At 36.0% G+C, this 213,922-nt stretch overlaps 10 protein-coding genes and 2 non-coding genes across 31 annotated transcripts; 3 read left to right on the top strand and 9 right to left on the bottom strand.

The window, feature by feature from the left end:
- The first annotated feature begins 7,067 nt into the window (after nt 1-7,067).
- On the top strand, nt 7,068-32,430 carry ab (BTB/POZ-zinc finger protein abrupt). Of its 6 annotated transcripts, XM_088035515.1 has the most exons (9): nt 10,691-11,145; nt 15,954-16,450; nt 16,970-17,120; nt 21,358-21,567; nt 21,674-21,890; nt 22,980-23,036; nt 27,701-27,977; nt 28,354-28,539; nt 28,609-32,430. In XM_088035515.1, the coding sequence occupies exons 2-9, from the start codon at nt 16,182-16,184 to the stop codon at nt 29,084-29,086; spliced, it is 1,845 nt and encodes a 614-aa protein (XP_087891641.1). In that variant the 5' UTR covers nt 10,691-11,145; nt 15,954-16,181; the 3' UTR covers nt 29,087-32,430. The 6 variants fall into 6 exon arrangements, with proteins under 6 accessions (XP_087891636.1, XP_087891635.1, XP_087891640.1 ...); XM_088035510.1 differs by lacking the exon at nt 10,691-11,145 and adding an exon at nt 7,068-7,249 and having other exon boundaries at nt 28,354-32,430; XM_088035509.1 differs by having other exon boundaries at nt 10,690-11,145; nt 28,354-32,430.
- Nucleotides 32,431-43,969: 11,539 nt separating this feature from the next.
- LOC148175055 (endocuticle structural glycoprotein SgAbd-4-like) lies at nt 43,970-44,631 on the bottom strand. Its single transcript, XM_088037722.1, has 2 exons — nt 44,537-44,631; nt 43,970-44,490 (listed from the first exon to the last, which is right to left on the bottom strand). The coding sequence occupies exons 1-2, from the start codon at nt 44,546-44,548 to the stop codon at nt 44,101-44,103; spliced, it is 402 nt and encodes a 133-aa protein (XP_087893848.1). The 5' UTR covers nt 44,549-44,631; the 3' UTR covers nt 43,970-44,100.
- A 16,106-nt stretch (nt 44,632-60,737) lies between these two features.
- Nucleotides 60,738-149,429, top strand: by (focal adhesion protein tensin). 11 transcript variants are annotated; one of them, XM_088037710.1, is made up of 20 exons: nt 60,738-61,080; nt 103,479-103,596; nt 105,484-105,521; nt 117,198-117,416; nt 130,749-130,793; nt 132,753-132,965; nt 133,323-133,495; nt 134,639-134,788; nt 134,841-135,004; nt 136,755-136,970; nt 137,033-137,212; nt 142,617-142,748; nt 142,852-143,647; nt 145,719-146,094; nt 146,166-146,483; nt 146,615-146,814; nt 147,093-147,152; nt 147,460-147,767; nt 147,815-148,451; nt 148,499-149,429. In XM_088037710.1, exons 1-20 carry the CDS (start codon nt 60,997-60,999, stop codon nt 148,656-148,658), a joined length of 4,587 nt encoding a protein of 1,528 aa, XP_087893836.1. In that variant the 5' UTR covers nt 60,738-60,996; the 3' UTR covers nt 148,659-149,429. The 11 variants fall into 11 exon arrangements, with proteins under 11 accessions (XP_087893836.1, XP_087893837.1, XP_087893838.1 ...); XM_088037711.1 differs by having other exon boundaries at nt 146,166-146,327; XM_088037712.1 differs by having other exon boundaries at nt 146,166-146,327; nt 148,502-149,429.
- Nucleotides 149,430-149,775: 346 nt separating this feature from the next.
- Dsk (Drosulfakinin) lies at nt 149,776-150,452 on the bottom strand. The gene is made up of 3 exons (XM_088036640.1): nt 150,360-150,452; nt 150,048-150,259; nt 149,776-150,002 (listed from the first exon to the last, which is right to left on the bottom strand). Exons 2-3 carry the CDS (start codon nt 150,256-150,258, stop codon nt 149,866-149,868), a joined length of 348 nt encoding a protein of 115 aa, XP_087892766.1. The 5' UTR covers nt 150,259; nt 150,360-150,452; the 3' UTR covers nt 149,776-149,865.
- A 682-nt stretch (nt 150,453-151,134) lies between these two features.
- Nucleotides 151,135-152,338, top strand: LOC148175058 (uncharacterized). The gene is made up of 5 exons (XM_088036739.1): nt 151,135-151,287; nt 151,332-151,538; nt 151,585-151,757; nt 151,804-151,967; nt 152,010-152,338. The coding sequence occupies exons 1-5, from the start codon at nt 151,171-151,173 to the stop codon at nt 152,294-152,296; spliced, it is 948 nt and encodes a 315-aa protein (XP_087892865.1). The 5' UTR covers nt 151,135-151,170; the 3' UTR covers nt 152,297-152,338.
- On the bottom strand, nt 152,289-156,863 carry LOC148175059 (uncharacterized). Its single transcript, XM_088036740.1, has 15 exons — nt 156,105-156,863; nt 155,804-156,056; nt 155,586-155,757; nt 155,113-155,435; nt 155,020-155,062; nt 154,798-154,974; nt 154,616-154,751; nt 154,486-154,567; nt 153,851-154,435; nt 153,698-153,806; nt 153,493-153,652; nt 153,172-153,366; nt 152,913-153,127; nt 152,636-152,869; nt 152,289-152,591 (listed from the first exon to the last, which is right to left on the bottom strand). Exons 1-15 carry the CDS (start codon nt 156,484-156,486, stop codon nt 152,370-152,372), a joined length of 3,288 nt encoding a protein of 1,095 aa, XP_087892866.1. The 5' UTR covers nt 156,487-156,863; the 3' UTR covers nt 152,289-152,369.
- Nucleotides 156,864-156,913: 50 nt separating this feature from the next.
- On the bottom strand, nt 156,914-157,687 carry NC2beta (negative cofactor 2beta). Its single transcript, XM_088036620.1, has 2 exons — nt 157,344-157,687; nt 156,914-157,297 (listed from the first exon to the last, which is right to left on the bottom strand). Exons 1-2 carry the CDS (start codon nt 157,582-157,584, stop codon nt 157,026-157,028), a joined length of 513 nt encoding a protein of 170 aa, XP_087892746.1. The 5' UTR covers nt 157,585-157,687; the 3' UTR covers nt 156,914-157,025.
- Nucleotides 157,688-157,814: 127 nt separating this feature from the next.
- On the bottom strand, nt 157,815-181,377 carry rau (RA domain-containing protein rau). Its single transcript, XM_088036101.1, has 5 exons — nt 181,286-181,377; nt 168,836-168,991; nt 158,903-159,159; nt 158,535-158,853; nt 157,815-158,483 (listed from the first exon to the last, which is right to left on the bottom strand). The coding sequence occupies exons 2-5, from the start codon at nt 168,989-168,991 to the stop codon at nt 158,217-158,219; spliced, it is 999 nt and encodes a 332-aa protein (XP_087892227.1). The 5' UTR covers nt 181,286-181,377; the 3' UTR covers nt 157,815-158,216.
- Nucleotides 159,209-159,280, bottom strand: TRNAE-CUC (transfer RNA glutamic acid (anticodon CUC)). Its single transcript has one exon. It is a non-coding gene; the product is annotated as a tRNA-Glu (tRNA).
- Nucleotides 159,744-159,815, bottom strand: TRNAE-UUC (transfer RNA glutamic acid (anticodon UUC)). Its single transcript has one exon. It is a non-coding gene; the product is annotated as a tRNA-Glu (tRNA).
- Nucleotides 181,378-186,551: 5,174 nt separating the features above from the next.
- On the bottom strand, nt 186,552-187,586 carry LOC148175064 (uncharacterized). The gene is made up of 4 exons (XM_088036738.1): nt 187,329-187,586; nt 187,019-187,257; nt 186,821-186,973; nt 186,552-186,708 (listed from the first exon to the last, which is right to left on the bottom strand). The coding sequence occupies exons 1-4, from the start codon at nt 187,416-187,418 to the stop codon at nt 186,573-186,575; spliced, it is 618 nt and encodes a 205-aa protein (XP_087892864.1). The 5' UTR covers nt 187,419-187,586; the 3' UTR covers nt 186,552-186,572.
- Nucleotides 187,587-188,458: 872 nt separating this feature from the next.
- Axud1 (AXIN1 up-regulated 1) lies at nt 188,459-202,831 on the bottom strand. Of its 5 annotated transcripts, none has more exons than XM_088035952.1 (3): nt 202,741-202,831; nt 194,033-194,094; nt 188,460-190,885 (listed from the first exon to the last, which is right to left on the bottom strand). In XM_088035952.1, the coding sequence occupies exons 2-3, from the start codon at nt 194,042-194,044 to the stop codon at nt 188,582-188,584; spliced, it is 2,316 nt and encodes a 771-aa protein (XP_087892078.1). In that variant the 5' UTR covers nt 194,045-194,094; nt 202,741-202,831; the 3' UTR covers nt 188,460-188,581. The 5 variants fall into 5 exon arrangements, with proteins under 5 accessions (XP_087892082.1, XP_087892078.1, XP_087892081.1 ...); XM_088035955.1 differs by lacking the exon at nt 202,741-202,831 and adding an exon at nt 200,703-200,721; XM_088035954.1 differs by lacking the exon at nt 202,741-202,831 and adding an exon at nt 196,149-196,273.
- Nucleotides 202,832-213,922: the final 11,091 nt, after the last annotated feature.

Genomic DNA, 213,922 nt, shown 5'->3' on the forward strand with positions numbered 1-213,922 from the left:
TATCACAATCTGTCTTATGTATTATTAATTTAAGCCAGCGAGTTTTCGAAGTTAACCAAAGTTGACATATCATGCAACTGAAAAATAGCACTCGAATTCTAATCCAGATCAAAATAGAATTTTGGAAAGTTGGCAAGCCCATTATGCATGCTTTAAAGGGTTGAATGCTGCTTTTATGATAATAGAGATGTCGGGCTAAGCACAGTAACGCCGAAGCAGTAAACAAAACGTGCCAAATTCGTAACAGTTTATCGCTCTCAAGTTCCCGGCACTAAACAGATATTTGCGATAGCAATTTGTAAATTTATCGTCCAAATTATTGTGTTTTCCATGTTTATCCAGTTTTCATGTGTGACGATAAATCTTTCGGGGTAAAAAAAGCGAGGCGATACAAAGCTGGAAAACTCCCCAGAACAGTCACACTTAATCCATTTCATTTAAGGAAACAACTCTGGATTTTTACGTTTCCATCTTCATTTAAATTAAATTTAAAATCAGGTTTAATGGGGAGAAATTTTGTTTATAAAATATGCAATGTTATTTTAAGCGTGGAATAATGTGGCACGCAGGCAATTTTACAGGACCGGATTTTCAGCCAAGTGGGAGCCCGGGGGTGGTTTATGTAAAGGATTTTTTATGGTTGCTGTTTATGCGGAAACACGATAACAACAAAATATTCTTTGTAAAGAAGTAGGGACTTTCCTCTTTATACAGTCCAGATGCGCAGAATTTGTTGTTATCATTTGGTACAAAAAAGACATGTCCACTTCTGTTCCGGTTTTCCCATCCTCCCCTAAGCCGCAAGTTTATAAAAACAAGAAATTTTTTACCTTCCTCAAGGCTATTCCTCCGGTGTTTCATAACATTTTGGTCATTATAGCTATAAAAGTATGTGCATATTAAAAATAGCCAATGTAATTTGTAATTTGAAGCGCTCGGAGGCACAATAAAGAATTATCAGTTTTTAGCATAAGTTTAATGTTTCCTACCAGCTACGTTACTAAAAATGGATTTATTCGTAAGATATGCATAATAATTGGCATTAAATTGCAAAATGATTATAGGTAGAAGTGTTATTTACACCCAGGGAAACGTCAACAGTTATCGCCATTTGAAACCAGTTCTTGTTTATTTAACAGATTTTCTAACTATGATCAGACAAGATTCATGCCTCGGAAGGAACATCAGGCGGTTAATATATCAGGGAGTTCTTTTTCCCAGCGAATTCTTTATAAATCTTCGGAGCCAGATTTTTATGTTCTATTATAATGAAGGTCATTTCTCTGTTGTCAGAGCTTTTGTCTCTCAGTGATAACGTTTAACCCCTTGGAACGGTCCTGTATTATAAGTTATAACAAATATCAACAATGCGGGTATTTACATTGCACTGGTTCATAAATACATTATGTAACATAAACAGAATCCAGAGAAGGGCAACTTACGGGGCATAAATATTGAGGAGTTTCTTTGAAAATGTAAACAATTCATTGAAAGATCGCAACGCTGGAAGCTTTCACGCATACGGTGGATGTATATTTAGGTGAGAGTAATATCGTAACCGTTGAACAAAACACCCACCTTAGCTTTTGTAGGTTTTCGGAGCTGCAAGGATAAGCGAGGAGAATTTATTTGGTCTTTGCCCTGTAATAATCGGATAAGGGATTTCATTTATTAAGCAATCGATTACCTATAATCCATACAGACTTATTGGGGCGTTAATTATTGACATTTGACCGTTCCACCGAGCTTAACCACCGACTTACTTTAGGTAAATATTTGATGTATTATCGAAAAGAAGCAACCCAGGCGCTTTTAAAGAGAAATGCGAAACGCTAGATTAAACTGAATCATTCTATATCCCGCACTCTGTAAGCCTATTATGGTTCAGGCTGCAACCTCCAATTATCTGAAAAACTCAAGAATGGATTAAGCCAATGCTGAAAACCCACGGAATATAGAAGGGGAAATGTCAGAAAGGATAATTGACATTGTCTGCATTCGGAATCCTGATTTTACACGTTCGGCCAAGATTTCGTGTCTAAAATTAATTTGTCTGAATTAAAAAGTGCCGAGATAAGATTACTAGCTGAATTTGGATACAAACTCGCGTCGGTGGTCGTTTAGATCAGATCTAAATAGAGAAAATTTGAGATTGTGTTTAATGTATTGTTCGGTATTTTAATTTTTTGTCAGTTTTACAAAATTCTGACGGTGCAAATTGAGCTGTTAGAATTTGCTGTTGTCTGAATTTCTATTTTTTTTTTATTTGCAAAAATCTTGCAATTTTTTTTGTATTGCCTTGGACTGTTTAATTATATTTTGTTTTTTCAATTTTTTTAATTCGTTGAAAATTTGATGATTTTCGCCAGTTTCATTTTAGCTCCTTCAAATCATTTCTAAAAGCGGTTTGACACGATAACATTTTTTCTCAAATTTTTACGAATACTGAAAAATATTGAACGTCAATTTGACAGAAAAATCTCATTTTTATTCGTAAAAATTTGAGAAAAAATGTGTTCATGTCAAACAGCCTTTAGATAGACGAGATTTTTTTGATCGTTTTAAGTTCATAAAATGTAGTATTATTATTTTTTTCAAAGTTTTGAATTTTTTAAGTTAACATTTTCTCAAATTACGTAATGTTCAATTTTTGAGTCTTAATATTTTTTTAACTTTTTTATCTTTAATATTTTGTATTAAAAAATTTTATGATTTGATCGTTAAAATTTACTTAAAATTTGAAATACAAAATTTTTGTCAGGTTTGCCAAAATGAAAAAAAAATACAAAGCCTACTCTAATAACTGTCTTTCAATCATTATTTGAAGTTTTTTTCAACAATTTGTTAGTTAACCATGAATATTGAAATATAGTAATAATGATGAAATATAATAATTAGTTTAATTAACAGGAAGTTATTGCTCTTTAGTCACGCTTCCTGTGAAACGTCACCTTTAATATACAGGGTGCATTTGCCAAAACACAAATTTGATCATACGATTTACTTTTCGTTTACAAATTATGTAAAAAAACGAAAGAAAATGATGCAAATGTACAGCATAAAAAACTTGAACGTATGTCCTGTACATATCCTTCACAAACAGGTAATCGCAACATTGTAACAACACTGTAATTATTTTTAAAATGAATTATTGTTGTTATTGAAATGCATAGGAACAAATTGCAACTATGTTAATATGAACATATGTCAACTTCATGCACTTCCAGTTCAGTTTCTTTCTAATTAGCACGTGTCAATTTATTTTATGTCACAGTAAACACTACTTGTTAATATGATAATTGATAAAAGTGAACTTTTTCTGCCTGCATTATCAAACGTCCTTCATTACTTCTACGTCTCTGTTTTGCTAGTTATAAAAATTAAGTTAAAATCATCCGACTTACGGTTAGTATTGAAGAGGGAAAGTTTATAAGTACTGCAATAAAGGGGTAAATTTCATGTTTTAAGCAGCTCGTAATCCGAAATGTATATTTTTCAGAAGTTGGAGTCACTGGGCAAGATTCAAGTGTCAAAATAAAATTAGGTAGAGATAAAAGACAGTTAGGTATCGATAAAGCACTCCAATAAATTTCTTGGGTTCCCCCGATTATTTTTTGCTTCATATAATATCAGCATAAATCAAAGTAAATTTTGTTTTTCCAATTTTATTACCAATTCAAATCAAGTAACTAGATCATAATTCATGTAGTTTGCTTGGAATTCAAAGGGGCTTTCGGAGTGAGGCTCCATATCGATTATTTGGAGGAATTTTAAAGCAGTTTGCGGTTTTAGCGCGACTCCAGGGCACTTCCTAATTTATTTATAATCTATTTCGGATTCATCAATTGAAACATAAATGCTAACGTGATTAAGACAACCTACGTAATGATAACAATAAGATGAAGTCGGATTTAATTCCGACTCTGTGAACCTAACCAAATCTATAAAACTGGTACGAAGCTCGAACTAATTAATTCAAAACATGGTTTCATATGCAGATATCTGCCATTCTGATTTCTGCCTCTTGTTACGATCGTTAAATTAATTTCCCCGTTATTCCCGAAACTATACAATTGGTTCAGTATCGGAGATATTGAAATGACACTTCGCATGGGCGATTCTAATTTCTAATTCCACTTGGGAACATTATCAGATCCTTTCTAAGTCAAACATGATTCCCTTCCCCAATATTTAACTTCATTCAACTTACCTTATTTTCAAGTTTACTCAACACACTAATTATTAATAATTATATCATCTCGAGATGGATTTTCGCTTTACATATTATTATATTTCATAACGCAAACAAAACGGAATTTATCCGCCAGCGTGGGTGGATGAAGGTGAGTTTATTCTGAACAAGGAACTCTTCTAGCTGTAAAAAACTGCAAACACCAAGTTGACATCTCATTATAACGCAAACAAATCTTTGTCCCGGCGCTGATAAACAAGCTCGATTTATCGTCAATCAATTTTAATTAACAATGAAGGGGTCACTTTAATAAAATAATATGATGGAAAACAGAATCTGCAGACAAGTCCAAATCAAATTAGCCCTTTAATGGAACGAGTTGTCAAAAGTGGACTGGCAACTCCTTGTTTAATTATAGCTCCTCATGAGCGCTGCCAATTAGAATGATATTTGGAAGCACAAATTGTCACTTGCACTAGTTGCTTTTCTTACTGCGTACATTTTGCGGTGGCGCTCACTCCCATTTATTGTCGCATATCTGCACCCAATTGCATGTTAAGTGAAGTGTGTGAAAGATAGGGTGAGGTTCTGGGACGACCTCCAGTTAACTTGCACCCTCCAGGAAACGCAAAATGTTCGTGGAGTCAATTTTGAAACCATAAATGAAATTAAGGCGGCGATAAATACGGGGTGGGAGACTTTGAAGTCGCTGGAAGAGTGACCGACGGTGTATTATGAAGAAGAGGAGGAAGCAGAGAAGCGGATGTGGGTTGTACACGATACAAAATATAATGTTGACTTACAGTGACAATCTTTTGCAAGATTTATTAGAGTTTTACGCTGATTTGTAAGCCGATGCATCCTCAAAGTTATAACATCTTCAGCAGTTCCTTCGTTGTTAAGACAATGAAAGTGATCTCTCCGGGTTCAGCGGTTTTGAATAGGCGTAGAAGGTTAGCAGAGCTCGACCTTTCGGATCTCGATCTTCGAACTTTTATTTCATGTTTAAATCTTCCAGATTTTTAGACTTTCTAGAGCTCATAGTTTGTAAAAAAAAATACTACTAAGCTTTTGTATTTTTTTATTATTTTTTGTTTTATTTTATCTTATACTTTTCTCCAATTTTTTTGAATATCTTTACATATTTCCTATATCTTCTACACAACCTAATATTTATCTACTTTGAATTCTTCTTTATGTTCTCTGGTTTCGCTAATAAAATTATTTTTTTTATTTTGTTTCGAATTGTTGTGTTTTTCTACTGTCTTTCCTCCTTATTATTCCTTTTCTTCACAACATTTTGATCTGCTAGATCTTGCTAAACTTTACAAAACTGGAGGCAGAGTATAGATTTTTGAGACAATAAAGAAATAATTTACTTCCCATCACGAGTTATTAATGGCGGAATAAAGGAACAGAAAAATAAAACGAAACAAGAAATAAAGAAATCTGAATGTTGAAGCAAGGAGAATCCAAATGACCACACTAAAAAAACCTTTAGCGCGAATGAAAGAAACTCTAAAATGGTGAAGGTGCCAACAAAAATATCATGAAACGAGTCAAAAAAGTAGGAAAATAATAAGAATGCAGACTTGCCATTGTTGGTAATATAAATCAAAAAGAAATAGGATTTTCTGAAAACTGGAGAAAAATTGTTTGAAAGCTTCTAAAGCGCTTGACGATTTCTTCAGGTTCTTTAATTATTGCGTCTTTACACTGCTTTGTATTTTGAAAAGAAAAATTTTAATATGTAGTTGAAAAGAAGAAAAAATAAGCAATGAATGAAACTGAATGAAGAAGAAATAAAACACGACATTGAAGCAAAGAAAATCGAATATCAAAATTTAAGGAAGCAAAAAAATTACAAATCTATTCAATGCCATTGTTTAAAAATAAAAAAAACTGTACAAGTAAAAAGAGAAGAGATTTTATGTAAATAGAAAAAGAAAAATGACCTACTTATTGTCTTTCAAGCTAAGCTCGGAGAATGAAAATGTGAGATGAAGAAAACGAAGGCAAAAAAGAAAACGATGACAACACACTCTGATTGCTGCATCGAATGGAGAAAGGAGAAGATGTAAATGACAGGAAGTCAAATTTCAAAATCTGTTACACAAAGATTTTGTTTTCCTCTTGCTTTTAAGTGTCTTAGAAAAATAGTATTTGATGGGGAAGAGGTTTTTAGAAGGCATTGTTTTGTAAAATAGTTGCGTTGTTATTGCAGCGTCAGGTGCAGAAAGGCGAGAGAAAGTGCAAAAGTAAACATCCGATATTTTGTGTCATAGGGGTATATGCGCATTTTATTGGTTATAAAAATTGTTTTCGTGCACCTGGTAAGACCATTTTCGACACACGGCGAATTCGCTATTATAAAAAATAAAAGAGGGATTATTTACGTAAGCAGCCGTTCAAGCAAAAGAACCCTTAAACCCCACTACAATAAAGGTAAAGCCTGCGCCGTAACGTAAGCCCTAATACACTTTTAACTCAACATTACAATAAAAAGTACCCGCGTATTGATTGCACCTAGATGAGATTTTTATACTTTATGGCGCCATAAAAAGTCATTTCAAAATGGCGTCCATCTTATTTTTATGAGTCGCCAGTTTCCCTTTTCCTTCACCTTGAAGGCTGCTAGCAATATGTAAGGGACATACATCAGCAATTTCATTTGGGCGCTACGTCGCAACTTTGTTTACTCGGCTCGAATCGGGGTGCACCGAGGACGTAGGTCGGGGATGGAATCAGAAGGACGTATATACCCTAGCAACTACTGCAAGTATATATTAGGTACGCTCTCCCAAAATCGATATGGTTTGTTTTGGGGGAGGGGGGAGCAAGTAAGGGCGGAAGAGAAATACGCGCAAAGAAGGGGCGAGGGGCGAATGCGTATGGTACGCCATGTTACGAATTGAACGCCACAAAAAACATTTCACTACACATGAACATTGCAGTGTTTAGTCAATACAGCAATGAGCATGGCCACTCGCGCCCTGCAACCCCCCAAATAACGAAATGTGTTTTGTATACGAAGACGTGCCACCGACCACTTTACAAGTGAGTAATCAGACACAAATAATTACCCCCATTTTGCCCCCCGCGCATGCACCCCACGACCTCCCTAAAAAAACATACACAAAACTAAAATCCCACCGCGAATGTTCGCTAATTACGAAATTTCGAGCACACACTTGGCAAATTCTCGCCAGGATTTGCTTGCCTCTGAGTTGTGACAAATGGGAGGGATATGGGATGTCGTGGGGGAAGAGGAAGGAGATGCACACGGAAATATGCGAACTACCATTCGCACATTTACACGCACCGGAAATAAATTTTTCAATTTGAATAAAGGTAGAGTCCGCATACGTTAAGGACGATTTTTGAATTTAGATATAACACACGCATGCATAAGGCAAGAAAACACACATCGCAAATATCGGAGAAACGCGGACGGAAACTGAAACTGAAACCAACGCGTCTGAAATGTTCATAATTACAAAAAATCGGATTCCCGGAAATTTTTCAGCGGCTTGTTTTTACACGAGGGAAAAAAGATTCTTCGGTGCCGGGCGAGAAGGAAAGCGTGAATGATGGAGCGACTTCAAGCCGCTTCGCTTCTATTGAATGTCGGCGGTTGCAACAAATTGAAACGTTGCAATTTTTCATTAATAAACTAAACTGTGGCGCACAACAAGGATCCAATCTAGGCCCGCTACTTTTCGTTGTAATAATATCATTCTATGAATATTTTACGGCCGTTAAAAGGTTAACTTCTCTTGATTAAAAAATCCTCATCATCACACTCATCGCGTTAGAATGATCTCCGCTATTATTCCTAAAATATGTATGTAGGTATTTTCACATCAAATCTTCGCACACATTTCATCCTTCTTAACGACTACGATTTTAATAAAGAAATAAAATAATTTGCTAAAATGACAACTTTCGGAATATTATGATTTAGTTATTTTTCCATTATTTTTTTATAGTTGCGGAGGCATGATTATGATAATCACGGAATTTGTTTGAGTTTTATTACTTTTTTTAATTTATTCTACAAAGTCGAAATTTTCATACATTAAAATGTGGATAATAATTTGTTTACACGAATCATTACTATTATTTCGTATGACGTTGATTGCGCAATTCGAATATTTCTAATTCGGTGAAACAAGGTAATAAAGTTGATATTTTATTCAAGGTGTTTTTATTAGAATATCTTTTAGGGAGGAACGTACGAAAGATAAAGACGTTGGCCTTTGGTTATAAAGAGAAATGTTAACTAAATAATTATAAACTATTTTAAAGGAGAAACAACTAAAATGTGGCAAAAAATTGTTATTTATTAAACCCAACATTTTTATTGCTTTTTCTACATGAACATTTTGAGACTTTGCGGTTGTTTTAAAAATAACTTCTTTTGGGACGCAAGTGTCCACAAAACGACAGAAAAGAAAACGTCCATTTCAGGTTTAAATACCTGTGAGGTTGTTTGTGAAAGCGCGCTATTCATAAATCACTAGTTACGATGCGTATTACCACTATCTCTATTCACTGGTACAGAGTACTTAAAGTTTTTCAGGTAGAATTTATCAAAGCAAAAAGACAACTGATTTGGCTAAACTTGAGCTGAAACTTGCTGAAGTGGTGCATCAGAAGCACTTGCAGCTCGATAAGAAAAACCAATTGCAGCGATTCTTTGAAATTAAATCACGACCGTAATGCTAACAAAACAAATTTAAAACATCAATAAGCATTAATGCTCTTTGTTCTTGAATTTATGACATAAACACTTCGCCTCCAAGGAACAAAAGTAAAATCTCTCTGGAATGCGGGTTACTACATGAGGGAATAAAGAACAATTTCAATAGTTATTGCATTATCACGTCCACTTACGTACTTCCGATAAAATGGGAACGGCTATTAAAATACGTTATTACTTGTTTGTTTTCTATTCCTAATGGAGTAAGCATTTCGTTATCATAATTACTTCCAAGCAGTACGACAAAAAAATAAACGCGACTTTCGTCAAAAAGCTTCTTGTAATGGAATATGAGAGAAATTTTCGGAATCAGCAACAAAAGGGTGTCGGAACTGCGATGAGGAGAGTTTGTCGGCTTTTGGTCCACACAAGTGTGCTTCCAGGAATGTTTGTTTATAAATATCTTTTCTCCGATTGTAATTGCGCAACTGATAAATTTATGAGTGTAAAAAGAGGCCCACAATTCGCGTTGAAGATATCACTGGTATTTAATTTTTTCTTCTTTCATTGACAAAAAAAATTTCAGTAGAGACTCAAAAATTATTATTGTTAAGGACGCAGCCTGATTTATGAATATTTCTGCGTATTTTTAATAGCGAAGCCCGTTTGTCTTTTAATTTCTTTTTTTTGGTTCATTTCATCATTTTTCTTGATCTAAAATTTTTGAGCAAAAACTACATTTTGTCATGCGCAATTAACTCAAAAACCCAAGGATCCAAAAAACGAAGTTTTTTTAAAATTTTTTTGCTCAATGTTAAATGGCAAAATACATTTACTAGGCTAGTCCTTAATTAATATAATTATCTTCTTTAATATTTTGTGCTTTTAAATATTTTATATTACAATCTTTGAATTTGCAATTGTCCATAATCTATTTTTGTCTTACTTTCCGTTTCTTTGTTTTGTATAGTTTTAGAATTTTTTAAAAATTGTATTCTTTCTGTTTTCTTGGCTATATTTGCTATGGAATGGTTCGCGTTCTTTGTCATATTTATAAAAAAAAAAATCGGTGATATTTTACATGGATTTATTGACTTTTAGGTATTGCATTAGATTCTTCGTCATTTTTTTGCGTTTTCAGATTTGTAAAAATATTGTTCAAATGTTTTTAAAATTATTTCTGGAATTTTTCATTTTACAATATACTTACGTAATTATTTTGTAAATTCTAGCAATTCTTAGATTTTACAATTGCCGTAAAGGGGAAAAAAACTTTAAAATTGATGAAGGCAGCAAAGTAAACTAATAAAATGGTTCTGCTGTATTTTCTTATGAATAGACAAAATTTAAATGTTAAATAAAATAAAAACTCTAGTTTGACAAAATAAACTATAAGTTCATATCATTTATTCCTTTATGTGATTTTTTTTTTCGCTCCTTGTCATTTTAATTGCGATTTAAACTTTGCAGATGTTCCACTGCCACAGAAAAGTTGAATTTAAAAATATACCGACGTGAATCCATACTGGAAAAGATCTGTTTGTCTTCTTAATATTTATTTTCCGCATAATTAGTTGTCAGCGAGCGAAAAAATTCAAGTTTAAATCACTCTAAGCCCCCCTTGATTCGCGAAGCTCGCGAGTTCATTTCCGAAATTCAACTGTCAATTTCCCTGTCGACAGTTGAATCTCGCGATTCCAGACAGTATCAATCTAGAGCGCCGTGGTCCAATTAACGCCGGTTAAACCACAAAAATCGCACCGAAAACGGAGCGTGAGCGGGAGGGCGGACTAGGTGCGAATGCGAATAGAAGAGAAGAATGCAATGTTGCAGTGTAAGTCGGGCGGACGTACGGACATGGCCGGTTTTTCTGATCTGAGTGTAGCAGCCATGATGGCAGGCTAAGTGCCACCGAGAGCAAGTACTGCTCAAATCGTGGTAGGCGGTAAACGCGGCAGGTCGACGCGCAAGTGTTCTGCACGCACTAAGTAAGCAGGCGGCTGTGGACCGATTCGCGATTGTTTCAACAATTGCAACCGCTGGCTAGATTGCACTCCATTGTTGGCTGTTGTTGTGCATTGTTGTTGCAATAGGATTTTTTTGCAGTGAAGTGATTTTTCTTTCCGGATGTTTGATTTATTCGATTGCATTCTTATTTACGGAAATGTGAAAAGGATCAGTGCAGTGGTTGATTTGCGACAGTTTGGGCTATTGGAGATCGCCGCTTAAATTTAAAACACCACACTAAACCGTGAGTTTTTAAACCAATCAATTTGAATTTGCGAACCGCGCCAATTTCATTCAAAATTCGCGACACGAGATTTTACATTTTCGTGACAACCCTAAACAACCCCGCGTTTACCGACACGTTTTTTTCTTTTTATTTCTTATTATCGATACGGACGTGTGGACGACTCCCGACTTATATAAAAATAACTATTTTCGTGCCGACTCTATAAATAATAGATAGGAATTTTTAATTGCGTTCTTTGTATGTTGGGGGTAAATTAGTGAGGGTGCCGGCGAAAAAAACGTAAGTAGATGCATGTAGATTGACAGGCAGAGGTGGGGTGGGGGTGGCAGCCCCCGTATCGTGGACGCTTTTAGAATTCCGTTTCGCTCCAGGAGTAATTCGTCAATGTTTGATCAATTAAATTGCATTAAACTGCGTATTGATTTTGCAATTATTGGGAACCAATCAGAAATGGACTTTTTTCTTGTACTTCTGTGTTGCGCACGAACGTAGTTTTTAACTCGCCGGTTTTTCTATTTTTGCGCATATCCCGAATTTTTTGCCATTGCGCCATTGTCCACTTACTAATTTTTAGTGCTGTATTGATTTTATTTATTTTAACGCTTCCGCTATAAGCGCTCGAGCTTTCGCGCTTTTGCCACTTCTCCACCTTTCTAAAAACACACACACGCTTTTCTAATTCTAATTAACACTAATTAACAATTTTTCTGTAATTAGACCAACCTTGGCCGTTGCGTTAAGCCAATCTTTTGGAAACTTACTATTATTAAATATTCATTTCTACAATAACGCAATGTTTCATTACGTGGTTTCCAAAATAACTTGTTTTTATCGAAAACAATTAACATCTAACGACACCGTGTATAGGTACGTCTTCTTAAGTGGGCGGTAAGGTAATTGTTGTTAATGTGAACCTGAGATGAACACTTTCTATTTTTAAATGTTAGTTCATTATAATTTATTGTAATTTCCAATCCGTGGTATTTACCTCATCCAACACGTGCGGATTACTACTTACCCCAAACTAATTAAAAATTAAGATTCATTAGCTGGCTAATTTCGTGGCGCCATCTACATAACAAGTCCAAGACTTTGCACAGAACCACCGCAGCTTTCTTCGGCCCTAAAAATAGGCAGTTAAGCGCCCAAGTGTCCAAACGACCTTGCAACAATTGTGTATATTATCAATTAAGCGCACAAAAAGCGCCCAGCAAAAAGCAGCTGCTCTAAACTCAGTGGTTAGAATTTAAATTTGCTCGAATAGCACCTGGTCATCTAATAACCAATAATACCGAATAATAACACGTTCGTTTTGCTGAAAAACTCGTGTTGTGCGCCAGTGTAAAAATATCTCGTTGTTTTTCAGTAATACACGATTCAGTACCATTAACTATGTGAAATATTTTTAAATATCTTGGCATGAGTGCGGGAAAAAAGTCCATTATTATTAATACACATGTAAGTAATGGAAAGCTGAGATCTTACATAAAGACATCGCTTATTTCTTAATTTAGTCCGACATCTTTATAACTTTTTGGTGATAAAGAATGCTAATTTTGTGTTATGAGAGCAGTGTCTAGAATTTTCAGGTCCTCAATAAATAACAGAAAACTGCGACTTTTATTAATGCTGCAAATCAAGTTTTTACAACGAGATAACTATGCTGATTTCGTACCAAATTCTGTCTTACATGTGTAAACAGCGAAATTTTTAGTGGAATTTGATTTCGGAAATTATCGCCAACAGGTGCACGTCACAGTTCGTTTTTTTCACTTTTTTTATTACAAGGATCATGATCAGAAACTGTTGAATCAGCGCCCTCCTAAAAGGGCTTACAAGAGACTCTGAGTAAATTGACATGTCCCTTAAGAATCCTTAATGCGCATTTCGGTATCTGCACCATTTTCACCAAGAATTTTAATTTGCCTGTTTTTATAGCGTTCGTCTCGTGTTGTTTTATCGGGTTTTTATATTTTGGTGTGGACAAATTGACAAAGGATGGGAGTGATAACTTTTAATTGCTGTTTGTTGTCTCACAATCTTTTAGATTTAATGGACAATATTAGAGTGATGCCATTTTATGCGAGGTAAAAACTGGTACTGGTAGGTGTGGGCAATGCGCGGCTTACCAAAAATCGGTTCTTTGTGTTAAAGAAGTCGCTAAAAGTGTGTGAATTTGGGTGAGCAGTTTCTAGCTTTATTTTAGAGACCAGAAGTCAAAAAGTTGGAATTTTATATTTTTGTTTTTTATAACCTCCTACGTTGCTGCACCCACCAGATCTGTCGTGAGTGAAAATTGATCAGTAAAGTGGCAGAAGCAATGCAGAAATGCAAATCAAAAGAAAGTTTTGTACTTTTTCTGAAACTAATGTCAACGATTTTAAATTGTTTTATTAACACATTTATCGTTGATAAGAAGATGAGAGTTGGAAAAAATTGGTTTTCTCGTTGTTTTATTGGTTTTTGACTTTTACTTTATTTTTTTGTTGGTCAAATTTTCCGTTGTCAAAAATCCTAAATTTGATTCTGTTACTGATTGTGACAGCTAATTCTGCTAGTTTTAACGCTACCGTAAGGAAATTCGGGAAAGTCCCTATTTTGAACTTGTATTCTGTAAATCCTAGAACAGAAGAGATCAATACTCGACATATTTTTGTAGCGATATTTGGTATTCGATTAGAATTCCGGGAGTTTCGTGAAATTGAACTTTTATTACTTTGCGAGTAAAAACTGCCCGCTTCCTTTTATTCAGACTTTGCTTTCTCGAAACTTTTTCATTATTTTTGACTGTTTTAATTCCACGAAAACATGTTAAGGTTTCTGCATTTCACCGCCGATTTGTTTATGCGACATTCAAAACCGATTTTATTCTATTTTTTCAAAAACCGCCGACGTTCTAATAAATCCAGTGAGATTTCGAAAATCCGTGCCATTTATCATGTGCACTTCTCTAAATCTGTTGTCTATGATCTCATTATAACTCATCCATCAGCTGTGAAATATGGCTCTGATCAGTGTTGACTTTCATCGGAATAATAATTTCGCATTTGTCTCGCGGGTGTAATAAATTTTCGCGTTTTAATTAAAAATGACTATATTTTGGGAGACGGAATCTTCAGGAAATTTATCGGAACCAGGAAATGGTGGTTTCCCAAAAAAAGTGTGCAACCACGGCGGAAATACGCTTAAAATTGTAATGGAAGCAGAATCCAATGAAATTTTACCCTGGATCCTTATTAATGAGTTAGTTTTAGAAGATTTTAATTGGAGTTTGTGGGTATTAAACTACGCGCATATTCCAGAAGTGTATTGTTAGTTTTTACGAGTTATTATCCAGCAATTAAGTGCCTAAACTGTAATGAACACAATGGTAATTAAAATATTTGTTTTGTGGTGCGTAAACGTAAATTAAAATAAAATTTCAGTAATATTTCCACACGATAAATTCATAATTATATTCTATGTAATTGTTTAAAATAATAAGGCCGAAATTGTGAAATGTAAAAACGCTTAATGCCATCTCTAATAGTCCGACTTTACGGTAATTAAGAGTAATTAGCGTAATAATCAAAATTTATTACGTGCCATTGCAAACCTTTGAAATGTGAGTGGGCTGAGTCAGGTCATTGTGATTGGTAAAAAAACCAGACGTCATTTTTTTGGCAATTTGTGATAGGTGTGGCGTAAACTAAATGCTTCATAATTAAATGTCAATGTCAAGAACATGCAGCAGACCAGAACATCGACTCAAAAGTCGTGTTGTTCTTTAAACTCACACGTATCAATATTTGGGTGAAATGAGGAGACTTCCTGTAATTAGATTAATTAATTAATTCACGTTGGCGCAACCTCAAATTTTTTTCTTCGTGAAACCAATTGGAAAGGCTATCGTCATACCAATTAAACTGCAATAAAACCGTTTTGTCAATTACACCACTTTCCGTTCTATTTAATTATTCTTCATTGATTTATGTATGACTCTCGTGGTTATTATTGGCTGTCACGTTTGAAGTAATCTAATCGGGATTTGATCCTGGTACTTTGGAGGACATTTCTTCAGGCATTTGTCCGTTTTCAGTTCAAACATTTACTTTGCGCAGAAAACATAAACAAATCCGAACTAAATTGAATTTGGAGTATTTACATGGAGATATTTACTATTACATCACTGCAAAGTCTTGTAATTAATCGCACTCGAAATTTTCCTCCTCCGACCGAATTAAAATTCTTTATTTGTGGCTAATTAAATAAGAATTTATTTAAATGTTTCGATTTAATGGCAAATTGTTATGTAAATAGGTGTGTCTTTTACGTAGTTGCTTGAAATTATCGGCAATTCCTCTTATGTTAATGGCACCAGTGGCGGCCCTACGGCGATCCTTCCGCTCGGAGTGGAAGAATAAATTTGACAATGGTTCCAATTTCGCTGAAATTTCATTAAATAACAATACGAGTCGGAATATGTTCAGAGGAAAAATTCGACGCAGCTATGGTTCTTGGAAAAAATAGCACTAAAAATGATGTTATGATGGTCTCCGTTTTAAAGCTTTAGTTTCGATTCTAATGGCTCATATTTCTTTGTTTGGTGGAAGCCGACTTTTATTACGGTCACTGCAAGATCGAAATTATTTTACTTTCTTCAACTGATTATGCAAAGTTATTAATTAGAGCGACGATCGGAAGTGTCAGTCCACAGCGAAGTGTTAATTCGGTCCATAAAAATTCCGCCCGATTTATTAGCGTTATAATTTTTTGCTTCCTCTTTACCAAGCACCTGGTTTCTTACCAAACTTTTTTCTTTCTAGTACATAGAAGTAAGAAGCCCAAATCATGAAAACCCGCTAATCCGCAAAAAGCGCCGTAGATCTCAGTACATTTAAGACTTAAGCAACGCCAAGCAATCTCCAAGCTCAGTCAATGTTCCTGAAGAGATAGCAAGAAAGCACGAGACCGTCGATCAGCGCGGTGACATCCAGTGGCGTAGTTAAAACGGCTTAATCATTGGCGTAGAGATTGCACCTTCCCTTTGCCCGATGGGGGGCGATACCTCCCCCGAGCAGCAATACTCGCTGCGTTGGAATGACTTCCATTCGTCGATTCTGTCGTCGTTTCGACATTTGCGAGATGAAGAAGACTTCGTCGATGTCACGTTGGCCTGTGATGGATGTTCGTTTACGGCACACAAAGTTGTGCTGTCGGCGTGTAGTCCCTACTTTAGGAGGTTGCTCAAAGCGAATCCCTGCCAGCATCCCATAGTTATCCTCAGGGATGTACAGCAAAAAGACATGGAAAGTCTGTTAAGGTAAGGATGGGTTGCTTCCAGGTTGGGGAATATTTTTGTAACTATTGCCGGTTTATTAGTGTGAGAAATACGGAAAATACGATATTATTGCCGGCTCTTCTTCACGATGTTGTTTAACACTGAAACATTAAGTTGATTAATTTGTTTATTGTTCATATTCTAAGATTAGCATCTTAGAAATTTAAATACTGAATATTTATAACTACAAACACATTTAATACTATGTTTGTAGTTTGGTCATTCTCTTTCTAGATTTCTAGACTTTTAACTTAACCATCGCTTTTTATCAAAATTCATATAAAAACCGCATCTAATCGCCCTAAACTGTATCACCTATCAGCTCCCCGTTTTCCATCTCGAGAAGCCGCCTAAACAGATTCCAATCTTCCCATTGCAGGTGTCATCCAAGTGTACATATTTCCACTATATCGTGACAGCTTTCAAATCTCGTGATAACTTGTTTAGTGTTCAAAAATCCGAAGACAAATTCTGTAACTAAACTCTTGTTTTTCCTTCCAGGTTTATGTACAATGGAGAAGTACATATAGGACAAGAACAACTGACGGATTTTTTAAAGACTGCACAAATGTTACAAGTTAGGGGGTTAGCTGACGTACCCGCCGGTACTGCAGGACAAAGACTGACTGCTACAGAGCAAAAGATCTCACCTGTAAGTTTTAAAAAAATTGTATTAGAATAGATTTAACGTCGGTGTTCTCAATGTCTTGCATATTATTTGCTGAAACTTGATCATACAACCTTGGATTTATATTACTTTATATGTTAATACGTCTAAATTGTTATTTGGTAAGTTGTAATAAATTTTGGCACCAATTAAATCGACTCAATTATAGTTTACGTGTGACCTTGCGTTTTATTTTGTAATTACGAAATTAAACACAATTTTCTCAAAAGTACGAAAAATCTCGCCTGAATTCGAGCATCTAAAGTTTTAATCACCTACTAACTAATGTATGTACCCTAATAACAACGTTAGGGCGTCTTATCCCTCACGTAATTTAATTAAATTCGGTTAATACGTAAGTAAGTTGGCTAATTTGTCACGTGTGGCCGAGGGAACATCCTCAGTTTTAATACACAGTTATGAAAAATGAGCCTAATTATATCAGCATGATTAAGTAATTTAATTAGAGAGAACGTAACTCTCCAGCTTTGTATTTTCTGATCACAAGAAGTTCATAACCATTTGCATGATGTAGCCTCTCATGATTTGGGACGGAAGTGTTCGTTTACGTCGTGAAATATTGGAAACAGCTGCCAATACGTCCCTTAAAATGGAAACTACACGACTTCTCTTTTCTCTAAACTCGTTTTTATTTCTCATATTTTTGAGACCAATTAAGATTCCGGAGAAGTTTCACCAAGTTTTGTTCAAGAACAATCTCTCCATAGTTGATGAATCGGTGCGTTGGGACCCATGATCCATTTCAGCGTGAGATCGTTTGATAAAATCGTCGGTTCCAGTTTTTAATTCCGACTTGTTAATGGTTATCAATCGAATTTGCAAGCGTTGAAACTCGTTTTGGTAACATGAAAAAAATTACATAAATTTGAAAAACATTCAATATGTATTAAGCTAATAACAACCAACGACTATAATAGTTCGTTGGTAATTAAGAGTCGTTTCATAATAAGGTCTTGCACAACTTCAAGGATTATTAAAAAAAGTCATGTTTGCTATTAAGCTTATGATCTGGATTACGCCGATGAACATCTGCATTAAACTTATTAGATTAATTAATATATCAGCGTAGACCTAAAAAATTTATAGACGTAATTTGAATTTTATAATTGGAACATACGCTGACTTGAGATTATTACTCACGTTTTAACGAATCACATAATTATAACATTTCAAAATTAGTAAATTATGGTGATAAAACACCTGAATTACGGTTTTATCCTTGTGGTGTTTGATACTGAATAATTTGTAGTTGTAAAATAACACCAAAAGGTTAAACGTGTGATTGGACTATTGTGCCACGCGCATAATACAGGTGTTCCAAAATTGTGGTCAAACCGAAACTTTCAATCAATGCAAAAATTGTGCTAATTGGATATCAAATTAAACTAAATTTGTTTGGACTTGATCAGATTAAATTAGGAATTTTAATTGCAACTAATTAATTTTATTTCCTAATAAAAATTTTCCAACATTTTCCAACCATACCTGAAATTCTGCTAGTTTTAACCTTACGACAATAATACTTTGCTAAGCTACTATTTTTGACTTGTTTGCTAACTGTGTCAAATTTCGAAATTGTAGCGCAGAAGCGATGTATTTTATAAAATTTAATTTTAGAGCTACATATTAAAAAATTTGCAACATTTTCTTGTAATTGTCTAGATTTTAACGTAACGGTAATGAAATTGGGACGGTCGCTATTTTTGACTTGCTTATTATCTGTTTTAAATTATGAAATTTTAGACCTGAAGCGACAATTTTCGTCCGCGGGCGTAATCTATATCTCTCGGCCCTCTATACGAAAATAACTATTTACATGTTTTGCTAATTCTACTCCCGTTTTAGTCTACTGCAGCTGAGAACTAGTCACATTTCTTATAACATAAACATGAGAATGATAATTACCGGTATTAATTATGTAGTCTGCAAATTAGTTATTATTCAGAATGGTACTAAATTAATTTGTACTTTCAAACCAGGCTTCATTTTACAAAGCAATGAACTTTGCACCGCACTCCAAGAATAATTTAAACTAAAATAAATTACTACATGGTTTAATTGGAAAAAACCGCTCGTAGAAATAAACAAATAACAATAAATTAAATGAACCTGAAATCTCTGATTAACATATTTGATTAGATCGCTTACATTTCTCTCCGCTTTTTGGTGAAAAAGTACATATTTATATCGTGAAATCATTCGTTATTTTTGTAATCTAATTGCGTCTTGTTTGCGAAAGCAGCGCTAATTTGGTATTCTGCAAAATATAAATTTCGGATAATTATTCCTAATTATTGTTGTTAAACGTGAGATCTCGTAAATATACTCGCACATTATTTGGCATTGATGCAATCTTGAAATTAAATTTTCGTCGTATTCATCATCAATAATTGATTGAAGCACGAAAATTACAAGCAAAAATAATGAGAGTCTAGTTTTTTTTGTCTTAGAAATGATTGATTAGTTCAGTGCAAATGCAGTGGGTTGTAAAAGTTCGTTTAACCTCTCTGATTAGCGAGCCAGTTTCTAAATTAATAATTATAACGAATTTGTACACATGCTAATTACCACTTATTTCCTACAGATAAACAACTTCCGTAAGTGAGCTGATTAAATTTCTAATGCTCGGTAATAATTAAAGAGTTGTTTAGACATGAATCCCCGATTTATAAACAATCAACAATTCAATGACAACCAGTAATAATAACAATAACTCAAGACATGTCATAATGGCAGTGGAAAGGTCAAATTGAAATAATGAAGAAATGGAGAATTACCACGGAATTTATGAGAGGACGATTTTCGTATAAATAATTTTGATTGAATAATGTAGCATAGCTGGCAGCGAAATAAAAATACAGGATCGTTTACTTTGAGGCAAAGCAGGTGGATTACGGTTATACAGTGCCACCTGCATAATGAGGCAGAAATAAAAGACTTGATGGGGTTTTTGGCTAATGTAGTTTGGCAAACTCGTTCGATTTGAAAGAGGAATGCAATTAGGTCTACTGAATCCAGTGAGGTAAATTAATGCAAGTTGTCTTGGGACGATTTTTTAATCTTGTCCTCAAACTCACCCAGACGTAAAGTTTATTGACTATCTGTTTACTCGGCCCATTGCATGAAATATTTATTTGTTTACTAAGAAAATGAGAGAAGACGTCTTGTGCCGAATTGCACCCATTATTTATGGTAAAATACCATACACGCAAGTCCCCATTTTACTCGTTACGTTACGTACGTTTATTATTCAAATTTCATTCATGAAAACAGTAGTTATCTGCTCGGCAACCCTCCACGTTTCATTTAAACGGAGGTGCACAGTTTAGAGATCAATAATACGTGCACTTATCAGGAATTTTTCTCGCTGGATTTTGATTATACAACAGTAGCCGGCGAGTAGTAGTTCAGTGGCCTTTTTCTTCATTAGGCCAGTTTTGAGGAATTCAGTTGATATGACGTAGAAAAAGCAGTAGTCGGTTTAGAAACAGATAAAACAGCTTTTTACGTTTGGCGTTTATGCTAATTAGAGGTGAAATAAAAATCAATAATATATCCACCATAAATCACTCCAACGATAAATAAAATCTTTCTGAAACCTGTAATTATTTTATCCAGAAGGAATTACGGTTCAACATTGAGTTTATTTCCTATATTTCAAGATCACGGAGATGAGTTTGATTTTTATGAATCTCGAACAAAAGATTTATGGCTAAAATGATATTTTGGTCGGTTTAACGCGTTAATGTATGCATATTTAGTTTTCGCGAAAATTGTTCTCTAACGGTAGATAATGTGCAACAACTTTTAAATGACTTTCAAATGATCGCCTGTTGAGAATATCTACAGCCTAAAGACATCTAACATTGATTTATCGCAGTATATGCCCATTATCACCATGCTGAGCTCTTCAACGCCCCCGGTAACCCGAAAATCGACTAGCATCGAAATTAAATAACAAATTTGCCCACTTTCCACCTCGGGCTACCACGCATGATTTCCATTTCCCATTACTATGAACACGCAGAAATAGAAACCATATTTCGTGCTTGCAAAAATTTGACCGGAATTAATTTCACATTTCATAAAGCGTCCCGTATTCCGTCATACTGTTTATGAAGACCATATAAAATTACGAGCGAAAGAAGTGTATCATTCGTTCGAAGCGTCATGAGCTCATAAAATATTTTGTCGATTTTAGAATTCTTCATCTTTACCGTGGGCGACGGACCGATCAGATGCTCTCCGCGAGGGTGCTTTATCGCCGCCCCCGGCCAAAAGGGCCAGGAGTACGGAACGAGGGACATTTACGCCTGACAGGGGAAGAAGTCCCTCCAGGGGGAACGGCGATATGCAGGAGTCTCTTCTTGGCCAAGCCTTGGAGGGCGGACCCACGATACTTACTAAAGAGGTGAGTGTTTGTTAATGAGCGTTGGGGGTAAAAACCCAGAACGGATTAATATGAATGACGAGTTAAAGGTTAATTCAAAAAATTGAAATTTTGGTGCTTCTTGCAGAAGGGCAATTCGGATTCGTCGCTGCAAGCGCAATCGACAGGCGAAGACAGCAACAGCAGTGACACGGCGATGAGCGACCACGGAGACCCTGTAACCCCAAAGACTGAACCTTCCGATTACCCCATGTTAGACGATCATCATCCTTTTAATACCAATGGCGGTCTAATTGATCAGACGCGGACTCCGACATTTCCAGGCGCGTTGTTGGGTCTACAAGGTAAGATTACAACCCCTCTAAGTATAATTTATTTTATAATTGCCTGTGTGGATTCGGAGGATTAGACGCAGACTAAATATAATTAGAAGTAAATATTTGAGCCCCGGGCTAATTACCGCGTTAAAGTTTCGACAATATTCCGAACACAGGCAATTATGTCGATTATGACCGATCATAACGACAACCGAAAAATGATTCGTAATGCTCCATAGCCTTGGGCGCGTCAATCAACCATTGATAATCTCAAGTGTTCCACACACTCCCCACGACTGTTATTATTGACTGGTAATTCAAAAAATTAAAACGCCTTATCTTGCTGTTTATTGCCGAATCTTGCGGAGATCGTGTCTGGTACAACAAGATAAGATTGTTTAATGCTCACTCGTTTAAATTGTTAATTCTTTGGTTGTTTTGACCCCGGATGACCCATCAAATCTCAACAAGTCGAATACTTGTAATAAATTTATCAAATTCCAACTGTTCATTACAAATGGTTTAAGCCCCGTAATTTATGTAAATGGGTAAATGATGGTATTAATGTCAGAGTTTTTCATTCAAAATCTTCCCGTGATTGATGTATCTGAACGGATTCAAAGGTATGAAACAAAGAAAACTTGACTCTTTAACATCTCTGTTGGATTTCGTAGGTGTAGGAGGCATACACATGCCGCTCAGACATTCCGTATTCTCTGTTATTAAAGAAAAGAAGCTTGGTGACCTCAGCCAAGAGACTTTAGCTTTCAAATCAATTAGACTGATCTAACAGAAATTCTGGGCATAAATCATTTTTGTAAGCGGCAGATCGATCGCGAGAGAAATTTCCATTAAACGGAAGAGATTGCATTATCAAAGGATATGCTACAATAGTTATTAGCCCGATAACGCTAATTACAGTAGTTGGGAAATCACATTTGTTCTACTTAGAATTAATTTTCACAAAAGGGATCCTTTCTAATTTCGGTTTTGGTGATGATTTTCGTGTGGAGACCCAGTTTAGAGTTTTCCCCGCAGTCGTACGATTTTTCCAAGACACGTGAAACCGCAATCTTTTAAAGCCCGTTTTGATATTAATGCTTTTTTATTCTCTAGGATTAGGAGGACTCATGCCAGGTCCTTCGGGGATCCACAACAGTACGGATAATTTCGGTAAGCAGATTTCTTTCTCTAACTTGATTTAACAATCGATTAAAAGTCAAACATATTAAATGGTCGAGTCGGACTGTAGCTTTGTCTCCGGAGGGAAATGTAGTTAATATTTAAGTTGGTAAGAGATGGGGGAAATCTAAAAGTGACATCCACAAAGTTTTTTATATTAAATATTTTATTCTTGTCTCTGCCTTCAGTGCAGTTTGGACGCGAGTCGTGCAATATGTCAGATGACCTGACAGTGACCAAAGTAATGAAAAATGAAAGTGACTGGTGGATTGTGACGTTGCAAGAAAAAGCGGAGGCTTTAGTCGATTAGTTGACCCGAGCGGTGGAGAGGAAAAACGGAATTTTCAAGGGGTAATTCGGTCAAGATTTTTAAACAAATTTAGGTTGTTCTTCGGGGAAGTGTATTAGAGGCGACCCTTTTTAATTAGGTAAATTTACACTCAAAAAGACTCTTCCGATAAAATGGTTTAAGGATTAAAAGAAAATACGCTTCGATAAGCAGCTTAACGCACGGTCTCGCCGTTATCCATTTTCCGAGGACACACCGCGAAACCTCTCCTTCTACTTTAAAAGAGTTTCCTCGTATTGTTTGCCTGTACCCAGCCATCGATTTCTTGCGCTAACCCCAAGTCCACATAATGGGAAATGAAGCTAGTGAACTCCTCATAAACATTCGACCAAATAGACAATTTTGACAGAGGGGCCCTCCAGTTGCTAGGGTTACTCATAAAATTACGCACGCCCATTCCGGAAACTACCTATTATAATTGAATTTCTTGTAGCTTCCAACACTGTATTAAAATTGTTTCCTCCAACCCCAGTCTTTAATTGCGTTTCACTGTAAAAAACTTCAGCGACACCCGAAAGCACTCCAATTAAATTTGTATGAGTGCCTAAGTGAAGGGACTTTCTGTAGGTGTCGCTGGGCCACCTTCTAGGGTCCAGCCTGGACAAAAGAGGAGAGACATACGAACGGACCGTATAAATCAATAGACCAATGCCGGGAACGGGGGAGTACATCCACAGCAATCTCGATGTTTGACTGTGTGCTTGCTATCTGCCTCCCCTCGACCTTCTGCCCCTCAAGAGCAGTTCGATCAATTGCAGAAGCGGCTCGTTAAGATTGTTTACGCGCTACAGACATCGACGAAAATGAAATTACTTGCATCGACGTACACTCGGAACATCACCAACAACTCAAGACAAAGAAATTCCAAACAATTCTAAATACGGACATTTTTTTTCTTCACAAAACATGTACACATTTTATGTTTTTCAAACAAATAAGTTGTTTTCTGTTCGGGTTTTACCGATACTTATTAAATACGAAGGAAAAGCTCGTTTTTTCAGAAAAACGCTCCGACTTCTCCGAGGAGCAATAGCCATTGGTCCCCTTCCATTAATTTACAAATATTCCATCCGCATCCTCCACATTCGTCTCCTTTGCCGATGTTTTTCCGTGGATCGATACCCCTTTTCCGAAGTCCCTTATTTTTCACAAACATCAACATCTCGCTTAACTTATGGCTGCCATTTAAACATCTGCCATTCTGTTAATCCGATTCCCATTCCGGGCAAACTCAGTCGTAAAGAAATCGAAACGTTGACGTGATTCCACTTCCTCTGTTCCATCTTCTTCAGCAGAGTCAAGTAGTCCAACTGGAGTCCTCATTTATTAATAATTTTCGTGGAAAGCTGAGGACGAGAGCTTGGAGCTTTTTTCAGATGTGCAGGTGATAAGAAGGGAAAGTTTTAAGTACCAACTCTAAGCTGCTGATTCCTATCTGCTCCTTTTTTGTTCTTGTTCTTATAAAAGAAGATTCGAGATTCGATATGACAAAAACCGGTTAAATTAGTGTTATGAACTTCGGGTAACTCGAGTTGGGCATTGAATTGGAATATTAAAAATTGGCGATAAACAAGAAAATATGGCAATTTGGGAGCCGGTTATTATAATGATGTTGTTCACTTGGAGTTTACGGCCGATTGAGGTGATTACCATGGGTTTTTATCTAGTTAACCGTATTTTTGATCGGGCCAAACTGGTCGATATAAAGAGGTTTTGGCGGCGTCGTTGGAGAACTCAATAGAAAATGTGGACCTTATTTTTATGTGGAACTAGGATTGAGATGCATTGGTGAATAACACATTTATGAAAACATTTCGATTTCTGGAATATAAAAGGAAATGAACACATTTCAGCGGATATTTCTGTAGGTGTGAGAAAATCCCGAGAAAGCTCAGAAATACAGAAAAGCTGTTTATCACCAAGTGTACTCGGGGAAAAGAAGGGAAAATGGGCGACTGAGTCGGAAAAAGGGAAAAGGAAAACCCAGCGACGTAGAAAAAAGAAGTGTGCTTCGGGTATGTCAGTGTTTCGCCTTACATTACCGGACTGTATCAGTCGGCAATACAGCCCTCGTTATCGACTGTTCGTGCCTGGACGCTATAACGCACATTTATTACTTTATGTTCGATAAAGTCCCCATTGCTTTGGTATATTTTAAGAAATTACTCGTTGCCTACTCGTATTTTACGTTTACGTCGACAGATTACGTCTTTCTTGGGCATTAATTTTATTACGCTCGGGAAAAGGACCCAGTCATGGCCTTTTTTATTTCACAGAGTAATGCTCGCTATTGCATGTCAGGAAGGGGATAATGTAGTATAATGAAATGATATTAACAACCAAGCCCGAATTTCGACGTTTTCGTTGATGCCGTTTATAGGTCACTTATATTTTTAGTTACATTAACCTAACGATTTATCGCACCGTACCACCTAAACTAAGCGCTAAATTATAAATTTTAATACCGAACCCGCACCGACAAATCACTTCTTCATCACGAAGCCTCCGCATTACTTTTTTTAATCAAAATTCGAACAAAAATAGGATGACACGCTCGCAAAAAATTGCAATAAATAAACAAGACATGCCTTATCGATATTCCGGAAATTGACACCAACATCGCAAAGCTTTTAGCAGTGATTAAAACGGTTTGAATGAACTTTTGAGAATAATTTGGGTTCGTGGAGCGTTAAAAGGCCCAATTTTTTCTTCACACGCTGCTAAGTGGTGGCCGAGATGTTGATCTAACTTTCAGTTTTAAATTGTGCGATTTAAAGAGTAATTACTTTAATGATTTCAATTCGAACCAATTATGACCTCCATTATTTTAATAACTTTAAATTAAAGGATGTACTTAGCATTGCCCGAGCGAAGGCTTTGGAGCATCTGAAATTTATTACACGTCTCCAGTTTTATGCCGAGGAACAAATCAAAATAAGTTGCATCAGAGTAATTGTGGTAATGCCCAAGATGGAGCAAGTAGGAAATAAAAACGGTCGTTAAACAGCTCGCAGCTCATACTTTACATTTGCGCGGATGCCCATAAAAAATACGAGGAAGCAGATAACCAGTTATTAAAAAGGATTTATGGCTAATAAACGGAAGAATAGGAAAAAAAGGAAACGGACTTGTGCAAGGATAATGGCCAATTTGGTAATTGGAAGTGCAATATAGAATCGGGAAACACGAAATGTTCCGTTGTTTTTCCTGACATTATTTACTAATGCCGCCTCTGTTGTTACAGGGGCGGCACAGCAGAATGCGTCTAATTGCTCGTGGCAAGAGAAGCCCAAATGTCAATACTGTGGTAGACTTTACTCTAACCTGAGTAACCTAAGACAGCACATCATAAATGTGCACGTGGAAACGTCACAAGAGAATTGGAGAGTGTGCAGTTATTGTGGGAAGAAATGCAAGACGCAGCATTACCTTATCAACCATCAACTTCAAGCGCATGGAATCAGGCAAAGACAAGGCCCCACATAAAAGAGCGGTTTTAAAACTATCCACCACACTTGCAAAAGACACTTACTATTGTTGATACGCAATGTAGAATAGTATTGTCGCGAACTTTTTGGGGTAGATTAGTTAGTTCGTTTTTGTTTATTGTATTTGGTATTTGTATAAAAACCAGATAAATGCAACTAAAAGTGCAGCGAGATTTGGCATTCCAGATGCCAGCACCAGTGGGTTGGGAAGATATTCAGCAGCCGAAGAACCAGCTGGAGTATCCGTGAAGTACGAGTGCCCTCTATGCGATATGATTCTGCCTTCGATCAACATGGCCAGATCACATATCGATGAACACTATCCTAGAGACAGTCCTTTGTGTCCTGTTGCAGAGTGCGGAAGACGATTTACTCATCCTAATTCTGTACGAAATCATATGAGAAGCAAGCACTCCAAACAGTGGGACATTATGAAACAAATTAAATGGAGCTTGTAGACTTCCAAACTGTGCGAAGCGCGATAATTGCGAGTGTAAAACGGGAACTAAAGAACTCGAAACGTTGACAAAGTGAAATTTACATTACAAAGAAAGATTTAACATGTTTGACTTTGTAGATACTAAATCTTACAGAACATTGTATATTAGTTACCAGCTGCTAGTTGTAGTGATATTTTGATTGCTAGTAAATTTTCCAAAAAACAACTTCTTTTCCTTTTGTCTAAATTAGACGAACTCTCCTATCCTTTTATTACACCATTACACTTTTTAAGACATTGGCAACTAAGCCGCCGTAAGTGTAATTGCAGCCTAAACCCTACAACGCGAGCCCTGTAATTAAACTTGTTTTGTTTCTAGTTTCGAGACGTTCTCTGGACATGATGAGAGTCAGAGCGACAGACCCTAGACCCTGTCCGAAATGCGGTAAAATCTACCGGTCAGCTCACACGTTACGAACTCATTTAGAAGATAAACATACGATATGCCCTGGTTATAGATGTGTCTTGTGTGGAACAGTAGCAAAATCCCGAAATTCCCTTCACTCTCACATGTCGCGACAACATAGAGGAATTAGTACAAAAGACCTCCCGGTTCTGCCCATGCCCGCTCCATTCGATCCGGATCTAGCCAGCAGGTAAGCTCGAAACAAAGGAAACAACCAGTCTTGCATTCATAGTTACGCTTTTGTACGAACGACTAAAGTCAAATATAAAAAGAAACGTAAATGGAGCTTCCAAGGGACGGTACTTGTTTGCATTACTCGGAACAATAGGAGAAATGAAAGTCACCACACACAATGGGACACTCATTACATGTGGTTGGTTATTTTTGTTCGGCACGCAGAGATTTTATCTTTGCGGAAAATTGCCGCTTCCAATTCTCGACGCTACATAGCCACCGGTGCAATATGGTTCCAAATTGATTGAAATACTTTTTTTCTAAAAGCTCAATTTAAAGTTAGTAAAAATGTACAAAATGACTGTTTTTTAAAAAAATATTTTTGTTTTTAGATTGCTGGCGAAGGCAGGTGTGAAAATAAGTCCCGCCGAGCTGCGAGCTCGCGCCTCTCCGACAGGCCCCCGTCGCTCCGACGTGAAGTTGGACGCGAAAAGCGCTTATTCAGGGGCGGCGTCGGAGGCCGGCAGCTCAATATGCGGCGATAACGACCCTGAAGATTTGACAATCTCACACCAAAGGTATGGAGGGTTAGATTTAGCGCTATCTCCCCCTCTGCACCACCAGAATTCTAACTTTAAACTGAACAGGTTTAATTCGACGGGACAGGCGGTGGCCGCCAAAAGCGTAGACTCTCTAGCTCACAATCTGTCGAAAGAGCCGTATCCGGCGCCGCTGCCCCCGCCAGTTTCGGGAGCGAATTCGACGGGGTCGGCAATATTGGACACATACCTGCAGTTTATCACAGAGAATAGTCTGGGGATGGGGATGATGTCGTCTGAACAAGCGGCGGCGGCAGTACATGCCGCCAAATTGGCTCAGTTGAACGCAATGGGGTTAGATAAAGCGTCGCAACAGCACTTCTTGGAGAAGATGCAGCAACAGATGCAAAACGCTAACGAGATGATGATGAAGAGAAGCGATGAAATTAGGCGAGGAGATGGGGAAATGGTGAACCATGAAAGGGAAAGAGAAAAGGAAAATGACGAAGCAGAGTCTTCGGGTGGTGAAGAGGAGGATTATAGTGAAGACGAAGCGGAACCTGAAGCTGTCAAAGCGGGGGAATAGTTGTACATAGGATGGAAGAATGAAAGTTGCTAGTTATAAGTTTAAGGAAATCAGTCGCCGCCACTCTTGCCAAGATCATCCAACTTAATACTCATTTATTCCATCCAACTACCTCAGTTTTTATCTCATAGAATATTTATTAATTACTTACATTTCCTTTTATAGTGAGAGGTTGGTTGTAGCCGCTTCCACTATAATAATACTAAAAATTCCATCCGTCTACCTCAAAGATAGTATAGGATACGAGTGCAAGATAATAAGGGTTTTCAAGTGTATACGGTAATTTAGAAAATAGTATAAAGTTTATATTGGACTACGTTGCAGTTATAAGATAACATAAAATCGATGTTTCAGTAGGCTGTTGTGTAGGTTCGTACTGCATTAGAACTATCTTGCCGGGTTGTTATACTGCGATTTAGACCTGAATTATTTTCGCAACGGGTCCGTACATTTCAGTTTCAATACGGCACGCAAGCCCAGATTTAACAAAATGTTTTAATCCAATTACCTCCAACTCAGGTCGGATCAATATCACTACCTATAGAATTTTACGTGTTCCTATCTAACTTAGTTACTATACAAGCCATACTTCCATAAAGAAAATTTTGTCAAGTCTGTACTGCCGTGCTCCCAACCATGGTCCACGTATAAACATATTTAATAGTAGTATCCTGAATATTTTCAAAGATTGCGTACGTGAATTATTAAATATGTTTATCGCAACATGTATACATTCAATTCAGGTGAAAATGGTACAAAGCGTTTTTGCCTTTACATCAATATTTTTGTACGTAACTTTAAAGAAGAAATACTGAAATGTTACAACTTTTTGAGATTTACTTTATTTTATAATAGAATGCTTCCACATATGTTCGTATGCTTCCCGTTATAAGCAATTCGTAGCTATATTACAATCAAATTGTACTACTTAGAAGACATGTGTAGATAATTACATATGTTGTCTCATATTCATCACTCAGGACGCTCCGATATCATTCTTACCGAAGTACAAATTTCCGTATCACTTTTGTGCCGTTTTGTTTGAACAAAGAATCTCACACGTCAGGGATTTTCTCAGATTCTTGCCAACAAATATCAGTATCAAATTATTTTTTACATTCTTGATTAGTCATGATCAGTGATAACTCGTCAGGTAAATAGCAAATAATCAGGTATCATCAAGTCATTTACTAGAAATATTCATAGCTTCATTGTATCATCAGTCACTAGGTTAAGTGGAAATAATAGTGCTTCTTTATTAGAATAGACTTCCAATTCAACTTCCCCAGAACTCGTTGTCCACACGTACTTAAGCTTGCAAACAGGCAACGCGGTTTCTTTACTTACTGAGTAGTTCTTCCATTTATTTATACTGTTGCAATAGTTGTATACTCGTATTATTTATAAGTATTTTTTAATTTTTTTTTATTTCGTGACGACTCAGAAAGTACTTATTTTTATACCTCGCATATTCATGCTTGTCGCTATAAACCAAGTTCAATTGGTAGTTCGTTGTTTCCCGGTGGTAATCATTGTTAAATGTTCATAGAAGGTATTTGCTTACGTTCAAAGACAAAGCATAGTAATAGACTAAAAACTAGAATAGCGATAGCACTCGAATAGAGGTCATTGTTAATTATTGAATAAGATTAACTAGCATAGAGGATATTGTTAAATGCAAATACTTTGATGTATACCAATAGGAGGAAGCACCTTCAAGTTTTGTTCTTAAATCGTTTGCATATTCTGAACCAGTGAAAAGAAACTGCTTTAAAGCTTCTCGCGAATATGCCGTACTACACTCATGATGGCAGCGATTTAAGGACAAAACGGTTAAGCAAATATGAGCTTGAATACTGTTCCTTCCATGATTAGATATTAAAGGAGGAACATAATATTTTTATGGTGCTTTTTGTTTCGAGATAACAATATTGATTTGAGGTATGTTATTGTAAATAGTCTCATATTTCTTGTTAACACGTTATAATTATGTGACGTTTCAATTTTAAACTAGCATTACTGTACATATTTTTATTTTCATTTACTACCGATAAAATGCAAATAATTATTATTAAGGTCTATGCGATAAGGAAGCCACCGAAATTCTGCAGTTTTGTTTGTTCAGTTGGAATCTCAAAAGGCTGCAGGATGAGGGGTGTGGAAGATGTCTCATTATGTTAATGCCGTTGTGATGTAGTATTATTTTGATATTGTTGTTTTTTCACGTTACCTACCTCATTTTACGATAGTGAGACTTACCTCACGTATTTAAAACTCAGAAATGACATTGCAGATCTCTCTCCAATAATACTGGTATTTTTTGTACTTAAAGAAACAAAATATCAAAAAATATTTTTAATTTTAAGCTTAGACATGTACATACAGTTGTTTTATAGAATTTGCAAGAAATGATGTTAAGTATTTGTGAGAAATCCTTACGGGACTTATGGCGAGCTTATATAAGTGTGCAGTGCCATATATTAGGAAAAAGAACTTTTTGCAATTTCTTGCTTGCAGCAAATTGCAAAAAGCTTGTGTTTTATATATAGGACTCTACAGCAGTCGTTAAGAAATGCAAATAAACCGGAGTAATGGTTCCTAATTTAGTACGGTTCCTCAACAATATTTTTTTACGAACAATAGCAAAAAGCCTTCAGATAGTCCCGTATCTCCTACTCACAATTTTTATGTTTCGTTGAGCTATGTAGGGTCTGGATATTGTGCAAACTGTGTTTATTGTTGAGGGACTGGGTGCCTTCAGAAAATAATTTAACAGCTAATCGTTAGAAGCTTCTAACGATGTGAAGCTGAACAGAGTTCCTAACATAACTCCCTTTACGAGAGGTGAAAATACATTTAAAAACAAATAACTTGTAACTTTTATATAGCGTAGTGAACCGTTGACACCGAAATATAGTTTTGCTAAACGGCAGAATCGTATATACACTATATTATTATATGAAATAGGTGTATGTGTAAGAGTATATAAACTGATAGGTATACCTAAAATACCCCTGTGTCCTTTCATTATTTGCATTTCTTTTTTTACAATCTTATTTATGTTGTACTTAAAACGGATAATGTGAAGAATATTTTATTTTTGAGATTTTTATCGTTAAATGTGTAACGTTCTCTTTGTTTGTAATTAAAATGTTCCTAATATTTAAGTTAGGGTATGTTAAGTTTTTATTGTCCTTGTTTAATTAGAGGTAGGTGCAATAAGATCAACACGATTAGTGACGTTATAAATAAATACCTATTTGCCATATTATTATTATTCTATTATTAATACGTTGTGTATTGCTTGGGTATCATTTATACATAATAAATTAATATTAAAATTACTATCTTTCATTCAATCACGTCATAATTAACTAATTTATTACAACTAAAATAAGATTTTCAAACAAGGAACTGACGGGATCGATATAGCTGGGGTGTGTTCATAAACTGAGACGTCTGTTGGAGCGTGTGACGTCAGAGTGATGTGATTAACACTCTGAGATTCGCCAGAGTGTTGTTGCGTTTTATGAACGGTTTCCGTGGTTATTAAATGTTCGACAAGTAGGTACATCACCTACATACAAAACGCAATTTTCGCGAAAATTCATGACAAAAACTATCTTAACCAAACTTCTGATATCATCTCGCTTATTTTTTAGAGTAAACTTAAGTTATTATACATCAGTGTACGCAGAATTTTCCGCAGATTCCAAATCTGGAATTTAAATTCAGATCCAACAACAAATAACTGAGGTATGACCGATCAAAGTTTCGGAAAGTTGATTTTCATTTTTTCTAATTTTTAAAGTGTTAAATATCTCGGAAACTATTTGAGATATTAAAATGCGGTTTGCGCCATTCCTTTTCTCGGCTTATTTTACATTAGAAAATGTTCTCAAAAGCCCAAAATTCGAGAGTCGATTTTTCGCGAAAAAAAAATCCGACTCAAACGATGAAAAATTTTCATTTTTTTTATTTTTGGCCATGGCTTGTAAAATATTTGTTCGATCGATCTTAAATTTAGCCAGTAGATAGATTTCGAGCTCCTCTTTCGACTGATTTATAATTCAATGCTATTAAACGTCATTTTCATTTTGAAAACATTGATTGAAAATCACCCTAAAATGATGTTTTCTAAACAGTTTTTGGCCAATACCTCGTTTATTTATTAAACAAACTCAACAAATTTGGTCTCATTTTACGCAGAATTTCACGCTGAATCCAAAAATATGATAATTTTTTAAAATTTGTCAATAAATAACCGAGTTATGGCCGTTTGAAATTTTGGGTTGTCGCCAGATGGCCAAATTTTTGAAGGTTCCAAACAATTCATGCTCGATATCTCGAAAACTATTTGAGATATTGGAATGCGGTTTGCGGCATCGTTTTTCTCGCGATTTTTTACATAAGAAATAGTCTTTAGATTTTCCAATAGTCGAAAGTTGCAAATTTTTGCAAAAATTCATGACTAAAACTATGGCCAAACTTCTCATACCGATATCTCGCTTATTTTTTAGAGTAAACTTGAGTTATTATACACCAGTTTACGCAGAATTTTACGCAGATTTCAAATCTGGGATTTAAATTCAGATACGACTGCAAATAACCGAGTTATGGTCGATCAAAGTTTCGGATAGTTGATTTTCATTTTTTCTCATTTTCCCCAATTTTCAAAGTTAAATATCTCGGAAACTATTAGAGATATTGAGATGCGGTTTGCGCCATCGTTTTTCTCGGCTCATTTTACGTTAGAAAAAGTGCTTAAAAGCCCAAAATTCGATAGTCGATTTTTCGCGAAAAAAAATTGCGACTCAAACGATGAAAATTTTTCATTTTTTTAAATTTTTGGCCATAACTCGCAAACTATTTGTTCTATAGATCTCAAATTTGGCCAGTAGATAGATTTCGAGCTCCTCTTTCGACTGATTTATAATTCAATGCTATTAAACGTCATTTTCATTTTGAAAACATTGATTGAAAATCACCCTAAAATGATGTTTTCTAAACAGTTTTTGGCCAATACCTCGTTTATTTATTAAACAAACTCAACAAATTTGGTCTTATTTTACGCAGAATTTCACGCTGAATCCAAAAATATGATAATTTTTTAAAATTTGTCAATAAATAACCGAGTTATGGCCGTTTGAAATTTTGGGTTGTCGCCAGATGGCCAAATTTTTGAAGGTTCCAAACAATTCATGCTCGATATCTCGAAAACTATTTGAGATATTGGAATGCGGTTTACGGCATCGTTTTTCTCGCGATTTTTTACATAAGAAATAGTCTTTAGATTTTCCAATAGTCGAAAGTTGCAAATTTTCGCAAAAATTCATGACTAAAACTATGGCCAAACTTCTCATACCGATATCTCGCTTATTTTTTTGAGTAAACTTGAGTTATTATACACCAGTGTACGCAGAATTTTACGCAGATTTCAAATCTGGGATTTAAATTCAGATACGACTGCAAATAACCGAGTTATGGTCGATCAAAGTTTCGGATAGTTGATTTTCATTTTTTCTCATTTTTCCCAATTTTCAAAGTTAAATATCTCGGAAACTATTAGAGATATTGAGATGCGGTTTGCGCCATCGTTTTTCTCGGCTCATTTTACGTTAGAAAAAGTGCTTAAAAGCCCAAAATTCGATAGTCGAATTTTCGTGAAAAAAAATTGCGACTCAAACGATGAAAATTTTTCATTTTTTTAAATTTTTGGCCATAACTCGCAAACTATTTGTTCTATAGATCTCAAATTTGGCCAGTAGATAGATTTCGAGCTCCTCTTTCGACTGATTTATAATTCAATGCTATTAAACGTCATTTTCATTTTGAAAACATTGATTGAAAATCACCCTAAAATGATGTTTTCTAAACAGTTTTTGGCCAATACCTCGTTTATTTATTAAACAAACTCAACAAATTTGGTCTCATTTTACGCAGAATTTCACGCTGAATCCAAAAATATGATAATTTTTTAAAATTTGTCAATAAATAACCGAGTTATAACCGTTTGAAATTTTGGGTTGTCGCCAGATGGCCAAATTTTTGAAGGTTCCAAACAATTCATGCTCGATATCTCGAAAACTATTTGAGATATTGGAATGCGGTTTGCGGCATCGTTTTTCTCGCGATTTTTTACATAAGAAATAGTCTTTAGATTTTCCAATAGTCGAAAGTTGCAAATTTTTGCAAAAATTCATGACTAAAACTATGGCCAAACTTCTCATACCGATATCTCGCTTATTTTTTAGAGTAAACTTGAGTTATTATACACCAGTGTACGCAGAATTTTACGCGGATTTCAAATCTGGGATTTAAATTCAGATACGACTGCAAATAACCGAGTTATGGCCGATCAAAGTTTCGGATAGTTGATTTTCATTTTTTCTCATTTTTCCCAATTTTCAAAGTTAAATATCTCGGAAACTATTGGAGATATTGCGATGCGGTTTGCGCCATCGTTTTTCTCGGCGCATTTTACGTTAGAAAAAGTGCTTAAAAGCCCAAAATTCGATAGTCGATTTTTCGCGAAAAAAAATTGCGACTCAAACGATGAAAATTTTTCATTTTTTTAAATTTTTGGCCATAACTCGCAAACTATTTGTTCTATAGATCTCAAATTTGGCCAGTAGATAGATTTCGAGCTCCTCTTTCGACTGATTTATAATTCAATGCTATTAAACGTCATTTTCATTTTGAAAACATTGATTGAAAATCACCCTAAAATGATGTTTTCTAAACAGTTTTTGGCCAATACCTCGTTTATTTATTAAACAAACTCAACAAATTTGGTCTTATTTTACGCAGAATTTCACGCTGAATCCAAAAATATGATAATTTTTTAAAATTTGTCAATAAATAACCGAGTTATGGCCGTTTGAAATTTTGGGTTGTCGCCAGATGGCCAAATTTTTGAAGGTTCCAAACAATTCATGCTCGATATCTCGAAAACTATTTGAGATATTGGAATGCGGTTTACGGCATCGTTTTTCTCGCGATTTTTTACATAAGAAATAGTCTTTAGATTTTCCAATAGTCGAAAGTTGCAAATTTTCGCAAAAATTCATGACTAAAACTATGGCCAAACTTCTCATACCGATATCTCGCTTATTTTTTTGAGTAAACTTGAGTTATTATACACCAGTGTACGCAGAATTTTACGCAGATTTCAAATCTGGGATTTAAATTCAGATACGACTGCAAATAACCGAGTTATGGTCGATCAAAGTTTCGGATAGTTGATTTTCATTTTTTCTCATTTTTCCCAATTTTCAAAGTTAAATATCTCGGAAACTATTAGAGATATTGAGATGCGGTTTGCGCCATCGTTTTTCTCGGCTCATTTTACGTTAGAAAAAGTGCTTAAAAGCCCAAAATTCGATAGTCGAATTTTCGTGAAAAAAAATTGCGACTCAAACGATGAAAATTTTTCATTTTTTTAAATTTTTGGCCATAACTCGCAAACTATTTGTTCTATAGATCTCAAATTTGGCCAGTAGATAGATTTCGAGCTCCTCTTTCGACTGATTTATAATTCAATGCTATTAAACGTCATTTTCATTTTGAAAACATTGATTGAAAATCACCCTAAAATGATGTTTTCTAAACAGTTTTTGGCCAATACCTCGTTTATTTATTAAACAAACTCAACAAATTTGGTCTCATTTTACGCAGAATTTCACGCTGAATCCAAAAATATGATAATTTTTTAAAATTTGTCAATAAATAACCGAGTTATAACCGTTTGAAATTTTGGGTTGTCGCCAGATGGCCAAATTTTTGAAGGTTCCAAACAATTCATGCTCGATATCTCGAAAACTATTTGAGATATTGGAATGCGGTTTGCGGCATCGTTTTTCTCGCGATTTTTTACATAAGAAATAGTCTTTAGATTTTCCAATAGTCGAAAGTTGCAAATTTTTGCAAAAATTCATGACTAAAACTATGGCCAAACTTCTCATACCGATATCTCGCTTATTTTTTAGAGTAAACTTGAGTTATTATACACCAGTTTACGCAGAATTTTACGCAGATTTCAAATCTGGGATTTAAATTCAGATACGACTGCAAATAACCGAGTTATGGTCGATCAAAGTTTCGGATAGTTGATTTTCATTTTTTCTCATTTTTCCCAATTTTCAAAGTTAAATATCTCGGAAACTATTAGAGATATTGAGATGCGGTTTGCGCCATCGTTTTTCTCGGCGCATTTTACGTTAGAAAAAGTGCTTAAAAGCCCAAAATTCGATAGTCGATTTTTCGCGAAAAAAAATTGCGACTCAAACGATGAAAATTTTTCATTTTTTTAAATTTTTGGCCATAACTCGCAAACTATTTGTTCTATAGATCTCAAATTTGGCCAGTAGATAGATTTCGAGCTCCTCTTTCGACTGATTTATAATTCAATGCTATTAAACGTCATTTTCATTTTGAAAACATTGATTTAAAATCACCCTAAAATGATGTTTTCTAAACAGTTTTTGGCCAATACCTCGTTTATTTATTAAACAAACTCAACAAATTTGGTCTCATTTTACGCAGAATTTCACGCTGAATCCAAAAATATGATAATTTTTTAAAATTTGTCAATAAATAACCGAGTTATGGCCGTTTGAAATTTTGGGTTGTCGCCAGATGGCCAAATTTTTGAAGGTTCCAAACAATTCATGCTCGATATCTCGAAAACTATTTGAGATATTGGAATGCGGTTTGCGGCATCGTTTTTCTCGCGATTTTTTACATAAGAAATAGTCTTTAGATTTTCCAATAGTCGAAAGTTGCAAATTTTCGCAAAAATTCATGACTAAAACTATGGCCAAACTTCTCATACCGATATCTCGCTTATTTTTTTGAGTAAACTTGAGTTATTATACACCAGTGTACGCAGAATTTTACGCAGATTTCAAATCTGGGATTTAAATTCAGATACGACTGCAAATAACCGAGTTATGGTCGATCAAAGTTTCGGATAGTTGATTTTCATTTTTTCTCATTTTCCCCAATTTTCAAAGTTAAATATCTCGGAAACTATTAGAGATATTGAGATGCGGTTTGCGCCATCGTTTTTCTCTTCTCATTTTACGTTAGAAAAAGTGCTTAAAAGCCCAAAATTCGATAGTCGATTTTTCGCGAAAAAAAATTGCGACTCAAACGATGAAAATTTTTCATTTTTTTAAATTTTTGGCCATAACTCGCAAACTATTTGTTCTATAGATCTCAAATTTGGCCAGTAGATAGATTTCGAGCTCCTCTTTCGACTGATTTATAATTCAATGCCATTAAACGTCATTTTCATTTTGAAAACATTGATTGAAAATCACCCTAAAATGATGTTTTCTAAACAGTTTTTGGCCAATACCTCGTTTATTTATTAAACAAACTCAACAAATTTGGTCTCATTTTACGCAGAATTTCACGCTGAATCCAAAAATATGATAATTTTTTAAAATTTGTCAATAAATAACCGAGTTATGGCCGTTTGAAATTTTGGGTTGTCGCCAGATGGCCAAATTTTTGAAGGTTCCAAACAATTCATGCTCGATATCTCGAAAACTATTTGAGATATTGGAATGCGGTTTGCGGCATCGCTTTTCTCGCGATTTTTTACATAAGAAATAGTCTTTAGATTTTCCAATAGTCGAAAGTTGCAAATTTTCGCAAAAATTCATGACTAAAACTATGGCCAAACTTCTCATACCGATATCTCGCTTACTTTTTAGAGTAAACTTGAGTTATTATACACCAGTGTACGCAGAATTTTACGCAGATTTCAAATCTGGGATTTAAATTCAGATACGACTGCAAATAACCGAGTTATGGTCGATCAAAATTTCGGATAGTTGATTTTCATTTTTTCTCATTTTCCCCAATTTTCAAAGTTAAATATCTCGGAAACTATTATAGATATTGAGATGCGGTTTGCGCCATCGTTTTTCTCGGCTCATTTTACGTTAGAAAAAGTGCTTAAAAGCCCAAAATTCGATAGTCGATTTTTCGCGAAAAAAAATTGCGACTCAAACGATGAAAATTTTTCATTTTTTTAAATTTTTGGCCATAACTCGCAAACTATTTGTTCTATAGATCTCAAATTTGGCCAGTAGATAGATTTCGAGCTCCTCTTTCGACTGATTTATAATTCAATGCTATTAAACGTCATTTTCATTTTGAAAACATTGATTTAAAATCACCCTAAAATGATGTTTTCTAAACAGTTTTTGGCCAATACCTCGTTTATTTATTAAACAAACTCAACAAATTTGGTCTCATTTTACGCAGAATTTCACGCTGAATCCAAAAATATGATAATTTTTTAAAATTTGTCAATAAATAACCGAGTTATGGCCGTTTGAAATTTTGGGTTGTCGCCAGATGGCCAAATTTTTGAAGGTTCCAAACAATTCATGCTCGATATCTCGAAAACTATTTGAGATATTGGAATGCGGTTTGCGGCATCGCTTTTCTCGCGATTTTTTACATAAGAAATAGTCTTTAGATTTTCCAATAGTCGAAAGTTGCAAATTTTCGCAAAAATTCATGACTAAAACTATGGCCAAACTTCTCATACCGATATCTCGCTTACTTTTTAGAGTAAACTTGAGTTATTATACACCAGTGTACGCAGAATTTTACGCAGATTTCAAATCTGGGATTTAAATTCAGATACGACTGCAAATAACCGAGTTATGGTCGATCAAAGTTTCGGATAGTTGATTTTCATTTTTTCTCATTTTCCCCAATTTTCAAAGTTAAATATCTCGGAAACTATTATAGATATTGAGATGCGGTTTGCGCCATCGTTTTTCTCGGCTCATTTTACGTTAGAAAAAGTGCTTAAAAGCCCAAAATTCGATAGTCGATTTTTCGCGAAAAAAAATTGCGACTCAAACGATGAAAATTTTTCATTTTTTTAAATTTTTGGCCATAACTCGCAAACTATTTGTTCTATAGATCTCAAATTTGGCCAGTAGATAGATTTCGAGCTCCTCTTTCGACTGATTTATAATTCAATGCTATTAAACGTCATTTTCATTTTGAAAACATTGATTTAAAATCACCCTAAAATGATGTTTTCTAAACAGTTTTTGGCCAATACCTCGTTTATTTATTAAACAAACTCAACAAATTTGGTCTCATTTTACGCAGAATTTCACGCTGAATCCAAAAATATGATAATTTTTTAAAATTTGTCAATAAATAACCGAGTTATGGCCGTTTGAAATTTTGGGTTGTCGCCAGATGGCCAAATTTTTGAAGGTTCCAAACAATTCATGCTCGATATCTCGAAAACTATTTGAGATATTGGAATGCGGTTTGCGGCATCGTTTTTCTCGCGATTTTTTACATAAGAAATAGTCTTTAGATTTTCCAATAGTCGAAAGTTGCAAATTTTCGCAAAAATTCATGACTAAAACTATGGCCAAACTTCTCATACCGATATCTCGCTTACTTTTTAGAGTAAACTTGAGTTATTATACACCAGTGTACGCAGAATTTTACGCGGATTTCAAATCTGGGATTTAAATTCAGATACGACTGCAAATAACCGAGTTATGGCCGATCAAAGTTTCGGATAGTTGATTTTCATTTTTTCTCATTTTTCCCAATTTTCAAAGTTAAATATCTCGGAAACTATTAGAGATATTGCGATGCGGTTTGCGCCATCGTTTTTCTCGGCGCATTTTACGTTAGAAAAAGTGCTTAAAAGCCCAAAATTCGATAGTCGATTTTTCGCGAAAAAAAATTGCGACTCAAACGATGAAAATTTTTCATTTTTTTAAATTTTTGGCCATAACTCGCAAACTATTTGTTCTATAGATCTCAAATTTGGCCAGTAGATAGATTTCGAGCTCCTCTTTCGACTGATTTATAATTCAATGCTATTAAACGTCATTTTCATTTTGAAAACATTGATTTAAAATCACCCTAAAATGATGTTTTCTAAACAGTTTTTGGCCAATACCTCGTTTATTTATTAAACAAACTCAACAAATTTGGTCTCATTTTACGCAGAATTTCACGCTGAATCCAAAAATATGATAATTTTTTAAAATTTGTCAATAAATAACCGAGTTATGGCCGTTTGAAATTTTGGGTTGTCGCCAGATGGCCAAATTTTTGAAGGTTCCAAACAATTCATGCTCGATATCTCGAAAACTATTTGAGATATTGGAATGCGGTTTGCGGCATCGTTTTTCTCGCGATTTTTTACATAAGAAATAGTCTTTAGATTTTCCAATAGTCGAAAGTTGCAAATTTTCGCAAAAATTCATGACTAAAACTATGGCCAAACTTCTCATACCGATATCTCGCTTATTTTTTAGAGTAAACTTGAGTTATTATACACCAGTGTACGCAGAATTTTACGCAGATTTCAAATCTGGGATTTAAATTCAGATGCGACTGCAAATAACCGAGTTATGGTCGATCAAAGTTTCGGATAGTTGATTTTCATTTTTTCTCATTTTTCCCAATTTTCAAAGTTAAATATCTCGGAAACTATTGGAGATATTGAGATGCGGTTTGCGCCATCGTTTTTCTCGGCTCATTTTACGTTAGAAAAAGTGCTTAAAAGCCCAAAATTCGATAATCGATTTTTCGCGAAAAAAAATTGCGACTCAAACGATGAAAATTTTTCATTTTTTTTAATTTTTGGCCATAACTCGCAAACTATTTGTCCTATAGATCTCAAATTTGGCCAGTAGATAGATTTTAAGCTCCTCTTTCGACTGATATATAATTCAATGCTATTAAACGTCATTTTCATTTTGAAAACATTGATTGAAAATCACCCTAAAATGATGTTTTCAAAACAGTTTTTGGCCAATACCTCGTTTATTTATTAAGTAAACTTAACAAATTTGGTCTCATTTTACGCAGAATTTTACGCTGAATCCAAAAACATGAGAATTTTCAATTTTCGTCAACAAATAACTGAGTTATGATCGTTTGAATTTTTGGGTTGATGCGAGAGGGTCAAGTCAAAAGTTCAAAAAGAAGGTTCGAAACAATTCGTGCTTGATAGATATCTCGGAAACTATTTCAGATATTGAGATGCGGTTTGCGCCATCGTTTTTCTCGCTTTTTTTTACATAAGAAAAAGTTCTTTGATTTTTCAACAGTCGAAATTTGCAAATTTACATTTTACACAAACTTTACACAGAGTGATTTTTATGAACGCAGCCCTGTTGGTGGGGCTAATGGTTTATGAACTAGGAAGGCATTCATCGTATTTTGGGTTGCCTACATCACAAGTACACCTTGTCATTTCCTCTTGTTTTAAATTAGCTTGAACCATTGAAAGTGAGATATGTTAATAAATATGGGATAAGAAATACACTGCGTTTCTACTTTCATTCTTAAAATCATTTAGTGTATATGCACCGCAAAGAAAATGAGCTTCTGTAATTAGTCTTAATAAAGAATATCGAAAAACCGGCTAAAAAATAGGGCTAATTATTAATATGTAGGGGAGAGGGGGGCATAGTGGGGTACCGGGGCATAGCGGGGTAACACTCCTGCTGCTCAAATTAAACGCCGTGAAAAAAGTCGAATAGCGTGTTTTGATTGGTTGTTAGTTGACAGTTAACCACGTGTGTTTTATAAAACAAAATGTGAAAACCTATATGTTTTATAAAACAAAATGTGAAATTCAGTGTTTTCGTTAAAAAATTCGCGAAATTAGGGAGCAAGTTTTTTTCAAATTTAGTCATACAAATGTTGTGGCTAATTATGATGAACCTGCTCATTTATGTGCAATTGGCATTGATGCCTAAGTAATTTTAAAATGTTACTTTTTCTAAGTAGGTACACAGTAATTCAAAAATTTGATTTCCCCATAGGGTACCCCACTTTACCCCTATGTGCGGGGCAAAGCGGGGCAAATCCCATTTTTTAAAATAATGCTCACAAGTCGTAAGTTTTTTATGGTAATCAAAAAAAGTTCAACAAAAATCATCCGCAATACATTAGTCTATGATATTTAGTAAAAAAAAATTGTTAATTTTTATTATTTTAACATGCGTGGCTAATTGAATGTTAAGTACCCCACTATGCCCCCCTCTCCCCTACTTACCTTTCACTTTAATTCCAACTTTAGCATCCCTCAGCTAGTGTTTGCACAAAATTCAATTTAGACGCAACGCACTACTTCTTCACTGAACTCACAATAAATTACTGTTTTCATGTAAGTAAGTTGGCATCATGTGATTTTATCAATTTTATTTCTTACAATAGCCGAAAAAAAAAATCATAACAAAAAATCTACAATTACAATTGCGGTACCTTGACAAATTGTGAGCTAATAAAAAAGTGGTATTTTTTTTTTTATAAAATACATTTTAAAGTTAGCAAAACAATCTTATTTATAAATTTGAGCACTGGGGGTTGAAGTAAAACTTTTTTGCATTTATTGACCATTCAATGTTTAAAAAAATGTGGTAGAGTAGTCACAACTACAAAATTTCTGGCCTAAAACTCGTTGGATTGTAGTGAATTCATGAATTTATCTATTTATTGCAATCTTATCATTTTGCATTCTTTTCTCAATGTTTTTGGGATAAAAAATGCCTCTAAAGTTGGGCCCATACCTGAATTCATTTGTCTCTTACAAAATCCTATTTGAAGTTCTTCAGGCAAAATTGTATAAGGTGCGTAAATCTGATAAAGTCACATGTGAAAATTATAGGTGTCTTTCATATGGTCAAAAACGTGTTTCAGCTTAACAGTTATGAATTGATTTTAAAAAATGTAATTTATAACAAAAATTAACTCAAAAAGTTTAATTTCAATTTTATGTTTGTGGTTTTACATGACTCCTAAATTAATTAGGGCTAGTGAAAATGAGTGACCTTTAAAAAACAATTTTTGTAAACATGAAAATAAACTGTGGAGGTCAAAACTATAAATTCATTTTTAACGTATAATTACAATCAGTTCAAATTGTGCTATCATTTTTATTTCTATTATTTTAAATATGTACATGAATACAAAAAGGCAGTCTCTTCCAAAATCATCTAGAATTTCCTACTTGGCTCCTCAGGCTCCGGATGAGCGGCGTTGTATTCCAAAGACCTAGCGATCGCTTCAGGAATTTCAGGAGCTACAGGAAGATGAGCCCCTTTAGGTTGGAACCCATTTTCATCAGCAATATATTCAACGGTGTACACGATACCATCATCACCAGTATAAGAGTAAGATCCTCTAATTTCAGCAATGCTCTCGTCGGGCGTGTTGCCCTTTTTCACAGATCCCTCTTCAGACGCAGAAATTCCATTTCCAGTTTCATACGAAGAGTGATAAGTTCCATCAAAATTCACTTCTTGTTCTTGTTTAACAATCGGAATTGGTTCCTGGGAAGAAACAGCGGCGGCGGTGGCGCACGCCAAGGCAGCACTGAAGAAAATCTGAAAACAAATCTCAACATTGAAAGATTAACTCGTTTATACTCACAGCAAATTTCATTTTGACTGTTATCACTGAGGTGAAGATTCGCTTTGATGTGGACACTCCTTCTTCGTGTTTATATAGTAATCACAGGCTCCTCAAACTGGTGTGTTGTAATAGAAGTTATATTGTGTTTACAAAATGTTACTCTCATCTTCTTGTCAAGGTTGCTTCTTCTCCAAATTTCAAGGCTAAAAAATTTAATTGAATGCAACGAAAAAAATTTAGATTCTTGCATCATCGATTTATGTGACAAACATTTCATTAGACGTGTGCCGCAAGTGTGCAGACAAATTTTAACATTCTTCGGGAGCTCAAGGATGGTTTACTAATTCGTGACATTTGAAGACGCTTCCTATGTCCGACAAGACAAAATTAGCTTCATTACAAAATTTTGAATTTTGTTTCCGTCGTGGGTTAAATCAGACAAATTAGAGGATTAGCATAATATGAGATTAAAACGATAAACACTATTAATAACAGCCGAAAGTAAAAGTGTAAATAATATTTGAAGGTAGTTAACTGGTATATCGAAAAAGTAACGCTTAATTATGCGTCATTCTTTTTATGCATTGACATTAAACAAATTGCTATTTTCTTTGACGGGTAATGAAAGGTGGCAAAGAATTTGGTAGTAAATGTCACGAGCAATTAATGGTGTAATGTTCAATGAAAAACATAAAGCAATTGTTCACTAGCTTTTCCCCCGATAAATCGTGTCTCCCATAAATCTTGGTAGTTAAGACGAATGCAGCTTTGTTGAGAAGATATTTTCATCAATAGATAATAATAATTTATGGGAGGCTTTACTAGTAAATAATTTATAAAAACGGGAAGTTCAAAGCGCACCGAAGCGCAGTAAATCTAAGCCCACAGTTGCAACTTTTAGATGATTCTCTTGTTGTATGTACCTTCAAATTAAAAAACATTGTAATGAAGTGGGTAGCAAAATGACTTTTCAATTGGTGAACATGTTTGTTTCGAAATGCGTTTGTGTAGTTTTTTAGAGGAAACGATTTTTTATGCAAGTTAGAAATCTTGTTGTTAATAAATCAAATGAGAAACCCTGACTCAATATTTAATTTTTTCAAAACTTTTATTTTATCTTATTCAAAATATTTAATTGTGACAAAATTTGAACAAGCTGAGACGTTCTGAAGAAGAAAAAAAAACACAAAATCAAATAAATAAATTAGCAAAGGATCTCATAGCATCTAATAAAATATAAAAAAAGAGAGTTTAAAGTTTATTTAAATAGAATAAATCAACGATATTGTGCATAAGCTTTCAAATAAATCATTAACTAATTAATAAATTAACATATCTGAGTTAATTCAATTTAGCCTCCAATTTATTCTGCAAGACCTTATTTGGGCTAAATGAGTGAGCTTATTCCTCTCATCTTCCATCCTGACAAAAACTTGATTCAATTACTTCATAAGAACCAGTTTTTACAAGCAATTAATTAAAATATTGGCAAAAAATAACAACTTTGGACATTACACCAAAAATTTTCGTTGATGATTAATAAAAGCCAAATTACGGAATTCTGAGGTAACGAAGGAAACACTTTGAACAATCACAATTTGCGTTTTCAGATGAACAAGTCTGTCCACAAAACGAATTTAATTGAGCATTTGTTCCTCATAAAACCTCATTTTAACAAGTTAAGGGCTTAACCCTTTCAATTTCAGACGGAATGGGGGTAATTTAGTTCATTATTACAGATCCGAATAGGTGTCACAATTCCCTTCAAATGATGACAGATTTATTCGTCGTCATTAATAATAACGAGATTTACCCAATTTTTGTACCGCTGAAAATATCATACTTAAATATCACTATGATTTACTACGAGTTTATAATTTAATTATTTTACTCTCTTAATTATCGAATTAAGGCCCAACCTATAAAAGCGAAAGACCTCAACCTTGAAATACATCTGTGATTGATGATGCTAGCGGTTGAACCAAACCGTTAAAACACAATAAATTTTCGTAACAGCACAATTGAAAAAATGTAAATGAGTCCACTAAACGTCCCTCTATGTCTGAAAGGCATTATAATTATCACTTTATATACCTTTACCACTGGGGGGTGCCGCATCGGGGGTCTGTCCTGAACATGGACGAAAATTGATACTTAAAATTTCACGAGATAAAACCCGAACCCCACTGATTTCCCACGATTTATGTTCATTTTATTTTAAGGGGGTTGTGTTTCTTTGGAATTACGTAACGACTTGTACGCTCGACACGTCTCGGTGTGATGCTGCGTGAAAGTTTTGTCGCTTGTGGGTTTATCATAAATGAAAATAACACCTCATAGCCGTTGAATTGCAGAAATTAACTCAAATTTAAAAGAAGACGAAAATTTGTGAGTTGGAAAACATGACCACACCTCCCATGAATTTGGCGATCCTCGGGAGAAATCTTCTTGTTTAATTTGTAGCATGTATATTTCAGAAGTCTCTTAGGTGTAATGTGGATGGACGGGAAAAGAAATGCTCGGAGCCGGAAAAACTGGAAAGAAAATCGAACACTGGCGGCGAAGGAATGAGTTTTATTTCATTGAAAGGCTTTGACTAATTAAGGAACGACACGAAACAGAACGAGTGAACAAGTCTCCAGAATGCACCTGCATGCATAATTTTCTAGTTAGAGTTTCTTATTCCGGGCGACTTTTGTGATTCCCCGAAGTAGTGTCAGCATCGATCCCATGCACTGTTTAATCGACTTTCATCATGACACAGATGCAGTATCAGACCACCTAGGGAATGATGAACGATATGCAAGTCAAAGTAAAGTAATAGCATCATGATAAAGCTAAAGTTTCTACAAAAAGGCAAAACAGACGTTTTCATATAGCTCGAGAAAATTACGAGAATTTTGAGCAGGACATGCAGGCGCTTACAGTTATTATTACCTGCAATTTTTCTCAGTAGAGCAGCTTATTTGTTTTTACGGTTAATGGGGCTTGAGATATGGGAAGCCTCAATTATTTTTATCTTGTCAGTTATCTTTAAACGCGTGTTTATCTTACACTTTTTGTAGAACGAGTTATTCAGTGATATTGCTTTGTCATTGTCACTGATTATGGTGGAGGTGCAAATTATAGCACGGATTTCCATTAGATCTAGATCTATATCTTTATAAATATTGAAAGCTGTAATACGTTCAAAGAAGACATCAACTTGTGTCAGAAACTGGGAATTAGCAAACTCTTCACGCTTTTTTCCGAATGAAAACTCTTCAGGAATGTTAATCGCCACTGGAGTTAGGATTCGATCAGGACAAATTGTCGTCTTTATTTGTCGTGTAAACTGGTCTCCCGTGATAATCAGAAGCTATTATCTGGTCTCACGTTACAAAGGCCCATTTGATTGACCGGAAAAGTGCTCACCCCTGCCGATCCAATAACTACATGATGACTAGGAACACCGACAATGGCAGTTTATACAGTTCAGACCACAATTTGATCTCATTTCATGTCAGTCGGACTATCACACTTTATATTCGCTTATAATCCTCAGGGTTGAATTCAGATTGACGTTGGATAATGCAACAAGCGTAAACGAGTCGGAAAGTACCTAATACAAGAATTCTGCTGCCTCGAATATTAACCAGAAATTCTTCGGAATTTGGTCGAGCGCCTGTGCTGTCATAAGTCAATATTTCAACAATACATGCAAAGTCATATTTACTATTTACATAATAGTGTCTGGTTTTTGTTTGCTTTGGTCTTTGAAAGTGTGGTGCTAGACGATGATGACTAAGAATTATTAATTGCAGGGGTCATGACTGTAGAAATTTCAAATTGGGGTCATCGAGAGAAATGTATCCATCATTGCTAAATAATTAATATGGTCAAAATTAATGACAGACAAAAAAAACTAAGGTTATATTAAATGGAGGATGATTCTCAAGATTTTAGCAGGTTTAGGTCGTCGTAAAGTTTAAATCTTACGCCAGTGGTAACCTGGAATACAGTTTTTCCAGATAGTTTGTTTATAGGTTCATTTTTAGACTCCACGGTTTATCCTATAATTTTATTTGTGTGTTAAAAGCTGTGCAGTCTGTTTACTTGAAATTTTAAAATCCATAATCGCCAAACAATGAAAAAAATTGTGAAATGCAGCCAGCCACAACCTAGTAAAATCTTTGTTGCTATGGCGGCTAAGCTAGAAATTTTATTGAAGTTGCGAAACTAAAAATTAAAACTTAGAAATTAATAAAAGTGTGATCTTAAAATTGATACAAATATGGAATCCTAAAAATTTTTCGAATTCAGAACTAAACCTCATTTTTCCTGCAGAGAATTTTTGTAGGCGCCAAATTTAAAATTTCCACAATACACATGTTTTAAAACTCCTGCAATTCCTGCGGGATGTCAAACAAGAACTGTCACATTTATAAAATTGTAGGAGCATCAGCAATACACTACCAATCGCAGAATCGCATTTTATATTTGGCGCCTAGAAAAAATCCTCTGCAGAAAAAATAAGTATAGGACTGTGAATATGAGAATCTTTTTTCTGCTTTAATCTGCCTAGAATATTTAAATTCGTGAATGGTAGAATTAAACTGAGAAGTCGAAACTCTGCAAATCTAATTTTATACCGAACTTTTTCATTTTGGGGTATACAGAGAAATTGACAATGAGAATCTGAAAATTGGCACCAATCTGCAATTCTTATTAGAGTTGAAATGTGGTGATAATGATAAACCATAAAACAACGGAATGCGAGAATACAAAATTTCGAGAAGTTTGTTGATTTGGGGAAATTTTGATTTCACTGCAATCGAACTGCATTTATAATTCTTTGATTAAAAAGTTGGTTTCACAGACGAAACCCTTCTATTTTCTTGTCTGATCATTTTATTGAGATCCCTTTCTCGGTGTCGTAAATTTAAAATTCAGTGGCTCCAATAAAAGCACTTTATCTTTCCTCGACCATCATGGATTTCTTTATCTCATTCTACAAAAATCTCCAACTATGAAAGAAACACTTCCCACTTTACAACCTTTTTAATAGAACTTTTTCCAGAACCTGAAATAACATTCAGTCATTTCTCACAGATTAAATTTGTATAATACATAAATTAAAAAAGATAGATTGCTCTACTTATTGCAAATAACACGACAAATGCAGAACGCATTTTTTGAAAAAAACTGGTTCACCTTTCCATAGGGAACATAAGTTACAGTATTATGTAGATGAGCCGTCAGATTAAATTAATATTATTTTAAGTAAAGTCTGAGTGAGGAAACACATCTGTGCTCCTTTTTCAAGACATGACGAAGAACTCAACTCAATTAATTTGTAAAAATATGAAGCGCTGGGAAATAAAATAAACACACTGTGGTTTATTTTAGTGTAGGCAACTAACCTTGCAGTTCTTGGTTCTTCGTTGTCAACATTCCCAGTTCTCTCATCCCATTATAGGAGACCGCGGCGCGGTTTCATTCCCTCATCAGCAGCAGCGCTCGGTCGAAGAAGATATGATCCTTCTGAAACCCGTAAAGTCTTCCAGAGCGTCAATAAAAATTTTACTGCTCGTCAACAGAGCGTAACGTCGCATTTGCGACAAGCTTATTTAGCTCCTCCTGAGTTTTGTGTCTAAAATAATGTTGCCTTTGTAGTGCACCGATAAATTTGATGGTTTTATGTTGTTTACGAGGTGAGGTCATAAGGCGTAAAATTTACAGTTAGTGCAGTCTGCAAATAAATAATTTACGCTTTCACTTCACGGTGATACAATTTATTAAGTTATTGTACGATGAGAGAACTACTAGTGGATTCTTAAAAGAGGCTTGGTCACTACACACCTAAATTCTTATTGGATGCACTTTTTCTGTCCCAGCTATTCTAGATCCGATTAGATAGAACTAAATCCGTTTCTTGGTATTCGCTTTCACTGAATAAAGGGGATGTGTTTTGATCCTGCAAATATGTGCTTTCTAAATATCATCTCTTCATTTCCTCGAATGAGAGTTTATGGTCATGAACAGTTAGATATCAAATAAGTCCGGATTCTTCTTATTAGCGCTAATGTGCAAAGTTGTACAATTAACAAACCCCAAGATCTAAAGGATCATTACAAAGTTAAATGACCCCGGTCAGACTGTTTCTCCAAGCCGTTTTAGCAAAGGTTACGATTTAATTTTAGCTATATTGGAATTATCGGCGTTAACTCTTCGAGACTTCAATAAAAGTGAACGAGAGCGCTTTAAGACTTAAGTGCAGCCAATAATAAATCTATCAAGTGGTAGGAATTAGCCGTCAGCAGGAGCACGCCAGGAGGAATGGATAGCACGAACACGGTGCTTATTAACTCTTCACGGAGGTCACTGGCATCGATTCCTCAAAGCTCTAACAGCTTTGCGAAATGTATTATGTGTTTCAAATAGCGACTTCCTGTTGGAGGAATAATCGTTACTTACAGAAAGAAACTGGTAAACATCAGAATCCGAGCTTTTAAACCATTATTCTTCTCTCCAAACACCATTGTGCGAGACATTTCAAACAAAATTAATCTCGGATTGTTGAACTGATATTCGTGCTTTGTTCCACATTTTCCTTTAATAATGTTTTTATTTTACGTTCCACTTGACTTTTTTTGGCTTTACGACTTGAGAGAAGTTCATAATTCATTTCCCAAGAGGACTCCACTTGGCTCAATCTGTCTTAATTATTGGGTCTTTGATACTGTGAGCTTTGAAGCATTCGTCATACGTTCGTTATTTACAGAGAAATTTCATTTCAAAATGCTTGACGGCGAACACATTTCTACACTTTGTCCAATTGCAATGAAAGTGCAGAAACGACCAGGATATTGCTTTGAAAAATCCAATAAGTCGAGACTTTGATTCATGTGCAGGCCGGAAATGAGACATCTAATAAGTTATAACGGCAAAAATAACCTACTTGTCAATTTCACTGTGACTATTTAAATAGTTCAAAGAAATATTACATTTTACTTCTAAGATGTTGCATTTTTGTTCATAAATTTTAATGGATATTTTCATATTTAATATCTTTCTTGACAAAAATTGAAAATTTATAATGTTGGGATGATGAGAAATTCTCTTTTTGCATGCAGGCATTTCGACTGACTTTTTTTTAGCTAAAGTTAAGGCGCTTTTTACTTTAATTTCAAAATTTGAACCTCTGGAATTTTGGTAGTTCAAACTAACGACAGACCGAAAGAAACGCACTGCATATTCGTTTTTCTCGCGCTTTAAAAAAAAACGATCCAAACCATGAAAATTATTGAATTTTCATTATTTTTTTTCTTGACCGTCCCTCGTACCGATATGAGATTTGGCCAAGTGATTATGTAAAGCTGCTCTTTCCATTGATATTAGTCTCGTTTTCGCCCGGAAAAAGTTACTTAAAAATGACACCAAAAACACCTTAAAATTTATTTTATTCGAAATCTAGCTTATTTGTGGAGCAAACTTGAGTTATTTGTACTCATTATACGCAGAATTTCAAGCAGAGTTCAAAACTGTTCTAATTTTTCCGATAAATCAATAATTAACTTAATTAGAAGCTTTTGAAAGGGTAATCGCCATCGTTTTTCTTGCATTTTTGTTCCTAACAATCTGGTCTTACTATACCAAAATTAAGAATTCAGTTTTTTTCAATTAACGATGTAAATCTGATTTTGGAAAATTTAACGTTTATATTAGAAATGGATTCTTTTTGGTTCAATTTTTTTCTTAACCAACCAAATGGTAAGACGTTACGACGTTCAGTTATAATTCCACATTAAAAAATCTCTGGGATCTTTATAAAACTGATCCTCTGGGCATTGGCTACGCCTAAGTAAACTTCTTCGAAAATCTCTCAATATTCACTGACCCTCGACAAAACCCTTTTGTGCTCTCTTTAACCACAGCTTTTCGAAGAAACCTTTCTCATAATACAGCTTATTTATGATGATGTCTTCATGATAAAGAAGTGCTTTACATATCGACTGCAAGTAAAAACAAGTCAGTTATCTTTAGATCGCCATCTAAATGAACAAACCGAGCCGCTGCATGACTTCAAAGAATATTCGAGCTCTTGGCAGATTCCAGCACGAGATGCCTTTTTTATTAGTTTTGTTAGAAACAAAATGTACTTATTATGTAAATGGACCATCTCCTTCGCCATTTTTTCCATACATGAGTTTTATTCATTTTGACGGGTTGTTGAACGTTGAGCACGACTTTGAAACTTATAAGCTACAACTTGACAGGCAATTGCACGAGCTTGTCCATTTTTTTTATGAAAAATCAGCGCTTTAGTTTGATGACAGGCTCATGTTAAATGTGTTCAAGATTTATATCGCGTTAATTAAGTTATAAAAGTCTTGACATTAACCATAAGCTCGGAGAGTTTAAATCCTTGGGATATTACACACATGCTTGGTAATAAACGCGCATTTTTTTAATTTGTATCTTCGCTTGATTACACCTCTGGGACACTATTACAGATGAGTCTGTTTAAAATATGATCCCATTGAGTCTGTAACCTTTTCAAGTTAATACGGAGGAAGTTACGAGGTTCGCAATTGCAACATATTATCACAACTATTGTCGTGATGTAAAATTTGATTTTACGGTGTAATAAAACATAACTGCTTATGCTCTGACCCGAAATTAAATGTGTTTCCCACCAGAGTGAAGAGGTTTCGATCCACTTAACTTGGCGGTTATCTTTATCAATTATGAGCTATAAACGTTTGCTGTTTTTTCTTTCAAGTTCGGTGCTGTTGACATCGTCCATTCTATTAATGTTTGTCTTAATTAATCACACTATTGTCGTTTTCTTACACCGACTACTCTTTCTCTACAAAGCATTGTAATAAGACCTTTACAAGAAGCATTCTTCATCATCAATCATCATCACGATTCGTCTCTATTCTTTCTTGTTACTCTGCGACACATTTTTCATTAATCATAGTCTTATCACTGTATCTCTACATCGACTAACCCCAATCTAATTCTAATTAACACAACTTAAAAAAAACTTCTTGCAACAATAAAAGTTAAATTGAAACACGTGTTTGTTGATTTGCTTGGCAGAGATCCCTAATTAGTCCAACAAGGTGGAGCTGGAAATATTTATAAGTTTATCAATTAAGTTATTTCACGCTTGGTTGACGGATTTGTGGCATTCCGACGTGTTCTGCATTCGGTTAATAAGAAGCATAATTAAATATAGCGACAAAAACTGACTGCATTTCCGTCAAATCATGACTTCAATGGGACGCAAAACAAACTGATGAATAATTGATCAAGAAACGAGTTTAAGATCCCTATCAAACCAATAACAAACAATTAAGCTCGCTAGCTTTCGCTGCAACTTTTTGTTCTTGTAAGTTGGTAGCAGCAGCTCTTTATTTTGTTGCGCATGAAATTGAAAGTTCGAACATGATTGAGTTGACGTGATTTGGTATCGCGTTGCCGGACTAAAATATTTGCTTTGAATTGCAAATTATAGAGAAACAAGCTTTTAATCATCACAAGTTGTAATTATTGAAATGAACGCTGTCAAATATATAATTTGGTCTTTTTATTTTAGAGTTATCGGCAATGACATGTATATGGACCTAAGTGACGCTAGCACGCATTAGAAAAACCGTTATGTGATTTGATGAGTGTTTAAATGGCACAGTGGCACGTGAACTTCATTAATACATTTCTAAAAATATTATTGAGCAATGTTTTTAATTTGTTTACGTATTTTTAACCCAGTTCACTTCGTTTACGTTTCGGTTAAAAATAATCACAATTTGATGCACGGCGTTACTGCCCACTGAACAATTAAATCGTCCCGATTCAGTGGATAAATATCCCGAACTAATTGAGTTCATTTCGATCATAAAAGAGTGTCATCACGATATCTCCGAGTCTAAAGCACGAATGGGAATTTTTATTAAATCTCTGGAAAGTTTAATATTACGAAAATGATTTTCAAAATTCCGCCAGACTTTTTGTGGTGCTCTATTGCAACTGTCGATTAATCGTGCACGTTCGCAACAAAATTCAACTACGTGTACCTCAACAAATTCAATTTTATTTTATTTTCAGTACGTTCAATAAAAAGAAACGTTGTTCAACTATCACGTTCGTTGTGTCTATAACGTGGATTTACGATGCCGTAAGCGTTGATTGTTCTGCAAACGTCTCTTTATTTTCTATAGGTTCAGAGTACCAAAATTGGAAAAATAAAATTGGAGACATGTTTAATTCAGCCAAGTTCGCATTAGAGTGATATGACTGGCGAAATTACCTCGTGAGAATTCTCAAACTTCCGTTGAGATACATTATTAGAGTTGCATTTCAGAGTTTATCTAGTTTAAAGCGAATATTAAAGTTGGACGTGACAGGGTGTAGATGCAATGAAATAAATTTAAAAGGTCGTAAATAAAACGGGATGAAAGAGAGGCAGCATTACAATGGGGAAGATTAGCTTTATAGAGAGGTGAACTATTCTTCACCACCCGCTTAAAGTCAGGTTTAAAAATAAGTTTGAATTTGGGTTCAAGGTTGGAATTTCTACGAGGAAATTAGTATCAATTAGTTTTTTTTCAGATTTTATTTCAGACTTTGTCTTCTCTGTTCATCCCTTCTTGACTGTTGTGGTCTTATTAGGTTTCAGGTGGTTAATCTTATCTAATTTACAAGAAAACTTGAAATATAAAAAAGTTAAAACCAGGTCCACATTCTGCAACTTTTTCATGATCTAGCAGCTTTTACATTTAAAAACGGTTTTCAGAAATTCAAGATTTTCGACTATTTTTTATAACATTTATAATCCTGAAGATTCGCAATGTATTCTTGAGAATTCTGTAGGAATTTTTTAGGATTCGTGTGCGTTACTGAAGATTCACTGAAAGTTCTTGAGGATTTTCAAAGATTCTCTAAAAATTTTGGATATGTGGTACTGACGATCTTTCAAAACTTCTTCAGGAATTAAAGATTTGTGTGGATTTGAAGACAACTAAAGATTGGTGGAAATAAATTTAAATATTTTGCACTAATAGAAATCTTAGTATTGTACGAGTATTGTATGGATAAATTGCAAAATGACAAAATTTCAAAATCAAAAAATCTAAGAAACTAAAAACTTAACAAACCAAATAAAAATTGGACAATGAAAATTTAAACATATTATTTTAGAACTTAACACACTTCCAGATCTAGTGAAACAAATGTACAAATTTTTGAACCTGAGTTTTCATAATATCCAAAATTTGAGAATCAGAAGAAATAGATAAAACATAGAGTCTAAAATTTTGTGGACCTAAAAACTTTAGAACTTGAATAGTTTAGTGTAAAATCAGGGTGAATTTATTGGTGGGACAATTTTTTTTATAATTATGTATCTCGATATCAAATGCTGGTTACTACTATTCTCAAAGAGAATACATAATTCGAAATCTTTTTTAAGGAAACTTAACATTCCTTTTACGAACAACAAACACTGTCGCAGAATTATTTTGCCCCACATCCTTCAAATTCCTCAGCTCTAAAATAACCATTATAAAAGCAATCTCGTAAAAACATTTTTCACTGCGGTTATGCAAACGCAAAAACCTTCCTTAAGAACTAACCTCATTTAATAGATCAATGAATTCGATTGAAAGCCGAAAAAAGATGAACAAGAAGTGTGCAAAATTCGTCTCAAGGATTCCTGAAATAGCATTTAATTTTAGCCTTCTTTTGGGGAATTTTCCCTAATTAAAATTGTGCAGCTTCCATGCTGCGCCGCAATGAATATGCAATTAACACAGTTCAGAAGATGAGCGCCAGAACGTGTATAACTGGTTGCGTTAATCTCGATTTTTTTTACATAAAACAGATTCAGTGTTACATAATTTGAAGTAATGGATAATGGAAGCCCGCTCCTTTATAAATACGTTCCACTTATCCCGGTACTTGTTTCTAAAACGGTTAACACGAAACAGCCGGAATAAATTGCGAGGGAATAACAAACAGAAATTGGAGAACGTTGTGAGGGAAAATAGAAGAAATCGCGCTTTGTAATTAGTGCGATAAAATCCGATGTAGTTCAATGGTTTGCGTTGATTGCTGCCTTTTGTATCGCGACATAGAAGCCAGAGCCAAGTGCTCAGTCGTACACCGGCAAACTTTTTATTTTCGAGGCGAAATATCCGTACTCCGTACCCTCTATATTCCTAGAACAGAGCCCGACCAAGTGCAAACCTTGGATGTAATTTAATTTAAACACAATATACCTAGCAAGAAGTGCCTCACTATACAATGAAAATTTCCACCGACTTAATCAGTTGCGAGGAAACTCTGAAATTAACTCGGAAATAGATATTATACGGTATGAAAACCGCTCAGGTGCATTATCGTTGGTTAATTATAAGCGACCTGATTAGAAATAGTACTTGCAGTCTAAATGTGGCCAAAGTTTTATTTGGAGAACGCCGAGCTGCCTGTTTCAATATTTGAACTGTCGAGGACAAAAGGGCTAGTTTACACTGCGCACAAACTCTAGAACTTTTAGGTAGGCATCAAAACCCATAAATTCAAAAGAAGGTAAGAAAACGGTCGGTATTGTCTGTTAGTAATGTCGCTTTTACCTTGTCCAGTTCGTTCTTTATTAAGGTGTCTTATTTTGTAGTGGAGGTATTTACAGACTGGGACATATTTTATAGCGCAATATCTTGTAGAAAACATGGAAACTCTAATATACTTATAATTGTGGCGGTTTCACTCCGAAATGGGCTGATGGTGGTCATCACGCCACATCCGGTCAGCAGAGACAGTAATTTCAAACAAAAGGTTACCAATTAAAAGGATGATCAAACATATCGACCAGATGGAAGTCGTTAATATTTTGCACCATGTGAGCAAATACTATTGTGAAAAAAACAGCAACTGCAGTTTACACATATTGCACCAAGGGAGTTGAACTCAAGTTTGTTTTAGTTGGAGCTTAATCTAATCTCCGGGGCTTAATTCACATAAACTGAAAGTGCATGATTTATCGAAATTGGGTTATATTTACACAAACAAGTGTCTTGTAAACTTATTGCATTATTTTAGATGGAAAGACTTTTAAGGCGTGTTGAAAAATGTAAGATCTAAGACCGCGTTGTGGCAGTGTTTCTAACGTTACTGTTAGTTAATTTGCATTATCGTATCTAGTTTCAAGCGATGTCTTTAAACTTTTAATAGAACTGTGGAGTTAACTTTGCCAACAATATTATCACACTGAACCGTTTTGTTCAACAAGACTCAAAACTCTCTATCTGAGTTAATTGTCGTCTCTGTTTAAATAACACAAATCTGATAAGAAGTTCTGAAATAAAAATGACTGTACGCATGTGTTTAATTATGTTTTAGTAGAACTGACGTGGATAACAACAATAGTGGTTTTCCCAAATGTGTTTTGCAGATTTCAAAATCTGTGCCGACAAAGTTATCGCTTGGTGGGATTCTATTCAAATTTCAATTACGCTTGAGTATTTCTTGACATTATCTGAAGTAATTACTGCATCAATGTTGAATTTGCAACTTGAAAAGCCATGTGGTGTGTTTTATGGGAGTAAGTGACCTGATTTGTTGCAATGGATGATCTTTGAAGTGGAATTTAAGCAAAAGATGCTAATAACTAATAAGACTTTAGTATTACCAACGCAAGTTTTATCTGTGAACCTAAAAAGTTTTGATGAACTTTGAAACTGTCGTAATTTGTAATTTATTTGTACTGTAAAAACTGGGAAAACACATTTTTATTTTATCACGTGGTTGAATTCAATAATTTATTGAATTCTCTAAGCAAAAGTTTAGACTTTTGTTTTTCGTAGATAAACTTTTTTGCTTGCCTAGGTACATTTCGTATTTTGTCTCAGATTGAATCATTTAAATTAAATAAAAACTCTGGATTTCGATTCTTTGATGCCTAAAATTTATTTACCTTATACCTGAATCCTTTCTTAGATTTTTGCACAGGTTCTCTCTTAATTTTTCTCTTGGCATTTTTTCTACATTGTTTCCACATTCTCTTTTAGATTTCTGATGTTTTATCTGTGTATTCTTTACATTCTCTGTTAGATTATCTTTTGACTATTTAATTTTTTTTCTAATTAGATTATTCTTACTCTCTCTACATTTATATCCATACAGGGTAAATTTGAATAAAGTGCAAAGACTTGGTCCCCAATATCAAACAACACAGTTTGACATAATGGCCAAATTTCGCGTTCTAAAACGTCACCGTTTCCGAGAAAAAATGATAAAAGTTTTTTGCAGAACTGCGAAAAGTTGGGAACAAAAACGCTAATGAACAAGTGGCAAAAACTGTTTTTATTGGAGTTCCCGTCAGTTTATCCAATGATCGTGGTAGAGAAATGTTGTTTAACAGTTTAACAGTGCCAACTTCTTCAAATTTTGAATATTTTGAGTTAGATTTTTTATCTTTTGTCAGTGGTTTGTAAGTTGTGATGAACTGATGAAGTGATAAAAAGTGTTTTTTTTACGGGTGAATCTGACTTTACGCGTGATGACATTGTGGAGTGTCCAATGGAGGGAATTTGGTTATTTTTCGTAATATTTTCAGGTTTTTCATTATTTCATTTCTAAATTAAATTTTAGTTTGGTACACAAAAAAAGTTGCTTTACGAACCAATCGAGATAAAGATTGCCCCTTTATTAAGGTCTCCATTTATTTCAAACAAATTATTTTTTCGCAATACTTAAATTTTGAAATGTGTCCTGTCTTTGAAATCAGTAATTAAGAAAAAATTAATCAATAATTAAGAAAAAATTAATCAAATTCGATAAGAGCGAGCGTAAACGTTTTTTGTTCGAACGGTTTTTGCAGTCTTTGGGAAACAGTGTTAAAGTTCAGTTCCAAAAGTGTATTAGGGGCGGGTTTTGCCCTATTTGAATTTCGATTTTTGTTGCAGAATTCTTATGTACAGCGGTGGTTAAAATCTTTGCACTTTATTCGGGTTCAGCCTGTATACAAATACATATGTATAGCTTATAGCTTCGCGTTCTAAATATTTCTAATTTGTTGCTATTAGTACTTAAATAAAAACTGAAAATGTGAATGTCTTCAAATTTCGTTGTTTGGCCTTAAAATTTGAACATGAAAATTTATTTATCGAATTCCTTATAACAATTTTTTTTCGATACTTTCCTAAAAAATTTTGAATTTTTTTATTATTACCTTTAAATAGTAATTTCCAAAATTGTTTTTTCTTGTTATAAAATTTTATAATTTATTGCAGAGGAGTGACAAAGAAAGTAAAAACTTAAATGTTAAGATTTAAACGCATACTGCCAGATCAGATCAGAACAAAATAAAACTTCTCTTTTTGGTTCTATAATTTTTTATTTGGCAAAGTTAATAAATTAAAATTGCTTCGACATTTTACTTCTGTAATAAATAAAACAATTTGCGTTACAGAATTTAATAGAAAATGTTGGAAATTTTTGGTTTGACTGAAAATGAAATTTTTAAAAAAGCTTTCTAATTTTTGAGCTTTGATTCTTACATTATCTAGTTCAAAAGATCGTTTTATTTAAATTTTCCAAAAGTTTCTTTTTGTTAAAAGCCTCTAAACGTCACAAAAGTGTTTACTAAAATAAAAAAACTTAGAAAATAAGAAAACTATCCTTAAACTTCCTAGCAAAATGCGACCGATTTTACTTTTTTAATTTTTCACATTACGTAACAACGATAATATTTATGATCCACGATATTGTTGTTCTGTCGCGACGCGTCACGGTTTTTTACAACCTTAAAAATTTCCGCATTTCCCACAATTATCATGGAAAAACGGTCTGCGTTTATTTACTACAACAACAAAAAAGCAGCAGATGTTTGACAATCCTCCAGAAATCATCAATGACCACGATCGATCGTAAATATCGGTCAACAGCATTTCCCAATAGGAAGCATTCGAACGCCAGAACCAGAAGTCCAATAATAACCATTTACTGTCACATCGTTTTCTATTCCGGTCATTGCTAACATTCTGCACACGTGACCGGTGCAAAATAGCGGATGGGCCTAGCCAGGTAAGCAATAATATCAACAAAGCACCGAATTGGGCAAGACTTAACAATAAAGTTCAACGAACAATAGAAGCACACTTCCTACCACTATCCCAACCTTCGGTAGTCGAACTGCAGGGTACAGAGGCTGTTTTCCGAGTTCCGGACGGAGCGCGCCGTCAGTTGCGTCCGGGAAACCGAGCGCTCAACATCGGAAGAAGTAGAAGAAGCCCAAATGCCGGGCTTTCGCGCTATTGCCTACTAACACGTGATGTTATGATGAATTTTAAATCAAACCGTAGTTGTAGTCCGCGTATTTAAAATTCATCGTGCTTATCTAACTTAAGTCGCTTATCTAGGTTAAGTCATAGTGTCAAGTAATTAGGCTCAAGTTAGGATAAGGTGCTAACGTAGTTTAATTTTTTTCAAAAATGCCGTGGATTAAGTCGTGTTTGTGTCACCACGAAAAGAAAAAAGCACCCACCATCAGTCCTCCCATCCATCTACTACTTAAGGTAAGGAAGGATATTTTACCATAAAAATAGAGTTGTCGATTTAGTATAGTAGTTCATGCACTAATGGATCTGGGGCGGAAAAAATGATGCTTAATGACAGACGTCCGGGTCAGTGGAAATTGTTAAAAGTTAGTTTTGACCATCATCTCCATGAATTTTTTATGTACCCACGGAATCAAAAAGTCCACATCAAACGCCAACACAACAAAATACCCGTTCGAAAACTCAATGAAAGGTACTACAATGCAATAAAAGGACTTTGTTCTACGCCCACATTTCAAATCGCCCATAGATGGTTACATAATTAACTTTTCATTTGAAATGAAAATCCGTTACTTCTTTCCTTCCTTTTGAATATAAATTATTGCAGGCGACTTTGGCATAGGTAATTGTGCATATGTCCATAATAAGTCAGAATGGGCTCAGCCAAATTTATTTATAGAATTAATTATACACAGAAATTACACAGGACATAGAGAAGGTTATTCTTACATAATTCCATGTTTTTAGTCTAAATATAGTATATAATGAATGATTCTGTGCTTGGTTGACACACTAAATTATGCGTACTTACTCACATGTTTGAGTAAATTAAACAGACGAAACGGTTTGTGAGAGATACAATTTTTTTAATTAATTAACTCGTTGTTTTATATAAAATTACGTTGCGTGACAACAAATAAATATTGCAACAACAATATTGATTTCACTTAAAAGCAAAAACCACCACGAATCAGATATAACTGGCATAATTTATCAATAATGAAAATTTATCACAGATTTCTATTATGCAGTTACGTGTAGTCAAAAATGCAACTCGCGTATGGCTTTGCCAACCAAAATATCAACAAAAAGTGCACTTAATCTTACACATGTTATACATAAACGATCAATAAAAATGCAACTCAAACAAACTAAAAGACTGAGTGCACGTCATGTCGAAATTGTGTTAATTTTAGCTGCTGATTGCGTATTTTATTTGGAAATAATCATTTTTAGCAGAGAATTGTATCTTTTCTCCCGTGATAAATTGTAACCTAATAAATTTTATTTCACTCGGAGGACTACGATTTCAATTATTACGAAAATTTTTCAATTTCCTGCCGTAAATTAGAGCGTGTTCGTGAAAATTAAGTCGAATATGTCGTTTTCGTTGGAAGCGGTATTTGGTAGTTATTTGTATTGCACAAATAAAAAGAATTAATTAAATGTGGCTCTGCCCGGGCGAATATGTAAAATAACCACTTTAAAATATTCGAATATAACTCGGAATATGAGTATATTTGAACACCAGAATGTACTCGTTTATTGGAATAAGTGCTTTTGTATCTTTTAGTAGCAGAGCCATCAAATTCGTTGCACATAAACGATTGTCATCAATTCGCAATCCACCATTCGATAATAATTTATAGTCCAATCTTCCGATAAATTGGCTAAATGACCTGCAACCGTACGACTTTCTATTAATAGACCAATTGTAGAACATAAGAAACATCGTAACCATAAAGGTGAGCATTTGACAGCAAACTGGGGAATTTACATTAAAATTTATGTCTGCAACGATAATTTCCATTTGAATATAATGCCACAGACGCGAACTTTTTATCGAAAGTCTCCAACTTAACTGTTGCTGTTTATCAATAAATTCCCATACGAAAAGTCGCTGGTGGAAGCCATAAAAGTGCGTAGCAACCCTTCCCGTATTATGTCACTGTCACTGACCTAGGCGCAGGAAATTTGTAGCTTTAACCTCTTGGGAAAGCACTTTAGCTCGATCTACTCCATCATGAATTTGATGGGTGTTCATTCATAAGGAGCGTTGCGTTTCGAGCAAATTTCTTTCGTTCTGCGAGGGGTGATAACACGGAAAAGCTGTCGATAGCCACTTTGCAGCGACGCAGTGTTGACTTTTTGATCGAAGGCTTGATAAAGAGTCGCAGGTGACACTCTTTTCCTCTGAGTTGGTAAAATAAGTTACCATCATGATGATCCTGCATAATTCTAATCTGTGCGAGCATCTAATGATGCTGGTAATTTACCACCAAAGAGAATCAATGTAATTTCCATTTGGGTGTGATGTGAAGCTGTTGCTTTCTTCGAATTGAACGTTTTGGTTTGATGATTCCGCTCACGTGACTCGGGAATATTTTATGAATTATGAAAATCATTCATAATAAATTATACGTGAAAACGTGTCTTCGGCCAGGCTTATGTAATAGTTTTTAAAGACTTCCAAGTAACTGAAATAAGCCGCATACAAATGTGTACTAAAAAAGAACTTTATTGTTGCATAATCCTCGAGCGAATTATGAAGCTATCACTCGCCGGCCCCCTGCTACTGACCTTTCCAGTTCCGCCTCTGTATAAAGCAAAAAGATTCGCTACTCGCTGCTTCATCAGGCGTAATAAGTGGTCTACTGTTGTGGGCTTCGAGTAAGATAAATTATCCGATGGTATCAATGAACATCACATAATAAAGTACACGGAGAACAATGAATCCGAAAAGGAAGTCGACTATTCATAGTTCATTATTTCTAAGCGCCAAATTTCAGGAAGCTAATCCGATACTTGTGCCACATTAGCCTTTGATGAATCGTTGGACCTCCATAGTGGTCGGCATGGTGTTACCATCTACATACGTTCCTGCCAAGAATGATGAATTGTTAAGGGCGTGGAACACGACCTTTAGCAGCGGTTGGAAATGTAGAAAACTCGAAAAATCTTTCAGCACATGTCGGTTTGATTTTCTTCCAGCTTTGACCTACCCTAATTCTATTTGTTTGGAAGCTCATGGAAAGAAGCGAGCTATTTTAATAATGCAGACGCTGGCGATTCTTTATGGCTCCATACATTCCACGCGGGCATTAATTTTGCAGAAAATCGCCACTCATGAATAATGAACGGACCATCTCGGAGAATTGATTGTAAAAGGGTTGCCCACTGGCGTTCATTTATAAAACTACGACGTTCTGCTTACCTACACTTTGTTATGTCATTCTTATGTCACTGGTTATTTATGGACGCGCTAACTGTCTCGAGGAAGGCCGAATAAAATTTTGGATTAATGCAGGAGTTGTTTGGCATTACGTCAACTGGGCTCGTAATAAAGATAAAATCCATAAAAAACGTTATTTTATTCTCTTATCTCGCCAAAATACGAAGCAATCTCCGTGGAAGCGCTACCAAAATTAAAAATTAAGTGAATTCACCGTTCTGAAAGCAACAATAAAATCCCTATCGCGCTGTGGCAACTACTTATCATATTTTGTTGCGAAGTCAGTGTCAAGGTAACGCCAATGTCGTTCTCATTACTTGCAAGGTTGGGAATTATCGTGAAAGTCGCTAAAACAATTAGAATTTTCCGAGCTCCGCGGATATCAATAACAACGATATTAAGCGACGCCAAAAATATTAAATCGCAAACATCGCCGCGAACAATGCCACAGGAAGCTCGGGTCACTCGAAACAATTCCAAATTTATACAACGAGGGCGTAATTTTGTCTTCTTTCATCCCACAACGTCAGCTATTGTTTCGTCTGAGTTAATTTGTTTCAAATAACTTGAGATAAACTATCTCCATTTAACAGAAGAGCATTGTGTCCACTACAATTTGCTTACCAACTGGTTTATTATCGCGCTGCAGAATAACAGTTGGAAATTCAACCCTTTATGCTAGATTAAATTCCGCTTTGTGGACCGTCCAAAAAATTTATTTTTGTACCACAAAATAGAGGCAGCAAGGCGGAAGCGGAGGTGAACGGAAATCGATGCTGATAAAATCCGTTTGCATATTTTGAGAATTTAGGGCCATAGCCAATGTCACAATGGGTGTTGACTGCCGTAACTCTGCAGTTTTCAACGGGATCGAGAGAATGCGATGGGAAATTTCCCGAATGCGGTATTCACGGAAAATAAATAAGTTTTTCTGGATTTTTCCGGCGGGATTTTGTAGGCCAAGTCAATATCAACATATCAAATTTGCGACGAAGTTACTTTATCGTAATAAAAGCATCACTTTAAAAATATCTACTTTACTGATTAAAATGTATTTTTGTACGTAATATAATTCCGCCACATGTCAGCAGCATTTAATTCTTGGAAAAAAATCGCCACCAAACACCTTCCATCTGGAAATCGCGCAAATGTCAGCACGCTTTCCGCACTATTTCCCGGACTTCCACACTTCTGATCAAACAAAACTATTTTGCTTTGTTTGTCCAGTGAAGGTTCTGCTTATCGAGGAATAGACAACTTGATGAAAACTCAGTCGGCAGGAAGTGTGCAAACATCACCAAGCTTGAAACTGAAAATTCTTTTATTTGTTCAATTCCCGCTCGAATAATACGACTGAAGCAAGTTTAATCTAATTTCGCAACTGATGGAGCAGTAATCTGTAATTAGCTACTTTCTTTATTATTGTAGCAAGTTTTTAATGAATAAAACTTCGCCCTGTTCTTTTAATTAAAGCTCAAATTCATCATCTTCGATCCCCCGGTTATAACTACGTAGTTTTCTAGACCGGGGCGTTCATTTCTTGCACGAGTGAATAATTCAAGAGTAATTTGTATTCAAAAACCGAAGTAAACGGTCATGGTAGATTCGTGTATTCAAATGAGCACGCCACGGAAGGGCCTAATTGTTATTTCAAACCGATCGGAGAGCTGAGCATTACACGGCTCACGAATTTCGATTGATGTTAACAGTAAAAAATAAGAAGCAACAATGACTCAATCTCAGACTGGGGCGGCTATCCACATTTCGAGCTTCGATGAATTAACAAATTTCAATTTGTCGAGTCGGAAGTTTAAATGGTCCACCCAAATGGCATTAATTAAAATTCTGTGTTTTCGGTTTTGGAACGTTGTGCTGGCGCGTTTGGAACGTTTCGTTTTTCGCGGTGGAGCGTTTAATACGTTAAAAACCAATTTGCTTTATCCACTTGGCAAATATCTTCACATCTGAAAACGGTCGCTGGAAATTGGGGCACGTTTATTAAATTATCTCCACGAGAGGATTTCTGATCAGAATTTACAAAAAGGGCCAAGAAACAAACGTACGCCGATTCTCTGATTAAAATTTGCGAGTTTCCGCGAAAGTGGTTTGAATGTGACAAACGCGCTGTTTCGCTCCTTCATTCGGCGTGATTCTGTAAATAGAGACCTCCTTTTCGTATCACTTTGGGAGTGTTTATTTACCTGCTCATCTCGGAATTCCACATAAAACAACTAGGGGAAAATTGAGTCGACACTCCAACGTTCACCTGTACACGTCTATAAATAGCACTGTCAAAAGTTTCAGAGATTTCTGTCCTGCTTTCACGTTACTTGATATGTTTGAAGCTGAAACAAGTGCGCGGTACATTTTCTTGGAGAATAATTTAGCTGAAACGATGAGAAAGCGATAATATTGACAGAGTAATATAAAACGTGGGAATCTCCAGGGCAAAACGGAAAACAAACAAAAAAATTATTTGGATTCCCCGATCCCTGAATATTTAATTCGGTGCCAAAGTTTACGGAATAAATTCAGCGTGGAGCAGTTAAGCCAGTTTATTGCCTATTATACAAAGGTATTGTTAGACTGTTGAGACTTACAAGTTTAATTAAAGTACCAGACGATAAACACATTGAAATTGTAGGCATTGAAGATCAGAAAATAGTCCGAAATTCACCTGCGTGTCGGACTTATCGTGTAATTAACTTGAAAACATGCTCCAAAATCGTAAAAAAAGAATCTCCCTCTTGGTGGTCCAAGATTACGGAGCTATTACAGCGAAGCCCCAAATTCTCGAAAATTTTGTTTGTCCGTTGATAATGCACCGATTATATACGTGTTTCGCAAGTTATTACGAATTAATTTAAATGGAAATTTAATAGCTTCATCATACGCCAGCATACTAATTATAACTCTTCACGAAAAACGCGCCAAGAGGAATCCCGTAAATTACACTTTTGCGGATTCAATCAAACTCGGTTAGGATAACTCGTATCAATCAGAACTTGCGGAAATAACAAGCACAACTTCCGCAATAATAACACGTGAGTTTGATATGACTCAATTTCAGGATTTTAACGCAGAAATTATCGTAATTTTTATGTCACGATCTCCGGTAATTAAAATTCAGAGATGCTACCGTGGAGGATGTTTTTTTGTAGAGCAGGTTCGCAGGCCCGATGTTGGATACTAAGCAGTAAACTTGAAGTCATCAAGCTCTCGTTGTTTATTATTCAATAGGGATGCAACGGAACTTGTTCATTTTTAACATGACGAAGAATTAGCGTTTCTACTTTCTTGTATTTAATCACGTAAATTCGGCTTCCATAGCTTTTCTAACAATTAAAACACATGCTAGCAGTGCGCTACTTTGCCATATTTGGGTTAATGTTATAACGCGTATTATGCAGCTTTGACGTAATTACAGCTGTGAGAATAAAGCAAACCAGTTTTTCAATAAAGCTGTGCCATTACCTGTATAAACGTCAATTACGTTTTTGCTCTATTAGGTGAATATTGGACTTGAGTCTTTTGGGTCAATTATAAATCCGGATTTAAAAAACGCAATTACTAGAAACCCATTACTGTCACAATTAAACCAATATTTACACAACAAGAGTTACAACACAGCCAAAGAGTTTGTAATTTCGCATTCCGTCTCTTTGAACTTCGTTATCATAAAACCTAAGGAAATAAGCAACGGTGAATCGGCCAGGGCCACGCATTACCAGGTGACATTCCCCTGTCCTGATCAATCAGTTCGTATTTATTTCAAGCCCACATATTTTTTCACTCTTTCAACCACTGACTTCCTTTGTGAAAGATAATATTCAGAAAATCGGATTAAGTCAACTGAATACGGAACGAGTAAAACCAGCAGAGTCGGAAATTTATTTCGTGTTGTAATATTTGCTCGGTACGCCGCTCAAAACTAACGAGCAAGTCCCTCTCTTTTAGATGTCATGAAAGCGCGATCATCCCTTAAATAACGCGGATTAGATGATCCTCTCTGTCATAAACGGGATACATTACTCACCCCCAGACTTAATCCCAAGCAGAATGAAGGAAGTCATTTATCTTGCCCCGTTGACCATCACCTTCTTGCGTCATTTAAGGTCGCATGATCGCTCATCCAACATTTTAATTATAACATTGTGACGGCTAAGGCCTCTGTAGGCGCTGCAACACGGCGATTTTGTCGCATTTGCATCAAGTTTTGGTGCGCGATGAATTCTTGGCGTAATTAAGTTTTTGGTGCAGTACCAGTTCGACGATTTCAATGCACTCATAGCTCATTTTATTGTATTAAACTCGTTCCGCTCCGTAAGCACGTGGCAGAGAAAATTATTTCCCGTCACTCTTTGAAAAATTGGAAGGTTGAAATGGTGACAGTGACAGAAGTTGGAACTGTGTAGATGATGTGCACTGGATCACGAACAATGGCGATGAAAGAAAAGATTAAGTTTCTCATATTTTATTTATAGAATGAGGAAGTGCTCTGTTTTGTAAACGGTCTCTCATTTTTGGCAGAATTGGATAAGAATGTGCTCTCGGGGGAGGCACGACTCTCCTCGAGAATTCAATTTTAATAATTGTTTTAAGAGGACGTTCTTCGGCGATATTTTACCTGTTCCACTAGGTAATAAGGTACTAACAGCTCACAACAATAAACCACTCCCTTCTATTTGCTTTACACTTTTTATCAAACGAAATCCAGTTTCCCCAGCCAAATTTTATAACTTGTTGTTTAATGAAAGCTTCACAGCGGCCAAACCGGAAGTGGCATAACCAGATGTATAAATTACCCTTCGAAATATTTTCAAACACGTGCTGCCACCCCAAAGGGTGGATCCCAAAGACAATATATAGCAATCCCACACGTGAAATATTACACCACACATTGAATAGGAGCAGAAATGGTACAATAGAACAAGTAAGTCACAAAATTGTACTTAAATGTCCACATTGAGAATTTATTGTCGTTGGCTTGTATCTAATTTCAAGCAAACAAAGTCACTTGGTTACTATGAATGGGTGTCTATCCATTTATGGTCAAAACACGGAAATCTAGAAAAGAATCAAAGCGACATTATCAATATTTATCTTTATGATATCTCCATTACTTGCGTAATAATTTGTCAGTTCCCACGTGCTATTAACAAATCCATCGATTACCTGTGACTTCGAGGGTGAAGACAACGGCAAACTTACCAGTTCTCCGCCAGCAAAAACCAGCTAACGACCTTTGAAAGAACGTTCTCTCGCTGCGGAATTCTTCCTTCCAGGAAGTCGACCCATTGAAACAGGAGGCTCGGCTTTCTGTTCTCTCGGTATTTCTCTGATAGCGCCATTATTGTTATTGTGGTGCTTTAGGTGTGGATGGTGCGACTTTTTCTTAACGGTATCCACGTGAAGACACCTACCTGCATTGGGTGGTATGGCGTGAGGGTAATTACCGTCATTATTTTTCACAGAGGGGCCGAAATGACGGACTATTTCGTGTATTTGAATAATACCCTCATAAATTTCGATTAAGAAATTTAGACGATGATGAAAAGTGTGGAAGAGAGTTAATTTACTCGTTGCGATCAATTTTTAATCTGGTAAAAGCGCCGAGCGGCCTTTTCGGTCCTTGAAAGAGCAGTAAAGCAATCTGGAGCGAGATTTTCAGGGCCAAGCGAACAATGTTTTGTGAATTTTTTATGCTAACGAACCAATTAAGAGGAAATGTGACGGGGCACAAAGAGATTGGAAGAAGAGGGTGGCCTCGAGCTCTGGGACGTTCGGGCGATATAAAGAAAAGTCGGAGAGAAGAGATTCATTTATAACAATAATTTTCCCGAATTTCAGACAGGCCAAAGGCCATTTTCACTATTTTCTGAAACCTCAAAATTTGGGCCATTGGAAAAATTAAAAAATTAGAGCAAGTTGGCAATTTAGAAAGGGGTAAGGCCACATTTTATTCATACTTACATCGATCCTCGTTTCTTGCATGCTTCCATTGTAAATACCCTTTCAGTCATCAGGATGATCAATGAACCAGCCACTCTCATGAGTGACAAGGGAAATGACCATAATATTGTTCGTTAACACCCGGATCAAAATGGTTGATAGTACTATTAAACGAAATGACAGCTCGACTCCGCGTTATGACGGTGTTGATTCAACAGAGAAAAACGAGAATGGAGTCCGCAATAATTGAAGGATTTTTTGTCGCATCGCCAGATGTGTGTCTAAAAATATCTCCACGCAGATTTCAGATGATCAATCTTAGACCATTGAAAATTCTGCTTGAGTTGTCAACCACATGTTTGGCAGAAGCGTCTCAACACAGCCGGGTTTCAGTCGTCTTCAAACTTTCATGTAGCACTGACCCGCGAAGAAGGTTTTATGAGCAATTATTAATGTTGAATGAGCTATTCGCTTGGTGAAATAAAAAGAAGACAATGCTGTAACTTTGTTGTCTCTTGAAGAATTTGCAAGATTCGATTTCTTAGAATGCCAAGGTCTACTGAACACGAGACAATGTATAGTAAAAATAAAACGGTGATTTTTACCGGGCCGATATTAAAAGGAAACCTGCGGCAAAAACTCATTATAAATTACTCGAAAAAGGGATTTAAAGTCGTGGCTACGAGGCTGTTACTAATAGAAATCTTGTAACTAATTAGACACTTCTTAAATGGGTTATAAATTACTTGGTGCCTTCGAACAGAACCCAATTATTGAATAGTTTAATGACAGGAGGTAATTTAAACTAAATTGATGAAATTTCTGTAATAACACATTCACGGGGTTGATGATTCATTTTTCTGGATTTAGCCCTGGCTTCATTTATCAAAGCAATTTTCCCAACTGAATCTATTAGTGTAATGGACAATTTATTGGATTAAAAAATAATATATCAATTTCACCAACGACAGTATTTTCTCGCGATGAGTAATCGTTGATTGACGATCCTGTTAAGCCGAGTTCACAATTGAATCTGATTTGCGATATATGGCTTATTATTTCCTTCCGAGTGGACGACCCACTGCTCCAAATTCGTGACTATAAATTGCTCGTTTGCCATCGACATCTACAATTGAATTATGACCGTGAACGTTTGCGAAAATGTCGGCGTTTTATTTAGCTTTGAGCCGGGGGGGTCGCAACAGTCTTCATTACCAGCCATCTTGCCGGATAATTGGGTCTAGATGCGAGTGATGAAACTCTTTTCATAATTTTCTTGAAGCCGGAGGAACTACATGGCTTTGGTCGAAAGAACTGCACTTTTAGTTCGTCTGGCTAATACACCCCATAAAATACTGATTGAAATCACTTAGCTTGTCGCATAAATATCACTTTTGACGCAAGTTGCTGCTGTAGCTGTGAGAAAGCTGCATTAAGCTCGGACATGATTTAATTAACTTAACATGGCGCTGGTAAGGTCATGTTTGATCATGCCGGGGAATATGCAAATTCGGTGTTATGCTTTTTGTTAATACAAAACGAAATGGGAGAAAACAGTTTTGGATTTTCAAAGAAAGTTTTTATCGTGATGGCACAAATACGTTGATAATTCTGTCCGAATGGTTCTATTTTGATGCTATTTGTTTATTTGTTGACTACCCACCACACTGTCAAACGCACCCACTAGTGAATTTGGTCAAATTTACTCATGTTAAGCAAATTTTGTCGTTTTATTTCCCCGTTCAATCACTTGTTTGCATTCTCACCCGAGCATGACAGGCAATTTTAATATTTAAATCGATAGCGACGCGAATTTATTGCCCACTTTTAATCATTTGATGTCACTAAGAAAGAGCCATCCGACATTGAAATTTAATATTATCGTAGGTCGCGAAGGCGCGGGTGTTGCAGATTTACTGTTATAATTTTAAGTACGGAAATGATTGCACTTTGGTCCTCCCACTTCGTTTTTGACAGCTCCCATTATTCGTACTTTTTACAGCTCAAATTAAAAGCTTCATGTGGGAGTCTTAAGATCTTCGCGGACTTCCTGGATCGGATAATAATTTGGAGAAGATCTCTCATTTTATGGCGAATTCTGCACATTCTTTCCCATGATGAGGCGCTTGTGTTTATCTTGGAAATTAGTGAGCAGTTATTATTCCATTTATTGCGTCAATTTTGTTTACAAGTGATTCTGAATGCGCCTTTAATGAGTTTAATAATACATTGTCTAGATAATCACGGGTCATTCAATTCGCTTTTTTTCGGGACGATTTTAACAAGGTTCTAAGTTCACTCGAAAACTGTCTGCTGGCGGAAATTGCGTTTATCTAGAAATTACAGTAAAACGGCGATTTACATGGAATGTTGATTCTTGCGAGATATACGTTTTTAAGTGAGTGTTAATTATGCTTTTAGTTGCAATCTGCGAGGCGAAAAAAGGATAACTTCGTCGGGCCGGAAATTGTAGAGGAAGTTTGGAAAAATACGGCTTGGACGCTATAAAATGTAGCACTTGACGGTCTAATTCTCCCGGCTTGATTAAAATTCGAAAATTATTGTTCGCAAGTAAGAACAAACTCACGGCATATTTATCAAAATTTTTCGTTGAATAAATAATCCACTCCAACTTTGATCAAACTCTGTGAATTATTCAGGGCTAAAGTAATCGCAGAGCCAAACGAAGACGCAGGATTTTTGCCGGAAATAAATGTTTATTATGATGAAAATGTGAGTCATGTATGAGGAGTAGCACCTAAATAAGCAAAATCTGTAGGAAAATGCGTGTACATTTCGGAACTTAAACAAAAACTCGTGGCAGATTTAGTAAAAATTTCCGCTAAATAAATAATCTCGCTCCAACTTTGATAAAACTGTTTTCGTGGTAAATAATTCGGAACGAAATTAAGCGCAGAGATTTTTCTCCGTAAAAAAATTAAAAGGGCCTGTCAGAGCCATGCAAACAAAAATGAAACATTTAGGCCTCTTCAGAATTTCTTTCCCGGAAACAAATGTTTATGATGTTTGAGAAAAATGCGGCAATCTTCCCTCGAACTTCCCTCATCTCTTTCCTGAGGCAGTGATTCTGTAGAAATTACAGGTAGCTGCTGGCGTGATCATTCTCATAAATAAAATTATGCTAATAAATTCTCTTGAATGGCTCACGATCTTGAGTGCCTCTGGTTCAAATAAATTTCGTCGAAGCTGTCAATCAGATCCCCATGTTTTGCTTTAATCAGCAAAAGTGTGCAATAAAGTTCGATCTGTATGCGAGGCACATCTGACATGGTTCTTGAAAAATCAACTTTCACGGAAAAATCGCGTATTGTGGATATTGCTCCGAATTCCTATTGTGCTTTCTACTTTGTGTGCTTCTGCATTTTGTGGTTCTATTGTGGCGTGGAGACAGCTGGTTCTTTGGGCTTTCGCGAAGCAATTACCGTTGCGCTTTATTGAATAAATAAATAGGACAATTGCGTACTTGTTTTTTGCGCACGCAGTTTTATGGTTAAGTGTGTGATTTATTACGGTAATTCATGGAGTGTCATTTAAAATTCAAATGGGCTTTGCACTCATTCTGCGGATTCAAGTCGGTATGTACATACAGGGTGTGTGCTTCTTCTGGCAGCTAATTAATTGTTGCAGAACACACCTACTCAGAGAAATCAAACTGAAACTCGCTCCGATTCTCACAATCATCTATCACTACTTTATATAAAAGTCTCGTAGGAAAGTCGAGCTTTATATGTACAAAAGAAGTACAATTAAACACGTCTGGGTACACCGAGTGAGCAAAACGTCTGCAATCTGGAGCACACGATTCTGTAAAATGTAATGAATGTGTAGGAATCCCTTTTAGGAAACTAGAATCCTTATGGAGTTGACACATGTCAAGATTGGTGCTTCACCAGACAAAAAGAGCATACATCAACCCCGTTACCGGGTCACGCCGGCGTGGGTTTACTGTAGACTTATCAAACGAGAACGATAATTGCAATGATTATCGTTCATCTAGTTCCTAATGATAATTACATACCAGAAACCGCTAATAGGTATCCGACGAGGTTCTAATTGCGTCGAGGTTTTAGGTAAAACTTGCTAATGTTTGTATTTGCGCAGATTTATAGGCAATAATTATGGCCTAGGACTGTTGTTATCAAAATGTCATAAAAGTAGCAACGCTAATTAATCTTGAAGGAAATTGCGATGTAATACAGATAATGTAAGCAGCACGAGGGAACTTGAATAGAAATATATTATGGTTCGTTTATTCAGCTCCTGCTGGTTCTACAGACATGAGGTGTTGTTAACACAATAAATCTATATGTCACACTTTTCCCATTCAATCTAAACTGTAACGTGGTTTTGTTGTGGCTCAGCTGCGCTTTACCTTCCACTCTTTCTTCAGCTGGAAATAACAAGAATCGTTGATTCATTACTTAATTAGTTTTAAATGGCGTCTTCACACATTAACTTGCCGAGTTTAAAGCTACATTTTCATATAACGGGTGTTAGTAAAAGCGTCTTTCCATGTTTCAGTACGACATCAAAAACAAACATAGAGGCTCGTTAACCAATTTTAATACCTATGTAATAATCTAGTCGTAAACTTTATGCTGTTTTCCAAGATTCTTGCTGGAATTGACCTTCAGTGCACAGTTTAAAGATCTCGTTTCTCTCTATTACATCTAAAAAGATCAAATTTAAATTATCTAGTGGAAATCTTGTGGAGAGAAATGTCGCTCATGAATTTTTATGGTTGAATTGTAGAGCAATAATAATGAAATGGATCAGATGTTTTCAATTTTCATTTGCTATAATGTAATTTCTCGCTCTGCCTGAGCTTTATTTGGCTATAAATATGAATAGAATTGCTGATTGAGCCCAAAATTAAAAAAAAATTGGAGGACTTTATGAATTTAAGTATCCATAACATGACAAGTCAACATCTAAAAACCGAGAATTTAAAAAAAATATGACGTTTTGGAGAAATCACTTCTGAACTAAAAAATGTAAAATTTTGGCTGGTCTCTCAAAAGAAAATTTCTGGCGTAGGTATATGATAGTAGTATAAGATATACAGGGTCCGGCAACACTTGTGTCCACCTCCAAAATCGTCTTTAATTTTAAAAACAAAATTTTGAAAATTTGCATACGCTCATAGGTGACAAAGCTCTAGAAGCCGACCCAAAAATTTATTTTTTATCACTTATAGTTTTGGCGTCGCGACGCCTTAAAATGTATTTTTTAGCTAATTGTAAAGGTTTGTGAAATCAACCCCTAATTTAATTTTTTTTTAATATAAGTGTGATAAAAATATCTCAGTTGATATTTTAGATTTAATGTGAATTGTATTCAAAATGTGAGGAAAAAATACTGTTTTATCAAGTTAGTTTCCAATTTCATTACGTCAAAATTGGGAATTACGTTTACACCGGTCTGTCAACATCTTGTGTCACAAATGACATCTATCCTTTGGTTCGTTTTAGATGGTAACAAAAGTTTTACTTAGTGAAACTGTCGCTTTGTCGATGTTAATTAACGATTTCTGGTGTCCATAAACTGCAACATGCCCGAGTTAATCAAAATTCACCTTCATATGAGTGAACGAAGTGACTTGTGAAATTTTGGTGTAAACGTAGTTTGTCACTGCACCGTCAAAATGTTAAAAACTAACTTGATAAAACAGCGTTTTTTTCGCAAATTTTAAACACCATTTGCAGTAGATTTAAAATAAAAACTCAAATATTTGTATTACAGTTATGTTGAAAAAAAATTGAATTCGCTAATATTACCGCAAAAACTCAAAAATCGCTAAAAATTATACTTTTTAGGCGTCGCGACGTCAAACAAACCGTGATATCAAAACAAATTTTTGTGTCAGCTTCTAGAGCTTTGTCAACTATAAGCGTATGCACATTTTCAAAATTTTATCTTTAAAATTAAAGACGATTTTAGGGGTGGACACAAGTGTTGCCGGACCCTGTATATAAGATATAGTAACCTTACCAAATTTTATTCCTGTGGTATCAGACATTCAAAATTATACCATTTATAAGAAGGTTTTGGCTAGCCGTTCCAAAAAAATCTAGCATTTGACGTATTTGTTCTACTTATAATTTTCCAATTTGGTACAGTTAACAAATGGAATCAAAATAGTAATTTCTTCTAATTTCATTGCTATAGCATTATACAGTTAGAAACAACAGCTTTTATGTTGTTTTTTTTGAAAAATATTGGCTAGTCGTTCAAAAAAGATGTTCTAAGATTTAACGTTTCTACATTTTATTCCTGTACCATCCCATCTTTCTAAAGCACATATAGCATTTATCAGAAAATTTTGGGCTTGTTCTTTAACACTTTTAACGAATCTCAAATATGTAATTTATATTAAAAAAATCCAATATTTAAGAGAATCTTGAAGGAGCCTTTAGAATTCTAGACAGATCTAGATATTTTTTTTAAATTCAGAGAGAATGTCTGAATGAAACATCAAATGCAAAATATAGAATCTGCCCCAACTTCGAGTTTTTTTACTTGTCAGATCTGTGAGAAACTAAAGAAAACTGGCTTTGTAGCTTCACGTTTCCTTCCACCGAACCTGCGAGCAATAAAAATTTAATACCCCGGATCCGCAAATGCTCTTTTCTTTCTTCTAAATATCCGCCTTCGACTTCACAACTCCAAAAAAATAAGTACGATTGCACAACTCTGTTTTGATAAATGGTTCGTCTGGGCCGAAACTTGGCTTTATTGAGGTTATCTTCTTTGATAACACTAACTTTCCGCCTTAAGTACGCCCAAGAACTTAAAAGCTGCATATTTAAATAATTAATCGACTCAAAGTGTTCGCCCGTTGAAATATGAATTGTTCCTAACAACTCTAATTATTGCTTCTATGTCATTAACATTCATTTCAATTAAGAAGGGGCCCCGTCGCGCTACCACAAAAGCTTTGTTTTTTTTAGAAATCTAAACGGATCGTTGTAATGTAGAGAGAGCTTTTCCATTTCTTACAATGGTGATGAAAGACTATAATAGAAATTAGATTATCTTTGTCGATCTTGATTGGAAGCGCAGCATCGGCTTTATGTTATACTTATCAGTGATTAAAGGAGATGCCTTCATCCGTTTGCATCGAATTAGTTAACATATTTCGGTTTAATACCACTGGAGGCTCTTTGAGTTTCAAGTTCTTTTCTTTGTCTATCGAAGGGAATGTTTCCGCCGTTATAAATCTCGGCAACTGTGCCGATAGTGTTGTAACCCGCCCACGTCGTTAGGTACATAATAACTAAAATTCTAGGGCTTCCAAGCTGAATATTGACATGTAAATTTCAGCAGTGGTCCGACAATGTCACCTCGAGTGTTAATCAAGCCCGTACAAAGATAAGCTGGTTTTTAACGAGATTATTAAAAGCTAATTATTGAACGCTACTCTTGGCGCCTGTGTGTAACAGCTAAAACAAGTCGTTACCGAGATTATGGTCCATTAGTCCAAGACGAAAAATTGGGTTTTATTATAGATCTTATCGAACAATCAACATTTGTTTACAGTCTCTGAGTCAAGCGTCGAAAATTAATTAAAAATGAGGTTTCGGGCCGAGGAAGGGGGTTGGAGCGTCTTCCAAGGATCCGAGGATCCGTGATTTAATTACTGTAATATCAGGGATTATCTGGTTACGACCGGCAATTTTGATGTAATTGACATTTACCTTGGCTAATACCGTTACAATGTAATGTGATATTTATACACTATCGCATCCAATTAAAATGATATTGCGATATAGATTTCTCGGGGGCTCTACATATGCAAACCACTGCAGGTAACTTCTTTCTCATTTTTTTGGTTTCCAAGGGTGTTGACAGAGAATTTCGTACATGCATCAATCTCGCCGACACATCTATCCATAATTCCCAATAAACATAACGGATATTCACAAAAGTCACCCCAGAGTCTTGACAAATGGCCCAGTCAGCAGGAGCTCGCAAGGAAATCCGTCATTACAGAAGTTCCTTTTGGTAACAAGAGAAACGTTGGGTGCCGTCATCCTTTATCGCGACTTATTCAGTTTGTAACTGGAGATGTCCCCCTAATGTGGTATTTATTATTTATCAGGATCAGATATTCTGTTACAAGCATTCTCACTGCAATAATTAAACCTGATTCGATCTACAACTCTACCTATTACAGCTGTACAACATATAATTAAATATGTGTTGGTTATAAAACGATATGAACTCCAACCAGGTATCGGTTTTAATGGGACCATAAAACAGGCGTTTCGTTACATGCAACACTAACGTTAAAGGGAATTACACGAACTTCTCTAAATCTTCGTCGACTCACTTTGACACTGGTAACCCCAAAAGACCGGAAACTCCGGGGACCCCCAACGCGTTTCCATTGAAAATTGAGATTTTATACTCTAAAACCATGTTTCAATTGCACGTCGAATCTTCAAGTCAATGAAATTTTGATGTATGTAATTCGTCGCCGCGAGGGATTAAACGTTCAAATCCATAATTAAACTGACAGCTTCGACCTTCTGTCTCGTGATTTTATCCAGTCGTGAGTTCAAACACGTGAAATTACAGGTTGCATGGTGTCACTAGTTCTTTTTCGGTGGGCAATGAAATTCTTAGATTTAATCATACTGGGGGAAGTAATTTTTTATTTAAATTAGTGAGACGATTAGACTTAAATTGAACCAATAGAAAAGTATGGAAATGATTGGGCAATTGTACCAGTCGGAATAATGCGAGTTGAATTAATTCAATTGAGACCGGTGCGTGATAAATTCATCGAAGGGAATTAAGTTGGGCCAACACAATCAATTTTCTTAATAATATATTTTCGAAATAATTCAACGAATACGAAGACCTGCAGAGATGTGTAGATAATTATACAGGTAAGAGATTTCATCTCGGGAAAATGCAAACAGGCTTTTATATGGACATGTTTACAACAACACATTCGAATTGTTTACTTTGAAGAATAAACATGCATATATTAGCACATTAATTGTGAAATATCTGAATTTAATTAAATGTTTGAGCAATGAGACGTCTAAATCTTATTCCGGATTTAAGGTTTTTCGGGTTCTCTTTCAAATTTAGAAACACATCAGGTCTCCTGTTTTCAGTTTATTGCCTGGAAAAGCAGTCTTAAATCTGACAGAGCCTGAAAGTTGATAATTGGAAGAATGGGATCTTGAAGAATCTGAAATCTGCGAACTTGAGCAATACAGTTTGAAAGTTTGAGAGAAACTTCCAGACGCAAAAACCTAGAAAATTTTAAACCAATTTAGGAGAGAATTGGGAGTATCAGAAACTTGAAAACCTGAGAAACATTTTTAATTTTATTTCATAGAAAACATCAAACTCAAGTCTTTAAATTGTTGAGAATCGCATTCGCACATTTCCAAGAAAACTCTCTCTAAATTTTTATCACTACAGCGCGTATGCTTTCACGACCGATAAATCAAAGTTCTGTTCAAAGCTTGAATTACAAAGGAACGCATAATATGTCACGGTTTTTAAATGTCTGCTTTTATCTGATGTGTAAGTTCTAAAATTACAAGACACTGTATTTCGTTCTTTTGTGTAAAGTGGGGCCTTGGTATTAATAGACTTTTGTTGCTCGACAAGGATTTAATCCGACGAAATTCCTGTGAGATCTGAAAAGTGTAACTGCTTTCAGTGCTTTCGGCGGCCATTTCCGCCATTTAATATTTCCATGTAATGAATTTCTCCAACATGTGTTTGTTTTTGTGGGTCTTTTCGTAGACTTCTCAAGGATAACGTTGTAGATCGATTTCCAATCTAGGACAAACCAGGACATGTCTATCCTCTCCGTTGGCTAATAAAAAAACCGAACGAGCATTGGTCACAACGTCATTTTCACAAGGTATAGACATGTGTTGGTTCCATCACGTCGCATCCATGATTCCTCACATCTGGAAGGATTTTGTTGGACTTAGGTGACTATAAAATGCGTAATAACTTCCCATGACTGGTGAAACTGTATATTTCGGGCACTTCCTGCTTGTTATTAAAACGTATTAATCAACATATAAAAGATAATTGCGCCATAAAAGTTCCGACATGAAGTGTGTTGTTGTTTATTTCTTTCGTTTACATTTCGTTTTTATCGAAAATGAACAAACTAACGCGTTTCAATTTGGTCTTTTGTGAAATTAATGTGGGTGCTAAGTGAGCCCAGCAGCATTGTGTTCCCTCCAAAAACATTGGCTTTGTTCCAGATAAGATTATCACGCAAGCAAACGTAAAATGCAACAATTCCATCCTCAAAAGACCCGAGATGATGTCGCCATTCTGTGTTGACGGAAGATAAATCGTTGACGAAAGACGCATGCATTATAAAGAGCAATTAACCCACTTCAAGTCGCACGCTTACAAAAACTGCTACATTGTGTTCATCGCTCGTTTTTTCCACCCCTGTTGGAATTAAGCGCAAAAAGCTTCTAATGGACTTTATAATCAGCAGCTATTCATCGAAGAAATATCAGATATCATGCCTTCCAACATCTGTCTCTTGGCTAGGTAACGACAATTAGCCACGGCGGTCGTAACAGCTGATTTTTACCATTTCGTGCTTTCCGAGGGGAAAGCTAAAAGCTTTGGGGGTTTATAGCCATTTTTATGGTGAAGTGTACCGGAAAATTGATTAAATGTAAAAGGCGTGAACAATAACGAATCTAACAAATGCCCAAATGATTCACTCGGCTTTTAGAGATGACAAAAAGGGAGCTGGATCATCCACGGTTTGTTAGGTGGCACTAAATTGGAAGCAAACGCACATATTTAAAACGTAATCAACACCACAAGTCCGGATCATAATCTCGTTTCCCCGACACTGATAAATTCGAATTAAACCTTTCAATGATCCTTCTTATATTCTTTTCTTCTCGGAAAGAAGCCGCAGATCTTAATCTTTTCACACGACATTCTTACACACATGCACGTGGTCCTTACAATGGTCTCCTTTTAAAGGTGTTTTCGTAACACCCAAAGCACAATTAGTTGAAACCATTGTCGGTTCTGTGGCTGCCTCTAAATTTACTACGTGGAAATCCGACCTCCCTTGAAAGGGAAATTAATGAGCATAATTAGAGCGAAGGGTTAATATTACTTTCATATCGAAAAGACCCCATCAAAAGTTTGCTTAATCTCATGGAAAGATTCCTTTTAATTAGGTAGTTAGAGTAATTAATGAGTATAAAATTGAATGGCGATAATGTCACCTTAACGACGGATTTTAATTAAAATATATCGCAGGGTGAGTACCTTACAAAGAAAACGTCGATAACACAGAGCGTGCTCGTGCTGGATGAGGGGAGATACGCCTCTGAAAACAACCAGGGCCGGGCTTACGATTTAGCAACCAAAATAAATAGACAAATTGCTGAAGGAAGGAATTTTGTAATTAGCAATGAATTATTTATTACTGTGACTGTAACGGTTCTTTCGGAATTCTCACGATTTTACACAGAAATTTTTGTCCTCCTGTTTTGGTCATACGTTAAATTAAATGACTTAACACGTGTTAGCACCTTCAGCGATTTAATAAGGCTTACGACATCGTGCAGATACAAATGGATATTGTTCCTCAGGCATTTTATTACAAAGTTAACGGCTATGTTCCGATTTTGATTTTTACAACCCTCTTGCCCCAACAAAATTGAATTACAGAATTTTAACCAAAGGACAGAAGTGAATACTGATTCATTTCCTTTCGAAATATGGTTTTAATTTATGCAGGTTTTATAAGTTGTTAAAAATTAATTTCCTCAGTGCGGCTGCCTATAAATATTTTCCGTCGCGTCGTCTAAATTAATTTGTAATAAACACTATTTTGAAGCCTCCATCAATAAATTAAAAATGCATTTCCAATACAGAATGGAACCAGGAAACGGATTTTTCATAACTCATGTCGCCCGGTTACAAGTATGAAATTTCCCGTTAAACATTTTTTATTTTTTTGTACTGGCGTTTATTGTTTTAATTTCGGAAAACAATTTTCACAGAGCTTTTCATTTGAAAGCATAATACCTTCCAGCAATCACAAGGCTGCCTCCAATTAGTCTTGCATTATATCATGTTTTCGTTATAAATCTAGCATTAAATAACAATTTAATAACAATCTATAATTAAATTGTTTGACGGCGCGGCACGTTGTGTAATTCGAGCAGCATTTAAATGTCATGTAAATATTGATAACATTATGAAATCATCTGCGATTGCGGTTTCCAGATTTGCAAAACTCGATTATAGATTTCCCCAAAACTAATTTCATAAATCGACGTCATATATCACGCGCGGGTATCGTACACAAACCCGAAAAAAAGTTTTGATTTATGTCAGCTCGAATTAAATTAAATTGAGATGAGTGAAGAATATCGCATCTTAATGAGTTTGTGTAAAATTACACGCCAGTGAATGACGCTTCATGTTTCGTTATTACATTAATTACGATTTTAATTGTTTTTTTTTCATTGGTTTCTGTTTTGTTTCAGGTACGTTGTTTACCAGCCGGTGAGTTAGAGAGCTTTCCATCTTCCATAATCAGAGTTATGGCTCCACATTAATCTGTCGGGATACATTTCATAGGGAATTTTAAAACGCTGTTTGTCTCGCCGCAACCTTGAAATTTTATAAGCTTCTCGTGATAAAGGATCATAGTGCTTTGTGTAATAAATTCCAGTTCTAAAAGCTCCGAAACAAAGGGGGTGAGGTATCAAAAACGGAGCCATTACCGGACAAACTTCCAGACGAATTAGTGGCGTCATCCTAGACAGGAAATTCGCAACTTTAACCGATGTAAATGTCAAGTCCCAGCTACTGAAATCTCTACCTGAAAACCCTCAAATCGGGCCCCAAATCCTCTAAAACAAAGCATTAAAATTCCGAGTTTGACAAGTCCAATTATTTTTTATTTCGGCGCAAGCAAACAGCAAGGACGTGACTTTGGTTTAGCAAATTTGGGCTTCGTGCCAATAAATCTTAGGCAGCAGTTCAATTTCCTTTGTGGCCAACGAAATCAGCAAAGCGTTCGCACTGCAATTTCAGACAAACTATAAAAGATAAAAAATCCGAGTTTGTGGAGATTTACTGCAAGTTCGTGAATTTGTCACGGTAATGAAGGGAAGTTTTGCTAAATCCAATAAATAAACATTATCAGGAAGTAGTCATTTGCTACAGTTCACCACCGATGACTAATAACGACAGGAAAAATTCCAGAACTGTGTTTGCGCGCTGCTTTTTTATTTTTGGTCCCGCTGTATAAACACAATAAATTCACCTGTCGTCTTTATATGAAACTTATGATAAATTGTTATTTTTGTCATGGTTGGGAGCCACTAACCATCAACGTTTATGCGGCGATGTAATTTTTGCTGCATCATTTTGCCGGAAAAAAATCCCCTTGTGCTTACCTTTCCACTTTATGTCAGGATATTAACGTAGGGACAAGTAAAAAACTCCGAGTTTAAAAAGTTTCCCTGCTTAGAATTTCAGGCTGAATTCCATTATGATATACTCCCTGAAATTCGAATCTAGAGGGAGTTTACATAGTGCAAATGTAATTTTACGTTCGTTTAGAGTCGTATCAAGGGAGGTTTTATCGGGGTATTAAAATTTATTTATGGGAGATTTATGGGACGGAGCGCACCGAAATTTCGGGTAAAACATACAACTAAATTGCAATTCTATTTTATTTATTCCGAAAGTTTTGTAGTTTCAGGATTCATTTAAATTCGGAATGAATTTATTTAGATTTAGCTAGTTTGATGAGACTTGGAGCAGCTTGGAAGTTTGTTGCAAAGTTCGCTTTGATAATTAATTATAAATTAACCGATTTGAAAACAAATTGTTTAGACATTTGAGAATAGTTTAGACACTATTTCGAATAGTTCACAATCTGTATTGCATAATTTGGAAGCAGCCCAAGTCTAAATACGTGGCTAATGGCATTGATTTATAGTTATTACAGAATTTTGATGAACTCGGACTGAAAATAGTTAATTATTTATCTGACTGCCAATCGGACACGAAATTTAATTAATTGAAGTTTGTTAGCCTTATTTTATTGGTTGTCAGAATTAGAAGAAGCCTGTTCTCTTATGTAGAATTTAGTTCTTTTTAAAGCCGAATTTAGTGGTTTTCAGCTTCCGACTATTCTACACTCTAACTTGGAAATAAATTGAATTTTCTTGTAGCAACTAAAAATAATTTATATGAAAATTACACGCAGTCATGCCAGAAATCTAAACTCATAATTGGCTCCAACCTTCTTCACGCTGTAATCGCGTAAAACATCCAATTCTAAGGCATTACCTAGATCCGATCAGATCTCCCAGGCTCATAAATAAAACCTAAATAGAGGTCCCAAAGGAAACTCGGCTCGCACACCATCTAATTAAGTTAGACGAAAACGATATTCCAACATATCTAACCAGATCATCTGCCAGATAACTGTGAGAAGAATCTATTGATTAGTATTATCGTTTGTAATCTCGACTTTTACAATTGTTTCAACGCTCATGTTTTGATTTAATCAAAAACTAGATTGAAATATCAAATTTCTGTTTGAAGAACGCTGCGGTTGTGAGCACTCGTCTACAAAGAACTTGTTATTTCAACGAGTTTCCTCCCATGTTCATAACTCCATATTAGTTAATTAAGATCGTCCATAGATCAAAATAGTTCCACACTGTTTTAATTGGTTAATCTTCGTGCAAGTGTCCAAGTGACCACACATGGATATAAAAATATACGACCGTCTCTCCTAATAATCTTGAGGACTTTTCATAATTTATTACCGAGGGAAAGAGCCCACACAAAAATGTAAATGAGACACTGATTCTCTGTCTTTACTTGAAAAGTACCAACTTTGAGATTCTATCTTCGATTAGACTCCTGTGCGGCTTTTCGCTCAAACTTAATTAATAACTGATTTCTACTATTAGACATGTTGTATGGCCCATTATCTTAGATTCTGGGGGCTAATTAAACCAGCACTGTCTTTAAAGCCTTTCCAAGCTCAATGTACCATTTGAGACGTAGGAGGAAGAGCATGTCACCTCCTACAATCCGGAATTGGGCTGGATTTTTTACCGGCTGTTGCATAAACTTTCTTTCATTCGAGTGACGGTTTCTGGTTTTAGTATCAATAAAAACCTGTTGGATTAGAAAATGGGGGTTTAACACGTCTGGATGACGAAGATTAATGAGATCGCATTATCAACTCATAAAAATTTTACGTTTGGGGATGCGATCAATGATTAATTACTATCAGACTTTTGATTCAGAGATGTTTTTGTTTGCAAAGTCGTCCATCGCTTCAACTTCAACTCGAGAAGAATAAATAAGTACATTTCAAAGTCAAATCGTCGCGACTGGGGAAACTTCGCAAATCGTCAAATGGCTCGTCATGTTTGCGTTGTGGAATCCCCCTAATGAATGCTCAGATTTGGGTTATTTATTTCTCTGTGACAACGCTAATCCGCAACCGTCCACAATACAACACTTGTTAATCCATCATAATTCCAAATCCTTCAGATCCAGAAGTGGCTTCGCCACTTAATCTATTCAATCTGCAATCGTGGCTCCATTCATTTTTTCTCCCAGTCAGAGTTCGATATCAAAGAAAAGCTATCAACAACCGCATTCCAACCGTGTGTGATCGAGATGTAACGAAGCATTCCTCTATTGTTTGTAGGCAAGAAGAAGCATCGTGCGGCTTTTGAAGCACTAAGCTTTGAATTATTCATAAAGCGCACTTTTGTGTATACTCGCTTTAAACAATACGTAATCTAAAACAGGTGTTCATCGTTTTTATTCAATTCCGAGTCATTCAGGTTTGATGCGGATTTTCAGATGCTGCATCGAAACCTGCTCTTGATTAAACCAACATCTGAACAGACGCGCTGTTTTATTAATTACTTTGATTAAAGACTCGCTTGTTATCGTAATTTTTATGTCAACTCTGACCCCGATTCGACGGATTCTCAGAAACTGAAAACACACACTGCTTGTTCGATGTGTTTCTTAATTAAAAACGGATCCCTATTTCGCGGACTGATAAAACGGTTATCAATATGGGTGGCCCAAATTTAAAAAATAAAGACACAGCTGTGGCTTATCCGACGAAAGTTAAAAATGAACAAGATTGTAACTTTTACGCGCTCCACTTTTTGTGCGAAATCGTCTTCACCCTGATCCACGTTTTATGTTTATTTATTTAGCACCCTTGAACCTTTCACCCTTTCGTTGGAGCTAGAAATCAATTGAGACCGTCTGGGCAATTATGTAGCAACTTGGAACAGGTGGCCGAAGGTCAGTTAAAAGTTTTATTAAAAAAGTGGGAAGTCGGATGAAGACGGCAAAACATAAGTGCCAAAATTTCGCGTTGAGGAAAGTGAAACGTGAAAAAAATGGAGTTATGCTCGGAAACTAAGTCCTGCATTTTGTTTGCCAGAATTCGATCTTACATTTTCAGGAATCTGAAAAAAAAACCTGTAAACTTAATTTTAAATAACAAAAAAGAAAAGTAGGAGATCAAAGAAATTGAAGAGAGATTTGAAATTTGTAGGCCTATTAATAACAGCGCCAAAGAATCTCATTCATTCCAAAGTTTCGCTTATCTAAACACGACTACAAATTAAACGCGCTAAATTACTCGTAGATAAATTCACCTGAAAACACATTTTACCTCAAACTACACCTATCTTTGCGCAACACGTCTAAAAGCCGTTCCACATTCCCAACATCGCTCAAGAATCCGTTTAATTCGGAAAAATTTAAATGTGGAGATAAATCTGAAGTGTTGGTCATATTAAAGTTACCATATGACAGAAAAGCATACTTCTCGTGGAAACCAGCATGACCAAATAAATCCGTGAGGCCTTTTGTTTGACATTAATGGTGCATAACGTCCCATACTGGAGATTTATAACTTCTTCCTTTTTGCTTTCTCATTTCCACTGTGTATAAATTATACGGTTGTTCAACAATTATCATCGAGACTGTCTGGATTTGTAGTGTGAATTTTTACTCCCAGAGCAACATTTTTCTTGCTTAGCGAAATTAAATTATAATCTTGCAATAAATTAACAGCTTATTTCAAACAAATTGCTATTAGCGAAGCTTGTAGCTTCTGAAATGGGGAATAATTGCGTGAAAAACAAGTTTAAGGTAAGAATTATAGCGGAACGTATAACGAATGAAACAGAATATGAAGTTTTTAATTAATTTTAAATTGTGAAAAAGGTAAATAAAGCTCTGGCTTATGCAACCAGCTATACGTTTTTTCCGTGTTTCTTTGCATTAGCGTCTTCATGTTTATGAGCTTTTGGAGGAAAACTTTTTAATTAACTCAGCAATCTTCAAGTGCTTGCATTTGCATCATTTCGGAAGGAAGCTCATAAATCACAGTTCCAACTGCAACAAAACGATAAGAGTAGATTCTACCATGACTTTAACAAAGCTGACGTCAAGTCCGAACACCGTAAACAGTCATTAAATAATTTATTAAAAGCTCCAATACCGCTTTCAAGTTGGCAAGATTGTAATCTATTAACACTTGCCGTTGCGGGCGTGGTAACCACAACAATAATCCAAGACACCGCGAATAATCAGGATCGGATCAGGCTCTAATCTATGGCCAAACATAAAAGGAATGTGTTTATTTAGGGTTTCGTGTTTGTTGCGCCAATCTGTAACGTCGGTATGCAAATTTGCGCCATGTTCAACGTTTGTTTCGCGCTCTGTGTCTATGAGATAAGAGCTTGGAATTTTTCGTGTCGACACGAAATTGGTGGCTTTTTCACCGAGATGCTGGAATTTATGACTTTCACAGAGAGAAATTAGAGATTTATTGTCTCAGTGGACTATTCGCTACTGGTAGGAAAATTCAGTACACTTGTTTTAGAGGTTTTATTGAACCTTTTATCATTTTTCCTTTCAGGCGTGCAAATTGAGGATTTTTTCCTGTGGTATTTACAGTTCCATTACACCTGCAGAAGCCGTAAACTCTTTGTCCTTTCCCTCGTTACATTTACTTCATTTCTTTCAATTGGCAACTCTTCGTGAAACGAACAGGATCAATTTAACAGTAGTGCTTTGTACCCAAGTGCTGTGCAAATACGCTTATTTGCCATCTGTTCTGGCGTATTTCTCACAGGATGGTTCCAATAACATTTTGTATGTAAGGAGAGTGGCTGTTATGCATATTCAACGCAACGCCGCACTGGATGGCTATCTGCATACATTCAGACACATTTTCGAATTTCAACTACTCCGTCGGGTTGTAAATTATGCGAAGAATTTCTTGGTTTATTGGCGAATGCGAAACGGACGCTCCGGCATTTTGATTTTTATGACTATTTTTAGGGATGCTTACGTGCGGAGCGTTATAACGATCGGAATCAACTTTTAAAGAGAAATAATAATAAGAGACATAATCGTATCGCAAGCGTATGCGTATGGAAAAGACGAGGCAGAATGACCAAAGTTGGATTAAATAATTTCCTATAGGTAATTCTAACGGAGCGTGAGCTGGTTTTGTATCAGGAAAGGGAGCGTATATTATAAATATGACAAAAACTTAAATAAACTCGGGGCGAAGCTGAACATGGCGAAATTAAATGTAGTCGGGGATTTTATTGGGGAAACGGTGGTGTATAGTTTGACACTGGAGAAAATAAAGGAAGAAAATCCGCAAACATCTAATTGACAAACATTTCGCGAAGGTGTTAGAATTAAATTAGTGGCGTAAAGTGAAAATTGTTTTGTTTGCTCATGTAAGGAAATTTCAATTGGGGTGTTATGAAATCAAATATTTGCAGCCTTCACTTCCATTTGCGAGGCTTTCGCTAAGTCTTTAGATTAAACGAACGAGCTTTTTTGATTGTCAGTGTTTGCATTTTCGTTGCAAGAAATATGTGGAGAAATAAGAATATCGAGAGACTGCGATGTCTTGTTGTGTTTAAATTTCGATTTTTTTCAAAAACATCTTTCAGTAGAAACTATAAATGTTTTAATTAGTAATTATTTATAGCGGTTTTTTTTTGGGATATGTTTGTTTTTGTTTCAACAGTGGGCGCTACACCCCTCGCTCAGCGAGGCGTGCCGAGCGTTTATCGCATTTTATTTTAGGGGAAAAATAACACACAAAGCATGTTCTAACATTAAAATTACAAGAGTTAGGAGATTTGATCCAAAACTACTGGCGCAAATTCTGAATTGAAAGAAAATAATTTCGAAAATTTGTTTCTTATCCTAAAATTTTGCATTTAGCTAAAATTAATGAGCATATAGAAAGTAGAAACCTATTCGAATTTCACTAGTTTAACATTCAAATTGGAAAATAGGAAATTTTGAAAATTTTTATTCATCATAGAATCAAAAATTTCTAAAATTCGTGTGTCTTGTTATAAAATTTTGCAATTTGTTAGAGTTAATAAGTATCATGATAACAGCAACCACTCTAAATTGTATTGTTCAGAGCTTAAAATTGAGTTACGAGATTGATTTGAAACTACTGGAATTTCTGGATTAGTCAAAAAATCAAAATTTTTTAAATCTTTGTTTTTTATCCTAAAATTTTGTATTTTGGTACCTACAATGAATGAGTGTATATAAAGTAGGAAGCCTTCCAAATTTCACGACTATAACATTCAAATTGCAAATGTTACGGAATTGAATAGAAATTTTTTATCTTAAAATCATAGATTTCTAAAATTTATGTTTTTTGTTCTAAAATTATGCAATTTTGTAGAGTTCATCGGTGTGAAGGTAGCAGTAACCACGCTAAATTTTATTATTCTAATATTAAAATTGCAGGAGTTACGAGATCTGCTCTGAAACTATTGAAAATTTTGTTTTCGTCAAAAAAATGAAAATTTGTAAAATTTGTGTTCCTTGATCTACAAATTAGTATTTTCGTGCAAAATTAATGTGCGTATAGAAACTAGAAAGCCGTGCAAATTTTACGACTATGTCTGGGTTAAAATTGCAAATATTACGGAATTAAATAGGAAATTTTGAAAATGTTTTAGAACTCCAAAAAATTACTTAATTTAGAACTACCACTGCCAATTTGTTAACTAAATAACGTTTTGTTCATGTAATCTAAGAAGTTAGGAAAATTAAAGAAAACTTGAGATAAAAAAAAATCGAAAAATTAGAGAAAAGCATCTAATGATTTGAATTTTTAAAAGATGTAAAACTTCTTTAATCCGAACCGCATATGAGCCCAGCTTTATGAGACCCACAGTTGAATAGGTTGATTGAATGCTGAATTTGTTTCATTGGAGCTGCCCACTTTGGTTCTGTTCTTCTTTTGATCCTAAAGTGTGCCCACATCCCCCCTTGAACCGACCGCATGCTGCATGTTTTCCTAATCGATCAGCTCTTGTACCTCTCGAATAAATAGCTGCATACCTCACATTGATTTGTTCAGCTGCACTTTTATAACACTAAGAGGAACAGAAACTATAAGAGATTACGATACAATACAATCGGCTCGTATTTTCTAATAAGTGCACTCAACTTATCCCTAATGGAGGAATAAAAAGAAAACGTCTCATTATAATAGAAATGACAAAACAATAGATAATGTATAAAGAGCACGACTAGGTAAAAGTCCCACATTTATCTAAACATCTCCCATAAGAAACCGTTTAAACGACAATCGTGTTGCAAGTTTAAGTGCTGGCAGGTCAATTGTCCAATTATCTAGGGATTAATTCGATAATCATCCCAACACTCGGCTGTTTCGCCATGTGAAAATAACATTCACAATGACGAGCGTTTCCTCCAAAGACAAATATCATTAATATCGTTTAGGCGCCTACGCTATCATTCAAATCATTAATTTCGCTGGATGTAGGACGCTGGAACATTGAATAATTGGGCTTCCAGAGTTTCCACATCGCCTAAATTAAATAGCAAAAAACCAGCAATTAGATGACAATCAATCAAGGAAGTCGTTGATAGCTCTTTTCCTCCATTTACATGGCTCTCCGGCTAATGAGTTACCAACTTGCTTACTCCAGAGGAGCAAATTTCATAATCATACATCAAGTCGAGAAAAGCAGCGCAATCGTGACTTTCAGTTAAAGAAAGCAACGAGACATGACAGATCGAGCCATCATCTTCTTCAACTGACACGCTATTGTTTTCGACGGATGAACGTCCATTACTTTCATTATGCTACAACACAAAATAAAAATTCTTTCTACGGAATGGTATATTTCAAGTCACACTTACACGGCAGACCACACAAGACTTTCGGATTAAATTAACAGCAACTAGAATCTAATCAATCATAATTCTGGTTATCAAACCTGTCAAACTCCAATCAATCTAATTAAAGAACATGTGACCCGCATTGTCACCACTTTTGACCTCTGCGTGGAAAACGAAATGGAAGAAGCATGTCGAAGGTGGAAAAACAATGACGTCAAAAGAATTTAATCAATCACGAGATGTTGAAAGACAAGAGCTCTTAAATGGGAAGGGGATCGTTCCATAATATTGGAAAAGTCAGGAAAATGCACTTTTGTCTTATTTGTACCGAAAGAGTTCGTTCTACAAACGTAATGAGTTATTGTTTGCTTTTCCTACGAGATTCGATGTAGAATGACGATAACTGAGACATTTAAACTTAGAATGTCCTTGTTTTGACAAATTGTACGGTATATGTGCATAATAAATTACGTTTATCTTGTTATATGACACTAACTTGAGCAAGCTTCTGGAATTTATGTTGGAAAACTGTACAAATATTCTCGTATTTATGTGGGATGAGTAAAACTGAAATCGGAGACGATGAGTATGTAAGTGAAAACTGCACGCCAATGAAATAATTTAGCCCCTCAAATAGAATTAAAAAGGCATTCCTCTACAAGCATTTAAATGTGAATCACGCGATAGAAAGCTCTGAATATAAAGCGATAGCTTCTCAGAGCTTTTCCAGATTCTTGATACGTATTTCATATATTTATGCGATGTTATGGAATTCCATTTCCACATTTCGAATTTAAAATCCACATAACGACATGTTTAGACTACATTGAAAAGAAATTCAATGATTCGGAATGAGTGGGTTTTCCAGCCAAAACGATTCAAACTTTATATCACGTTAATTGCGGACTCTAAAACAGACGTTGCACATTTCTATTATTGGGGCCAAAATGATTGCTTTAAGCGGATTATGAGATTACCGAGGTTTGGATTAGTGACGACTGGTGATGTTTAATCATCGTATTTTACGCTATTTTGAGTTGGAGTTTGCGTTTTTTGTATTCTCGATGACTTAATTCGGACAGCTCCGTTTAAATCGTTTTCGTAATTTACTGGCCTTCGCGGTTTTATGTGTAATTTGAGCAGTACACATAATTTAATTAAAGGATTATGTCAACATTCCAAGTGAATTTGCTGTTTACGTTGCTCCATAAACAAGACTTAATAGATGATGTTCACGGGGAGCGCAGATAAATTTCAGTTATACATTATTCATAGATGGGGAAGATTAGCTGGAAATTATTTGTTTACTAAAAATAGCAAATCCTGGGGATTCGTTTTTATTTGAATTATTGACCTACAACTTTTCACTGCTCTAATTAAATTGAAAACGGAATTAAAGTTCAGAGAAATTAGCACATCATTGAAAGGATCTCTGATCTGAGCAACTGATTCTGAAAGTAAAATTCTAAAGCTCATTTTTCCTGCAGAGTGAGCATGATTGTAAAATGATAACTGGAGAACTCGGAGAAATTACAATAGGAAACAACAAGGAGAAACTAAAGGACGAACAGGACCCAGAGGTTTCAAATGGACCAACAAAAAACTCGCCATATTTTCATAAATTTCTTGAATAAATCACGCTCGTTTAGCGGCGCCGACCAAGCCGCCTTCTGCTGATAACCGGCAATTTCACGACTTTGATAGAATTCTATTAAAAGCCGCAATCGAGGGCTGATTGGAGCCACGTGAGCTCTCTATTTTCGTCCTTAAAACTTAAAATAAGTTATGACTGGGGCCGTTGATAGTTTCCAATTTTCATAAAGCACCAAAAATAAAAACCACAGAAAATCCGGTCTTAATAGGTTGCCGACGAGAAATTTGTGGGGGTTCTAAATCCAGAAATTGATTCGTCGCCGAATAAAACGGGAAGAAAGAAGTTAGCGGTACACTAAGCGGCACGAGTGTAACTGTAAAATGCAAATGCAAATGAGCAAAGTATTGCTGATTTGAAATTATACTCCGCCCACGCAACTAATGGCAATTAATCCATGTTTTGTGGGGAATTAATCACAGTTAATTGACTCGCCTACGGATCTTCGGAGAATACAAGTTTTATTTTCAGTTTTTTCAGTGAAATAAGAAAAGTTTTAACGCGCCGAATGACGGAAAACGGCTCAAATCTCATAAAAGAAATGTTTCCAGAAATTGAAACATCACGGACTCTATCATTAAGTGTGGAATTTTCATGTGTGATTTAATTTTGAGGAAAAATTCAATCTCGTGGCGACACAGTTGAAATTGTTTCAAAGAAGCATTCCAACAATTCCCTCGACGATGCCGTCAGGAATTTCAAGTGTTCTTCTTATCCTCGCGTTCATTTACATACATAACCATAATCTGACCATTACGACTTACTTCTATAATTAAATTAATGTATGTTTACACCGCATGTTCGTTTAAGGGCTTTGCTTTGTCGACAGGCACATTTGCGGCTACGTTCCCTTTGAGATTTAAATTTTACGAGGGGACCAATTAAAACTTTCAAAGTTGTATTGGATTTCGCTTCAGACGCTTATCTTGCAGACTTCAGTGACAAAAAGGCACTCGTATTATTACCATGTTTAATAATTCCTAAGCGTCTTCACAGGGATATTAAATTTAGATGAAAGAACCTTTGAGAACATTCTATGGATTACCGGCAATTTACATCTCAAATTAATTTATACGACCGGTCATTTTTAATGAATTAATTTTTAATATGGACAAATTCCTATTGAAATAGCGCCGCGAATAACACTCTTGACACGTGATAAAAATAGAGTTACGAGGATAATAAGGTCGGGTTTCTTAACATAAATTTTCGAAAACTTATAATGGGTTACATTACCATAAATGTCATAACGCAGTGAACGAAACGATACCAAGAGTCATATTCTTATTTACAGCCAATAGAGAAAATTGCAAGTGTTATGAGTATGAGGCATAGACAAAGGAACGAGATTCATAGCTTGTTTTTCTTCTACCAGAAAAAAGCTCGTTAGTTGCCTTATACGCAAAGTATTAATTAATTATTAATTGCTAATTAATGGTAATGGCGGTTTGAGCATAAAAATTTATGTAAACATCTGGAAAAATTAAACGGAAAATTAATAACCTGAATTCCGGTGACACGATAAAAATATGAAGGATATAAATTGATACTTTATTAATTAATTATTCAGGATTTTAAGGGTTAATCCCTTAGGACTCGGTGGAATCGATCTTTGATGCTTTATTTTTAAGAATTTTCAGTTCCTCACTTGACACTCATTTTCAGGACATTTTTCGAGGAACCGCATGAATTCAACTTTGGTGGATGCGCTGGGACAGTTTTCAGCAACAATTTTAATTTTTAGTACATCACATATAAATAAACAGAAATGTTGTTTAAAATTTAAGAACTTGCAAACCTGAGCGTTTTGAGAAGATACAAAATAATTTCTTTTTAAAAAAGTAAAAAACTGAGAAAACCGGACTCATGTAGGCGTATTTCAAATCTAAAATTTTAACAAATTCATTAGAGAAGACATGAGTCTGAAAATCAGAGTCGGAGACATAAAAAACTGTGAAAATTTGGGGTCCTATATAATCTTAAGAATCTATAAGTCTAGTCTGAAAAGTTATAAATCTCAAGAAGAAATATAAAGAGACCCATCTTAAGCAAACCAGAGAAACTGATAGAGAATAGTTTTTGAAAATCACAACGAATTTTTAGATTTAAAAATTTCTAAGCTCCAAAGCCTAAAAAGTAGATCAGAATTCAGAAATTTGAAAATCAAAAATCTAGAAATGACCTAAAAGTTGAAAAAGCAAAATTTGTTCAAGAATTTGAATAAAAGAATTAGTTCAAAAAATTGCTGAACAATTCGAAAACTCGAAAGAATAAGTGAATATGAAAGTTAAAAGTGAAAAACTTGAATTGAAACAGCGAATTAATTTTTTTTCTCGGAACGGAATCGAGCAGTACCACGCGACAATTTTTTCCTTTTGCTCCTCCTTGGAAATGTGCTTTTAATTCCACTTTTACCTTGGGCAAAATGTTATCTCCCATTTGTTCCCGTTCCAACAACATGCAATTTGCATCGAAAGTAATGACCGTAATAAACTCATCTTCATCTGCAATTGCCCCATTGAAACTTTATTTTCTTTAGTTATTACAATGACCGTGAGTTAGATTTCAATTACTGCCGATTTTAAAGTCATAGTTGGCAACTTCCGGCACAAAATGGCTGTCGCGTGTAATTTATTGACTTTTAAACGACCATTGCGGATATTTTATCTCTTTTAGTGTCTCCGACATACAAAGTATGTGTACCGGCGGCAAAAGCGTTTTTAATGTGCAAAATATGCGTGGGAAAGACAATGGTCATTTTGAAAAGAGGTAATGCTGGATTGCACATTGTTTGCATCTCCTTGTGGCGTGTTTGACACAAAATTCAAATTGATCGTTAAAAGAGGAAAGTTCGGTTTTGATGAGTTATAACTGTTCCCAAAGGTTGGGCAGACGCGAGAAATTGACTGAGGTTAAAGGGTGCTCCGAGGAAATAATTTAATTTTGTCGTGTTCCTCCATAAACCGTTAGAATGTCTCTTTCCACAATTTATTTACATTATTATAGCCCCATCATAATTGTAAAACTCTCATAAAAATTTTATATCAAAGGAATGTTGAAAGAGTCTCAAATAATTTAAATTTACAATATGGGAAGCAATTATATTAATTTACCAAACAGAGCCGAGCTAGAACTGAACGTGACACAAATTTAAATGAATATTTAAACGAACTCGCCGCTCTAGAATTACGTTAAATAACACTACTTTGTAATTTGAAACGGAAATGCTCCGGGAAAAAAAATCAACAAATGGCGAAATTCAATTTTCCCCGAGCGATAATCCGAAATCGAATGAATTGTGAACATGTCAAGAGCTGGAACTTATGCAAGAAAAATATGTGGTATAATCGACTGATCCATCATTGCAGAACAAAGGCTAATTTAGAAGCAAATTGCAAGTTCTGTTTTTCTGCCGAACAAAAATACGCGAAATGTCTGATGATTATCGAACAATATATTGAGAAGTTAATTTATTGGCAATAACTCAGATAAGGTATTTGCTTATTAGCCGATTGGACTCTTAAATGTTTATTAGCGAAATCCTCTGTGGGAACTGATATTTTACGATCTCTTTCTTTAGGCTCAAAATTAATCACCTGCATTTGAAGCAGCTCATCAAACGCCTTCAAAAGGGTCTGATTATGACCAAAGCAACACTGTCCATCACTCGTAACTAATTGTTGTGAAAAAGTTTTGCTAATTTATCAAAATAAGTTGTACCATTTGCAGGACGGCTGCAAAACGGCGCCAATTTCCCGAGCCATTTGTTGTGATGAAAGTGAAAACATTAGGTCCTGTGTTTATGGATGGTGATGTCGTTTTTCAGGATAAATATTTTTGCATGCATAATGAAGCAAACGAACATTAAAATACTTTTGCGTTTCTCCGAGTGAATACCCTCTCGTATGGGCATTACACTTCTTGCTCAAATACAATAAATATTTGCAGGAGATTAGACGATGAATTTACGACTGTTTGATGAAGCCATAAATTTGCAGAAAGTTTTTGAATGATGTTTTTCAGAACTCTCGACGCGGAGCAAAAGAAGAATCATAAATCATAGTGTAATATTTAACCACTCGTTTCCATTTATTTATGCGTAATTTCGAGCATCGCAGCTGCTCTAATTAAATTTAGTTTGCTATAAAATTTTCATCAATGCTCTGTTAGTATTTCAGGTGAATTAAATTTATTATCGTCATTAAAATGTATGAGTTGACAACGCATGCTGGCCAGATTACCCCGATTTTACACGACACCTGAATTAATTAATAAATTAAACAATAAATCCCGAAACTTGTCCCGGGGCTGCACTAAAAACCATTTTCCATCGTTTTTACCTTTTGCCACGGCAGCTCATTACGATTCCAAAAAGCAAAGCAAATAAACGTGAATTTATTGTTCTTCGTGATGGCTCTGGCACGATGCACAACATCCTGTTGAAGTCGAATAGATTACACTAAATTCACGCCATGCTCTCTGAAAAAATTACTATTCAGCGTGTATTTCGGAATGATAAAAGCGCCGCTTCTTTACCTAACCGCCTTAATAAGCTTATTAAAAATGAAGGCACGAATACCTACACACTGAAGTTTTTAGCGGTTTGAGTGATAAACCTCGATGCAGCTGGGAACGAATGGTAAAACGAGCAAGAAGAAACGAGATTCTGTCAAAGTTTTATTTATTGAAGAATCTCATTAAAGTCGCGAAACGTCAATAACTGAATATTTATAAGACGTGTTCTTCGCCGCTATCGTGCTTTGCTTTGATCATAAGCGTTTAATGCAATGCAGAATTGCATTAGGAAGTATTTAGTGAGAGTTGGAGAAGTAAATTGGAAGGAATGCGAAGATGTGGGATGAAGGAGCTGCAGGGGAATCATAAGTTAATGGGCTACTTGTCGGGAGCGTTTACACGTTTTTGGGAAAAATTCAAAGTTTTAACGGACAAAAAGACAACAAAATATAAACTTTAAGATTGAGATCTGAATATTGCAACAAAGTTTAAATTTGTTGCCAGTTAGCTAATTACAAATCCAAATAGAAAGTTAAACTGATCATTATTATACAAGATACACAAAGTATGTATATAATTTTGTTAATTAATCCAATTAAATCTCTTATAACAATATAAATTTATATAAATACAGCTCCTACATGGCGCGTTCATTTTTAAGCATTAAAAGCTCGTTAATTTAATATGTGGGAAACAAATTTATAATGTCACGTTGGTTAGCAATTTTAGAAATAATCATTTTTAGCAAAACTCAGAAGACTGAAATTTGGAGGTTTTACTGTCTTCGATATCCTTATTAATTGTGTCGAATTACAAAATTTTAGGACAATCAGGAGCAATAATTTTGGAATCTTTCAATTTTAGGGAAAAATAAAAATTTTCATTTTGAAAGTAAACCTCTTTTTTAAACCTTACAACTGATTCAGTTCTAACGTTCGAAGAGTGAAATTTGGAACTTTTGTATCTTTGATCCTCTACTATAGGGCCACATCATGTAAAAATTTCGGACAAGGGGGAGAAATTTTTAAAATATTCCGAAAAATCTTTAATTTTTTAATAAATTATTTTATAACGCAATTTTAACGTCAGAAGAATAAAATTTTGGTGCTTTAGATGCCGATTAACTGTGTAAAATTATAATGCACCGGAACAGAAGAAAAGATTTTGGAACATTTTATAAATTGTAAAAAATCAAAAATTTCCAAAATTGTTATTAAACCCTATAATTCTTATTACTGTTCTAACATCAAAAGACTGAAATTCTGCTCTTTCAGATACACTTATGGCAAATCATACAAATTTTGGACAAGTAGGAAAATTTCAATTTAAAGGCAAACTAAAAATTTCCAAATTTTTCGTTTATTACAGCCTGATCGCTGAAGCTGAAATTTAGAAGTTATACGGTCCTAATACGCTTATAAAATGTGCCAAACTATGAAATTTTAGGACAAGAATCTTGTTAAGGAATTACGTTTCTTCAAAAATAAATTATAAGCCCACAAAAAAATTATGAAGAGCACGAATTTGACTTGGCTGATTCTTAAATATGATTTTGACGCAGAAGCTTCATACCATCTGTGTAAAAATTTAAGCTTTTTTCTGAGGAAGACGCCAAAAATATTCAAGCAGTTATAAACCCAAATATAGTTACTTTGGTCAAAAAACTTAAACTTGAAATAAAAATTGAGGCCAGAGCAGACGGCAATCTTTAGGTAGAGTTTAAAAGTAAAAAAAGCTCTAACATACTGTGCCTGCCCATGTTAATCGATTTTCTTTTTCTGCGGCGATTTCGCCAACTTTGAATAGTCCCAGTAACAATTTCACAAACTGAAATAAATAACTCCAGAAATTGTCCGAATCGAAAAACTTTGCCTTTATCCCAACTTCAACACTTCCAATACCTGAAATATATTTCCGAATTTACTCAAGCTTCCCATAAATAAACTCTTATCTCAATCAAACAGACTTCTAACCGAACTCGTTCATTTCTCGCGATGATTAATGACAGCCATCGCCACCAACCGAATTAAACTTTATTCATAATAATATAAATATTTATTTCAGGCCACCCCGAATCGATTACCACGTGAATAGAGCTATTATGCCTCAATACAAAGCAAGTTAATTCATCCCCTCGTGTAATTTAAAAATCACCTGTTTATTTTTTCGTCATTTTACAAACCAGCAGCCGATCGAATGGAGGACCAGCTGCGAAAGCTCAGGATCGCCATCTGCATAGCTTACAATGCCATACGTGTACCGAAAAAGCTGTCTAATGATAAACACGTGGCGTACAATACCTGATCGATATTGGTTCGGCACGGAGAGGCAATAAAAATAATTGCACGTAGTCAGTGCTCCATTTGTTTATTAGAAATTGCTCTATTTGTTTACCCACTCCTGCCGGGGTGGAAGGATAAATAAATGTCTCCCAAAGGGAAATGAATCGAGTTAATAAAACCCCAACGACAGTTAAGTAATCGAATTTGTTTTCATTTGGTCTAAACTGAGAATTATTGAGTAACGTTAAAATTTGGTTCGTTGAAAGACAGCCTGGCATATAAACATATTAACTAATTTCGGTGGCTCCAAATCAATATTTATTGAGTTAATTGATGACATTAGTTGGGATTACAGTAGTCGGATTGATCGAACGACCACTACAGGCTTAAATAAATAAACATTTCGCGTATTCATCTGTTAGTGTAATTAGCACGGCGACGTTTAAAATAAACATGAGATGCTTTTATTGGGGGTCGCTTGACCGCTTTATATCGTGAGATTTCTGATCTAAATTGCGTGCCGCGGAGTTTTTTATTAAAACTGGAATAATGTCCGGAGTTCCGACTTACTTTTCGACAAAGTTCAAAGGCTCATTGTATGGAAGCAAACACATTACAGACTCACAAGAAAGCCGCTTATATTCTGAATACTTTGCTTATGTTCTTTTTGTCAACTAAACCAAAGCTGGAGATGCTTCAAAGTTTCTACTCGAGTATTGTTGGCGATAAAGTTCTGTGTGCTATTTAAAGTCTCAACAACGTGGAAGTTGTAAATACGGAGAATTGGACGTTTAGAAAAAGATTATCCATAAATTTATCCACAAAAAACTGCTTCTATAATTGTAAGTGATTGAGGAAGAAGATTAAAATTCACGTTGTGCTCACTCACATAAATTCCGATGTGATAGAACTGGACACCGAGCAAGATAAATCTCTTGGTGGTCAACTTGTTACACTTAAACAGGAATACATAAATAATCGAGTCGTAAAAAAGGACAACAGTTCAGGCCACCTATCGTGGTCAAATTTTGACACTGAAACTATCCTAGAATATGCAACGCAATATACACGAGAGTTTGAAAGTTAGCAGACCAGAAATTAGACAAAAGACAGGGTCATGTCGACGACAATCCACGTTTCCAATTAATCGAATTGAATTATTCATGCAAGTTCATAAATTTGTAAGCACCCATGATCTATTAGCATCTCCTCTTCGTGCAAAGCTGCACTTTAATCAAAACAACTTGCTACAAACTGCACTGGAACTAAAACTGGATTAAGCGAATTCATCACAACTTGTAATTACGCGCTAAAGGGGCTATGGTTGTGTCGGACAACAAATTTTATTGAAGAAAAGAAAGTGATATAAACTGTTGTTTGTCATTTAGGTCAATTATGTATACAATAAGATTGATGACGTTTTTAGCTTGTTTTGGTGATTATGCAGTAATGTTCCATAATTTTTCACAGAAGTGATTGCGCGGCCTGGGACAATTGGTCATTAATCATGATTTTTAGGTAACGTATTTATGGCGTGGTTAATTGCTCTATTGTGTGTGGGTTTGAAATTGAGAATAAAAATCTGTCTTTCGTAATAATTTTGCAGTGTTTGGTTTCGATTTTGTCTTATTATATCTGTTTTTACCATAGTTCTAAAAAAATAGATCAAAAAGAGGGATTTTTGGTATACACAATTTTTTAAAATTTCCCTTGCTCTAAAATTTTGTAATTTTGTACAGTTGATGTAGTAACGTTGCCAAAAATTAACGTTAAAATTGCCAAAGTTATGGTAGGTAATAGAAAAAGGTGGTTTGTTCTAAAAATAAAAATGTGGAAAATGTGGGGCTGTTGTTCTTAAGTTTTGTAATTTAGCGTAGTTGGTAAAGCAGTTAAAAGTTGTGAAGTCTCCAAATTTTGAAGTTTTAGTATTAAAACAGTCAAAGCTACAAAAGTTAATAGAAAACGATGGAGATTGTTTGCTTGTTATAACAACAAAAAGTTACAAAAAAATCTGTTTTTTGCTCTAAAGTATTGTACTTTGGCCTAGTGGATAAACAAATAGAAAGTAGCAAAGCTTTCAAATTTTAACTTTTTTTGATCTAAATTGACAAAGTAACGATTTTTTAAACGGTGGAAATTTTTTGTTTGAACCAAAAAGGAACATTTCTAAAAATTCTTTTTGTTGCTCTGAAATTTTGTATTTTGACACAGTTGATTAGCAAGTAGAATGTAATAACGCCCCCAAATTATACTGTATTACGATCAAAGCTGACAAAATTGTGGAATTAAACAAAAATTGGTGAAAATTTTTTGTTCGTTCTGACAAAAATCTGTTTCTAACTCTACAGTTTTGAACTTTGGCATAGTGGAAGAGAAAGTCGAAAGTAACAACGCCTTCAAATGTTTTTCAATGAAAATTGACAAAGTTACGGAATTTTATTGAAATCGATAGAATTCTTTTAAGTTCTGACAACAAAATTTTCTAAAAAATCTGTTTCTTGCTTTAAAGTTTTGTACTTTGGCAAACTGGACAAGCAAGTCGAAAGTAGGAATCTCTTCAAATTTTAACGTTTTTTGATTAAAACTGCCAATGGTACAAAAATTATAGAAAACTGTACATTGTTTGTTTGATCAAACTCTTTCTTCTTGCTCTAAAATTTTGTATTTTGGCACAAAAAAATTGATCAACAAGTCTAATGTAATAACGTCTTTAAATTATGCTGGATTTTTTTTGGTCTAAAAAAAACTACGAAAGCAAAAATGCGTCCAAATTTTACTACTCTTACAAGATTTAAAGACCTACAAGATTTAAAACGAAAATTTTTTAGCGAATCAAAATACAGAGTACCAAAAAAATGTTAAAAAAAATTTCAGACTCTCTGTTTTCACAGGAAGACCAAAAGAAAATTAGGAAAATGGCAACATTGCTGAACTTTTCCTCCAATAGTTTAAATTTCTAGTATTTAAAGCCATAGTAACGTTGCTGTTGTATTGTTGGCGTTAGTCAGGTCGGCTCATGAACGACTAATGTAACTATGGTTTCAAGTGGACGATGCCACACTGATGGAGATTGTTGATTCAAAAACTTTGTTAACAGTTTTCAGGCATTTCTTGCAAGATTTTTCCGATTTTCTTTGCACCATGCCTTTGCGCAAAATGTCCTTTAAGTAACAAATTCATTTAAACGTAAAATTATTGCACAGAAATCGTTAATTTTCGCATCAAACTTTGCCTCTTCAATCCATCATACCTCGAAAAATTGAAGACATGGATTTTTTTTAACATTTTTCCGGTGATCTATGGCATTGTCCGATGATACAGTTTCACGGTGGTGTGCGACTTTCCGGACACCCTGTATGTAGAAAACCTTTTACGGTTGAAGGTAAATAACCTGAAAACGAATTTTAAAAAATGACGGAATTTTGGAACTAAAAGAGAAAACAGATGAACATGATTTTTTAATTGAAAAAATAGGAAATTTTGACTGGAATAATAAATTTAAAAACGTTGAAAAACGAAATAATTTTAAAGATATTAACGGAATTGCTTGCAAATTAACGAAATGATTTTAGGAGCCTTGGCAGACCTAATGAAATTAGGCTTTTATGCCGAATCCACCACAAAGCTCCTTCCAAATGCGCTCTTAATATTAATGCCAACCATTTACACTATACATTTCGTAACCATTTCACATTCTCCTAATGAAGTTGTCTCTTTTCCGTTTCAGCACGAAGATAGCGTAACCCAGGGACCAAGCCATGCATTTCGCTGTAAAACATTCAAGAAGCCACGACCCTGCCACCTTTGCCACCAACCAATTCTCAACGAAGGATCGTGTTGCAGAGGTATATTAAAAAAATTATTTCTATTTCATATCTGTGCTCTTTTTATTGGCCGCAATTTCGGCGACGCTACACGTTTTTATCTGTTTAATGAGACGATAACTTCACACACCTCGCGCGTATTTCAGGAGATAAGGTCGACAAATTAAATTAAAGCTCTGCAGAGAGTGTTTCTGTTTGTAAAGTGTCAGATCTGTTGCGTCGTTGTCTGTTAATTTCGTGATTCTGCTGACTGACGTGTTTTGTACGTAATTAAAGAGGAATCGCAGCGATTTGACCTGGATTAAGTGCGACTAGATTCTAACCTCCCGGAGTTGCAATAAAAATAGAAAACTTCACGTGAACTTAGCTAAAGCGAGGGCATCACGTGAGGAAACGGAACTGCGATTTTTGCCCTCTCCGCAACATGTACAAGTGACGTGGTGTTTTGTCCTGTCAGTTGGATATTTTAAAGAGTCATGTGCACGATTCACAGTGTGAGGAGGATCTTTCTCATGACTTTTCTGAATAATGATCATGCAACAAACAAGGACAAGAAAATGTATTTTTCGAGCGAATAAATCTGAGGTGCATAATAGAAAGCGGGCTCTTGAAAACGACTGTAAATATTGTCGTGTGGGTGTTTCCAATTACGGCCCAAAAATAAAAACATATTTTCAACTGAATCGAGATTGGTATTTATGATTAATGAATTCGTGTGAATTAATTCGCCGAGAAATTTATGGCTTTTGCTGGTTTGATAATTAAAAAGATATCAGGTGTGGAAGGTAAATGATAAATTTGCATATCTGCAGGTGTCGGAATGCTCATAAAGTAATCACGATTAATTGAATTTTAAATGACGGAATCATTAGGGTTTCTCGCAATGGAACCAAACGCTTCACCAGAATTATCATAGAACGGAGATGAAAGGAATGAAAACTCTCATTATCTATTGTAACACGAAGACAAGACAATTATGAAGGGTAGAGGAAGAAACAATAATCGCCTCTGATATTTGCTCTGGTCACGACATATTTCGAGCTTTCATAAAAAATTCCGTGCTCGATATTTTTAAAACGACATTATTCTAATTCAAAAAATTTTGAAAAAAAAAAAAAATAGATTGAATAAAACAATTATCACTCGAACACAATTACAATTTTGCATCGACCACTCGCGGCCCGTTAATTTCTTCACCAAGAACGACTCTATTGTTCCCAAACTTTCACTATCACTGACAAAAAGTGCAACCTCTGACCCTCCGAGATCTCAATAGCCGCTTACAAACATGATCGAGCATTCCAATTCATAGTTGAACTGACACCAATACTGGTTACAATGTTACAAAATTAATGATGTCCCTTACAAATACACGATTCAACCCTGATTCATAATTAATAGGATGCATACCGCATCTCCATCGAATTTGCAACAATGCAGTCCTCAGGTCGATCTGAAAATCTCATTCTCATTAGAGTCATAAAAATTCTTGCGACTGCGAACAAACAAAATTTACATAATTATGGAACATGCATAATGTAACGAGTCTGATTATCGAGAGGACAATTTGATCCATTGAGGTGTGCTCGACATTGGAATTAAGTATGTTAAGGTGCAACTGAGTGATACTAACCCATTTTTGTGGCGTCTTTTCTTTCCCCGTCAATGCGAGATTAAGTACGTGGTTACACCGCCACCAGCAGTGATCACATTGAAGCCACTGATGGTTTCGAGAGCGTGAGTTTACAATAGCGTAACTTTAGGTTAGAGGTCGTGGATTTATGGATTCTGACCATGAACGTCGTCTAACGTACATCGTATCTAAGTGATGCTAATCCAGTCATACATTTTCATGACCATAAAATTTGAACAACAGACAGTCATTTCTAAGAATATTTTTTGTTCCAGTGTGCAAATACGTCTGCCACAAAGTCTGTGAAAGCAAGGTAAGTGACTAATTTAAATGAAACCACTGTTCAGCTTCTGCATGTTCATGCATGAAGAATTAATAATTTATAACAGTAACGACTCATGACTATTCCGTCTGTCTTTAACACCTAAACGGATCTAAATAGTTATAGCTCGTGCTGTGTGTTCAATATTCATACATGCATAATGAAGGAAATCGCGGATTTCCCGCTAGAAATGAGTTTGTGATTTTTGGCGTTGCGCGCCTCTACCATCGCGCGCCTGTTAGCAGGCAACTTCTCGCACACTTGTGCATTCTTGACCCCGGAGCTGCAGGCGCTTAAAAAAGCTCCCGGAGAAAAACTCCCGATAACACTTTTATGCAAATCAAGGAAGTATGCAGAAACTATTACTTAAGTCATTAATTAACCGCAACACGATTACCGCAGTTTGCGGCAAACTGTATATTTGAAGAAAGTGCAAGATACAATAAGAGGATAAGACGAAGGTGGTAATTACGTGCAGAATGGCTTTGTTAGGTGAAGATGGTATGATATGAATTATATCGGTACCGACGAGTTTCCCGCTGCGACCTTCTCTTGAACGAGGCAGACAGCTTGGCATTGCTTTAGCGTGCAAAAACTGGAAGCCGAGTCGTGTTATTACCTAATAAGTGCTTTAGGTAAACTCAGGATATTGACTTTGTTGAAACGGCATTCGATAGGCTCGTTGGAATGATGTTCCAGCTGTTTCGAGAAAATCTCATGTGAAAAGTCGGTTGTTGCAAGGGCGGCAACGGTGTTTTATTAGAGTTCAACCACATTCATTGTTCTAAAAATATTTGCCTGGTAAATATTGGCATTATTTCTCACAAAGAGCACAAAGAATCATAAAATCTCACTATTTACCGCACGGCGCGACCAAAAAGGGAAAATCGGTCCAACTGTAAAGACGCGTTGACCGTTTTGAAAACTACGGTGCCGTTGGCTCGGAGAAAATAGGATGACTTTCAAATTTTCCATGATATATTCGTTCCGAGATTAGGATTATTACAGTTGTGACATTTGAATTATCCGAGACAAATCGGCGGTTTAAAGTCCCTAGATTCATGGTCGCATGTTCGGTTTGAACCTTTATAATTGACCAATGGCCAGGTTTTGTTCGAGTCCATCGATTTGCATTATCTATCATAATTCAACCTCTTCCTTTAATTTCCCACTCGCTCTAAATTTAAACGACCACTTCCTACTCCGGTAATTGCTGCAGGAAAAAAGTCCTTGATTAAAAGTATTTTCACAGTGCCAGCTCGCTGTCTTATTTACTTAATTAAGTTGCTATTAAATTAAAGCTTTTGACTTTGCTCTTCTTAATTTATTCCAATGATTAAAATTGTATGGAGTAGTTCCTTAGATCTGAGAACACTTGGAAACCATTTAAGATGAATTAGATTTGAGAAGCTTATTTATTAAATGTTTGATGCTTTGCTGGAAATTAATGTTTTTATTTATTCTTGAGTGCGGCGCCGCTTTAAGGGGCAATTTGTAGGAGGGAGTTTTTTTAGAGAATGCCTTGGTGTTTCTCGCCCTTCTACTAAGACTCCACCTTTTCTCAAAAGAAACATACAACTGAAACCAATGGTAAAAATCGAATTTTTGTTTTTTTTTTACCGCTCCTCGTTAAAAGATCTGTGATTTGGCTGGATAATTGACCTCTAGCTGTTCTTTTAATTGACATATAACAGGTATTTCATGGTATTACATGTCGTTTTCACCCCGAAAAAGCTTCTTGAAATTTGCCCTAAAAAAACTCTCTAAAGATTTATTTTGCTTGACATCTAGCTTATTTGAGGAGCGAACTTTCAGTTGTAGGTACTCATTTTACGCAGAATTTCATGTAGAATCCAAAACTCTGCTAATTTTTCCCGTGCGTCAACATATAACTGAATTAGAGGCGGTTGAAATTATGTGTTGTCTCTAAACGGCAAAAACTCCCGAAATGCCAATTTTTCAATTTACAATGTCGAAATTAACTAGACTTTTAGACGGAAATTCCATCCACTTCACTTTCGAACTTTTCTAATGACCTCCAAAATAAAAATCTGCTTCTGAACAATGAAACAAGATTAAGGTGTAATACATATTATGATTCATAAATTTTAAAAGAACGAAGTACAAACTGTATAAATTTTTTAATATTGAAGCCATAATTGTTGGTGTTTTTTCGAGCCTCCCTAAACATTTAAGAAGAAGAGAATCTTTGTGTCCCGTGGTGAAGTGTTCTGACATGCCTTAGTATTTACGTTGGTGTTTCGTCTACCTCATGGTCCCATAATTTCAAGCGGACAAAGCCGCTATACACATACTCGAATCATAATAAAGATGGAGATTAACGATAAGCAATATGGAACATGATAACAGCCTCTCCTCCGACCTGCGATATTGTACCACCCAGAGTTGGCACACAGCTTTCGTTGGTTTCACTAGTCGTATCGTGAACCTGTTAGTGGCTTTGTGGTTTATTGGTGGATGAAGAACTTGTGTTTGACGGCAACGCAATCCTGCTGCAAATTGAAACGTGACAAATCCATAGTAATAAAACGGAGAATGATAGTGCTTCGATGGTTGTGTTAGTTACCTTGTGCTGTGACAATGGATGAGAGTGCAAGCGTAAGATTTTTAATTTATTCAACTCGGAGACTAATTTAAGAGTGCGAAAGAGGCGTCACGTCTTTATTTAGACAAAACTGGTCTATGGAACGGGTTTCGGACAATTGAGTTCGTATTTTAATTGAGGATGTAATCAAAAGGACCCGGACCATGGGCCAAATTGTCTAATGATGCGATTCATTATTTCTTCAGCCACGACTATAAAACAAATCGTTGAGAAATGCCGGTCGAGAATTCCGCAAATCCTAGTGTTACAAAGAAAAGAGCAGAAATGCTCGGTGGTCACGCAGCACTCCCAAGGTTAACCTGGCTATTAATTTTGGTTAATCTGGAGATCGTCCAGTTGCGCCAAAGAATGTATTCCTCTTTGGTTCACGGTTATGATTGTGTGCACGATAATAGTCGTTAGAACTGACTCGCGAATTTACTTTCAGTCTTGTACATTACGTAACAGAGCGCTTGGTCGGTAGCACGACATCAGCAATGTCTGTCTAGCTTTCTTAGAAGTTTGCAGGAAGCGTGAAAGTGAAGCTTGGTTGTTCCTGAAATATGTGGGGTAAAGGTTAACAGTTGAGTTTGTTAACCTTGGGAGTAATTCGCGAAATCGCTCTTGTTGACTGTTATGACCAAGATTTTTCACTGCGGTTAGATCGCAACTGAGATAAACGAGATCATATCACGTTCGGGTTCGGGAGCTACGTGCTTTTCAAAAACCAATTAAAAATCCCAACCAACTGGCAAAAATTGAAACAGCTGTCAAAACAGCAACAGTTGAAGCATTGACACCAGACAGTGTTGACATTGAACTTTAAACGGAAAAGCGCACTATCTCCTCCTTGTACAAATAAGCGCGATTTTGCCCTTAGCGATAGGAACAGCTGCGGTAGTTTTTCGCAATCGCATTTTACATTATTTATTTCAATATTGACAAGCGAGTTTTCCTGTTTTTTTCTTTATAAGGCATTGAAATGTGACAGTTTATCGGATTCTTTTACACGCCATTCGTTAACACTCCAACGGCAGTGTCATCAATCATGTACCTACAATCAACTACAAGAGGGAAACTAGTATGATAAATCAAGCAATAAATTAAACTGATCGTAGATCGCATTGTGATAAAATGCGATATTGATCTACATTTTCGTTGACAGAGAGGTGGATTTACCATACCACGTGGAACTCAAGGTCTGCATAATTGCATAGGTGTGCAATATTGTCAACAAGCCTGCAATTTTCCACTTTTTCATGACAAAACGAAGGTAAAACTAAAAACCCACAGAGGTATTATCTTCGTTTGCGAAATTAAATTACCAAGAAACTGATAAAATTTTAATATTTTCCTTGTGTAATGGAATAAAAGACATCTGTTTGATAACTCCAGTAATATTCTTCAAGTTTACACGTTTTATTGTGGTCAATGATCAAAGTCATTACTCTTCAAGAAAATAAATCAACTTAAATAACACGAGTTACATCATGAAGTAATAGTTAATATTGGCAATTTATTATTGCCGCGTGTGTTTAAATACATTTTAGTGGTTATAAAGAATTGTTTTATTGCAGTTTTATCTGTAATAATGACGATTGAAATGTTTAAGGTTAATAAAAATGGGAGTCCCAAGTCTGTAATGTTATTACATTTAAATATGTAATACTTTTCTGTATTCTATTGCAATTTAGGGTTGAACAATAAAAAAAGTCTAATAAGGAGACAAATTAAAAGTGCAATAATAGAATAATTAAACCGATCTAAAAGATACAAAGAATCCAAAGCCTCTAAAACTCAAAAAAACTAATAAGAAAAATAAAAGCTAAGTGCAAATCCTGAGGAACTGGTAAATGTAATTATTTTTAGAATAATTTCCTAAAGCTCTAAAATCTGAGATAAACAGTTTAAAAATTTTGACGTACTCAGTTTTGAAAATTTTCAGTTTCATGGAGAATTTGAAGAATATAATAAAATAAAAAGGATCTTAAGAAGCTAAAGAATTTCGCATCTAAAGAAACAAAAAACAATGGACAGGAAATAAAGGAACCAACAAAACTAACAAATTATTTAACAAAAATGAGAGATTATCGAAAATTTGGAAAAATGAAAAAATACGAAATTACTTAGATAAAAGCTTAAAAATCTGAAGCTAACTAAAGCTACTGCTTGAACTTCCATACTTCACAAATGTCGAAACAAAATAGTTACACTAAATAAATGAGCTGGAAACCGTAGAAGCAAACAAATTAGAAAACGAGAAATCAAATTTGAACGCTTAACCGCCTTTACTAATCTGCTTATGCAACAAAACGATCTTTTAACTTATTCAAAGGCATTAAAATGCGTCATATCACTTGGATAACTATTATCACGGAAATTATTATTACGCATTGTTAGATAAGAAAACATAATAGATATCTCACAATAACAACAATTTTAAAATTATTTCGGATTTCATAGCTTCCACGCGATTTCTGCCTCAATTTCATGACATAGAAGCTGTCACTCATCTGTTTACCGCTTAATAAACCAAATATTTTCTCTAACCTAAAAGCAATCAAACTTATCAAAAAAAGATCAACTTCCCCCGTGATTAACTCATACAAAAGCAAAAGTTTGTTCAGTTTGTTTGAATTTTTTAGATCCTTCAATTTAGTGGAAGAGCTCCTCGCTTTCTGGAAAATTATGGGCGCAGACTTTCATCCCCCAGAGTACAGAAAAGACGGAAGTTTATACCACGGGGGCAACATCCGGTTATTCGTATAAACTCGCACCCCGTGCATTAAAAAATGGCGGTGCGTTCTCCGTTTTTCTTCGGTTGAGCAGGAACTACAAAGATTTCTTTTTTATGAGACGCGTAGGTGAACTCGGTATGAAATGCGGCTATAAACGCAAGAATTCGTTTGGTGGGCGACGTTCTGATATTTAAATGCGATTAACGGTCCGCTGATCTATGATTAGATATTAATTAAAATGGTCATCTCATGAAGCTATTTCCGAAGTGAACACAATAAAAGTTGAGCAATGCGTGTTGGATGCGGATGGAATTTGATCTAAAAAGAAGAAAGTGAGGAGTGTTTTATTGTGACAAGATATGTGACATTAATTCTTAGAATACAAACTGATAACTTTAAGTCCACGCAGGATAATCCAAATAGAGACGTTGATGGAGATAAAAAACTACTGCAGAAGAGTAAATACAGGATACATTACGAACATTGAGTTCCGCACGTGCTCGACATAACACCAACGAAAATAAACCCGTACTCATCTGGTAATTCTTCATTTTTACACAGACTTGTATTGTGGCTGCTTCTGGAAATGCAACTGTAATGCGAGCTTTACTGCTCTTGGTGTAAATCGGGAATTTACAACAATAAAACGGATTGGACATACATGTGTGTGCAGTATTGTTTGAAAGGTGCGCACAAATCCGAGCTATTTTTAAACGATTAGCTGCTTATAAACGGAAATTCATCGCCAATAAATGGTTTTGTAATTCAATTACAAGTGGTATTTTTAACTTTCAAAGGTGACAAAATACCGGTTTGTCACTGCTGAAGCAATACGAATTAACTCATTGGAGAGGTCTAGAAAAAATTGTGATTTATGACATTAACGTAATGTGTCTTATTACATAATTTGACAGGGTCAGTAGTTTTTGCTGGACTAACTATATTGGCAGACTGAAACTGAAATGAAGTGAGTCAGCGATAATAATTTTGGCATTACACTTTATGGAACAATAAAATCTTATTCTGAAACGCAAATAATGAGCTCTGAGTTGGTTTACAATGCCATGATAAGAGGAATGTGCTTGTAATATAATTTTTCAGATTTTACGGCCTGGGAACGAATCGTGAATAAATTATTTAGATAATATTCTGTTTTTTCCTTTTTCTCAATGTTGAGGTTCCTCCAGTCGTCGATCATTCTTTGTCAAATTTCTGTCAGTTTACTTTAATTTGTACACATTGTACACATCAAAATCTAAGAGCAATTTATTCTAAATTTTTTACTTTTAAGGATGCTCCTTCAAATTCTAGATTTCACGGTCCTCAGGAGGTTTTAGACGTTTTTAAAGATCCAAATTCTTAATTTCTGTGTTTAAAAGTTTGATATTCTAGATTCTCAGCTTACAATTTCATTCAAATTACGAGTATTTTCCGAAGACTTGGCTCATAAATTCTGAGGCATTTCGTCCGATCTAAGCACCTCGTTTTCTAACAATTCTCTTCTTCCGCTCCGCGATTTTTGTTGCGCGAATAATTGTGTACGCTCTAAAAACAGTATAGGCCAATGACCATCCTCCTATTTATTCGATCGTGCGTCTTGCAGTTCACCTGGAATGTATCAATAATTTGAAGAAAAACCAATTTAAAGCCACGATGTCATGAAATATTTCCCCGCCAGATGCACTAAAATTGAGGCGTGAAATTCTCCACATTCATAATCACGAACAATTTTTAATATTAATGCAACAGATGGTCCGAACTGCCAAGTTTAAAAATCGATGTAATCATTTCCATTTATTCATGATTCTTCGAAACCTGACTCGTTCTTCACGAAATGCACTCACATCCCAACATCCAAGCATAAAATTTTGATCCACTGGTTTATAAATCGATGGAAACCACATTTGAAATTAGATCTCGCAAATTGTGGTGTGCTAAACCGCATAAATATCCCATTTTATGCCGGATAACAAGCTTTGAAGTACGAAACTAGGAATTGCCAAAGTGATACTTGATACTTGTTTTCCGTGACGCCCAAACAATGGCCTTTGATAAATATTCCGCGCGTTTCTGGTAAAACATGTAAAAATCGTACTAAACCGCTTTGTTATCACTCCAAATAGCAAGTGGAGACTACATAATTATCGGTAGTCCCCATCGAAGAACCGTTCGGATTTCCGACTTTTACTCGCTGTACCAACATAAACATAAACACAGCTCGTGGCGTAGTGAAAAGTGTACTGTGATCCCATGCAAAACTGCAGGCTCAGTAGTTTGGTTAATATGAGGTCGCTTAGTAGTTCCAGTGTGCCTTAACCCAACGAACGTGCAATTGTAATAAATAAGCGATCGGATCAACCGCCTCCACCACGATTTGTACTGCTTATTTAGCAGGATTAAGTCAGTCGCCACAGCACGTCACGCCGGTGATCCTCGCAGGATCCAGTGCCGAAATTGCGCCATCCGACTTTCTTCAGCGGCCGCGAAAACTTACATCACAACACAAACATTCAATATTAAAAGTTCAAATAAATTCGTCGTGGCGGGAAAATTATCTGTGGGTGATAAAAACGGTAAAGGCAAATATTTGTTGGAAGGTTAGACATGTGAGTTTATTGTGCAAAATCGTGATGGTGATTCGAGTGAATTTACATGAGAGAGGTTAAGATGAAATAGGTGAAAAGATGCCGGGCGCTGAACGTGCGGATGTTGTCACGAAAGAGGAAAAAGCGAGGATCAAAAAGGTACAGTTTTGGGACTAAAACAGAGGTGACCTTAAGGTCAAGTCCATTACTAGCTTTAATGGCAATTTAGGCCGAATTAGGTCATCTGCAGTTGATGAATTAAGTGGCCAATGTCACACTTTTCGATTTTCTACGCACAATCATTCTTCGAAATCTTCCTCATCTTCCCGCTTCACTGTTCTTGACTTTTAATTATCAACTGTTGATATAAATTATAACATTTTCAAGGCCTCATCGCCGACTTCCACTGTAAATAAATTGTCATTCTTTAAAAATAATCATCCAGTAGCAGATGGTTCCTCCGTCCGAGTGCGTTTCTTCGTGTACATTTTATTAATAAAAACTCTTCGCACATGGCCGCTACAACATACACAGGTCTGTGTTCTTAAGTGAAAACTAATAACACAGGGTGTTATTTTAGTGGTCATAAAGTAGAAACACGACTTACACATTTACTATCCTTTTATGATTTATTCAATTTCAAAATGGAGGAAGTAGCATTGAACCCTTGCATTTGATGTTTCATTGTTGCTCCCGAAAATGCTTCCGGTCACTGATTGTGATTTAATCATTTTTAATGATCGTATTCTATGTAATTAGGCGATTATCATAAATCCTGCAACGTGTGGACTTCCTATTCATCATCTTGTTTTAATTATACTAATTGTTTCTTCTGGGATTAAGAGCTTAAGGCGCTGCATCACTCCCAATTTTGTAATCTTTATTAATTTTACATATTCATATGACTCATTTACATTTATAATCGGTTGTGAAATAGGATTTACCCAATTTTTTTGGCACTTTAATGAGATTAAAAGAAAAATAAATAAACCGATTTAACCAAATATGACGAGGAAAAGTGAAGATTATGATTATGATTATGACGTAGAAATGTTGACATAAATATTCATATAATAAATAAAAATAGAAAAAACCGTTGTCAGTAAAGGAAAGTTGGTCTCATTTTTCTATGTGCGTGACAACGGTTGAGATCTGCTACTCATTCTTTGAATAACTTGAACTTATCGTGTCATCGGTGGCGTGCGATTTTTCATTTTGGGCGAATAAGTTATAAAGTTTCTATTTTTAAGAATTTCAATTTCACGGCCAAATTTAGGTTTAAAATTTGATTTTCCTTATCAAGTTAAAGGATTTTCGGTTGAGCTTTTTTTATTAAATTGTTCTTCTATTTTTGTTGGATTATCAAAATTTCTAAAAGATTAGATGTAGTTTTCAGTGTTTCGGACTTTTTTGGGCACTCAAAATTCTTTTTAAATTTGTAACAATTATCTTAATTCCTTTGAATGCTTCAAGTAACTAGAATTATCATTTTCTTTGGATACTCTAAAAGACTTTGGAAATGTTTCAGATTTTACAGGTCAGCTTATTAAATCTTGAAGGCAAATGTTGCAAATTTTTATTTTTTTACATTTTTTTTATCTTATTGTATTCTTAAGCTTCATCGATTACAATCTTTACTAAAATTTTTTTGATTATTGACTTCTTTTTTTCTTTTTTCGAAAATTTTTGTACTTATCTGTGTTGGACTTTTTCAGGGATGACATTTTTTGCAACTATTTGTTTTATTCCTCGATGTTTTGGGCTTTTGATTTTATCATTTTTGAACGTAGACTTTTAAAATGAGCGAACTTTTTTTAGAGTTTTTAAAATTAATCTTTTCAGCTGCAGTTAAAATATTTCGTATTGTTTAGACCTTTTTGTACTTCCAGGCTTATATGAAACAATGTTTAATCTAACTTTGTATGTTTATTAGACATTAAATTCAGTTAATGTTTATTAGACATTAAATTCAGTAAATTATAGTTTTGGACTTGTTTAATTCTTTCAGTTTCTTTATCAGTTTTTTATTTCTTTAAAAGCGTCGTCAGTCATTTGCGATCTTTTTTAGGTTGTTTGAGATTTTCATTTTTTTTCTATAATTTACAAATTTTTTGAAAAATATTTTTTGGATTAATTGTTTTATTCAGAAATAATTTTTTGCACCCACTAAAGTCTCGTCAATATTTAAATTTTCCGATAATTTTTGCTATAAAATCTATCATTTTTAGACATTATAAATAGATCTGACATTGCAAAATTTAAGTACCCATTTTATTCGCAAATTTCCTCAATACACTATTTTATCTCTGCTGTGTATATTTATTTTCGTTCTAATCAAACCAATATATATCGATAAAACGGCCCTTTGACACTATCATCACTCTAAAACTACACATTCCGCACGCGCCAAAATTTAGGAGTGTTTTGTATAAACAGATCTTTGCAAGGTGTTCCCTAATCTAGTTCCGACATTGATTGATTATCTTTTCAACGGATTTTCAATTTTGCTCAAAACATTTGTACAGATTATTTTTATCGACTTTCCACACACGATAGTGTAACCCTCAATAAAATTATATGGTAGCAATAAAACGAAAAAATTACAACAACTCGTTGACGTTCATCAGTGGCGACAATTCGCTAAAATATTCATGGGACGAATAAACGCAATTACATAATTGACTCTTTAATTATTTATTAATATCATTAGAGGTTGCCTTGAGTGTAATTGCACCAATGTGACGTCAATGTTGGTGGATGAGATTTTTATGAAATATGAGGATTAGCTTTTGTGTGGGTATAGTAGGTCAAGCATCGTAAAAACAATCCGCTTTCATCAATATAATTCACACTTCGTTTCGTAGGTTGAAGTTGAAATGAGAGGATATTAGTTTGATGCAGCGATGGATATCAATCAGAAATTGATTTTGAAAAGAAAAATTGTTGACTCGCAACTTTTAGTGTGCAGACTTTGATGCAGAAATTCGCCTTGAAGCAAGTACATGACTAGTATACAGGTTTTAGTAAAATCGAGAAAAACAAATATCCTCTTTGTCGGTAGATTCATGTAGAACATGCGTCTCAAGAATTAAGCGTATATTCTCCGAAAACGTGATCCAACTGTTAAGACGCCACATGTTCATCTTGTTCACGTTTTATACGGAATAAATTTCAACAGTGATTGGACAATTTAAAACACATGTCGGAATTAGCACGAGCTTCACGTCGAGAAGTAGGAACAGAAGTGTTTATGACTTAATAAAATCAGTCGAGCTGAAATCTTTATAGACACGCCATCAGCGAAACCTTTTCAAGAAGTTGAAGATGCTCTGCGGCAATGTACTTAATGTAATTGACCGGAAACTGTTCCGAATTTGTGAAAGCTTTCTTTGTAAACTAAATGAATCGTTTGACGAGCAATTATGGGCGAAATTTGAAGTTTTCCGGCGAGGGCCACCTGCACGGATTTGTCAAAAGATTCTTATTTCCTTGGGCAGTCATGTTCTGTAGACAAAGGACGAGCGTTGCTCATGCGGTTTTCATCCTTCCTCTGACTAAAAATTGTGTAGTTAGTTGTACAAACATCCGCGGCTGTTTAAAAAGAACGCCGCAATTTACTCTTCACTTCCATTATCCAACTTGCCTAATCTCCATTTAGCACCTTAAATCACCTCGAGATTTAGTTATCAGTAGCATGCAAATTTTTGACGTTCAGAAAACAATGACCGACATGTTTCAGGAGGCTGTTCAGAGGTACACGGACACGAGTTGGCAGATACATCGGCAAAGCAAGAAAAAACCGACGATAATACCCCTAAAACCTCCCCCAAAAGACGATGACGATACTAAAAACATTGTTAAAGTTAACGGAGTTAACGGCAACGTTGTTCCACCCGAAAACGAGAAAACGGTTGAAGTTCAATACGAACCGGTGAAAAGCCAAGTTGAAGTTGTTTTGGTAAGAAAGCGTGTGACTGTCACTAACAACGGTGATGACTAACTATTAGCATTCGGAATGACCCATCACCTTAACTTAGCCATTATAACTGCACGTTTAGATTAGAAGTTGATACACCATGTATGAAGGCACAGTAATGGGTTTGGTTTGGGAGTTTTTAGTGATTTTACATACAGTTTATGTGTAGTGAACTGTCAAAACAATGATTAACGGACTAGCATCTTCGTAAGAGTAGCGAGGAAATAAGATAAAGGATGTTGTACTAAAATGTTCTTGTAAAATAAGATTGATGATTTCCTTCTTAGATTCTACTTACGTTGTAGTAGATTTCAAAAATGGGTAATAAATCACGTTTGGAACTTGTTACTTTGAGATCGTTTAATCGGTTTTGTTGGTACATGAGGGATTGATTTGATGAAAGGGTAGTTAAATTAAGGACGATGTACTCTGGAAAGAACAAGCAACTTTGAAAGGAACTTATTTAAAATTCGATTACGGAATCCTCTCCCTAATACGAGTTTGTTCAAATTTTATTACTGTTTTCTAGCAAGAGAGCACAAACAAGTTTTCTTTTATAATAACTTTATTGAGCCATCCAAAGCATCGGACAATAGCGCCGATACAAATGAAAATTTTGTTTTCTTTTTGAGCCGCTCCTTCGATTCTAAATCAAATTAAAATTAAGCGAAACATTACAACAGTATATCACATACTAAAGCATTATCGCCAAAAATATTTACAAGAGATGTTAAAGCATTACGTCTTCGAAGTCACCAAAGTTTCGTTGAAACTGAATGAAAAAAAAAACTGGCTCGTTTCAACTGGAATGACTTCTAAGGAGAAATGTTAATGTGGTCGACCATTTTAATTTATATTGATTTTACACAAAACTGCAACGAATGTAATTTTGGGCATTTATATTTCATTTAATTTCAACATTTCTCTGGAGCATAAATTTACTATAATCGTTACAGAAAAAAAAAATGACAAAGCTAAAATAATGGTTCCAATGTTTCTAGAAAAATTGTACAATTCAAAGCTTCTAGCGAAAAAAAAACGAACAAAATAAAATACAATTTTACAAAAAATATGTACAATTCAAGGAGGATTAACAATAGAAATAAAAAAATGAAAGACAAGCTTGTGATTAAAACAACCAAAGAAAGAATTGAAAAAAAAATCGATAAATGGCAATGATTCAGATTCCGATGAATCTAAAAATGTCCGAAAAATCAGAATGATCCATTCGGGATTTAATGAAAACGAAAAACATGCGAATCATTCTATTTTAAACCTTTTAGTATTCGCATTAAACCCGATGCGAAAGTGAAACCTCCCAACAATGCAATTAAAACTTCTGGCAGCTTGTTTATTATTTCTGGAACCACGTTGATGTAACCTGTCTCATCGCGGATATTTTTTAATTCTCACCTTTGTATTTTAATTTAGATTTCAAGATATTGTATATTTATACCTCCGCTTTCATAACATCATAAACTATAACAAAAATAGCCGCCGCGGCAGTTAACCAACAATTTATTATCTTTCTTTGTGTAATTTTGAAAGTTAGGAAATTTAAAACATAAAAATAACGAGCAGATTACGGATTGAACAGTGTTTATTTCAAAGAGTTGTAAGACAATATGTTAACCGAAAACCGCGGATTTCCACATCTTGAAAAAATCGTGAGAAAGATGTTCATGTGAACTTGACGATTGCATTCGAGTGTGGTAATGAATGATGGATATTATGGTGGTAAAATTACATTTCGTGACTTCTGGTTTTACTTGAGCATGGAAAAACTAGAACGATTTAAATTAGCCTTAATGAGCATAAAATACCGTGCATTATCTTGACACTGATATTTACTTACTGCGAAGTAACATTACGTGCAGTTCTGAAAATATATAATTATTGACATCGTAGGGGAAACGAGAGCGAGTTGGCATAAAGGACATTACAAATTCCTTTCACATTCGTGAAAGTCGTTTATTTAAATCTTCGTGACTATTCGTCTTCCTCCAAATCTTCATATCGTGCAAACATGCATAAAGAGTTTGACCTTTATTAGCAAAGTGCCTCGTAACCCAATTTGAACTTGATATAACTGACCTACAACGTGGGGGGCGCGGTCCAGACCGGATATTGACTGAATACTTCCGTTACAAAACATCTTGTTTTCGTGATTACACACCTTTATCGATGAGCTTACAAATTGCCTTTATAAATATACAGGTGTTTGTGATCGTGCGTATTACATGAGTAATTTTCATAACAGAAAATATTATTTTCAAGGTCGGTGTCGTTGTTACACCTGTTTTGACGGAAATGTGACTTTCAATGAGAATTTTATTTGGTTACGTGGTCTGGCATTTATGATTGGATTTTGTTACATTGTCTCAGTGGTTTTTACGGGCTTCTCCTTGCTCTTGAGAGGAAAAATAGGCGGATCCTCCTGCTGTTACTGAGCAATAAAGAGAACAGAAAAACTCACTCCATTTTGTGGGAATGTTGCGGAGTAAAAAGATGACAAATCTGGGGTTTATGGGTGCTTTTTAGGAGAGCTTTAGGTTTTGCGAGCTGGGTCAAGGATCGCAACGAAAAACAGAGCTTCTGTGTCACTTATCAAATTGATAGTTGCCTTTAAGTCTCGAAGTAAAACGGATTTGATAAAGTGGAGACAACCTTGAGACGAGTTTTCATTGTAGCTGATAGGCTCATCTGTCTGTGATAAAAAAACAGAGCTCCCGCAAAACCGAATTACAAGGGTCCAATCTTTTATTAAATTACCCAAAATAAATGGAACGAACGAGACAAAGAAAAAACACTCGGGGCGAATAATGGGGCGCCAATAACAGAATTAGAAACCATAAAAGTGTCACAAGTCTCCTTTATGTTTTTAATTGAAGTTTCCATTTAAGTACAGCCTTAAAACGGATGTCAGCGTACTCTTCAAAGCTCCGCCATTAAACACCGTCTGAAAAAACACTGGCACCAATTAATTAATAACAAATAAATTTCAGAAGATGAAAACTTAATAGCTCATATTAAAAAAGCACTCTGGCAATTACGCCTCTCCCGTATCAACGTGTTTGGAATATAAATTGATAATTATAACAAACAAAAAATCCATTAGTACCTAATTTTTAATGAACGCCAACAGTTCAAGCGTAATAAATTCAACTTGATTGATCAGAAATCGGGACTGAGTTAATTTCGTCGAAGAGTGTTTAGCTCTCGACTTCCTTGTCGCTGCATCTGGTTTCTTAAAGGGGTTGGGGCGCCACCTCGTTCTCAGCTCGTATCGGGCATCTGCATGGGTGTTCTCGTGTTCATCAAAAAGAACATGTGTAGGAGCTTTACATACGTGTGCCGCATTGCTTCCCTTTCTCGTGGCCGTTAGCACGTGTTTTCTTCCTCTTTCGTCGCACACCTTGCAATGTCAACGGCACCGAAAGCTGGGACAGGGCCTGGGGGCGGCAGCGGTGGATGAATATCCATCATGTCGCTTATAACTGTGTGTATAAACGAATTGTAGCAGAAATGAGATACGGGTATAATGGAGCGAGTATGAAACTGGGAGAGGGCAGGGCCGGAGCCACGGAATTTAACGTTCTTCTTGAGTGCAGTATCGTATTATGGACTTTTTTATTTTTCTGGTATTGAAAGTGGCAGGCCTGCCTGTTACCTAAAAGCGTTTTTCCTCTTCTCCACAATTTAGCTTGAATTTTTGTAAAGAAAATCAATAAATTGCTGTAAAAATAGCTCTTTCTTAAATTCGTGCGCCGCCCCTCAAAACGTCTTAATTAGGGCACGCCAGCCTCCAGCAGCTCGAAGAAGAACGTAATCCGTGTCTCATGTCAGTGATGTGATAATAATGATTAGAGCGTAATCCAAGAAATCCAGAACGCCTCCTAAATCGGATTAAGTTTACATTACTCTAATTCACTATTAATCATTTCTGCCGCCGCAAATTTGTGACTGTATCTTTTCGCACGCCGTCCCCATTGCCGCCACCAGTTGCATCCGACCTGCGCAAATACCTTCTCATCCGATGGTCAGTTCTTGTTAGCTATCAGCTTGAAACGGTGTGAAATTTAGGCACACCCAGAACCTTCTCCGAACTCTCCCCCTGAACCGGTCCTGCAATTAGCGTTGTCTTGGCACCAAGCGTTTGATCGTTGCCGTTCCAGCGTTGCAAAGGCTAAGAACAGCAACTGGAGTCAGTGACTCGACGGCATCTGCGAGACTTCGGCGCGGTTTCCGCCACATCCCGCGTCCAAGAGCGTCGGGACGCTCAGTGGCGGCGTCGATAGAGTGTGAAACGGGCGTCATTTCCGGTTCACTTTTGTTTACGGGAATGTTGGCGTGAGAATTGAGTGCTGTGTTTCCGGCTCCTTCCGGCGCAAGACTTTGATGGATATTGTGTACATTTTCTGGTAAACTTTTAGTTTATTAGGATAATTTAGGTAGTTAAGTTAACGTGTAAACAGCGACGTTTGTGGGGCTCACTTCATCTAAATTGAGCCCTCCGGTGTGGTAATTATCAATTACCGACAGAAAAAGTCCCTGAAGAGGAATTATGGGACTTTGCAACATGTAATGAAGGGAAGGTCATTCGTGTTGATGGATTTCACGCAATAAGATAAGATATGACATCAGGACTAAATTATATCAATACCACAATTTACTTCGATTCTATTAGAGCTGTACGTGCTAAATGACACTTGCTTTATTCGCTCCTGACACTCATGAATTTTATTAATTTGAGTCCCCCGATTAAATTAAGCCAGCTATTGTTGGATCGTGTTTTTGTTTTCGAATTTGAATGAACATCTGCTTGTAGGCAACGAACAATTTTTTGGTAATTTTTAATGGGTGGTTGCTTGCTTTGAATGGGCTTCGATGACTTACTGATTAAACAATGGCAAGATTAAAATTTAAATCCTTACAAATCGATTGTGTTATTATTTTTAGAGGCATGTAAAAAAATTGGAGTGCGATGATTTATAAGAGATTTAAAAAAATTCAATTGTGTCTTTTATCAATTAATCGTAATTCCACATTCTTGAGTGCAATTTTGGTTGTATCGTTTGCCTAGGAATGCGACGATAACAATTAAATCTATCGATTGTACAAAAATACGTTTTTTAAAAAGAAAAGCCCATAAATTTCGCTCGCCACTTTCTTTGGCGAGACACCAAAAATTCTCCAAATTCCAGTAGCTGTAAATTTTTATCATCTCTTTGGTATTTTCTCGGCAGTCTGATTCTTTGGAAATACAAATATTCAAACAATATTCCCCCTTTGACATCTAACCTCCCTTTTCACCGAACATACGAATCTCAGAGTCATAGGTCAAGTCTAGTATTTTGCATAATTTGAGGGCAGACTTCTCGAGTTTACATTCCATCGATCTTCAGAAAATTCCTGTAAATAACCCGTCCCCGGAAACTTTCAAGGATACCACATAATTGTCTTAAATATCAGTCCCTGAGGCTATAACTGCTCGGTATTGTTCCCCAAAGGAACGGCACAAAATCCATATAATTTAGCCATGCATTAAATTAAAAAGAGTAATTGAATTGATGATGGTTTCTCTACAGGTGTGTTTAATCTCTTATTTAAACTGGCATTTCAGTAGAAATAGTTGCAACATCGAATTATTCATCGGTCATAAATTCAATGTCACTTGGGAATACCGCCAATTTGTTTCCATATTTACATAATGCTTATGAAAGTCGCTGTGGCTACACGAAATTTGATCAATATCTGGGGCTGAGATCATGTGAAATCATTTCTTCAGATTCAATATTTAACGTGGATAAACTCTGCCGACGTGTGTTGAATGAGGCCGAGGAATCAATTTTTTAGTGTCGAAACCAACCTTGAAGGTACGACACCTACAATTTCAGGAAAGACCCCACTTGAGAGGTTAACAACTCTTAAATATTCCAAATAAACGAATCCTGCTATATCATCTTTAACGATGCGTTGTGAAAGGTCCTAAAAAGCAAAGGACTGTGTTAATGTAAAGTGACATCTCTTGTATACTCATTTTATTTAATCAAGCGGAATATCTTCAACTTTTTTGCCACACCACGCAAAGCAATTTATAATTCGCGAGACGTTCAATTAGGGGCAATTGAAGAGTCCTAGCACGTGTTCCAAGACTAGAATTACAATTAAACGATTTACGTATTTTAAATAGGTGACAAGTGTAGCGAATTTGACTTCGTGATGGTGCTGAAGAACGAAACGTTTACGATTCAATAAAACTGATTTTTACTAGCTTGATATTTAAATGTCGGAAGTAGTCGATTTGTGGGATCTGGCACCCTCCGAAGCGAAATTATCGCAGTTTAATGGCTGTAAATGCCGCTATCTTCAAATCTAAGCACTGGCTTTGAATCGTACATAATCGCCCCATTTTCAACGCCGCCAGATGATGTAGAAACTCTGCGAATTAGCGCTCTAAAGTCAACAGAATTGCCGCCCCCGCTGATTGATTTTCGTGAATTTGTCCCGCTGTGAGCTTTTTTAAAGCAAGTCTATAAATATATGGAGGGGGGTTGTGATTTTAAACAGTGAACTGCATTCCAGAAGGAGAGTGTAAACACTTAAAACGCGAAGGAAGTTTCTAAGTGTTTAAAAGGCTAAAAGGGTTCACATTCTTTAGCTTCCACTCCTTGATTTCTTCCTTGCGATTGGACTGGTTTAATTTACGAGTGCCAGGTAGTTGTTGGATGGAAGTATGTAATTCTGCGGTTTGTTGGAGCAAAGCTGTGAGTAATTGAAATTTATAAGGAGAAATTGCCTGTAAATTAGATTGGAGCTTCTGGCAAATAAATTCGATGTAAACAGGAGGAAGAGTTTTTGTAATAGGATACTCTTTCATCTTGCAATTTTAATAGCCCATGATCGTATGGTATTTTTAGGTGTTTAAACATACCAAAGTCTTGAAGTTTGGGATATTTTTACTGGTTGAGTAAATGAAATTGTAGCCATTTATCATTTTAAAATAGAGTAAAATCAACAGACGTACAATTTTTAAATATCACAGAATGTGCTCTGATTTCTAAACTAAATTGTTATGTCACAATTAACTAAAATATTTTGTACGTTTAATTTAAACAATTCTTAAAAGCTCTGACAGTCCCAGAACATCTAAATTTTAGATTTTTTTATTTTCACGATGAACTGGAAGCTTTAAGCAGATTTTTTTTTGAGTACACTGCTTTTTTCAGTTTTGCGTAACAACTTGCATGAAACTTTATATTACATTATTACAAAGGTAAATAAAGTCGTAAATAAAGTCGCTTCTCAACGAACTATAGAGCTTGCTGGGAGAGTTAGGTTTTGCTAAGATATTTAAGAAAAATTAATAAAAATTTCGAAAATCTAAGAGGTTTAGAAACTTTTTGATACTTTTTTGTATCGAACTTTTAAATTGGTACTTCAATTTTTTAATGTTATACGTCAAAATAAAGCTTGAAATATTTGCTTTTTAACGCAGTGTTAAACATGTTATTATCTCTCGTCATTTAGACGTTACCTGACAAAGACTATGTAGCAATTTTTAGAAAAAATGCATGCTTTGTTATTTTTCGAAAATTTTGTAGAAATTTAGTTTTAGTATCAATCTAGATATTATTTTTGCCCCAGATATTTTTTTTGTAAAATTGTTGATACTTTCATTGGTAATTCAAGTAAAGATGCAAAAACAAAATTCATTCCTATTCGAAGTCAGGAGACTTTTCCACGTTTTCAGTAGAATTTTTTTTCAAAATTTGTTGACATTTATCGATTTACAAGGAGCAATTTTAGATATCAGCAGGATTTGAATGTGATGCCGCAGGAATTGCAGGAGTTTAAAAAATCAGCATTGTGTAACTCGCTCTTCTGAAGGACTAATCACAAAGCCGCAATTTAAATTTAGCGCTTATAAAAAAATTCTACACGAAAAATAGCCCTTAGTGTTATGTTTCAATTTTTTTCATGCATCGCCTTTATGGTTTTCGTGACAAAATCCGGATCAAGGCAAAGCACGCTAATTAAAGTTGAGACATTCTTTTATGTGCTAATTCGCAAGAATGCCAACCTCCGCCTATAAAGTTCCGGACTCTAAAACCGGATTACTCCGGACAATGCAGAAACAGCGGAACCAATTTGTTTCATATGACAGTCCCATGTCAAATCACAATTACACAATTTTCCATGGCTCGCACCTATACTTGGAATAAATCATAAAAATGCCCATAAACTTCGCGATTACTTATGCATGCAAAGCGGCGATTGCAAAATCCCAAAAACAGCGATGACGTAAACTCGTATTTACCATTCTAAACAACACTGAGCAGTGGTCAAACCTCCAATAAATCACACCAGTGTTTCGAAAAATGCATCGACGTAATTTGGCAGAGTGTGAACGCTCCATTAATCTATTTATAATGATTTTTGTTTAGAAATTCGCAATGATGTTCTTGCGGTGCATTGAGCTGAGCCTTGGGGGTTTATGGCGTGGCAGTAATGGATGCGGTAGGGCAATATAAAAATATTCTCATGCATGTGTGGGTTCATAAATTATCGTCGAGGATATTGCTCGCAAATCGAAGGATATCGTGTTACTCGCAGCATGTTGAGGAGCACTGCTCACATGTCCGCGACGTCAAGAGCTCGAAAAATTCGCTACCAATTAGTGTTAGTGTTGGCATTAAGCTCGCGGTATTAACATCGCTCGAGATCGCAAAAAACCAACCCTAATCCGCGTTTAACCCAACTACCATTATTTTATCGTGTAAAATAGTGTCTAGTTTCTCAACATGACGGCATATTTTGACAGAAGAGATTTGTTCTACACGAATTGGACGGGGGTGAGTAAACATTGGGGTTAAGTGTTATTTCCACCCAGAAGTGTTAATTACAACAGACGAGGCCTAGTGCCAGACATGAAAATATTTTTGGAATAGTCGTAAATGCGCTCATTCACAATTACCGCTCCCTTAAATTTTAGATAACAGTACCCGCCTATTTAATCACCATTCAATTAAAATCAAATGTAATTTTTATCGCTTATAATACAATGGCAGTGAAATAATTGCAATCATGCTGTGATTTAATACGACAACCGTCGATGAGTAATGTGAATTATTTAAATTTACAGAGTTAGCTTTTTAAAACGGATTATTTACTGTCAGCGGGATGGTACCACCACAGTGATTTTTCTTTGATTGCCGACGTCGAATCAGCGGTTTACACGCCGTTTTTGCTTATTGTTTCAAATTTGCTGTGATTTAGATGGCGAGGAATTTTTTTCTGTCCTGCCGGGAAATGTGAGAAGATACATGGGTCACATTTAAATGATTGAGAAAGAGACTCCGCGTCAAGTTGCAGCGGTTTTTCCAATCCTATCTTCACTGTTTAGGATTGCGGCCAAATTTTCTCTGCAGCGGGTGATAATTTTCACAGCTTCGTTTCCAATTTGTTTTTGATCAATAAAGTGTGTCTCTGACACTAATAACAAATTTAATAAAACCATCAAAAATTCATCTGCCACATCATAACTCAACGCCGGTTTTAATTGACACGAAAATTATATTTTCACCACTCAGAAATGAATGCGGCTTTATATTCCCACTGCCATCAATTTGATGAAAATATCCCGGCACATTAAGACAAAGTTAACAGGTTTGGAGGATTCCTAATCGTCCCGATTGTCTAAAAACTCATTTTCGTGGAATAATCAACAACATTCTTCGCAGTCTTCACGCAGGTAATAATTATAACCAGCTTTCATAAATATATTCTGCTAATAACCACAATTAAGACTTCCTCGAATTCCCAACGTGTCAAAACCCGTCACGAAATTAAAATAAAAACCACCTTTCTACCCCGAAAGTAATTTGAATACATTTGCAGTTTCCTCTGATCACAAATTCATAGCTTTTTCATGAAAGCGCGGGATGCTGTGTTTTCACGTCGTCATAGTGACGAATTGACCAAAGTGAAGACAAAACCAAGTCGTCATCCCTCGCTAAGAGTCACCCCTTGAAAAAATTGGGGGGCGAAACTAGCCGAACGGTTGCGGAAGATCCGGGAACACGAGATTGGGGAGATTCTAGGAGAGGGGGTGACTCTGGGATGCAGACAGCGGGCGTGTCTCGCACCGCAATACCGGAGTTTTAACCGGAGTTTAATTAGTGAACAATAATTACATGTTTAGTGACTTAAAGTGATGGACTGTGATGATCTTGTGATATAATCGATTTAGGTTTTTTTGTTGATTTTTAATATGTCGGTTAAGAAGTCCAAGTTAGAGACGCCAGTTAGTTGCTGCTGTCAGTGCAGGAAAAACTCGGATGCTGGCTTGGAACAAGTTACTGCGAAATTACTCTACCGTATCGCATTTACAATTTGGCACGTGGCTTTTCATATTGAGAACGAACAGGTTGGTTGGATTGCATTGATTCCCGCCAATGCGGACGTTGATTGTGTTGTTGTTTCACAGAAAAAAATACTTCCAATAACACTGAGGCCTGATCTCGGTGCTTTCAATGGCAAATACAAATTTCAAATCTGTGACTCTAAATTTTTGAAAGTTTAATTTTTACGTTGGTACAAAAGTTTCCCACCTGAACTATGGACAAAAGAATTAAAAAAAATAAAACTACATTTTTTGCTATCATTTTTCTCGCTCTTGTTGCTAAGAATCCTACATATCCCGAATTTGAAAATCTATTTTTTTCTATTTTCAATTTCTTTCCGTGAACTTTTATTCCGGGTTTTTGATGCTCGAAATTTCCGCCACAGAAAGATGGAGTTTTTGCCATTGTTTTTCTTGCACTTGTGTTTAAGTCTTACCTATTCCCAAATCAAGTTGATTCTTTTAGCAATAAGACAAATGTGTAGAATTTTTAATATATTCTTTTTGGCGAAGCAAACTTAGAATTCTCATTTTGGAGGTGAAGATAAGAATTTGAAAAAAAAATTTTGAAGATAGAAACAAAAGATTACCAAATTACCACTCGACAGACCTGGACAATTTTACAAAGAATAAAAAATGTAAAAATGTAGAAATGTATTAATTCAACTATCAAATCTGAAGACGTGATTGTCTGGCATGCTTATTAACTGTGCCAGTTTGCCTAAGTTTAAAACAAAAGAACCCAATCTCAGAAATTTTCCTTTGTAACTGTAACAAAAATAAAAAAAAAATCCGAATTTTTCTGATGGTTTTAAGGTTACAGCAATTAAATTTGGAAGGCTTATTATGTTCAAAACGACAAATCACAAAGTTTTAGAACAATAAAACAGAATTAAAAAAACTTAAAAACAATATTTTATTTTGCCATAAACTCTAATAATTATGTTAATGGTCAAATTATGGAATTTGGAGGAGTCAACGTTTGACTTGCTTTTCAACTCTAATGGTAAAATCTTAGACAAATAAAGAAACATTTTAGGAGAGTTTTAACCATATATTGAAATTTGCACACGTTAGCTAATTCGGCTAAATTATACATTTTAGAGCAAGCGATAAAAATTTTATAGTTATCTTCTTTTCTTCCAAACTGGTAGTTTCAACCCTAAAAGAAAGAAGTCATTACTGCTTTGGAAGCAGTTATTAACTCTGCCAAATTACAAAAGTTGGACCAAGAAGAACATCTTTTCTTTAAAAAAAGCGTAAAAACAAACAATTGTTCTTGGAATAAAGTGTGATCTTTCCACCGAAAAAAGGATAGAAAGTGCGAGTATAACTCAAAGCTTTGCCCAAACAAAGTTACAAAGTTTACGGAAGTTTCTGCCAACAATTTAAAAGTCGATTTTTGGTTGGCACACATTTGAGACATCGGGACAAACACGTCCCGTCAAAGAAAAAATAATATTTTAAATTTGTTGTCGCTAGTCGTGTCCATTTCCGTTGACAACTTCTATTTGTAATAAACTCGCAAATGGTCCTTTGTTCCAGAATTTTTCCCTACAGGAACTAGCGCATAACCCAACTAATAACTTGGTACCCTCTATTTCTGCTTGTCTATTCACAGTCATTTTATTTGATTAACGTTGACATTATTGCCACAAACTAAAATAGAACGGAGCTTGAGGGTAACACGTTCCTACATCGCAAGCAATTACCTGAAGTTGTCTTTCACAATTCCGGAACGTTATCAGTGCTGTTTTGCAAATGGGGGAACCATTCCTTAGAGATATCAGTTGTAACATCAGAATTAAAAAAAAAACATGACTGAAGTCTCTAGTTTAGACGAGTGTTGATTAAAATAAACATGAAGACCTATTTTTGGACCAATTATGAAGCTAAATTCAAGTAATGATAGTCGTGGAGAGTAGCGGTTAATAAAACATGAACCTGGTCATTAACATTGGAAATAATGAGTACAGATTGCAGATCTGTGTTACTTATTTTATGTGTAAACTTGAAATGATGACCCTCGTATGATTTGGCTTCATATCTAGAAAGTTATTAAATTCCATCAAAATTCTAGAGGACTGTTTAATATAATTTGTAGCAGCTTTGGATGCTATTTTAAGAAAGGAGTCCTTCAAATTCTTTCAGTCTGGAATTAACATTGAAGTTCATCCAAAATTATAATTTGATCAGTCTGACGCAATGTTTTTCCAGCAATTATCGACCCCAAGTACTCACCTTGTACGTGTTTATTCTCGGCGCATTTTGAAGGTTTTTCGGAAAATTACACTAAAATCGTACTTTTTCTAAGGACTTCCAAGAAAAGCTCGATTGCATTAACTCACCGTTAGCTTTCGCAATCACGTTCTGCAACGCGATTATCTCAAGTGCGTGTATTAATTATTTTAATTTTCCGAAGATCAAAGAGTTATACAAGGAAAGAGCTTGCAAGCTGATGAAGTGTTAAATTATGGTTAACAGCAATAAGCTCGCACTTGACTTCTTTCGATTGCGTTTAATAGCATTGAACCTCCCGACAATCAATCAACTAATGAAAGAAAAATCCGTGGCGGCAACATTCTCAGTTTCAATCTAAGATTATTTGTGTATGTAAATCTACTGCTTTAAATATGCTAATGTAAATGAATAAATGCCGCTTTTAGAGCGCAGTCGGCATCAAAATGATCATCACGACAAATATTTATCAAGTTTCTAGCCAAGTAACAAAACAACCTTTACGAACTTCCCTTCTAAATCTTGTCTTTAGTGCTGGAAGCGTGGTAATTATCACTGGAAACGCAAACCGCGCTATCAATAAATCCGCGGCGCCGAACTTATCTTATGTACACGTTAAAGTAGAATTTTTACCATTTTCAGCTGGATATTAACTTTGGTTTTTGTTGCAGCACTCCCACGATGAACTGGCGAAAAACGGAATCGAAATGAATAAGGTAAGGCACAAATAAATTAGTCTCCTTTAAAGGATAAATTAGAGCTCTTCATTTGGTTACATAACCATTCTTGGCCGCCACCATCAATTTTGATTTATGGCTCAAAGTAGTAAAGTTTTTTTTCGTGGCGATTACAATTTCAAGGTTTGTTGCGGTTCAACTAAGCGACAGAAAAAAGTCAATTTAATTAACAGGGTACTTAATAGGAACAGATTCTTTGTAGTTCTGCTTAAAAGCTCCAGCAGGTGTGGCCGAATCGTCCTTCAACAATTTAGAAGAGAATTGTGTCCTGCGATTGTAATTAGTATAATTAAAAACTTAATTACTCTGACTTGCTCACCTCTGTATTTATAGTCAGTTTAATTATAGATTCTTCTGTCACGAGATAAACTGAAATTTATTGTTTTTTGAAATCTCGGAAAACGTTAATTATCTCCGTTTTTTATCCGGCTTATTAGCAACGTTCGGATTAGGCGCATCAGCAATTAACTTTTTCTATTTTGCGACCGACTGTAATAATTTGTTACACTTCCTGCCTTTTGCATGTGAAATTAATTTTCCCCGTAATTTCCACCATAATAATATGTATACAAACGATTGTTATTCAAATTGTGTAATAAAAATTAAATTAACTAAAATTTATCTGCAGGATTCCGAGAATACTATTTTCGGCAATTTATTAATTTATTCAAAGTATCCATGTCGGGCTAAATGTGAATTCCAGTCTTGTTCCAAATTGGGTATAAATTTCAAAACAAGTGACAACATGGCTAAATATATCAAAGGAATCTGCATAGAAATAAAAGTCGCGACCTTTACCGGTGTTTGGGTGTGCAATTTTATTTAAATTTGGACTAATTTTAAGTGAAAATATGTCTAAATGATAGATGGATCGATAAGAGCGTTTAAAATAGTAAATTAAATAGGAGAGTGGTTTTCTTTATCGGAAACTATTTGTTTAACTGAAGTGGTAATAAATAAAATAATTGAAAAATATAGTCATTTCACACCGTAAAAATAGAGGCAATGTTAATGAGCCGATTGTGTTTAAAAATGGGAATTTTAGTTTACTAAATTATTAATAACTGTCTGTAAAGACAAAATTACTGAATTTTTTCAAAATTATTCATGAGCTGGAATTAGAGTCTGTTGGTACTGCAAAACCTCTTGAAGCTTTCAAGTTTTGGCATCCTTATTAATCCTTCATTCATTTTTTAACTAGAAAAACTTTTATACAAGAAGGAGATAAAGCCGCTTTGATGTATTAACTTTTCTGCACCTGAATTATTCAGAGTGACCTATTTTAACTCTTAGAAAGGCCTGCATACAAAGTTTCCGCAAACTCATGCTTGAACTACTTTTTACAAAATGAATTCAGTGCGGAACTATTACTTTATATTTTGTTGAAAATTTCACTGTGACAGTAATTTATTTCAGTTTGAAAAATCTCCAACTTTGAGGCAATACATCAAAAACTTTCTTCGGTTTTTAGTTTTACGACTATTTTAACAGGAATTCTTTGATATGTAAATGCTCCAGATTCCATTATTTAATCATTTAATGGATATCCTTTTATGGTAAAATGTAACAGGACATCAATCCGCGCAATCAGTTTCTAATTTTTTATCCTTATTTTGTCAATTTATCTAGATCAGCATTAAATCTGCGTCATCTTTTTTTATATAAATCGCAAACATTCCGCGATTCAAACCAAATATTTTTATCGCTCTGTTGAAACGTCCTTGTTTATTTTTATTCATAATTGTTTATTCCAATCTTTATCAAATCCATTACGTGTTTAAAAAAAGCGCAAGCAAACGCTGAGATTATCCATGACATCAACTCTCTGCAGCGATCAATGCATTTGCATCTGCTGAAAGCCTCAAACAAAAACGTGCGAAAAGGCACTTCATTACTTAAACCACGACGAAAAAAATTCAATCGATCCACTTTCCGCAGATGCTGACTTCAACATCTTACAATGGTGAAGCTCTTACAAGTCAGCCGAGATCATCCAGAGGGAGCTCTTCCAGTAGCGGCATGGATTTAAGTTATGTGACGGAAAGGATTATCTCAGTGTGGTTCCCGTCTTCCACAAATTCGCATTCGTACCGACAGGGACAAAGACAGGCGGCTCATATGTTGACGAGTAAACATGGAGATAATTATATGGTGAGTAGGAAACTAGATAAAGCTGAAAGGACAAGATTCGGAGTTTTGCTCTGAAGAATTTCTGCCTCTGCACCGGAGCGTGACACTGTCGCGGTCCAGCAGTTCTTTAAGATCGCATCTTTCGTGTCGTAATTATGATTATGCAACGCCCTCGTTGTGATGCTCGTAAATTTCTCGCGATCCCCTGTTCTTGTGCACTACAACAGGTTTATTCTTCATCGTCCATCTTACTAAGTGGTATTAATTTGATACTCGTGAAGATTACATCGGATTTATTCACCACAGATTTTCCCCCGTTTAAAGTTACGTTCCTGGCTCTTGTCTGGGAATTAAATTACAAACATTTACGTTTTACAGGTATTTAATCTCACCGAGCCTAAACGAGCACTACGGAACGAACATAAACACGTTAAAGAAGTCGGTTGGGCGCAAAACTTGGCACCGCCGTTGGAGAAGCTTTGCAGTGTATGCAAGGAAATTGACTCCTGGCTCTCCGGGGATCAGCACAGGATTGCGGTATTACACGCTAGGTAAATATCTTACGAGTGACCTCTTCACCTTCGCCAAAGACTGTTTATTTGAGAGGTATTGCGACACCTGCAAGTTCTTTAACACTGGTCCTGCTGTTCTCTTGTCAACGCGAGACGTTTAAAATTTTATGGTCAGAGCGTCATAATAAACGTGGTTTATGGTGAGAGCGCTTTGTTAATTTCGTTTTGTTTTAATTTTTCATGGAACATCCTAGGACGTGTAACTAGAAAATTTATGTGCGCGCTGTGAGTTTTTATGGTGTCAGAGCAGAAATAATTTGTTACACAACTACATTATTTCGGTGGAAATGTAACGCGGAGAAACTACCAATTCGAGAGAATGGTTCTTTTTTTCTGGTACTTCAGTCTCTCAAATATTAAACCAGAAGTGTTTACCAACGAGGAAGTTCGCAATTTTAATGTCATCTCACTGAAATGCAAATGCAGGGAATGAAACAGCGTTTCTTCGCTTTTGTTGGAGTTAAAAGGGGTCACTTTTAGGGCTGACCTTTCGCGATGCTTATATTGGCTCAACTGTTAAATTTTAAAGACATATTTATTGCGTTAATAAAGAAAACAATAAACTGGCGGCGTGATAAAGCATCTCATCAAAAGGATCAAAAGAACAAAAGGACGGTGCAATTTACATTTTTCTTGGCAAAATTTTTGTCACTAGGAGTGAAAAAAATCTTCAAAGCGTCAAAAAAATTAGCAACAATAAAAGAGAACTAGTTGTGATCTTTTAGTTTGCCATCTGTTCCTATTACATCTATTAAATTGTCATTCTCAGTATAATTTCTCTTACCTTAAGAAGCACTTTACTCCTTTTGGCGCGAGAAACAAACAAGCCAAAGTGAAAATAGGAAATTGCTACAAATTAGGAAATGAAGAAAGCTCCAACAATTACGAGAGTGACGACAAGTGACAATTTCAAACACACACATTTTCGTCAGAAAAAGAAATTCATCGACGCCGTCACAATTTTTTCCGCTAAATATTGACATTCTTCATAATCACCTTCCGTGTGATACAAGATCGTATTCCGCACTTAACATGAATTGAATATCTGATAAACAGCACGACTAGTTAAGCACCTCTCAAATAATCCAATTTCCTCCATTTTAACGCTTTTCCTTACACCAGGGGCAATAAAGACAAACTCGGAGTCATCGTAGCAGCTTACATGCACTATTCAAGCATTTGTGGAAGTGCTGAACAAGCTTTAGACCGATTTTCGATGCGAAGATTCTTGGACGACAATGTAGGACCTCTTGCTTTACCATCGAACAAAAGGTGTGTGTGAAGGACCATCCATGGTGATGAGTTTTTATCAATTATATTACAGATACGTCGACTATTTCGCTGGCTTGTTATCGCATAATATTAAAATCAATGCCGCTCCTTTGTATCTGACCCACGTCACGGTGTTGGGAGCTCCGTGCTTCCAGAGAGGCGGTTGCAGAGCCTTCTTGAAGCTTTACGAAGGACAGACTCCTGTCTACACATCAGGTAAGTCTAATTAAAATAAAAACAGATTGAGCTTTTGTGTGTATCGCTGAAATTGACACTGATAAAGCTCGTTGCAATTTTCCCATCAATCTCTGCTTTAATTGTTTAATCTCCGGGGACAGAATCAAATGTTAAACTCGTCGAACGTGTCTTCACAGTCCAACAACTTTGTCGACGATCCCGTCCCTGACAAGCGTTACATAACTTTAGATGTTTCATTTTTCATGTGCAATAAAACAAGTAGTTCATTCAACATCATTCGTTTAACTTTATTGTAGTAATAAAAGTCGGTGTAGCGTAACTAGTTTTATTTCCATCATTTTTATGAATAAAAGAAAAATTCAATTCTGGTTCCATATGTATGAATCCCAAACTGGAGCTTATTCATAACTCAATTACAAAGTTTGGTGATCTTGGGACGTAACTTCTTCAACAAATTTTAACTGGTTAATCCAACACCGAATTTTTAACTCCCGGAATTTCCCACATTTTAAACGAATTTTCTGTCGGTCATCCTATTTATTTTCGTGGGATCGAAAGTAATCCAACTTCAGAACTCGGCCGGAATTTGTTGCCGCAAGGTACAATATTTTAGAGCTTCTAACTTTCCCATGTTAATAAATCGCAAAGCTACCGTTTTGTAGTGTTTTCTTTTAAAACTTCGTTTCTCGAACTGGTTCTATTGATATTTAAAAGCTCATGACTTGCCGTTACGTTCCTCCAACTCATTTTTACGGCATTCGTGTGCAATGTTCGCATCAAAATGATCTAATGGAATTTAAATGGTATAATGTGTTGCCTACACAGCCAATGAACTTCCGATGTCATTGAAACCATTACCAATATTCTTGGAGAAAGAACAGAGGTGGACTGCTGAGAAATTTGGATGATAGAGATATGTAGGATAACAGATTGAGTGAGAGTTCATTTTGTAGAAAAAATGTTTTCTGAATTATTCATTATTTTGCCACTCTTGTATTGATTGGACTTTCTTCTTTTCCTAAGTTGTATTAATTTCTCATTGCCATTTGTGGCCTGTTTCTCCAACTAGATGTTGGAGAAACTGAAAGAAATGTGCTAAACTATCATCGTGTTACAATTCGATGCAACTTTCAAAATTCGCATTTTTGCTAATTCTATGGATATGCGGGAAAATTCTCGTCTTGGTGTCCAGATAGATAAAAATCTATCAGAAAATGGATGCATGGAATGAAAGTCCAGCTTTTAGCAAAAATTTGGAATTTTATTTAGAAACAGAAGATTTGGCGCATCCACCATTTTTTTCAACTACTGTAAAAACTATATTCTTCGTAATTCTGTAGATATTTTGACATTTGTTCGTCTCTGTATTTACATAGACTGTATCTACAAGACAATTCCACGGAAATGGAACTTCAGCAGTTATTTGAAATTTTATTAGGAAATGTTAGATTTCATCTTAATAATACGAAAATTTTTAAAATTTAAATATTTCCAAACTAAAATTTTGGGCCTTCCTTGCTGACATTTTAGAAAAATGTACGAAAATTATTTCGGCAAATCATTATTAAAGTATCAGACATCGACGCTTATCTATTTTGGTTTGTTTCGTTTTCATCTTCTTATCTCGTTTTGATATTTTCTCCAAACGGCACATTTCACGCCCCAAGAAATGGTAATCCTCTTTCCGCATCAGATTTCTCCGTCCCGATCTGACATCTAATATCCAAAAATGTATCCACATTTCTCCAGAATTTTATTTGTGTTCCAGGCGTCTACAACGTATCAAGTGGTGTAAGCCAGTTCACTGTGAACGTCGCAGGGGAGCGTCGCCGTGGCCTGCAGCTAAGGGGTGACATTCTGATAAAGTGCTATCACCGAGGAGACGTGGGAAGAGAAACGGTATTCGCATGCCAATTTCACACTTGTGCGGTAGCCGATTACACGCTCAGCTTTACGAGACAAGAACTCGATGTCGCTTGCAACGGTAATAGGAATACTAATCCAGACCCTTGGGGTAGTTACTAACTAAAAACTCTTTGTCCCCAGATCCACGTTTCCCAGCAGACGGCGCCGTCGAACTGCATTTTTCGCCGGGTCCAGAAGGCCGTCACCCCGCACCCGCCCCCACACCGGCAGTACCATTCACGTTAGCAGACGATCCCATCACCAGGGCGGACAGCCCATTCTTTGTGGAGGAGTACGACGAGGAAGGAGACTCAGACTCCGGTAATTAATTACATAGATTTAACATAAAATATAACACCGGTGGGCAAACTTCCAGAAAAATAAAAGAAAGTTGTTTCACAGTGTCATACATTGCGGTTGTTTAGAAAAGTCGGCTGCATTTCGAAGTTTTTTTATCAAGACGGATTTTTGTGGCGCCTTGCGCAAACTTCGCCGATTTATCGTCAGTTTGGTTCATCGTAAAAATACTTTCAATGTCGAGAGAGAGTATCAAGTTTAATCTCAGTTGCGAAAACATTGCACGCATGAGATTCAGTACAGCCGCTCGATTTAGCCGGTATAATTGTGCTCTTAGGAAATTGCATCGTACCTTGTTTTAAAATAGCAGCAAAACACAGTTCCTGCACTAATTGGTTTGTTGGTGTGTTGAGTAGAAAAAACTCTAAATTGCTCGCGTAGGAGAGAATTACCGTCGTTTTTTCCCCATCTTCTGTAATGGGCGTCCCCTTCCATTAATACAAATAACGTTGTTGTGCAGGACGCTCATTACACCATGATTATTAGTGCGATACAAATTGAATTTATGACTAGAAATGTGGAACAAATCGAATGTCTACGTCACGCTGTGCTTCACGCGTCGTTAACCATAATTTAAACTTTACAAAATGTATATTTTGCCATTCCGGATGTATCCAGACGAGAAAATAACCTCTGGACCAACCCGAACCTTATATCAGCGAAATGGTCTATGAAGCAAAGAACTAGTGCTCACGAAACGACACTTAGCTGAAATCACAAAGATCTATTTATACAATCCACACCTGGCTTTAGTCTGCCAAGTCTCTGACCAAGGTTTTTTCATCTTCTTGTTTGTATAAATCTCTGCAAACACACTCGACAAGCAAAAGTTTCGTACTTTTGCTAATACATACATCTCGTGGGAGGAATCCCGTTTCCGTTACGCACGACGTTCATTGGGAAAGAATGCGTTTCCAGATAATTGAACCATGGAAATCGTCATAAGTTTCCAGAGGTTGTTCAGCGGAATTGTAGTGTCTCTCCAGGAAGCTGAGCCGAAATAGGTTCATCAAGCGCCTTTTCCGCAATAAAGCTTTTAATCTCCGGTGGTAAAAAAAGACGAGTAATAACAGTCTCATTGAGAATTAAAAAGACTGACATTATTTCTGGTTTTATAGATAAAGGTCTGCCATCAAGGTTAAAAATAGGAGAATTATGCTGTGGCATAAAATTTATCGATCGCTGCAAATTACGTCATCCACGTAAATTTCGCTGTTATTCTGGTTTCTTCTATAATATTCGGCGGTTATGGGATTCCATAACCTGAGCGAGATGGTTCATAAAGTTGGGCTCGTCGATAAATTTTCCATGTTGATATATGAGTCCATTTCTATATTGGTCTGCGCCGCAAAGACATTTCTTGGTTCAAAAAAGACTTTTTTAGTTTGTTCAGAAAACTTCTTATTGACAGTGCTAGACGAACTAGACAAGAGGTGAAACTGCAATACGCAGTTTTTGCAAAGAATCTAAAGAAAATTCAAAAATGGTTTGTTTGAAACTTGGCTGATATACAAAAAATAATAAATTTGCTGCACCTAGACAAGGAAATAAAGCAAGCAAAGACTAGAAATAAAAGTAGTGGGAATTTATGGTTTTAGGTAAAAATATCTGTATCTTTTTTCTGTTCCATGCAAACGAGCAGCGTGCAAGGTAACATCCTCCCAATCCATCCAAAACGCCAATGAATTGATTCTTTTTTCCCCATTTGCATGCAAATTTAACCAATGACAAGTTACGCAAGCAATACGCTCTCGGGTTGGTCGTTTTGTACGTTTTTTGTTATAAAAACTAAGATAATGCCAGCCAATGCAGTGATCGGAATGTCTCAAGGTAGTGTCAATCATGAAGTATCAATTATCACGTCTCCATTTTCTTCAATTTCACACTATTAAACAATCTAAAAAAATATTAAAATGTAAATTTTAAGGATGAATTCGAGTTCTTTCAAAAATTCGTAGTTTCCTGAGATCCGTAAAAATGTAAAAAATACAAATTTCAGAAACCAAAGATAAAAATGTTAGATTTAAGGAACTAAAAGGACGCAAAAAAACAATCGATTTCATTTGTCTAAACTTGAAGGAGATATGTATTAAGAAAATTTGATCAATTCAAAACGCGGCAAAGAGAAAGAGCCCCGATGTTGCCCCCATTTTCTTTTATAAAATAAACTGCATAAAATTTTCTTCCTGTTTCTCTTAAAGTTTATCCACCTCTTGCGGCCGCTTGCTTTAGCTCTTCCACACGTCCTGTCGCCACAAATCTGTCATTTCCCCGTTAGTAAGCAGAACACAAAGCATATTTCCCAACACGTGGACGATGGCCTTCCATCACTTTTATTATCAACAAGTCTCCACTATAAAATTTTCGTATAGTTTCATCCGGCCTTTTTGAAATTGCCGGCAATCAACTAAATATAATTTGGCCTGCACCGGCCTCGCGTTATTTCTGTCCATTGGGGGGTACCTATTTTAGCGTTTGAAAATAAAATCAGAAGTCCGAGATCGAAGCGACGAGACGGAGTGCGTCGTATGTTCGGTTCGATCGGAAAATGTCTTGTTTTGATTTTGAGGTAAGAGCAATAAATGCTGTAACCATCGCATGTGAAAGAAAAGTTTGCTACTTTTCGGTGTAACCTTGATGTTGTTTGCTGATTAATTTTGCAATATTGTCTCGATGGCAATGAGTTTATCAGAACCGAATTGAGGCTTGCATTGGGAGAAGACAGTGAAGCGCCCTCAGTGATTGCTTCATTTAATTATAGACCAAGAGAGAGACAATTCGAGTCTGGTTTCGTGAACATCGCAAAAAAGATTCTTTAAAACGGTGGTCGTAAATCTTTGGGTATCAATTTAGTAAGTTGCGAGAGCGCACGACTGAAACCAATCATTACAACTAATTAAACATTTATTTATTTGTGCCAAACAAATCGTAAATCTCCATTAAATTATTAGTACCAGTTGTTAGAGCTATTTATTATGTGCAAAATGTTAGGATCGCCGATCCCACTTTCTCGATCAATTTAACAGAGTATTTATTGTTGTAAAGAGCTCTATCCATTGCAACAATAATAAGCAATGTCAATTTCTCCAGCAATCTTGTACTTAAGTGGGGGCTGCGCTCCCACCTAAAAAGGATTGATCCGTAATTTCTAAAGAAGTTTTCATTAGTGCTTTACACTGTGCAACGAAAAACACGTGGGTGGGTTCGAGAAACAATGATTCAGTGCTTTTGGCGAATGGAATTCAAGGTTTTATCCATTGAAAAAAATTGGGATTAATCAATTTACGACTGGTTAGAATGTAAGTGCTCTTTCAAAAAGCAGAATTATTGACCGCTCGTACGCCGCGTGGAGGCGGGTGTTTTGCAATCATGTAAATTTTATTCAAAGATAAAGACATTCAGGACCTTAATTGGACAGGTGTTGCCAGCAGGTCGTGAACCTGAATAAAAGAGCGAAAAGTTGGACCACATTCTCTTTTTTATCTCATCTTTCTCCTCGCTATCATGTTCTAATAATGCGCTTGAAATCCTACCTGTTAGCACTTAATTACCCCAATTTAATTAACGAAAGTGCTCGGTGTCAAGGTTACATTTTTGCGAAATTTTTTTCCCACCCCTGAGGTGCGGCTATAAGCTTGCGTAATTTATGCTCACCACTAAGTGAATTATAGCAACAAGTTGGGAAAATGTAAAATAAGCTCCACCGATGTCAAGCTCTGAAACATTCTAATAACGGATCCCGTGGAGCTTTATTTATAAATCGCAGTTTCTTAAAGATGTAAATTGCACGCTTTGCGCCTTCTTTTGATGTTAATAACGTAAAGGTCATGTCTGGAGGAGGTTCTCACCTACAATTTACAATTATTACGTTCAATTTGGTCTTCCTTCACGTTTTGTGTGTTCTTGTAATTTGACAGAAAAGCGATAATTATTACTGGAGGCGGCGATCTCCTGGTGAGAAAGGAAATGAGATTAGGTTTTTAAAGTACTCGCGGCTTCGAAGTGGCATTCCGATGTATTATTACGATGATAAATGGGTCAGTTGGGTGTTCCATTTCTTGGATGTGGGTCAGTAATAAAGCATTTTAATAACTGACCAGAGATGATAAAAACCTTTTAATTGTCGTCTTGAAGGAAGAAAAATCCTCGAGATAGCGTCAGCCTCCCTAACCAGTTCAAGGTGGATAGGAATCGCTTGCCAGGACAAAAGACTTCCATTTGTAGCAAAACAAGCAATGATTAATCTCTCCACGACATAAATTATTTACCGAACGTAATTAATCGGTAACTAGTGAGTCATACAGGAGCAACAATCAATTATCCATGAACTCCACGCTCTTCACTCTGAAATAAAACAGATTGGATCTTCGGAGTGTTAACCTGTGATGACCAGCCGTGATTAAAATATAACCAAGTGTTGAGCGCTCCTCCATAAATGGTAATCAATTAGCAAGTGGGAACATGTTGGGGGCCTATCAATTTTGTGGCCTTGATATGCAAATGTATCATAATCAATGTCAATATTTCGAGAGCAACAGACAAGTTGAGTGCGATTATAACGATGGAGCTGAAATCAGCATTCTTGGGCAGAATTCGAGTGGGTAAAGTGTGCCGAAAAAAGCTTTGTGCTTGTTCTCCCACGCAAAGATTTATTTTACGGGAGAGTGCGAGTTACTGCGATTGGTAACAATAAATGCGGCTTATATGGGCAATTATATGGCGACGCTAATGGCCTAATCGAATTCCTTTTACGCACAAAGCCAAGGACTAGAAGGTCGTTAAAAGTGGTGCAGTTAGAGGGATACCGCACTACCGGTTCCTTGTGTCTCCTCATTAATTACAGATCGTGCCAGAAATTTGATTTGTATCCTTGACACGCGATATGTAAATAAGCGTCCTTGCTTCTGTTCTAACACCTCCAAAAACGTCTCTTCGCTACGTGCTTCTGTTTGGTAATTAACTCGATTAAAAATAGCAGGAATTATGCGGAACTACCACCAAGTGGGCGGAGATGCACAGCTTCAAGAGCTTTTATTTGTGTACGAAATCATCTTAATGAATTGATGTTAAATTCGTCCTCAAAGTAAACACAGCTGCAATAAAAATGTGTATTTAACTTGCAAATTAGATAATTAATGCCTTGCATGATTCCTATAAGAAATGGATGGTGATTACAGTGGACGGGAATGCTCGCGGTCACTTCAAAGTGTTCGTAATTCAAATCGCCTCAGGTGTTTGCATTTTCTTTGTTTTACCTCATTACCTGGATATCCTTAAACAATCAGTCATTACGTCAACACGCTTCTCATTTTTCCCCGTCTAATCCGCGTCGTGTTATTTTTAAACTAATTTGTTGTGTTTGTTGCAGACGACGTCAATCACACGTTTGGACCACTAGACGGTAGCATTTACGCAACGATCGCAAAAAAGCCAGAGCTCTCTCCTGGCGCCGTTTCTAGTCCGTTGACGGTGTCCATGGACTCAGGTATTTCGTCTGCAGGTACGTCCAAACGAAAATTGAACACCATCTGCGGTCGTAAATTTCACTGCTTGTTTGGTAGTTTGTCACCACGTGTTCGCTAATATTTGTTTGTCGGCGGCAGGACACCAGCAGAACGCCAACACAACCGCCTCCGCCAGTCCCCCACTAACGGCTCAGCCGTCCCCCTTGACCCCCGAGGATCAACACCGAGAGCTGGACGAACTTGTCTCGGACATGATGTTAACGGTTCAGAGCATTCCCGACCTGAAACCGCATCACCAGGACCAGTCCTCGGGTTCCGTAATCGCGACCAGCGGTAACAACTTCGGCCTCGACAATGTGCGCTACATAGACGAAGAGGACGACAAGAACATCCCGTACCACGCACGTCAAGACAGTCGTCCCTTCAGTTACGGTGTTAACTCCAACAGCATGATCGGCGACTCCAAGGGGTTGAGCAGCCCCAGCTTGGTGCGCAAGGCCAGCATCAACAAGAGTTCAGGGGATACGTTGAAAAAAGTGCAAACGCAAGTTTATCCAGACTTTAACTCGAAACCAGTGCCCAACTTCTCCAACCCACCCACTTATCATACATCTTCCAACTACAACACGTTGTCCAAGTATCCGAATTCGTACACGGGGACGACGGATTCACTAAGACAGAGGGATCCCATCGATGATATCTTCACACCTAGTGCTTTGAGTGCTGAGCCGATTAAACGCGAGTTCAGGGAGGAGTACTACAGGGATGAAATTAAGAGGTATAACCCCATGAAAAGAAGTGTGACTGAAGGGGCGCTGAGGTCAGGCCACGACAAAGTCGACTTCAAAGTTTCAAGCCCTTATTCGGACTCCGAGAGCTTGTCTCCTCCAGGAGCTTTCAGATCTTCCACCAAGTCACCGGAGTTCCACGAATCGTAAGTCTAATTTCTTAAAACGTTCTCACGGTTTGGTAACAATCGATTTATTTTTCATTAGCTTCCATAAAAGCAGATCTCCATTTAAAGCGGCGGAAACCGAATTTTTAGATCAAATTACAGTCATTTAGAAAGTTCCCTGCCCAGGCCTAAAAAGGCTCGCAAATTGTCTATCAAGCCGACCACAAATTTCCGAATGCTTACAACTGTGCGTAATAACAATGAATATTCTATCCTTGAACTTCCCAGTGCGTTTATCGCCATATGTTCGCGACTCGACCGAAAACACACAATTTCCTAATAAATCCCAGCGAATAACCGTCGTCTGCGAATTTACGACGCTCTTAACACTTCTCTTAACACGTTCGTTCCACCTTTAGAGAATAATGTGACCGTGTAAGGTTATTATTTGCATTTTTGCCAACATGTGCATTTTAACCTACTTCTTGTGCCTCGTCAATAGCCTTGCTGCATTCTTGGTCCCATACTTTTCAAGTATCGCCTGTCATTTGCGGTTGTTTTTCATTTTTCTCTGCGGCTTCGGAGGCTTTAATAAAAGGATACGTGCGACTATCGAAAATGGACATGAAAGTATATGATAATCCTGGGATGAATGGCATGCGTACCGCTTCCTTATTTGGACGACGGATCCATTAATGTATTTACACAAATTCTTTGGTCAAAAGTCGCGGGCGCTTCCCAGGAAGTTTAGAAACTTCGAGCAAAATGGAAAGCAGATGGTTCACAGTTCTCTAAATCAAAGTGCATAATCCAATTAAACATGTGGGGCTTAGAGTTTAATTTCCAGAGTAATGAAATGGTAAATTATGGCTAATTAACGGATTCAAGTGAAATTACGATTAAGTTGTGTAGAGCCGTTGCAGTTTATTTTTGAAAAATATTTACATTTCCCTTCTGCGTCTCCTTCAATAAGATCAAGGCTTTAACGAAAGAGATTAGCCAACCTTTTCCTTTCATCGTTTCCTTCGTAATTATATTTAGATCAAAAATTTTGGCACCGCGCCTGATGAATCACGAGATTGATGTCGGAAACATGACGGAATTATCCAATATTTGCTGGATTTAAGTGTATTGTGAGAATTTCCGCTCAAAGTGGATTTTAACTGTGACAAATCGCCGTGCACCTATATGGTCTGGAACGAGGCTCGTCTTGCATGAAACCAGTAAACAAATGAGATGACGTAAATAAGATTGTTTTTTCGTTATCGCACGGTCCAGTGATATAAAACATTACGTGGGCCATTGATCGTAGGTAGGGTCAGTAATTTTCTTGTAGCGTAGGCGCCACCGAAATTATTTGGAAATAAAACTCATTCATACTCGGCAATTAACTAATTGTAATGATTAAACAATTACGGGCAGCTGATGACCAGGAGGATCTTCATCTGAACAATTTATAACAAGCCACTTCTTGCAAATTTCTCCCATAACTTTCGTTTTTATTACCTTTCAACATGCGCTCGCCTCGGCCTTACATGTCTTCGTGCCAACTAAAATTCCCAGGGGACCATATAACGTGTCGATTTATCCAAAACCGAACCTGATTTGTGTGCTGATAATGTAAATCAACACGGTTTCGTTTTCGCAATTACAGAAATAAACAACAGGTAAATGTTAGATGTGTCGTTGAACTCCGGTAGCTCCGTAGCATTCTTGGGACGTATTTTCTTAATTTGGAAAGACGAGTAGATCGACCTCGCTACAAAAAACGTACAGTTGCAATATGTGATACAGTTGCCGGCAAAACTCGTTAACCCCAACCTTATTGAAGTCTTATTACGTTAATGTCATGGTCCAAAAATACGAAGGTCGATGGCAATTTTTCTTCATTTAAAGTAAATGGGTGCGTGGGTGCGCACGATCTATTGTTTCTTCCCCAGACTTTCTCGGATAAAAGTAATATAAAATTATGGGTAATTTTGAAAGCTATCTGAGAACATCTGCAGAAAAACGCGGAGGTGGAGAATGTAGTATTGATAATCAATGAAGAAGTAAAAATAGCCCTCGGCTCTTCTCCAAATTTGGTACTAAGTACTTGATTTTTATTTAGATACACCTCGGGCAAGAACCTGACATGGCTCCAGAAGCAACAATTGAAACTGAAAGAGCGTCGCGAGGTGCAGCTCCGCGAAGAGCGTCACCCTCATGAGACGAGATTGTTGTCAGAATTGCGCCATGTCCAATCGCGCCACATGAAGCCAACAGCAAGTCATCGTCTGGATGGTTATACCAGTGACACCACCGCTTTTGCTGATGATGACGATGACTATACGATACCCCTTCATATTAACACAATGCAAAAGAATTCAGCTCCTGGTTCTCCGAGGACTCTTTCCAGGACTTACAGTGGTACTAAAACGTCATACAGCAGTAAAACGGAGCGGCCGTTTATGACGGTGAAGAGGGCCCATGAACGATACGCACAGGTAAATTTCGTCTTGGTGCTTTTTCTAACTCATTCATTATTAACACGTAACAATTAACATGGTCCTTACAGAACTCAGATTCCTCGCCGGCCTCGATATTGGCAGCAAATCCAATGGGGCAGATTATCAGGCCACCTTCTAGAGGTGGTGATGCAACTGATAGTGGATTGTTGTCTCTAGTCGAGCAGGAGCAGTATAACAAACACAGTCCCCGCTATAACCAAGGGGGTTTGGTGGGTATTCAGAATGACTCTAGTGTTGATAGTTCACCAGCAGATATCAGGAATGATAGCATAGGCATAGATGCACTCAGTGATCTGATTGCTAGCTTATCAAGTGGTTCCGATAAGTCTAGCAATAGCCCTAATAACACCACATCTGCATGGCAGGTACTAACACGTCATGTTTTATTTCTTTTATTTTTAGTTACTACTACTTAATTCAGGGCTTTTTGCATGGTGTCAGTGAGGATCATTTGACTCTTCTGCTCGACAAAAAATAACGAGTTTTCTGTTTTTAGTACCGAGAAGAGACCCACACTTGGCGTTCCCAATCAGTGAATGATGTAGATACAAGCCCTTCACATAATTCGTCACCAAGACCGCAAACACCAGCTTTTCCAGTGCATGTACGAACTCCTTACACAAATCCTTCGACGCCCACAGTGCAATTCGATCTACCTTCCGAACGATTGCCGCCTAAAAGTCCTACAACCCAGCGGTAAGTCTGCTTAAGTCGGTAGAGGGTCAGGGTCTTTTGCTTCAACTATTGGCGAAGTTTAATATGAAAGTTTGCCAGTGGTCTAAACGCGACTTTGGCACTGTTAAAGGTTAACAATCTTCCATAAATTAAAACTAAATAATGTCTTATCAGGTGTTTGGATAATGATAACTGTGTTTGCTACCGATACTTCCTAGTCTTAGATTCGTGTCTCCGGCTCCGGTTACTTCAACAAAATTTAGCATTTCACGGTTATTTTAAAACTTCTTTTATTTTAGACGTTTGAGTTGCCCGTCTTCTAATAAACTAACTAAGAAGTGGTCGCTTTCTCCTGAAAGGTAAAGTACTTCATGTTGCCATGAAAAGCATGTCATTACATTTTCTCACCTGTCTGTACAAAATTTCCGTTAACTGCAACATGAACAGGAGAAAAGAATTGTGGATTGTTTTACTAATTTCCCAGAAAGACCCGTTCTTTCACACTTGTCTTGAAATTTTCAATCAGCACTTGGAATGAGTGTTAAATGTTCTCATTACCGACCTCCCAGACTAAACTGTCTGCGAAGTTCGGAGGAATGCACTTTTCGCACATATAATAAGCATGTCAACAGTTTCCTTGTTTGCAACACGTTTTTGTTAATACAGAAAGGACCGACCGACTTCTCCGACAGACATGATAAACGGGTCTTCAGAATACTTCCACAGCACACATAGAAGCGTTTCTGCAACGCCGCCAGCATCGTACAAAGAAACCTTCTCGGAGAACTATCAACACAGTCCTAAGAGCCCGACAAGAAACGGCTCCGCTTCCCCAACTGTCTATTTCGGCAACTCTAGAAGAAGTTCGCTCCATTCAAACAGCGAGCCGCCCCATGAAGTGTCTGCAGCGCATGTTAAATTCGTGCGGGACACCTCAAAGTACTGGTACAAGCCAACGATTTCAAGAGAAGAAGGTACGAATTCAAGTTCAAGTTTGCCGTATTTACATTGTTTGTTGCAGCAATCAGTATGTTGAGGGATCAACCCCCAGGGACGTTCGTTGTTCGCGACTCCAATTCATTCCCCGGCGCCTTCGGCATGGCCCTGAAAGTGGCTATGGTTCCCACGAACTTCCAGTCGAAGACTTCTCAAGGAGATGAGCTGATTCGCCACTTTTTGATAGAACCGACATCTCGAGGCGTGAAACTAAAGGGGTGTCCGACGGAGCCGGTGTTTAGTTCTTTGTCCGCGTTAGTGTACCAGCATTCTGTCACACCTCTGGCGCTACCATGTCGGTTAACTCTGCCAGAGGGTGATCTGAAGTACCAAGATAGTGCCAACAACCCCGCTCAACAGTTACTAACGCAAGGTGCGGCGTGTAACGTGATGTACTTGTTCACGTTGGACATGGAGTCGCTGACAGGTCCTGAAGCAGTAAGAAAAGCAGTCAATCAAGCTTTGCAGAAGTTGACCAAGCCTGAAACGGCGATTGTACATTTCAAAGTGAACGGACAAGGCATTACCTTGACTGATAACAAGCGGAAATTGTTCTTCAGGAGGCATTATCCAATCAACACGATTTCTCATTGTGGGTTAGATCCAGAGGAACGAAGATGGAGTGTGACTTCTGAGGAGTCGGGGTCAACGGCCAGTCCTAAGTAAGTCGATAATTTGAGGAGTTTCGGTTCTAATAGAGGGTTTTCAGTAGGATATTCGGATTCATCGCAAGGAAGCCTAATGTGAATAATCCCGACAATCAGTGCCATTTGTTCGCAGAGTTAGAGCCCGAACAACCCGCAGTAGCTATTGTTAATTTCGTAAACAAGGTTCTCACGTCGAGTGGCATGAAGCCTAACATCGTGTAATTTACAAGGAGGAGGAATATCACATCACATTTTATGTAGTTAAATTATCACACAGTATTGGAAAATACTTAAAGTTTCGTAATACTTCCAAAAGAATGCCGCTAAATTTTTCATTAACTAGTCTCTTATGTCATAATTTTCATAGTTTAAGTTTATATCTTTCAAGTAATTTATATTATGATATATTGTAAATATATGTTAAGTAACACTAAGTGTGCCTGCCTTATTTTATTTTTGAAAAGTTTTATTTTTAAGTAAAGTGCTTCAAATATTCTGAATATTTGCATGTTCACTAATTTTATAAACGTTCTACTGAGCCTTGTTCTTTTTGTTATGAAAAATTAACAAAAATTGTTAGCGAATCGAATTTTACGTAAATAATTATTTGCAAGGCATCAGTGGAGTTACTTCATACTTTGCTGTGAATGACAAATAATTATTTTTCTTTTTCTTTATTGTTTCACGCTAACAGTGTATCTGTAATCAAATTAGAAGCAGGGTAATGAGATCCTAATCTGTAAAAATTATTTATAGAATTAATTTAGACTCCATATATAACAAAGCTTAATAACAATAGTTTTAAAAAAGAACACGCCACGTCGCTGGGTCTTTGAGCATTCTATTTTCGGTTCTTGTTGTAATAGTACAAAGATAGTTTAACTCATCAAAATGTCCTAATCAAATCTAAAGATATATCAAAATGCCATACTACTATAAAAGATATAACAGATTGTATCTAGAAAAAAATAGAAGTACTAATAACATTAAAAAGGTGTTTTATTTTTAACTTCACAGCTTGAAGGTCTCGCAAGGATTCTTTAATGTGTAGAAAATCAGAGCAGAATCGTTTTTTAAGACGCTCCGTGAATTCTGACCTAATGGAGTAAAACGGAGGTCTCTTCAGAATCCGGAGGATTGCACGTTCCAATCAATTGAATTTATCTAGTTGTCTGTTGCTCAGCGAACGTATGTCTTAATAGGTGTCATTCACCAACATTCGGCAAGTATTTGACATTTTTAGGACAAGTTCAGACACACGTTAGCAAGTTTCCAGCCGGCTAGATAAATAATTCAATTGATGACTGTACAAATTATTAATCGGAATAAAACACATGTAATTGATGCAAAATTTATGTACCAGCCCTTTGCTTCTTCAATATTAACATCTACTAAAGATCTACGACTACATTTATTATGTTATCTATTTTTATTCGCCTCCACTTCGCCCAAATCTCATGTGTCCATAATCATCAAAAGTTTCTTCTCCTCTCTTTCCAAATCGCAAATGACCATAATCATCAGAAGTCTGTCTTTTGGAGAGCTCGAAAAGGTCATCATCATCAACTACAACAAACGGCTAGTAAAACTCCACCACCCTGGAACACTCACCAATAAAGTCATTCAAAGGTTCTGATTTGATTCTTGCATACTGTCCGGAGCCTCTGGAAATCAGTCTTGCAAACGGTCGTGCTCGAGGTCTATGTGAATCTAAATTATTTACATTTCCTGGGGCAGCAGATGCGTTGTGAAATTGATGTATGAAAAGAAGGTAAAGACTTGAAATGAGGAATATTCCCGTAAAAACACTCTTCATACCCATACTGAAAAAAAATAGAAGGCTGTGGTATTTATTATCTGTCAAAAAAGCGCAGTGACTTGTTCTTTGTTGCAACAAAAAGAGGTAAAAACGATTTTATTCACCTTAAAACTTATCTTCCGAACACTACACAAGCACTGCACTCGGAACCTTGCTGGTGTTAACTTTTATAGAAAACTCTTCCCAGCCAAAAGCCATTTAAAATTCCTCCAGCGATCTATTTAATTCGATCAAAGAAATTTCATCAAATCCTCCAGTAACTTCGTATTAAAATGTCGATGCTTGAAATTGACGAGAAATCCCACCAAGGCGGCTTCAAACTTCATTATCTGAGGATTTAACACGGCGGGAATAACAAAATAAACCAACAAAAGCGAATTTATTTCAGTACAAATTTTGTTTTTAATCACAACCAAGTTCCCTTTTTCTGCTTGTCGTAGGTGCTCAAAACCGCCGGAATTATCGGTTTGCTCCGGTCTTCCTGCTTTTTTTCTCTTCTTTTCCGAAAGCTGTGCAGACTCAATCTCCGCCAAATCTTCTCTTCTTTTCCTTGCTCCCCCGTTTCGATTTGCGGGCACTCTTTCAGTTGTCGATGTTTGATGCCATCATCCAAGAAGGGATCGGTATCGCTCTTGTTGGGCTTCTTACCAGTAAACAACGACTTTACCGTTGAAGACAATCTAAACGAATGCGAGCGGTAATTAAAACTGCACTGGTTTCTTATCCAAGTCTCCATAATAAAATTCGCAACTCTTGTCAGGTCACGTTAAGTCTTCGCACTGGAAAATGCAATTACTGGGAAATTGACAGGCGCAGTGCAGTCCTCTAATGAGATTATGTAAATTCCAATGAAATTTTAATATATCAATTCTTGAAGGGCTTCGGGCTGTTTACATAACTCATGTTACAGGTCTCATGGATTACGCGAAGGCAATAGCAGAAGTGAAAGAGAAAATTCAGAGAAATGGACGTGAGTTGGACAACCGCGAGTCGTACCTGCGGGAAGTCCGCAACGAACTCCTGGTGAAAAGAGTAAGTACAACTTTGTGGTAAAAACGTAGTTAAAAGTTCGGTAGGACCAAGTCCTCCACCTGACGAAGGAGCTGGAAGAAGCAAACACCAAAAATTTCCAGTTGAGTACAGAGCTAGATAATAATAAGTCGCTGGTAAAGGAAGCAAACTTCAACCTGAAACTGACGCTGCAGAAGCTAGAGCCAATGGAGAAAAAGCTCATGGAGGTGAACGCGGCCTATACCAATCTCAAATTGAAAGAGGAAATGAAGGTAAGTAAACTTTAAAAAGATGTTTTTATTTAACGTTTCATTGAAGCTCACGGAAATCGAAATCTTGAAATCCAACACGCAGAAAATCGCTCTGGAAAACCACCACCTGTCAAGGGAAGTCGACGAGCTCCGACAAAAAATGAAGTGTTCTCAGGCTCTCACCAGCGAACTGGAAGACCGACAGACGAAACTCACCGCAATCATTGGCAAAACCAAATCGTAACTCTCATATTTTCAGTAACAACTTCTTCAGTTGCGTTTCTAGGAATGTTGAGAGTTTGGAGAAAGAGCACCAGAGAGTCATACAACTTGAGGAGCAACTCCAAAGTGTCAATAAATTAACAAATCGCACTGTGTGGTTGGTCAAAGAGAACGAACGATTGGTTAAAAAAAACGCGGAAATGGAAAATGCTCTAATTGCGTCTACAGGTGGGTTTATTCGTTAAATTTCCGAAGTAACGCCTGTTTTAGCCAAGTACGACAAGTTGTGTTCTCTTGTAACAAAACATGGCGCTTCCATTCTGCCCCTTGACGGAATTAAGTTCCTTCAGTGGGAGAGCCAACACAAAACTTTACAAAAAAAGAATATCAACTACGAAGAGATAATTCGCTCGTTGACAACTTCCCTGAACGAAGAAATTAAGACCAATACGCAACTTGTTGAACAAAACGAAAAGAACGAAGCTCGCATCCACGAATTGGAAGGTGTCGTACCCAAAAAAATCAAAGAAGAAATTGACATAATAGAAATGGAGTAAAAACAAATGGATTTATTGATAAATAAATTACAATACAACATATACATTCGTTAAAAATAAGTAAAATAAACCTTCACTTAATTTGATGATCCCCTTTTAAAAACTCCAGCCAACTAATTCTTACAAACCCAGCCTGGTACCCTGTGGCGTAATACAAACTCGCCTGTTTGTTTGGATTGAACACAATTTTGTTTATTGTAGTTAAAGGATATTGGTTGGGCTGCATGCACCCGTAAGATTTTGAGAACGCCGTCAGCTGCTTCCCCGTAGCTTTAGGGAAATCCTCGTAAGATTTCTGCAAAGAACTATGATCACACTGAGTAAACCACCAAAACGTACCATTCTATTATCACAAAATAATAAAGCGTATTTTTGTTGGGCTTCCTCATACAAAACTGGTTCGTTCGCGAAGAGTTTATCACAATCAAAATCCGACTTTATTTTTGATAGCTTCACACCCGCCGACAATTTCTTAGTCGACAAGTTCTGGAGGGTTTTTGATTTAAGTTGTTCGTTGCTGATGCGCTCTGATGGAGATTTCCCTTTTTCTAAAAGTTGAGCATACCCGAATAACTGAAAGGAGAAGTCAACACGGCTCCTGTCAACTTAAACTCACCATTCTCCGATTCTTCAACACTTTCTGTTGTTCAGGGAATTGAAGAAGTTGATGAGGGAACAACGCGACGATTTCACCAACCGTGTTTGCGTGAACAACACCGTTCAACCAGTCGCTTCCAGAGAGAGAAGATATAGTGGAATGAGAACATAGAAGCGTTACATTGGGATCGTACAAATAGTCGCGGATTTGCTTCAACATTGTCGTAACATAATCTAGAAGAAGTTGGTAGCGAAAGAACAAGAAAAGTTGTGCTTACTTGTTGTTGATCCTTCGTCACATGCCGTGATGTAACATAACCAGTTTGTGAGCCAGAAACCATCAGTGACGATGTTCTTTTTTAGTGTGCTGATGGGATAGTTAAAGTTGTTCAAATCCCAAATGTTTACTAAGCGGTCGAAAGATCCTGTTAGCAACCAGCGGCAACCACCTTGGAGATGGTATAGGGCAAGAGCTGAAAAAAAGTAGACATTAGCTTGACCCGGCGCATCCACCATTTCTCTATCAAACAATCAAGTAAAATAGGGCAAAACAGAACCTCAAACTCTTGTTTCTTCATATAAAGAAGTGGTAGACATACCAGTGATTGCATGGGAATGAGCCTGGAAGCACTTAAACGGTAAAATACATGGAATACTGTCATCATCTTCAAACTTCAACATCCAGGAGTCGCTTCGTAGGTTAAACAGTCCGACGAAACCATTCGTGTAGCCCACGCAAACGTACTGGTGCCCTGAAGCCTTAAAAACTAGTTATAACCAAATAAAGAAACAGATTTTTATTACTTTGCTCCAAGAAATCTTAGAAGGATAATATTTAAGCCCACCTAACAGGGGGCTCTCAGGTCGTTGTAGCAACAATTTCATCACAGGCTTCGCTTCATAAAATAAACCCCTGAAAATACCACTGAAGCTAAGATCATCAAAATGGCAACTTACAATTTCTTTGGGTTATAAAACGGAATTGAATAAATATACACAACCGCGTCTGAGCCTGCTACAGCTAACAGTCCCATTCGCTCATCGCTATAACACCCCGATGGGCACCATTCCATATGCCATACCGGGCCATGATCATGGGCCAAACTAAAAACTAATTTTGGTTCTTCCAATGAATACTCTTTGTTTCTCAGTGGACCGAAACTCCAGAACTGAATTGCGGACTTCACTTGGACGTTTTCGCAAGTGAAGTACTTTTCGTCTGGAGAATTAAGCACTGAAACTGCCAGAATTTGGTTCTCTTGGTCTTTTAAGTACGGCGTCGGAAGCCAAGCTAAAGAAGATATTGGACCTCCACAGAAGAGAGTAATTTTGTTTTCAACTATATCGGATTCAAACAACTTGTACTTTTTAAAAGAGTAGTCCTCTTTTAACACATTTGTAAAAGACGTGATATTCCTCGAGGCTACATGGCAGGATTCGTTCAATCGGGGCAAGAACTCAGTAGCTTGGTCAGGTGAAAGTAGAAACCAATTTGATGTCTTAAAGTTCTCAAAAAGAGACTCTGAGAAGTTTTCCTCGCAGCTGAAACAAAACAATCTAACGCGAGCTTGAGAAAATTCCAAGAGACTTACAACTTCGACGTCCACTCGAAAGCATGAGGAAACAGAACTCGATCCGTTCTTTTAATCGTCGTGCGCAAAAATGGAGGCAACTCTACAAAAAACTGAAGTTATTTTACCCAAAACGGTTTCTTAAACTTACTACTACTTTCTTTCTCAATGAAGCTCTCGTCGTTATCATTATCGTTTTCAAAGGCAACCTCGTGGGCGATTTCGACGTGGTATACTATGTCTTGGGGAGCCGTCGTGGTGAAGAGACACCTTTTACAAACAAACCCCTAAAATTCGCCCTAAACTAACAATCCCAAAACGTGACAATCTTACTTCAATTGGTTTCTCGGTGCACTCTTCTAGATGCTTCAACGCGTCTTCCATGTTAGTGGTGATGCAATTACACTTAAATTTACACTCAAAGAACTGCGTCTCGGTTATTTCTTTCTGCATGAGCTCTAAAGCGAATTCTTGCGCCCCGAAATCCAAGTTTCTCGTAAAGTACCTTTCCTAGAATTTACGAGTTAGCATTGAAAAAAACAAATCAATGAGTACCTTGTCGTCTTTTTTGATGACAGTCTCTATTATCCTCATCGCTCTAAAACAAAACAACTTAATTATCCTTGCGGTTTCGACCAGAATAGTTACTTTTTTGCGGCACTTCTTTTGCTTGACAGTGGTTTATGAGATGCGTCGTCTAAGTACTTATAAGAAACTACTCTTTCTGTGGGATTTGTATGCAACATTTTCAAATGGGTGCTCATACTAACTGGTAACATTTTTCGACCACATATCTCGCAAGCGATTTTCACAGATTCCAGTTGTTCTTCGGATTTCAAGCATTGCGATCGATGCGATAAGAATCCGACGACGGACTTTTTCACTGCGCCGCATTTATCACAGTAAAGCGGTTTCTTCTTCTTGTATAACGTGTTTAAAGTGTGCATTACGAAAGACTGATCGTTTAGATCCTAAAAAAAATAAATAGAAACAAAAACCTCGTAACAAGGCAATTTATTGAAAGCTTTTTATACTCTTCACAATTTCTTGAAGTTTTCGAGCACCCATTTTTTGCGCGAATTAAACTAAATAATGATAAATAATTATGCTAAATTAATTACCAAAGGAGTGTCTCCAACTCTCCAGGCCAAGTTATTATGATATCTTTGTTTGTGATGGCTCCACAAACTCTTGTCCAAAGTGGTATTGCAAACAGCACAAGTGACGTTGCCAGTACCATCATCCAAATCGTCTTCATTAGCGTTTGCTTTTTTACCACTTTTTTTATATGGCCTACAAACTCGCATCAAAATTACGTGTGGAATTATTAAAAGCTCACCTTTTGCCATTTGTGCTAGAATTTACCAAGGTACTATTATTACTAGTGTCAGGAGTTTCAGGGGCCCCCTTCTCATCATCAGTGAACAAATTAAAGAGAGTGTTCATCATTTTTACAGTTTCCCCTGTGTAGCTATACCTTTTATCTTTATTATTGGGGGTACTAGTCGTTGCGGAATTTGTCGCATCATCATCATGTAAACTGATATCTCCTTCTTGTGAATCTGACGGTTCTTCTTTACCATTAAACACCGCTGCAATTTCCCATAGAATTTCCTTATGACAAACTAATTAAAACTTACAGTTTTCCTCGTGGCTGCCGTTGGTAGTACCGCCCCGCTCGGTACTGTCAGATTCCTCGTCTTTGCCCCCTTTTGAATCATTCTGTATTTTCCTTTTTTTCACTTTAGGCTCTTCTTCTTCTTCTATACTAAAATACGCCAACTCGCTTTCTAAATTTACAGGATATTCCAAGTTGTCAGGATTTGCTAATTCATAATAATTCACTTTTTTCCGAGGTCGCCCCCTTCTGGATAAAGTTTCCACTCGCGGCAATGTTTCAGTAAACTCCTCCTTTGGTTGGAGGGTTATTTCCGATTTTCTTTTTCTCCCACGTTTTTTGGGAACTTTAATCGGGGCTTCTGAGGTCTCGTTGTTTTCTGGAACTTCAGGGAGACCCGACATTGTTGACTGTTCTGATAAGACTAATCTTAAAAGTCGCTCCTCTTGAAGTTACATAAATAGAACTTTTTTTGTGGATCAGTTTTGATGTTTGTGCATAATTAATTATGTTATCATTATTACTTAACGCGAATTTAGAGAAAAAAACTGTTTAGTCGCACACGAGTTTTTCACATAACCTTCAATTGACTACGTACGCAACGGAGCACTTTGCACTGTTTGAGCCATTAGATACTTTTTTTTTGTTTTAGAAACTTAGAAGAATATTTACAACTGACGAAATGTAATTTTTGGTCCAAATTGGCGATAAATAGAAATTATTATAATGTTTCTTAAAATTCGTGCCGTGACATTTCACAACTTTTGACATTTACTTGATTATCAATGTTGCCAATTTAGGAAACTGTTTTTCACTAAATAATTCAAATAATTGTGGTAAATTAATTTATTTATTACGATATTTATCATTATAATACAAAGCCTGACCGTTAAATCTTACAATTATAACACGATAAGAAATAAACATAAATATGGTTCTACCATTATTCATAATCATCATCATTATTTGGTAGCGCTGACGCTTGAGCTTGTGCTGCAGCTTGTAACTGTTCCCATTGCTGTTGCTCAGCGAAAGCCTGCTCCTGTCTAGCTTTAGCAAACAATTCTTGTTGTTGTCTCAACAACTCCTCTTCAGGTATCCCCAAATTCTCCAGTCTTGTGCTTTGTCTCCTCCTTTTGGCTGCTACTGCTTTGCAGTCTTTCAGTACCGCCTCAGCTTCTGTCTGGTAGTCTCCAAAACCCAATTTTTCCAGAGCTACAATAAAATTCTCACAAACTTAAACTAAAAAAGCAAATCCTACCCATTAGAACATGTTCAGCATTTATTGTCTTTTTGTGCAATTGGTTACAAATTTCGTTCGCCTCTGAGCTTAATAAATGTATGAATTCTGTACAGCAGTTGAGGATCAGTTCTCTGGCTTCATTGGCGATTCGAACAGAGGGTACCAATTCCTTTATCATTTTGTTTATGCTTGCTCTGGGCAAGGTTAGTTCGTCGTCTTCCGTGTTTGTTAGACCACTGGCATTGTTTTGATTCGACATGATTGAAGGAGTTTTTGAACTATTTATAAACAAAAGGGTGATATAACCTAAAACATCGCGTTTGACACGTCAAGGACGTCAACTGACAGGACTACCATTTTCTGTTATCGGCATTGTGGCGCGTCTTTTAAATAAAGCAGAAACTTCAAGATCTTTGTCTTTTTTTTCAATACGCAATTTGTTATTCTTCTATTGTAATTTTTCGCTTTTTGGGCAAAGAAACACCATAGTTCCACTTATTAAAGTCCTTTATTAAGGTCACATCTTATTAAATAATATACAGAGATATTTACAAACTGATCTTTGGTATTTGTATATACACATTGCACAGTTAGTTAAAAAACTTAAAAGTTACACTATACCTAGTCTTTGGATAAACACGTCCGACATAAATACAAAATTAGCTTACCGCAAGAGAGACTCAAACTTACAATATCAGCAACAAATACTGAATACCTAACTGGACAATTTACAAATACAGTTCTGGTACAATACTATGAGACATTTGAAGAAATAAAACAATCAATTAGTACACACAAGCTTTCTACAATCTTTGGTTACACATCATTTAGGCTGCATCTATCACATCCAAAAACGAACTAGAGGTCACACTTATTTACAGGAACGAAACTTTAAATATAAAAGTAATTCTCATAGTCTGCATAAGAACTGTTTCCGTTCTTCGTTGATAGTTGCGAACTGCTACCATAAACCTTCAACTCGGTGTTTTTAGGGACGTAGTCTTTACTGGACTTTAACAGTGCTGTTTTAGTTTTGGTCTCTTCTTTCGTGTTGGTTGGATTCAAAGACGTCTGTGACTTGGAAATGTGAGTTAGTTGAGTAGCTGATTGGTATAATCTCGATTGAGGTAAAGGAGGCAAGTCAGAGACCCAAAATATCTGTAAAATAGAAGGTACAAAAAAGAACTAACATTTTATGACTACTCTTACTTTTCTTCTAGAAAGAGGCAAGTAGTCCGGATTTCGTCTGACTAGAAAATGACACTTGTGTGAAGGTAACCAAGTTTGTTGCACCTGCAGAGGCCTATCGTCCGGATGTAATTTTCTTTGTTGCTCCTTATCAGTGTTGACCTCATACAAAGAGAACTGTTCCACGCGTTCCTTGCTGTTGTAACAGTTCAATAAAAGAGAAATAAGCTCATCCACTGTCGTCCTAGCACTGATCAGCAGACTCTTATACTGGGAATTGGTGTTGAGGACCGAATCGTGCACTTTGACTAAACCACCTCTTCTGGTTTGAAGCGAAAATCTGTAAAATCCAATTAGAAAACAACAAGTTTTTACCTTAAAGAACTTACTTAGAATCCCCTCGAGGGTGGCAACTCTGTAAAGCCGCAGGCCTCGCCTCCTCATCCAAAGCCAGATGTGTCCGAACTCCAGCTTTACGAACTGTAACTTCCATGCTAAGGTAAAAAAGCTTGGGATCTCGATGCTTCATCTTGTATTTGCCGAGGAGGGTGCCCACAACTTCTTTGCACGTGGTTTGGAAGGTGATGCTGAGGGTTTTGTATTCGATGTCTGGGCGCAAGCATTTTGCGTAGACTTTTATGGTGGTCTGCAAGAAAACAAAAAGGTAAAATGATGCGACAAAGAAAAAAAAAAGATTCCGGTACCGGGAATCGAACCCGAGCCTCCTGGGTGAGAGCCAGGTATCCTAGCCACTAGACCATACCGGATGTGGTGAGACAAGGATTAGCCGCGGGATTCGAGTCAATGAAGGTTATATATAGAAATAAAATTGAGGTTTTTAAAAAAATTCTATTAATAAATCATCTGTTGTTTGATAATTTGGAAGTAATAAAAACTCTTTTAATGAAATAAGTTTCAACGAGTTTCAAAGAGACCTTTAAATCTGAAATCTGTTGGTACCTCTCTGACAGATGTCAACAGCAGAGGTACCAATATGTGAAAAAATGCACCGCCTACTTGGCGCCTTTCTTATTTATCTTACGTCCATCAAAACGCAATTAAAACTTATTTTTAAGATAAAACAATAAGTTAACAAACACCATTTTATTGCTCTGACTTTTTCTATTTCTTTATTTTCTGTTTCGCAAGAGTCATATAAAACGTAATTATAGTTCGTCCTTTAATTATGCCAATAAAGTGTCTTATCTTTCAATAAAGCAGTAAAAGAGATTCCGATACCGGGAATCGAACCCGAGCCTCCTGGGTGAAAGCCAGGTATCCTAGCCACTAGACCATATCGGATACTTAAAAACAGTCCTGAACCAAAAAACTCGAGGGTTAATGATGATTTATTTTTAGTTCTTCATATGTTGTCATTAATATTCATTTAAATTTCTTATTGATTTTTTATCAAATTCCCATGTCTTTATGCTTATTTCCATAGTGATAGTTAAAAACTTTCAAAAAACAAACCAAAAAGCTCCACAAATTGTTTTACTTTCAAACCTCCGGAACTTTATGTAATAATTCGATTTGAAGCTAATCACACAATGATTGCGCAAAATTCAAACAAACTCACATGAATATTAGCCGCAGGAACAACATCTAAAACAAAATTCTGATACTGCGCCACCGTAAACATTTCCCCAAAAATCCCAAACTGGAAGTTGTTGTCACAACACGCTCTACCACGATCTTGAATTAGATTAAATCGACACCTTCAGCGTCGCGGTGCTAGGCGTCTTCTTCCTGTTCCCGACTCAAAAAAAGAACACATTTTTGGTGCGCCCGAAGCAGCGCTCATAAGTATGATAAATGACACAGCTCATATTTTACGTTTTGAGAATGTGGCAGAGAAAAGCAAATGACAAATCTGATGAAAATTGCCAACGGTTTATCCGACAACGGAATTATGCGGATAAATTGATGGATGGGCTTACAAACGGCGATTTTACTAATTTACGGAATGTTCGTCTCCCATGGTGTCTGCTTATAATAATTTGACAGGAACAAAGTGCTCAGAAATGGCGCCGTCATTACGTGGGTTTGTGGCACTTATAAATTGACTGCGGCGTCTTTCGAACAGCATTCTTTTCGCAAATTTGGGGTTTAACAAGGTTTCATTAACGGCACAACGGAGTCTATAAATCAGTTTGTATGAGAGGTACATGTAAATTCTAGTGGTTCTAGCCACAAATGGAGATATTAAGCTTGCAATCGAGTTACATTACAATTATTTAAATAACATTAACCGCAAGCAACTGGAGAAATTCAAGAAACGTAATGAAATTATAATTCACCTTGTAATTAAACATTTCGTCCGACAAATTTCCAGTAAATAAAACTCTGTTTTTTTGAGTCTTTAAAATTTCCATGCATCGATCATAACCCGGATCACAATAGAGGCACAAAAACCCGAAGAGCGTCTCACAAGACATTAATGAAACATAATACACACATGTAAATAATATAAATAAATTACTCCAGAGGACCCCCACATCCGTGCACATGCTTAGCATCCATAATTCTGATGAAATTTGAATAATCCGAAAATCCCCGCGAATCTTATTAAATTACTCCTTAAGAGGTATATCCTGTGGATCGTTTAACTCGAAAACAATACAACACGGCCCTGGATCAGGTGTGCACATTGTGCACGTGCTCAACACACAAATGTCTATTTCCGGCGTTAGTATCACATTTCTATGTACAATTTACCCTCTTAACGATCAAGCCTTGCTAACATCCGATTTGTTTGGGTGCTAAACGTGCTCCAGCTTTCACCAGATTAAATTTCAATTGGTAATTTTTGTGGTTGCTTCGGATTTATGCGAAATTGAGCAGTTAGGGAGTTAATTATAGTTGGCAGCAGTGTAGACAGACGTCTGTGACTCCCCGCCGATAATGAGATGGAATATATCAATTTAGATTACACCGGGACAGTGTGTAATTACTGCAACTGTACTGGACTTAATTAATGGTAATTTATGGTCGTTTGTCGGGGATTTTCACGGTCAAAAATGTACCATTTACCATGCCGATTATAATATCGTTAGGTTACTTGAACTTGCGGTGAAGAAGTTTATGAGTAATTGTAATGTGACGCGAATGGGGGTTTGATGGCCTAATTTGCTCGAAGCCAACAATGCCTCGCAAATTAAATTTCACTGGGGCGCTTTTTATTGCTTTCAGACGAAATCTGTGCCACAGAACTCTAATTTCAGTACTTTTTCAGCTTCCAGCTTTGATTCGAATCCGATAAAGAAATAAAAGACTATCTGCTATTATTTGCAGTTTAGTTTATTTTTTAGTTCCCACAAAAAGTGCGCTACTTTAGAACAGTGGATTTCGGTAAATTACTTCTCGTAATGCAACGTGGACACGCGCAGGAAAAAGCAAATTAGAGAATTTAGAGCACAAATTTTGCAAAATGTGGCTGCGGAAAACATTTCCCGCGACTGCCCAGTAAGGTACCACCGCTTTTCAATTAAAAACGATTATAAAACCGCAATAAATCACATACCAGTACAATTAATTCCACCGAACCATATCTGTGCCTCTATTTCAATTACCCTTTTATGCGAAAACTAGGACGAGTGTATTACCCAAATTACCTCTATTATTCTTCGCATGTCGTCTGAATCAACGACATGTTAAATATGACATCCTAAACGTAGTTTTTTTTCCTGTCAGTCACCCTCAGGATGTGCTCCTGGTTGAATACAGGGGATTTTATAGGAGCCGCCAAATGGCACACGCCAACGTGGCGTGTCTGCTCCTGATGACCCCAAACATGTGACGTATGGGAGCACATATGGTAGCCCTCTACCTGCGTGATTTATTCGTCTGTGCTGCGATCACTTTCAGGAATAATACTTCTTCTTTGAAATCAGTTGTTTTGCAAAAACAACCAGTTTCTTTCACGGTTAGTAATCACTGGCGCAAGGTGGTTAGCTCCCAAGCAGCTTGCATTCAATAGACTCGACTTCTTTCTGATTTATAAATTTACAAAACCTGCATGTTTATCAAATACAATTAAGGCTCCTGTAAAACATTTTGCTAGAAGACAGCTGCTACTCAAGACAGGATGCAGCAAGGTAGTGTTTTTGTTGGAAGAGAAGGGCGACCTGGTGTCCCCTTTCATCCCGTGTTAAATGTGCCTCGTTCCAGACGTAAAACACACTTCTTTGAATATTAGAAAGCCGCCGAATTCGCCTCACTAAAAATAAAAGGGTTCATTGCTGCAACTAAGTATTACCATTGAACGACCCTTTTAAATGCCGCCTTCCATCTGTCCTCAAACTTAATTATTATTTATTTGCTCTGTTACTTTAAATAAATGTCATTAACGAATTTATAGCTGCATATGGTATAACATTGGAGGCAGTTAAAACTATTTATTTCAGAAATTGTAACGTTTTTCATTACCGTTTCGAAATAGATTTGAAAGGTTATAAAATGAGATGAATTACGACGAAGTTATTATTTTTGATTCTTGAGGATGAACTTAACCTCTTATCGCAGAGATTTTTATTGTAGGAAGGAGACTGCACTTTTTCTGGCGGTAAGAAAGATAACCGTTAGTAAGACATTGAGAGAAATATTTTATCTAATTATAACGGCTTCTGCTGGGTGATGGCTTCAAGTGCTTCAATGGGGGAGATATTAGCCATCGTATTACTTTACAAGTTACAGGTTTTGAAAAGAATTATGGTGTAGAAGGACAGTGAAGAAGCGCAAACAACATCTGCAGTTTGACGCTCAAGAATGTTTACTGCAAGTTTATAATTTCTATCAATTTTTTCGAATTTGTCGTAATGCTTAACTTCTTGCTTATTTCCATTTCAAAACATTGTTGCTAGCCATTCATCCAACCACACGTTACTCACATTTCTATTATTACATGCATATTTGAGCGGAAATATTATTTTGCTGAAAGCCGGATAACCGCATTAAAAACTACATCAGTTACTGCACAGTTAATAATCCTTGGAAAAATATGAAGGAAATGTGTGTGTAATTATTGGTGTGAAAAACACGTTGTAATTAACCATTTCAGAAAGAACCGACTTTAAAAATACAACTTACGCCACTCTGCAAAAACTTATCGACAAAGCTTAAATTTACATAAAAACACGAATTCATTTCTGATATCCTTCGTTTTTTATGTTCCTCCCACGCATTATTACCTACTTTCAAAATTCGGCATTGTTGTGAATTCTGTTGAATTTTTCTTATTGAGAGATGTGGGTTTTTCGTTGACCGTAGCCGAAATAACCACTGAACTATCAAAGTTTCAAGATTGAATGTATTGATCGTGCAAATAAAAATAAAGTGCGTGTAATTGCACGGTATTTAAGCACCGCAAGCTGAGGTTTCTAAAGGAAGTATACATTTGTTGTTTTCCGAGAAAAACGGCCGATTTGCTGAACACCCAAACTCCGAGTAACAATTCAATTACAGTACGAGTTAGACTTTCTAATAAATGATAATTAATCTCTTGTAATTGTGAGTTTATTACAAAACATGGAAAGTGTGGGTTTTTCTCAACAATAGACAATGTGAGGTGGTTCTGTGGCGAAAAGACATCTATTTCTATTACCAGAGAAAAAACCGAAACAACTAATCAAAATTAAGCGCTTTAGTCATGGTTTTATCTATTAGCAACTTCCGCCTATTTCGCAAGTTTGTCCTTACATCTTTTCCACCAAAATCAACTTTTGGCCTCTCCTTCACTGTTTATTTATTTTTTGTTACGTTCATTACATAATTCATTGTTTCAATATCCTGCAGAGGCGGAAACAGAATCACGGAATCGGATCGGTGCGGCGCTTCCTGTCGCGATGAATAATAAATTTTTTATACTGTGATACGGTAAAAATTGCTGCAAATGAGAAGACACAAAAAGGGACGATCTAATTTTTAATTCGAATCCACTGAAGCGGTGTTGGATTTTCTACTTTTCGACTTTAATGGTTCACAATTACAATTTGTCCAGCATTGTTGGTGTTGGGTTGTTTTATTTACTGTTCTTATTAGTAGTTCCACTTCTGGCTTTTATAACCGAAGAATTGATTTGTGTTTGGTCTCCGCTGACCTGCTAAATTCCGTTCACATTAGCGCCTTTGGGTTGATTGTCTGTTCTGCTTTTTGAGTTTGATATAAAATACCTAAAGTTCATTTTTCCTGAGAATTTTTATAGGCGCCAAAATTAAAATAAAAATTAAAATTCCTGCAATTGTCAAACAATGTCCGTTGTAAATCGTCAAATAGTCAGCAGGAAAAATAACTTCTAGTTCAGCATATATCGTGTTCGAATTCTTAAAATTTTCTATCCTATGCGATGCTACGTGATTTTGAGATTCTTTATAAATATGAAAAATTTTCTTTAGAATGCTTAAATTTACTTTATATTAAAATTTGTCTTAATTGTTAGACTGGCTCTCAATTTTTTGGATTCTTTAGATATGTCAAATTTAGAATCTCTAGAATCTAAAAAATTTTCAACCTTGGAGTTCAAAGCTGTTCAAGACATTTCGTGCTTCTTTATAATCACCTTTGATTAGTAGTAAGTAATAAAACTAAAAATAAACCAATAAACATACTTAATCTTGTTTACTTAAATCATTCAAATATTTCTTACTTGAAGAAATAAATATTTTGTGAACCAATGTTTACATTTTTTTATTATTTATTGTTTTGTAAAAACCAAAGTCCCACTTTCTCTCCAGCAGTTCCAATATTAAAAACCTCAAACTGCCCATACATTTTCCTGGCACGCCTCATTTGGAAATTACTTGTAAAATACGAACAGGATGAACTTTAAACACGTATTTACCATCTAATCTTTACTTACGCAATAACAATAAGACGGATATTGTATTGTAAAGCAAGGCTAGAAGTTTCATGACATAATAAAGAAAAAATAATTATGATAAAAGCCATAATCAGTTCTTGTGAAAAACATTAATATATTTATACTTGTTTTGGTTAAAATCACCTCAATAAACCACAACCAACAAATAAGATAAGACTAAAACTAACAATTATGCACACAGATACTGATAATGTTTCTCGCAATTAATTTTAATGCACGCTCCTTGTTATCAGGGTTTTTCACACCTACCTCCAAGAAATCAATAGATATATTCCCCGGACGTAATAAAAGACTATGTGTGGGTGGTGGGTCCTTATAAATAAATTATGACGTGAGCGAGATATCCCCACACCTACAACTTGCAGTTCTTGAGGAGGCTAATAAAGAACAAATTTCAAGCTTATCTTAGCAGTCAGAAGACGGGAAAAAACAGTCTAACCCTTGTATCAAGATGCGTGACGGATCGTAATTAAAGTTTTCGTTGGTAACAATGGGTTACCCAGGCACGTGTCTGCATGAAAATCGTCTTGTAGATTTTGCCCATGTTTCCGTTTGATCAGACCCGACCACAAGACTGTCAACAGATAAATAATTTTTACCGCATCTGATTGCGGAAGGGCAAGGACCTGGGGCTCCCGTCGCAGGTAACGCGGGAATTTAAACTTTCGAAGAGTTATGCGGATGTAGCATACATTATCCAATCTCGTGAAACAACTTTTTAATAGTTGGACATCTCCAGTTATCTGCATCCTAACCTTGAAGTTTCCAATACTCGACAGAGTGGCGGAAATGAATTTAGTTAAATTTATCTAAAACAATAGTCTAATGGTGCATTTCCCGTCTCGTGGCCCTGTAATCATCGTTTCAAGCATTGCGGTAATGTTACACTTCATTACTTTGATTGCTTCCTCCTTAAGACATCCCAACGCCCACCATCAATTTTGATCATCAATCTTTATTCAGATAGTGGCGCTGATAACTCTGAGGTGCGTCCTTGAATATCCTTAGAATTTACACGGACAATAGTATAATGTAAATTATTTTCACACACTTTCGGAATATTAACGAGTCACAAAATTGGTTCGGTAACTGCTGCAAGGATGGAAACCAAGAGACGTGAAGATTCACAGAATCATAGACATGTGGGTCAACAATAGATGAATTGAAAAGGAAGTCCGCCCTCAGCATGCGGCCTCTTTTCCAGTCAACAGGACCATTATTATGCGTTTATTACTTGACGCCATGAAGAATGTTCAAATATCATCCTGTGTCCATAGTGGAGAGAGCAACAACCGGCGTCAATGAAAACCTTATATCATGAATATTAAGCACTCTTGGAGATGAATTTAGTATTAATACATGCTTTTATCACTTGCTAACACATGTTAGGCTTGCTCGGGGAGTTGGGAAAGAGCTGTAATGTGACTACAGAAAGTTTCATTTTGCGCTTAATTCCAGAGAAACGAAACCTGAGCAAACGCAAACAAAAGTACCATCGGCGCCAAGGACACTCTCGTGATAACACCAAATCCACACAGAAGCCCATATCACATTCTTCTGACAGTCGAGATGTTAACCGTCAATAAACCTTATCACTCAGAGACGTCGACCATGAATCACACGCGTTAACTTACTAATAGACTTGTTTGCATAACAGATAAAACAACGCCTCATTGACACCAAAGTTCCGATTTATAGTTTCTGGCGACGGCGACGTCGAGATTTCTGCAAGAAGTAGAACGGAAACGGGAAAATAATGAGAAAAACATACAATTCAAAAAGAGGTTAATTATTTAAATTGTTTTTTATTCGGCATTGTTCGCGCTTTGAAAATATAATGGTGAAAACTAGGCGAATTAAATTTGTGAGAAACGCGCCGGCGAAATTTCGCAGTGGAGACAAGGGCGGTTCGGTAACCAGATGCTACCATGAGAACGTCCTTTTTTTACCTTCGATCTTTTATTAACCCGTCCTGGAATGAGAGATGGGAGACTACAATAAAGAACAGTTCTGGCGTCAGTTGAAAATGAAACCTACAATTACTCCGGTTCGAAATCTGGAGCGCGGAGTCACATTGCTTCTTATGAAATGAGAAAATTTAACAATGCCCCGCATGATTTCCTACTTTCACTAATTCTTGCTAATTGCTGAAATGGGCCTGAGCAAAGACAGAGGAAACGACTCAATTAAGAAAATGTATTTTCCCGCTGCTAATTGCCGGCTTAATTAAAAATCATAATGCAACTCGTGTTACGAGATTTTTTTCTTCATGCGGAGGAAACCGAAATTGTCATTAACGTACTTAAGAAGTTTATGTTTATTAAATACAGTCTTTGGTTTGATCTGAGTACATATTTGCACATTCCGGTCGCTTCTTGGATCTGAGCATTTACATGATTACATTCTGTTGATGGGTGTTAATAACCGAGTTATTATTCCTTCTGTGAAACTTTACACCGACTTGGGTAATGTGCAAAGTTCTCATCGTCAGAAATGGACACAGTGCAAGCTTATTTGGATATGGACTAATACGGATAAGCTTGAAAATGTGACTAAAAATGACAACAAATATTAACTTGGACGAAAATTAAACAAAAAAGGTGCCACTTTTTGCAAAAACGACAAAGATGGTACTACTTCTGTCGCTCCGAATGCCATCAAACGATCCAAGCTCGCAGTACACATGTAACTAATTAAATCAAAACAATACGGTTAACGCCTATTACTTGTAACAGACCAGAGCACACGGACCTTGTCACTGGAATTCTCTCTATTGTTACACATGGGTTGGTACTTCCTACAAATTACATCATGACTTTTGCGTTATCGTTTACGGAATTCTAATGTCTAACTGATAATGCTATCATCTTGAACCGAGTTAATTATCCGCTCAATTACAAGAAGACAAGGAAATGCAAATATCACGTCCACAAACATTACACAATCACCTAGTTTTTCTTCGGTACTACGTCTCAATAGAATTTCAGGCCTTCGAACGACCTTACAAGGCAACCTATTTCCACGAGAACCAACGCCAGTTCCCACGAACGACGAATTCTCATGCTGATGATTATTGTTTTGGTAGTAACTGTAATTTCCGTGGTCTTAACGAAACGAAATTTTTTGGATGCTCAATGAAGACGGTAGAATTGGGAACCTTTTTATGTCATTTCGTAACGGTGAGTACTGCAGGGTTAAAGTTTCTCACGTGAGCAATCCGCTGGGCTCTAAACGTTAAGAATAGCCTTGATTGTGCATTGTGACGATTGTTTTCTCCCATAAGATAAACGCGAAAATAGTACCACACATTAGAGTAATTTGTCCCGTTTAATGATTTATTAATTTGTTTGTGGAACTGGGAGATAAACGCTTATCTTCGAACAATGAGATCTCAATTGCTAGCTTCATCCCCTTTTTTATTCAAATTGTGGACTTTTCGTCTTACCTGCAAGTTTCCTGAGGACGACTCGTTCAGCGATGAGTAACTCGAAGACCGACTTCCAAGAGGCTCAGGACTGAGACTTCCGTAGGATGTCGTGGAGCTTAAGGACACAGTGTCAGCTCTACTCCGATAAGGAGAAAGCTGCACGTGTTTCATCATCTGAAACAACATGTGTAATCTATAATTAAATAATTTCGCACAGGCAATTTATAGGGAGCAAATTGAACACCAACTGCTCGTCTAATTTTTTAAGGTTCCTAAATTTAGTGCATCGGAGAATCTCGTGTTATAATGAGTTTTTTGTATTTGAAGAGATCCCTTGTTTGGTTGTTAGGTTAACGAGGAGATTTGTCTTCATGATAACCTCGGTATCAGTAGTTTATCTTTTTTTGTGCCTTTGAAGGATTTCCAGTGTTCTGTATAAAGCAATAGATTTCAACTGAATGAAGTAGTGAAATCAGTTGTGTAACAATCACGACAACTGAAGCAATTAAAATGTAAATAATCGTTGCGTAAGAATTTTGGGCTTTTGACCAATTAAAATCATTGTCTGAGCCACGCCAAAACCCACGGATCCTAATCTGGAACTGTTACATCACTGATTTGTTATAGAATTCCAGTGATAATTGTCTTTCTGCAACATCCTGCGAGTAAAATAATACCAATAAAACGTCTTCTTCACCTCAACATCCGGCGATTTTCAGTCAAATTCCATATTGGAACTGTCCAGCCACAAATACTTTTCAAACCACAAGATTTTGTTACACCAGATCCAGTTGCATGTCGTAACGAGGTGCCCATGGCAATAACCCAACTGGGACACGTATTGTAGACAAAACAACGAATTTCATGACTGGTAGATTCATTATCTACATTCCCATGGCGGAGCTATTGCAACTTGGGTTTCATCCGGATATTGCAATATGTTTTTCACCGTCTTGGCACCAGCAAAGCTGAGACGCAGTAAATGGCTTTTAATTAAGGGAACTTACTACTGAATGCCACGTTAAGAAGTTGCGGAATAACAGCGAATAATTAAATGTAAATTAAGTCCAACAGCAACATACCGGAGAGGCTATGAAGACATTTTCACACATTTCCTCTGCTCTTATTGCAGCGGAGCAAAAACCTCTGAAAAAATTTAGTACTTTGACCGGACAATAAAATTATCGGTTGTGCACCCTCTTGTTTATTTATCGCTCTGTATAAACATTTTTATGTGATAGTCAGCTAGGTACACATAAAAATTCAGTAGTAAACTAAGGAAATTGAATCGGATGTTTTATTTCCGGTTTCTCCGCACTATTCCAACATCTTGAAAAGAGAAAACACCTTTTGACAAGCAGATGTGGCTCGACAAACCCGAAAAGATACAATATCTTCGGAAGCAGAACAAAGCGTCGGCGATTAAATTACGATTTAACCCTAAACAAACTATTACAAATTACTACTCTCCAAATAAACTGCTACTTCCTTTAAACAACCCCAAGGAAGGGTTCTTTGATTGTTATGGATAGGGGTCGAGACCACACAACCTCAGCTAAATATAGTCCACAATAATTCCATTATGCTAAAATTCAAACTCCGATTAGGGCAGTATCAAAGGAAATGTTTAATACCAACCAATTAACAGTGGCGTCTCCGTAATTAAATTTAAATTAGTGCGTAAGCAGGAAATGTAGTTTTATTGAATCTCCGGTGGAATGTGAGATGTCAATACGCATCCACAATAGAAATGTAAAATTCGTCGGGGCAGGAAATTCTTCAGAAGGAAGCGCAAAAATGAGACTCTGGCTCCGTGTCATGACAGCTTAACAGCTCTTGGCTGATGATGCGATCGACTTAATTTAAGATGAAGACCAGATGAAGAGAAAATTTAATTGGTACATTCGATAACTGCAATTAACCGATGGTACTGACGTCGTGGGTTAATTGATGAAGTAATCAGTGTGACGGACCTCAAAACTAGCCTCGACCTCCAATAAAAACAACACGTGGCCACAACAGGATGTGTACCTGAAGTACCCTCCAATTAAGGATAAATAATTTAAATGAGAAGTACAGTTGTACGAGATCGGAAATGCTAGTAAAGCGAAAAACTCTTCAGGATGTGGTAAGTTTATTGCTTTTAGATTTCTAATTGCGTGTTTAATCGAAAATCAAAGATCTTTACAGGACAAAGGAAACCATGTGGGTGCCCACTGATCCCAGATGTTGGTACCACGTAAATCATGAAAGCGCCTACTCGTGAAGGTAAGATAAAAAGCGCACGTACACCTGTTATGTAAACCCGTCACACACTGTTTTGTCGTTTGGGATGAATATTTATTTCAGTTCTTAATGAATATTAAGTTATTGTTATTGGATATAAATTAAAGTAATTGTGGGCGTCGGGTCCGAAAAAGGAGCCGATCAAAATTTCGCATTTCTGGGAACACAACCTACAAGGAACAATGAGAACACCGCCTTCTTCAGGTCAAAGGCTAGTGAACTGTATCAGTACTAAAAACCCACCTAATTCCCGATTTTTGTCGCGGTCAGCGAAGCGCGATCTATTCATAAACCACCAACAAAACAATAAACGTGAAGTTATTTCGGAAAACAATTAAACTAACTTTAATCAACCCATTTTCATTGTTCTGTACTTTCCAATCATCGATTGCTTTTACTAGAGCATCACTATAATGCACTAATCAAATTTACGCCCCTTATCGTGCATGCAACTTGATAGCAAAACGAGGGTGGTCTTCGGGAGCGGCGCAAATGGGAGTGCCCAGGTCATTTACCCTAAATTATGCTCATGTCCGAAATGGGAATAGTGAAAGTGAGGTGTGCCCGGAAGGATGCAATGCAGAAACGTCTGGAACTGCTCAATTTTTTGCTGGAGACGGTGTTTCCTTTCCCGGACCAAAAACACGGGAATGTGGATTTAGGTGGATGTAGGTGTCTCCAGGTGTTCTCAGGCTTAGATATTCCGCCAACACGAACATGGCGAAGAGGGACAGTGACTCAGAGAAAGACCAGTTTGTTATGATGTCTTTACATGTTATAATTAACTGATTAAAACCCTCAGGTTAACTCTTTGTCAACATGACGTTCTCCACATCAATCTCCGTCAAAATGGCAATCTCCACATCCTCTGAAAAAACCTCTTTTCCGGCGCTGTTTCCCTTTCTCTTGGAAATCTGACCACTGGATAATTGTCCTCTGGCTCTGACGAAGCTGTACCAGTCAATTTATGCAAATACCAATTTTGTGTGTCATTAGATCAGAGCTACTGACAAATATGCACCATTACGTAATTGTCTGGGTTAATATTCGACCTTCTCCTATTGATAGAGGAGTGTCTGCATTAGATTTTGGTACTTTCGAAGGGTGCAAAGATCGCCGGACCACAGAGGTCAATTAAATTAGAGAAACGGCGGATCAAAGAAGAGTTGCTGACAGACGGAACTGTAGACTTGTAAAGTTGTAAACATTTTCTCCGACCTTGAGTAGAATTAATTAAAAACATGAGGGTCTCCCCGGTTTCACTTTAAAAACGCTTTTTTTTTACCGGATAATGCTAATTTAATGTAGGAGAATTAATTTAAAGGTACTTTCACATGGGTGCTTAGTATTTATCTCTCTAGATTACAGAAGGATTATAGTTATTAAAATAGGATCAAGTCGGTGCAGTTTGTAAATCTTTATTTCAATTAATAACACACCGCTAAACTGCATTATCTCGAATCTCTTTCATATAAAATGTTCTCTTCGGAAGATATTCTTCTCGAGTTTCTTGTTAACGTGCATAAGTGTGCATAATTCGCTCCAGTAATTACCTCGGTCTGCATGCAATAAACAAGATATAATCAAAACGTACTTTTGAGTTAACCGAGGTTGAAAAACCGAGCTTTAATCTATCATCTTCGTTGCCCACACCGCTCAAAATGATTACCGTCAAAGTGGTGTTGTTTCGTTCTTTTTTTCGAAATTTCACGGGATTTAGTAGACGGCAACAACAATGCTTGAAGGAGTGGTAAAGTCCAGGCGTGTGGGATGAAGTTCCGAGAAGTGCACACTCGGTCACTATTGCTCAATGCCCATCATAACCATGCCCTTAATACCATTCTTCTGTCAACCAAGTATTGTATTTAACATATAAATTACTACTGTGATTGACTTTTATTGAGCTATGGAAATATGAAAATAAGACATGGTACGTTTAGTGCACTTTTCAAATAAAAGAAGTTTCTTGGAACTTGATTGATCTACGTGAGGAAAATAATTTATGGGAAAATGTGCGGTAATTAAATTAATGAGCAAAACAAATAATACATGACTACAATGTTGTTAAATGGCGATGGAATTTCCGCGGTTTTACTGCAATTCGGAGTTTTCAAAAAGTGCAAGAATGCAAGACATAAAAATGATTCAGGGAACTGCGATTTTAATGGCAGTTTATTGACGTATTAGATGGTAATTCCATAATTAGACTCTTAGAAGTGGTGATTAACGAAGTAAACGGTTTCCGATAAAATTCCGCGGCATGAATTTTCAAAATTTCAGTTGGAATGCAAATTTCATGACAATTACTCCATTTCGGGTTCGTTACGTAATCTAAAACTTAGATAATTAATTAAGAATCTAATTTGACATTTAGTTGAAGCCTGTTCGGTTCTTGTTTTTTTTTCTAATTTTGAAACCACTCTCAATTCCATTATTTATAGAAAGATGCAGTTCTTATAGAATGAATAAAAGATTATTTCGATGAACTCCTGTCTTCACGCCATTTAAAAACCAACGCAATTATGGACATTTCCACGAAAACGCAACGTTTTTTCCTCAAATTATTACAACAAACAACCATAATCGCCACAAAATAGCGGAATTTTAATTAGTTCCAAATCAGCGGAATCAAAGCTAATAGATGGTCGAAATTTCCAAACTAATGCCCAACTCACAGTTCTCATTTACCCAAATTAAAATTCCAGTAAAACTCCGTCAGAGCAGCTAATATCAATCAACTTTTTGACCTCAAATTGTGGAATATCAAGCATAATTTTGTAATAGTTCCGTTAATATCGCAATTAAACGCCACCAAAACCTTTGTTGCTCAACGCCCTTGACAGTTTTTTAATTATCTAAAAGACTAACAATGTAATTATTATCAGATAACCAGCAACTTTCAAACATAATTAACAAAAGGTTAGATTCATGTTACTACTTAGTAAAAAGCTGATAAGATTTTTTTCATGTCCATTGTGGTACTATAATCAAATTATGCACCTGTGTTACTCAAGTACCACTTACAAGAAATTATGGTGTCTATGATAGTTGCAGTTTTACCGTAAATTGAAAGATTCGAATCTCAGCTCCTGAAGCTCCAATTACAATTTGTAGCAACCTTCGAAGGTAAATGACTCAAGATTTCATAGTATCACGTTGCGAAAAAAGGCGAGAAACCAATAACCGCCGGCCATAAATAACAAAAACCATAATTCCGCAAATTACATCGAAAGAAAGGTGATAATTAACCAGAGTGAGCTTCCCAATCCGTGTTAACAGTTGCAGTATTTTTTTATCGATCTCGATGGGCGCTTAATTAAAGAATGTTAAGATTAATTAACGACAGGATTCGTGGCCACTTAAATTAATTACGAAGTGATGGAGAGGCGCGATGGGTGCCCAAACTATGGTCCAATTGAAGGACAAAGACGATGTCATTGCGACAAGACGGTCAGCGTACTTGTTACGGTTCGAGGATTCTTTTGATGACGGAAAGGTGCAGTGTTCTTCAGGGTACTTCAATTTGCACCAATTCGCGTACCATTGATTGATGAGACTTCGTGGGATCGTCGCCTTAATTGGGTTATCAAAGTTGTTACAGCTTCCTGGATCACTCTTCCTCTCGCATTCTTACAACCTGAATGCTACGGTCGGTAGTTTGCGATTTTCACAGTTACTTTCTTGGATGGAAACTGAAATGTCACCGCTGACGCACGAGTTGTCTTACTCAGAAGTGAATCTTCTTTTTCTACAATAGCCTCTCTTGACTCCATTTACTCGGTACAATCGAAAAAAGGCAACCGCAATATGCGAAAGCGCCTTGTGGTTCATGGGTTGATCAACACCGAAAGGAATGTGATATGGTTCGCTGGTAGCCGTTCGATGTCTCCTCACCTTGCCATCGGCGAAGGAAGTGAATACAAAACTCGTCCGAGCAACTTATTCCGGATATTATTAGGCAGAAACTGTTATAATCATCTAGGAATGTTCAAAAATCAAAGCCTCGTGCGGTCATTTAAATCGAATTTGTTCATGTGTAAAGAGACTCTTCTTTTTGCCCAGTTTCCAAAGATTACAATTTTTTCCACGCTTCTACATTCCGTCACAGTGGCTGGTCTTTTCCGGTTTCAACCCCTGATCAGATATTCAAACCCTCGTGGGAGAGTATCAGTTCCGTTACCATTTCCTCTTTTATACGGAAATGTATAGAAATGATGGGATATTGTGCGCGGTTAGGTCGTGGAAATCCTTTCAGAACCATGTAATTACAAGGGTTTGACCACACAATCAAATCCTGTGGTGCCCAATTTGTCATGTTTACTCAACTTGTCAAAAAGTGGGCTAATCAACTACCTGCCCACAAAAAGATTTGTTCGAATTGTTTGCAAGACATTCTACACATATTAATCATGAGACTAATACTGCTCTAAATGCTACGAAGGTTGCGTTAAAGTGCTACCGAAACGGAATTTACCTTAGGCTACACATCACATTACTTCCACGAACAGGTGAGTTTGGTCTTTAATCAATGACGTGGCGCTAAAGCCAGTCGTAAAATTAAACCAACACTCAATGATAACGCTTTCCATGAAGACCTTACGTAACTTTCAAAGAAACCATTCTCTATAAAATCTTCGTAAAAACAATTAAGCACAATCGATGATGTGCCTCGTTTTTGTAATATTTTGATTTCGCGCTCAACCGAACACATAATTTTATCTGATTCCTGCGATTATTTTCGCCACTGTGTTATTTGTTCATGGAGGAAAAACCATTACGATCATTGGAAAGCACATTTTCGATGTAGGAAACACTCAATCAATCGAGTGCTCTAAATTTCGCAAGCGCAAGATAAATAATTTGGAAAACAGGAAAGCTATAAACGCTTTGGAGGTGTTTAATGGGGCGTGAATTTACTGCAGAGACCTAATTACATGAGTAATTAGATGTAAAATTGGGGATCAAAAGAAACGGATTCCTGATGAATTTTTGCAAGCATTATGTCACATTCTAGGTGTTTTCTATTTAGAAGTGCAAATAAAATGCACCTGCTGCATAGAAACGCGAACCAAGTTCTCAAATTTCGTGCGAAATCTTTCATTTTTTTAGCGCAATTATTCCCAATTTGTGGGGTTCTAGAATTTTTCTAGCTACCTGTCCGTGTGAACCCTCACTATTTGAACGGGGATTTACACCTAGAAACCTAATTAAATTACCATGTCTTCCATCCTGCACTTAAAATTCAAATTTCTCAACCGTGAGAATTTGAATATGGTTCACAAGGCCGCTGTTCGAACTCTAATGAATCACTTTCCATGGTTTGATACCCAGTTATTACCAGCCTTGCAGACTCAGATAACGTAAAGAGTTTTGCATTGTAAATTTACCATGACTCATCAAAGTCTCATCTTATTTCAAAGATTCCAAAGCGTATGCGTGTTATCATTTAACATTCAATTATTAAGATCAAGGTTAGTCCAGCCCGAAATACGTCATTCTTTCAGTTTCAGATCCTGGTCCTTGCTTCCGTAATCCGTAACAAGTGTCTGCTAATCTTTTGTGGTGAAAAGCGGACGTTTACATGGATGTGGGTCCGCCCAAATGTCAGTCTTCTTCCACATGGTGTCCAGACGGTGACATAAATCACTTCCAAGCCCGTTCGCGTTTAATTATCTTCTGCAGTGATTGCATCTGCACTATGATCTAACTTTTGCATCATACGTTGAAACGGAGTGTGACGTGAATGTTAGTCTCTAGATTTCACTCAATGACAAATTGGTAGTACCGAGAAGACGGTGACCAGTGTGGTAATTGATTTGCAAATGCCATGTAAGGTATTTCCAAGAAAAAATGTGGTACCAATTCCCGAGTAAAACTGTCTCCTGTTATCTCGAAATTAAAAAGGTAGTTCCACGGGTACAATGCAAAATTTGCTAGGAATGCAACAATGTTCACAAAGCAACTGTGTCTAATTGTTGTTTATTTGTGAAAGAATGTGGATGTTTCACATATGAGCTCGTTTATTGTTAGGAATTAAGAGAAAGGATTACAATTTTAAACAGGAAAGCCACAAATTACAACGTTGAAACTGTGTAAACCATGTTATATTTTTAATTTCCGCTGCCTAAACGTTTATAGACAAGAGAAAAATTCTGACTCTCAAGGTTCGATTGCTAAATATTGTTCGTGTCTTATTTCGTAAAATTAATAATCAACTCTGTTAACATCAAAGACATTGTTCTATGTTAAAGACGGAAAAGACTAGTCTCTTGTAGGTACTAATTACCATAAAATGAGATAACAAAGGGAACAAAAAACGGAGAATTTGTAAATGACTTGCAAACTTACAAGGTCCGCATAATTTACCGTTTATTGTAATTTTTAATCGCAACATTGTACAAATATAATTATTGTCTTTCGTTGTTTATGCTTTGGTGCAGAGACACAAATCGGAGAAGGTTGCTAAATCTGTCCTCGATTCTTTAAAAAATAACTTATTAAAAAAAACAAGATAATAAAATGACAACAATTCTTCAGTTTTCTTCTCTTTTTCCCGCTTATTTAGATAAGAAATCTAACAATCTGTTCGAATTCGTACAAAAATAAATCAGTGAAAAAATAAATTGAATTTCTGCTCCAAAATTTTATAATCTGGCTCGTTTAAAAAGCATGCCGAAATAGCACATCCTCCAAATGCCATTTTTGCAACATTAAAATTACCATGGTTACCGGATTTAGAGGAAAAATTTTAAAAATTGTTATTCATTAGGAAAATAATAATATAAATAAAACAATAAAGTAATGAAAAAATCTGAAATTTTTCTTCTTCAAGAGTTCTGGAATTTTGTATTGTTAATTAAAATGTGGCTATGAAATTCAATTCAAAAATTTGAATTAGACAAAAAAAAATCACATCTAAAAAGTAAATCGCCTGTAGTGGCTTTCAAAAATAAAAGAATGCTCAAGAGTTTGCTTCCAAATATTGATATACCTCCTTAACTTAATAATAACAGCAAAATTCTTCTAGACAAAATTTTTTAGCATACTCATCGTCGCAATTTTCGAACCATTTATTCTATTAGGTCCACCAATTTAGAGCCACGTGGAGCTGAAAAGTAATCTCAGGCGCAGAAGATTTTGACCCGAGAAAAAATATTAATTAACTTGTAATATCTCAACAAAATAATTAACTTAATGAATCTGCAATTTTGCCCAAATTATCTGCAAACTAATCGCCGCCTCTGAAAGATTAACACGAACTTTCCATCTCTTCATTTCGATTTTTTTGAATACCAGAAACGCTATTTCAGAAATGTAAATATTTTCGATCTGTCAAGCCTCATTTCCACGGTCCGTTCTAGAGAGAACAGAATTTGATTTACGATGGAATTTGAGTTATTGCACCATATTTTGCGGTCAGAAAATTTGCAAATTCTATTGCACCCTTGGTTTACAATCCTCTGTTCCGATTCGGGCGGACAAGCTGATTGAAACGCCGAACCAACACACGGACTGCTACGTTTGGTGACAACTAAACAGTTTTAATTACTCCAATTCTTTTAATTTGAACACTAATTTTTTATCATATGTTAATATAAGGTAAATAACACATATAAATGTGGATTAATTTTAATAAAGATGGCGATAAATGCAGATATTTATTTCCTGCATTGTAATTTACAGAATCATTGCAGGAAAAAAGGTGGATAAATACAGGTAGGTTTCTTATCTATGTAAGTGGATTAACCCTTTTGAAGTAATTGACAGGCCTCTGTATTCTTATGGATTTAGTTAGGTTTTATATTACCTGGAGAGTTAAATTTTTTATATGATCCTGTAAATTAAATCTGCTAAATAGATTTTAGGAGAATTTACTTACACAATGTATCTGCGAAATAAGAAACTTGAAGGATCAATGAAGTTAAATAAATTCTGTACTGGTTCAACTCAACGAATCATCTTGTCTGTTCGACATCGGTTCGACGGACATTTCAACACAAAACCAAGACAGAACGGACAGAACCAACTTGTTCGTCCGACGTGTTATAATTTTTAGGAGAAATAAATAGCTACTTATCAAATAAGCTACGTTCGATATTTGAGAATGACCTTAAATCTTATGATTTAAACTTTTTTTTGGCCATTTCATAAGTAATAATCTGAAAACTGCAGCTACTATTTGATGTTAAATAACTTTCATTTTTACCAATCAATTGTCAGCAATCATGAAGTGCAATTAAAAAAAATTAATTAGGTTCTCTGCGTTTCGTCTCGGTTCTCTGTCGAACTGTCCGGTGCGTTCTGTCGTGGTTCTGTGTTGAAATGTCCGCCGAACCGATGTCGAACAGACAAGATGGTTCGTTCGTTCAGTTGAATTAGTACAGAATGTTCTTAAATTTGTTTCATTTTATTTATACTTCAAGTTACTTATTACGTGGATATGTCAGCTATGGTAATTTTGACTAATATTCTGAAAATTTAATTCATAGAACAAAATTAAAAATTTAAATCTTCAGGTAATATCTCTGACCAAAATCCAAAAGATTCAATTCATAGAACGCAGACCAAGCATACAAAAATCCCTGTTTTTCGAACGTACAAAATAATTTCATAAGTTAGGTTCATTCTATGCGGCCAATTTTATTACTGTGCGTTCTGTGTTTTGTTCTGTGTTGAAATGTCCGCCGAACCGATGTCGAACAGACAAGATAGTTCGTTCAATTAAAGCAGTAAACTTTGTATTGTAGGTAAATTCTCATATAAACCGTCGTAAGTCAGAAAGATTCAATCTATAGAACGAAATTAAAAATTCAAATCTTCAGGTAATAAGTGGGACCGAATCCACAAAAATACTACCTGTCGGTTTCTTCAAAAGGGTAAATCCTCTCACAGAGATAAGAAACCTACATACCTGTATCCATTCACGCCTGTTTTCATACAATAATTTTGTATATTTCATTGCAATATTTAGCTTGATGTTAAAATAACTTCTCCACCAGTAAAATAATGTCAGGAATAATCAATTGAAATACAGTAACATTTTTTTATTCCTATTTAACGAGATTAATTATACAAAAATTCTGAAATGCATTGTTTATTGAAAGTTTTCTCCAAAGGAGCGGCTAATTTCAATTATTCTGTGCGTTCTGTGTTGAACTGTCCGGTGCGTTCTGTCTTGGTTCTGCGTTGAAATGTCCGTCGAACAGACAAGATGGTTCGTGCATTTGAACCAGTACAGAAGGTTCATAAATTTATTTTATTTTATTTATATATCAAGTTACTTAGTTCGTGGATATGTCTGGTATGTTAACTTTCACTAATATTCAGAAAATTTAATTCATAGAACAAAATTAAAAATTCAAATCCTCAGGTAATAACTGACCAAATCCACAAAAATACAGACCTGTCGGTTATTTCAAAAGGGTAAATCCACTCACAGAAATAAGCAACGTACCTACCTGCATTCATTCGCGCCTGTTTTCATACAATGATTCTGTACATTTCAATGCAGGAAATAAGTATGTTCATCTACATTTATCAGCATATTTATTAAAATTAATCAACATTTATATGTGTTATTTACCTTATTAACATTATGATAAAAAATTAGTGTTCAAATTAAAAGAATTGGAGTAATTAAAACTTACGATCAAATGTAGCAGTCCGTGTGGTGGTTCGGCGTTTCAACCAGCTTGTCCGCCCGAATCGGAACAGAGGATTGTAAACCAAGGGTGCAATAAGATTTGCAAATTTTCTGACCGCAAAATATGGTGCAATATCTCAAATTCCATCGTAAATCAAATTCTGTTCTCTCTAGAACGGACCGTGGAAATGAGGCTTCAGGACCACCAGCATCCCTGGAATTCAAAATTCCATTAAATGAAAGACCGGTTGTTCCTTAAATAAATAAATCGTGTCGGATTTAACAAATATCAATAAGTCTGATGGTGGTAATAACACTGCTATAACAATTTCAAGCACGGAATTACAATAAAAAGATATTTTATCACCGCGACGTATCTGCCATATCAGCATTGTTGTACACAATATAAGAGTGCACTGGAAATATTTGCATGCATATACACTTGTCAGTGACAAAGAGGCGTCGTTGCCCTTTAGGAACGTCTTCACCAAGAGGGAAAAATTCGACAAAATTAAGAGAAAAACAGATTTTTGACGTACCTTGGAAAGCCCGCTCTGTCAAGGGTAATCCCAAAAACGCTCCAAAAATAAAAAATCACGAAACTAACAACACAATAAAAAACGTGTTCAGCACATGGACTAGCGCCGAGTGCGTCACTTCTGCGTCCTCTCACTCTCAACGTCGAAGCGCGACTGATGGCAAGTTGCGAGCTTTAACCCATGGAGGAGGCGCGCAACAGTGCTTCAGCTTGTCCCAAAGACACCATAAAATGCATTTCTGTGATACGAGCGATAGTGGGATGCAAGCAGGTTCATTGTGGTGTTATTGTTTGTATGTATTTTTATGTTCTCACACTTTCCTTTTAAATATCCTAGGGTGGGTGTACAGATCAAGAGAAATTGTTCTCAGCTTAGTATTACAACGCATTGTTTAGGAGAAGAACGGGTGGGTTAAAAGGTTTGAAGAGAGACGAGCTGAAGATAAGGTAGACACGGTCGTAAATAATAAGCACATATATGAGATTTTTGGGTGATACGCAAGCGGAACAAATTTCGGTAACGTGTGCTAAGGTAAATAAACTATCGCTAGAACAATGGCCAAGAATGCTGTAGGTAAATAAATTGGTTATCGTAACAATTACAGCAAAACAATGCGAGAAACTACTAGTTAACTACCAACTCCACCTCTAATAGCTATTGCAGTTATAATTATAGCGTCTTCAGACTTGATCGGACGTTTTTTTGGTCAATTTACACTACTAAATTTAATTAAGTATTATTATCGTTATTAGCTCATATTGCGTATAATTCGAAGAATTTGTTAATTAAAATAACATGCAAATCTTTGTGAAATATCCGTTGCTAGAATGGCCAAAGTGAATAGATATTACGAGCAATCAAAAAATGATTGTCGTTGATTTCGGAAAATGCAGTGAGCTATCAAATATAATTGTGGGATTTGGAGAAAGTAGGTAATTGAGTATGTTTTCTTCGGAAATTATTGCTCAGTGACGTACTATTACGCAATTAAATAGAATCAATTATCTAAGGCCCTGTTAAAACAAAACCGCAAAGCAAAAAAACATCAAAATATTATGAAAGGAGCCTAACTTCATTATCAAAATATGTGATCGAATATCACCAGTTTCAAGAGCTATCACTTGAAAATTCGACAGCAACTACAGTTTGGGAGATTTTAAACAGAATTCACCTCCAACAGGCAAGAAAAGAGGTAAATAGAGAGGTGTTCTCAGTCCATTCATGCTGCCATAAGAGGATATTATACAATAATATTTTTGTTTATTATTTTGAAACAAATCCATTCATGAATTGCTTGTTTATTTCTACAAGAGTTTCCGCATAATTATTTGTTATATCTGTAGCACCTACTTACATACATATGATGTGGATTTTAATTGTGGCAAGGGAAAATGTTACATCCTTCAATTAATCTGATTTGAATCCATTCTTGTCAAAATGAACATCCAATTTGAACGAAAGTTTCTCTTACACAGATTGCTAAATTTTATTAGGTAATCTGAAAACACTAGAATAAAAAATTGAGAATTTAAGAATTGCAGAATTTAAAAAATCCAAAGAATCTGAAGTAGTCTAGATAAATAAAAAAAGTGCAGAGTTTTCAAGAAATCGAAGAATCCTGAAAATCTGTAAATGATTTAAAAGCTGAAGAGACTCCTAGAACTCGAAATATGTAATTAATGAATTATATGGAAGAGTAAAATACTCTTAATGATCTGAAAAATATGGAAATATGAACAAAATTAAAAGATGAGTATACAAAATTCTGATATTTTTAGAGTTTTTGTTCATACGAGTAGGTCAAGCAACAATTTTAAATTTCTTGTCAAAATTCCGAATTTCGTTTTTGACCTCGTTCATTGACAAATTTGTGAAACTGACCGGAAGCAGTCCCAAAACTGATTAAAACTGATTAAATAATTTGCAGATACTAAAAGCTTGATAAGAGCCCATTATACTTCCTCCTCCTCAGACAAAAATGTTGAAATGTAATTGTGAAAACTAAGATTACGGGGCAATCAGATCATTAAATCCGGAACACAAATTAAAATATTTCCCAAAGCCCACATTTAGTTCCCCCGTACTCACATTTATTAAGAACACCTCACTTTGATTTGAGGTAATGACGATAAGAACGTAATTATCAACCTGGAAGAAGTGATTGTCCAACTTTGCAACAATGAGACAAAATTAATCGATTTCTTCTCCCACGAATTAAGCTAAATACCCATCACCTGCACAAATCTCTTCACAATCAAGACGGATGGAAAGTAAGAAAATATGATGAGAAATGGACCATGAACGAGGCGATGCGTAATTAACACATTGTCTCTTATCGAATCGTGTCTTTTAGAGGAAACGGATTACGGATTATTAATTTCTTATGGCCAATTATACCGTGAGTAAATGAGTCATGTAAGATACGGCGTAACTATTCAAATTGGAACAATTGAAGGCAACGTTAATCAGTCGATAAGCGAACCTTGAGTGTCCAGGAAATGCGGGAAGGAACACGAAGCGTGGTCTGAATTATCCAGAAAAACGTTAGGACCTGATTTTTATGCAAATAGAGCGTTATCAAACCTCCGTGTCTAGTTCTCACACTTTGCAAACCCAACAAAACGATCCCATATATTAAAAACACAGTTAATTGATCGTACTGTACTGGACAAAAATGAATGTAGATGGTTTCCGCCGATCAGAACCAAGCATTACTGTAATTAACACAGTTTACCAGTAGCTTGCAACAGTAAGCAGAGCATGTGGCGGCAATATGTCACTACAGCAAAAAAAGTGCTGCTTTACCTAATTTTTTTCTTGTAACATGATCCGACAATAACGTGGTGAAATAGAAAAATGCTGGGATAAAATATCGCCGCTCCACGTCTGGAATAAAAAACCGCAAAACTAATAGGTTATAGGTGGAAAGACGTCTGTTCCAACACCCTAAGGACATTTGGCGTGGATGGGTTACCTCTAGACTAAACATTTGTAAAGATTTGTGCAAAGGAGCCGCTTTTGGCACATGGCTGATGAGAACCTCCTCACATGTAATCACTTTTCAAACAAATATTCTCCGTGTAAATGTTTAAGAAACAGATGGAGCTTTATTATTTTGTTTACAAGTAATGTTCCTTGTTAGAGGTGAATATGCCATAAAGTGTTATATTTAGCGAGGTGTCTTCCTATATGGATGAAACTCATTTCAGACCATAAAAATGAAAGATTACAAACAAGTTTTTAGTGCAGATGTTGTGGTCAATGTCAAAATTCTTGGCAAATCGTCAACGACGTAACCTTGTCTTAATTATTTTAATGACATATTTTGAAAAAAAAGTGTCTTGACACGCACTGGTTTCTTCAAACGCTACTGTTAAGAATTCTAGATTAACTTGCACTCCAGTTATTCGTTTTTAATGGTTATATTTATTGAAATTAAGGTTAACCTGCAGCGGCAAAAGTTGTTTGAAAACCTGATACGCAAGAATAATGTAGAAGCGCTTTTCTTATTTGTGATTATGTGAACAAGTGGCGAAAGTTCATAAAAAGTTATAGTAACAGATTGTTGGCATAATACGAAGCATGTGGTCTCGTTTTTTAGAACAATTTATTTATCATCTTCAGTAAAGCAACACTAGAAATGTTGTTGTTCTAACACAAATCAAACACGTTTTTTGGTAGCAGGACTGAAATTAGTGGGCAATAAATTCAAGACTTATAACAGAGTTCTTTGATTACGCGTTTGAATTTCTTGTTTTTTTGACTTCTTTCAAGATCGCTACTGGAAAGCGTTGAGAGGAAAGAATTTTTCATTTTTCTCTCTTTTTTGTCCTCAGTTACATAACGCCAATTTACATAAACTCGAAACAACACCTACATAACTGTGGCTACTTTTTTTATTTTACCGCCAATTTTCACCTACTCAGATAGTGAAATGCATAATGGAGTAGAACCACAATCCTTGTTTACTTCTCGTTTGAATATTTGCTGATTGCCTAAAATTGATAAGAATTGAAAAGCCGCTTTTAGGACTCGTGTTAATCTAATTTCTTTATTTGTCCAGTTCCATATCTTGGTAAACAAAACTCAACAAATTGAAGTGGTTTTAAACTTTGCCCGGATTGTGATTGTTGACGCCTGAGTGTTTATTGTGTTTACAACGATCTATTTAATACGACGTTTATAAGTTTCTTGAATGTGGATCGTCTTTATTGAGAAACGCATTGTTTATGAGTTAATAAATTTGATTGAAGCTCATGTGCCAAATTTCTAGAGGAATTCAATGGTTGAAGTTTTGGATGGTCGCCAAAGAGCAAAATTTTGAAGCTCCGGAATTGTCGGTGCTCCATATCCTATATCTCCGGAATTACAACAGATAGAAAGATGCGGTTTTCTCCATCGTTTTTCTCGCATTTTTGTCACTAATGTTAATCCGGATTCGAAAAAAAAATCAACTCGAACGATGTAGATCTATCGTTGTCGATATCTAACTCATTTCTGGAGCAATCTAAGGTTTTGGCACTCATTTTACGCAGAATCCAAAACTGCCGTAAAAAAACTGACTGTAAAATTCTGGAATTTTCGGGGCCCAATATCTTGGGAACTCCAATTTTTTAGTAATTATATAAATTTGTCTTAATTTACCAAATGTTTAATTAAACTTAGGTAAACATGAGTTAACAACATGCGTGAAACTCAAAAAGCTTTGTGAAATCGTAACTACCCTAAGACAAAAATGTTGCATCTGACAAACATTGAAATTTTAAAAGACTTTGTTGTAAGCAATTAAATTCGCCCACTCGAAACTGGATTTAACTTGGAGCAAAAACGCTGTCCCTACGAAATTCCCTGTTAGTTCCCGTCGACTTCGAGAGTTATTCCATTCCAGATCTGACCTTTTTGTCAAGTAGGAAAGTTTGTTCAGCTCCTTGCACGACGCCAGTGACATAAATCGAAGCAAATTATCTCATATATCTCGTCGTAAAAGGACAGAATTTTCAGTCCTGTTGTCACAATCATTTTTCATACCCATTAAAAAAGCAATGAATAAATAACTAATGTGCAAGCCCAACTCTGGAATGCCTTTTTTCATATACAACCATAAACTTTTCCCAGAATCAATACATTTACTCTCACTCTAGAAAATGATTTCCCCGTGCGTAGAAAATAAATATTCAAACAGTTGTCTGTCACCGACAATGATCGATTAGCTTTTGTAAAATTGAATGTAAACTGAGAATAGGTGTGTACATTTATAATGAAGGGAGAATTTTAATGAGAGGGTGCTTTATTTATTTAACATGTCTTTTAGTAACTGAGATAATCGACATAAGGGCAATCCTATCACGTTGTTACAATCTCCTTCGATCCTCTCGACAAAAGTGCTTGCAATGCCTTGGATGCCATACCCACCTGCTTTACCCCTGAAAATCAATACGTTATGTACCACACAATACACTCTTGTACGCTTGGGCGTATACATTTTTAACAAGAAATTTACCCCTAATGGTTTTAAAAACTACCTCATTCACTTACATTGGTTCACCTGTTTCTACATACGCTGCCACTTCCTCAGGAGTGAGTGTCGCCATGTACACCGTCGTGACTTCAGTAAAAGAGCGAATCTCGTTTTCATATCTCACAACGACGCCAGTATAGACAGAATTCGGAATATTACTTTTCGTCAAACTACAACAACTAATTAGAGACAATCAAATTCAACAGATTTTTTACTCTGTGATCATCTTCATGGCCATTTCTTTGGTTCTCGGCTTCCCGTACATCCGCCCATTAAACGTTACCATTGTGTCCGCTCCTATGATGAGATCAGGCTTAACAGGATCATTTTTAAGCTTGTCCCACACGTCATTAACCTTCCCTAAAGCAGTTTTTTCCACGAAATCTGAATAAGTGTGCTCTTTGGGATCTAAATTCTCCTCGAAATTGGATGGGACCACCTCAAATTTTAATTTCTGCAAATAAAAATGACTCGAGTATTCATGCTGTTTGAATTTTTAATAAAACAAGAAGCGCCATCTCTCACCGTACTCTTTAACAACGAAGCACGTTGTTCGGAACTGCTGGCTAAAATCACTCGTAAATCGTTGAGCTTGCCTAATAATGGTTGCAGCATTTTTGGGGATCTTGAGGGAATTTAACACGAAACACACTTTTAGTAATTACCGAAATAAACTCGATGGATCCACTTTTGGTCGCGAGGCACCGAGATTCGATTAGATTCTAAGCATTGGTAAAGCAGTTTACTAATGTTAGTTCGCACAGAAAACTACTTCTCGGTTTCGCTTGGATGGAAAAATCAAAAGAAAGTTCGGGTTATCATTTTCACGACGCAGACTAAATCAACAAAGCTGATTAGGAGGAATGGCCAGGACTTACTTATCATGGAGTAATTTGAAATTAGAATTAAATCGTCCTCTTCAATTAGATTTAAATCGTCCTCTTCAAAGAATGTTTAATTTTGTTGCAAACAAAGAATTTTTTATTAGAGAACATTAGGAAGCCTTTTTTTCTATTTCTGCTTCCTGAGTTAATTATAAACATCAATCACTTAATTAAATCGTTTTCTGACAAAAAAGAAATCCCTTGTTGGCAACATTTTTGAACGAAACGGCGGGCAAAACTCAGCTAAAAACCAAATTCGTAGACAATGAAAAACGAACGTAATTTCCGTTAATCTCCGCGTAAATTGCGCCCAGCTCCAAAAAATCGTTTTTCGACTTTATAACAACATCTGTGGCTAAACCTTTAAAAGGTTGTTTCGTCGATATTGTACTGCCATTTATGGAGTATTTTTGCTGTCCTTTCGCTGTGACAAACCCTAGAAAAATTGGTGCCATTTGCACCTTGCTGCAGAATGCACTGATTTGTAACGAAAAGTCGTGTTATGCAATTTATATTTAAGTGAAAAGGTTTGTATTGTAACGTACGGAATTCTTCTGGTAAGTGCTGACCTAGTGACCACTGGGAGGTAAAAACTGGCTGTTGCAATAAGAATGATTTAGGCGTTAGTCATAGTGTGGGAATTTTTTATAAATAAATATGAAGAGATGTGACGATTTAGATGGTCAAAGTAATGAAGCGAACGAAAATAAGACAAGAAATAAGTACCTACCGGATTTAATAAAGTGATTTTTTTCACAACATTTATTAAAACACTTTTTTCTCTAATATTCTTTCTACATTTTATATATAAATCTCATTTACATTTTATAATAATATAGTAATAACAAAGTAATAATGTGGAACGTAATAATTTTAATTATGTTATTGATTAGCTTAAGCAGAAGTCGTCTCTACCATCGACTTTTTAATGATTTCTCCGAAATTGTCGTCACAATTGTCTTCAGTATTGGCATTGTTGGCGGTAGTTTCGCACTTTTGGCCCCTCTCGGGATTATTACTGGCGGGAACGTCCGACGGATTAAGATTGAAATTACTCGCGTCTTCGTATGGCGGATAATTGTACCGTCCGTTGAGTAAATCAGAAAAAGATTCGATTTTGTTGTTGGCCCCAACTGGATTTAAACTCGTGTATTGGTTCTCTTTAGCCTCGACGTTGGAGGAAAAATTGTCGTTAGCGAAGTGCTCGTAACCGTTCGTATTTTGCTGAAAATTTCCTTCCAGGGGCTTCGTTCCAAACTCCGGGCTGTAAATTCCCCCTCCGTACGGATTGAAGACGGGGGTGAAGTCGGCGAAGTTGGACTGGTACGGCTGCGTGTATTGATTGGATGGCGGGGGATAGGGGGAGGCACCGGCTGGGAAACCGACATCAGAAAACCGGGGGTCGGGGAAGTGAAACCCTTGAGAGGAAGGTGGTTGGAAGGGCTGATGGGAGTGCTGCTTGTTTCTCTCCGCGACCGGACCGTCCCGCGTGGCGTCATCGCCGTACCAATCCTCCCTGAAAGTGTACAAATCCAAAGAGTCTTCTCGAGCGGGCAAGTCACTGAAAACTGGAGGATTATGCGGAGGTATCTGTCCTGGACCTTCCCCGGGAGCTCCGTAGTGGAGGTTCGTGAAGCTGCCGTCGTGGACACAGTTTTCGACGTCTCGGACGTCCCTCAACAAGTTGCCATTGTATTTCGCACCACCTTTTCCGTCGGAGGTGATTTGAGAGTCTTGTTTAGTATAGCTCGCGTTCAGCCTTTCGTTTTCCATCCAATTCGACGTGTCTTTGTTCTTCTCCGCTTTCATCTCCTCTTCTTTCTCTTGTTTTTTCTCGAGTTCTAGGCGCATTAGGGTGTGGATAAAGTGCGTTCGGACTCTTACCGGGTTGAATTCGATTCTGCCGCTAGAATTGCCACAGTTGTCTCTAGAACAGCCACAAGGGAAGTTTAAACGGTCAACTTGGCATTTGATGCCAGCTTGACTGCACGAACAAGTGTCCGGATCACAATACCCCTTACAGCCGCAACCACAGAACTCTCGCGAAGTCCTTATATCGCGGCACTCATCTTTCTCAAGAGAGTCAATTTTGCGTACACCGGAGGCTCGCAACAAGGCTCGTCTCTGTCTAATCGACACTGGTTGCAAAAAGTAATAATTGTCCAAGTCCATCTCAGATTCGGAAGCATCACTAGGTTCTTCCTCGCTATCACTCTCGTCACTTGAAGAAGCACGGCCGTTACCCCCAGTCGAATGTCGCTCAGATCTCAATTGCTGCAACAGCTGTCGATGTATTCTACGTTGTTCGTTTGCGTGTTCGACAATAGAAAATTTCCTCATGTACGAATGTTGAGCACCCATGCCGAGAGTCGACCCTCCTTGCGACGGAATACAAGTAAAACCCTGCGCTCTAGGAAAATAGAATACTGTAACGCTGTCAAACGAAATCCCCCGTTTTTTCTTGCATTTAGGAGGACCGTCATCCTCGTCCGAAAGCTTCCTCTTTAAGCTACTCTTCAAAACTTTCTTCTGCGCATCATCGAGAATATTCCTTATCTCTTCCATCGCGCTCTGCTTCACCTCATCCTCTCTAGGAGTCTCTAAACTCGTCGAAGGCAACGCAAAATCCTCCTGCGCTTCTTTCTGCGTGAAATCATCCAAAGCCTGCGCTCCGTTAATTCGGTCCAAGAACGAGGTCTCACTATCGCTTTCGCCTAAATTGGCGGCCGTTGCCATAGCTTCAGGCCTTTCCTCGCTCAACTCCGAGCCTAGGCCAGAATCGGATCCATCAGATCGATCGTGGGGTTCTTCGGTGGACTCCTCCGTCGGCGGCAGACTCTCTGTAGCCGAATCTTCGCCGTCGTTCACATTAACGGGTAACAAATTCGGGGATTCGATTCTCTCCTCTTCGCTACATTCTTTACTATCTATTGCTTCGTTTGATTGTGGCTCCGTGAATGCTACTTTAGAATCAACACGCTCACTGTTACGTTCGTCTTGGCTATTTGTACTCGAAGGCGTTTCAACAAAAATTTTAACAGGTTCAACAATATTCGAATCTTCGCTCAACAAATTAATTCCATCGTCACGTGTGGCTGAGGAATTGCTAGACCCCATTCTCTCCGAATTCTCTTCCACGATTATTTCAACGGTATCGGTTTGGTTCGGATCCGTTGTTTCCACAGTAGACATCGCTAACTGTAAACAAAAACAGACATTACCAACGATTTACAGGCAAATTGAAGCGACCGCAGCACTGACCTCTACTTCGTCTTTGGAAAATTGACATGGGGGTGTCCCAAACTGGTTTCTTCCACGCGAAAATTTGACGCAAATTTGTTGCTAGTGATATTCAAGGTTACAGAATTAACCGTGTCGATTAGAATTGTCGGACGTATCGATGGGTTTGTAACCTCGAATCGCTTGTTTTTATCGATAACGCCGCGTCTATTTATGTCTTACAAAAATAGAAACCTTTCACCGGACGTGATCGGTGTATCTGCCAAAACGCAGTTGTCAAAAGTCCGGCCCTGTATTAGTAGTGATTTACACAGATCGACGTTACTCATAACTTTATGGAGATTTTAAAAATAGTTACAAGAGAGGCGAGATTTTAATTAGATCAAGTTGAAAGTTTCCCTTCACCGCCGATGAAAACGGTCCACAAAAAGAAGTGATAACATCGTCGGCTCGGCTGCGCTCAATCAAGGAAAACAACAATAATATTATTTGAATTGATAATGGTTTGTTATGCAACTGGTTGGTATGCAACACACTGTGCGTCTGGTAATCGAGCTTCTATGCAAACTTGCGTTGTTTGCAGGTGGTGGCATAAATAGTGACAACATTCCTCCTCGACAACAAAAAACAAAGATCGTCGTGGTGAGACTAGAATTAAAGTCGTTTAATAACGTGGCCTTGCCTTTATTGTTTTCCGATAACTGGCCAAATTCTCGAGAAAGTCAAAACGGTTTTCAGATTGCCTTGACTTCTTTTTGCAGATTGTCTAAAATTGCCGCAACGTTGCAGTACAGTTATTAATCTATTTTGTAATAAGCTGAGAGTCACTATAATTTCATGCATTGCTTGAGGAAGAAGGTCGCTAAACCTTGCTGCTCCAGATGGATTTATCAGAGAGAAAATGTTTACTTCAAATGACATGATGAATTGTTTGAAATGAGGTGTATTTCTCATTCCGACATGCCATCATCGTCTATGCAGGTGATGGTTGTGTAGGGTAAGTCGTAGCCGGTTTTAATAAGGCGTTTTGTCGAGATGTTCTTGCTTTGTACCAAGCTTACCCACGCTGTCTTGCGCATAAACTTTATAAAATACTAATGGCTGCACCAGTCCCAATATGGCACAGGGAAGCCGTCGTGGTTTCCCGTAAAGGGACAAAGAAAAATCCTCTGTTAATCAAATCTGCGTTATCACTGATAAGATAATGGGCTTTTATTACTCGGGTAAATATCCCACGACCCGATTCCCGATTTAGGGCCAATATTGCCAGAGGTGAACAAAGTGTCAAAGGGCCCAGTTAACACCAATTAAATTCCACAAGATGTAAATCTGGAACTTTCGACGCCGTTAATTCCACTCGTAAACGGCCATTCTATTTAACAATGATCAGGTTAGCGCGATACCTAGCGCAATTTTATGCAAATTTCGAGGTTTAAAGATCGATAATGGCGTTTAAAGGCACAATGTTGGCGTTCCCCCTCTTCCATTATTTTGGCAATGCATCATTTTGGGGGAAAACGAGCTCCAAGGACTCCCCTAAAATGTTTTCACAATAGAAATCCCAAACCAGAATTGTGCCAGGTATTTGTTTTTTCATCGAATTGTATTCTCGGACCAGCGTTCCACATTTCGAAAAATTCAACGTGCTGATCTTCGGAATCGATAAAACCGCGGGAATTTTGAAAAAAAAACAACATAATCACTCTTTGCTATAACGTTCAATTTTAGAGAAAGTACACTCAATCTGTAATTATTGAAACAGAGTACCTGCCCACTAACATGTAACAGACTTCCCACCGCTCTGACGTTTACAATTCAATTCCGGAAGCGACTTGTTATTGATCCATCTAATTTTTAATACAAATCGTACACAATTTCTTGCAGCATCCACAGTTCCAGCCCTTTTCAATTTTGCATCAAAGTCGGAGCACATTATCAGTTATAGATCGATAACGGAACTTAAGAAGCTCTCCAATAAACCTCAAGACTCTTCACCGCCGTGCTGCCGGAGCCTAATTAACATTGAATGCGATTCGCGCTAAATCTTGAAATTCCATTACTGCAGGAATTTAAATGAGTGTAGCGAAAAAGTCGCGTACTATCATGTTGTTATTAATAAGTTCAAGAGTTTACAAGTCAACAGATACTATTAAACCATCGATAACATAAATTTGTTTGTCAGGTGTTTGTTATTTATTGCAGTAGCGCGTTCGGGCATCTGAGCAAGTGGAGCAGCAAGCTCGTAATTAAAACTCTTTATCCGGACAAATTGGATGAAAATTGTCAACCGTTCAACAGTTGAATAAAAATCTGCTGAAATATAATTGTGTAATTAATAAATCTGAATTGTGACTCTACAGGTGTTTTAGAAATCGGCTGGAAGAGAAACAAGTTTCAGGAAAAGTTTTGTTATGAATTATAGACTAAGTTTACTGCTGCCGACATATAAAAGATCGGGCAATAAACATAAGGATAGTGGCAAATCAAACAAAAATTCGTTTTAACACCACCAATTGCTCGATTGAGAGAATGTAAAAGCGGGAATTTGGTTCACAGGTTTCACAATTATGTTAAGCGATATTTATTGTGGCAATAAATATAGAGCACTAACATATTTTTTTCGGAGATTACAGCAGTGCATATCAAGGGATTTTACGTTAATTCTCGGACAAAAAGATAAGAATTTTGTCTCATTCCGCGCGTTTCCGCTCAACGAATCTAAAATAAAATCTCATTTTAATATTCCGATTGACATCATACGATCCATTGTTACAAAGGTAAAACTGTTAGTTGTGAACCGCCTCTCTGACCCAGAAGGTCATGAATAAAGGGCGTCCTATAAAACAGACCATGACATTTTTTTATTCACTTTCAACTGTAAGAAATTGTTTGATTTATTTTATCATTCTCGACGTAAAAGTGGTCTTGGTCTACCAATGACAATCTCTTTTATTTGCAGATCTTATTTCCATTATTTCAGAAATGAGACTTGGACTCTTCAAAGCTTTAGAAAGTAGATAAAATTTCAATACCGAACGAGTGCTGTTTTGGGGTTTCAGTGCTGCTGTCGACTTTAAAATCGCTTTTCTCCTTTCAAATACTCACTTCTCGGTACATTGGTTCACTTTGCTCTCCTCATCCATATAAACCAGATCTGGCAGCAGAATCTGAAATAAACAATAATTACAACCGTTTACTAATGCTATAAACGAAGTTAACAAGACATCCAATTAAATTTGATTGTAATAAATGTTAACTAAAAACCTCGTGTTTAACAGGCCCTTAAATTAACAAAAGATGGCATGTTTGTAGTAGTTCCAATAAATTCATGAGTTTGGACAGTTTAAAGCTCATCGAATGAATTTATATGGGACAGGTAGTTCTGACACGTTCGAACCGTGGTCGATTTTAAAATGTTTCATTTGAAAATATATCTTGTTTGTTCTGTCTGACATTTGAATGTGTAAGAAAAGTAAATAAATAGGAAAATTGTAAACAAACCGGGTGCTTATGTATCGCGACTATTTTTAGTTCTAAATGCAAATTCCGTGTCCGCGTGCGATTTTTTAAATGTCAGCGCGAAGCTAAGATTTCAATTTAGGAACATGAAAATTTAAAATAATCAAAATTTAAAGCTCTTCATGTCAGCAAGAAGATTTACATCAGTAATTTAACGCAAAGTTAAGTTTAACTGTAACTTTATTATGTTCAATTTATGAGAATTTTAGAGATTCCAGGAGAATTATAGATTTTTTTTTATTCTGGGAAAAGTAGAATTGAAAAATGTACAGACCACCCTAGATAATTTTTTAGGTTTTTGAGGAGCGTAGATTTAGGATCTTTGAAAATCCTTTTGCCTAAACTTAGATAATCATAATAAAATCTAAATAATTTTAGAGAAACAAGAGCCTAAAAACCTAAATCGAGTTTAATAAGTACATTTAATTTTTGGTGAAAATTGTTTGTTTTGGCAACTCTAGCAAAGCTCGCAAACCTTGGAAGTTTGGAACTTCGTGTTGTCCTGAGCCTGGCATTTTTAAAACTAATATAAACTCAGAAAAACAGTTTAAACTTTGCTAGATCACACCATAATTTATTCTGGTTATATCAAACTCGGGAACATTTTTAATTCTGACCACCAAAATTAAATCATCACCACATTCCAATTTTTATCTTTAATTTAGATCTGACGACAGTTCAAATAATAAAACACGTAAGAGCAATTTTTTATAGTATTTTTAATCTCTCTGTCGCAACACACATGTATAGAAATGAGTCTAGTCCTTAAAACTGTTTAAATTTTCGATCAGATAAAAACGAAATTGTTCCGTTTCCCAGCTTTTTTAATCCGTAACTTGATATTTTGGCCACGATTTAAGATAATGTCCTACTGTGAAATGAGATCCAGTTTCAGGCAAGAAATCCCTTTAATTCCCCTGTTTCCACAAACAATTAATTCAAAGCTGCGGTTTTGGTCTACATTTTGAAACGGGCCGCCATTTTTATGACTTAACTTATGACTTAAAATAGACCAAAATTTTATCCTGTACGTATGTAAAAATCTAGATCCTGGGGCGTGAGAGCATCATAACTTTCGTTCATGATCTCTCGGTACGAAGAAGTGGTCATAAAATCAGTCATGGATTTTTTAATGATCCGTGACGTCGGGAAACTGACTTAAGTGTATTATTAAATATTTATCGGAGTGATAAGACTCAAGTTTATGCGGACAATGTACGACCAAATTCGGAATTGTGAGCTTTCGATGAACCTGCAAAAGCGTGTAAGCGAGAGAAGGGAGACATCCTGACATGGAAAAAGCATTGGAGCGTGCTAAAGTTAATTAAAAAAGTTTTCTCATAAATAAAATGAAAATAACGTTATCGTGGACACGTGAATATTTACAATTACTTTGCGAGTTTGGTTTTTGAAAACGACGCTGGTTAGAGTATAAAATGGAATGGACTGTAATTCCTGCAGCATAGGGGTCATATTCGAGGTGAACGGTGCACTACCTACTTTCAACTTGGTCTAAAAACTAAGAGAGTTGCTAAGGTTGCACCATTCCGCTCAAAAAATATTTCCCTTACACCTGCCCCTAAGCCAGGGAAAAATCACCTGCCGTAACCGTCGCCACTTCTTGTTGCATCCGAGTAAACGAGTTACAGTATGGGCAGCGCTAATCGGTAACAAGTGGGAATAGTTTGAATATCACACTCACATGTGTCACTCAAATTCACTCAATTTTAAATGGTTCAATTGGTGGTCATCCAGAGCGTGGCGTGGTTCACTCACTTTTTTTTAAGAGCTTTCTCTCGATTTTTCTAGCGTTTGATTTGGCGGTTTTAATTTGAATTTTATCAAACTTTATGGTTCATTGTACCGAGTTTGTACAACTGCAAGCGACAGTTTATGCTTGTAAACTAACAGCGAGTGTACATTGAAGGAGCGGATTCTCTTGCGCTTGCGCTTGGCGTAAACTTGAGCATATGACGTATCGTATACTATGGGTCGACAAGGAATTTCGTTGGTAAAGATGTGTCTGTGGCAAAAATTAATAGATTCCACTTCCGATCCCAGGCCGATTTTCCACGATCTTGTCCATTTTATTTGAAATTTCGACTCGGCGGGCGGAATACTCGCAGAATTTCGCGTGGAATTTTACGGGATAAACACGATAATTGTATTATAGATACGTTCGAAAACAGTAAACAGGTTCATTTCCTCGGTTTTGTGTGGTTCTATTAATACACCGACGTCACACAACACGCGCACATCTCTACACGCGAGCTTCTCCCCTTCACAATCTTAGCAACAGGAAAAGACGTGCGTTTTACAAAACAGTTTCAAAAGTCGACTCGTTTGAAAAATTGGCTTGGATCTCCAATGCTAATGCCACGACTCGTAAAATCAAAAAAAATGGAAGCGTGTTGGCAGCTCTGTTTATGACAGTCTTACCAACTGTGAATACAGTACAAAGCGTCCTCAGTCGTTTTTTTTTATATAAAATGGTCATAAAATGGTCTAATTTTGCTTGTGAACACACATTAACAGGGACGTAACGCCCCTGTAATTACGGTTGGTCGAGTCAAGGCTGAAAGCGCATGAGGAAGTCCTGGATTTATTCCCGGTTGTCCCAATTCTGCGGAAGTCCTTAATCTTCCCCCTTATTAATACCTTACAATGCACCACCAGGTGCTTGTCTCGTTTGGGGAACTTCTGTCGGAAACTTCATAAAGGGTTACATTCGAATCAAATCTCTATTTAAATTATTGTCAAAGAAGTCTGCATATTGTTCGGGAACTCTGTCAGATTTTCTCCTTTCTTCGACGTTCCACAAAATTGCGAGGATGACGGGCTTTATTTGGGGGGGGAGAAGGTAATACGTGAGGGTAACACAAATTTTGAAAACAAGACCAAAACTCGTTTTATTAGGGTTTTTGGGTATGCTTCAACCAAAAATAATTGTTTCCTTCAAACATACTTTCAAAGTTATACCATTTTCTGAGACTGCATTGGAAAGGCAATTAAATGAGCATTGATCCGAAGAACTCATTGCATCGCTAGTTGCCAAGATATTTGAGGAAAACTGATGCAATTCGCCAAATAAAAAATATTTCTGAATTGGAGTATTGATTTTTTATTGTAATACGTCATATTGAAGCCTGAGTTAACGCACTGTTAAACACGATGCTTTCACTTAACATTTAGAAGTTGTATGAAATTTTTTTAGTTTTAATTTAATATAATGAACAGAATTCTTAGAGAAAAGTCTGTCATTAAATAAAATTTAAAAAAAGTTTTTTTCAGTCTACATTCATCAAATTTTCTTAATTGTTTTTCATCTTGATCAAGAAGTTTCCTTCTGGCCAACTAACACTTTGAAACCCACTGGTATAATATGTATATCAAGAAAGTAGTATTTTAAAATATTGGCATTGATTTTTCTAAAAAAAAATTAAAATCTCAAAGTTCTTTGTCCCGCCAATTCTAAACAGAGTAGATAGCAACGTGTTTGATCGCATGTCAGAAAACCAAGATCTTAATCTTACCTATAATGCATTACAATGAAAATAGATAGAATAATTCATGAGTTATATGCAAAATTGTATTTTAGAATCAATGAAAACAGTTTTTTTATTTGGGAAATAACGTTATTTCTTGTCAAATATCTTCAGAATTACTAACCCTATCAATGAATTTTATAGTTTATTAGAAAGTTTATTCAATTGCCTTTCCATCACAGTCGTGGCCAATTGTATATCTTACAAAGTTTTAAAGTAAAATAAAAAAAAAGAAATATTTATGCACTAGGTAGGTCTAAAAAACGAATATTGGACTGTGTATCAATTTTATTATAAAACTTGGTCAATTTTAAAAAATCTTTTGTCTAAATCCTGTTAATTATGCAGAGAAAAATATAAAAACGTTTAGTAAATAATGACGTTCATAGAATGTAAATTATAATTTAACTTTATGACTGCAGTCCAGTGCTTTAAAGTCAATTTGATTCATAATGGAACGGTAATCATAAATTAGTTTTAACGTTTTAATAGGTTTGACTTACCGCGATAAATGGAAAATAGAAAAGACTACCCAGACTTTGCAAACAAAATTTTCCGTCTCTTACCTAATGAATATTAAATTTACTACAGACACAACACGATTATGGACTAATGTTCAATAAATTGTATATGAGAAACCATTCGGCAATCGAAATCGGTCATCGCAAATTACGAGCTCTGGTCATCACTAATTTCCCGAATTATTTGATCGGTTTTAATGTCAAGAGTCAAAAAAATATAAACAATTTGTGGCAGCGCAACCAGTTGCCAGTGGCGCTTAGCCGAAAAAAAATATGAGTGAATTTTCCGCCACTCGCGTGCCAGTTCGCCGTCATAATTTGCACAATGAGGATATTTTTATCTTGTGCGAAACTAAATTGAAAGCCTTGAATTACGCGAAGAGAAAACCTCTGCAACTTCCGGGTAATTATCTCCGAAGAAAAGTTAAAATTGAAAATCAAAACCCATCTCAAGTTCTGTTAAGTTAACTAGTACGCTTTACCGGACTTTTGTGAGAAATAATTAACGTAACGAGTATTAGATATCTGCGATCCTTTGGTGTTTACGTCAATTACTCTTAACGAGATTGGGTTTAATTTGTAGCTCGTTGATTCGACAATCTTCAAAATGCGACAATTCGATTTGTTAATAAACGACTTATCGTCACTTTCCATCTTATTTACATGAAGATGATTCTGAGGAAGAATTATGATTATGAAATTCATTGAAATTCTAGCAAAACCGTGAACGTTAGATCAGATACCGGCTGCTTGGGCAAGATTTATAGTACATTAATGGAAAAGTATAAACAATATCGCGAAATGTTTAATTAGGAAGCAGATGGCATGAAAAGATTGTTTTACCGCCTTTGTTTTCAGTTTTCTAAGTTTCTTATAAAAAATATTTAAATATGTTCCACTTTTTGTACCTTTATTGCTAAAATAAATAATAAATAAATAAACATTCTCAAGCATTTAGGTGTGTAAATAGTAAAATGTTTTTACAAAGTGTAATCATCATAATGTATTCTTTTTTTTCTGAAATGCAATTTGCTTCTGCTCGGTTTATTTTCCATCAATAACTATTTTTTGAATGTCAGAACGCGATCGATGGTTTTCTACTTCGTAAATGTCAACCAAATCTAATGTCAGCTTCGAATAAAGTGCTTTTTTAATAAACACGGAATTACGCAACAAGTTTGCTTTGGGTATAAAACGTTTGGGGAAATATTAAATAAATACGAAAAGGTAAAAACTGAAACTGCTTTTCTGTAGTCTAAATTTTGTTACTCCCATAAAAAATCCATAGCGATTGCGGCAAACATGCCTACAATGAACGAGAAATAATTAATTTTCATGACAGTTAACGAAGGAAATAAAAGTAGGAGTTATTATGAGTGTATTTTATTTGGTGACAAAGCATAATTTCATTAGATTTAATAAAAAGTAAGAGTTAAGTATTACGCATTTCTATGGAAATACCACGTGAAATCCGTAGGAAAAATTGAACTTTTGCAAAAATTTTGCATTCTAATTCTCTGTTACATTCGCACCTGTCAAGCGCACGTGGGGCCCGCTTGGGATTAATTTTTACCAAAAAAAACATGTCTTAATTGGATTTAGTAGGTTCAACCATCCAATTGTGCCGAACTCCTCTGATAAGAGAATCTGTGAATGAAGGAAATTGTAATCAATTGCTGTGGCTATTCGGTAATAATTTTGTAGTTAACAATGCTATTACCACTAACGTAAACATTTACTTTTATGTGTGGTAGTGCCGGCAACATGTTTGTTTTTTAGAAATAAATTTAAGCGGTGGTTAAGTGAATAATTGAATATCTCGGCAGAATTAAAATAGTAAAGTAGTTTTAGGTGTCGCATTTTGGTGTGATCTTTGTGATAAATTTAAAACAGAGAATTTATGAATGTGTGGGATAATTTAGATAAGGAATATGTATGATGCTTTTGAAAATTACAAGCTTAGAGGGTTGCATATTGTTATGAATAAATATAATCGTAGTGGTACAACAAATTCTCGATACTTCTCGCTCTTTGGCAACAAAATTTCGCAATTTTACTAATTTGGACTTAATAACTACTCCTAAGTCAAATTACTTATAACTTATAATAATTATTCTAGCACAAAAAGTAAGTTTAGAAATTTTCAATTTTGGAACGAACCAAAAATTTCCAAAATTATTTTAATTGAACCTGGAATTCTGGTAGTTTCAAGATGATCTATTGTTGTCATCTTGATGATCCGTGACTAATTACAAACCTAAAGAACAGAGAAGACAACTTTAAAAAAAAATATCTCTGGGCCGAACCAAAAATTTCCAAAGTTTTATCAGACTCTTTTAATAAAATGAATTTCGACGAAGTTACTATTTTTGACTGACAAAATTATTGAGTCAGAGACAAAAATTTTAGAAATTTTTATTTTCAGAACGAAGCAAAAATTTTCAATATTTTTATGAAAATCTGAGATTCTGGCAGGTTTAATGTTTCGGGAATGACAGTTGGGAAAGTTTATTCGTTTGATTTGCTTATTCATGGAGTCAAATTACAAAAGTACAAGATTGTACCAATTTTAGAAATTTTCATTTTCAGGCCAAACCAAAAGTTTCCAACAAATTCATTGGAACCTGTAATTCTAGTAGTTTTAATGCTGTCGGAATGAAATTTGAAGAGGTTCTATTGGGGTCTTCTTGTGGTAAATTATTCAATCCTATAGAGCAGAAAAAACATATTTTAAAAATTACCAGTTCTGGGACGAACCAAAAATTTCCAAAGATTTTTAACTCACATGGGCTGAATTTCGAGATGGTTACTATTTTTGCCAATTTACAAATTTATTGAGTTCATGTCACAAATTCAAGAAACTTTTATTTTAAGAAGAATTATACTTTTAATGAATTTTGAGACATTTTTGTATGACAAATTGATTGATTCGCTTATTCTTGGAGCCAGAAAGTCGAAAGCACAAGATACCAATTTAAATCAATCTGGTAGTTTTAATGGTGGAAAATAAAATTTGAAGAGGTTCTATTGTTGTCTTCTGGATAATCTATGACAAATTACATACATATAAAGCACAAAAAAATGTCATTTTTAAAGTTTTTCAGCAGGTTGTAATTCCCGGACTTTTAGATCAATACTTTCAACTTGATTAAAAACTCAAATAACAAAAGTTTTGAATAAGTAATAAGATCAAATTTAAGAAATTCTTCTTTTTAGGAAGATTTTTTTTATAAACTTTGTTTTTAATAGTTTTTATGCTGCAGCAATGAGAAACTGAAAAAATATTATTTTTAAAGTTCTTATTAAAAACACTAAAAATTAAACTATTGAAATAGAAAAAATAACTGATTTTAGAAATTTTAACTTCAAAAATTCACTTTTTGTTTTTAATTTTTAAATTTGATGCTTTTGCGGATATGACAACCTAAAATGAGGATTACTCCTTTTATTATAATCTGCAATTCCAAAATTATGGAAAATTGAACTTTTTTGTTCTTTAGTCTTCTAACCAAACAAGGTTAATTTAAGAATGTAATCAAAATTAAAGCAAAAAACAAATTTTTAAAAATATACAATGTACGTATTACCTGAAATTAAAATTCGAAAAATCTTTTATTGAATAACCGTCTGAAATTAAAAGAGAAAAGGAAAAACCCCTCATAAGTTTACCTTCCACAGCTTTATTATAACAAGACCGACTTTTTTAATTTTTGATGAGAATAAAATTTAGTTTTCAATAACTTTCTCAATTCTAACTTATATAAGTTCATTGGTCTTAAAACGAAGCGTCCTCTGCTACAGTCGAATAAAATTCGGATTCTTGGCATGACATGACAAAACAACAGAAATTAGTCCAAAGCTTGTCTTTAAAATGTCACCGTTTGTAAACTGTGCATGGAAAGTTTCACATTACTTGAATAATAGAACTATGATAACAAAAGTTGTTGTAAAAACAGGTTTGATATGAATGTTATGGGTGTATCTACTCTCTGGGTTTCTTTGTCCAGTACAGATAGGACACCTTCCAAGAGATGTTTCCCATTTTTGACGTAGTATTGCTAATAGCGTTTTGTTGTTAAAACCACAAGCAATGAGCGCTTAACAATCACGTGCGTCACATCAAGCGTTGATAATATATGACGCGATAACAGACAAGTTTAAATAAATATATGTAATTGTATGCTCGCTCGAAATGCAAAAAAATTCATTATGATTATCCATGACTTACCAACTTTTCCAGAAACTTGGAAATGGATATTCAAGGGTTGCAGGGGACGAAGAAACAGGAGACCATATTGCTTGAACGAGGATCGAGAGAGAAAATCTGGAACAAGATAAATAAATTAATTGAAACTCAAGTACTCGTTTTGTTTGTTTACTTCTCATAAGCAACAATGTATGTTTGGTGTAATAGGAGAACAGAACACTCAATAGTTAGCGTAGATTTTTCGTTGTAACGATACCGTTTTCAGCACTTGGGAAAAAAATCTCGATAACGGTTCTTGTAACGATGCTGAAATTGCCACGGTGCGCTTCTTCACTAAAAGTGTGCTGTACACTCTAATGTTCATTTGATTTGGGATTTGAGGGGCAAAACAACTAATTATTTCCCTAACAATATTCGGGTGAATATATTAGTTTGGGCAGGACCGGCGTCAACGATTTTGGCTCATTGCTTATTTTTACAAGGCCCGTAAACATTGGGTTCGAAAATAAACTACACAATGTGGAATTGGGGAAGGTGGAAATTGGAGCACACCAAATTCTAAGTTGTGCATATTGCGGTATTTAGTCGATGACAACGGGTGCAGACCATAGAAAGACAATAAATCAAAAATTAGCGAAATGTTGATTTATGGGGGGAATTGTTTTGGAAGCACCGGCCGATGATGCGTTGCTATTTATGGGTGAATAATGTGGCAGATTTTACTGTGCCAAAGTATTCAATCTGCTTAATAGTGTTACGTGTTTATTTACCGATCTCAAGAAACTTTTTTCTGAGCCGATCGAACCGCCTAATAAATAGCAAATGTCTGAATAAGTAAACTTTAAACCCAAAAAGGACCTGCTGCATAAGTCATAAGTTGAGTGACTTTGATTGGGTATTTGTTTGTGATGTTGAAAGGATGAACACTAAAGGGTTGAATAATACACGTCCGGACGGAACTCCCGAAGGTGAAAGAGTTAGTTGAACCAAACTTTCCTTTGTAAACTAAAATTGACTTGAAAATTCTAATCAACTTCACGTATTTCATACTCACAAAAAATGACCCTCAATTTTAAAACATTAAGCTCAAGAACAAAAAAATCTCTTCCCTCTTCCTCTTTCATTTATTAATTCGATGAGGAGCGCAAAAACGGGATTATTTCGCTTTGATGGAACGAGTCTGAAACGGAGAATCGATAAATAGCGGTGCAGCCATCTCTCGGTTAAAAATGTAAGAACCGGGTTTCCTGCTGAATTATTTCCAGCAGGTAGTTTACTGCACAGAACACTACTTTTAATGAGTAGATCTGTGTTTTTTTTCTGTCTCGGTGTTTATTTGACTGCCTTTGGCAAGTTCAAGAGACTTTTATTCAGGGGTTAGCAGGGTTTTATGGGCTCGCAATTAATTGAAGTAGTATTAAATACGCTTCTATCCCATTTAAAGTGTCAGTTTGTGTTTACTTTTTTAATTGTTGCCAAAGGCGGGGCTAGGAAATAACATCGGATGATAAATTACACTGATAAACAACTTTTGAGGCGAACCAAATATTCTACATTTTGGGAATGCAATTTCCATTTTCATCATTTTTTAATAAACTTCGTAATTTTCGTAATTTTAATCGAAAAAAAGGAAAATTTTTGATTACCATTTTCTACAGGTACCAACCACAAAAGAGCAGACGAATTCTTGAAAATTTTTGGTTTTGAACAACCTAAAAGTTTTTACTAATTTTTCTGAAAGCTTGGTATAATTAATTTATTTAGGTTTACTACATTTGATTTTTTTATTACAACAAACCAACAGACTAACAAACTGGTAGAACTAGAAATAAATGTATAAAATGTTATTTTTAAGACAAACCTAAAACTTCCAACCGATTGTCAAATTTCGCTCATTCCAAATATTCGAGCAAAGAAAAGAGGAAAGACTGAAGTAGATAAAAGTTTTTCCTGCATAAAAGTGTATACAAAATCAAACTTTCTTGCCGCCAGTCAATTAAGTCGAAACTGACCATCGATCCACAATTTTGACATTGCCGCATTTGAATTTGTTGAAAACGGAATTTCTCAGGAAAGTGTAGACACAATATCGACATCCTTTCCAGCTGTGACAGAAAATGAAAGAGTGGAAAAGCAAGGCGTTAGGAAAATTGCTGTCTCCAGTTCGATCCGCGACTCGTTTGAACCCTGCTTGATGAAATTTCAACAAAGGGAACCCTAAAAATTCCTTGAAACTTGGAAATTTCTCCCAACATCTCCATTTTCCGACCAAACGAGCATCTCCCATTAAACTGCACATTTAATTAGTTTAGATTGTAAACTTGCTGAGCCGCAATTAATTATTAAATACCTCCACGCCCTCTTTCCATCCCGATTCTTTTCCGCAAGTGCATCTGACAGAAATAATCCGGGAATGAATCCTTCGTAAAGAATTTCCATTCTCCACTAAAAATAAACCAACAAAAGCACGTGGGCGGCGATTTCGATAGATCGACGAGTGTGGCGCTACAATCGTTCGTGCAAATCCGACGAGCGTCGCGACGCCGTTGGTGGAGCCGCTGTTACGTCACGGGTTGCTATAGCAACGACTGACTATTGGCGACCGGCGCCAGCTCACTGATTGTGTTTTGAACTGGCAGTTTTTTTGCTTATAATTTAGTTCTGGCACTTCTACAGAGCTTAATTATTCATGTGCTCTGTGTAATTGCAGCTTCGGTTGTCCGGGGAGTTTGGGAGTTTGCTTTAGCTCCTTCTGTTTTGCATCTTTTCTTTTTATACGATATCACGCAATCATAACTGTTCATTTATTCAATATTGAGGGTCGTAAAGGGATCAATTAGGCACGGAAAGGTGGGAGAAAACAGGTGTTTTTACCCCAAAGGGTTAATTACATTCTTATTCCCCGTAAAACCACCTTATAATGATTTTTACATGAAATGAGAATGAAGGGACGCGGAAAAAGTTATAACGGATTGTCCTCATTCTTCATTCATTCATTCACCAAGGTCATTTCGGGGTTTTGGGGCCGAGGTAATAAACGAAACTTGGAAACAAATAAGGTTTGGAAATGCGCTCCTGGTTTTATTAGACGGTGAAAAACGGGTTCCGGGAGATAATGTCTGGCGATGGCTTCATGAATACAGATAAAATCTCCTCGGATAAATTTCCCTATTTTTATTTTAGTACGTCACTTGATGCTTTGACATAAATCGGATGCGCTGCTCCTGTCTTCGGAGGTGGCAAGAGTAATGCAAACTTCGAGGAAAATTCGATTTTGTCTTTGAGGGAAGAAAGCTATTTTAATTTGACAATGAGGGATTGGAGGCTGTACTCCATTTACAGTTCTGTAAAAGCTCACAATTTGCAACATTTTTGTATTAGCACGACAGACCCTCGGGGCTTAACTTTTCTCTCAAATTTCCCATATTTACATATGTACAGGTGAGATGAAAAAAGTAAAACCAAAAGAACCAAATTTAACCGAAGCGTGAATGCATTACTGTCGGAAAAGTGCAAAATAAAGATAATTGATGTATGTCTTCCGTCCCAAGTTTACTTTAATTTAATCTCTTTGATGGAAAGGTGTATTCTAACAAATTCACAATGTAGAATGTTAGACCCATTAAACGGTACGTTGATACCGTTGTGTCTCTATTTTTGCCTCGTAAAAAGCATCAGTAAATTTCTCCTTACGGCTCTGGCGATTTATTAATATTACATACATTTTTCCGGATGGAATCAGTGACGATTTAACAACTTCAATGATGTCTTGAGGGCGCTTCGGTTCAAAAGGTGCAAAACTGTTTATAGCCTGTAATCTTAATTTTGAATGATTACAATAATCATCGACCAAAACAAGTTTATCCAGGTTAGCGTCGAATGAACCCTTTACGACGTAATAATAATTAATACTGAGCTTTTTAGAACTCTGTAAAACCTGTGAATAATTGAACTTCTATAAATAAGAAATAAACATATCGCACGCTACTGTGGTAAAGAGAATTACGAGAGATGTTCAATATTTGAACGTTTGATTCGAGGTTCTAAATCTAGACGCTTCGATGTTTCTGATATGGATCAGAGGGCGAAAAGTCTTCTTTTTCGGAGGATGTACACTGAATTATTTACCATGTACTTCCGCCGACAAAATAAAATTATCTGAAAAAATATATTGAATCAGAGTTGGGATACTTTTTCTCCCACATTCTCAAATTAAATATTTACTTGGAAATTTAATTTATAATTACAAATGTTAATAAAAAATGTGAATTAACGTGACGCGCTTCCTCCAGCGGGAAATTTAGTTTTTTGCCGAAAAAGAGGTCCATATTTTGTATTCACAGTTTTGGTGCTAGATATGTAAATTGTAATAAAATTGGCGCTGTTGGGTAATAACAACTTAAGTAATTTTTGCATTTGCATTAAGTGAATTATGTTGCCATAAACGGTTATGTTTTACGCCCATTGTCATAAATTGCGAAAATTTACGGACATTACTTGTTGATTCATATCTTCGAGCCTAGGAAGGGTTGAAAGGGGTCGATGATAACGTGTTATATTTTCTTGTGATATTCGCAATGGTGAAACAGAGACGGAGTTTCAATGATAAAAAATTTCTCGATTTGATTGGGAGATATCTTAAACAAATTTGGAGGAAGCTTTAGGACACATTTAGTTAGCTAAAACTGCCAAGTTCAAGAATTTGGTAGTAAAAGCCAGAAAACTGTCAAAAAAATGAAAATTGAGTTCAGATATTTGCTCGAAAATTTAATACGTACATATACATATTTAAAATGCCTTTACATTTTAGAATTTATTAAAAGGAATAAAGTTCAAATATTTGAATAAAAATATTTACTACTAAATAAAATTAGTAGCCCTGAATTAAAAATTAGAAAAAGTTTAAAATTTAAATTTTTGTTATGACTCAAAAGAGAACAGATCAGATAATAAAAGCCGAAGTCATAAAATTTAGAAAGATAAAAACTAAACATTAGAAACTTAATTTTGGATTTAACAGATGATGGACTTCTAGCTGCTCTTTCAATTGATATATAACTTAAAGACATTAAACGTCGTTTTCGTCCCGAAAAAGTTCCTTGAAAATCGCTCCAAAAAAATCTCTTAAAAACATATATTTTTCGGTCATTATCTTGTTCATTTATTAAGCAAACTTAAGTTATTGGTGCTCGTTTAACGCAGAATTTACAACTGTTCCAACTTTATTCGTACTGGAACCAATAACTGAATTAGAACCGATTTAAATTTGAGATAATTAATTTTATGTTTCATTTTTTTCCGCCAAATCTCCAAAACTACAACAGTTAAGAAGATGGGCTTTTTTAATTTACTGTTTACCTACCTACAACTGCGCAAATTAGGTTTAACTCTACATGTCTATCGCTCAAACCGCAAAAACTTTTCGCACCGGAAAAAATTTTGATTTCCATACGACCGCCCGCTCGGATCCGAAATCACTAATCAAGCTCTAACTGTAATCAAAGACATAATCATGTCTTTCTTTGTCATTTGAATTTGCTTCCTCTTATTGATTTTTGTTCCAACAAAGAACTATGTTTGACGCCGGTGCCGAAGTTTATGGATGCTTTTTCTTCTTTGTTCCACTTAGAACGTTAAAACATGTCAAGGTTGGGAATAATTCGCCATCATTAAGATCGAACGGATGCTCTATATGTCGTCGTAAAAATGATAAAACGTCGTATAAAAACAATTTTTATGTTTGAGAAATTTTTGCATGAATTTGTTGAAACGGTTCAATTTTTCGGGAGTGACTTTTACAGTGTCGTTGCTCCCGTCCATTGAATTTCTTCATAATGGTATCACGCTGGTCTAACACTGCGATTATTTATTACACTTATCTGTGATCAGTTGTTTACGTTCTGCTTTTATAGTGATGACGGTGGCGTGAGTACCGAACATTTATAATTTTTTTACGTAAATCGAGCATCACCAATCTTGCAGGTTTTCCTTCAAAGTTACACCTTTTGTGACAATATAAAAGAGATGTATCGGAGGCGTGGGCTCAGGTTTGGAAGGTTAAGCCCACACTAAGCAGTTTTATCAGTTGAACCGCAGGAAATTAGTTATGATTTTGCTATTTTTGCCGCGGCGTGATCTAGTTTTGCTCATAAATGGTAACAGGGACTTGTAATGGCCTTTCAAGGATCAGTCACGCTCGGTACTGAGGAAAATATACAGTGAAGATTAAAATTAGTCTTAATTAACGGAAGGGGTTTCATTATTTTGCTTTTACTTTTGACCATACACAACTGTAATTAGCTTGTAAATTACGTATTTTAATGAAGACGGAGTTTATCGAGTTCGTGAGGAGGACCTACTTTCCCGGTTGTAGAAAGTTGGAAAAATTCAAGTTTTTTACTATGTGCACGATAATAATTCAAGCACCGCCCTTTTAAAAACAACCACCAGTTGATAGTAAGTGTATGTTTTATTGTGGTGCGTACATGTATTGTGTATTTTCTCAACATCCCCGCATCCACTTGTTGAGTGATGCAAACCTCGCTTGATCCAAACCTGATCAAGTTAAGCCTTCACAAATTGTGAAGCGAAACAGGCGCGATTTCCTTGACTTTTCCGGATTTCTAGAGGAAAGAGAGATGAAAAAACATAGTTTGTAAAGCCCATAGGAATCTGGTTTGGTTTCCTTCCGCCCTCTTCCGATCATCCCAATCGTGAGGGTTCTAACGAGTGAAAATCTCAAGATCGATCTTTAAGACGCGTGAAAATTCCCCGATGTCTTAAGCACGATCTGAATAAGGGAAGTTCTGTAATCAAAGTTGGTATCTTCCATTGCTTGTGCAGCGCACTTTGTAACGTATATTTTCTCATTTTGTTTTGTTTCTGTCTACACTCGATTATTTCCCCCACCTTCCAAACCATAGAGCGGGAGCTCTCACCCCGAAATCTCCATTTCAAAAGGGTTTTTAGGGATAATATTATATACTGAGATCAATAATTCCTGAGGCGGAAACAGTCGACTTTGGTCGGAGGTTACCGAGCGGTGGCGTCAATAGATTCAACAATATGTCATGGTGGGGGGTTGCTTTACTAATATCTATAAACTTGGCGGTTTCCCTACCACCGTAATGGGCACCCGATCCAAACATCCCCTGTTTACTCAAGGGAATTACATTCCGAGCATCTGCCGAATTCCGACAAGAAATGTTCGCCACCAATCGACAACTGGGCGGGAATTTTTTAAACTTAATCTTAACACAAAAACTGTGTCGCGCCCGGAAACATCCGAGATTTATTTCCTGTTTTTCTGTTATCCTGCGGCTATAAATCGACAGTTTATTGGATTTCATTCCAGCTGGGAAAAAGTAGTTTGATAATCCGACCGTGTTACAAGTCAAGACGTCCTGGTGGAGGTTATGGGAACTTAATAACCACCTGTGGACCTACGTGTAGGTCAGTATAACCGAAACATTTCCAACTGCGTGCAAATGACCCTTAAACTGCTGACTAAATCCGTTTACGCGGGATATTTGATACATAAATTTTAATAATGTGCACCATTATTATGCTCTTTTGAAATCCTCAAAAAGAAATTACTAAGTGAATTTTTTATAAGGCAAGGACGCCAGTTTTGTTGACGTCGAAGACAGCTTTCGAATTTTACATGTAGTGGCGGCCCTGCTGTTTGACATTTCACAATTATCGTCTTTAAACTGTCAACAAGGAAAGAGAGCTAGAAACTCTAAAACTTTTTCTTAATTTTTTTTTTCATCAATTTTTGATTTCTGAGAATTGCAGTTTTAATTTTATCAATTTTACGTAGTACTTTAAATTATGCATGTATCAAATTTTATCATTATTTTCGTACGTTTTTAAACTTTTACATTAGCAAAATACAAAAAAAAATAACTAAAAATCCTTTGAAATTCTGTAGCAGTCTCTGAAGATTTTTTAATTTTTATTTACATATTGTCTAAGATTTGATAGAATTCTCAAAGTTTTTTTTAAGGTTTCTTCGTTTCTCTGGTATTGTGAGAAATTTTTTATAGTTCTTCAATATTTTCTCGGATATTATGAGATTCTTGAAAATTATTTAAGATACTTTAGATTACTCTGAATTTTCCAGGATTTTCTAGGATTATTTACTAAAGTCCTGTGAGATTTTATTTACCAAATTTTCTTAGAACCAGTGGTATTTATAACTTCTCTAAGGAATTTTTTTTTTATAATATTCTAAATTCTTTTGAGGTCTCTTGGAGTCTAGAATTTAAATTATCAAGAAGTTGGCTCGCTCCTTCAAGATTTCCCATATTTTTTTAAAATCCCTGAGAATTGAAAATTTTGAAAGATTAATTTTGGGATTTTTAAGTAAGATTGTAAAAAAATCAAACACTTCAAAGACTTCAAAGAGACTAAAATCTAAAGATTTTAAAGAATCTAAAGGTTTCACAAAATCAGTAAGCATAGGAGCTTCTAAAAATCCGAAAAATTAAAAAAAATTGAACTGAGTAACACGACTAAGAAATGTAAAAGGATCTCTAAGAAAACGATGTAAGTTTCTAAAATGAAAGAACTTATCAAACAGAAAATTCAGAGCAATAAGCAAATTTAACTTAAATTTCATGCGAATCAAAAAATATGAGGAGTCGGAAAAATCGAAGTTTAACTTTAAGTGTTACAAGAATTTGAAAAGAATTTGAAACGTCTGAAGAAATGAAGGATTTAAAAAACCTAAAAATGAAGTGGATTTCAAGGATCCGAGATGAATTTTAAGCACACATCTAAAACTGTGGGAAAAGCAAATTTCGAAAGCTCGAACTCAAATTTTTAAACCTACCTAATTCTACTTCTGGCACCAAAAGTGTTGAAATCGATGTAAACTACTCACATAAAACAGATCATAAAATTCGTAATCACTAAAGTACCACTATCATTATTTAAAAGTCGCCGCTTTCTAACGCATAAAATCAAACATTGTTATTTAGGAGCAATAATACTTGTTTACAAATGTACATGTTCGAATGATTGTTATTAAATGCAGCCTTTGTGTGTTTTTGATGCCAATTTTTTTGATCAAAGCATTTTTTGTACCCTTTGAAAGTAGTAATTAAAATTTCAACATGAAATTACGATTGAAATCATTTTAATTTGATTAACAAAAAATGCGTGGTTTTGATGTTCATATGAAAATATTAAAAGTTCAATGATTTCTGCGAAGTATGAGTACAAGTAGAGAAGCCACATGACTAAGTTGCGATAGATGCATCTATTTATATCTTCAATAAAACTATTAACAGTACGGACTTATTAGAATAGTTCTGTTCAAAGAAACGCAGATTTATCAAAAGAACTTCCGGTGTGACAGCATGATTTTGCATACTTTATTGTAAATCCTTACAAAGGGCACATAATCACACTGAGATTAAGATATGAAGTGAAGGAACAGCATCTCATAATTAAACTTCTTGATGAAATTATTATTTAATTATAGCAAGGTGTAGAGATGCATTCGTATCGCAATTTTGTAACTGCGTATAAAATCTCTGGAACTCTTCAGAACAGTGCAAGGCTGCAGCAACATTCGAGGTAATTATTATGACTAATATTGTACAAGCGCTAGGTCAAATGACATCATAACCACAAACACAGTTCAATTAATTAAAACAGAATCGTGGAAAACGATCTGAAAATTGTGAGAGAAGCTTCTATTTCAATCATTGGCTACTCATAATCGTCTCAGGTAAGTTGAGAAGTGTTTGATAACAAAACTACTTCAATAGTTTTTTCATTGTATTTTAGAAAGAATCGGTTTCATCCATCGCTTCGATTTAGAACAAAGTTTATTTTCCTACCACTCCAACTTTCTTTTCCGGAATAAAGAAGGATTTGGTTAATTTTTTTCGTTACAGTGTAACAGATTTTTCGTTTCACACGTATTAGGGGTAGTAAAACTCCCAATTCGAATTTTTAACGTTTTTACGATGCGGGATTCGATAAAGTTTTATGTTCGTTCCCCATCCAAGGGTTAATTGTGGAGCTTTCGTTAAAGATTTGTGACAGCGAATTGGAAACTGAATTAAGGATAAGTAATCGCAAATTTTACGGCTCGTGGACAAAATCATCCCAATTTCCACTGGAATAATTTAATTTCGAGCATTGATGGGAGTTATCAGTGTTTCAGACACTTTTCGGAATTTTCATCCAATGTTTATGTGAGGAGAAAAATCAATGGACGTCAAAACAATGCAGGATTCATCTCACTCCGGTAAAATAAGCGGACGATAGGGATCTGTGTCGTTACCTAAATGACGGCGATCTCTGTCTAGTGCTCATCCATCACAGTTTTGTTCGTTTTGTTTTTACACTTGCAGCGACAGATTTTTGTGAACTGCTGATATAATGGGGATTCTTCTCGAGGAGTGATAAATGAAGGAGATTCGGGGATGGTTTTAATTTGCGCTGAGGAAGTTTTAATGTTAAATGTAATTACACCAGTTAACAAATTTTGGAGAAAATTGTATTGGAAGAGTGGAAAGTCATTTCTAGACTGGAATGGTAAATCTGAAGTCTGTTTTGCTTCATCAGGTCCGGATTAAGAGATATTCTTGAAAAATGTTTTTTTTTTTGGTTCTGATGTACAAACATTTATTTTCTTAAAAAACTTGTAAATTTATGAAATTGCTCGACATTTTGGCAAGCTAATTTAATAAGGATTCCAACAACTTATAAAACTCACCGCTAGGGTTAATACGTTCTATGATATATTTGAAAAACTGATCTTATGTCCCTAAAAAAAACATAGTTTTTAATGATTTTTATATGCAGTTTTTTATCATCACTGAAAACACAGGTCTTATTTTTTGACGCGCTGACAAATGCATTGCTATCTTATATCGTTTAGAACTTTTTGTTATTTTTTGGCGTTCGAAATCAGTGCCATTGCTTACAAAATTGTAATTTCTTGGCACATATTATTATTAATTTTTAAAATGATTTTTATGCAAACGCAGCCCAGAATAATACATTTTAGAAAACATTTTGATGGTGAAGGGTTCTGACCTGATGGAGCAAAACGGATATTAAATTTTTGTCTTGATAAATCAAATTAATTTTTCTCAAGCAAGTTTACACAAATTTAAAATTCTTGATGACTCAATTGAAAATTAGTAATCAGGATGCAGAAAATCTGTATGGATATTTTTGA

This window comes from Gnatocerus cornutus, chromosome 5, assembly GCF_029298725.1.
Source record: "Gnatocerus cornutus isolate USDA-ARS CGAHR chromosome 5, icGnaCorn1.1, whole genome shotgun sequence".
NCBI lineage: Eukaryota > Metazoa > Arthropoda > Insecta > Coleoptera > Tenebrionidae > Gnatocerus > Gnatocerus cornutus.

Excerpts from the sequence above, each read along its gene's own strand:
- LOC148175059 (XM_088036740.1), bottom strand. The coding sequence starts at position 156,486 with ATGTCGGGTCTCCCTGAAGTTCCAGAAAACAACGAGACCTCAGAAGCC. Across the intron at positions 156,057-156,104 it reads CGGCAGCCACGAGGAAAACT|CGGTGTTTAATGGTAAAGAA; the intron begins GTAAGTTTTAAT and ends GGGAAATTGCAG. Across the intron at positions 153,128-153,171 it reads TGACGAAGGATCAACAACAA|ATTATGTTACGACAATGTTG; the intron begins GTAAGCACAACT and ends AACTTCTTCTAG.
- rau (XM_088036101.1), bottom strand. The coding sequence starts at position 168,991 with ATGATGAAACACGTGCAGCTTTCTCCTTATCGGAGTAGAGCTGACACT. Across the intron at positions 159,160-168,835 it reads CGTCCTCAGGAAACTTGCAG|ACCACCATAAAAGTCTACGC; the intron begins GTAAGACGAAAA and ends GTTTTCTTGCAG. Across the intron at positions 158,854-158,902 it reads CACCCTCGAGGGGATTCTAA|ATTTTCGCTTCAAACCAGAA; the intron begins GTAAGTTCTTTA and ends TGGATTTTACAG.
- LOC148175064 (XM_088036738.1), bottom strand. The coding sequence starts at position 187,418 with ATGCTGCAACCATTATTAGGCAAGCTCAACGATTTACGAGTGATTTTA. Across the intron at positions 186,974-187,018 it reads GCCATGAAGATGATCACAGA|TTTGACGAAAAGTAATATTC; the intron begins GTAAAAAATCTG and ends TAGTTGTTGTAG. Across the intron at positions 186,709-186,820 it reads GTAGAAACAGGTGAACCAAT|GGGTAAAGCAGGTGGGTATG; the intron begins GTAAGTGAATGA and ends ATTGATTTTCAG.
- ab (XM_088035510.1), top strand. The coding sequence starts at position 16,182 with ATGGGGGGCGATACCTCCCCCGAGCAGCAATACTCGCTGCGTTGGAAT. Across the intron at positions 21,568-21,673 it reads CCACGATACTTACTAAAGAG|AAGGGCAATTCGGATTCGTC; the intron begins GTGAGTGTTTGT and ends TGCTTCTTGCAG. Across the intron at positions 21,891-22,979 it reads CGCGTTGTTGGGTCTACAAG|GATTAGGAGGACTCATGCCA; the intron begins GTAAGATTACAA and ends TTTATTCTCTAG.
- Axud1 (XM_088035956.1), bottom strand. The coding sequence starts at position 194,070 with ATGGATGAGGAGAGCAAAGTGAACCAATGTACCGAG. Across the intron at positions 190,901-194,034 it reads AAGTGAACCAATGTACCGAG|TGTTTTTGTTTACAGTTAGC; the intron begins AAGTGAGTATTT and ends GTTGGTAATGTC.
- by (XM_088037710.1), top strand. The coding sequence starts at position 60,997 with ATGCCGTGGATTAAGTCGTGTTTGTGTCACCACGAAAAGAAAAAAGCA. Across the intron at positions 105,522-117,197 it reads ACAAAGTCTGTGAAAGCAAG|GAGGCTGTTCAGAGGTACAC; the intron begins GTAAGTGACTAA and ends GACATGTTTCAG. Across the intron at positions 133,496-134,638 it reads ATTGCGGTATTACACGCTAG|GGGCAATAAAGACAAACTCG; the intron begins GTAAATATCTTA and ends TCCTTACACCAG.
- NC2beta (XM_088036620.1), bottom strand. The coding sequence starts at position 157,584 with ATGTCGAATCAAAACAATGCCAGTGGTCTAACAAACACGGAAGACGAC. Across the intron at positions 157,298-157,343 it reads TGCTGAACATGTTCTAATGG|CTCTGGAAAAATTGGGTTTT; the intron begins GTAGGATTTGCT and ends ATTTTATTGTAG.
- LOC148175058 (XM_088036739.1), top strand. The coding sequence starts at position 151,171 with ATGGATTACGCGAAGGCAATAGCAGAAGTGAAAGAGAAAATTCAGAGA. Across the intron at positions 151,288-151,331 it reads ACGAACTCCTGGTGAAAAGA|GACCAAGTCCTCCACCTGAC; the intron begins GTAAGTACAACT and ends AAAGTTCGGTAG. Across the intron at positions 151,758-151,803 it reads ATCATTGGCAAAACCAAATC|GAATGTTGAGAGTTTGGAGA; the intron begins GTAACTCTCATA and ends TTGCGTTTCTAG.
- Dsk (XM_088036640.1), bottom strand. The coding sequence starts at position 150,258 with ATGGGTATGAAGAGTGTTTTTACGGGAATATTCCTCATTTCAAGTCTT. Across the intron at positions 150,003-150,047 it reads ACCTTTGAATGACTTTATTG|TTGATGATGATGACCTTTTC; the intron begins GTGAGTGTTCCA and ends CGTTTGTTGTAG.